Below are 225,577 nucleotides of genomic sequence, written 5' to 3'. Positions count from 1 at the left end.
CTCCCCCGCTACTCCGGGACGGCCTCGGAAAATCAGGCGCTGGGGGAGGAAGCAAGACCACCTGGAGCGGCTCGTTTCCTGCCATCCCGGACAGGCCGGCCCCTAAAGCCTCCAACTAAAATATGGCAATACTGCAGTTCTTTGACTGCAGTTCAGTTAATAAAGACATCATCATCATCATTAAAGGTTTAATTTTTTTTTAAAGATTTTATTGGGGAAGGGGAACAGGACTTTATTGGGGAACAGTGTGTATGTACTTCCAGGTTTTTCCAAGTTAAGTTGTTGTCCTTTCAGTCTTAGTTGTGGAGGGCGCAGCTCAGCTCCAGGTCCAGTTGCCCGTTGCTAGTTGCAGGGGGCACAGCCCACCATCCCTTGCTGGAGTCGAGGAGTAGAACTGGCAACCTTGCATCCAACCAACTGAGCCATCCGGGAGCTCATGGCAGCTCAGCTCAAGGTGCCATGTTCAATCTTAGTTGCAGGGCGGAAAGCCCACCATCACATGCGGACTCAAGGAATCGAACTGGCAACCTTGTGGTTGAGACCCCACTGGCCCATGTGGGAATCGAACCGGCAGCCTTTGGAGTGAGGCACAGGGAGCTCTAACTGCCAGAGCCACCAGGCCAGCCCTAAAGGTTTAATTTTTCATTAAACTTTAAAATACAGAGCAAGGAAAAAAAACAGCCCTTTTCTTTTAATACAGCAGTAGAGTTCGTTGAATAGACCACCGTCTGTTTAATGAAAGAACAATATAAAGAACAAAGAAACAGAAACAGACTCCTAGAGAACAGACCAACGGTTGCCAGGTGGGAGGGGGGTTTGGAGGGCTGGGTGAAAAAGGTGAAGGGAGGAAGAAGCAGAATTGGTAGCTACAAAACAGTCATGGGGATGTAAAGTACAGCATAGGCAATATAGTCAATAATGTTGTAATAATTATGTATGGTGCCAGGTGGCTACTAGATGTATCAGGGGATCACTTCATAAGTTATATAAATATCTAATCACTATGCTGGTGTACACCTGAAAGTAATGTAAAATAATATTGAATGTCAACTGTAATTGAAAAATAAATAAATTAATTAATTAGTTAAAAAATAAATAAAATTGGACAACTGGAAATAAAAGAATCCATACACAGTACAGAATAAATGTCAGGCTTGTAGACACCCAATAAATGCTGATTAAATAACATTTCTCTAGTTCTTGTCTGGTCTTCTTTACCAGTTCATAACACTTTCGTTTTGGAGGTGTGTTATTATTTTTTTCATATTGGCCTTTTTCATCTTTGACAAGGAATAAAGGAAAGGTGTCTGGGACCCTGGTGGCTAAGGTGGGATAGTGGTGGCCAAGAACTGAAAAGGGAAGGGGAAACTCAGTCTTTTTGTCTGCATTTTTCCACATAGTTTTGCTCATACAGTGTGTAAATTTTCACCCTTTCTAACTCAAGAGTATGACACATGATTGTTCCTGTTATTACAATGACTTCATTAACTTTCTTTTTTACCATCTTAACCATTTTTAAGTGTACAGTTCAGTAATGTGAAGTATATTCACAATGTTGTGAAAGAGCTCTCCAGAACTTCATATATATATAAAACTTACGTAAAATAGACAGTTTTAAAAATATATGTATAATTTATACATAATAGAAAATTATATGTACATATAATCCCATTTAAGTCTCAAACAAACTCTATGAAATAGGCATTATTATCACCATTTTACAGATCAGAAAGTTGAAACACAGAGACTTGAAGTGACTTGCTCAGGGTCACATAACACGTGGTTGAGCTAGGATTTGCACCCATCTGGCTTGGGAATCTGCTCTTAACCCTACCTGCTGCACTGAATCCCCTAACCTTGGTCATGTAGATTATTTCCATTTTTTTGTTGAAAATGCCACAGCAATCTACATCTTTGTGTGTAACTGTTCCTCCCTCCAAAATTTAGTATTCCTGAGTGAAAAGGCATGAACAGGGTGCCAAGTTGCTTTATAAAAAGGGAATCCATGTCATTTTCATAGAACTCAAGAATGTTAGTGCTTATTTGGCAGGAAACGGCTCAAGGTCACCCACTAGAAGATGATGGCAGAGAAAGGCTTAAGACCTGGGTCTTCCGATTCTAGTGTCTATTTCCCTCCACTGCTTCCCTTACATTTAAAGATAGAATACAACCAATATCTTCCTTTGCTAAACCGACTTCAGTTGACATTAGATTCTTTTCTGAGACTTCCTTGTTGAGGAAGTCACTGTGTGGGTTAACTTGGTGGGGCTCAGCCAAAGCCCTAAGAAGTAAACGGAATAAGGTGCTTAATGAGGCCAGTGCTCAAGTTAAGCTCCTGCTCTTGGGGAAGCTCTCCACTTGGATAAGGTAGGGCTGCAGCCAAGGACACGGGGAGAATGCCACGCAAAATATGCGGCTTCTTGTTTTTCCTCCTCTTTGGCTATGAAGGTATGTGCTGGCCAACCATTGGCATTCATTAGATATTTAGTAATACAATTGAATTAATAATATGGCTGATTAATAGAAATGCAACCTGAATAATTAAAATATTATTAATGAGCAAGACATGTTAATTCATTAATATGAGCTATTAATGAGCAACAGCTGTCTTTGTGTGGATGTGCTCCTCTCTGTCTCACCACTGGCTTTCTGATTTTGTGAGGAGACTTCTGAGGTTCTAACGATGCTTAAAATGCATCAGAGAGAAGGAACGTTTTCATAAATTGTATAAAATAACTATAAATTGCAACAATTAGTGAGAAAATATGGTGTGTTCTTGAAAATTTTTAGGAGTTAGAGTGATCGTAGAATCTAATCTTCCAAACTAGGACACTATTGAGGGTAGAAGAGAATGCTAATAATAATTCTGCTGGGACAACAGGTGTAAACCAAGACGGTCCCAGGCAAATTGGGACATGAGGTCACCCTAGTTCAAATATGGATTAACATGACATGTTGAATACCATTGGACTCTAATAGAAAGAATAATCCAACTGAGAGTCAGAAATCTCCAAAGATTCAATACACTCAATGATTTTTTAAATTGCTAAATATGGCCCAGCAGGAGTAATGTGCTTAAATAAGGAGAAATTAAAGGCAGATCTCTAAAATGTCATCCAATTCAACTTTTAAATTCTCAATCTTTGGAATAATACTCTTTCATGCCTCTCTCATCTCTCAAGGACCCGTCACCTCAGAATTTGTTTTTAGGTTTATTCTGGATGTTAGAAATTGGTTGAATGTCTTCTTTGTGGCCACTGGGTATTTACATGTGTTACAAGAAAGAAATAAGGAGAGCAAGGAGCAGGAGGCCTCGCCACTCTGCAAATGACCTGGTAGACAGACATGACAAAATTCTCACAAGTAGAGTCAGAATTCCTGGTTTAAATCATTCTCCTCTCTACCCTCTCATATTTTATTGGTAGAGCACTCACTTTCATGATTCTCCAGTCTCCTGACTTTTGTTAGTCATATTTCTCAGCATTTAGAAAGACTTGTAAAGAAATAATCCTAAGGTCATTTTGCAAACTCAAATACATTTCTAAGTAGAGATCATTTAGACTAATTGCCTGTTTTTCCCCCCTTGCAATTAAGAGTCAGCAACTTATCCAGTAACTCTTAATACTTTAAGATGCTTTTGGGGTTTCGTTGTTTTCCCCTTACTCCTTGCCCTTTCCTCAGCAAGAAAATCTAAACAGCCTTTCAAGGCTTAGATCCCAATACCCCTGGTTCTCAGATATCCACAGGGCCCACTCTCAGATTTCTGTTTGTGATTGGCATTGAGATTCATTCATCCATTCAGTCATTTGCCTGTTCAGTCAAGAACCCACCCCTGAGTACCTGCTATGGGCCAAACACTGTGTAAGAATTTGACATGCTGGGCGGTTCCTTGTTGCTTTCTCAGTGTTGAGTCTAACAACCCTGCCCTGTGACCCCCAAATGCGAAGAAGTCCTATAAATGTTTACCAGCCTATTTTTAAATTAGACCTGCTCATTCGGGGAATATCTGCAACAAAAGGCACGCTGTCAGGGCGCACAGAGCATAGCACTCTTTCCTGTTCTATTGCTTACCAATCCTTGTGTATGGCTGGGGAGCTCCAGAAATTTCCACACAGAGAATCCCATCTGTCCAGGTGAAGCGGAATGTGGTCCAGCGGGTAGGCTTGAGAAGCTGAAATTCTCTTACTTTACCCAGGCCCTCCACCCTCATATGGTGTGGAAGGAAAGCAGCCAGCCAAAAATGGCCAGTGTTCTACCTGAGCTAAAGGGATGCTCCAGGACACAGAGAAAAAATATCGGATACGATTGTTGCACTGAATCAGCTTACAATCGAGATAGAGAAATACTGCACAATGCACGTGGGAAAGATGTATTCTATTGCACAACTGGGAACCTGAAGAACAAAGGTTCTTTGTCTAATTTACTCGGCTATTTTTATTCCACCGTGGCAGTGGCTCCTTATTACAGTGAAATAAGGTAAATGGATTGACTGCACTTATGTATTGGATGAAGGTTCATTTGGGAATGCACAAATCACCAGAGTAAAGCACTGCTTATGTCTTCTAACTGAAGCCGGCTTCTATTTATCTTATATTGTACATTTTGGATTCAATGCCAATGATGATTTTAAAAACATCCATCATATTAAATCATGGTTATTATATATATTTTTAAAAATCACCAAGCTTCATCTTACAGGTGAGTGTGTCCTCTTTTCAGGTGTGTCAACCATCAGGGATAACAGATTTTTTTCAAAGCAGCTTTCTTGAAATGTAATTTACATACCATTAAATTCACCCATTTAAAGTGTTCAATTCAATGGTTTTTAGTATATTAACAGATTTGTGGAGCACACAATCTAATTTTAGGATATTTCCATCATCCCCCAAAGAATCCCACAGACATTAAGCACTCACTCCATATTGTCCCCGAATCCCAGTCCCTGACAACCACTGAGCTCCTTTCTGTCTCTATCAATTTGCCTAGTCGAGACATTTCACTTAAATGGAATCATGTAACATATGGTCTTTCATCTGTCATGTAGCATATGTTTTTGGGGTTCATCTGTGTTGAAGCAGGTACAGATAACAGATTTATCCATGAATATGCCTGTCGCTTAAAATAGTAACACTTTCACACCAGAAGCAATTTCCTTCTTTCGTCTTCAAGGAGAGGGACATTATTACAGCCTGCTGTTTTTCTCTTGTGTCTTATTCTTGTTTCTCAAGTAGATTGGAAGCTGGTTACAGACACTTTTTAATCATTCATAATTTTATGCTTTTCTCCTCGGCCTCCTCTGTTTTAATGGGAAGGAAAGCTCTGTGTTTAGTGACATCCAATCAAAGAGACTAAAATAGTCTTCCCTGTGTGCATCTAATGCGCGCTTTTCCTCTTGGGCTTGCAAGGTACATTTCGAGAAATAGGCATGCCTGGATTTCCTTGCTGTGGTAATAAGGGTTTCCCCATGGAGTGGCCCTTTGCGCAAAAGGGCAGAATGAGCCCATATTGCATGACTCTAAGATTGGTGAGTGGCAGACACCTCAGACACTCCAGTTAACCTGTGGAGAAATGGAGAAAACAATCCCAATAGGGAGAAAAATCCACAACCACATAATCTAAACCTTTTACTCTTTTTCCTTTAAAGGCTGACCTGTTTTCTTTTGCTCATTCCAACAGTGTTATTTTCTGGTATTATGAAATGTAGTCAAACATACTTTTGCTTTTCTTCGCCAGCTTTTTGGGTGATTAAATCATTTTGCTGCTCCCTTGCTGACAGCTTTTCCTGTAAAATGCTTGTTATTCCTCCTCTCCCTGCTCATTTCCATAAGGATCGGATGCCTCAGAACCCCAGGCTGCCTGCAGACAAACGCTTTCTGGGAGGAGAGCCTGGGAGGTGAAAAATGCCAGAAATCTGCCCAGTGTCTGAATGAGCACAGGAATTGGCTCTGAAACCAGACCTCCTCTTAGGTTTCTTTCTCTCCACAGATAGACGGTGGCGGTGGCGGGACCTCCCGCCCTTTCCTTTGTGCCTTCTGCTTTGTTTCTGCAGAATGCAGAGCCCCTCCAGGGTCCAGCCCTGGACCCAGGTAATGCAAAAAGCAATTAGATGGGTCCTTAGCCTCATTTGAACTCTGGGTTTGCTCAGTTGCTGCTGCTACATCGACCCTCTTCAGTAACAGATACTGCCTCTGGGCCAAATTGATTGGTTATTAAGGACATGTTGTCAATGACCGACTTACCTCATCCTTGGTCCTCCCAAAAGAGGGTCTTAACACAGTTGATGTTTGCCCTACTTACAGGGCCTTTCAGCATTTCGGCTGTCCCCAGATTTTCTTGAAGATGGATCTAGAACTGAGTGCCTTCTGGATTAACAATTCCCAAATCAAGTAGATGCCAATTGTTCATCTACTTCACAGTAGATGGGGAACAGCTGCGGGGCTGAGGCTATGGGTTCATGTACACATTAACTGTGAGGAGCCTAGCTGGACTTTCTCGAGTTCCAGAAGTTTCCAGCCAGCTGCCCATTCAACCTCAACTTTTGGGTGTTCCATTGGCCTCTCAAACCAAACATCTCTACCTCATTGCCCACAAATCCCTGCTCCTCCTGGAACCTTCTGCTCCCCCAGTAAATGGTAGCTCTATTCTCCCAGTCACTCAGGCCTCAGGCCTCTCGTTCTTTCACACCCACATCATATGTCAGCAAATCCTGTTGGTACCACCTTCCAAAGACGGTCAGAATCCAGCCACTTCTCTATTTATTTATTTATTTATTTATTTATTTATTTATTTATTTATTGGGGTGACAATTGTTAGTAAAATTACATAGATTTCAGGTGTACAATTCTGTATTACATCATCTATAAATCCCACTGTGCAGCCACTTCTCATTACCTCCACTGCCACCATCCTGGGCCAGCCACCATCATCTCTCCCCTGGATGACATGCCAAGCAGTCACCCACCTGAGGGTTTTTACACTTCATTCATTCGTTCTTTCATTATGCTCCCACTCCCCCACATTAGACTATAAGTTCTATGAGGGCAGGTGTTTTTCCCTGTTTTGTTCACTTATATCCTCAGCACCTAAAGCTGGGCTTGGAATATAGTAGATGCTCAATGAATATTAAAGAATGAATGAATGTTTTGGGACCAGTCATTATCAGCTATCTTTTCTATCAATTTTTATAATTGTACAGGTGCTTCGATAAAACTGTAGACAAGAAAGAGGTGGGACACAAAGGACAGAGCAGGTGGTAAGTTCTACAAGAAGGACAGAAAAAGTCTTCTTCATCGGGAAGGGGAGAAGCAGGCAGAAAAGTTGGTTGCAGAAGCACTTGAGGCCAAGAAATCATACCGACAAAGGCAGGAGGCAAGAAACAGCCTGGCACACTTGATGAATTGCAAGTAGTACAGTGCAAATGATAAATTTAGAGAGGTAGGCAGGAGATAGGTCACAGTGACGCCATGAAAGGCACATTGTTATTATGCCTATTTTAGGGATGAGGAAATGGAAGGATGCAGTCATACAACTAAGAATATCAGAGGTGGAACTCAAACCCTGGCAGTGGAGACCCACCAAAGATTTTGGCAGGAAAGTGATACAATCAGGTTTGCATTCCATTCCCTTGGCAGCCTGAAGGATGGGTGAGGCAAGGTCTCTCTTTAGCAGGGAAAGAATCTAGTGGCGAGAGGGTGGGGCCTAACACAGGAAGTGACAGTGGGGGCGGAAGGAAAAGAAGGCCCTTGGTAAACACTGGATGTGGGCGGTTAGGAAAAAGAGGCAACTAGGAGTCCCAGGTTTCTGAATGGGGTGGTAGGTGGACAGTGGAGCCATTCAGTAGGATAAGAAATAGAGAAAGGAGAAGAACAATCTGAGGAACGATGTAATGAGTTCGGTTTTTTTAAAAGATTGTTTTTTGAAGTATAGCATACATACATTTACTTAAGTATAATATACAGAGCAGTACAGGTAAGTGTACAGCTCAGTGAATTTTCACCACTAAACACACCCCAGTAAGCAGCATTCAGATCAAGCCACAGGACATTACCAGCCCCCCAGGCACCCTCCCTTGGCTTCCTCCCTGCCACTCCCCACCCCAAGTGTAACCAGGACACTGATGTCTAGCAGCATAGATTACTTGGGCCTGTTTTTGTGAATTTAAAATGGATTCATATGGTATGTCCACTTTAGCATTGCAGTGTAGTCTTCCACTGTGTGAATCTACCACCGGTATCCATTCTACTCCTGTACATAAAAGACAAACCTAAAAAAGATTTCCTGAACAATGTCCTCACCCTAAATAACCGAAATGTGTCATAGTGGGGGGCGGCTTGAGAATCAACTCCTGAATAGCACATTCAGCAGACACTAGGGATGATGATGATGGTGATGATGAGGCTGGTGACAAGTCAGTAAGTAAAGGGAGACACTCTCACTGCTAATGTTAAGTGGAAAAGGAATGCTGTAAACATTGCTTACATAGTAGGTGAGCGAATGTGTTTTTAAAAACATGCATAGAAAAAAGATGGGAAAGATTTACACTTAGATATTAACAGTGAGTGTTGCCTTTGGTGGTAAAAAAATATATAGGTGCTCCCCCCCACCCACACACACTTTGCCACATTAATGTATTTTCCAAAATTCTAGAATGAACACAAATAATATTAATCATTCTTGTCTTTCTGTGTAATTTTACTGCCCCTAGTTTCTCGGCATCTGTGAATGTCTCTCCTGACACATAGTTACTTAGTTTGACTTCTTCCAGGAGGGGCTTTGTTATTTTTTATGTGACTTTTCATTTCACTTGTCTATGTATTAACTCATTATGTTGAATTTCTCTTTTTTTAACTTCATTTTTCCTCTCTTATCCTCTCGCTTAGCCACGCTGGGATTATCATCTACTGAGGTATGTTCCAGTAAGAAGGCTGGCATTTACAGGGATACTGTGTTTGAAGATTTTCTTAGCCAAAAATAATGTATAGGATTATCACTTTTTAAAAAGAAATGTATTTTTAAAGGATTTTTTTTTTTTTCTGGTGGTGGCAATAGCACATTTTATCTGGGTAAGTTCCAAGACTGGTGTTTTCATGAGAGAGTGCAAGTAAACCAGGTTTTAATTCAGATGGTGTAACCGGGAATCCAGTACCTTTTAAAACTGGATCCTGAGAGGGACCTCCAGGGGACGTGAGGAGCCCAAGCTTGGATGGGGGCTCCCCAAGCCCCTGAAGGCAACTATAATGGGGTGAACATTGCCCTCTACATGGGTGTGTCTGTGAGATTATTAGCTGGTCACCCACAGTGGCAGATATTTGTGTATCTAGACTCAAACATGAGGAGTGATTGTGTGCATTAGAGTTGGATTAATAATTCAATTATGCTGTTGTAGTGTGAAAGCAGCTATAGACAATAGTAACGAATAAGCAAGGTTTTTGAATACAAGATTTTCCAGTAGTGCTGACCACAGTTACCTTTGACTGTGATTTTCTGACACTCCTGCCTCTCTGGCTTCCCACAGGATGAGGGCGAGGACGCCTGGTATCACAAAGCGTGCAAGTGCGATTGCCAGGGAGGCGCCAATGCCCTGTGGTCTGCGGGTGCCACCTCCTTAGACTGTATACCAGGTGAGTGTCCCCTCTCCTTGGGGCCAGATCCTTGGAGTGTCCTAGGGAACACCCTGTTTCTCCTCTTTCTTTCAACCCAGCTGTTAAACCCCTGGAATGCCACACTCTGGGTTTTCTCCCATCAGCCTCTGAGTTTCAAATCTCACATAGCCACTGCTCCAATAAACTGCTCTGATGTCATCATTCAGAATAGCTTCCTAGATCTCTCCTTGACCTGCGTGAGATGGTAAGAAGAGACCTAACTTTCAATGAAAGAGATGCATGGACAATTAATTGAAAATATTTAAAGTAACGGTAGGCGGAAAAGGGTTTTGAGAAGAGTGTAGGCTTTCGAGCCCAAAAGACCAGAGTTGGAATCCTGGCTGCGTCACTTCTTAACTCTGGGACTCCCACTTTGGCCTTTTTCTTTCAAATGGAGGTAATACTGTGCCTGGATATCCATCACTCACCAAATGACCATATGCTTCCCCACATTCCAGCCCCCTTGCAGTCAGGAGATATCATATGAGCAGTTGTGAGCAGTGTCTCTTCTGAAATGAGGCATTTAAGGGCTGGTACTCAACTCTCCAGCTCTCCCTTTCCCTGCTTCAGAAAGTGGCTTGTCCCTCAGCCTGGGTGCTGGGAAGAGAAGCAGAACCCACAATGGGCAAGTCACCTGAGTGAAAAATGAGCCTTTGTTGTGTTAAGCCTCTGAAATTTCCAGGACGGTTTGTTCTGCAGCATAACATGGCTTTTCCTGACATGTGAATGCCTACCTTCCTCTAAGGCAGGGGCCCGCAAACTGTCCATAAAGGACCGGACAGGAAGTATTTGTGGCTTTGTGGGCCATATGCAGTTTCAACTCCTCAATTATGTCATTGTTGCTGGAAAGCAGCCATAGAAAATATGTAAATGTATATGTGTGTCTGTGTGCCAATAAAACTTTATTTACAAAAACAGGCAGAGAACCATATTTGACCTAAGGGCCACAGTTTGCCCATCCCTGCTCTAAGGAGTTATCATGAGGAATAAATTACATGAGGCATTAAAGCATCTTGTGTTGTACCTGACAAAGTGTAGTTCCTGCACTTCCTGCTTCCTAAGAGCTTACACTGAGACTTTCAGAGGCTGGGGTGGCCCCACAAATATTTGCAACGCTCAGCCCTTTCTGTGGCTCCTCTTTTGCATGAAACCATCCTTGCCACCTCTCTCAAGGATTATGATGGTGCCATGCAACTGTCACCCACTTTACCTAATTGCCTAATAATAGCTCCAGGAGAGACAGGTCCATGAGTATGTGTGTGAGCTTCTCTTCACTATTTCATTAAATTTGCATTAAAATAGCAAATTGTGGGGGAGGAGGAAGGGGAGTCTACAAGGGCTTTTACAGCCTCCTATTTCCTACAGGGGTAGGAAGTCAGTTCTGAACTAAGCTTTCTGGAAAGGAACAGTGGGGTCCCGGTAGTGAGGAAAGCAATAAGCACTGTTTAGTTCCATGTGCTTCTCCCACGGGACGTCCGACTGTGCACCATGCCTGCTGTGAGCTCCTGCAGCCATTATGTGTTTGTGCGATCTGCCCAGTCAATATTGAAGCACCCTCCTTAATAATCCATTTAGAATCCCACCCCCTTTTATCATGTGCTTATTCTGTGCCAGGCACGAATGGGGAGACAAACCTGAAGGCATTGTCTCTACCCTGAAGGAGTTTGCCATTTAGTGAAAACAAATGTTCTCTTCACTAGAGACAGGAGGCCTACTGGAATTCCATTCCAAGGAAGTTCTTTTTAAGAAGAAATTGAAAAGAGATTATTTATGCAGATTTGATTCATTGATCCAATCAACTGTGAAGCTGAGGAGGGCTGTGTGTTTGAAGAATGTGCTCTCTCCCCTACGCAGCTGCCATGAACTACAAGTTCCGAAATCAGAAATTCTTTAGCTCCTCTCCCCCACTGTTTTTGGTTGTTTTGTTTTGTTAATAACACAGATATTTCCAGGAAGAAAAACAAAAAAACAAAAACATACAACCTTAGTGTTATATGGTTGATTTGTTGGTGTTAATTGGTTTTTCCATAAAAGGCAAAATTCAGGGAATCAGAACTAGCCACAACCTTCCAGAAGTAACTTGCCCATCAGTGCCTCAGCTCCTCATTGGAACCTAGAGAACTGTCCTTGGTCTCTCTGGACCCTGAGATTCAACGCTTCCAGCAGGGTCTGATTTAGGAGGGAAGAAGGTCATTCAGAGCTGCCTAGAGGAGCTCCCAGGTACACACTGGCTCTTACCGCCCAGGGGCCCCACCCACAGAGCAGAAGGTGACTGCCTAGGTGCATTATGGCCTCCTAATCTTCTGCTTAATGCTATTAAAAATACTCAAAGGTCTGTCTTTTCCACAGTTGAGCCAAGATGACCTCGGCACCCTGAGAGGTGGGAATAGGATAAGGGAGGGATCAAAGTATAAGAAATCCAATAACTCAGTGCTTTACTTTTAGTCTAGATTTTACATTTCTATATTATATTCAAAAATATACTCCGTTCTTCTATAAACATTCTTCTATATTCTACTACATCATCATAGATATTGAAGTCTAACACGTGTGCATAATAATATTCACGTCTCTCTTGACAAGAATGTCCCTGAACTCTCTTTGTGTTCCTTTAGGTTAACATTCCTTAAAAGCATGTCTGGCCTTCATGCTTACAAATTGAGAAATTACTTACTGAATAAGAAAGGCTAGTATGTTAAGTATCTAGAGTCTGGATTAGCAGTACATTATGAATACACCTTCACCATCTAATTATCAAATCATTGCTCGGAGGAGCCACGTGTGCCACAGAGGATGCACGTTTTTCCTTAAGAGTAAAATGAGTATAGACATAGGCCAGTGGGAGTTCTCTCGGCCAGTGAACTCTTACTTCCTCCCTGAGCGCTCTGCTTCCTGTCTTGCCATTTTCTCTGCTTATCCCCAGGGGCCACCCAACAGGGGGTGATGATGTTGGTTTATCCCTTCGTTGATCCATCTGATCAATATTTATGGAGTGCCTAGCATGCGCAGGCCCTCTGCTGGGCTCAGAGGATACAGTGGTGAGCAAGACAGACCAAGGGTACTGACAATTAAATAATCACAGGAGGAGGCATTAGTGACAGGTATAGGGTACATGGGAAGACAGCACCTGGAATCCTTTACTCAGCTCAGGGAGGGCAGAGATCTGAAGGATGAGTAGAGGTGTCCAGGTGAAGGGCGAAATGAGGGGACAGGAGTGTCACAGGCAGAGGGAACAGCCTCAAGGGAAGGCCTCCAGGCCTGCATGAGGACCTGAAGGGAGCTCAGCCAGGACCATAGAAGGAGGAGAGGGGGAAAGGAGGAGTCAGGAAAAATAATAAAGTAACTGCAGTGCCATTCACTCCATAGAACACAAAGCACAAGAAATGTTACATTTTCCATTTTTCCAAGTTCAAGTAACTCCAGTTTGAGGCACCCTTTAGCATGGCCTTTGAGGAGTCTATAGACAGGATTGTTGAAGGTCCTTCCTCTCCCCTTTGGACAACAGGAACCCCCACAGGCTTGCAAGGGCTGTCTGGGGCAGGGCCTAGGCTCAGGCTGGGTGGCAGTTTCCCTGCGTGGCCCACAGCCCTACGTGAAGGTTGACATCTTCTCCCTTTGAAACAAGCTCATCCTGGGGCCTCCCCAAGTTTCCTGAGGGTTTCCACAGCTCAGGGCTCCCAGGCCCCATCCCTGGTCCAGCCCCTTAGGGGAACCATTTCCCTGTTCAGCTCAGTTCCCTACCATAGGCTCCACCCCCAAAGAGTCAAAGCCCAGAGCCTTTGGCCACCTCCTCCTCTGGGACAATCAGCTGATTCTTGTTGAGGCCTAGAACTTCCAAATCCTTAAGCCTGGGAGGTTCTGTGCTGTCAACAGGCTATTCTCTCAAGTCACACACATGTGCACACAGCATATTCCATCCTGGAGCAAGAAGAGCCCAAACCTGTGGAAACATGAAGCTGGCTTCCTTCTCAGGGAGATGATGGGGGCAGGACAGAGTGGGGGGCAGGGGTTTTAGATTTCTTCCCTCCTGACTCCTCACCAAAAAAACAAACATGCAAAACTCAAGAAGACATCAATATATTCTCATGACTTCACCCTTTTCCACCAATATGAGCTGCTGCTTTCTAGCCAGGCCCTATAGAGTTTATTTCATGTCATCCCACTGCAACTTTATGGAGGTAGGTTCTACTGTTGTGCTCATTTCACAGATGAGAAAACTGAGACCCAGAGACATTAAGCAGCTTGTGCCTAAACTCAGAGGGAGAGTGGGATCCAATCCCAGGTCGCACTGGCTCTAAGCAGATGTTCTTCACTTTGACTTCCCATTACAATCACCTGCAGCTTTACCGCATGCCCACATCCTGCCCCAGACCAATGACATCAGAATCTCTTGGGGTGTGGCATGAACGCCCGCAATTCTGCAATTCCCTGGATGATGCCTAGGCTGAGAACCATCGGAGAGTCTCTGCTTTGTGCCCTGGGCCAAATCACCAGGTTTCTGGTTAGCAGCTGGGTAGCCGGAGGTGCCAATGCCTTCAGACAGGAGCACTGGACGGGGGCAGGCTTGGGACTTGGACACTGATGGGTGTCCATATGGGTGTGAAGCACCTTTGGTTCACCCAGATGGCACTGTTCACCTGGAAAATACCCAAAGGGCTGTGGGAGGCTTGGGGCCTGAGAGTCAGGCGTTGGCTCCCAGAGCTGAAACCAGGGGGATAGTGAGACCATCACCTCCTCAGAAGAGTAAAGAGTATGGGTAGGATCCTTGTCTGGACAAGCCCTCACAGGCCTCCAAGGCCATTGCCACTGGCCAGGTCTCTGCAGATCAACAGCCCACTCTTAACTATTAGATGGGCTAATTGGGAAGAAATGGCAAACGAGATGTGAGGCGGAAACATAGAAAGATCAGAATGCCAATAAGGCAACGGGGAGAGGTGGCGATGGCTTTTCCCTCCATCTTGCCCCCTCCCTCCCAGCTGATGGTCCCAGAGCAAGAAAAGGGAGGTTCCAGATGGAGAGGCCTCAGAGACATCCACAGTCAGAATTTAAGCAATGACTGGGGCTCAGCTGAAACCTACCTTTCTGACACTGGGGCCTTGTCCCGCCTTCTGGTGTTACAAGCTTGTTTTCCAGGTTGGAGTGGGGTTGAGGAGGTGGAGGAGCCTCCAAGGCCATGGGCACTAGGTCCCCCTGAATCTGCCAGCCAACAAAACGCCTTTCCTGGCAGGCCAAAGTTTTCAAAGTGCACTTTGAAAGTGTGCTTGTTAAAAATGCAGCCGCTCTGGGGGTGGAATCCCGGAAACTGAGTTCTTAACAAGGCCTCCTGATCCTTCCACCACAGAAGGCATCAGCACACAGCCCATAAAGGGTTCCTGTTCTCTTTCCCAGGAGCTGATATTATATTATATTATTTTATTTTATTTTATTTTGTTTTATTTTATTTTATTTTAAATTATGATATTATTTTAATAGGTCCCCCGAAGCCTCCAGTACTTGATAAACAAATGCTATCCCCTCACCCCGAGCCCCATTGACTTGCAGGTACTGGTGGGAGTTGGACCTATTTTTTTGGTGCATTGGGCAGAAAAGCAGTCTGTCTTCAGCCTCTGGGGACAAGGCATACTGTGTTTCCCCGAAAATAAGACCTAGCCGGTCCATCAGCTCTAATACGTCTTTTGGAGCAAAAAGTAATATAAGACCCGGTCTCATTAATATAATATAAGAACGGGTCTTATAAAACCGAGTTTTATATTAATTTTTGCTCCAAAAGACGCATTAGAGCTGCTGGTCAGGCTAGGTCTTATTTTCGGAGAAACACGGTTGCTGTCCCTGCAGGCATTCTGGAGCCTCAGGATGGCGGTCAAGCTTTTGCATGCTTCATTCAGTTTCATTGACTTCCGAAAATCATTCTCTCAGAAGACCTCAACATTCATTTTACTGTTGAAGGTAATGATGCCCTAGTAAATATGTTTCAGCTCTTCAATCTGAACTCAAATTTACACATGGAAAAAATCATTTGATTTACCTTACTTGAAGTTTATCATTTACAATCAGAAAACTAGGAGAATGTATTTGCATAAGTTTATCATTGTTTTCTATAGAAATTCAGTGAGAAACTGGGTTTGGTTATAAATAAGAGGCCCCCTAAATAGTGGCCTTATTGAATTAGCTTTGTTTTGACTCACATGGTAAAAAGACTAGGGGTAGGGTGTTGCTTATGGATATCAGGGCTGAAATCTCGGCAGTTCTCTTGGCCTGACTTACCCCCTGGTGCAAGATAGCTACTGTTGCACCAGCCTCAGGTCTTCCCTCTAGGCAACAGGAAGAAAGAAGCAAAACCTGATCAGAAATACCCAGCAGACATCCTCTTATATCTCATTGATCAAAAATTGTGTTATGTTGTCATTTCTTTCTTTCTTTTTTTTTTTTTTTTTAACTTTGTGAGGACAGAGTCCCAGAGAGCAGTTTCCAGGCTCTCAGCCTCACTTGGAAAGGTGCTGGCTCGGTTATTAGGTGGCCATCAGCTATAATCAGAGGGCCATCAGCTGTGGCTGGGAGGCCATCACCTGTTAACAGTTAGCCATTAGCCACCAATATAACTGCCGTGGCTACACTAGGGGGTTGGTTGGTTGGCAGAGAAGTGGACAGCAGATTGTGGCTCATGTGGCTCCTGCTTCCTGTGTCTCCAACCCAGCCGCCAGCGAGAATATAGTGCTTTGATTCCCCTATCTGTGGCTCCGTGGGTGTTCCTTTTTGGACTGACCATATACTGTGTTCTTGTGCAGGACCAGAGACCCCCACATGACAAACTTTTATTTATTTTAAGTGTGTTTTTCCAGGACCCATCAGCTCCAAGTCAAGTAGTTGCTTCAATCTAGTTGTGGAGGGCGCAGCTCACAGTGGCCCATGTGGGGATCGAACCGGCAACCTTCTTGTTAAGAGCACGGAGCTCCAACCGAGCTAACTGGCCGCCCCTATGTGGTCACTTCTAAATGCAAGAGAGGCTGGGAAAGATTTGTTTTAGCTGGTCACATTGCTGCCCCCAACAAAATTAGGTTTCTCTAGTCAAAAAGAAGGGGAGAATGGATACTGGGTTAGCAATTGGCAGTCTCTGACCAGGTAAGACAACACTAAATGTGAGAAGAAATACATGAAAAGCAGCAGACAATTAACAGATAAGAATCAGCTTTGGCTATTCTTATTTGGGAAAAGCAGTTTCTTTCAACTGTTCCTTATTCAACAGTCACGCAGGCACATTTCACCCTTTTTTATTTTTCATTAGACTAGTGAGAAAACTGCAATTTACAAGTGGGAAGTCAGTCTCAATATATAATTGCCCTTCTTGCCTTTCACCATGGTTTTGGTCTTTTAATTGCCATCATATGCTGCCTGAAGACAAATTAGGGACCCTGATGTCATCACACAGGATGGCTAAACCTGTGTTAATGAGGAAAATAAAGAGTATGGTATTTAAGTATGATATTTCACTGTGAACTTCTTGGTTTTAGGTCTCTAAGTTCGTGGAGAAGGTGAAGTATTCTCAAAACTACCCCCCCACACACACACACCAGAGTGAGGTTGCCATAGAACCACTTCCCTCTGTTTTTATGAAAGTTGTGAGTCTCCATGGCAATCCCTTTACTTCATCTTTAAACATCATTTCAGTCATATTGTGTTTGTTGAGCATTGTGATGGGATACGGATGTTTTAATGAGCATTGTTTTTCCTTTCCCAGAATGCCCCTATCATAAGCCTCTGGGTTTCGAGTCAGGGGAGGTTACACCAGACCAGGTCACCTGCTCCAACCCGGAGCAGTATGTAGGCTGGTATTCCTCATGGACCGCCAACAAGGCCCGGCTCAACAGTCAAGGCTTTGGGTAAGCAGGCCGGCGGCACAGGCAACTTTTGTTTTTGTTTTTTATCATGTGATTTGAAAAAGTAGGTCTCTGTAATAAATGAGTGACACAGAATGCACTTAGTTACCCAACAAGTATTGATCGAATACCTTCCATGAAGTCCTGGCTTTCTAGAAGCACACAGTTTAGACGGGGAGACGGACTCTAAGCACATAATCACACAACTGATCATTTAGTAATGTGATGAGTGCTGTGGAGGAGATGGAGAAGGAAAAAAAGACCTGGTCTATTTGAAGTACCAGGGAAGGGCTTTCTAAGAAAAAGGTATTTAACTTGAGACAGTTGGCCAGGTGAGGGGGGCACAGGGTACAGCAGGTGCAAGGGCCCAGAGTTGGGAGACCCCTCAAAGGCCTGGATAGGGACTGTAAAGCAGGCCAGCAAGGTTAGAGCACAGGTGAGATAGGGCTGGAGAGGCAGCCAGAAGTCAGATCATGCAGGGTATTTTAAGTCATGTTAAGGATTGTGGTCCTTATTTTAGGGATAATAGGAGGACCCTGAATGTGCATTAGTTAGAATACAGGTTTGTGCTGTTGTAACAAAGAGCCCCCAAGTACAGAGACTTAACATAGAGGTGTATTTCTTGCTCATCCAAAAGTTGAATTAGGCAGTCTAGGGTTGTTATGGCAGCTGGACGGTATCAGAGGTCCAGACCCTTTCTACCTTGTTGTTCTGTCATCCTTAACATGAAGCTTCCATCTTGGAGCCCAAGATGGCTGCTCTAGCTTCCACTGTCACATCCACATTCTTGTCAGTAGGGAGGACAGAAGAGCAGAGTGAACACACTTTTCCTTTGTTTCCTTGAACAAACATAATCCTATTGGCCACTTCTGCCCATATGCCATTGACCAGAATTTCATCTGATGACCTCACTTAGCTGCAAAGGAGACTGGGAAATGTGATGTTAGCTGGTGGCCATTTGCCCAGACAAAACTCAGGGGTTCTTTTACTAAAGGAAGATGGGAAGAGGCTATTGGGAGACAATTAGCAGACTCTGCCAGAAAAAGATTTGAAGTTGGGGAGTATCACAATCAGATTAGTGTTAAAAGAAAAATCTTCTGGCTCCTGTGAGGAGAACTGTTTAGTGGGGGGACAAGAGTAATCCAGGGAGACTAGGTAAGCTGTAGTGATAGTCCAGGCAAGAACAGAGGGCTAGAGTGGTGGCAGTGAAATGGAGAGAAATAAATGACTTTGAGAAACATTTGAGCCGGAACCAATAGATGGATTGGCCATTTGAGGTGACAGAGGAAGGAACCACGGATGACTTTCAGTTCGCTGGCAGGACAGGGGTTGATTCCAGTACTGGAAGGAGGGGTTGGGGTGGGGATAACCGGGAGTTTAGACATATTTCATTTGAGACGCTGTAAGTCATCCGGGAGAAGCTGGCTAGCCAGCAATTGATTCTCAGGATTTAGAATTTAGAAAAGGTCTGGGATGGAAGTAAAAAGTCAGAGCCACCCAAGGGAGCAAGTCTGGAATTAGAAGAGAAGGCACCTAAGGGCTGAGTCCTGAGAAGCTGCCATGTTTCCCCGAAAATAAGACCGGGTCTTATATTAATTTTTGCTCCAAAAGATGCATTAGCACTTATATTCAGGGGATGTCAACCTGAAAAATTATGCTAGGGCTTATTTTCTGGTTAGGTCTTATTTTTGGGGAAACATGGTAATTAATACGCAATAAAAAATGGGGAGGGAAGCTATAGGTTTTCACAATTTATGAAGGCTATAGCTAAACAAACAAACCAGTTCCTTCAATTGGCCTGCTGTCAAAAGCCCTGCCAGAGCGGCTCGGCAGTGTTCTGCACATGGCAGACACTCCCTGAAAGCCATGGGTGACAGCACCTGAGGAAATGCAGATACGTATGAAGAGAGTGAAATTAAAAGATTCACGGAGAAAGAAAGTTTAGGAGAGACTAAGGAAAAGGGAAGGGGGCTGACAGATGCAATACCGTGCATTGAAGAAAGACATGCGCAACCACGCCCCAAAGGTGATTTCAGCTACATTTGAAGGCATTTCTTTGAAAAATTAGTTGAATCTGGCACTTTTTCCTCTGGCGGTGGAGGTGCAGGGAGAGAATGACACAAGTATCACAGAGGCTGGGCACTTCTTGGAGACAAGCCTGTGAGTGCTTAGCACCTTGCAGGTCAGACTGCCCGAGCTTTGCAGGGGCTCTTCAGGTGCTGGCATCCCCTCAAAAGCCTGTGTCTCCAGGCTCCTTGGAGGGGCTCATGGCAAATGGCTCCTAGTAATTTGCTGTGTCTTCGGCAGGTGTGCCTGGCTCTCCAAGTTCCAGGACAGCAGCCAGTGGTTACAGATAGATCTGAAGGAGGTCAAGGTGATTTCAGGGATCCTCACCCAGGGTCGTTGTGACATTGATGAGTGGATGACCAAGTACAGTGTGCAGTACAGGAGCGACGAGAGCCTGAACTGGATTTACTATAAGGACCAGACCGGAAACAACCGGGTAAGTCAGGTGTACTCCAAACCACCTTCAGCTCACAGTCTCTGGGACTCTCCTCCTGCTACTGTCCTTGTGTTTCTGTCACTGCCCTCTCTCAGAGCATTGACCCCAAGGCCTGGGGAGTCAGGACCTGCTCTATGACCACGAGGCAGGTGTCTTTCTATATCCCGGGTGCCTACGTAGCAGTTTGTTTGCAAATGAGTGCCATTCTTGTGTGCGAAAGAAATCTGTCTGAATTCTCATATCAGCATACAGTTGCTTGAATAATCAAAGCCAGCCATTTGGACGATTCCAAACTCACTGGACCACTGAACACTTTGCTGCATGGATCTGACTTGATCTATTACTGAGGAGGGTGGGTCCCGGTTCATTGATGTAGATAAGACCCCTCCTTACTGTGATTGAGACTGATGGCTGGGAAGCTTTGGACAACCCAGTCAATTAGCCAGTAAACTACGGAAATTGTTAGCACAACTCTAGCAGTGCAGACAGAGGCCCATAAACTTTTGAGCAACCTTATATGTCACTAATCTCTCAGCACCAAGATGCGTCTCATTTCCCATAGACTAAACACAGTGGGCTCTTGAATATATATACACATACACACACATACATGTAATGTATATTTATGATGAATACAAAATTTGCTAGCTATCTGGAAATGTGAACTGTCCTTTCGCCTGAGAGTGAGGACTTCCCCCAGCTATTTTGGACATTTAATCAGGTTACGTAGACACATGCAGCTGAAAGTCAGAATTTGTATTCTCTGATGACAATATGTACAGTAAGACTGTTCATGGGTTGAGATTTTAAGGAATTTGAACACAATAGGAAAAACCATCTTGACACTTGGACATTTTATTACATTTTTGTTCTTATTCATTGGCTTTCCAAAAAGATAGGAGCATTCTTTTTTAAGCCCTGTCTGTGCTTCTGGAGGCCTTGAAAGTTCTTTGCAGAGAAGCCTTCCACCCGGCACTTGTGCCATCTGGAGGAGACTGTTCTATTCTCCCTCTTCACCTGGCTCCTGGCTTGAATAGGTTCGAGGACAAACAGCTTAGAAAAGGGGCTGTGGGGTGTTGTTAGTGGGAAGAAAGGTAAGATCATAGCAGACGAGGTCCTTCTTATTTTGTGGGTGGATGAAGCTAATGTGGCAGTCAGATTTTTTCCGAAGATAATACCAGCAGGGAATGAAATGTCCCAGTGTCACCAGGCAGAGCATTATGACTCTGGAAAGAGTGCAAAGAATGACACCCATGGCATCTTTTTATGTTTCAGCCACCGCATTATGCCACGCGATAGCCCCCAAACCACAAATAAACTGTTTTTCTCTCTGGGCACTGCCCTCTTCCTTCCAGAATCTTCCTTCTTATTTGTATCTTTTTCTTTTAAAAAACATTTCCAAGTCTAGAAAGTACTTGCTATTTGTGTCGGTGTAGAGACACACAATTAAGCTTTGGCTCACAACTTCAGAACCAGCTCACGTTTTTACTTGAGCCCCACTTTAGTTCCTTTGGAACGTGGGAGCATTCCTCTTGTGTGATGTGGTCCTTTTCAAAATTCTTGTCAAAATGCAAAGGATTAAAACACAGAATTGGTGATAAGAATCAAGAGGCATGTTTGATCAGAGACATCCAATAGAACTTTTTACCAGGATGGAAATATTACTATCTGCAGTGTCCAATATGGCAGCCACTGATCACATTAGCTGTTGAGCACTCGCGTGGCGTGTGGCTAGTAGGACTGAGGAAGTGAACTGCTATCTAATTTGAATTCATTTCAATTTAAATAGCCACATGTGCCTACTGACTACCATACTGGATGTTACAGTTCAAGATGTCCCCATATAGAGACTCAGAAACGCCCAGAGCGTGTAGGTGCTAACAACTACTCAAAGTCAGATTTCAGGGGCATCTAATTCTTTGCACTTCAACCACTTTCTGAGATTTTTCCAGTTACAAGTTGGAGCCACCTCCAGAAAGGAATCATTCTTCCTTTTGCCTCTGATATGATGATGACAGGTGACAGGATTTCACCCCTCTCTTTAGGTCTTCTACGGAAACTCAGACCGAACCTCCACAGTCCAGAATCTTCTGCGGCCCCCCATCATTTCCCGCTTCATCCGGCTGATCCCGCTGGGCTGGCACGTCCGAATTGCCATCCGGATGGAGCTGCTGGAGTGCGTCAGCAAGTGTGCCTGATGTCTGCCTCAGCTTGGCACCTGCCAGGGGGTAGAGGGCACACAGTGGACTGTGGAGAGCCCTGACATGCCACCGTGATGAACGGGGCTGGATTTTACAAGCTCTTTTCAATGCAGAGCTGAGGAGAGAATATTTCTTTTTCTTTTTTCTAAGATATAGTTTCCAATTTCAATGAAAAAAATAACAGTGAACACATTCCCCACTCAGGGCCAAAGAAAATAGGAACACAGAAAATGTCCCTAAAAACAATTTTTATCCAAAAGCCTAAGTAGCAGGTGTAATTTGTTTTTGTTTTTTTTTTTGTCTCAGTGACACTGTGAAAGGTGCAGTCCCGGGGGAACACAAAGCAGCCCCGAGAAATTGAAAATTCTTTTGCATTGCTACATTCAAAACAGGAACATAGAGTTTCAAAAAGCCTTGCTTTGAATGCAAAGGGGAGCAAGCTTGCAGTTTCTCCTAGCTAAGTTTTCATTAAATCATGGTCGTTTAGGATTTGAGAGCACCGGGTACACAGAGTGAAAGGTTTGGGGTGACTGGCTGGCGATGAGTATGGTGGATGGGAAGTCCAGTTTCCTGAGTGACTTACATGACCAAACCCCCCAGGTAGGAGGGGCTCCCCTGCTCTGAACTTTCACCCCCATGCACACAGGGATTGGGGGGTTCCAGAGCTCTCATGACATACAACTCTATTCTGCAGCCCATTCAGGCAAATTATCCTAGTCTGTGGTCACTATTTAGGCGAATACATAAGACAGGCTGCACATGTAAGTAGCAAAGTTTCCCTTATTTAGGAACCCCAAATGACCAGAACACATCAGAATTTCTTTATCTAGGACTACCATTTTCCAACAAGCTTAACACTTTGAAAACAGTTGGCCCAAGAGCTATCACTAGCTACACGGAGGAGACCCATTAGCTGAGCCCATGCTTTGTACAAAGTGGTCAGGACCCACGTCCTAAGAAGGGCGATGTGGCTATGCCCCTGGTGAGTCCAATCTTCCAACCTGTCCCCTGGCCTTGCAACACACAAACCCGCCTGCTTCTCATGCTGAAACCTCTGTGGGAAGGAGGGATGAGGCTGGAGTGAGACTGGCCTTCTCCTGGAGAAGCTCAGTAAGCAAAGAGCTCAAGGAGCGACCGTCTAAGTCTCCTTCGTCCTTTATAGGTCAGCCTGAGTTTTTCGGCCCTTCCCTGGGAGAGGCTGATGCAGGAGAGGATTTGAAAGTCGGAGCTGAGGGGAGTGGAATCAGAGGATGGGGGTATCCAACAACACTGGGGAATCAATCCAAGACTGTCCTGGTCTTGACGCAGTGCAGCCTTTGCTGGCACCTCTGAGTGACTGTTTTCAAATGCCAAGCCGAGTGAATGGACTCACCTTCTCGGAGAGGGCAGCCCCCTAAAAGCCCCAAATCTCTTCCTTGGTGTTCTTGGGCTTAGACCAGCTTCATATTTAACCCAGCCTCTTTCAAATCCCCACCCTGTATACCTGAACCTGTAAAAACGCTTTTCCCTGCTCCATCTTCTCTCAAATACAATTCAGGGTTGGCAGTGGGGGTGTGGGGTGGGGTAGAAATCCTTCTCAAGTCTTAGAACACATGGACAAATGCATTTTGAACAGAATGCCTGATTGGATACCCTTGTTGGGAAAGTTGAATGAACTTGCATTGTCAGAGAGAAAAGCCTAAGAGTTCAGGTCCTCTAAAATTCAGACTCCAGACACAGAAGGAAAGTTAAAGGAAAAAAAGAATGAACTGGCCTAAGGCAGAAATAAAGGTTATCCAAATAATTGCTCATGTTGGAAATGTTTTTATTTCATAACTTTGAGGTAAAGTTTATATATCATACAAATTCCACCCATTTAAAGGGTACAATTCAATGACTTATGGTACATTGAGTTGAGCAACAACAACTATCACAATTTTAGAAAAATTTCATCACCCCAAAAGAAACCCCACACCCATTAGCCATCACCCCCAAACCCACTCGCCCACCTCAGCCCTAGGCAACCACTGATCTATTTGTCTCTGTAGCGTATTCTGGAAATTTCATATAAATGGAATCATACAATATGTGGTCTTTTCTGTCTGGCTTCTTTCGCTTAGCATAGTGTTTTCAAGGTTCGTTCATGTTGTAACGTGTCAGAACGTCATTCCTTTTTATGGCAGAAGATCATTCCATTGTACGGATAGACCACATTGTATTTATCCATTCATCCACTGATGGACATTTGGATTGTTTCCGCAGTTTTGGCTATTATGAATAATGCTGCTATAAATGATTGTGTACAAGTGTTTTCATTTATCTTGGTATACCTAGGAGTGGAATTGCTAGGTTGTATGGTAACTGTTAACCTTTTGAGGAACTGCCGGATGATTTTCCAAAGTAAGTGCACCATTTTACGTTCCCACCAGCAACACATGAGGGTTCTATTTTCTCTACACTTGTTATTAGCTGTCTTTTTGATTATAGCCATCCTGGGGCATATGAAGTAGTATTTCATTGTGGTTTTGATTTGCATTTCCCCATGACTAACGATGCCAAGCATATTTATGTGTTTATTGGCCATTTGTACACTTAGTTGGAGAAATATCTATACTGATCCTTTGCCCATTTAAAAATCAGGCTGTCTTTTTATTATTGAGTTGTAAGAGTCCTTTAATATATTTTCGATATAATTCCCTTACCAGACATATGATTTGCAAATATTTTCTCCTATTCTGTAAATTGCCTTTTTTACTTTTTTTTTTTTTAAATCTCACAAACTTTATTTTCGGCAAACTAGAAGATACATATCTCTAGATTTCAAAAAATATATAAAGGCTAACAACAACAACAACAAAAATAGTTGGGGTTAGGCAGAAGCCAAGTAGTAGGAAGTGAAAACCATGAAGTATGGATGCCCAGTGGGGTAGATTTCAGAAAAGCCAGCAAGAAAGACAGCTCCTGAAAGTTAAGTCTTTTTACTTTCTTGATAGAGTCCTTTGAAGCACAGTTTAAAATTTGGATGAAGTCCAATTTATTTTTCTCTTTTGTTGCTTGTACTTTTGGTGTCATATGTGAGAAACCATTGTCAAATCCAGATCATAAAGACTTTCTCCGATGTTTTCATCCAAGAGTCTGATGTAATAGTTTTACCTCTTACATTTAGATCTTTGGTCCATTTTGAGTTAATTTTTGCATATGGTATGAGGTAGGGGTTCAACTTCATTCTTTGCATGTGACTATCCAGCCGTCCCAGCATCATTTGTCAAAATAACCTATTTTTTTCCCCATTGAATGGCCTTGGCATCCTTATTGAAAAAAAACCACAATTGACCATAAAGGTGAGGGTTTATTTCTGGACTCTCAATTCTATTCCATTGATCTGTATGTCTATCTTTATGCCAGTATCACACTGTTTTCATTACTGTAGCTTTGAAATTGGAACATGTGAGTCCTCCAATTTTGTTCTTCAAGATTGTTTTGGCTATTCTGAGTCCCTTGAATTTTCATATGAATTTTAGGAACAACTTGTCAATTTTTGCAAAGAAGTCAACTGAAATTTCACATTGGAAATTGCTGAATATTTCAGAATTTAATAAAAAATGAATACTGAGATCCGTAAAACATTTATCTGCAGGTAATTTGTTTACAACACCATATTAATTTTTTACTTTAATTCATGACAGTGTATAAAAAATAAAACTTTTATTGAGGGACATCTGAAGCCTAACGAAATTTTGCTATTAAACACATGAGTTTTATGTTTGCAGTATTATTTCTTTTGTGGGGGAAATTTTCAATTAAAAATATGTAGTATAGCAAAAAACTCATTCTTACCTTATTAACATGTTTACTTTTGTTTTCAGAAATGCTAGAGTGTGGTCTACACTTGTAGGAGGTTGTTTTTTTAATTGTGCAAAAATATATATAACATATTGCAGGAGATTTTTAAACAACCGAATTAAATGCTATGAACAAAAAAAGTAGCATTAGGCGTTGCCAAGATAAAGTCTGAGCTGATCTGGGTATTCAGTGTGGGAGGAGGTTACTTGGACGAAGCAAAGGTATTTTAAAATCAAGGTACTGCTATGAATCCACTCGCAGAACCCAGAAGATCGCACCCCTAAAGTGAGCCTTTGAAAAGATGCTGACAGAAGCCCATCTTTTTGTCCACCCGGAGTGTGGTTGCTGAGGCCTGCTGACAAATGCACAGCTGCAAGCAATGCTGCTTTCCCTGGGATCCCAAGAGTAGCTCCAAGCACTAAGTAACTCCAAGCTCTGGTGGTTCACCCTAGACAACTTTATAGGGCTGATGTGAAGATCAAATAGGATAAATGTATCTAAACTGCTTAATGAGCTCGCTATAACTGGCAGTCAAGATTCAGTGACATTCCTTTTCAACTTCATAGGGCTGCCAACTGGGGCACAAATAATGGCAATAATGTTGTAAGAGCTAGTATTTATTGAGAATCTCTCAAGTGCATTGCAGGTTATCATTTCATTAAATCCTCACAACAACCCTAGGAGGTAGGTCCTATTATTATTTCTATTTAAAGACAAGGTAACTGAGGCATAGGAAAGTTAAGTAACTTGTCTAAAGCCACACAAGACGTAGGTGATGGAGCTAGGATTCCACTAAGGCAATCTGACGTTAGATACTGTGCTTTTATAGCCATTTCACCAGTCTCTGGACCTCTAGTGACTTGTTTTAATGAAATGTTCTATTCTCAAATTGAATCAATTACCACCTGCTGGGAGATGGGAGGCAAGATGGTCCATGAATCACCCATGTCATGAACCCCATGTCGGCTTCTATACTTGGAGACACAGCGACTGCACTGCTTTAAGTGTTTAAGGATATGGGCTTTACATACTCGGCTTCAAATTCTAGTTTCAAATCCTAGCTGGCTGACCTTGGGCAAGTTCATGTAAAGTCCATAGACCTCAGTTTCCTCAGCTACAAAATGGGGATACAACCTGCTTCATTGTGTTGTTGTGAAAAGTACTGTAATAATCAAAGTAGAACACTTGGCATTTTGCCTGGCCATAGTAAGTGCTATGAATATAAACAAATTACAAGCCACAGATACTGTGATTCAGTCTTGATAAAAAGTATAATTGAAACCACAGGTTTCCATGACTTAAAGGAGAAACTTGGAGCAAAGAAGTTGGTGACACAGTACTTTATTTTTTAAGGAGGGCGCAGCTCACAGTGGCCCATGTGGGGATCGAACCGGCAACCTTGGTGTTATTAGCACCGCGCTCTAATCAACTGAGCTCACCGGTCACCCCCAATGACACAGTACTTCAGTACTTTTAAGAATGCAAAGCACTAGGTTTTAGCTCCTATCCTTTGTTTAGAAAGATAGAGAATATTTAGATATATTATCACAAAATTTAGGTTCTTTCCCCCGATTGAGCATTTACTCAGTTGGTCTTCTTAGCCTTAAAGACAAAGGTGAAGGCCTAGAACAGGTCAGGAAATCTGGCGCTCAGCCCGTGTTCTTTTTTTTTTTTTTTTGGTAAATAAAGTTTTCCAGGAACACAGACACCCCCTTCATTTACATATGGCCTACACACTACAGTGGCAGAGTTGAGTAGTTAGAGACCCTACGCCCACAGAGCCTCAAATGTTTACTATCTGGTCCTTTACAGAAAAAGTTTGCCAACCTCCTGCTGTAAAACACGAAGAAATCCTTACTAAGCTGTCCATCTTTGCTTTCCCCAGGACACTGAGCGGGAGGCTAGCATTTCAGCCCACCCTCCCCAAGCCACCAAGTGAGTGTCTAGCAACGTGCAAAGGAGACAACACTCAAGTGTAAAAGAAACCAGTTTTCAAAATGCCAGAAGGGGAAAAAAGCTTTATAAATACAAAAAAATTATCAACCTCATTAAATAACAGGATTTGCCCCACTTTACATTAATTTCGGTCCCTCAAACTGATTCTAACTTCAAAGGTCCATTATCCCTCATTTGCATTCAAATGAGTTCTTTACAAAGAAGGAACTAACGGAGGAGCTGCGTGCTGTTCCAACAGAGAGGGATAACAGTGCTCAGGATTGGGACGGCCTGGCAATCACTTCAGTCAGTGCAAAATCTGCATTTTATTAAAGACATTTGGGAAGATCCATTCAAAAATACATTGTGCTCAGTAAAAATTAACCATTTCATGCTGATAATTAAGGTTACCACGGAATAGATATTTGTATAATATTTACAGCAACAATAGAAATTTTACAGAAGTTTAGAATGGAATACATGCCAGAAAAAACTTGATAAGATGTACTAACACATGATACAAAGAGTTATAGAAACACTTTACAAATGGTTCATAATTAGCTTGTGAGGAATTTAAATACTCAATACTTTAAATTCAGTTTGGATTCAAAAATTAAAAAGGTTAACACCACAACACACCCTTGCCACAGTAAAAAGTATGGAATTACACTTTATATTAGGGATTATAAAGTCTGTGCAATTAAGAATTTCCACCGATTCTTCATCTACCACAAATTTGGATGTTACATCATTCTGGCTTATCCCTAGTTTTGTTTTCATGCATGAGCAGGGATCTCGCAGAGTCACCCTGCCCTGTGTCTTCCCAAATACCCCCTTCCAACTTCCTAGAGATTGAAGAAGCTCGGAATAGTCTTCTAAGTATATACAGAATAACTACCTGAATTCAAAATGGCACAAAGCAATTCTTGGAGATAGGAATTAGGGGCCACTATTTTGTTTGGTTTGTTTCTGTTAATCAATCCAAGTTTACAGTGAGAATTGACTTCCTACAATCACAGCATTACCCCTCCAGCCTGACTCCATCAGTGACCAAGGAGGAAACAAGGAGAGGGAAATAGACTGAGAGGACTATATATAACCAATCGGCTATCTCGAGTGAAAACAGATTTTGTACAAGCTTTGCTTTCCACTTCGGAAAATCTAAGCCATTGTCGAGAACTTGAAAAGTCTCCAGGAGGAAAAGTGGTTCTTTCCCCCCTCCTTGAAATTCTGAATGCTTTGTAACTGGAGCTTTTGACAACTCTGGCGATAAACACTTTAATCCCCCAACAGGGACAAAAGTCAAGGCATCTACCTTTTCTATTCCTGGGTTTCATCTGATTAACCCTGAAGCAGAACACTAGGACAAGCTTGTCTGCGCCTGAAATGAATCAGATCAGGCTTTGGGGAAAGTACGATCCCAAACCAAAGGACATCCTGAGGAATTCTTAGCAGTCTGTCAAAACGGAGGGGACGGAGGAACAGATAAGGCCTCTTTCTCCCTGATACTCTGCGCTGGAAGAGTAGCGAACAAGGCAACTTCTAATCTGCATACAACATGGAGACTGATTTTTTAAGATTCCAAAGGAGGATCAAAATACGACCCAAGGATCAAATGGGGTTCAGAGAGCTCAACCTTGTGGGTAAATGAAGGGCCTTAGAAGTGAAACCAGTTTCACTGATGCAGCTCTCTGGCCCTCGAAATCCAACGTGCAACTATTACAAATTTTTTCTGGCAAAACAAAAAGACAAACCTCCCTCAAATTTGGGAGTAAACAGTTAATGAATGAAAGTACAAGGCAGGTTGTGATCATATTTAATAGCCTATAGGAAATACACAGAAAGGTGGGTCGGAGCCTGGAGTGGAAAAAGGTGGAGTCATGGCCAGGCCTAAGGCTGATGAATTAACAAAGCACTATGGGAAATGAATATTCACGTAGTTACTGACTTGGCACAAAAGTCGATGATCTTTTATATTTTATAGTACACTCAATTAAAAAAGAAGAAATAGAATAGGGCAGCAGGCCCAGAGTTTCCTAGCCACCTTACTTTCACCACATTGTGTGTATACAGACAGACGAGGGACTCGTCCTGTCAGGGCTTCATTTTCTTGCATTTACTCATGGTTTCTAAGACAGAATTTTTTACCCAGCTGAATCAGACGTCAAGATATTCTATATCTCAGCTGGTCAAGACGCAAAAGGATGAGATCAGAGCCACTTACAAGCTTCTGTTTTGTAAGTTGGCCCTTTAAGTCTCTGAGAGAAACTTCTTGTGAGAATCTGGGGATTAGCAACAGGACACTTAGAACATTTGTACTGTCTTTTCTGTCGCCCCCTTTGAAGAAACCATTTGTTTTTAACCGTAAGGAAGTTTCTTTCAGCCTACACACTTGATTAGTGATGAACTGAAGGAGGTAAGGAACTATTTCAGTATTTCTGACTTGGTTCAGGGTATCATACCACATTCCCAGTTCACAAAAGTATGAGTCTGTGGATCTTAGCGCTCCCAAGGAGTTCGATATCCCACTATAGTGCAGGAAGTAACGAACTTCTAGATATAAAAGCAGTGCTCTCCAGGAAAAATGTTCTGCCCAGGAGAGAATGTGCAGTTTTCTGAGTCCCAGCTAAGCTCTAAGAATAAGTCGTAATGAGTGATTGCCCTTGCTGAAAGCTGGGTCACCGCCGGGACCTAGGTGAACAGAAATAAATAGTGCCTTCTACGCACTTGGAAAGTAAGCCTCTGGCCTTGAAAAAAAGTGGTACACTTATGAGTTATTCTCAATACATAACTAGAAGAAAAGAAATGGCTTTTTTCCTTATTTACTCTAAAAGCTAGTTTAAGAAGTGAGGATACTATGACGTTAACTAAGGAGTGCTGGGAAGGGAACATGGGACAGCATTTCCTAGCGAAGTCCACTAATTTTCAGATTAGGAACATGCTACACTGGCTAACTCTATAACCACAACATACTTTATAACACATGACATGACTAGAAACTAACCAGCACAGCTCTGAGCTTAGAATGAAAGTACAACTGCATATGGTGAGTCTTAAAGCAGGTTTTAAAACAGACTTAACCAAAGGGTACAGCACAAATACTCCTATAAGAGTCACATCACAACCACCAAGACAGAGGTTTTTGCATCTAATCAGTCTGTCATATGCCAATATTTGTAGAGCTAGTAAATGACTTAAAAAACAGACATTTTCTTTTGGGAGACACAGCTAAAAGCCATGGATGCCTTTGAGCAGTTGGTAAAAATCATGCCAATCTGCCAGGCTGCTGCTTGCTTCTAAATATAAGTCTCATGACTCTAAGAAAGAGTTTTCTAAGGATGCTGACCTAGAATTTAAGTTCGCAAACACCTATAAAGTAACTCTGGTCTCCCAAAGGATGCACCTTTCAGCAGGCCCAAGACAATGGAAACGAACAATAGGATTCCAGGGATTCGAGAACAATGGTAGAAGATTCCTTAAGAGAATGGGATGCTGAAGAATTCATACCTGCAGTTTCGTAGCGTGGAGAGACAAGGACAGAGCCGAGCTCTGCAGACTGGTGGGCTTGGAATCCGGTAGAGCGGGGTTCCCAACGTCAGCAGTGCTGACACGTGGGGCTAGATCATTTTTTGTTGGTGGGGTGTCCTGTGCATGTAGGATGTGTAGCAATGTCCCTGGCCTCTACCTACTACATGCTAGTAGCACAACACCACACCCCGTTGTGACAACCAAACATGTCTCCTGACAGAGCCAAATGTCGCTAGGAGGCAAAATCAGCCCCGGTTGAGAACCACTGCTGTAGTGACAGTTCACTCGAGCCCCTTAGCATTGAGCACTTTTGGTCTGGGGCTCTGGAGAGAGGCTAAACCTCAGATCAAGACCAAACAAGGTTCAGTGAAAGTTCACTTAGAACTTCGGAGAAGAACAAGGATGGTGATGAACCAAAAGCATAAAAACAGTGAAGCAGAGTTTCTTTTCGAAAGATCAGTGATACGTCCATAAAACAAAGTAATTCGTTAAGCCTTCATTCAACCTTTGTATCCTTTAGGAAGTTAGGGCAGATAATAGAACACGGATATCATAAAAATTTCCCTTCCTAAAGAAAATGCAAGCGTTTGTGACTTTAAATCAAGCCCTTATCATGGATGACAATCTTTGTGAGGTCGATAATTCATCAACCAGAGGAAAACACCAGTTAAAAGCTAAGAGAGGGCCCATTAAATTTGAGAGGAAATTTCACTATTCCCATGTGCAAGCGGAAGAGAATTATACATGCTAGAAATGTGGATTGTAGTTCACTTACAGCTCACTAAGGTCAATGAGAAGTCAGAATGGACAAAAGCTGAGAAGAGGATAAAAGAGCTATCTCAAAAACACTAGTGGAAAACACTGTAGATATTTTCTGGCTCAAATCTGGGAATGTACGAAAAGTATGTATTGACTCTTCATTAGTTAGGTTTACTTTGCTCTAGGTAGAAGGCAATTACTCTAGCCCTTCTTTGAAGAACCATCAGGAATAGAAATGTTCTGCAAACATCTGAGATCCCAGTGTTAGCAAGGATGAAAACATGGGAAACCAGCCCCTAGGTGACGACGAGCCTCAAATGCCACAGCATGGCAATGTGACTGCGCAGTTCCTAAGCGCACAGCACAGTGAGAAGTCTTTCCAGAGGAAAAAATGCAGTTTCTGGTTTGCAAGGGGGAATACAAGGTACAGATCGAGTATGAAAAAGAAGAGTTACACACTCTTTTAGAGTCATTAGTATCCAGGCAAAAACTGCTGAGGGTCCACGTCACTTATATAACTGAGCAGCTGCCTGGGAAAAGCCAGAATTCAGAGCTACTAGAACAGTACTGAACTGGTGAAAGAAACAAGATATAAAAAGAACCGAAGAGCATGCAAACTACTGGTTTGAATCAAATTGTTTCAAGGATAGTACCCAGTTGAATTTCATTTTAGTGCCTATTACACTTATTAAAATTAAATAAAAAGCACCTTAAAATGACCTCTATATATAATCCATACACATCATTATAGTAGTTATATAAAAATGCAATATGCACACAATAAGCTTCAAAGAAACTAAGACTTTATAATCTTCATAATCATCAGAGCTATGATTCTCAAAATCGTGGGGGAGGGGGACAGTAACTCAGCACATTTCAGTTACAGCTGACTTGATTCAGGGGCTGACACTCTCGGAATCCTGGGAACAAGTAATAAATACTGAGGCATTACCTCTTTGATGGGTGGGAGGGGGGACCTCTAAAAACATTATTGCTAACAGACTACTTCCAAAAATCTAATACTCTTGATGGATAATGGTGTTGAGTGATCTTCTGTCAAGGATGGCCAGAGACACGGGGCTATAACCTCTGTTGGCCAAAGGCCTTGATGACACTTGGGAGTTGAAGGAGATCAAAAGAGGGAAAGATAAATCCTGTTCTGACTGCGTGCGCGCGCATGATAACCTTGTTATACACGGACAGTCCCAGGAAGAAAAAACTGAGTAGAGCAATTTTCTCTACATCTAAAATTGCTTCAGGAGCCTTTTAAATATACTGAAAAGAGCAATAAGAAAAAAAAAAAAAAGCATTTAGAAATAGAAATGCCACACATGTATCTCACCCCCCATCCCAACAGTCTCTGGTACAGTGCACAGGATTCAGGAGTATAGAGCTGGTCTGCCAGCTCTGCAGACAGGTGCCTCCTACAACCTCACGACTAGGAATGTCCACTGGCAAATCTTTGGTCGATGCTCTGCACTAATGCTAAGTAGAAGAGCACATTCTCTCTGCAAAGACCCATGAGTAACCCTGGATCTGTTCTCCCTCAGGTGCAAGGAAATGTCCCTGGACATGAAGAGGAGCCACCTGTGTGAGGACGGAGACGAGGCCTGCTGGAGTTCTCACTGGCCCAGCCCACTTTCTGCCCCTGCGGGTTCAGAAGGAGATGCTGCATCTCGTCTGCTACCAAGGAGCATGTCTACAGGCTACTGTTGGAGCCTAAAAGTTGAGCAAGGTTCCTACTGTTACAGTCACATATGGCCACAATTCAACTCCCTTGATTAGAAGTATAAGACTCACTTCATATTACAAATGTATAAAAATATGGCAGAGAGTGTCATAATGATACTTTCTTTAAATGATTATATTTATAAAACTGACAGATATTTACCATATATGTATATTTATATACAGAATAAAATACTCCTGATGCAATATATAAATGTTACTGTTTAGTTTTTATAGAAACTACTGTAGCTGTCCCACTGCTTCACAATGTTCCAAACAGCTCAAAATAACTTTACATTTAACATAAAAGGTATGATTATAACAGTACAATATTAATCAATTATAAATAAATGGTACAAATCCTATCAAATATGGAAATTTAGAAAACAATTTAAGACATACAGTTAGTTCATCTTCATCTGCTAACCCTTCAAAGAGATACTGTTGGATTACAATAAACCCCACATTTAGTCTAGGCAGAAAAAAAATCTGTGGTAAGGGCATCGGTCAACATGGATTTTTCTATCCCTTGCAGTGCCAGAACACGCCCTGGCTTTCCCAAGTTCAACAGGGATTGCCCTAAAGCTGGAGTGTAAGGGGGAGAAACTGGCAAGAATGTCTTCTTCCTCAGTGGCACACTCTGTCCATTTTCATACGAGAGCCGTGGAGACTGGCGATCCCTAAGGAACTCCTGTAGCTCTAAGATCCCTGACTAGCATTGTGACCGTGAGGAGCCAGAGGGCTCCACACATACAATATTGCACACACCTTCATAAAGCTGAAAATACTGGCTTACCACCCCAGCCCAGCCTATTTCGCACCCCACCCCCCAACACCCTCCCCTCCCAACTGGCTTGCCCCCCCCACCCCAAGCACACATTACAAGGCTGTCTCTTTTAAATCATTCAGATTTGGCATTCGAGACCGATTTGTTCTGTTATACAGGTGCCCATTTGGCCCACTCTTGGCACCCAGCTGTTCAGAGTAGGAAGGCCCCTCTGTGGCACTCCGGGTCACAGAGGACACGTGCCAACCAGAGTCCATCTGACCTGGCAGCTGGAGAGCTGGCCTGCCCTTTGGTGTGGGCTCCTGCCGGATGTTACTGCTCCCACCAGAGGCCTGGCTCAGGGGGTGAATCCGAATTTCTGAGAAGGAATTTTTGGCTTGTTGAGTTGTTAAGGGCTGGAAGCGGGGGTCTGAGGAAGCTGGGTGATTGGCAGCTGAAGAGAGATGCAACAGCTTGCGCAGTGATTTTAACGGTTGGCTCTGAAAGACAAGATGAGAGTGTATGTAGGATTTCAGTTAGTGCAGACCTGAGAGCTGAGAGGACCTAGAGCGCAGGTCTGAGATGATGCATGTAGCCAGCGAGGGTGGGCCCCATGGGGGAGGAGGGCCTAGTCCAGTCTTACCTGTTCTTTTTCTTTTTCAGACAAGACTGAGGTCATTTTTCTTTAATGGAAAAGCCTAGAAATATCTAGATAAGAAATCTAGAGCTGGTGTGGTGGTTGACTGAATGCTTAGGCACCTTCTATCTGGCTGTATCCCATCTTTACAGGGTGTGTGAGTGTGTGTGTGTGGGGAGGATGGGGGGTGAGGCGCACAAATCTCATGCTTCAACCAGCAGGAAGAAGCAAAAGAAGGGCTATGACTCTTGCTTTTGAGAGGACTTCCCAACAGTGCCACAGAAAGCTGCCACTTGTATTTCAGTGGCCAGTACTCAACCACATGACCATTATCTAGAGGCAAGAGAAGCTGAAAAAATGTGGTTTCAATTAGGTAGCAACACACTCAGCTAAAATTTACACGAGGTGTGATCACAAAATATGGTGAATGCTTCCACCGAGTGCCATCCAACGGAAAGGCAGGGATCTTCAACATGGGAAGCGGCGTGTTGAAGCTTAGTAACAGTGTGTGACAAGTTTCAGCTTGTTTGGTGCAGTCAGTCGGGTGTGAGCTATGGTTGAGAGAAGGTGCGTTTTAAAGTGTGCCATAAATCATGGATCAAGAACAATGTATTAATATGAAGTGGGCAAACAGTTTCATCCTCCATCATGACAACGCTCTGTGTCACACATCGCTTCTGGTATATGGAAATTTCTGTCAAATAAAAACATTACAGTGTGTCCTCATCCACCTTATTCACTGGATCTGGCACTGTGTGACTTCTGGCTCTTCCCCAAAGTCAAAATGATTCAAGACATTGAGGCAGCCACAACAGAGCAACTAAAGACACTCAAGAAAGAGGACTTCCAGAACTGCTTCAGAAAGTGGCAAAAAGAATAAGTGTGTTCAAAGCAAGAGGGCGTATTTTGAGGAGGATTAATGGCAGTGTGTCTTTTACTGCAATAATTTTTTTTAAATTTAAACATTCACCATATTGTTTGATCACAACTCGTATATCGCTTTCTGTTCTTATCTCCCTGGTTTTCCCTTGACATTACAAACCCCAAATGTTCCCTTTCTGCCCTTTTACTTTTTGGGGTTTTGTTTTTTATTTTTTGGAGAGGAGGGTAAGGTTTGCGCATTGAAAATGGAAAGCATGGAGAAATAAGCAAAACCCCTGCAGACTCTAAAACACAATTCACTCACAGGAGGCCTTTGATTCCTAACATGGGTTCACAGCTGCCCTGCCTGTCTGCTGCGTGGCTGGAGCCTGAGCCCCACAGAGTGGGTGCCGCACTGTGGAGGGGGACTATACTTCAATGCAGAAGTGAGGGTCCTGGAAGCCAGCTGCCCGAGGGCTCCTTGCTCCACGAGTGGCTCATTCCCCTCTCCTCTACTTATGTGTGATTAGAGCCACCATCAGAAGAGGCATGCGAAAGCACTCTGAAATTCAAGGCCCTCCCCGGGCTGCAGTCCCAGCCCTGGGGCACCTCTGGCTGTCAATCTTCAAGGACCATGCTTTTAAGGGCTCAGCAAAGTTTTAATAAAATGTTGATGATCTCAAGGACCACTACAAGATTTGAAGAAACAGAGCATTGAAATCCAAGAGAAACTGCTTGAGAACTGAATCAGGTAGCAATCGCTCCTGGAAAGCATCCTTCTTGGTCATTCCAAAGTCTGTCCAAGAAAGCTTTGTGGTCCCCATAGGAGGTGGCAGAGTACACTGCACACCGTAAGTGCTCAAAAAGGGTGTTTTCTTTCAACATAAAATTGGTATGACAACGCAATAAGATTTCTGGTGATTTTAATAGCCCTGACCACATGTAACTATTGAGCAATTACAATTAATCCTTGAACAACACAGGTTTGAACTGTATGGGTCCACCTTTGAACGTGAATCTTTTTCAATAAATACCTGTACAATTTTTGATTTGTGCTTGGGAGGCTCGTGGATGCAGGGGGCTAACCATATGCATTGATCTGCACCATTTTTATACAGTGGACTTGAGCATCCACGGACTTTGGTATCTGTTGGGGTCCTAGGACCAATTGCTTGTAGATACTGAGGGACAGCTTAAGTTCTGGGGGAGTCAAAAGTTAAAAGCAGACTTCTGACTCTGTGTGTGTCGGGGTTGGTGCCTCTACCCGTCCCCACCCCCCCACCTTTGTTCAAGGGTCAACTGTATAATAATATGGGTTCAGCTGGAGATATAAAGTTACCTGAAAAGAGGGGGCGGGGGTAGAACATCAGGCCGTCATTCAGAGCCTTGTGCTCTTAGTTCAGATATTCTCTATATACCCCCCACGCCCCCACAGCCTATATTGTGTTAGAAGCATAAAACATAAATGGTTGGGCAAATACAATAGAAATTTTGGGAACTCCTATCGGCAGCTCTAAGTAACAGCTTACAATTAAATAGAGTAAACAGCAAACCTATAAAAATAGACCCCCTTACTCCAAGTCACATTAATCTGTGCTCATTTATAAGCACAACCAACCCTACAGCCTCAAAAGCTCATGAGGACTGTCAGAAATTATCATACAGAGGAATAATGGAGTTACACTTTTTTGAATTATAAAATATTGAATATGATAAAAAAAAAGTTAGATTAAGTTACTATGCTCATTACAGGATACTGAAAGGATACAATATTAAAAATGTTCCAATCAAAATAGTTGTTTAAAGGAGATAAACCTCAATTACCTGAAAAATTTATGGATTTGGTTTCTGCTTATTCCCCCAGAGAACGACAGAGAAACGCGATTATACATACTAACATGCAGTCCTAATACAACTGTTTGCCAGTTTTCCATCAAAAATAGTATGGATTTCAGAAGTTTAAGTATTCTTTCATGAAAGTTTATCATACCTGTTTTTCAAGGCCCAATTCATATGCTACCAACTTTAATGAAACCTTAATCTTCCCACTACTTCCTTTCACCTTCTCCTACGTTTTATGGCAGGCTTCACTTTTTACCATGAATTACAGTTCTTTATGGATTTTCTGTCTCTCCTAGGCTGCAGAATATTTGTGGGCTGGGCCATGTCTTCTTCATCCCTTATTTCCACCCCACACCCCACCCCTGCTAGGTGAAGACTAATGGAATCCCACTTTTGTCCCCAGTAAGACAAGGGTCACTGAAGCAAGATCTGGACTCCCAGAATGCATCTGACTATTAGTGAGGGGATATTCTGGGGAGTCTCTCGGCCTTGCCCTCCCTTCAGGAGATGATCACTGCAGTCTAAGACTCTAGGAGTGATGCATGTGCCACTCACTTGGGTCTGCAGATCGGAGATCTTCTCAGGACGCCACTCCTTTGGTCTGCTGCTTGGGGTGCTAGCAGAGTGGATGGCTTTCTGCAGTGTCAGAAGATCGGGGCCTTCAGAATTGGGCACCTAGAGCAGAATACACACAGGGATTCAATCAGCACACCAACAAATCTAACTAAGATATGTAAGCCCACCCAAGAGGAGAACCAAAGCAAATCAAACCAAACCAAAACTCAACTAGAAAACAAAACCCAAAACAAACAAACAAAAAACCAAGGGAAAAAACCCAATAAAAAAGAAATCCAAACTCTCCCAATGTTCACAATGCAAGTGATGCTAGTTGGAGTCTGCTGCCCTCTTAATAATTTTCCCTGTATTAGGAAAAATTGGCAGATGTCATGCAGCTCTGTTAAATAAAACCTCAATCCTTAAAGCATTCCCATGCTGTTAGTTTTAGTCGCTGTAAGAGAGAGCAGTTAAATTGGGCTGTACCAGGAATTGCTGTCGTATCCTCATTCCACATTGCAGTTAGGTTATGAACCAGTTCAATAAAACAAAAATGCGTTCCTGCTGGGAAAATGATCCAAACACTGTGTTTGGGGGTACCCCAAGAAGTCCAGCAGGTTTTCAAGGATAGCAAAGTGGAAAACTATGGTTTGAATCATATTCCCAAGACACTGCCCAATAAATAATCTGGGTCTAGCACTATGCACGATGAAAATGCTGGAAATTTGTGCCACAAACTCCAGACAAATACAATTGGTCCATTCACCAATTTGGGTGAACACAGGAGAGTAACGTCAAATGCCAAGCAAAAGCCCTGGCTTTAAACCAAGTGACCAGCAAAAGCTAGAGCTAGGCAAGAAAAAAAAGCAAATCACCAACTAACAGAAGCTGCTTTTCATGGAGCCTGCTAGCTCACTCAATTTGGTCAATTCAACTTGGTTTCAAAGGAACAAACTGCCAACCAAGTGGTAACAAACTTTGTGAGCCGAAAAGACGTTTGTGAATTGTAAATGCTAATCGAATTCTTTACAGGAAATGAGGGATTTTATAAATGTTGTCTGCCAATAATTGGCTCATCAGACAACCCAAACTAGCCTTTCACTAGTTTGTTTGCTTAATAGTCTTTAATGCTTCAACCTCCTCGACTGATTCAGAAAATTCAGGATGGCAAAGAATTTATATCTCAGTGAATTTATGGAACTGGCTCAGGTACTTAACTAGCACAAAGAGAATATGACCCCAAGAAAATAAAAAGACATGCTGTTGTCATCAGTAAAACAAGTTTACTGGAGCAGTTTTCAGGGCTACCATACGTAAAAATGGGTACCATGGGTGGAGTGACTACAGGAAGCTTTTTCAAAGAAGAACTATGCTTTAAATGATTCTTTGAATTAAAAAGAGGAAAGAGGGATTTCTTGATGCTTGGATTCTCCCCGTTGGTGGAATCTGTCTGCAATATAAGATACAAATAAACTAATTGCAAAAAAGAAAAAGGAAAAAGAAAATAAAGGTGTTTTTATGGAACTTTCTAGCCCTAGGAAGCCCTCAAATTATTAAATATTAACAGTCACTGAAAGATCTCTGTGCTGTGTGTGCATCTAGAGGGGGTTCTGTGTCATTTCTCACCTGGACATGAAGAAGCCAACAATGTAATTGAAGACATACAAAAAGTTCTATGTATATAAAGAACATGTGGTCATGATAAACACCTAGAATAGGAATGCCTAGAGACCGACACACATCATTCACATTAAACTTACAAAACATTTAGGAGTTACTATGAGAAATAGAATTATTATGCAGAATTGTGTTTAAAGAGCTCCTGATGAGCTTCAGTCTCTTCCTAATTGCAAGAAATAGGACATCAGCAACGAAAGAATCTACTATGCAATCTGCCTATTAGGAAAAAAAGAACTGCAAATCCTTTGGAACATGGTCAATGCTTGAACCAGAACACAATCACTTGGAAGAGGAATACGACTGTTGTAGGATTCTACTGTCCAGGAAGAAGCCTGGTTCTACTCTATCAGAAATCTTCACCCCATGGAAAATATCTGGTGCAATTCAGAATACGGGGTTTCAAAGTGAAGAAACAGAAAGTCCAGTCTTTAAATTGAAGCATGGTTACCAGTTGAGGTAGATATTAACGTACAATTACCAAGTTGGCAGAGTCATCATCTGCTCTGAGGGCTTATGTAACTCTAGATATGGAACTGCAGCCAGATTTCCCAAGGCGGCTTCCAGATTTGCTTGAGTCAAAGCAGACACCTTTGCGACACAGAATTATTTTCTGGCCCTACTTTTCCCTGTTGTGGATATCTCAATTGTTAGAATGCACATGAAGGTATTCAGATCATCTTATATGGGTGTGTATACGAAGACATGTGAGCACAACAGCCCAGTTTCCTGTTCCCATGACGGGGTTCCAGGAGAAAAGTTTAACTAACACCACTAAGGAGGCCACAAGAGAGTCCCCAGGAACAAGTGGGGGCTCTCCACAGAGGTGGGCGACTGAGCCTGGGCCTGCTATTCAGGAGAACCCACCTCTAGATCTCCTAACTAGAATGGATGACTTCGGGCAGGTCACAACTTGCCTGGGCAGTTCCTATATCAGTGAAATAAAAGGGTTAAACTAGATTCAGAACCCATCGAGGCTTTTAAATGTCCTGCTTCTCTGTGTGCACTGGGCATCAGATTTCCCTTTTTTTTGAATCTTAATGCAAAGGCTACAAAAGCTTTAAATCTTTCAAAGCTCGGTTACCTAGTTTCCTTTTGCTGAGTTCTACAAAGTGAAGAAGGCTAACTTTAATTCTGTTTCAGTGCTCACTGGAAAGGGCAGAGTTAACGAAATGCCAGGCTTAGGAGCCAGAGGTCCGGCAGGATATACGTACTGAGTGCTCTTTGGAAATCTTACTCTAGATACCCAAGTCCTTTAAAAAAATTTGTTTTTCTTTTAACTAGAAAATCCAGAGGTACAAAAACCTTTGGTTTGGAAGGCTTAAGGCATGTGGCCTATACAGAGATATTTTGCAGCTACTTTACCTATCAAAAATAAAATGTATGAAAACCTTAAAACAGTAAGTTCAAGTGGAGAGGACGTTAGAGAATAATAATTTTCCTATTTACCCTGATCTATACTATTTAAACATCTAAAATTTGAACCAATCCTGAATAACAGAGTCGGTCAACATGTATATATTCGACTCAGGCCATGGTGAGCCGGTAGCTTTAAGTTTAATGTTGGTCTAAGACAGACAGACATGAAAAGCCAAATCTATACACAGAACGCCTTCAATCCCTCGGTTCCTGCTACTTTCTTCCACTTAAGCACCCCACAATGGTTACAGACCTGAGGTTAAGAACAAAAACCTCAAAATAAAAATAGTGGTTAAGAGGAGGTAGTCTAAGTTCAATGTTCATGATGAATAAATGTCCTATAAACAATGATAAAAGTTTTATCAGCACATTAAATAATTTAAACTTTTCTACTTTAAATTAGGTCTGTTTTGTTCATTCAGTCTAAATAACAAATGTAGTAATATTTGATTGGGTGGCATTTTGATCTGAAATTCTGCTTTAAGTGAGTTTCAGTTAGGCAGGTTTTAAAAAATAAACATTTCAGGAATATCACGCAGCCATAAAATGAAGATAATAAAATTTGTGTAGTAACATACATGTTATGTGTATGTGTCTGTGACTGATAAACTATTAAAAGCCAGAATACAAAACTGTACTAGAATGATTACTCTTGTTTAAAACAAAATTAAAAATCACTTTCTCCCCACAAACATATGCACAGGCTAAAAAGCTAGGAGGGTATATACCTAAATCCTAATACTAGCTGTGATATAGTAAGATTAGAAATCATAATTTTTTACTCAATTTTTCTGTAATAAGCTCATATTTATTTTACGATGAAGTATATAGACTTAATAAACAAGCAAGTGAAAGAATAATCTTGAAAGGTAATCTAGAACGGTCTTTATTACTACATCTAGAACATCTGGAGATAAAAAGCCTTACTTTGGGCATTATAATCTTTGCTACTATCATCTATCTCATCTTTACTTACCATTGGGTCATAATCCTAGAATCCTTTTTCCTTTTTAAATAAATGAGAATCAATCACGTATGAAGTAAAACTAGAAACAAAATAATCTAAAATGGCTGATTCAACATTGTCTAGTTTGGAAGGTGTCATAAAGCAAAGGGGGAAGCAGGCCTCACACGTTTGAAGAAGTGCCTGCTGGCCTGGAGGCCTGGCTTCTCCATGTTTTCTCATGTCACTAACCAGCAGAATCCTTGCTTGGGTGGTTCAGTGACGTGATGTGTATGGTTCCATGCAGCCAGCCCTGGATTCAAGTGGAGGGCTCCCAGGAGCTGAGACTCGTTGCATTTCACATTTCAATCACAGGGTAAACATGTCTTCCTACTAAAACAAGCCCTGAAATGTCAAATACTATCTCCTCTTTGTGACTCTAACCCAGAAGTGTACTTGTCAACGTGGGAACTGGATAACCAGCCAGGGGAGAATAATGAATGACAATTAGTTATGGCTTTCAAGATTTAAACATAAACCAAAACCATTTCCTAGGTTTTCGCATATCTTTAACTCCCAGAGAGAAATGCTGCAGCTTCATAGTTTTTGCATGAATACAAATCCACATGGATAAGACGTTAATTGAGAGAGGCTTATTGTGTTCTCTCTCATCCAAATTCAATTCCTTCTATTCTTGGAGATTCTGTTGAATCTAGAAAAGGCTTTGTGAGAGGAGGATAGTTGTATAGAATTTGAGAAAGAAACATACAGTGTATGTCAAATTTCAATAAGAAAATAATTCACTTTGATTGCCACGTACAAAATGTAAACTACCCACAGACTAATGCCAACTTGTATGCCATTGTATACAGAAGTTGGCCGTCTACTTACTGTTTGAGATTTCTTCTTTTTCTTTTTCATTGACTTGAAAAAACCTTGTTTTTCCTTTTCCTTGAGTTGTTCGGAATGACTAATGTTTTCAGGACTTTTCCTAAACAGAAAAACATTTTTATTATATTGCTCTTTCAATCATTCTCCTGCCATTATGTGACAAATATAATGAAGACTAAAAATGCATGACACCAGGTTCGAATAACCATGAAGAATCAAACTCTCAGGTAAAGAGCCTCTAAAAAACACAGGAGGAACTGAATCTAATCAACCATGGTTAATGATTAGCTTTTGGGACAGACTCACTCAAACTAGGAATTTGAACATTATTACAAATGATCTGTAACTGTGGCAGGACCATTTTCATGCTGTTGAAAAACCTCAGAATTACAGAATTTGAAAAGCATATGGTCTAAAGGATGCCTTTCCAGGAACCCTCCAAGGGAATGAGCAGAAACACTTTCATTGTCTTCATTTTTCTATTCACCTTCTTAAAACAAGCTCAACAAGTTCAGTATTAGTGGCTTGCCAAGGTATTGAACACACACACACACACACAAAAAATCAATGCTGCTACAGAAACATTATAAATATAAGTAAAAATTGCCTGAAACTGGAAAATTCCTTTATAAAAAATCTTACATCTATTTATTAAAACTAAATAAAAAATAGATAAGGTAAGAAAAAAATGTGGACAGGATGAATGCTGAATACAAAGCACTCTTTTAGAAAAAAGTCTCTAACTGAAAATACTGACGTTAAGCTTCATACCACTGACACCACCAGGCATTTTAATACAAATAGGAGATATGAAAGGACATCAAACAAGACACCCTAGCCCGAATAAGTTGGCTACTTGTTTGTTAACAGCAGCCCTATATTACTTCATTTAATTCACAATCTTTAAAAAGCAACTCAACTGGTACTATTCGTCAAAAAGGCACATTCCATGGGCTCTATTGAAAACCTGAGTATCTATATGACCGTGGAAAACCATTTTCTCAAATGATTGGATTCCTTCTCCTAGCTACTCCCTAAAATCAAGAGCAGAAACATTAAAGGTGATAGAATTTCTTCACATTTATGGTTTTAGAACACTTCATAGTGATGAAATTTCTAGAACATCTAAGAAAATATGAGCAAAGCAGCATCCTGTACTTGATTAAATTTGTGTGAAGACAGAAAACATCTCCACAAACTATTACAGATATGCATGATAGAAAATACCAGGAAGCTATTAAAAATAAATCACATCTTCAAGGAATTTTCACTAATATGAATATTCAAACTATAATTAAGTGAAAAACGCCAGCATTCAAAACTTTCTACATAATACAAGCTTAACTGTGTTTTAAAAAGTGAAGTGAATATACATGTACACATACAGACATTTTAAAAAGGCAGGAAGAAATACAATAAAATCTTAATAGCTATCATCTCTGGGTAGTAGGATTATTGGTGATTTATTGTTTCTTCTTTTTAATTTCAACAACAAACATGTACCAAAGATATCATAAAAAGGTTTTATAATCCACAGAAAATTTATTTGAAAAACCAAGGATTCAAGATCAAAGACAACAAAGGAAGAGACTGAGAGAGAGCAAGAGCCAGTGAGGGAGAGAATAGGAAGTAAAAACCATGACTGTTTGAAGGAGCAATGACCTTTTCCTCTAAAGTATTTCGCCTAAAAGTTAATGGGAATCACAAGGAAGTAAAAACAGGTACTATAGATCCCAGTGTTCCTTAAACTCATTAGGACCTGAAATTTTAAATATTATTGAGAGTCCCAAATTCTGAAGCGTAAGTTTTATAATACAACATAACCAATGAAATAACTAGTGTTGGAACTCTGAATGATGCATTTACAATTTGAAAGCTAGAAAACTTCAGACATGATGGAATGGGTAAGATGGAATAGTGAAAAGTTACAGATACTTTAAGCGCAGTGTTGCAGTGCTGGGGAAGACATACCCCTGTGACAGACAGACTGGGCCTAGACCCTGGGAATTCAGTCCAAGTTTCTTACAACAAATACTTCTGAGATTAAGGAGACGAAACCCTCTTACAAGAGGCCTAAAGACAAATGGCCCGAAACTCAATTCCAGGCTGCAGCATTCATTCCTGTGAGGGTTCTAAGAAACACAGCAGAACAGTAGAGTTCACTGGAATCACAAAAGCAGGACCTTAGGTTTGAAAGGAACCTCAGAGGGCATCTAGTCCAACCAGCACTACTATTTTTAATGTTCTGGAACTTCCAGAAGTTAAAGAATTATTTGCTTATGATATGGCTTACATAATGGGGTCTGCAGAGCAGAGTAGTCAGATTAACAGGTAGAAGATTTTACCAATCAGAATGAAAGTCTACCAAAATCTCACAGGCCCGTTAAGGGCCAGTAGTAAAAGTGCTTTCTGCCAACCTAGGAAATCTCTAAGGGGGGCACATTTATCATGACTGCAACCTTAGGCCAGGAATGGGTGTTACTGCAAGAATGCGAATGCTGGTGACAGAAGAAGTGAAGGCTTGAGACACTGGTGCTCGGAGGAGCAGGATGTGGGATGGGAAGAAGGGTCTATCCAGTAAGATATAAGTGAGAGGATGGGGGTGTGTGTGTGGGGTAATGAAAGAGAAGGAACAGGACAAAAGCCCAGTGACTGCGGCTTCTTATGACCCCAAACAGAGGAAAGATGAATCAAAGACCCTCTGCAGGGTCTTTTCAGAGGCACTGGATAAACCCAGAACCCTGGGAAAGGGGGGATGATGAGGAAAACATCTTCAAACTGAAGCTGAGTGCAAGTGCTGGGGCCAAGATCCAGGCAGGGAAAGATCCCAGAGGCCAAACTGAAAAAGAAAATAAATTACCCTTGAACTAGAGGATGAAAGCTAGGAGTGAAGCGTGAGTGTGCATGCGTCACAAGACATAGAAGGAAGCCAGAGATAAAGAGAAAGCGCAAGTGGGAGTGAGCGCGAGAGAAAACCGAGGGAGAAACTACACTGAAACATACACATACAGAGAATTAACAGGAAATGTGAAGGGAGAAAAGCCTGGGGGAGAGAATCAGAGACAGAGATGGACAGAAGCTGGCTGGAACGCGGGCACCTGAAAAGCTGTGTGTTGTACGAAAGAATGAACAAAGAGACTTGAACACTTACAACCAGTAACACAGAACTGGTAACACACCAAATGGGTAAGCGTGTGTCCCACAGTTTACCTCAAATGTGAATTCTGGACCCTGGTATGAATTCTACCTGGTATGGTCAACACTTATGTGCTGAGCTGAGCTAACTGCATAGGCAACAACAGATGGGTCCCAGAGCAGCGGCACAAGAGAAGGGCAAGTGTGTGACCACAAAACTCTCCAGGACAGGAGCTTTACAAAGGCCCACCCAGCACCTTATTGGGGCTGATAAAACGGCAGGGGGTGGGGAGTGATGGCAGTGCAAGGCTAACAGTCTCCTTCCTGCACAGTGATGGGACGCAAACATTGTCTCATACAACACCTATTTCTCTAAGTGGTCAAGAGCAAAGAGAGGATTTACAAGACTCACTTAAAAAAGGGAAGGAATTAAAACTGACTAAATCAAAGTCAACCACCACTGAGAGTACTTTGTGCCAGGCCCTGGGTCAGGTGTTGGAACTACAGAGAAAAATAAAAAGAGAAGAGTGACTTCAAGCTGCTCAGACTCGTCAGGAGACCCCCAGGTTTGACAGAGGGTCAGACATCCGGGGCCTCAGTCTAATCGCTCTGGCAGCAGTGTGAAGCTGAGCTGAAGAGGAGAGGGGCATTAATTACTCTGCGACACTTTCCCTGCCACCTCCCCTCCCCTGGCAGTGTGACTAGGGTGGTCAGTTAATGTCTGAGAAGAGAAAGTCAGTGAATAATTTTGTGACTTATGGTGGCAAGCAATAATGGATACCAATATATTCATAACTTTGCAAGAAGAAAAAGCCTGGGATTGTGCAAGTGAGTGACAGCAAGTCTTCACTTAACTTCTTCACTTAACTACTGGGATTTCTAATTAATTTGGTTTAATGTTTAAGCATCAATTTTTAACCCAATTTTGACAGCAGTCTTTCTAAATGTATTTATACACTTTGTCTTCTTAAGCAAAGTAAGAGCAGCCTGTTTTATAAATATATACTCTACATGGATATCTAGTCTATCTATGAAACCGTAAGGGCTAGAAATGATTTTTCTCACTGGGGACTGAGGAAAAGGCAAAAATACCCTTCTTCTCTCCACAACTATTGTTCCAGATCTTTCTCCCTCTGCACACTGTATTGTTACCTGGGACGATTTCTTGCCTGACAACCCCAGTGCCAACAGCTAAAACTGTGCATAAAAGAATAAATAGGCTCACAGGGAGGGTGGAGGTGTTTTCCCATTAGTAAAGATGATGAACCTGACTGCATTTTTCTTGTTCTGAGATATTCTGTCTTATCTCCCAGTTCTTAAATGGATTCTAGATAGATGAGATGACCAGAATAACCATTCTGGATATTATACTACGATATCTATTTATTGCTTTAGAATATGACATAGTAGCTTGATTATTTTCATTATAAGAAACATATATAGTGCACAAATATTCTCTTCCCAAAAGAAACATAAAGTACCACTACCAAGGAGAAACAGACTGCCCTTAGGTAAGTGACCATTTAGAAACAGCAATTCACTATGTTACGGCAGCAAGGCTCGTTCATGTTTTTGTAACAGTTATCAAACTGTGTTTCTCTCGAATATACACAATATGGTGAACCAGTGAGAGATCCTGTTCAGGAAAAACAATCAGGACAAGTCAGGCTTAATGAATGACTTAGACTAAGTTAGATGTGATGCATGAAGGAGAAGTATCATAGCAGCATTATTAGCGGGGGCAGTGGGAACAAAAGAATATAGCAATTCATCACTGGTAATTCTGGTACTCTCTCAAGCCTCATAACAGCAGTATTAGAGTACGGATGACTCGATGGAGACTTGTCTAAAGTTCAAAATCCCAACTGTGCCTCTAATTCTTTTTAGAACAACTGCTTTCAGGTTTTTATACATATCTAGGTCTAAACAAGCTCTACGCAAACTGATTATAAAAAAGACAGAAATGGTATGTTGTTAATACCACCTATCCTGTATTTCGATTGTCTTGATCTGACCCACCTAATTTTCACAGGACTCTTTCAGTCTGTAATTGATACTCTTTGAAACCATCACTACTTCATTATGCAATGACCAAGAGGAAAAATAATTCTTTCTGTACTTCCATATTCTCATACTTTAGACACTATTCTCATGGCTTGTTAGAACCACACTTGAAAACTGTCAACGCTGGTAACTCAAGTAAGTTATACCTGTGCTCCTAGGTTAATGTGTTCGAGTAGAAGAGCTTGTCTAGTCACTTGGAGAAAGAACACACCAAAGTTTATCAGGAAAGTGAGGTATGACCTGACAAGTCATACTGAAGTAAAGGATATTAATGGTAAAAACTGCTCACATGATCAAGACACAAGGTGCCAGACACTGTCTAGGTGCTTTTGCTGTTTTACCCCATTTAATGATATTAACCCTATGAGGGAGGTGCTCGTCCTAGCCGTCTCGCAGATGAGGTTCAAGTCACATGGCCAGAAGGTGACATTACTCAAGATACTCTATTTCCAGAGTCTAACCTCTCAGCCACTAATGCTGAAACTCTCATTTTATAAATAAGGCAATGGAAGTAAAGTGTGCTTATACAAGCAAAAATATTTATAGCTTTAAAAAATAGTTTTTATTACTGTTTTTAAAATAATTAAGTTATTGTCACCATTGGGCATGGGAACACTGAAACCTCGATATAACCCTGCCAATAAGGTCCAAATTGTGAAACCACATAGAGTCAGGAGAACTGACCTAAGATCCTCCTGTGACTTCTGGCAACAAACACCAGACATAGGCTCTCTGACAAACTGGTCCTATTCTGAATGTGGTGTGTTTCAGTGATGCACCATTTTATTCTCTTCGTGGAGAACTTGGTAGTTCTATGAAGTAGACAAACGCCCCTCACTAGATCCTGGGCAGTCTTTCTGGGCAGCTGAGAATATAAAATCCGCATTACTATTTTTAAAAAGTCCTTACTCCCCAGACAGGTCTGCTAATGAGACTTGATATACGTTACAATTCTCTCCATCAATTTTTATTACATATGACACAAGAAGATACAAGGACAAGCAAAGCTGGTGCATCATTTTAACCTCTGGCTACCATTACGCTTTTGTGGGAGCATAAAGGGTTGTTTCCCTATTTCTATCTTTTCACTCTGAAAAAAGTCAGGTGGCACCGAGGTGAAAGGCACGCGCTGTGGAGTCAGAACCCATGTAGGTCTAGATCCTGGCTCCCTCCTCCCTGTTACTGGCTGCCCAGCACCAAGCAAGCTCCTTACCTTTTCCAAGCTGTAGTTTCCTCATCTGTAGAATTGGGAGCCACCCCACTGTGAGAACTGAGTGAGACAGGGCACAGAAAGTGCTAAGCAAAGTGTCTTCTACGTCATTCAATAGCAACAGAAGAGGAAACAGTGGTAGACATCAGTCATGTCAGAAGAATGCAATGGAAGACTTACGAGGTATTTACTGACCCAGGAGATTTTTTTTCCCCTTTTACACAATATTTAATATTAATGTTGAACTTGACAGAAACCATTACAAATAATGAAAAATCACATTTTCCGCAACAATCTCTCTTGAGAAAGAAAGGCCTAGCAGGAGAAAGAATGCTAAAAAGTTTATCCAGAATTTCTTTGAAATTTCAAATCTCCCAGCAGGAAAAAGAGTGGAAACCAAGGCACTCACCATGGATCGAACGCTGTTTGTCTTTTTGAGTGGTTAGTTCCAGAACTGCTTTCTGATGGTAGGGAAGAAACTCTGGTTGACACATTATTCTCATGGAAAGAATTATCTGGACGTGGAGATGGCACTGAATAAAGAAATACTAAGTCACTGATGTACTCTTTTGGTCCACTGCGTTTTCTCTCACACAAATAAAACACACAAACAGATGAAATCAAAATCCTCATCCGCTCCTCAGATAACTTTTGTGTTTTCTGACAGTGGAGGTATCCCAGGGGACACTCCCCCGACCCACACTGCTTATAAGAGTAACGTGCGAAGGTCAGTTCACACCAGGCAATATGTATCACATCAAAAGGCAATATAAACTGACCTGTCAGTTGATAAACTGAAAAACATTGTAGGATATTTAAAAACATGAATATGAGAGCCCTCCCCTTTACTGTTTTGACATTCTTTGAGGTTGAGGCTTTCTTATATCATAGACCCAACTATGCAAAATCTATTCTTAGTCTGAAGTGATGCTTAACAATATGTGTGCTGGAATATACAAAGTGCCGTTTAAGCCTTCACATTTGGGAGGTAGCATCAATTTCATATTTTTAAAACTAGTTCCAAAGAAATTTGGTTACTTGCACAAACATACTGTTTTTTCTCTGAGTTCTCAATCCAGGAATGAACAGAAAGATAAACCACACTGTATGTGAGCAAATACTTTTCTGCTTTTTTTTTTTTTTTTTTTTTTTGAGGAGGGAGTTACTACCTTTTTATGTCAATTTCTAAGCTTGGTCATAAGTTAAAATATATTGCAAATTTCATCACAAAAGGAATATACAAGCTGTATATCAAGAAGAATGACACCATTTCACTTGCCTCTTGACCAGTGGGACTGAAAATGGGAAGTATTCTGAAAACATCTGTCATTTTGGTGATACCACTATATCTTCATCCAGTTAGATTTAGTAGCATCACTGAAATGGCAGCTGTCGCCAGATGTTTTGCCTAGTTAAATATTTTCCTTCTATTTTTAGACTTTCTAAAATAAAAATGTTCTGCCTGCCAGACCCTGAAATGGATTATGAAGAAGATGAATGAGGGGCTTCGCTGACATTAAGTAATTTAATTCATTTGCAACCAAAATAAAACTGTTTCCAGAGGTGAAAGACTAATTAATTTAAAATTCTGTTAACATTTTATATTAAAGTATATTCTCCAGACATCGATAGAAATAACACATGTATGGTCCGTCTTGGAAGTAAAACTTACAGTGACAGAAGAAAAGGCTTTAGCTCATGTATACTACAGTATTTTGTTTTAATTAACTTTAATCTTAATTAAAATTTTAGTCTCCTAAGATTCTAAAGTAACCATGGCATGAGACAAAAATAATAAATGCATTAAAAGGCATATTCAATGTCTTAGGCTGTTTTCAAAGGTGGGGCTGGGAGGGAACAAAGCAGCCTAGTTACTCAATATACATTTAGCCTTGAATAACACTTGTATGTATTTATTTAGCTCAGGTTCCTCGTTAAAATGATCAAGCAGCTGTCCATATCCCCTTCCCCAATTCCTGCCCCTTTTCTGCTGTCTTCCCAAATCAACAGCAGTGAGAAGCCAGGCAATATGGGTGTGGGTGGCTGTAGAAGGTTGAGGTCACCCTTGAAACCATTGAGAAGCAGAGCCTCCCAGACCTAAGACCTTGCCCTGCCCTAGTGGGCTTGCTGTCTGTCTCCCCACTAGGGTCCCACTCTATTACTACATAGCTCCTCGAAGGGGATGCCTTTCTCTGTCAATATCTCCTAAATCCATACAGTCCCCAAAGCATCTGTTTTTCTTGTCTGTTAAACATCGAAGTACATTTTAAAGGCTTGTAAGTACACTTGAAGATTTTCTTTCACTCAATCAACAAATATTTGTGAAACTACCAGCCAGTATGCTAGTGAATGAGGGTGAAAGAGAAAAGATAAAGGGCCTCACAATCTTGTGAGGGAAATGCAGACAAAGAATCGGTACCATGTGTGGTCTGTGTCGTGTTAGAGGCCTAGACAAGAACCACGGGTGGAACAGAGGAAACTTCACTTCATCTGGGTGGGCAGGGAAGACATCACACTGCAGAGGACCTCCAAGTAGAATCTTTAAAGGGACAGAAACAAACTATCCAGGCAGCAGGAGTGTTTCAGGCCAGCAGAGAGCATGGCCTGTGTTGAGTCCCACAGGCTGGGCACCAGAGAGGAGGGGGAGCAGCTGGAAAAGATGCAGGGCCAGCACATGGAAAGTCTGGAATGCCATCCTAGGGAATTCAGATTTTGTCCTGACACCAATGGGAAGCCACCAGGGGATCTCAGCAGGGGAGAGATAGAGGACTGGGGGAGGGGTGGGGGAGGACAATGGGTTGCCTTGCTCAATTTATTTTCCTGTAGCATTGATTACCTTTTACTGCTCTAATAATTATTGCATTTAGTGTTGCTCTCTCCCCATGAGAATGTGAGCTCTGTGAGGGTGAAGACCTTTAGGTGTCATGTTCTAAATTAGAACAGGGCCAGGCACATAGGTGATATCGGTAAGTATTTTATTACTTATCCGAATGAATGAATGGGGTGGTCAGAACACAGCTTTAGAAGGATCATTCCAGGGACCGTTTTGATGGTGACCTTGGAGGTAGGAAGATCAGATGAGAGGCTAATCAAAGAACCCAAGTCAGAAGCCTCGAGGACCTGAAGTAAGACAGAGGGACCCAAAGCGGGGAGAAGTGTTCGAAGGTGACAGTGCAGGTGAGAATGACACTGACCTGAAGCCAGGGCAGTGAAATGTAGTGTGTGTGGGGTGGGCTGGAAGTGCAGTGAGGGGGAGAGGAGAGAGGCGTTGGCGCGAGGGGCCAGGCTTACCTCGGTAGAAGCTGCCAACTCTCCTTGGAACAGGATCATTGTACAGATGTCTATTTTCTTTGGGGGCGGTGCCATCATCGGAGTGAGGGTCATGATACGCTCCACCCTGAGACAGGAAACAGGTTTATATAAACAGCCTGTGAACCTAGGACAGGGCATCATTGAGCTCTAATTTAATCAAGGATCTTTTAAAGAGAACGCTCAGAATTATAGCATGAGGAAAACTATTTACTTTATAAGCCAGTCCAAATTATTTGTGGGAGATTGGGTATGACTACATTTTAAAAAAATAGGCTATCATGATATCGAATGATCAATCTTTACAGACAGGCTTTATCATAAAATGGTAGCAACTCTGGAGAATTCAGACCTCAGACTTCTGCCGTGCGTGGAATGAAGAAGTGCCTTCTCTGGAGGGTTCTTTGACAGAAGATCGTGCCACAGTCATCTCTGGAGGAAGCTGTTCCCCGGGCTGGAAGTCAAATTTAGAAGGATTTATAAAATTGCCCTTATAAATGATGAAAGTCACCTAAATTGCCACGGGCTTTATTTGGTATAACCAGTACCTTAACTGACTTAAAAAAAAAAAAAAGTTAGCTGGCTAAAACACAGATTGTCCCATAAGAGTGAATCATCTGATGAATGTAAAATAAGTCAAACAAATGTCACACAGATGGAAAGTGAAATTCTCATTAAAGTTAAGGCAAGTAGGGAATGAATTACTCTGAAAATAGTTCAATTAATTATTAAAAACAGAGAAAATTATCTTCCTAATATCTAGACAGTCATGATTCTGAGCAGCACTCTAATTAGAGATTCTATTAGTTACCCCAAAATTTCTCTAGCAGATTTTAGGCTGAGTTTTCCAAAACGAACTGTACAGAATCAAAATTCTTTTTCATGAAGGACTTATATGGCAGATTCAGATGAAAACTAAAGTCCTTTAAATGTATCAAGGAATCGAATCAATACTCTTAGTTAATTTCTGTCTTAAAATTCCCTAATTACTGTAGTTTGTGTACTTAAGGTCTCCTCTGAATCTTCTCCAGGATAACAGTACTTATATTTCATGCATTTTCATTATCACGATAGCACTCAGCTCCGGAGACACTACCGATTTCTTTCAAGGAAGTGAGTCACAAGCTAAGAGTAGCCTTGGTCCATAATGGTGTTCAGTGAGGAAAAAAGTAGCATTTTCTACACTTGGAAAAAAAGATTAAGGAACAAAATTACCAAGCCATTAAGAGGAGTTAGCTGCATTGCACTATCTGTACATTAGGCACAGAACGAGTATTATGTTGAGCCTTATGTGATGTATCAAAACTATTTTATTTAGAATTTAAAATATGAGTCTCTCTTTCTCCCACTCACTCCCTAAATGTACTATGAAAGGATTCTAGGCAGGAAATTAGCCAATGAAGCCTTTCTTCTTCTTTCTACTTTGTGACAAAATCTCATGAATTTTATCACCTGTATTGTTTACAAAGGCCTCTAAAAAGTACTTTAGAGAACAAATGATTTACATCTAATCTAAACTCTTAAGTGCTTAGTGTGAGTCTAGTCCCCTTGCTCTTGAACGTGGCCACAATACTTTGCAAGAGAGTGATTTCCATCATTTATTCACAGCTTTAGTTACTTGTCAAGCTGTCTGCCGTCTTTGTGCCTTGAAACTTGTCCTTTCTGGCAGCTTAGCACTGTACCTCCTGAACTGGGCTTAAAATTCAGTATAACAGTTGGATCTATGCTTAGCCCACAGCAACTGTTTATAATTAGCTGATTTCCACCATGTTCACAAAGCCTTTTTTCTGGAACTTTCAAAGAGCAGTCCACTTGTCGTTTTTCCAAGTTAAAGCCTTTCGTTTTTCTTCTTCTCTGTTTACACTGTGCTTAGTGCTAGCATTCTTTACCTGGGTTTGACCTCCATGTAACGTCTCCGGGCAGCTGCCAGGCTATGGAGAACTTTCTAGGCCCTAGAGGTTCTCTCCTCTCCAGGGGGACTCTTCCGACCACCACTCTGACTCCAACCACGGCATCTCCTGCCTGCCTCTCACCTGGGCACCAGATGATCTTTCCAAGCTTGTGCAAAACACCTCTGCCTAGGGGCCCAGGGTCACTTCATCCTCAACATGTCAGCATGATACAGTGCAAAGAGCGCTGGCCAAGGACCAGGACATTGCCTCATGATCCCCGCTCCGCCCTGAACTACTTGGGGAAACTTGGGCAACCCAGCCAACTTGCTCATCTGTGAAATGAAGAGGTTGAATTCAGTGACTTCAAAAGTCCTCTCTTCTACTCTGAAAAGAAGCTCCTACAAAAGCAACCTTGAAGGCTTCCTTTTTCCCATATTCAGTCCTTCAATTCACAAGTCCCATTGTTTCCACTTCTGAGGAAGTCTTTAAGACCCACTCTTTCTCTGTTTTCCCACTGGTACTGCGTCCAGAACACACTTTCCTCTTCTCATGCTTGGATTATTGCAAAATCCACCCCAAATCTTGCATGTTCATTCCAGCAATGTGGAATAAGCTGCAATCCTCACAGCACACCATGCTATTTATTACCCCCCTCCTCCTTGCAACGCTCTTTCCTGCTCTCCCTTTGAGCCTCTTTCCTGATGTCAACTCCATTTTCTTCCTAGTTAAGTCCCAGAAGGCTCTGCTCAGATAGATGCCAGCTCCCTTGGGGGCCTCCTGCCACCCTGCCTGGACTGTGCCGCTTCTCTCTGTGCCCACGGCATACATACCTCTAGCACAGCGTGGGCATGCAGGCTCACAGTATTTTAACAACCTATCCGTTGGCAAGGGTGCGACCTCACCCCGGCCTACACACTCCAAGAGGACAGGGACCACATCGTTTTCAGCATTCTCATTAGAGCCTATCATGGAGCCTAGCTCTTCCCAGAGCCTAGCTCAGTCAGTGCCTGAACACATCTTCATTCTCTAGCCATTCAAATCCTCTCCACATCCTCGCTCGGAGCAAGACCTTTCATTGCCCCTAAAGCCATTTCTGACTGCTCCCGCTCACAATGCTTTCTCCCTGTTCTCAACTCCTATTTATAGCCAGTGCCATAATAATGTGCTTCTTAATTATTTCATTGTTATCATGTATAATTTAATCTTCCCTGAGAGAAGTTTCTCAAGGGCAAGAACCCTACCTCAGACTCTTCTGAGCGCCCGAGAATACCCAGCATAGAGAAGGTGTTCAATGTCTAAAGAACAGCCTCCACCATCGCAGCAGCAGCAGCAACAACTAAACTTTGACACTTACTGTGACGGGCACTGGGCACAGTGCTTTATACACCGTCTTTAATTCTTACAGCAAACACAGAGAGATGGGATCCCTTTCCCAAATTCACCAGTTTGAAGCACCTGGCTTCCCAGCTGAGCTTATCACTGCCAGTGCCCTCTCCCCAGCACTCGTCTTGCTAAGCTTCCCATTACACAATCCATCCATATCTCCTGGGGTTCTGACACACGCCCATGAACCCGTTTCCATAGCCTCTGAAAGGGGACTACTTTCCCTACTCAATCTATTTGCTTCTTCTGACATTGATTTTCTCTGCCTTCACTTCTTTGTTGCAGGTAAATGTTTCATATGACTAAATATAATTTTAAAAAACACATTCTGTCATAAGAATGCTGCTTCTTTTAAACAAGTTAGTGTCAGCTCTAGAGTCTGAAGATCAATAAGATGGAGGAAGTATGATGCTAAAAAACATTGCCTTGAGATTTAAAAACAATCCAAAAGACTAAAAACTAACATTTATCCCGGCCTGAAGTTAAATTTAGTGATAGCTCTAGATACATTTACAAGTTTTCAGTTCATTTAAGATATTGAGTAATGTCTTAGCAAAGGGATTGGTTTAAGCAAATGTGGTTTGGAGAAATTAGAGGGAAATCCCCATAAAATTCACACTGATTTTTGAGAAAATTAAAAACTAACCCATAGAGCCAATGAATTCTATAATAAATCAAAATAGGAGTCTCTCAATCAAATATGCCAGAAAGGAACATTTAAGAAATGAAACAGATTTCTAAAAAGGAGCTTTCTGAGTTCTTAACAACCGGCTTAAATCATTTTTGTTTTTAACAGATTAGTCCTTCAAGTACTGCTTCCCTAACTGCATCCTATCAAGAATGGCTAACCTACTGCAGTAGGGAAAATTGCAGACTGACCCCTGCACCACCTTCCCACGGTGAGCCAACAGGTCCAGGCAAGGCCCTCAGCTGTACCTGAGGTGATAAGAGCTGCAGGCTGTTGGCTCTGGCCGCCATCCCTTGCCCTATGCTCAAGCTTCCGTCCAATCCTTTGGCTCTCACTTTGTCCCGGGTCACATACATGGAATGCCTGTGTGGACGCTGCTGGGAGGAGAAGGGGCTGGTGTAGCCCAGCCCATAAGAAAAGGATTCATGAGGTGTAGACAGGGAATGGGAATGGCTGTCCATATGCTCAGGCAGCTTCAACTCCTCCATAGTTTTTGAGTGCCTGGCTGTGGTTCGGCGTGAGTCGAGAGTGCCCTCACTTCGGTTATTTCTCCCCAAGGGGCTGAGCAAAGTTCTCGTGTCGCTGTGCCTGGTGGGGGTTGGGCTGGTGGGAGAGTTCAAGTCCAAGCAGCTGGATGGGAAGTACCTACTGGTATTGGACTCTGCAATTTGGGCCCTGGCTTCGGAAAGGTTGCTTACGGACTTGGAGTCACTCAACGCCCCGTGGCTTTTGGCCTTGGTCCGGTAGGAGGGACTCCTAGAGGACTGGGGAATGGTGTCAATGTAGCTGTGCCGACTCTGCTTTTCGCTGGGCTGCAGGGTCCCGGCTTTGCTCTGCGAGCTCTCCATAAATGAGTGGCGGTTCTGCTGTGATCTGCTGCTCGATTTGAGGTACTTTGTGCCCGGGCCTTCTGAAGGCTTTGGGTCAATACTGAAATCAAACTCTGTCTTTGACTTGGCTTCTTTTGGGCTGAGAATGTGTGGTAAGTTGTTGTTGGTAAGATCTTTGCTGGTAGAGCCAGGTTGGCTGCTTGCTTGGTAGGTTTTGGTGTGCATGGGGCTAAGAGTAGCCCCAGCAAGGTTTCCATTCAGGAAGCTTTCGTTGGCAGGAAGACCTTCCTCAGCCCGGGGCAGACCCACACTCAGGTTCTGGATGTCCTTGCTGTTAGATCTGTGGTGAGACTGCAAAGCGGTACTTTTGCTGGCTTGGTTTCTATGTTAAAATAATAGAAAAAAAGTATCTTAGTTTTCCTCAATAGTAAACACACAAAAAGTATCATAGAAAAGAAAACAAATACCTACAACATTTCAAAAATGAAAACATGTAAGTCTCTCAAGCTCATGTCAACAAGTAACAACCATCAGAAGGAAGTGCCTCGGATCAAGTCTCTGCCACAAGGCGCTGGTCCTGATGAAATATGTTGGCATCCTCGAAAGCGCAGCTAACTGGCTGCCAATACAGTTCCTAACTGATAATCTGGGAAAACATGCTTTTGCTCACATGTGTGTTTGTTATAGAACGCCTGATCAGAAGACAGTTGAGTTATAGACAAACTCTTTATGATTCTTATGTCTGCATAAATGTCAGAAGGCAACATTTAGACTTGAAGGCCATGGTGTTCCTTGAACTTCATTTTTATTTGTCGAACTCACAGCCTGCCTCAGCAATCCATACTCACTGCATATACACACAGACACCAGCAGTATCTCTTCCGCCTTCAGCCTGTATCATCAAAGAATGAGAATTCTAGCAATGCACTCAATAAAAGAAAATGACACTCGAAAAAGAAATGTAGACTGCCTGGTGGGGTTTGTTGGAAAACATGAGGATCAATGTTTATGTTTTAGAGAAGTGGCAAGACTTGGGCTACTTCAGATACCTCCTTGTATATTCAATAGGAATGTGTCTCTAACTGGATCACAGGGATCTAAAGAGTTCATTTGTCTCTAAAGGACACAATTTTATTCTCTTCTTCACTTCACACGTCATTATTCCAAACTGACCGAGGTCTCTAGGATTTAAAGCTTCATTTCCTTCTTGGTTTAAAATACAAAATATAAACCCAGAGGAAAACCTTGTCCTTTATTTGAAAGCTGAAACTGTCATCAGAGCAAGGTTATTTTGTTCTATTGTAATTATTTAAAGGATCAAATTATAGTTTGAGATAGGTGAGAATGTTTTTAAATGAAAAATAATTCCCTTTTTACTATGCATTTAGAAAATTTTCTTCCAAATATTGTTATTGCTAAATATGGTTTGACTTGGGAATTTTGTTCCCATCACATGCTAATGGAGAGAAAAGTCACTTTTTCCCTGTAGAATGGTAATCTGTGAACCTACGCCTTCCCATTTCTCCTGAGAATCCACTTGCTCAGGCATCAAAGGTAAGGGACCTTTCCCTCTGCTCCTACCTTTCAGTGTTAAAAAGGATCTGATACCAAGCAAGCCTGTACCAGTATGGAAGGCCTCACCTCCTAAATGTACTCGCTAATCTCTTGCCTTTGGGTCACAAGAATTGCAGCATTAAATAAGTCACTTAAATACAAGCTAACTAAATGGCAGATCCCAGACCCAGAAAGAAATTACAAAGAAAGGAAAAGTTTCACTTTCTGTTAAATGATGTTAACAGAGTCTATCCCTGGGTTAATCTGGGACAGTCCCCAAATCCTAAAGGCAGATTTTACACCATTAGTCTGTCAACTTATGTCTTGGCAACTAAAATATCTTAGCAACTTTCAAAACCCTACACAATGATAGACAATAGTCTCACCCATAAATACATATGATTGTGTTAGTCTCCACTTGCCCAACCCCCAGTCCATTCTCCACTCCTCTCTGCCCCATCCTGGGCCTCAGTAGCCCAACTCTGCAGACTACATCACCCAGGCTCCCTTGCAGCCTAAGTCTCAGGTGGGCTTAGCAGTGCAAGGGGCTGGGGGCTGCCCTCCCTCCTCCTTCCCAGCATGGGCACCCTGACTCAGATCATAGCTGTGTCCCTCCAGATTACAGATCCCTCACGGGGGCTCCTCCTGCCTGGCTCCCCTGGGCTCTCATAACCTGATTTCCTCCCCTTTCTCTGCCAGGCCTAAAAAGAGTAATAGCAGAGATAACACATGCGGATATTGTGAAACGTCCGAAGCTCCAAAGAAGGCCAGAAAAGGAGAGAGAAAAGTGAAGACGGCTGCTAGTTTTTGAAAACTCTTGGAAAACACTGCTCTCAATGCGGAGCATGGACTTACACATTAGGAAGAACACAGTCATAATGATGTAAGATACAATTTCTAACAGGAAAAGCGAGACGAGCAAGTTAAGGTAGAAATATTTGTCAAAGAGTCAGGTTTCCCATAAATGTACTGAGTCTAAACCGCTATCACAAAAGTTACTGTCTTGATATTAACCTGAAGGCATTAAGCTTTGCACATAATTCCTATGTTGAAAGGGCATCAAATTATCTTCAAATTGGAGCCCTGCCAAAGCACAACAATAAAAAACTGCTTCGAAAATTCCATAGATCTCCTTGATACACAACTGTAAGGAATCTGTGTTAAACTGACAACCTCTTAAGAGGATTTAATATATAAACTCTTCTTAAATGGTTGGCTGGAAGGAAAGAAAAGGAAAGACAGGTAAACAGATAGCTAATCTCCTCAGTTAAAATAACTTTTCAAAGCAAACATTAAAGATACAAAGCCACACTTTTATGGAGAAGTCTGGCGAAGCAGGACTGGTGAGAGGGCAGTGAAGGGTAGGCTGAAGCACCATGCCGCCATGTTTAAGATGAACTTCAGATGAGTCTGAAGGAAACTTAGGCAGGGGCTAGGTAATGCAAGAGTCCACTGCCTCTCCTACAGAGACATGAGCTGGGACGACGACAGAAGACAGGGTGTGTATGTCTCAGGGACAAGGCAGGGGAGAGTGTGATTGGCAGCCAACTCTACAATGGTGCTGGGAAGTCCAAGGAAGCTATGGTCTGTGTAGAATTAGTGTTCCCAGCAAGAAAGGCTTCCATGGAGGAATGGGGACCATAGACAAGTGTGGAGAAAAGGACATTTCCAGATACACATAAACTAGGATCATTCCTAGAGAAACCATTTAGGACTTTTTCTTTAATATATTCAACATAGTGTCAAGACCTAAAAATGAATTTTTCCAGAGATTTTTATTTACTTATAATTTCTGTTCTCATCTGCTTCAAAATGGGATTTGGGAGGACTCCTCAAAGACCCATATAAACCACATTTGCATCACCACACACATCCTCCTTGATAGATTAAAGAGGGTTCCCAAGGAGAGTCCTGGATCCCCACTGGGGACCTTTCAAGTGAGTCACTAGAGGACGAAGACACAGACCCCATTTCACGGCAGTCTTTGTATTTTACTAATCATCACTATAACACAAATCAATAGCCAGTCTACTGAACTTTATATCATTGGGATCCTTTTTCTTTGTAAATGTAAACTAGAGGAGTCAAGTGACAGTTACAGGAGAAGGGAGACCAAAGCACTGGAACTGGGGGTGATCCCAGATAAGACAGGCAAAATGCAAAGGAGCAACCAAAAGGTGAACACTGTGCCTCGACTTAGTGGACTAAGATGTCACGCAAACAGACAACAAAGTGAACACAAACTCAGTTAAAAAGAATTTGAAATTGCTCCTAGGCCTCCTTTAAAAACTGCAGGTAGTTTATAAGGTGTGAGGGCAACAATACCAGAACTAATCACTTTAAAGAGAGTAAACAGCTGTAAAAAAACAATCGCACAGTTAAGCAGAGAAAACATCGGATAAATGGTTATTGCCAATTTATGAATGCACTCACAGATCTAAAAAGTACCAGGTCTTGAACTTTCAAAATTCCACTAGATTAAGAATAACTGTTCTACATCGAGAGAAAATTGGGGGATAATCGGAGAAAATTTATATCCAAAAAGCTTCATGTTAAGAATTACTGTTTTCTATTTCTCTTCTCACAGTAGATGAGACAAACTATTTCCTATTTCCCATAGTCTAAGCAACACCAGGTGATAAGACCACTTTCTTAGGAGAGGAAGATAAGACAGGGAGCCCATGACAAGCACACTGCCCTCCAGTAAATGCAGCCAACAGAATCAGGGAATGGCAGTTCTGGGGACAGAACCTGATTGCATGGTCCAATCCCTTGTGGGTCCCTCCCCCTCCCCAGGAAACAGAGGTTTGTTTTGTTGTTTGTTTGTTTGTTTTTTAAAGATTATGCTGGAAAATTATATTTTAAAAAGCACCAATTTGAATCACCAATTTGTCTTCCATACTGACTTTACTATTTCCATATTCTTATTCTTATGAAAACATAACTTCTCAACTCAATAATTAAAAGACAAGAGCAACGAAAACACAAGATCCTTCTGTAGAGCCAGACCTACTTGGTTCAGTTGCAAAGATTATCTTCAGTGCCTCCCCACCCACCTGTGTTTGGTATCCTCTTCTCCCTCCAGAAATCCTCTTGCCCTCACACACCCTTCTTCATCACCCCTGGGTCCCATTTACACAGAATCTTCTAGCTCATGAGGCTAGAACCCGCCTCAGTTGCTAACCCATGCTACCTTTCCCAGTGAATGCATAGGTTTCCGTGATATACTTGTTAAAGATAAGAAAGTTTTAAAGACCCACACAACTCTTAAAATGTGGTTCTGAATCATGTAATAAGCATAAGGAAGATATTTTTGAATAAAGAGGGCTTTCCTTCTTTTCTCTAATTGCATCATTTAAGCAGCCACCTCCTCCACCTACTTGTAAGACCAGCACTGCATCTGTATTTCCTTAAAAGGGAATATTTACCTATTAGACAAAGTACTGCTTTCCACGTGATAAGGTTTCCTTTTTGCTGACCTTGAAGGGGAGCGATCCAAAAGTCTCTGGGTTTGAAATGTTGGGTGATTCAAACACTGTTCTGTCAAGTATCTGTCAGCTGGGTCCAACTTCAGTAAATTCTTAGGAAATAATGTTAGGATTGGAAAGAACATTACAAAATCAATTTTAAACTGTAATTTAAAAATCTTATTTTTTATTATAAAAGAAATGCACAGTCATTGCAGAATATCTAGCAAACACAATTTAGCCTAAAAAAAAACTTTTTCTAAGGACTATCTAAATCACCCATAATCTTGCCACTGTTGTCCTCTGGGGATATGCCCTCCCAGCCTCTTTAGAATACCATATTTTCTTTGAAGTTTTGTATCCTGCACTTTTCACTTACTAATCAAAAACACTTTTACAACATAATTTCAACATTTTAAATATTTTTTTGAATAAGTATATATTCACATGAAAAAATACACATTATTTACCTTTCTCCTGTCCCCCTCTCCAGAGGCAGCCCATGTTATCAGTTTCTTGTGTATCCTTCCATAAAAATATTCTGTGCATATCTCTATCTGCTTTTATTTTACCCAAATATTAATAGCAGCATACACAATGGTCTGCACTTAGTTTTATTTCCACCGGACATTAGATCTTAAGAGATCATTTCACATCGGTAAAGAGCTTCAACTCTATGGATATACCTCAGGTTGTTTTCAGCAATTCTCTAATGATAAACATTTTGGTTATTTCCCTTCTTTTATTATTATGAACAATGTTGCAACAAATAATCTTACAACATGTTTTCAAATGACTATATAGAAGTTTGTGGTATGGATATACCATGATTTATTCAACCAATCTCCTACTGTTGGCCATTTAGATGGCTGCCACCTTTCGCTATTATAATTAATGCTGTGATGAACAAATGATATGTTTGCATACATCCATGATTCCTTTCGTAGGATAATGGAACTAGTAGGTATGCAAACGTTTAACTTTTGAAGGATTATTTTCTAAGTGTTGCCAAATTACCCCCTAGGAAGTTTGCCTCAAATGATAGTCCTCTCAGCAACTGAGAGTTTACCAATTTCCTGGCTCCCTCATCAACAATAGGTGTTATCATTCTTTTTAGTACTTGTAAATTAGACATTTAAAAAATGGTGCCTCACAGCTGTCTTAATTCACATCTTTGATTACTAGTGAGGTTGAACACTTTTATGTTTATTGGTTACTGATATTCCTCCTTTTCTTATTTTTCTATTTGTGTATCTAATTTATTTGTAAGTGTTTATTCATTAAGGTACTAACCCTTTTATACACATATTAGATTTTTAACAACTAAAATGTTTTCTTCTAATAATATTTATCTTATTAATAATTGGACAAGATTTTAAAAGGTGACTCATTATTAAAACTGATTGGTTTTTATTGATAAATTAAACAAATATATAAAGAAACAAAACCTACATAACCTAACACAACTCAATAGAGCACACTGAACTTTGCTATTTGAGTGACTGACATTTTCCTTCACATAAAGGAAAAAGGGTAAAATTCTAGCATTCCTAAATCCGTCTCACTTTCATTGGTTTTGCCAACATTTAATCTCTTTGTGATCCACTGTCGAACATTGAAAGTAAACCTAGATTTGCTCCCAATAAACCAGAATTCAATTTTAGACAATTACCTTCAACCTACCATCACAGAACATTTGAACTCTGACCCTATCATGTACTTAAACATTCACTTTGGGTCAGAAGACTCCGAAACTGCTTACATGCAAATGGATTTACATTCATATCCACTCAGACACAAATCTAAAATTATCTCAATTCTTTCTTCTTCCTTATTAAAAAACAAAAACTATGGAAGTATATAAAATGATTTTGGTCTCACTGGCAGTTAAAACACTTGACATCAAAATGGTTTCAACTGCATGATGCTATTTAAAACAAAGGAAAGTCAGCCTGAGTATTTTAAATTAGAAGTGCATGTGACCTTTCAGAAGCCAAATATCTACCAGCATTAAAGTGTTAAGATTATCAACAGAAATTACTGCACATACAAAGAACTATTTTTATATTTATGAATACAGCTGTTAATTTTCAAATTATTTGGAAGGATGAGGTCATTATGAGGAAAGTATAAAACTTACTGAATAGTTTCAAAAATCAGTATTTTAGAGGGAAAAAAACCACATTAATTTTTTTAAAAACTAAAATAGAACCCATATAATTACTGTAGCTATTCTTGAAGTTATTAGGGGCTTGGATTAACTCTGGAGACCTATCCCCACTAAAATGGATGAGACACATAAACACATGCAGAACGAGATGGCCGTTTTAGGTACTTATATAGTCACAAAATTATCAAATCTGTTTTAGGGAAATGGCATAGAGAATACATTTCTTCATGAAAGGATAAATGGTATCATTTTTCAAATTTATTTTCAAAAATAACTAAGACAAAAGGAATAATTCTATTTATATTAACATTCAATACTAACAAAACAATAACAAGCTTTGGTGATAGAAGTCAAAATTGTGGTTTCCAGGAGTGGGAAGGGGTGGAGGGTAGAGTCTGGGAGGGGGTCATGAGGAGGCTTTTGGGGTGCTAATAATTTTCTATATCCCAATTTGGCTGGGGTTACACAGATATGCTTGCATAATAAAAATTAACTGAGATGTACACATAATATGTATATTTTTATGAATATATATTTCAATAAAAATGGTTCTTTAACGTTAAAAAAATTTGAGGGTAAATATATTCAATTAACAGGAATTAGCCTGTTTAACTTTTAAACTGGTATAAATGCAGAAAGATTCAGGTTATCTTTATATTTTTATCTGTGCTAGATTTTACCAGGTGCCTCGCTGATGCTTGGTAATTACATCTGGCAATGATTTAACAAAAAAGTTCAAATATTTTTAACTCAAAAAGACAAAAGGCAGAAAATATGAAATTGCATTTAATTCAGTTTTGCTACTTTATTTACATTTTAAAACTTATTAAATAATTAATAAATAAATATTGATTGCATGAAAGAACATATTGACAAAACCCAACTGATTTTAAGAGATAATTTATGCCCAATTAACCTGAAAGAGCCTTGAGGGTTCTTTTTCTAATAGCAGCTTGAAATCTGTGTTTAGAACACTAGTGCTGTAGAGTTCTATTTTTTTTTTAAGTATTCAGTATTTAATTAAATTTGGAAAATGTTGGGTGAGACAGAAATGCTTCTTTGCTGTGGGATTCCTGAAACCCTTTATACGTTAATGAATACTGTGAATAAAATATAATGAATAAAATCCATGAAAGGTTTTCTGCTGCGCAGCCTTTCCCAAGAGCTACACCCCTCTCCCCCACCTCTGCCCCCACACCGATTTACAGTGTTTCTTGGAATACAGATTAACATGGTTTAAAGCACAGCAAAGTTCTGAGAGCACTGCTTAGCAATTCCAACTGTGCTAAGTATGCCTCAAAGGCTCTGTACAGTGTAACCTCCTCGGATTCTGATGGTTGGGCATAAAATGAAACCGACCCATTAACAAGTGGTTTTTGAACATCTATTATCAAAAAATCAGCACTTGCTTATGTACTGGCTGGCTGCAATGAAAGCTGGAGACTATGGGGGAGAAAACAAGTTCTCACTCAAGGGACTGACTCACTGGCTACTGGGAAAGAAAAGCATGAATAAAAAACTGTGAGAACGTTTTCAGTCCAGAGCAGGAAGACCCCTGGCCAGGGGCACTAGGGCAGGAGGACCACTCAGGAACAGTAGCAGCAATACGTCAAGTACCTGTGTCAAAAAAAGAGCCAGAAAGAGCCGATGCGATGCGGCTGGGAGAGAAGAGGCCAAGTAAGAAAAAGAGCAGAATTAGGTTCACTGGTAAAAAAAACCTATGGGAGGCCCTAAATCTCATGGAAAAAATGTTAGAATCGCTTTTGTTTCAACATTCATTTAAAGATTTGTTTTAAAACCTTATGCCTGAGCAGCTCTTGAGTGCTGAATACATTTAATTATTGCTTATTATTTATATCTGGATTATTATTCTGTCCATTTTAGGAATGTAATTTAGGTGTCTCATGGTCCTGTCTAGATGGAATGTTACAATACCAGATCCTGCTGCAATTTTAAATACATTACATACTTTTTAACATGACATAGTCCCCCATTTTCATCTATTATACATCTATTAATATCTATTATACATCTATTAACGAAAGACATATTATACAGATAACATCCACTTGTCCTACCTTCATTAAGTCAAGTAAAATGCTGTTTAAAATTCCAAGGTATCTTCTCTCCAGTGACTGAGGGTGGTTAACAGCTGGAAACTGTAAGAACACGACAGGAGTGTGAGCATGGAGAAGGGGATGGGTGTGCACAAGCTGCGAGTGCTGGAGAAGGAGCCGGTGAACAGAACTTATTGCCCTGGTGCAGTCAGATCCAATTTCTTTCTATGTATGTTACTTTGGCTGTCTATGGATTTGAGGTATGGATTAATAGAATTGAGTGGGTATTTAATAATAGGAAAACTTGCCGATGAAAGATGATACTTAAATCTAGTCGGACAATACTGAAGCATGTAAAACAATCCAAAATATAAAAATTTGAAACTGTATTTATACAGTTTATACAGACAATTCTTTTTTTTTTCGTAAGGAGGGCGCAGCTCACAGTGGCCCACTGGGATCAAACCGGCAACCTTGGTATTATTAGCACCGCGCTCTAAACCAACTGAGCTAACCGGCCACCCATTATTACAGACAAGTCTTAAGTCCTTTTCACAACATCCCATTTACTCCTGAAAATAAGAGAAGTAAAAAAAGAGAAAAAGGCACAGAGGCCAGTACCTGAAAGGCCACAGAAATAGAAAGAGTGCATTCAGACATATGTTCTGTTATTGCTTTGAACACACTCTTTTAATGACCTGTTTTCAATTCCTTCCTTTATGTACATTGGAACAGAATGCAAACAGGCTCCTAAGTTAACAAACGCATTTTTAAATAAAATGAAGGGAAAAGGTCAAGTTTATTTAGATGCTCTGCCCTTCCCTCTGCCAACTCACATTTCACAATATCTAAGTGGATGGTGAAGTATTACAGCGCAATGCCATGAACAAACCCCCTCCCAATGGAGGAGCTACTTGGCTTTTAATATCTATTTCCTTTATACCAACAGAAGAGCATTGCAAAATCCTGAAATCCTTAAACATGTTAAGTAAGTGGATGGGAGGGCTGGTTCTGTGGGAAAATTCTAACAAGGCATTTAGGGAGTGATTATGACCTCATCCCCACACTGCCAGGTACAGCAGGAGGGACAGAATATGGGTGAGACCTAAACTTTGCACCCAAGCACAGCAGTTGGGTTGGGAAAGCAATCAGCGCAGCCGTAAATTCTACTCAAAGCTTAGAGAAAGGAGACCAAGGTGCTTTGCGGCTGTAGAAGAAAGAACCCATAGACAGTATTCGAACTAGGTTTAAAAGATGAGAAAAATGCGAGGACAGAGAAAAGTAGGACAGCCCCTTCTAGACAGAGGACGCAGAAGGAATACCATGAGCTTAACACAGATACACAGGCAAACCTCAAAGTGCTTTCGGAGGGAAGTGATGCTACACGAGACATTTTAGCAATTATTCTTCTTATTTTTGAGATGAGGAAGATGACAATCAGAAAGTTCAAATAACTGGTTTGAGGCAAGTCACATAACTAAAAAGCAGAACTAGTATATGCCCCCAAGTCTGTGGTCCAAACCCACTCTTTCCAAACCTAGGCACCTTTCCTAAGGGAGGAAGAGAGGTTCCTTTGGGTGTTGTTAGAGCATTAAATATCAGCCCAGAGAGAGAGATCTTGTCATGCTGTGATAAAAGATTCTGCACTGGTACATTTTAATGACAATTTTGCTTATGAGGTCTACCACGTTACCAGATACTCCTTCCTTTTTTCCTTCAGAAGTAATACTTCCTTGATAAGAAAATTAATGCTGAAAGTCAAAAAGTATTAGAAATATTGTGATAAAAAAATGATCAAACTCCTAACTTAAAAAAAGTAATTTGTGCTTTTGAACGAAAGCTACCATTCTAATATGAGATAATTCAACAAATAACCAAAACTCTAGCATAGAAGTTCAAAGCGTATCCCAATCAGTAAGTCCCTCCCTCCCTCAGGCAATGGCACACAATGAGACTGCCTCTATACCGAGCACTTACTGTAGGTGAGGCACTGGTCTGGGCATCTTAGATATACATTAAATCTTCACAACAAACCCATCAGGTGGAACTTCTGTTATCATCATTTTACACATAGAGACACAAGAAACTTGCCTAAGGCCGTTCAAGTAGTAAATATGGAGCCAGGTTGTGAACGCCAGCAGTCTAACTCCAGAGTCTAAGCCCTAAACTATGGGCCAGCAATTGTTACTTTTTCAAAATAATGCACACAATTAGAGCATTTTCCAATCTCTACATAACAATCAAAATGCAAATAACACTGGACTGCTTACTGGTGAGCCCATGTTTCACTGGAGAGTCCACGCCCTGTGTGCTTAGCTGTCTGTCACAGGAATTCTCAAGCAAAACGTTCAAGGAGGGCTTGCCCTCAACAAATGTTGTTAAACCTCCAAAAAGATTAATTTAGTTAAAACACCACAAACACCTTCAGACGAAAATGTGAAAATATTAAGATCTATAAAAATCAAAGTGTCACAGAAGCAGCAATTTCTCTGCAGGGCTATTTATAAGCAGTGTCGTCATGTGCTCTCTAGCATTTACAGATAATATTGTTCAGTGAGGTCTGTAAACAAATAGAACCACAGACAAATGAGGAAAAGACAGCCTTCTTGTGGCTTATCTGATCCAAACGCTACTCATTCTTCAATATCCATTTCAAATCCTCCATAAATGGTTCTCGAGTGAATCTAGCCAAATATGATTTCTAACTTTCCAGAATGTTTCACACTCTCATGGTCCCAATCATATTGAGATGTATTAGAAAACAGTACAATGTAGTAAAGAATGTGGTACTTTATTATATACCACGCTTTATTATAAATGGTAGTTTTCTAATCATTTCATGCACATTTTTACTCTTCAGCTAGTTTGTAAGGTATTAAGGCCAGGTACCGTGACAGATCTGTTTACACTCAGTTCAGAGAATCCAGCATAGAGCCTCTAACCAAAGAACAAGGTAGCCAGCAGGCCAAGCTTGACATACCAGCAGTTAGTGTAAAATCCTGAGGTCAACTATTCAATCGCTTAATACCATTCCACCTAGTGGGCACTATTGTAGGTAGCTGCCAATATCATGGTGAACGTGACCGCTCATATCCTCCAGGAATTCATCAGTACAGAAAGGAAATATATTTTGCAAACAGCTACTTAAAAGAGACTGCAGTGAGTGCTGCAAGAGAAAGGACCAAAGTGTTACAGGAAAACAGAAAGGGGAGTCATCAATCCCCTTGGAGGAGGCTAGAAGGGTTTCAAGGACGGAGGACGAAGAGCTTTCCAGGAAGTGGGATGCGGCTTGGGAGCATTACAGAAATGAAAATACAGTACTGTAGAAGCAACGTGCCAAGGAAATGGTGAGAAGGTCAATGTAGCTGCAGAGTAGGGGGGGAAGGGGTGAGGAAAGGGTAAGAGATGAAGCTGGGGGGCTAGGAGCAGGGGGTTCTTACTGCCACCCTAAGGAGTTTAAACTTAACCAGCAATCCTGGGGCTTTTAAACACAAAGGATTTAGAATAAAATGTGCAGTTGGAGGGAAGCGCATTCTGAAGGCAATGTGAAAGACTAAAGTGACGAGAGAAAATCGGAGAGATCAGTTCGGGAGTTGTCAATAGTTCAGGTAACAGGTGCTAAGAGAGAAAGAAGCATTAGAGATGGAGAGGGAAATATAGTTGAGCTCAAGTGAGGACGACACCGATTCAAGCGCTCAATACTCATTGAGTCCCTAATAGATATGCTTGCTTGGCTCTGTGCTAGACGCTGGAAATACAGGGACAAAACAGATGATTTCTGCCTTATATTCTAGTAGTTGAAAACTAGACAGTTAGTAATGAACAAGTAAACAAATAAACAAAATAAGTACATACTATAAGCGCTATGATGGAAAAAAACGGTGCTATGAAAGACAGTGGGAAGGAGGTGGGGCTGGTATGTTGGGGGGGTTCAGAGAGAGGGTGCCTTGGAGCTGAGATTTACAAAATGAGAAGGGGTTACACAAGGGAAATGCCTCATTGGGAGGAGTCGCAAGTCCCATATCCATGAAGTTGGAAAAACCTTGGAATGTTTATGAAAACCAAAGAAAAAGAAAGGCAAATGTGGTGAGAGTTTGGAGAGGGAGGGGAATGGAGAGAGGTATGAGCTGAGGTCATGGAGCTAGAAGGGCATGGATCATGCCGTCTCATAGGCTATGGGAAGGAGTTTGGATGCATTCTCAGTGAAACAGGAATTCATGAATTATGACCAACTTTACTTCTGAACAGATTTTTCTTTCTGCTAGACTGAGAATGAGTCCCATCTATTATCATATTTTCAGCATCTAGTATGACAAATGCTTAATAACCGTTGAACTATTTGCATGCTAATTAATGGTCATACTTTGGCTAATTTTTGGCTTACAAAAGCAAAAATAAAAGAACACAAGAGAAACTTGCTGGAGGTAACTCAGATTTGGAAGAGAGAGAGAAAGAAATTGTATGTACTTCTGTTCATTCATTTCGTCCACATTCAGGAGCAGGTACTGTGTGAGGAGGGGTGCTCTTCAAAGTGAAACGAACTGAGGTCCAGAATGTCAAAGAAAGAAACAAAGAGCTTTGCAAACGTTAAGAAAACATGGTTTGAGAACAAGAAAAAGAAAGAAAGTGGTGGTGAGTTTATTTTATAGTTGCCACAATGGCCCACCAATTGGCATGTTGGCTCAAGCAGGGTAGTTGAAAACTTAAAAAAAAAAAAAAAAAAAGCTTTTGGAGTAGATGGAAGAGTGAAGCAGCCTATAACTGGCCACTCCAATAAGATGCCTATGCAAGCTGGTTGTCGCTCATTTGGGGTAAGTTTATATTTTTAAGACCCTTTTTAGTATATTCTCTGAAGACAAGTTTTGTACCAAGTTAGCAAGTCTAGAAAAGGCTGCCCAAGACAATAGACTAGTTTGAAAAGAAGATTTGATGTTTCACTGTCAACAGAGGAACAAGAAATAGCTGCTAGAACAGCACCTTGAAATCAGCAGAATGCAAGTATTCATAAGTCTTCCTCAAATTACTACAAATATGTTTCCTCAAATAAGCAACAGCCATTTATACATTTTTATATTTTTTGGGAATGCCGAATATTTTGGATAAAAAAACATTCTGAGATAACCAAAGTTTAGAATATAATAATGCATACACTAGAAAAGACTGGACAATTGGAACTTACAAATTAGGAAAAACATTCGCAGCTCCTACATTCAAATTCAGACCACGTTTTAAAATTCACAAATACTATATAAGATTCAAAAATAAAATATTATAATGGGGATTATAAACATTGTAATGGGAAAGGGAATAGCTTAGCATTCCATTGTGTAATGAATAATGATTTAAATGCTGCTGTATTGATTCCATTTTGGGTTTTAGCAAAGCCTCTTACCCGGAGCCCATGGAAGCGAGGATTACTGTAGAAGAGCTTCATCTGTTCAGATGGAAGTGGTCCTAGCACCTTCTGAATAGTAAAAAGTTGGTCAATTTCGCTTTCTCCAGGAAATAAAGGCTGTCCGTCACTGAGCTCCCCAAGAATACAGCCTACTGACCACATATCTACAGACTTCCCATAGGGAGCTCTGAAAAGCAAAGGGAGAGATTATCTTGGCAACCGAAGAAATACACTTTAATAATTTCCAAAATATTTTGAACAGATTCATGATTTAAAGCACATTTGTGTATTCAAGGAATTAAAAAGTGCCATGTGGTAAAAAAGCGAGGCTAAAAAAAGGAATTATGGATATCCAAGTAAAAATTCAGAACACAAGTGAATAAATCTATGCTAAAAAACACCCCATCCATTTAATAACAATTTAGGTAGAATACACTAAGTTGAAATCTATTCACATCTGGGTATATTTTGAACATGAATGGCTAATAAACCTTAATACAGTGCACACATCTGATAACAGCTCACTTAGGGAATGAAATGTTCCCAAGAAATTTATTTTCTAGGTAATTATCTTTTTGCTCTCTAAATGTCAGAAAGCTATTATCTTATCCATTTTTTAAGTTCAGTCTATTAAAATGTACTACTGACTTATTTTTCTTCTTAAAAAACAAACACTGAACATTATTTAATCTCTGATGGCATAGTCACAATTTCTAATATGAGGTGTGATCAAACAATACAGTGAATGTTTAAATAAAAAAATTTATTACAGTAAAAGACACATTGCCATTAATTCCCCTCCAAATACTCCCCCTTGCTTTGAACACACTTATCCCATTGTTCTTGCCACTTTCTGAAGCAGTTCTGGAAGTCCGCTTTTATGTCTTTAGTTGCACTGTTGTGGCTGCCCTGATGTCCTGAATCGATGCAAAACATTTACCTTTCATGGTCATTTTGACTTTGGGGACGAGCCAGAAGTCGCCATGCCAGATCCAGTGAATAAGGTGAATGAGGACATACCATGTTTTTATTTGATAGAAATTACCATATACCAGAAGCGATGTGACACGGAGCCTTTCTGTTGTGATCAGAAAAAATGGTGAATGCTGCTGTCGTGTGTCATCCAATGGGAAAGCAGGGAGGGATCTTCAATACGGGAAGCAGCACATCAAATCTTAGCAACAGGGTACGACATGTTTCAACTTGTTCAGTGCAGTCAGTTGGTTGAGAAGGTGTGTTGTAAAGTGTGCCGTAAATCATCCTCCATCATGACAATACTCCGTGTCACACATCGTTTCTGGTATACAGCAATTTCTGTCAAATAAAAACATTTCAGTGTGTCCTCATCCACCTTATTCACCAGTTATGGCACTGTGCGACTTCTGGCCCTTTCCCAAAGTCAAAATGATTCAGGATATCGAGGCAGCCATGACAGCGCAACTAAAGACACTCACAAAAGAGGACTTCCAGAACTGCTTCAGAAAGTGGCAAGAACGATGGGATAAGTGTGTTTGAAGTGAGGGCGAGTATTTTGAGGGGGATTAATGGCAATGTATCTTTTATTGTAATAAATTTTTTTTATTTAAACATTCACTGTATTGTTTGATCACACCTTGTAGCTAAAACTGTGTTAAGCACTACTGTATTTACTTGACTCTATTTTTACCCTATATATGGGGCTTTATGATAGCTATTCCCCTCAAAACTTTTTTTCTGTTTACTCAGGGGTTTAGTTCTCTTCTAGGATCTGAGTTTACCAGAGGGCTTTAGGATGTTACTGTTATTAATAAATGGAGGCTATACACAAAAATCTAGGTATCGCCAAAGCAGCATTATATGTATACCCCAAAATCTAACCTTAAGTCAAATTATATATGGAGATTAAGTAAGAAACCATGTTTTCTTTAGTTTCAAATATAAATAACCCAAGCTTTAAGAAGGGAAAGCCAACATAAAATATCTGAACAAAAAAATGGGATAAAATTCTAGAATACTATAATGATATACTAGTAAAACAAAACTTTTAACAAATACTCTAAATTAAAGCACTGTTAATACTATACAGAATATGTTTCTAGGACAATAAATCACTGAACACTAAGTTAGTATTTTATTTATCTCACTTCCTTCCCACAAAAACCTAAGAACCATATTAGGAAACTTCGTGTAGATTTTCTATTGGGGAGGGAAAGATACTGATCTTTCTTTAATACCTATACAAGAGAAAAAACTTGTGCTAGATGGAGAAACCTATGAAAAATCTCCACATACCCACTACATGCTATTTTTCTTTTGTCAACTGATTTGAATAATTTACACAGCTGGAATTATTTTGAATGTCAAAGTCTCGAGAATGCACAAGAATGTAAATTCTTAATGTTAACCAAATATCAACTGATTATCAATGGGAGTTTTACACAAATAATACGGTTCTTCAACTAGCACTTGCAATTATTAATTAGCAATATTCTGTTTGGATCATCAAATTAGTTGGAGTCCCAATATACTTTGGTAGCTCCCATACATAACCACAATTTTCTGATAGGTATTAGTAGGTGGCAAATACTCTCTGAACTTTTGCAGTAAGGCTGATTTTAGACTTAACTCGTTGGGGCCATCTTATAGATAAAACCATATTATAACGAGTCCTGCTACCATACATGAATCCTCAGATGGGGTTCTATGAATGATCTAACTTATACTCATTTCTTCTTTGGCAAAAACTGTCCAGTAAATTCAAATTACAATGCCTCCCATAAGAAAATGTACCATGCATCCCAGTGAGTCCAGACAGAGGTACACAGAAGAAGAAACTAGATGAAAACAAACTCTGTGGACATCCACATTCTTAATGTGGGAGATTATTAACAAAGACGGCAGCAATAATTCCCCCCATTTTTGTATATCTGTCACTTTGTAATGTGACTCTGCCACTCCTCCCATCAAGAGATGGAGTTTATTTCTCTATCCTTTAAATCAGGGCTTGGCCAAGCAATGTGCTTTGGCCAATGAGGCAAAAGCCATGCAAACAGAGGTTTGAAAACCACGTATTTTGGGGCTCGCCCTAATGCTGTAGGAAGCTCTTCTGTTATCACACACAAAGAAACTTGGACTAGCCTACTGGAGGATGAGTCCCCATGGAACAGAGATGGTCTGTCCAAGCTGAGGCCCCATAAACCAACCAGCTTCCAGATGACCCGCAGACTGACTGTAGCTACATGAGCGACTACAGTTGAGACCAGCAGAAGAACCATCCAGCTGAACTCAAATCACTGACTCCCCCAAATCACTTGCACCCAGAATCACGAGCAAATAAAATGTTGTTTGTTTTATGCCATTAAGTTTTTGGGTGGTTTGTTACACTGGAATAGGTAACTGGCATTTAACTGAAGTTCTTATCTTCCATAGAATGATCCCAGAGCTAATGATACAGGATGAGCAGATATGTACGTGTCATTCTATTTGAGGAAGGTAACTCACCCAAGTAAGAGTTCTGGGGACCGATACCACCTGGTAGCCACATACTCTGTATAATTAGCATTATTGCCTTCTGATAGATTCCGAGCAAAACCTGAAAGATAGCAAAGCCCAAAGGTATAACTTTGAAAAAGAAATAATAATTTCATGTTGTCAAAATACGTGGGTGCTAGCAATATTTTAAAGGAACCTCAAAAGAACAGAATGACTGGTATTGATGGGCTGTTTATTAATAGCTTCCTTGTTATTTTAAAAGGTCAGTCTATTGTTCATGTCAATAAAATATGTATTCACTAAAAAACCAGTCTCCCCCTATGCTAAAGAAATCCATGTTTTCAAAATCATCACATGCTTTTATAAGCATTCAGAGCATATTTTAAAATCAGTTCTTTCAATAAATGCATATCTTAGAAACAAAACGAAATCTCACAAGAGCCAGAAGTCAAAGCTAAACTAACGTATTGCAGATAGTCAATATATTCTGCTATGTAGGACTGTAGTTGAGCAGTTCCACCCTTATATAAACAACTAAAGATTGGCAATGATAGAAACAAAGCAGGCCAAAATTATTTTCATCCCCTAATGTAACTGAGAAGCATATTAGAGGTGTCTTAATGACCTTATACACTCTTAGTATTCTCCCCCAAAACCCCTTCGAAAGGTTTTAAGGTCACAGAATAAACCAGCAGGTAAATTAATTACCCATCTAACTCACCGAAAGCAATATGGCTTCACTGTGAATAAAGAACCAGAACGTGAAACTTAGGTGTAAAAATTAAGATGTATGTCAGTTTTGAAAAGTGGAAAATAGTGTTTCTTAAAATGGAACAGTAAAATACAAAAACAACCACAGCAAAAACCAAAACCCTAACTTCAGTAAATCAATACTTCTTTGTAAGACATATTTTGAAGAAATATTCATATTTTTGAATGGGGTTCTTCCAGCTAAACAAGGGTAATACATGCCCCGGGAGTGAAAGCAATTAGGAAGTCCTCATTGGGGATGCCCAGGGCACAAAATGCAACTTGTGGTACCATGCGAAACTTCCTGACCATTTACAATGCTCTTTTCTTTAAATGATGCTAGACCAGGGATACTCTTTTTCTAATTAGTAACTATTCTACAGGCGTCTTTTATATATAACTTTACAAATTTCGGTAACTTTGGAGCTTACGCAGATCACTGACTCATAGTTCATGGATACGTGCTAAACAAAGAAGGGTCTGAGAGGTGCACAGTCTCAGTACTTGGTGGTAATCACAATTATGGATAGGAAGTTGAAAATAGATATTACTCCCCAAAATCATAGTGCTAAGGAAACTCTAAAAATGCCAAGATCAAAATCTTTGAAATACAGTGTTATTTTTGAAAATTCTCCGAAGCGCTTCTTAAGATGTTTAGGACATAGGACACTTCTTTGCAATACTCCTCATCATAAAGTATGAAGAAAATTAAGTCCTGTAAAACATTTTTCCTCAAGCAAGCAGGTTCATTATATTCAAGTTCTTTAGAAACACTGAGAGAAAATAACTCCACATGCTTTCAGTTGCTACATTGGACAGAATCGGTCATTCTAAAGTGAATTCTTGGAATGCTTCCATTTCTTACTTGTGCCTTCCATCTACTAAGCACTAAGCAAACTTCTGTTTATGAAAGGAAATGTATTCTCATTTACATGTGGAGGTTTATATCATATTTATGATTATATTTGAATATCTGAAAAAAATCACATTTTAAAAAAGTCATTTTTCAGCATATGGATTAGACAAAAGTATAATTTTTAAAAAAATGACTCATGACTTAAACACCCTATAGTTTTAAAACTTTTCTGAATTATTTTAATTCAAATGTTTAATAGTGCTTAATATAGTTTTATATGTGGGAAATAATGCACAATTTTCTACTAAAAAAAGTACAACTCAAAAACTTTATACATTCAACCAGGAGCTGAAATATTATACATCGATTACTAATCTCATTTATTGAACATTTATTTAAAGAGAATAAATGGAATTGTTCTAAAAACGTCTTTTGACCTTACAGATACATAACTTTTGCATATAAGCGTGTATTTACATAGACAAATTTTTAGTATTTATGATTATGTCTAAAACAATTTCTATAAACCTTTCAAAATATTTAAAATATTTTTTATCCTATTCAAACCAGAAGGCCACAGTGGTATTTCCTATAAAATTCTTTTTCTGAGCTCATTGTTGGGCTTATGAATACATGCCCGTGCATTTATTTGCTTTGAATTCTCATTAAATAAATACTGCATGATGAATTTTTAAAGAGCAGACAATGTAGAAAACAGAAAAAGTAATAGACTATGTAGAGCAAAGAGAGTAGTACTCTTCCAGCAACCAATTTTCCAATACATGACCCAATAGAATGTTCCTGTGCTACTTTAAGTCAAAACATAAAGAATACTTTTAATATGCCTGTAAAAGCTACCTATCTATATATGATCTTAACTCTGTGTAGTAGACCCCGCTTGGGGATATGTTCCAAGAACCACACCGCCCCCACCCCCCCACGTGGATGCCTGAAATCACAGACAGCACCAAACCCTTTATGTGCGATGGTTTTTCCTATACATACACATCTTTTCACTTAAAAGAAGAACTTGACAGCTTCTCTTTCGCGTTGGGGCATTAAGTAAAAATAAGGGTTCCTTGAACACTAGTGCTGGGGTACCGCCAGAGATGATCTGATAACTGAGACAGATACTAAGTGATTCTCACCCCGGTGCAACAGAGCAGAAGGCATGAGATTTCATCACACTATTCAGAACGACACACAGTTTAAAACTTATGAATTATTTCTGGAATTTTCTATTTAATATTTTCAGACTTCGGTAGACCATAGGTAACTGAAACCATGCAAAGAGAAACTGTGGATAAGGGAGGATTATTGTACTTAGAAAGGGCTCAATTTCTTTTTAACTTACCAAAGTCACACAGTTTCAAAACATCACTGTGGCTGATTAAGAGATTTTCTGGCTTTATATCTGGAGTATCAAGATTAAAAAACAATTATTAAAAAATGTCCCATATGCTGCTGATTGACACCATTAGACTACTATAATAGCACCTAACTAGAAATATCCAGAGTGATTTGAATAGAAACCTGTGGCAGCGAAAAACAGAGTAATATATTTTATGCTGGTACATAAAGTTTCGATTAATTTCTTTTTGAGCAACATGTAGACCACAATTTCAAAAATATATTTTTTTCCTTTAAATCTTAAAGGCATTAATTGCATCTCTGAGAGGAATTTAAGAATGATTGAATCTAGGCCACCACATTTCAAGGAACCATTTTTAGTTTACAAAATACTAATAATACAAATTTTTGGAGATAGAATATAAAATGCTTACACCCACAAGATACCTTAAAAACACACATGAGAGTGAGTAGCTAACATTATATCTACTGGAGGAAAAATACATGTAAGATACATTTACTGTTATCATTTTCTGTGTTATTTCTGTATCTACATTTGTATCTCTTTAACTTTTCTGTGTGGTTCACAATTATAATTGTCTAATGCTGAAGCTATACTGAATGAGTCAAGATAAGATTCTCATTTTTTCCGTGGATCTTTTGAAGATGTGGTGGGAGTTGAGGAGTAGAAGTACACAAAATAGTTTAATTCTCCCTTGGGAGGCATCTCACAATTCTGTTTTTAGAGCACCCATCATCTGTGTCACATGGTAGAGGTGAACATGGAGAAAGGGAAGAGGTAGGAGTGAAATCTGTAGATTTCAGAATCATGGTTTCTGTGGCTAATTCACAAACACTGATTCACTATCCACTTAACCAAATCACAGTATCACTATGGAAATGCAGCTAAATGACTTCCTTATTAATATCCTCAACCCGTAGTATAGATTGTTATTTTACTATACACACTAGATGTCCAGCGGACTTGGTGATGTACCCATGCCATCCTGGATAAGGTAACTGCTATGAAAGTCAAATGCTAGAAAAACATAAACTCTTTCTAGAGTTCCTAAAATATTTCTAGTCTTTTTCTAGAAATATTAGGAGTTAGCATTCTTCACAATACCTTTAAGCTATTCTTAAAGTAAGACTCTTTTTAAGGTGATCTCCCTGTGTGTTTGTGTAGGTAAATTAAAATGTAATATTCATTTATTTGACAATTCAAAGACAAAAAGTGGATATAGCAACATTTTCTGATAAACATCTTTTAGCTTCATTATTCTATCAATTTGTGTCTCATTAGTGTAAAACTCTGGAATGCAAGGGAGATTATCAGAAGAAGATAAATGGTGTAGAGCTAAAGATGGTGCTGAGAAAGTCATTTCCCTTTTATTGCCATAAACTATCCAACTCATGGCAAGAAAGGTCAAAATAAAAGAGTTTATGGAAGTATAATCATGGCCTTTATGCCACGTCAATCATGCCTGCAACCTGCAACAATGGACACTTTTCAGTAGCAGGTAGGTTAAATCAGAAGGTGAAGGTATGGGCTGGAGATCTTGGTCTCCAAGGGAATAAGCAATGACTGTCAATGGGGACTCAGTCACTTGGGACCATATCCAAAACCAGATTCTGGGTTTGTTGCACATTACCCGGTCTACCTGTAGGACCAGAAGGCAATGGAGAGGGCCCCCAACCCCCATCCAAGTAAGCGTCAAAGTTTGCATCTGTTGAGTTCTTTATATCACTAGATGTTTCTGCAGTTAAGGGTAGATATGGTTATATAAACACAGAGGTTGTACAATAATATCCAAATAAATTTGCTGTCCATCCTTTTGGTGATACAAAAGGAGACTAGGAAGGCCAACAGTGTTTCATATCCTGTATTTTCAAAATGTATTTAATTTAAATGGAATGTCAGGACCTGTGGAACTATTCTTATGACAGTAACGTGAAATATTTTATTAACTTTATTTGATGCTTTAATATTTTCCATTTCAAAAATTCCATACTTACCTCTATGAACAATATCATTCTTATGGCACCAATGAATAGCTTTGATTAGCTGATAGATATAACTTTTTACTTTTTCAGGTGGAACTCCATTTGGCATTTCTTCCAGCAATTCAAGCATATTCTAAAAATTAAACAGGGAGCAATTAATCTCCAAAATAAGGTAGGCCCACACATCATGTGTTAACAATTTATAAAAGCATCTTGGATGATAATTCATCTAATACACAGCTTGCATTTTTTAAATTGTTTTGTTTTCCATCTATAACCTTTTTCATGCTGAAGCAGGATATTGTATTAAATCAAGGTTCCCCTTTAAAAGAAATTCCATTTTGACTACTCCCCAGTGCTGTCCCCAATAATAACCCTGTGTGCTTCTTATTCTCCCTAAAACCTTTCAGGCATCATTTTAGCATTTTTCAAAGGAAAAGCAATCCAAAGTAAAGACACTGTAATGTATAAAGGAGGGGGAAACAGTCATAGTAACACAGTGCATTGTGCACCTTTAATATAACTTTGCAATAAAATCAAACCTTGAAAATATTCCTGGGAGACCTAGAAAATATTCTTTAAAAAAAAGAAAAGCTCCCAAAGATTAGCAGTAATCAATACAATCAGTACAAAAATTAAAACAGGCTAGAAAATACTGTTGAAATAAAAATTCACAAGACTCCAAACAAATCAATATTCAAAAATCTTAGTCTGGATTTTTGTCTGGAGTCAGAGAGCATTCTACAATTCATGCAACTTTTTTATTACGTAGAAACGCCACTTAACCAGTCTCACTGAATTTCCAGGTTAACCAAACATTCTCCATTCCCTCTGTAAAGCACAAGACTAAGTTTATTAGCACAATTAGAGTTTATTGTTTGTAGATGACCACGAAGGACAGCAGTTCTCAAAGTGTGATCTGTGGCTCTCTGGAGGCGGTTCTCCGACACTGCAGAGGGCCCATGAAGTCATAACACTCAGCCTTTTTCACTGTGTTGGCATTTACATTGATGGCACAAAGCAACAATGGGTAAATCGGTGGCACCTTAGCATGAATCAAGGCACTGGATTTTTCAATGCCACAACTTTGCAGTTAAAACAAAAACAAACCAGTTTAGGTAAGTATGTCTTTGATGAAGTAGTAAAATTACTTTTATTAAACATTAATTGTTGAGTACATGTCATTTTAGGAATTTACATGTTAAAATGAGGAATACACATAAAGCACTTGTTTCTGCCGCACACCAAAGCATGGCGGTTGTCTTGAGGAAAAGCACTTGGGCATTTGAGTTGCAAACTAACCTAGCCACTTTTCTTGTGGAACACCAGTGTTCACTTAAAAGAATAACTGACACACAAATGTATTTATGCTAATACATACAGGTTTATTATTGCTATTGTTAAATGACTTAATAAATATTTTTACATTGCTCAGTTTTGACTTCCAATAGGAAAAATATTAACAGATAAAACCCATATTAATAAAAAGCTCTTAGGGTTCCCAATAATGTTAAGAAGTGTAAAGAAGTCCTGAGACCAAAAAGTCAGAAGATCGCTACTCTCATACAACTTCACAATTTTGTTCCCACAAGTCAAGTTGTATACATATAAGTAGTCAGTTTTTTGTGCACAGCACTCCCATACATATTTATAATATCGTATAAACCAATGAAATAATGTTTTAAAGAAAGAGAGTGGCTGTTAATAAGAAAGTTAAGTTGAATACTTTGGAAAGACTTAATAAACAAAAGTCACCAAACATACTGCTGTCTAATCAAATATGAGTGCAGCAACCATAAAAACACTGGCAAGGACAGGTGGTGGCAACAATCAGGATTCTGCACTGAGAGTGCTTTGCAATGCTTTTAAGCTTTTGCTTCACTTTAAAAAAGCTGACACAGGATATCATAGTTGATGCATTATGAGTATGATGTATGCAAGAAAGACTCATCAGAACGCTACTCAAAAGGCCTTGACTCTACCTCCGAAGAATGGTAAACATGTATCGCTATGTTTTAAGTTAATATAAAATGTTGAAAGTATGTATGCACCATTTTTTAATGATTATCCACTTGAACTGCCTTTTTCAATTAACAAGTGCATAGGAGGTCCCAAATGCCCAAGGGAAATAAGAGGGCTTTGTAACAGAGAAAGTAAATTGTGTGTCATTTCGTATTCAACTCTAAATCCCCCGGTGGCAGAGAGGACTATCTCCATATCCATTCTTCTCTTCTCCACAGTAATACAATTTGTAAATGGATGCATAGATGGCCAGAATGAAGAGTACATTTCCCCTCTGCCTTGCAGCAAGTGTGGCCATGCAACTAAGCCTTGGCCAATGGGATATGGTAGCTGGAGCTCTATCTTGAGCTTGAGGACAAGGGCCACATTTCAGGGGTGATGGAGCAAAAGGCAGAAGCAACCTGGGTCTCCTACAGCTGTGGAGCAGTTACTACCAGCTCTGTACTGCCTTCCTGAATATTTGTTCGTGAGAAAGAAACTTCTATTTTGTTTAAGCTCCTGTGATCCTGCGTCTCTGTTACAAGCCCTATCCTTTAAGAACTTCTTTCTCCTTCCCTTTTTGAGACGCATCGTCAATCATTAGGCATTGCCACTGATGGGAGGGTGTGATGGTCACCTTCCACTGAAAACCCACAGGGCCAGGGCAAGAATCCCAGGCCCGGAGGTCAGAAGACTGGAGGGCTGGTACCGTGTTTCCCTGAAAATAAGACCAGTCTTATATTAATTTTTGCTCCAAAAGACACGTTAGGGTGTATTTTCAGGGGATGTCTTACTTTTTCATGCACAGCAATCTACATTTATTCAAATACAGTCATGTCATCTTCTTCTGGAACATCGTCATAATGTACTGGCTGACGATCCTAACTGGGGCTCATTTTCAAGGTAGGTCTTATTTTCGGGGAAACCCGGTAGCAGCTCTGCCACATACCAGCAGAGAGATCTCAGACATGACAGACTGTCTGATCCACACAGGTGATTTCTCCATTTGCTCCTACTAAATTGTTACCAATTGTGAACAATCACCATGAGCAGATCAGAAAGAAAAAGGATAAACTGAAATAGATCTGTCAGAATTTTATTATTTGGCAGTGAAAGCTACAAATGTCATGATCATTTTTGACAACTGAAAATAATACAGAGAGCATCTGATTTTACAGCAATCCTTTTATAACTTTTTTTAAAAATAGCAAATTTCAGTTTCACTTTGGTGGGGAAGATCTCTTAGGGAAATACGTAAATTGACACAGAAAAAGAAACCTTCAAACAGATTTTGGAAACACACAAACAGTGTTTAAAACAACAAAGAGCCATGTAATATTTTTCAACTTTTGCTTGTAATGAAATTACTGTATATATTTTTTAAATAGAAAAAGAATCTGTAAAGGCTGAATTAATTCAAAAGCCACATTACTGGTCAGTAGTCTTGGCAACACTGCTTTCCATCTCATGATCATGATGGTGGTGGTGATACTGTCATTTATGACATAGAAAGCACCTGGGAATTGACCTAAAGCAAACACAAACCTCTCCAGTCTAAATCTTCTTTAGATAGTAACAAAGGAAAGCAGCAGGAGCCACCTCTTTACTGGTGAAGGAAACCTCTAAGAGGTCCGTCTGGCTCCAGTTTATTTTACTCTTGTTAAGGCACTGGTTTAAGTTCTTGACAATAATCCACTGATGAAGGTCAGCTGCGAGCCAAGAAATCATAGGTGCACAATATTGATTACTGCAGCGTACATTTATCTTCAGGTCACATCATTAAAACTGTCATTAATAGTTAACAATTTTTAAAAAAATACACTAAAGCAAGTACACAGAGAATTAGAACACTTTGTGCCTTTCTTCTTTTCTGCTGTGCTTCCAGTTTCTTACTTGTGGTCTTACTCCCTCCGGCCTCACCTTTCGCCTCCCGGCACACCTTCCCTCAGATAAAGCCAAAGCACTGGCGATTCACAAAAGGCTCCTTCGTGAGCCCACTCACTCTCCACCCGAGGTCTGATTCGGACGCCATCCTATGCTTGTGAGTACCTTACACATACCTCTACCACCTGGCCCCACCACTTCCAACGTATTTGTCCCTCCCTCAGAGGTCTTGCTTAGGTTTAATTAAAATAGACCAAATCTAAACATTACTTGTTGAACACACACTGTAAGATTTCAGAAGCCCAATCAATACACTGTTTAAACTTAAGAGTATGTCTGTACAGTTAAATTGTACAAAATCTTTCAATATATAGCAGGACTTCTCCAATGATTATGGGTAATACTTTCATTTTTAAAGGCCTCAGAGTATGAGTACCTTGACAAGTCACACTAGATAATAAATAATACTTCCTTGATTAGTGTCAAAACAGCCCTAAATAAGAGAATCAGGCAAATCTTCACAACATCAATTAGTGACTTACTTTTTCAACATACTCAAACACCAAGTACAATTTCCCCCTCCGACGAAAGGCTTCTTTTAGCTCCACAATGTTTTCCTGTTTCAGAGTACGAAGCATTTTAAGCTCTCGTAAAGTCGTTTCTTTGACTTCTTCATTTTCTAGAATATAAACAATGGCGAATAGAATAAAATTAAAGCTTTCAAACTACTGTTCAAAAAATTCTAAGAATACTGAAAATACTAATTTCACTTTGCACTTTGAGTACTTCTGCATAAGCAGTCCAAGGCTGGCATAACTAAACATCACTTTTTCTTGTTGAAAGGATCAAAAATAAGAAACTTAAAGAAAGGCTTACTTGACCAGCACAAACCTAATTTTCTGCTTGAATTTTCTTATATTCCTTATTGCAAAGTATATGTGTAAAACAGACTTCCAGATACGACATGTGAATCCATTGTCATGTTAACTCTAACACTACATTCTGAGGAAGGAGTTTAAAAAGGTAAAAAGGAGTGAACCAATATCAGTGTGCAGAGGAGGTTCTATGCAGTGCCTACAGCAGTTGATTTTTTAAGTTTGGCCTGAAACTTTGGCTTAAAAGAGCATTTGATTCCTCGGGCTGCACGTCAGTCACCTCTGAGAGCAGAGGTCATGTGCCAGGTACCCACAATGCAGCTCACAGTCAAGTTGCAGGGAATTCTAGAAGTGTCTGATCTTCTCTCTGAACAGCAGCTGCTACAGGTTCCTGACGTCGTCCTGTGGCATGTCCATCTGTCCATCCCAGATGGTGTAGCTGTACTGGGGCGGAGAACTTATGCTGAACCAACATACCCTTCCATATCATCAACGTCACTCATGAGAACCCCCACAGATATGGAGGAAGGACAGAAATCACATTAACGCGAATGGACTAATTAACAGGGGGAGCACAGATGGTAACACTTCATTTTAAATGAGGCTTTATGATTTAGGCGGGAAATTCTAACTACCATGTTTACATATGTATAAATAAGGATACAGGTTCATAATCCCTCATCAATTCCAAGAATCCAAAAATAAGTCTAAAAACTGAACACTTTTTCTAAGTTTATGGTAAATCTCTTCAAAGGCAAAACCTGAACCTGAGCCCACTTACAGGCTTCCTGCATCCCACTTAGTATGAATATTCATATGCTGTGCTTTAGAAACAGTACCTGATTACAGGGTGCGCAAGTAAAGCGCCCCATTTCCATTCTAAAGTCCAAAAGTTATGGATTCTGAAACACATCTGGCCTCATGGCTTCGGGCAAGGGTCAGAATCCTAGCTTGAAAGCCTAAGCTGTGCGACCCTCAGGTTCAGGCATGTCTGGGAGGAGGAAAATGGAGTTTGGGGCTAGGGGTAAGAAATATTAAGGTGCCTTCTATACTTCCTAAGCAAGATACGCAGGAGGAAAAGGCCTGAATGGGACCAAAGGAGGCGGGGAGATTCTCAGTGCAGTGCCAGGAGTACTTCTCAAATGATTTTCTATCCCAACTGCCAAATTGAGTTTAAAGAAAGGAGACTAACAAGAGCAGAGGCTTTGAAGCAGTGAGCATCCTTTGGTACACAAGTGAAATCTTCTCCTTACTTCAGTAAAGGGAACTGCTGGACAAGGCTGGAGCTCAGCTTAGGAAAAAGCAGAGAGAGAGAGACTGCCTATCAGAAGGAAGGCAAGACCCAGCGATAACAGCTAAGGCCAACAGTGGCTTAGGCCGTGAACCAGCCCAGCCTGCATCAGGGGAAAAGAGCATGACACAAGTAGGGGCCACCTGAAAGTAGGGGGAACATGTGTGATGTCATCAGGGGACTTCCCAAAGTGGCTTAGAGGATTGGGGAAGGGGGGACAGAGGGCCAGCTGTTCTGCAAGTTGCGGCTGCGCCAGAGAAGGGATGTTTTGTAACTGTTAGAACTGCTGAAGCCGAGGGAACACTCCAAACTTGAGTCTTAGGAAGACTGACCTGCTTCTCTGCTATCCCATCTGAGTTACCCTCAAGGTCGGGGTATTTAAACTAAACCCCACCTATCTCTAAGACATAGAATGTCACACGCATCTCAATAAGAAGCAAGTGATCTTCTAACCAGGAAGCAATTCAGCAAGTGATAAATGTATTGCTTTCTCATGACCTGGTCCCTGCCTGCTTTTCCATCCCTATCTCATGCCCCTTGCTTCTTCCCTCATGTCAGTCTTTCAGTTCCCAAAATAGCCCCAAATTTTATTTTTCAACCTTAGGGCCTCTGAACTTGTTCCCTCTGCCCAGAAGTCTCATTCTACTACAGGGCTGGCTCCTTCGGGTTTCAGTTTAAATGTCACTCTTCACAAGCTTGAACCAAAGCAGGCGTCCATCCCCATTATTCCTTGTTATCACAGTACTCCCAACGTTTCTTTCACAGGCCTTCTCACCATCTTATGTATTTGTTTGCTTACTGGTTGACCATCTGTGTGGCCAACACTGCTAAACCAGCAGTTCTAGGAGGACAGGTCTAAGTTCTTCTGTTCAACCATATACACCCAACCACTTAGGACCCGGCACAAAGAGGGGCTCAGCAAACATTTCCCACAGGAATGCTTTCACTGGTGCCATGAGGAAATCTTTGCTCTCTTTCTCATAAGACGTGGGCAGCAGTAATGTGAAGCCTAGATTTTGTACGCTTTTAACTGACTAACTGAGATGCGACTTTGGGCAAGCCACTTAACTTTTCATTCATAAAATAAATAATGGGCACCCCCTCACACACATACTCTAAAAAATCCTATGGCCTTTTCCAAATCTAATAATGAATGATTTCTCTTCGTTAAAATCTCATTGATTGTGAGCCTAAACTTCACTGAATTTTGGTACTTTGTTACCTATACATCATTCAAATCTATACTGACTCTACTTAAGAATGGTTATAGAGAGAAGAGAAAGGAATCTTCAAACAAGAAGCTCAGAAAATCACTTAGCATGTAGTCTCCAAACCATCTCCTTTGAGCACTCTTCTTTTTTTAGGGAATGAAGGCTTCTCTAACTTATATCAATCAATTGGCATTAAAAGTTGAGGTAAGCACTTTGACACTAAGATTGCAATAAGTGGGAACAAGTAGGTAATGGAGTTATTAATTCCCTAACTGTAAGCAAAATGCACACGCTTCACTCCTGGGGATAGCCTATCATTTTTGTTCATCTGAGTACTTTTAAGATTCCTGACCTACCCTGCACTTTATGAAAATTGGGGCACTAAATGATCAGATGATGGGAAAAAGAAATGCACATTCTGTTTACACATGCTTCTCTCAGAGGTTCAGAAAGCAGCAGCATACTTCAGTGATGCAGGTTTTTAAAGGTGGCAGCAAAGCCTCTGGAAGCGGGCACAGAAGTCCCTGCCTTCTAGCTGACAGAATCCCGTGGACTCCATGTGGAGGCCAGGCTCCTCCAGGTTACAAACAAAAAACCCGAGTCTAGAAAGAATAGCTTTCTCAGGGTGTGTGAAGGGAATGTCACACTGAGCAGCACACAGGGAGGCAGGGGACATGGTGCCTCGCAGAGTGAGTCGGAATGTCCAGGTTCAGGTCTACACTCTGCTACTGCTCAGCTGAGCGGCAAAGCAGCATGCCAGGGACGGAAGCAAAACTCCCGGAAGACCCTGGGGTCTGCATCCTAGTCCCCCGGAACCACTGACTAGCTGTGCAGTCTTGGGTTCCTCAGCTATAAATTGGGGTTGGGGTCCTACTACCGTGTTTCCCCGAAAATAACACCAGGTCTTATATTAATTTTTGCTCCAAAAGACGCATTAGGGCTTATGTTCAGGGGATGTCATCCTGAAGAATCATGCTAGGGCTTCCTTTCCGGTTTGGTGTTATTTTCGGGGAAATACGGTAGATGATGCTGAAGGTCCTTCCAGCTCTAGGAGCTGGTACTTCCGTGCAATTCCTGCTGATGTGCATGCGGATGGACGTGTCATCAGTTACCACCGAGGGTGTTGAGCTTAGAAAAGGCAGTAACTCTGGCAAAGTTATATAAATTCTACTGACTGGTGACTAAATAACAGGGGGAAAAAGAACATTAAGTAAAAAACAAACAAAAAAACCTATGTCTCCCCCTCCATTTTAAAAATTAAATCTATTGAGGTGACATTGGTTGATAAAATTATATAGGTTTCAAGTGTACAATTCTGTATTACATCATCTATATATCACATAGTGTGTTCACCACCCAGAGTCAGTTTTCCTTCCATCACCATATATTTGATGCCCTTTACCCTCATCTCCCACCCCCCTCCCACCTTACCCTCTGGTAACCACTAAATTATTGTCTGTGTCTATGAGTTTTTGTTTGTCTTGTTCGTTTGTTGCTTCCAGTTTTTTATCCCACATGAGGGAAATCATATGAAAATAAACTTATTTCTAAGCTTGCCAGCAAGGCAAGTTAACATACGTAAAAATCAAGAACGGAAGAGTCACTAAAGTAAAAGAAAATAATTTTTAAAAAGGGAGATCACAGGAGCCAAAGACATGTAAAGGTAAGTGATGAAAAGAGGAAAATCTAAAGATGAGCTGAAACTCTATTGTAACTCTATTTTTAAAGAACTGTGGGCTTGAAAAAGAAATCCAGAAATAGCTGTAACCTATTTTATAAAATCACAACCCTAACATTCTTGTATAGAGCCAAAGAGGCCCCCCAAAATGGAACTTTAAACAGGTACGCTAGAGGGGAATAAAAGTCAACCCATCCTTGCATAAAACCAAAAGGGTGCTACGTTTGAGTCTGGTTGCCCTGACTGAAGAAGGAATATCAACAGGAGGGCAATTAACACGGCCGGGAGGGTTTGAACAGTGCTGCTGCCATGTATACCGTGAGAGACAGAACCCTTAAATCTTCAGAGATGAAAACCGGGTAAAGCACAATGGAAATTTATTAATCATGAAAGGTGCAATATGTTCACCAAATCCTAGAAGAATCCCTGAAGTTCGAAAGAGATCTATTTTGGACATTAGAAGCAAGTGGGGTGAAATCATGACTAGTCAGAAGGCTCAAGTTTACTTAATTGAATTCTCTGTCTAACCAAGTGTTGGAACATTTGTTTCAAGGCCTCTCTTACAGAGAAATCAAGTTCTGAAATTTAAGGACCAACGATTATGAACTTTTGTTTTGTACCATTATACAAAATAAGAGACCAGAGTTCCCTTGATCCACAGATCAGGATAGAGCTTTCTAGTGTTGGGGTGAAAATAAGGATGAAATAAACTGGAGGAAAGAATGGATGATCTTAAACATTTTCCCATGATTCAGAAGAATAAATATGTCCATTCCAAGAGAAAAATATTTATCTCCAGAAAACATAAGCAGCAGGAAATGAATGCAAGCCATTTTATTTGAAGTAAAAGCAGAGACACAACCTCAACTCCATCTTAGCGGAAGAGTGCTACACAGCTCTCTGACAGTCTCCTTCTTATACACTGAGGCCCCATCACCTGGACATTCAGAGAAAGACTGAAAAGTCCAAAGAAGCAAAAGGTGTTGTCCCATCAGAAGATCCAAACGTATGTGGAAAATTCTAGACCTCAGGATCTCCTCAAGTAAAGGCTGACCAGACAATGTTTTTAATTTTTGCTGGTCCAAAGCTATCTAGTCTAACTCAGTGCTCTTGGATTATTTAATAAATTGAGGGTGGCAGACATTTGTATGTGTGTATGAGAGAATGACGATCTGAGAGTGAAAAAAGATTATCATCTGAACATTAAATCTCATTGTACAAGACTAGGGTTTTAGGAAGGGTAGAAGAATTAGGCTAAATTTATCATTATACGGAGTCTGAAAAGTACCTTTTAACTAAATAATCTCTAGTGTCTTCTTGGTCTGTGGTCATTGTTGTCTTTTCAGAAAATTCAAATACTGAGCAGAACTAATTCTATGGAGACTTCTGGTTAGTTAGGTGTTTATTAGCTAATGTTTCTCTGTGGGAACTTACACTAAGAGACAAATTTATAATACTATCATTCAGGTATCATTATGAATTCATTATGTGAGTCTCCACATTTACAATGATGTATAAAGAAGCAAAAGTCATCAAAATAAGAAAATATTAACTAATGAAGCGATTTCAGATAAAAATGCCATCACTCAAACGTTCCTCCCTTTTAGCAGGAGTTTTTATCCCTACCAGTGTGTCAAAGTCTTTCAGGGAAAAATCACAGGCAAAGACACTGTTAAATGATCTGATAGAATTATATTAGAATAAAACACCGACAAGGAAGAAGACAGAAAGACGAGAATATACAAAAATGAAGAGAAAACTGACAAAGCCTTTTGTGTATTTTTTAATGATCCACTTTTTATTGTAAAAGCCGTTCACTGACCTAGCCTACAATTTTACTGGAAAAATTGCTCCTCCTCCCAAAAGACAACACTTGATTCTTTCTTTCAAGAAACAGCACATAGTTGCTATTATAACCTAAATTGTGTTACCTATAAGATAACCTGTTTTTTTCTTTTGTAATTTTATTTCCATTTTCTCAACTTAAAGTCTCAATCTAACCTTTTATTTACCATGAAATTTTGGTTCCCATTTTAAGTAATGCTCTATGGTCCTGGAATAATAAGGACCTCTTAAACTAACTAGTGGTCTACCTTAAAATATAGTTTCAAAAATGTTTTATACAAGTTTGTGGATACATATATATTTAATAAGAAACTAGGACACAATCATAATCTTTCAAAGCTAACAGAAAGTAATATATATATGCTCATAAAATACTCCTTGATATCATCAGCGTGAGAATACTTGATTAGCTTGAATGTGGGTCAGACCAAGTTCAGATCCTACTATAGTTTAAAAATGTTCTTACAAGATTATTTCATTATCTTCACAAGTATTTTTAAACATTGGATTTAGAAAAGTAACTATCATAAAAGCAAAAGAATATTTTCAGAGTAACTAATAAAAGATTAATAAGAGCCATATGACAATAAGGATATTATAAAACTATGTTTTGTTATAATTGGTCTGACTGAAATATAAGATGATAAACTTTCAGAATGAAGTGGTTTACATAGGGGTTGAATGAGCAGCCTCACCTGTACTAGACTATCTACATACACTTCATACTCCAAAAGGGATGTTTACCACACATGTCCCCTTACTTTCCATTAAGCAAGATACTATTCTGGCAGGAGGAAAAGGGTCAAGACAGAAAAGAGAGTATGAGATCTTCCAGGGAGAACTAGAAACAGTGGGAAATTGTTTAAAATAGGAATGAACTAAAAAGTTATGAATAATTGGATATCTCTTCAGATTCTACCACAGAAATAATTAGGAAGTGTCCCTCTAGAAGTGTGTATAGGTGGAACTACAAAGGTGTCCATTTGCAAGGTGGGTGGGCGATAAGGCTGCACGCCTGAGGTATGGTAACTGATAATGGTCCAGGAGAGACAAGGGCAGAGTTGGATTCATGTTTTGTCAGCTCAGTGAAATAAGGGCTGATCAAATGTTTCCTATAATGTCTACACTATTCATACATTCCTGGGATACCACAGCTAGAAACAATCTCTCACGCCTCAAAATTACACAAATTCATTCAGGCATTGATTGCTTTCTACTCTGTTTTACTGCTATTTATTTACAGGTTTTAATTCTACTAGCAGGTCATAAGCTTCTTGAAAGTATCTGCACCTGATTTACCTTCATGGCTCGTACAGCACCTCATTCAGTATTCAATGAATTTCAACAGATACACTATTGATTGCCACTCTGAAGGTGTAACACAGGTACAAATATGTCATTTAATTGAAGATAAGAATTAGTATGCAGGATAGACTGTAAAGAATATGGTACTTAGATTTTTTAAAAAGCAATGGCATCCATGTCCTACATTGCACTGCTTTGCAAAAATTTAATGACAATTATTTTTGGTGGTAACTGATGCTTGACAATGTGCTTTACAAGATGAATGCATAGTCAGAAGTCTTTACACGCATGTGAAGGTTATGCTTTGATCTACTGTCGCAATCACTCTTTTTAGTAGATCACCATTGGTCTCTTGGCTACCTGTGGTTAGCCCAAGGCCACTGCTCAAAGAACTCATTTCCAGTGGTTTCACAGTGGGTGGGCCTGGGCCTATTGCTTCCTGTTAGACTACAGGTTCATCATTTGAAGTAGTTTCTTTCTCTCTCTCTCTCTTTCTTTTCTTAGAACAAGTCAAAGTCATTTTTTATTTCCTTCTCTTTAAGGCTGCCGAGACAATGGCTGCTAAAGTTCCTGGCTGATGTGCGTGTGCTCCAAATAACCAGCACATCAGTCGGGTTGCATCAAATACTACTGACTCCATGTCCCAGGACTGGATGTTAGTGAGCCCTTGTGGGTATTTAACGTTTGCTAAGTCTCTAAGGGAAAGGTAATGAAACTGTTCACAAATACAGAGGCTGGTGTCTTAGTCAGGGCGTGCTGATGAAGGTACTATGGCTGCTACTGTCATACTCCTCTTAATTAGATATGAAGGTGGATGGATGCTACACTGGCGCCTCTTTCCCTGGGAGCACTATTTTCCACATGGCAGGTTGTGATTCATTAGTGGAGAAATCAAGGTATTTGATGCCACAATAGGCATTTATATGAATTTATATGAGCAGGAAAGAACAGAAAATGGAGAACCTCACATTAGTAAAATAATTGTGTGACACTTTTGCTTCAGTTATATATAGGACATTACATATATAGATACTGGGTTAGGATGTAAAACGTGTTTCTACTGTGGGTCTCTGTCAAAAAAAAGGGGAAAATGCCTCAACCTTCTTTTTTTCTTTTTTAAATTTTATTGGGGACTATTGGGGAACAGTGTGTTTCTCCAGGGCCCATCAGCTCCTAGTCGTTGTCCTTCAATCTAGTTGTGGAGGGCATAGCTCAGCTTCAAGTCCGGTCGCTGTTTTCAATCTTAGTTGCAGGGGTCACAGCCCACCATCCCATGCGGGAGTTGAACTGGCAACCTTGCTGTTGAGAGCCCGCGCTCTAACCAACTGAGCCATGCTGCTGCCCCTCTGGGAGCTCAGCAGCAGTTCGTTGTCTTCAATCTAGTTGTGGAGGGCGCAGCTCACCGGCCCATGTGGGAATCGAACCAGCAACCCTGTTGTTCAGAGCTCACGCTCTAACCAACTGAGCCACCCGGCCACCCCATACCTCGACCTTCTTAAAGGCCATGTGTGTCTTCATGGTCAGTTTTTCTACTTGGCCATCTTTAGATGGCCGACAGTCCAGATTTAAAACCTTATGAACTACAGAAAGGCTTTATTTGGGGGGGGGGGGGTACATTAACCTAGTTTTGTACAGCACTTTTAAAAAAATGCTTTATTTTAAACTTTCTTGCCCAGCATAGGGTAATTTTCATACTCCATTTGAAATGGTCTGGACATGTGACCAAGGCCCCCAAGTACACTATTTCTCCTTGAAAAGCTTTTATCCTCTCAAAGACTTATTCTAAATATAAAATCACTCCCTGGATATTGTCTGCATACCACTTATCCCTGTATTTCTAACTGACCAGGAACCAGAGTTCACAGTACTGAATAGCGAAGCCTTTCACACAGCCCTCGCTACTTGTGTGAACCCACACAAGTACTTCAAATTAGTTTTCTCGTTTTAATAATATTTAGAAACAGTATAAATAGCAAGCCTTCTATTCAGCATATGAAGCAAGATTTCCAATGCTGACTGTACCTTAAAATACAAGATGAATTTTCTAATGAGATTTTAAACGATTCACAAAGAAGAAACTAATAGCTTCAAAACAAAGCATAACAAATAAGCTATATTCACTTTCTGAAATTGAGACTTTATAATCTCAGGAATAGTCTAATCAGCTAGATACTATCTCTTCCACATTCTATTCACAAAAACTAAATATACGTATATACAGAAAAAATATACATATACCTTCACTGTCCTTGAATTTCTTGATTGCCACAATTTCATGTGTTTCCTGCAAAGGAAAAAAGGCAGAGGGAAAGTCATTCTCCCATGTTTTTCAAACTGGGAATCTCAATTGTTTGGGGGTATATTCTGGGGCTGAATAGGAAGAACCCAAAGAGTAAAAAACAGATCCACCTCCTCCCCAGTCCCTCATTTCTTGGTTCCAAAATTCTCTTTCTTACCATCCTGTGACATTGTCAGGGAAGGAAAAGGAGAAGGGAGAGCAGGTGAAGGGCAAAGAGCAGAGATGGAGATAGAACTGGATGGACCAAAACATTGTCAACAGCTTGAGGCCACACAAAAGCACAAGGATGAATGACAACAGAGCATCAATGTACCACAATGCCTCTTCCAAGACTCCTCCTTTCACTTACCTTTTCCTAACAAACCTCTCTAGTTGTTCACCAGCTCTTCCCCATGGAGAGCCGCTTCAAACCCAAAGCAGGATAAACATTTGCCACCAAATACCCATCACCACCGCCTCCCGCTCTTATTTAGCTCTCCTGGACTAACAAGTAGTTTGTGAGCAGAACCCTACTTTAAACTGAAATACCTCAAATTTTTTTTTGGTTGGAAGAGAAGAAAATAAAGGCTGGAAAGGAAATGGAAATGCTAAGAACTAAGCACCACTAGGTGAAATAACTCATGTCTAATTCTGGTCTATAAAAGGAATAAAAATACTTTTGGTAATATATTCTTCAAAGCCAAAATGTCATATAGAAAGGTCTTCTGAATGACTCAGGCCTGCTCTGTTTTACTCTGAGTACACTTTCAAATCTATAGGATCAAGTCTTTTAATAAAACATTGTCCCTGAATCAAAACAGACTTTAAAAATGGACACAACACCGGGCAATAACCAACAGGGTACAAATCATTAACATTAAAAATACGTGCTTTCCTCCCAAGTTCCTTACAAAAGCAAGGGGAATCATGAAAGTAGGGGAAAAAAGAAAAAAGGGGCCATTTTAATCATTATGCTGAACGATAAATCCTGAGTCATAATGATGTCTGTAAATCAAACCCTTTCTGTTTCCCATTTGCCGGTTGAAAAAAGAAAATATTATACCGTCTTTCACATTTGTGTTATAGGGGGAAAATGATCTGAAAGTTCTATAGGCTACTGAGGAGACTCTTAAAGGTATATTACATTTTTAATTTTTAATGGAGGAACAGAATTGTAAAGTACAGACAGCTTTTGGGATACAACGTATTTGTATATTTAAGGGACCTCCTGACTTAAAGAAACTCAGCCTTCCAGGTTCTTTCTGATATTTTAACTGTTTCATTATTGAGAAGGAATAACTGCAAAGTCACAGTGATGCGGGGGATGATCAGCTAGGACATTAGTACACCTACCGTGTTTCCCCGAAAATAAGGCCTAGCCGGACAATCGGCTCTACTGCGTCTTTTGGAGCAAAAATTAATGTAAGACCTGGTTATATTACATTATTATATTACATTACATTATTTAAGATCCGATCTTATTTTATAATTTATAATATAAGACTGGGTCAAATATTAATTTTGCTCCAAAAGATGCATTAGAGCTGATTGTCCAGCTAGGTCTTATTTTCAGGGAAACACGGTAGTACCAGGTAACTCTTCCAGGCATGCTACTCTCTCAATACACTGATACTGTTTTCTGACCCTGCTCCTTTTCAAATGGCTCTATCTAGCAACCTACCTATGGCATAAGGCAAACAAACCCTATGAGGAAACTCTGCTCACAGCACAAAGAAAGGGGCAGCATGATATGTTGAGAGTAAGACTGCTCACATCTCAGCTGAGAGTTGTTCCAGGCAGTATTTCATTCTATATTGCACTCTAAACTCAGAGTCTCTCATATATTTTTCAAATTGCATCCTAAGTGTTAAAACTTTGTCTGATTTTATAAAAGGTCCTGCTTGGTTCAAAACTGTCCACCGATCTGACTACAAATTTTAATTTACAATTAGTACGTATACAGCATCTTGAAGAAAGAAATTCATTAGTTTATTTTCCCTCCTAGCATCTCATAAACAGAATTTACTGTATAAAACAGTTGCCTGAAAGGGGGTGAAATAAAATGAAATGTTTATTATCTTATTTATCCTTTCACCAATACCATGGAAATCCTTTCTCCCCCCAACACACACACATGCACACATACTCATTCACTCAGTATGATTTACATATTTACCTAAAGACTGAAGCTAAATAGATGGAAGTTTTCTACATAAAATCAATTCCATGTTTGGTGGAAAACACATGTAATTAAGGGCAGAAGATACTGGAAAGAATTTAACATTTCACTTTTATTCAAACTGCTTATGAAAATACTCAAACTCTTCATAGAAAGAATATAAAGGGTATAAAAAGAATATGAGTATAAAAGGAATATAAAGAAGAAATCAAAAACTATTTATATAACCCTTGTTAACATTTTGGTATATTTTCTTCCAGGAAATTGTTTTCAAATTGGAATTGTAATATGATATATTGTGTTACATATTGCTTTTATTTCACTTGATATTGTGTAAGGAACATTTTGACCTGTTACTAAATAATTTTTAAAACCACCATTTAATGGATGGTTATTTAACCAGTCTATCAATCAACATACTTCAATACCTGCATCTTTATTTCTGTAAAGTAAATTCTGTAAGTGATATAACTGGTCAAAGGGTATAAACAGTAAAGGCTCCTAACACTATCAAACCGATATCCCAAAATACATTATTTCACAGTTCCCTTCAGCAGTATATGAGAACCCACTCTACAACTATAGTCAACACTAAATACAATTATTTAAAAAACACACCTTTAGATGTCAATGAGATCAGAAGTTTTCTATCAATTGGTAAGTGAAATAAGCTCTACTAAGGTTAATAATTTTCTTACTGATTCATAAATGTGAACTTGTTGACAAATTTTGTTACAATTATTTTCCCCAGATTGTTGTGGTCATTCAATTATTTAGGGTGGCTTTGTTATTATTGTTGTCGAATATGACTTATTATTATGTAGTCAAATTTATTGATGCATGCCTTTGTTATTATGTCCACTACTTTTGTGCTCAAAGTCTTTACTTAGCCACCTTGATATTTTAATGATTTAACTTTTTTTTACTGAGGAATATTGGAGAACAGTGTGTTTTTCCAGGACCCATCAGCTCCAAGTCAAGTCATTGTCCTTCAATCTAGTTGTGGAGGGCGCAGCTCAGCTCCAAGGCTAATCGCCGTTTTTCTATCTAGTTGCAGGGGGCGCAGCCCACCATCCTATGCGGGAATTGAACCAGCAACCTTGTTGAAAGCTCACACTCCAACCAACTGAGCCATCCAGCCACCCCTCCAGCAGCACAGTGGTGGCTCTTTGTCTTCAATCTAGTCGTGGAGGGCGCAGCTCACTGACCCATGTGGGAACCGAACTGGCAACCCTGTTGTTCAGAGCTCGGACTCTAATCAATCGAGCCATGCGGCCACCCCTGATTTAACTCAAGTCTTGATTCATGTTTAGTTTTATTCAAATATGTGATAGGGTAAGGGAATCTCAATTTAATTTCTAAATATTGAACCAATTTTCCCAATACCCTGTTTTTCAGTTCTTTATTGTATCTTAGCATCCTTACATATATACTCTAGATTTTTTTTCAGAGGTTTCTAGTCTAGTCTATACTATTGATTCTTATGCCAGAACCAGTTTAAATCATTGTGATCTTAAATTGTTTTAAATTAATCTGAGGTTATAGACCTTGATTCTTGTTATATCATTTTGTTAAATAAATTTATTATTGAGAATATGTTTTGGCTGTTATAATTAACTTGTAATTATATACTTATGAGCATATTTGGTCCATATTTCTTTACATATTTAACTGGCTTCACTATTTACCACCAGTCCTTTCCTACTGTGGTTTACACATATTTGAATTCTTGATTTGCGTTCAAGTTTTGCTCAGCCAGTGTGCATCTTTGAATGGCTTTCCGAGGAAGGACCCTATTTTCCAAAGTCCTCACACGTGAATGGCAGCTTGGCAGGCACAGAATTCTCGGGAAGGCAACCTTATGTTCTCCACCATCTTCAGGGTTACTGTAAGGTTGTGTGTACTGGAAAGTGCCATTCCCATCATAGACATCGCAGGTATGTATGTTTAGTAAAGCAACTTTCCAGCACATAGGCGTGTCTTGTTATATAACAAAATCCACATACTGGGATACTTTTTCAAGAAGAAAATGAAGAACTCCAAAGAAGGACTGCCATTTTCTAATCCACATAAGACTCCAGATGGGCTAGCAAAGCTCTGATGGTCTTCTGAGATTTCATGCTGTAGAAAAGAAGTCTGAGACCAATTCAGTTTTTATTCCAATATAGATAACTTCTTTTTTTCCTGCCTAGACGATGTTAGGACTTTTCCTTTTCCTTGGAGTAAAAATTTGTAATTATCAGACTATATCTAGAAGTGTGTGTGTGTTTTGAACTAGTATGAACTGGAAATCAATGAACTTAGAAAAGTTTTCTTCTAGAAACCTTTAAAGTTTCTACAACTATTTTTCTAAGCTTTTCTACTAGAAACCTTATAACTTTTAGGTGATCTTTCATAACTGCTTTACATGTTTTGTTCACTACTGCATTGTGAATGCCTAGAAAAGCAGGCACATAGTAGGAGTTCAATCCATATTTAATGAATGAATATTTCATGAGTGAATTCATCAAAGCTGCTGTATTAATTTCGTTCTTTTACTTCCTCCATTTTAGGTTTATCTTCTTTCCTTATCTTAGCCGACTTCTGCAATTTTTGCCTTGTTTCCGCTTGTTCTATCTATAGAGGTCATATCCTCCTGGCTTTCTTTAATTTCATCTGTTTGTTACACAAAAATAATTTTTAAAGCTATGTGTTGCTTCTAAATCTTCACAGCAGTGTTTTCTTTATCTTCCCATGTTTTTTACATAAGATTGTCCCTGCCCTGTCCCCATCCTTTTAACTCATCCTTACTAGCACAGGAAAAGATCCACCAGCCCTGGCGTCTGGCAGCAGAAAGGATGGTTGGGTTTTTCAGCCACCTGAATTTCAAAGGCAGATTGATGTCCCTGAGCCCCATTTCAAAATCTGGATTCCTAGTAAACGTTCTCCTCATTGGGTTGGCTGGTCTGAGGCTGGACCACTTTGGCAGGGTTCTCTGAATAAGCTGTTTGCTGAGCCCACACTTCTGGTGCACCCTGCTCCCACTACTCTACGCTCACCACACCTTGCCATGGCGGTCTGTGAATCCTGGGATGCAGCATACCACTTTTCAATCCTTCTTTACTTCTTGCCATACTGTATTTGGGCATTTAGTCTCTGAAAAGATCTGGCAATACAGGTGCTGATGTGGGCCAGAGGGGGATGGAGAACTCCAGCGCCAGCAGGGTCAAGATGAGTTCCCAAAGGGCGGTGCCTGCCTACTTCCAGCCCCTGTGGGCCTGGGCCCAAGTCTTTTCCTACCTTTGGCTACTCGGTCCTATGTTAGTTCAGAAAGTAGAACAACGAGCATGATGTTCAAGGCTGTATTTTTCAACCCATCTCTCCCTGGACTTTGCCAAAGATCTTGGATGATTAGTTTCTTAATTTACAGAACTTTTATAAGTTTTTGTTTTTAAATGATCTTCATGGGTATTTAATGGTGCAGTAGGAGGTGATACACCAAGTTTTATTACTTGTACTACCACCCCTACCTTGAGGTGCTACACACAATATAGGCATAGAAAAAGAAGGAAAATACATGAAAAATAACTCTGAAGAACTGTTTTAAATTCAATTTATTTACAAAAGCATGCCATTGCCCCCACAACATCTACACCAGAATGTCACCAGCTGTAGTTATCATGATAGGCTTAATTTGCTAGTAGTTTCAGTGTCTTATTTTGCTTAAACAATGAGCTAGTTAAAAGGTGACATTTTAAACAACAAGCTAAGGATGTGGTAAAATATATAAGTAACCATTAATGATAATTCTATACCTCACCCTTAATTTTGCCTTACAATTGGAATTATACTATTTAGGAATGCAAAAAGAGCTTCCTGAATTGTACTGTGCTCTCCATGAGTGAACAAACTATGTCAAAGCAGTTAGCATTTCTCAGAATAAATTTCCCCAGCTGAAAAAAAATTAGAAAGAGAATAAATAATACAGTTTATGAGTAGTAACAAACAGAAAAATATCTGGAGGGCCTGTAATAGTTCTTCCAGTACTCTCAAGATCTCTACCCCATAAAAATCATGCCTCAACCACTGAACAACCATACTGGACACAGAGACTTGTAACCAAAACTCACTCCTGCCGCTGACTGTCAAAAGCTCCCGAGTCTTTGGTTTCTTCCCAGAATCAATAGTCCCTTCTTAAGATGTTGGCAAAGCAACTAGTTGGTATTAACAGTAATAAAATTTACTAAGTTATTTTAAGATGCAGTTACATAACTTGATTTAATTATGCTCTGGAACATTGAATTCTCTAAACTGATCATACACTGTATAAGGAAGTAGCAGGAGTCATTGTTTCAAATGTTTTGCTGTATAATTTTAAATATCCAACAGGCATTATAAAACAGGACAGAAAAAAGACAACTATTGATTTTATTTCATTCTACTATTCATGGATTAAACCATTCCAAAGGTTATACTCTACAATTCATTCCCTAATTACTCTGAGGAGACCCTTCCTTGGGAGAAATTCTTTCTTTCTTCATCCAAACAGCAGGGAATACAACTTGACAACTAAAGTATTTTAAAATATTTCAATCCACATTTTGTATGCAAATATCCCAAATGTCTAAGTGCTTTCACACAATGCCCATAATTTGCCCCCAAATCATACAGCTAAGAAGTTAAGTAATATGGTTACATACGTAAGTTTTATTGTTGGAAAGGATATATTCTGAAACACACCCCACTGGAGAAGCATCATTATTTCTCTTTGTTTTTCTCAAAAGTACATGTTAGCACCAACAACAATGTTCAAATAGTTTTCTAATAATGTCTGTTTAATATTTATGCACCCAAATGTATGTGCAAATATTTCAATGTTTCCATCTATACCTTTATTCTGACTTTTTTCACAGAAACCTAGAATAATTTAGACAAATTATTTAAGTTGTTTTTACATAATGAGCAAAATTACAAGATGGGAGTAAATTCAAGCACAGGATACATTCCATGGCAGGTGGATACAATGGAGCTAATGTGTTTGCCATGTACCTGAGAAATACAAAATATTGCCCAGGATGTGCAATAATAAAAACTAGATTGTTTTCCAAGAAACCCCTTAGAGATCTTTACTTGACTTGTATTGTTTATCACTTGTAAACTACCATAGTTTGCCAATACTAAAAGTTAGAGTCACTACTAAATTTAAGTACTTCAGACAAAATCAGTGTGGGGACAGAGCCCCAGAAAGCAGTTTCCAGGCTCTCGGCCTCACGTGGAAAGGTGCTGGCTCAGGTAGTAAATGGCCATCAACTGTGATTGGATGGACATCAGCTGTGGCTAGTTGGCCGTCAGCTGTAACCAGTGAGCCATCGGCCACTAATATAAAAGCTGTGGCTATGCTAGCAGAAAAATGGGGGCTAGCAAGGAGATTGTGGCTGAGCTAGCAAGAGCGGATTGCAGAGAGGCGGATACTGCCAGGAGAATATAGTGATATGACTCCCCTACCTATGGCTCGGTGGGTGTTCCCTTTTGGCCTCACCATATCCTGCGTTCTTATGTGGGGAGTGGGAGCAGAGACCCCGCAGGCCTCCCCGCATGACAATCACGAAGGAAACAACCTCTGGCAAAGGAGAACATTTCAGTCAGTCAGCTAAGAACTGGGCATTGGGCCCCGCTTCGTGTGAGGTTTTATGAGACATCCTAGGTTTGCCGTGAGAAAATGAAGTGTCTCATATACACAGGTGCTTACACCTTGGTGTGTAAAAATGCATGACAGTAAGTTGAAATATATGACCAAAGTTAAAAAGTACAACAAATGTTATACGATATGCCACCAGAGTTCAAAAAGATTGATCATGAAAATATACAGGAAAAAAGGTACACCTCTTTCAGATTTAAGTTGACAATATGTTGGTTTATTTGCGTCTGCTCTCTTATTTTGAAATGTAAAATGTCATAAATATATCTACCTTCCTGTCATAAATATATCCCCAGTCCTCCTCTCCCCAGAGGTAACTTCCCTGAAGATCGTATGTTCCATCCCCACGCACCTTTTTATTACTACAAACGACTACCCATAAGCAACTGTACTACTGTACATTGAAAACAAAGCAGGACATTGTGTATCTGGTATTAAACATAAATCTAGTTCAGTGGTACTCAGCTGGGGATGACTGTGCTCACCCATCCCCCACCCCTGGGGACATCTGGCAATGTCTGCAGACACTTGTAGTTGTCGCATGGGGTGGTGTGGGGAGGGGAGGCTACTGGCACCCAGCGAGTAAAGGCCAGGGAAGCTGCTGAACATCCTACAGTGCACAGGACGGTCCCCGTGGCAAAAAATGACCCGGCCCCAACAGTCAAAGTGCTGACGTTGAGAAACCTGGCTCTAGTTTATTCATTTTAACTGTTTTGTGGTATTCCACTGTAAACACTCTCCCCCTTGAAAGAGAGACTGACCACTTGTTGAGGAGATCAGGTAAAGTTTTTGAAAAGACTACTATATTGTGAACAGAAATTTTAGTTGAAAATGACATGATTACAGATTAATTCTTCAAAAATTATTAAAGCTATTAATCACAGCACTAAAATGTCTACACTCATCTCATTATCTTAAAAACAATTACTTTTACAATAACTTTTGTTTAAAATATTATATAGTGAAATATACCAAAAGATACATTAAAAACATATTACGTCTTTGTCAAAAAAAGTAAATCTGGCAAAAAATACTTTAGCAGAGTCAAACAAAGACTACACCAATAGCTAGCAAAACTGCTGTAAAGGTTCACATTATCGGGATATTGTCACAGGAAATATTAGTTTCGACTCTAAACTGTTGTTCATAATTTATATGCTAAGAGCACTTGAAGAAAACTGGAAAACTGACATTTTAAAAAGCATTACAAGGAAAACTCATAATGAATTTACTTCATGCTCAGCCTCTAAAAAGAGGAAAATCTTATGAAAATATTAATACATTATCAAGAACATGAGAGAGCATGAAGCCAAAAAAGGAAGACGTGGGAAGTGGGATCTTACAAAGACAGACTCATGTGGAAAACAACTGCCTTCAAGCAAAATCAGTAATAAAATTCCTACGCAACAAACTCTATTTTCTCATTTATTTCCATTAGAGCATCAAATCCCTTCTACCCACTGCTCTGGGCTAAATCTGCCCACCACCACAAATCTTTACTGAGATGTAAAATATTAGTGAAAGAGTACAAAATATTTAGATAGAATGCCTAACCATTCCCTCATCTTCCCCCTCTGAACCTGTCCCCATATCTCATGAACGTCTGCACCCCCAAGCCTATCCAATCCATCACCAAGTGCTGTTGATTTTTGCCTCCTAAATCATTTTCAAATTGGTCCACTGTTCTTTTCTACCCAAGCACTGCCATCCCAGTTCAAGCCCCTGACCTTCTCACCTGGAGTACTGCTGCCTGACCTCCTAGCCCCTCTAATATGCCCACCACTCAGAAACCAGGTTGTTTGTTTGGAAAAAGAAATCGGATTTCACTGCCCCACCTTTCCCTTAAAACTCTCCCCAAACTCCACTGCCCTGAAGAGTCCATCAAAGTCCCTTTACGTGTCCAGCAAGGACTGTCCAGGGACCACTGGGATGCTGTCCAGCGTCCGCTCCCTGGGGCTCCCTTGCTTGCTGAGCCCCAGCCATCCTCACCATGACCTTTCCTGCCACAGGGCCTGTTCTCTTTGCTCTTGAAAGCTTTGCCCTCCCTTGTCCCACTCAACCCTACATTACTCCGGAGGATTTGGCTCAATCTTAACCTCTCAGGGAGCCTTTCCATCGCCCCATAACTAGGTCTGAAGCCCCATATGTTCTCTTAGCAAATAGCTTTTATTAAAATGACACCTTCAACAACAACAAAAAGACAGCTTCACATATTTGTATGACCACTTGATAAAGGTCTGATTCTACCACTGGACTGCAAGCATGTAGGGAAGAAATAAATGTATGACCGGCCCAAAAGTGTGCTGAGAGAGAGGAAGATTACGGTACTGCACCACCCATTCAAAACACAGTCTCCTGGCCCGGGGCATCCTTCTTTTTGGACATCATTTACTAATTCCACGACAGCCTAACAGAGAAACATGTTTTCCTATCAAGATTTTAAAGAGGAAAAAAGACACTCCTTGGTATAAGAAGAATTAAAAAAAAAAAAACCCACAGAAAACGAATATACACATTTAATTTTTTTAAGGACAGTGTATCACTAGAAAACACATTAAGATAGATCTGTTTCCTCCTTTCTTTAGACTGAAGTTTCAACAAATGAAGATAATGAAAGAAACATAAAATCCTTCAAAACTTCATCTGGTCCTCTCCTGAAGTCCTTTAATAGTAGGCAGGAATTTGAATCAGCTTTGAAATTCAGAAGGAATTCTTCTGTCTCAATTAAACACCTCTTTTGTCACTTGGCTCCTCTGGCTGGCCTACAACAAGGCATTCTCCTTCACCTTGACTGTTCTCCTTCACCGTCACCTCTATTCCATTCTGTGACAAAACTAGTAAGATTTCCTCTAGTCTGGCAAAATGTAATATGAAAACAGAGATGTCACATAACTACTAATATCTAACATTTGTGCAGTGTGACATTCTCAGTGATGGAAATACTTACAGACCTGAAAACTGGCTAATACTTGATGCTTACTTACCATGCTGTATAAGTGACAGTCGCCAAATCCTGAGAGCAAACATGCTACAAACATGCAGTTATTTTGTATTAGCGGTGGCGCTTTGGAGAAATGAAGGTAAAGGGGTAAAGCCTGGGCTGATGTGGAACAGAAAGAAGGGAAGAGTCTCTGGAGGGGAGATATGAGAACATGGGTTTGGTGGGAAGACAAAATCAAAGGGAGACACCCTCTTGAAAACGTTAGCCTTCTTAAGGAGGCCACTGGAATTCCCACAGACTTTACTTGAACTGTTTTTATTTGAACATTAAGAGTAAACTTATCCAGTAAGGTTGTGACACTTGGAGATGGCTAGATGGCTGACTTTGAGTGCCACAAATTTAAGAATAAAAAACATAAAAGTCGGGTGGCCAGTTAGCTCAGTTAGAGTGTGGTGCTAATGAAACTAAGGTTGCCAGTTCGATCCCCACATGGGGCACGATGAGCTGCGCCCTCCTTAAAAAAACAAACAAACAAAAAACAACAACAACCCCCCTCCAAAAAACAAACCCATAAAAGTCTAGGACCCTTTAATTGATAATGCAAACACACCCATACACCCAGAGAGCCTTTGTAAGCGCTTCTAATATGGCCCAGTATAACTGTTAGTGGATTGATATCAACCTGAAGGGACACTGGCTGATAATGTCAAAGCATGTACCCATGAGGAACTGAAGAAACCAGTTCACACAGAACTGTACACTTAAAATGGTACATCTTACTGTATATAAGGCATATTCTCGTATGTAAATTATACCTCAATAAAGACGATTTAAAAGCCATCATTTAAAAATAATTCACCTCATAGTTACAGACTAATATAAATTTACTACCCTATGTTAATATTATAGATTGGGTAATTAATAAAATGTTCAAAAAATGAAATGTAGTTATTAAGATGAAAAATGAGGCATCCAAAGAACAATTTTTACTAACCCCTCTGGCAGAACAAATAGCAACTCTTTTCAACAGAGAGACAGGTGAACTTTCAGAAAGTATTTATAGATCATACAAAATTTAAGATACACTTGATTTTTACATAACCCACACTTTCAGACACTATACACAGACGCTGTCAAACCACCCAACTCAGACAGTGGTATGTCAGCAAACGAAGAGTTATTTCAAAGAGTACATGGTAATGATGCCTGCCAGAGAGCATTTCAGTTTAGTAATATTAACCATTATTTCTGTACTGTAGTTATTGTGCAATTGTGTTATAATTTTATTCCATTTTGCCCTTATTTTATAACAATGAGTAGATAATGAGAAAATGAAAATTCCATTTCTAGTGATCAAGTAATTGAGGCAAAATAGCATTAATTAGGCATGCCAAATGCAGGCAATCTACAACCTCAATCAAGCAATCACTGCACTTAAAATGTGTTCCATGTGAACAAAGAGAAAAAAATTTAAATTTAAACATTGGAAATATATCCTCAAAAACTAAATCTAAGATGTGCAAAAGAAAATGTAGCTTTTAAATTTTCCATATCTGACTTAACCTTGCTTTTCAAACTCTGAACTTGACTTTCACTTGCATTCTATGAGTAGCTCAGTCCTTTCTGGTTTATAGTCTCTTTCAGGTAAGTCTCAGTTTTTCCGCTCAGATTTTCTCCCTGCTTTTACCAAGATGGCAGGCATGTGTGTGGGTGGGGGGCGGGGAGGTTTACTATAACTTCACTGCAGTAAGAGCTCTCAGATAAACACACACAGGCCCTTGTCTTGTCCTCTGGGGCGTTCTGGTCTCCAAGACAAGGTTCCTTATAGGCCTGGGCCCAGGAAAGGGGCGTGATGCTGCTGATGGATCCCATGGGGGCTGTGGACTCAGGTATGCAATCTTGGCTTAAAGCCCAGGGGTCTGGCCTGGTTGCTTGGGCCCTTCTCGGCTTTAAATGGAGCTGAAGACAAGACTCCACAATCGCATGTACACCCACCACCTGGTCACGAACTATAGTGTTAGTATCAGCCTGCCCCTCAACACAGCACCCACCGACAGGTTCAGCAGGGTGCCTGGTAACTTTGGGATCCCTTAGAAGCCACTCAGAAGCTGAAGCAGGCCCAGGAATCCTCTTTCCCCCTAACCACATCATGCCACATTTTACTCTGCTGTCACTGCTTCCATTGTAACGAAGCCCCCTTGTAAGGCAGTTTCTTTCCTGAGTTCCAAAAGGGGAACGGGGCACAAGCTGCCTTTGCTTTTGGCTCTACCTCAACCTACTCTTCCCCCAAACCCAGAACTTCAGTTCCCTGAGGTGGTGGGAGGGGTGAGGGAAGGGAGTGTTAAGACTTGGCCTGCCCTAACTCTTCTGCCCACATTCCTTTCATTTCTCCTTTAAGTCTCAAAGGAATTTCCCCTACAAAGAGGAGAAATTCTTACCTGGACTCATGACAGAAGAAAAGGTCAAGTGAGAAAAACCAACTTATTGACCAAAGATGTATCACCAGGTATTCCAGAAATATTACCCCTATTAAATATAGAGAGATTCAGGTATAATGATAGAGGTACAAACAAAGAAAGGTTTAAAATTAAAATGAACTGATGATCAACATAAAAATACATGGTCCAAATGAAGACAGAAATCTACTGTTCTACTGAACTAGTGAGAGAGAGACAGCTTGCTACAGATCGCTTTATTAAGGGAAGGACTGACTGTGGCTAACTTTCTTGTGGCCAATTTCTCCAGTAAATTATGTAGAGCTTTCCTATGGAAGTCAGCATGCTTATGCTTTGCAGACATTGGTAGGTAAAGCGATGCACAAAAAGCTAGTAAGAGCAGGCCTACTACCGTATAAGCAAGTTGCTCACTGCTTCTTGTGAGTCCTAACGAAAACCAGACCCATGAGTACTTATACATTCTGCTAAAATTAGAGACAATAAGCTAAAATGATTATACAATCACCGCTTAAGAATGTCTGATTCTATTTTGCTTGTATCCATCAATAAGCTGATGAATTATTCATGAATTTATATAAAATATAAAATCTATAATTCTGGATTTTTGGCAAATACTTTGCCCTAATTTTATATTTTCCTACAAAATACAAAAATGAGAGCATGGAAATCTGGTAAAGAAAGCCAACACACCAAGGGTTAGTTTTTTTTTCCAATTCATGAGAAATATGCAAGGGTTTTAGTACAGAAACATTGTTAAGGAAACCCCAAAGTTCAAAAGCAACCGAAATCATGTTCTATATAATATCTTTAGGTTACTAAGGCATAAGGTCCTTAGTGCAGGATTACTACAATACTACCAAGATGTGAAAGATGGATAGGTCATAGCAAGAGAAACTTAGAAGCTCTCTATTCAAATAACAGAACTGGATCACGGAGGGACCCTGTGATCACGCTTTCTGACAAGGTATGTTCACACATAAGCAGACAAGAAAACAGAACGGTACAACCAAAATCTGAAAATAATTCCAAGTCACTGCATTTTGCCATAACCATATCCACGTAGAAAACTGAATACAGTCAACATAGGTAGCAATAATTTTTCTTTTCTTAAAAAACTTACTTCCAAAGTATTGAGTTAATTTAGTGAAAACTCATTACATCTCATATTATGCATTGTGGGGAAAGCTAGCAAACACCAGATTCACTTTCTCTTATCATACAAAGAGATGAATACCACACATAAATCAGCTGCCTGTAATATTTTTGAAAGAGCTAAGTCTGGTTTATCTTGATATCCAAGTACCCAGCACCTTATCTTCCATGATAGGTATGTATAAAATGTCCGCTGAAGTCATGGTTACACAAGCATGGAAGAGGAACTCTCTACCACCATCACATAAGGAATTTGAATGACCTAATATATGCCACTGTGACCGCTAAGGCAAAAAAGAGGAGAAGAAGAAAGACAAAAAGCCCCAAAAGTGGCCAGGCCTTTGAAACAACGATGGAATATAAGTCTCAAGTGGTTCAATGTTTCAAGAGAATTATTAGCCAAGGAACACTATAAACCTAACAAAATTCTTGTATGTCTGGTTACTTGATGTCAAGAAAATCCTCTTCTAATAATATTCTCCAAGGGCCTCACTGAGGTCATCAGTTTTACACACAATAGATATTTAAAACATACTCTGCCAATCACCACATTGAGTAAAAGAAAGATGTATTACATATCCTGTAGCCTGGCGGCTTTCCAAGGCTTCCAGGATAAAGTTTTGATTCCATGCTTCATCTCCTAACTTTTAAGAAAAAATAACCTTGTTCCTGTCACACCTAATTGTTTGCAGTGTCTTAACTGAATCTTCACACACACTTGCATTTATCTGTTCACACTCTGCCTCCAGCATTCATCTTTCATTCATTCACTTACTCAACATTCATTCATTCATTTACTCAATCAACAAAACATTTTCCAAGTGACAGGCACTGTGCTGAAGACCAGGGATACACAGGAAACAAGACAAAGGGAGTCTCTGTTCTTCTGGCAGTTATATTCTGGAGGAAGAGACATACACTAAGTCAACAAATAACAGACAAGAAGAAAAGAAGATAATGGTAACCGCTATAAAGAAAGCAATTCAATAGAGTACTTATTTGGGTGAGGGAGTACCCATGGAGGTGATATTTTAACTGTTAGTAAATGACAAGAAGCCAACCCTGTTACTTCTACTTCATTCTTTTGTCTCCTTCAAAACCTCCCTTTGGGAAGCACTGTAGGATCCCCCAGCTTGTTTTGTGTGCTCCTCCTTTGTGGTCCCTTGAATCCTATCCACACCTCCAGCAGAGCTCTCACACATATGAGCGCTTGAATCTGTGATTTGCCCTTCGGCCTCACTTCCCACCTCAGACCATATTAAGATCTGTGAGTGTAGGCGCTTCATGTAACTCTGTGCTCCTAAGACGTAGCACAGAGGCTCTCCAAAGAGTGGGCTGGATGACTTAGGCACTTCAGCTGCTCTAAGTACCTCTTAAGGATCTTACAAGGACCAAGAAGAAATGAGGCAACAGACACACAGGGCATAGAAATGAGATATGTAAATTTTATTGTGACTAAAAACGTCATAGACAATGAAGACAAATATTGTCTTGTTCAAAGGACAAACTGCCTGAGTTTTGAAATGAATGACCTGGGTTTTGACAGTTTCATTTTCTGACAGCCTGTGAACTCCTCAAGGGCAGAGACCACATACCATCACTAGCTGTCTAGAGCCTTTCCCTTGCAGAATATGGGCTCTACAATCATCAATCGTGCCCTTCTTGCTTTTTACCCTAAACATCCAGGACTCAACTACAGCAAGTGCTTTAACAAATGTCTGCTTAATGAATTTTAAGTTTTAAAGCTCACTCCTGTGGTTTCCCCTTAAGGTAGAACTAACAAAGTCTATATCAACAAAGAATACATTTAAATGGCATGGATGATAAACCAATATGAATTTGAAAAAAGATACTTGCTTCAGATAAATCACAGTGGGTAAGTGCCTGTGGAAACTTAAGAACCAATGGTATAAAAATGCAAATTAATGGATGACTTTAGGAGAAATTATACATTATTCTCTAAGAAAACATGGCAAAGATTTTATATTCAACACTGTGTTTATAAGGAATAAAACAAACTGTTAGATTATACTACCAAACACATAGAATATGTATGTAAATGAAACTTGATTCCACATATTAAATGAATGGAAAAACTTGAACATTTTCACTGAAAAAGCAAGGTAAGGTGTAGTGAATCTTTTCTGAACAGAGGAACTTGGCTATATCATAACGGCTTTACAATAAGTCCCTGAACTAGGATTTAAATCCAATGGCATGGATAATAAATAGATAATGACTTGTGAATCACGTGCTTCTAGTTATTCTTCTACCTGTATTTGAACAAAGGCACCTAAAGCAATGGAAAATATCACAAATGTGTAAAGAAATGTCATAAATATATACAATAAAAAAATGATCTCGTTAAATTTTTCTCCTGAACCCTAAACTGAACAAAAAGTCAGAAATTTCTTTAAAAAATCATTATTTCCTACTTTCAGAAACAAATAAAAAAATCTGATTAAAGGACTATATTCCAGGCAGTATAAAATATAAGTACTAGTTATTTTTCATACTCCTGTTGCTAGATCTACGTAATTTCAAGAGAAAACAAAAAGTATTTCTAATCAGAAACATGCTGTAATTACATTTAAATATGTGATACCTTTTTGAAGCCCAGAAGCACTTCTTTCAGACACAATCTTGATTTCAAACAAATAATAAAACAAAGTGAAACTCAAAGGTTGTCACACATTCAGAAGAAGGGTAAGAAATTCAGATCTAGAGCCAAACTGCCTGAATTTGAATACTGGCTCCACCACCTACTAGCTAAGTGACCTTACTTAGGCGCGGTACTTAACTTTCTCGAGGCTACAATTTCCCTTTGTGAAAACTGTCTTGTAATCACTTATTTCTGAGGTTACTATTAGGATTAAATCAGAGGATACAAGTAAAATGCTCAGAACAGCACTTGAGCTAAATGCTATTGCCCTTATTACTACCACCAGGGAGAAAGTTCAACGTGCTCTACTTTTGGGCATTCCTGAATCACCAAGCAAGTTTCCAGAGGAATTCAGAGAGTGTGGTGTTTTGTCCCTGAGGGGCCTCTCTGTCCCTGGTGTCCACAGAGGTGGGATGAGGAAACGGAACTACCATTTTTATCTGCCTCCGCCCAGCATTGTCAGAGGAGGCCGGATAAAACAAATGATTAAATAAGATCCGAAGTCTAATGACAGAATATCCAAAATGTCAAGGTTTCCATAGAAAATCATGTATCATACTAAGAACCAGGAAAACCTCAACATAATGAGAAAAGACTATCAAGAGAGGCTAACCCACAGATGTAAGAATTATCTGACAAGGATTTCAAAGCAGCCATCATACAAAGAGGAAGTCTCAAAGGAAATTTTAATTTCATAGAACTTAATGAGAATACATTATGTATCAAATATATGGGATGCAGCTAAAGCAGCACTGAGAGACATTTGTAGCACTAAATGCACACTTTAGAAAAGAGGAAAGGTCTCAAATCAATTACCTAAATTCTTACCTCAATACTAGAAAAAGAAAATAAACTCAAATAAAAAAGAAAGGGAATGATAAACATAAAAGCAGAAATCAATGAAATTTCAAACAGGAAAACAATTGAGAAAATCAATGAAGCAAAAGCTGGTTCTTGCAAAAAGATGAATAAAATTGGTAAACCCCTAGAAAGACTGATAAAGAGAGAAGATAAAAATCATTAATATCAGGAAAGAAATGGGAGAATCCTACGATCCTACAGCCATTAAAAGAATAAGGGAATGGTACGAACTCTACATTCCTAAATTTGACAACTTAGAAGAAATGGGCCAATTCCTTAAAAACCACAAACTACCCAAACTTAACCAAGATGAAATAAACAAATAGTTGTGTAATTATTAAGTAAATTGAATTTGCAATTCAAAAGTTTCCAATGAAAGAAATCATCATGTTCAGATAGGTTCACTGGAGAATTCTACCAAACACTTAACATCAAAGAATTAACATCAACTTTATACACTCTCTCCCAGAAATTGGAAGAAAAGGAAATACGTCTCAACTCATTTTACGAGGCTACAAATACACTGATCTCAAAACCTGACAAAGCAAGCACAAAAAAAAGGAAACTATAGACTGATATATCTCATGAACTCAGGCACAAAAATTTTCAACAAAATATTAGGGAATCAAATCTAGCAATGTATAAAAAAAACTATATCCCATGACTAAGTTGGATTTATTCCAGATATGCAAGGCTGATTCAACACCTGAAAACTGTATCAACACGGTAAAGAAGGAAAACCATATGATCATATCAATTGATGCAGTAAAGGAATTTGACAAAATTCATCACTAGAGAATGAATTCATCACTAGAGAATGAATTCATCACCCATTTGTGATTAAAAAAAAACTCTAGCAAACTAGGACTAGAAGACAATTTCCTCAACTTGCATGTGGACCTATAATTATCTAAAGATAAAAATTTAAAGAAAATAAAACAAACAATATGTGAAAATGAATGTGAAACAGGAAGTGAGGGTAGCAGTGTCTAATCTGATTCAAAGTTTCAGAAATTTCGCAGTGCCTGAAAGAAACACACCTCCCATTGGTATAACTGTGATTATTCCTCACAAAAGGGCTTGTGAGAAGAAAATCTGAAATCTCACTAATGAGATAGAATATTCCAAATGAGACTGTTTCAATCTCAGAGCAGGATGCTGTGCGTTGGCAGGTTTAAGGTTTAAGCTGTCCTCATCTTTTCCTTCCCCCAGTACCCTGTGGAGTGGGGGGAAGCTTCTGATGAAGAGCAGATCCGTTAGAAAAAGAAGCTACATTTTTTTGCACATCTAGTAGTGGGTATATATGTGATCCTGCTACATGCAATTAAAGATGCTAATACTAAAACCTTCTGTAACGTAGTCACCACAATTCCATTTCTACGAATCTGATTCTAGTGCGTTTTGCTTAGATTAAGACATACCAATGAAGAGTTCAAAAGACTAGGACAGATCAGTGTAGCCAGAAGCTCTCAGAGGAGACAGACACGCGGGTTGCTCTCTTAAAACTTCACAGAATAAAGAACACTCTCTAGAACATATGATGGACTAGGGTCTACATTGCATGCAATAAAGCTGAGTATGACAGTAGCTTTATGTAAAATGTTAAATTAGTATTTCTCATTGTACAAAACTGCTTATGTAGCTCTCGTGCAATAACAAAGTATTAAGCTGAGGATTTTCACCAATCATCTATGAAGAGCTTTAAAAAAGGCATTTGAAGAAATGGTTAGATTTCTCTAGTATATATTTCAAACAAATTACACGGGTAATACTCAAACCTCTTTTAACCTATCTTGCATTCCAAAGAAAATATTATTACAAATATCAAAAAATGTTGGGTCATCCCAAAAGACAGATTGCCAAACTCATAAAGGAATACAAGTTCTGCAATACTGTTTATGAAGTAGGGTTTATTAAATAGGATAAAGCCAAGAACTATCAGTTACTGTAGAATTCATGTTAAGAGCATTTACTAGTCCAGCTCTAAGCATTTAAGTTTCTCACATTAATGAATGCTGTTTACTAAATTCTATCATTCCTGCAGCAACAACTACATTTCAGAAAAGGAAATCATTTGTGACATGTTTTTTACAAAACAGAAAAAAATCACAATGAACAGAACCAGTATCTATAATAGGAAACATAGGGCAGGGAGTTTAGATAAAAAAAAGAAAAAAAAGTGCTTTATTTTCACAGTAGGAATTATGTAATGTAAACATCATTTGGGCCCACACCACACAATCCATGAGAAAGGGCAGATTTAAACACTGTGTTTATTATTTTAAAATCTATGTTCATGAGTTTATACTACATCTGTTTGTACCAATACATGGCAAACATTTATCACTTTCACATACACTGAACCTTTCTAAGGGAGTATGGGAGAGAAAAAGGTCTTACTTATGTATCTATCACCTAGTGCAACTTTTATTTAGAATGTAAGTTCTTTGAGTCAACCACTTTAAAGACTAACATGTACCTCTGTTAATCTCTCTCCATCCTCCTATCCTAGACACCCCAAAAGAACCCTGGTAGTTTAATGTCTTTGTGTTGGCTAAGCCTCGCAACTACGCTGGTTGGGTACCACCTCCATTGGAACAAAAGCACACTTTCTACTGCACCTTCCTTTTCTTTAACAGTCGAGCACAATAGCCCTGTTTTCAAGCATGTGTCTAGGTGTCTAGGTCATTACACTGCTGCTGGCATGACTGCTGGTTCTGCGGAATGGCTGCTGGTCTACAATGGCTAATGCCTAGTAACTAGGATTTTTTAGAATTCTGCTTATCGGGAGGGAAATCAAAAGACTGTGCATCTGAGTTCGAGCGGGTGCTTCCTGCCTGCTCCACTCGATCTTGCTGAGTGTTGTAATTAGCACTGTTTTGCTCACTTCCTTGTTTGTTGTAATTCTACCAGGAAGAACTGTTTCTGTCCCCAGGAACCAGTTTGTCCCTGGGAGGGGACGTGGCAGAGAGAGGAAGAGTTGGTGAGGAGCCACTGGAGGGGCTTGGCCGACCAGATGCACGGTGGTAAGGCTCACTCTCTGGGTCCTTCTCGTGATCCTTAACGCCCTTGAATAAGACCGAGAATCACTCGATGATGTTCAAGGCAAGAGACAGCAAGGACACCACCAGTATGAAAAAGATAAAGATGCTTTTCTCTGTGGGGCGAGAGAGGAAGCCGTCCCCCTGATGCGGGCAGGGGTCTTGTTTGCAAGTATAAACCACATTCATGCTGAACCCCAAAATGTACCACTGGCTCAGCAGGAAGGCTACCTCACAGACTTGAAGATACTACTGGTATAGATTCGGAGCAGGCTCCCTCTCATTTTCACCTTGCCACGTTCTTCAACGCCATCCTTGAACTTCTTGATTTCCATTTTCTGCAAGTGCATCTCCACGCTGACACCTTCAGTTTGGGCAAATTGGAGTTCCTCCTCTTTCTTGTTCCATTTCTCTTTCTTTTGCATCACACAGAATGTGGTCGCCAGGTACAAAAGTGTGCAGACAGACACAAGTATGATCTGCGGGACCCAGACGCGCCCGAGAGAGATCAGGACGGACTTATCATAGCACATGTTTTCACAACCAGGCTGTCGAGTGTTACAACGAAAGGCAAAACGCTCATCACCCCAGGTGGACTCGACCACTGTCCTCAATAGCAGGATTCGGAAAATGCAAAGACCTGAAAGCCACACCTTCCCTCCAGTGATGGAGTAGTTGGAACCCTTTCAAGGACTTGGCCTACGACATTCCAGTCACTCCTGATGCCTGTTTGCTGTTCTTTCACTGAAAAGAGGTGCAGCGGGCACCCCAGTGACTGTATTCCTTGGAGGATGACGTAAAATGAAAAAGTTCAAGCACTCAAAACTGTCTAAAGTTAGTAAGTCTGCTATTCTTTACTATCCTTTTTCACTCTTCCCACTAAGGAAAGACAGCTGCTGATACCTGATAAGAGCTTATGTGGATTCATTGTCATACATGGTGACTAAATACTTTTAAATAAGATGTACATATATTGATAATGGGACAAGTTACATAAATGGGAGAATAAAATAGACACATCTGAAAGTCCCTTCAGAGTATTGCCCCAGAATAAAGAAATCTCCAAAGATAAAGACTCAAACACTGAATTAAAAATTCACATACATATATTGATTGATTCATCTTCACATGTATTAAAGTCATCATCTCCCAAATAATGATATTAATTCAAATATTATTCGTTCAGTCCCTACTAAGTACCAGGTACTGTACTGGGAACTCATTCCTACTGGTGAGTAAAATAGAATTCCTGTAGAACTCACCATCAATTGGGGGAAACAGATACTTCAAAGTGCAGTATTTTATTAAATCTAAGACACAGCTGGCAATGGTACGATAAGCCATTATTTTATTAACCATTCAAAAAGCAATCAAAGCATCCAGTGTAAGATAGTGCCCAATTTCAGAAGTGTGTGTGTGTGTGTGTGTGTGCGCGTGCGGGGGGAATGTACATCTTAGAATTAATGAAAAAGGCTAAGTGAAAATACAATTGCAAATTTAAATAAGTCCCAAGAAGGAAACAAATAGGCACAGACAGAGATTTATAGAAAGAAACCGGATCGGACTGTATAGAGTCAGCCAGGCAAAGAGTGGAAAACTGCATGTGAAGGAAGCACTATGGGCACCATTTTGAAGAGGGAAGAAATCACTGTACTCAAGGAGCTCGAAGGCAGGCGGCATGGTTACCAGGCAGTTAGGCAGAGGTGTAGAGAACTGGTGCCGGGTAGGGATTACCTCAGGTGTCTGCCTGGCAGCAGCAGAGAAGCCCAGAGGCAGCAAGTCAGACTATACTGTGAGGCTGGGGTGAGATGGAGGCCCTGGGCGAAATTACTAATGGCAGTTTGGGAGCTCTCGGGGACAGTGGGAGGGTTGGGAGAGGACACGGGATGCGCCTGAGGGATGTACAGAGCAGTACAGGAATGAGGGTTCTGTGCTCATGTAGTCAGTGAGTTTTGGTGGTGACAAAAAGTAAATGAGAATGTCCAGAAGCATGGGACTGGTCCTGAGAGTCTCTGGAGAGGGAACAGGTGATCAGTACTAACGAATGCTGTGGCGAATGACGGGGCATTCTGCACGGGGACTGCCATCCTACTTAGCAGGAAGTAGCAAGCTCAGGACAAATAAACAGGAGCTGCTGCTCCGTCTTTATCTGGGAATTGGAAGTTACGTCCCTGCTAATAGGGGCCTCAAATTAAATATGTATTTACTGAATGTGGACCACTATCTTCAGTTAAATGGCTAGCACATGGAAGCTCTTCTGTTAAGACTAAAATACTGATACACTTTATTCATTGGTGCATTTCTTCTAGGATATTGTTATAATATATCTAGAGGGTTTTTTGTTGCCGTTGTTTTTTAATTTCAGGAGGAGCAACACTGATACCACGCACCAATCTGTTGAGGGTGGATAGAACCTGGCACAACATATAACTGTGCCACTACTGAGACCTGCTCTTCTTTCTCTATTTCCCCCTGACAACCCTATTTCTTTATAAGAAATGTCTCTAAGCAAACGCCTAGGGAAAGGCTTCTTCTGCCTCGAATTCAGATTATGCTAGACAAACAGATCTTACCGTAAACGAACCACAGCTAGTTGATCATTACATGTCAAAAAAAATTTTTTTGCAACAAACTCTTTCCAATACACCAACTCACCATTTTAAAAACAATTCTTAGTTTTGCAACAACATGGATGGACCTTGAGAATATTATGCTAAGTGAAATAAGTCAGACTGAGAAAGACAAATACCACATGATGTCATTTATATTGCAGAATCTGAAGAACAGAATAAGTGAGCAAACAAACAAAAAATTTTATTTAGTATATTACAATAACATTCATAATATTTAATATTTTAATTCTCCCTCTTCAAAAAAATCTTTAATTCCAAAAGAGAGATATTCATTTTAAACAATTAGGAAAACTAAAAGAGAAAACTATTTCTTAAAATAAACATAATATGAATTTGCCAACTCATAAGCAATCTTCAATGTCATACAGCTAATTTGTTTCTCGGTTTAGTGGCTGTTCCTCACAGTTGATTCAGTGAGAAAAATAAAACTTAAAATGAAACAAAAACGTGCAAGGTTAATGCAATTTACAATGTCTTGATCTCCCGAGGTTGGCTACAACTGTCCTCAAAGGATAAGACCTGAAGTCTCCCCAAACGCAATTTTTTAGCAAGTAATCAAATTACAAGGCTTTAAATTGCACAGTGTTTCTCATTGCTTGAGTAACACAGTTGAGCCAAACTGTCCTCTATCACACAGATTCTGAAAGTAATACTATTAAGCTAAAGTCACCAAGATCTATATTTTATAATTACTACATTCTTCAAGGTTAATTGTAAATAAACCACTGACAGCATAAGACTTAGGCATTTATTCTTATTCGTTTTTCAAATTTGAACAGTGCTTAGTCTGCAGAGATTTCAAAGCACCTTAGAAAACTGAGTTACTTCTTCAGGAATAAGTGGGATAAAATCATAAGTGAAGGTTAAACAATCCCAAAAACTTCTTTAGCATGGTTTATAGACAGTAACAAACAAAACAAAAAATACTGCTGGGGGAGGAGGAGAAAATCAATAATTCTAGTTAATTTAGGATAAAGTTATTTGCAATTTTATAGAACTACACGAATTCTTAAGTTTTTCATATGTTTTGTTCTGACAAAGTTCTTACTAAGCACTTTGAAAATATACAGATCTGAGATGCAAAGGGATGAAAATAACAGAATGAGTCATCTCAGTTAGGCAAACGGTTCATAGGAAACTTAAAAGCCTCTTGCTGAACATTATTTTTAAACTGGACAAGATATTTCCAATTTAAAAGGATGAATGTAAGATTTCAGGTTTCCACTCCAACACATGAAGTGTCTGGATATCATCACTTTTGTCCTTATAACAAGAAAAAACCTGAACAAGCTGAAAGTCAACAACTTTTCCTAGGCTTATCAGAGAATTGAGGACATAGGGCAAACTGAACTCCTGAAATCTGGATAGGCAGATACAGAGATTCACATCCAAGATCTGGAACAGGAGGTGCTGGAGTAATAAATACACTAGTAACAAAACTTAAATGGTAAACGTGACAAAGGTTTGTAAGTAAGAACTCCTGGTGGCCCAATCTTAGGAGGGCCTCCACAATCTTGCGGGTTTACTTCCAGGAACCTCACCAGGTTCCGACTATGAAGATCCAAAAGTGATCTCCTTCCCTTTTGGGGAAAAAAAGAAAAAAGTAACAATTTTGAAATATGCCCAGGGTGATGATCTAATAAAAATCTCCTCCCTTTGGGTAAGGGGAAAATAACCATTTTGAAATATGCCCAGGGGAAAAGTAACAGTTTTGAAATAAGCCCAGAATGTTCTCTATAACAAAGGAAAACAATCTGAGGTAAAATTTACCAGACCCTTATATGTTGTCCTGGGAGAGGGGAAATTAGCCAACTATAGCCCCTTCTAGCCTTCCTGTTTCATCTAAAAGGAAGAGGATGTGGAGGGAAAGGCTAAGAAATAAAGAATACTTCCCCTCTCCCACATTCTTCCACCATGTCACCAGGATTCCAGTACAGTAACAGTGGATTACAAGCGGAAGAGTTGCAAGAAACAGATTCTATTTAAAAAGGAGTTCTTAGGGAAAACCAAAGATAACAGAGGAGAAAAATAAAAAAAAATAAAGACACTAGAGGAAACTGAAGCTTCTGGGAGCTACACCTACAATAAACATTAAACACAGCCCAGCGCCTCGCCAAATTAACATAAAATCTTACACTAAAGGACTATGTACTTCAGTTCCTATCTGGCTTTTAACAAAAAACATTTCAAAACGTGCTAAAAGGCAAGAAAAACAATCTGAAAAGACAAAGCAAGCATCAGAACCAGACTCACATATGGCACAGATTTGGGGATTATTGGGGATAATTTCAGATAGGAAATTTAAAATAACTAGGATTATTATGTTAAAAGCTCTAATGGAAAAAGCAGACAACATGCAAGAACAGATGGGTAATGTAAGCATGTACAACTCTAAGGAAGAATGAAAAGAAAATGCTAAAAACACTGTAAGAAAAAAATGAATAATGCTTTAATGGACCCATCACTAGACTCGACATGGCCAAGGAAAGAATCAGTGAACTTAAAGATATGTCAACAGAAATTTCCCAAACTAAAATACGAAGTGAAAAAAGTTTTAAAAAGCAGAACAGAATATCCAAGAACTATGGGACAATTACAAAAGGTGTAACTGGAATACCAGAAGGAGACGAATGAAACAAAGGAGAATAAAGATTTGAAGGAACGACGACTGAGAATCTTACAAAATTAATGACAGACACCAAACCACACATCCAGAGAGCCTCAAGCACACCAAGCAAGATAAATACCAAAAAATACACCTAAACATATCATATTCAAACTACAGAAAACCAAACACAAAAAGAAAATCATGAAAGAAGCCAGAAAGAAAAACACCTTACCTATAGAAAACAAGGATAAGTATATTTGACTTCTTGTCAGAAGCCATGAAATAAAATATTTAGTGTTGAAAGAAAAGAAATAAACTAGAAGGTATTCAGTGAAATTATCCTTCAAAAGTGAGTAAGAAATAAAGACTTTCTCAGATAAACAGAAACTGAGGGAATCTGTCACCAGTAGACCTGACTAGTAAAAAACTGTTTTAAAAAGTTCTTCAGAGAGAAGGAAAATGATATACATCAAAAAGTTAGATCTACTCAAAGAAAAAAAAGTACTGGAGAAGGAATAAATAAAGGTAAAATAAAATCTATTTTTATTATTCTTAATAGATAACGGTTCAAAATAGTAACAGTAACAATGTATTCGCTGATTATAGCACATGGATAAGTGAAATGAATGACATCAATGTCATGAGGGATAGAAGGAAGGAACTGGGACAATTCTGGTATAAGGTACCTATACAACCGTGAAACAGAATAGTTATCTGATAGTAGATTTAGATGAGTTGTAAATGTATACTGTAAACTCTAGAGCAACAACTCAAAACCTTTTTACAAAGAAGTATAATAGATATGCTAAGACAAAAGAGAAAACAGAATCACATAAAAATGGTCAATTAAAATCAGAGAAGGCAGAAAAAGAGGGAACTATTTTTAAAAACAAGAAATATACCAAATAGAAAAGTTACAAACAGGGCTCATATTAATACAAATGTATTAATAATCACTTTAAATGTAGATGGTTTAAATATACCAACTAAAAGGGAATATCAGAGTGGATTAAAAAAAAACACTTTAAGTAGAAAATACAGATAAGTTAAAAGCAAAGGGATAAAGAAAGATATACCAGGTGAAACACTAATCAAAAGAAAGCTGGAGTAGCTATATCAATTTAAGACATAGCAGATTTCAGAATAAGGAAAATCATCAGGGATAAAGAGGGGCATTACAAAATGATACATTATCCAAAACCAAAAAAAAACAAACCCTTAATATGTATCCACCAAATAAGAGAGCAAAGAACGATAGGACTACAAAGAGAAATAGACAAATCCCCTATCATAGAGACTTCAATAACCGTTTTCCGTTACTGACAGATCCAGCAAGCAAAAATTGAGTAAGGATATAGGTGAATTGAACAGCACCATCAATCTACTGGATCTGCTTGACATTTGCATAATAGTTCATCCAACAACAGCAGAATGAATACATATTCTCCTCAAGCTCACATGGAACATTCATCAAGACAGACCACATTCTGGTCCATAAAAACAGAACAAATTTTAAAGAATAAAAATCATACAAAGTATACTCTCACACCACAATGGAATTAAACTAGACATTAATAACAAAAAGATAGCTAGAAAATCTCAAAATGTATAGAGATTAAACAACACACTTCTAAATAACACATAGGTCAAAGACAAAATCAAGAGGAATTTAAAAATATTTTCAACTAAATGAAAATATAGATCAAAATTTGTGTGATGTAGCAAAAGCAGTACTTGGAGAAAAGATTACAGTACTGTATGCATATATTAGAAAACAGGCCCAAAATCAATAACCTAAGCTTCTTCTACCTTAGAAAATACACAAAGAAGGACAACTTAAGCCTAAAGCAAAGAGAAGGAAACAATAAAAATTATAGCATTAATCAATGAGATTGAAAACAGAAACTCAACAGTGAAAATCAATGAAAACAAAAGGTGCTTCTTTGAAAGATCGATAAAACTGATAAACCTCTAGCCAAGCTAACTAAGACAAAAAGACCCAAATTATTATCATCAGAAATGAAAGAGTCATCACTATCAATCACGTGGACATTAAAAGGATAATAGAGGAATACTATGAACAAATCTATGCCAACAAACTTGATAACTTAGAAAAACGGACCAATTCCTTGAAAGACACAAACTACCAAAATTTACACAAGGAATAATAAATAATCTGAATAGGCCTATATCTATGGAAGAAACTCAATCAATAATTAATAACCTTTAAACAAATTGAGTCCCATACCCAGATGGTTTCACTGGTGAATGCTAGAAATTATACCAATTCTCTATAATCTCTTCCAGACAACAGAAGCAGAGGAACACTTCCTAACTCACTCTCTGAGGCCAGTATTACCCTAATACTAAAGCCAGATAAAGACATTAAAAGAAAGGCAAACCATAAATATCTTTCATAAACATAGATGTAGAAATCCTCAATAATTATTAGCAAATCAAATCCAGCAGTGTATAAATAGAATTATATACCATGACCAAGTGTGATTTATCCCAGCTGTAAAAGACTGGTTCAACATTCTAAAATCAATTCATGTAATCTACCACCATGAACAGACTAAAGAAGAAATATCACATGATCTATCAATTGATGCAGAAAGGCATGACAAAATCCACCCATCTGTGATAAAAACTCAGCAACTTTAGGAATACAGAGAATTTACTCAACTTGATAAATAACATATACGAAAAACCTACAGTAATAGCATACTTAATGGTAAGAAACTGCATGCTTTCCCACTAAGCTCAAGAACAAGAGAAGGATGTCCCCTCTCACCACTTGTATTCAATACTGTACTGGAAAATAAGACAAGAAAAGGAAATAAAAGAATACAGATTGGGAAAGAAGAAATAAAACTATTTTGTTTGCAGGTGACATGATTGTCTATGAAGAAAATCCTCACACACACACACACACACAAATCTATAAAATAAAGACTCCTGGAACTAAAAGCAATTCTAGCAAGGATTTAAAATTAAAACCAGAATTCCATTCACATTATGACCAAAAGAAAAAAAAAAGGACTTAAGTATAAATCTAACACTGTATTTGCAAGATCTGTATGCAAAAACTACGTAACTCTTGAAAGAAATCAAAGATCTAAATAAATAGAGATTCTGTTTTCATGGATTGGAAGACTCAATATTGTTAAGATGACAAGTCTTTTCAACTTGATCTCCAGATTCAATGTGTTCCCAATTCCAGTAAGCTATTTTATGGATATCAACAAACTGATTTCAAAGATAATATAGAAAGGCACTTTTCTTTATTACAGATATGAGTTTGTTCCTAAGCAGGCTTTAATGGAGAACCTATTGAAAAAAATGAAAAAGAAGGTTTCACACTATCATTTCAACTATTATCATTTCTCAAGTTTACCTCTCCCAAACTATATTTTAAGCTTCCTGACAAAAACGTGATCTTGTATTTATTAATTTATACATGCTAGACTACATTCCTCAAAAAAAAATAGGAATTAGGGCCGGCCCAGTGGCTCAGGCAGTTAGAGCTCCATGCTCCTAACTCCAAAGACTGCCGGTTCGATTCCCACATGGGCCAGTGGGCTCTCAACCACAAGGTTGCCAGTTCAATTTCTCGAGTCCTGTAAGGGATGGTGGGCTCCGCCCCGTGCAACTAAGATTGAACATGGCACCTTGAGCTGAGCTGCGACCTGGATGGCTCAGTTGGTTGGAGCACGGGCTCTCAACCACAAGGTTGCCAGTTGGATTCCTCGACTCCCGCAAGGGATGGTGGGTTGCGCCTCCTGCAACTAGCAATGGCAACTGGACCTGGAGCTGAGCTGCGCCCTCCACAACTAAGACTGAAAGGACAACGTGAAGCTGAACAGCACCCTCCACAACTAAGATTGAAAGGACAACAACTTGACTTGGAAAAAGTCCTGGAAGTACACACTGTTCCCCAATAAAGTCCTGTTCCCCTTCCCTAATTAAAAAAAACACAAAAAGGAATTACATCTTAGTGATTTTTGCCAGTGCTTAGCAGAGTGCCTGACATTTTGTAGGCAATAGATTTTTCTTAAACAGATATTTGGTTCAATTATACTTTATAATGCCATGCCTAGAACACAGTGCTTTAAATAGAAGAGGTAGACAAATTTTTTTACGTAATTTGATTTTTTAAATTAAAATGCTTTAACTTATGAAACAAACCTTTAAGAAACTGTAAAGCTCAAAAGCATTGTATAGCTGCTAATAGTACTTCAGGGTTGGATTACTTTTTTATAGAAATAGACCACCACGCACTACTTTCTAGTCATTGATTTCAACAATTCATAGGGTTATGCTTAACTGCTTAAAAGTGTCCACTATACCACCAAACCAGTAGCACAAGAAATGTTAAAGGGATTTCTTTAAGAAAAAGAAGGAAAAAAAATTAAAAATATGAACGAGAAAATATCGCAAAGAAAAAAATTCTCACTGACAAAGGCAAACACATAATAAAAGCAGTGGATCAACCAACACTAAAGCTAGTACAAAGTTAAAAGGCAAAAATAGCAAGATCATATGTAATTACAAGAGTAAATTAAGGGATACACACAAATGCACACACAAGTCAAAAATAATGACAAAAGCATATATGTGGAGGGGGTGAGTAAAAATGGTAGTGATTTTAGACTGTATTTGAACTTAAGTGACCATCAACTTAAAATAGACTGCTATAAATATAACTTGGTATATATGAAGTATATGGAACCACAAACCAAAAATGTACAAGAAATATACAAGAAATAAAGGAATTCAAACACAACACTACAGAAAGTCATCAACATACAAGAGAGCAAGAGAATAAGAAAGGAACAGAGAAGAACTACAAAAACATTCAGAAAACAATAAAATGGCAGTAACTACATACGTATCAAATTACTTTAAATATAAATGGATTAAATGCTCCAATCAAAAGACGAATGGATAAAGAAGAGGTGGTACTTATATACAATGAAATATTACTCGGCCATAAAAAAAGAATGAAATCTCATCATTTGTGACAACATGGATGGACCTAGAGGGTATTGCGCTCTTATGATTTCACTTATATGTGGAATCTAAAATGCAAAATAAACAAACAAGCATGACCAAAGCAAACTGATACATACAGACAACAAGCTGATGTTGCCAGATGGGAGGGGGTTGGGGCGGGGCTAAGTGAAAAAGGTGAAGGGATTAAAGAAGTACAAATCGGCAGTTACAAAACAGTCACAGGGATGTAAAGAACAGCTTAGGGAATATAGTCAATAATATTGTAATAACTATATATGGTGTCAGGTAGGTACTAGACTTATTGGGGGGATCACTTCATAAGTTAAATAAATGTCTAACCAATATGCTGTATACCTGAAACTAATATAATATTGAATGTCAAGTGTAATTGAAATTTTTTTAAAAAATTTTTAAGTGTCCACTATATGGGCATTTGTTGATGATCAGTTCCTTTTCTTATATTACAACTGAATATATATTTCAGGCGTGTATAGAAAAATGATTCACACTCATTTTTGCTCCTGAAGTTTTGGAAAAAAGTCACATTAAAGAGCTAGTATAAATCTCTTAAGCACAGACATTATCAGAGACTAATGAAATTACCCATCTTAAGAAGGTGAAGAATGTTCTCTTCTTTGAACTAATTAGGTTTTTATGATTAGTAGAAAAAGGGACTTTAAAGTCCATCTACCGTGTTTCGCCGAAAATAAGACCTAGTCGGACAATCAGCTCTAATGTGTCTTTTGGAGCAAAAATTAATATAAGATCCAGTTTATATTATATTAATTATATTATACCATATATCACATCACATCATATTATATTTAGTGCATTATACCTGGTCTTATAGTGAAATAAGACCGGGTCTTATATTAATTTTTGCTCCAAAAGATGCATCAGAGCAGATTGTCCGGCTAGGTCTTATTTTTGGGGAAACACAGTAGTATCCCAGCCAACTCATTCTCCAGATTGGGAAATGGGCAGCAGGGGTGCGGGTGGGGAGGAATGTGATCATTTAGGAACTGAGAACTGAGTCACTGTAAGGATGAATGAGGTCAAGTCTTCTGTGTAGACAACACATGCAGAGCTAGTACTGGCTAATTCTAATATGATCATTCCCTTATCCCATTACTAAGAAACAACAACAACAACAAAGAAAAGTACAGATTTAGGATGATGAGGTTAAATCAACCAGGATGTCTGCAAAAACCCAAATTCTTCTAGTTCCCTAAGATGTCAGACTCACCTGGAAATTGACACATGAGCCATTATTTCTCTTATTGATAACAAGATACTCTTGATAACAAAACATAGGTCATTTTTCCTATATCAACAGACTAGCAGAATTGGAAATACAAAATATTATAATACAAAATACGACTTTGGTGAGACTTTTGTAGTGTTTCAGAGACTGTTCTATAATTAATTGGATCAGCAACAAAAACTGGGTCAAGAGAGGAAACCACACAGAAGTAATGGTTCTATATGAGTGCCTCTGTAAGACGAGACAGATATTTCCCTACTATCTTTGCTCCTGATCTGAAGTCCAGCTTAACATTGGCATCTCATTAATCTCTAAAACCTACAGTAAATGAATGCCATTTAGGAGGGAGTAATTACTTTAAAAAATAATGATGAAATAATCAACACTAAAATATTTCTGGCTTCTGACAATCTTTATGAAAAATCCCAAGCCTCTCTTTAATTTTCTTCAAATGCTAGAAATTTGCACACAAACAAGAAGCCATATTTTATATTTATTTAAATAAGGATGAAAGTAATGACAAAGTGAACAATTACTCCCATATATTTGGTTTCTCATTGTCAACTCATGTCTAAGCTTTGTTTTAAAAACTCAATTCACATGTAAAGCCTAAAACTAAAAATTAAAGAAAAACATTTGTTTATTTGATGTGGGGGAAAAAACCTGAAAAAGAAAAGGTTTATTATGTGTTAGTAGCAAATAACTGTGTGGTTTGAGATGGCAGACTACAAATAATCTGCTAAATTGGTGATGGTTCATTGACTTTTCCTCAATTATCTTCTTAAGATAGTTTGATTTTTAAAAAGTAACCAAATCATTCAGTTTTTTGGTAGAAAACCAAAATTAATCTGAAGGAAAAAGGAATCACTAATTCAAAATGTGTAATGCTTGCTAAAAACGCAGCCTTATAGCAAGAGACAAATTGTGAATATTAAGTAAGAGCCAAACAGCCAAAGAATGCCTTTTAATGGGGAATTATGGGTATTCCTGACTAGGGAATATTTCATCAGATCTACTCTTCCTATTACTCTCAGTCTCAATGTCTCAAATCTCAAAAGAGAAAAATGGCCAATCCAGATTTTCTCCATCTACTCTCTCCTTAAACCTCTCGCAATTTGGCATTCAATGTACCATTTCACATAAAGAGGTCATTAATAAATGGCACCATTAAATGAAATGGATTTGCTCACACCTCAATCCTTATCATGATGGATTCTTTTTATGGATTTTTACACTGTTGGTAAATAGCATTTTTAAAAACCTATCTTCCTTGCTGTCAAGATGCCGGCCTCCCTCTCCTTTTAGTCTGACCACTTTAAACATGCCCTTCACTCTGCTCTCAACTTCCTCTTGGAAGGTTCCTATCATGTCACAGTTCCAGCTCATGCTCCAGTCAGCTATTTCCAGAGTCAGACCAAAGCCTGGTTCCACCTCTTTATCAGCTGCACAATCTTGGCCCTGTTACATAAGCTCTCTCTGACTCAGTTTCCTCATCTGAAAAAATGGAAGTAAGAGTAAAGTTGTTGTGGGGATAAAATGTAAAGCATCTAGTAAAATGCCTTGCATATGGCAGATGCTCAATATGTGGCATTTATTAATATTGGGTTTGGTATTCAGCTGTCATTTTATTCTTTATTATGAAAGCCAAACTTATCATTTCTCCCTGCAAACCTACACACCTTTTAGAAGTTTTTCAGTCAGATCAATGATCCTAACACTTTTCCCATTTGCCACAAATCCTTGGGATTATCTTTAATCCCTCCACAGGGACCTGCTAATCTGCAACAGCTCTCTACAGTGTTGTTCCATTTTGGCTGTGTAATCTAAGTCAACTTTATTATGTATTGAATATTTAGAGGCTGTACCCCAACAATGGGTTGCTCACAGCTTTTTAAAACTAGCTATCTCAAGAGCATATGTCACCTACAACTTCAAAACAAACAGAAACTTCTCCTAAATCAACCCCAGCCACAGGAGCTACGTGAACCAGCATTTCCTTGTGAACCAGCATTTCCTTGCCCGAGGCTCAGCTGGGATCACCCTCTGACCTCGCTCTGTTTGGCTGCACAATCTTTCTTGCCTCAAGTTCTAATCTCATCTGCCTATTTCAACTCCATTCCATTCTCCCTACTTTGTAGTGAAGATCACGTCTCTGGGCTTCTGCAAAGAAAAAGTGTGCTGTAAAACATGCCTCCCCTCTCATAGGCACTTCAAAGCTGACATGCCAATAAAAAAAAGTCAGCAATGTATATCTGCAGAATCAAGGTCCAGGCCAGAACTTCTTCCAATGTGAGCAGTCATAAAGCACCATAAATAGCTGAACAGTCACTGCTAAGAGTTTTCACATACGTGCCAATGTGTATATATAATAAACAGAAGCTGTCAAAAAGAGAGTACTGTTACATTCTTCTTTTTTAATTGGACAGCATTTATTTTAGTAAACTAAGAGCTATGGTCTTTGGCCTGGAATAGACCAACACTATTGTGTTCACAAAAGACAAGATGGATCTTTTTATAAACGTGACCTCTAAATTTTTTGCCAGCAGTACACAGATTAAAAGAGTAACTTTCTTTCTTACTTGCTCAAATATACAATATGCTAGGAATTATTTAATTATATATCACCCACAACCAACCCTCTCAAAAAGAGATCAAATTTATGCATAAGTGATCGCACAGACCTATGCATAAGTAATCATACATTTTTATAAGCATTTTATTAAAATTTTAAAAGGTATGCAAAATACATGGGCATCATTATTTTACATATAATGGGTACAATAGAAAATATTATATCCAATTTTAACATAAGATTTCATAGTAATCCATTTGTTTTGTTTGATCCTGAAGGGTAAATCTTACCAAAAGCATCAAATTCTCTATTTAGGGGTAACGGAGTAAAGATTTGAAGGTCTGATTCCGGCTAAAAAAAGGATATACTATAAGAAGTCTAGTGACTAAACAGCTGCAGATTCTAAAAAAGAGTTTTTATTACTCTGAGTTAGGCACTAATGTATACTTTAAATTTTCCATCCAGCAATATCTTCTTAGATGCACGAAAGGAAAAACCAACAATACTTAAGAGAGCTGGTCTTTGAGTCCCTCATTTAGTAAAAGGCAGTTAAAAAAAAAAAAAAAAAAAAGATGGTTTTTTAGATGCAATCTCATTTCCAGCAACCTCACGGGTGAATTTTTTCAAGTATCTATTCTTCTATCTCTTCAGACAAACCATAAGCCATACGAGTACAAAAAAACTGTGCTTCACTCATCCTTGTAACTCAAAATGCCTTATATATAGCCACTAGGAATCAAAGTTCACACTTAGAGTTGGTTTCTTAAGAGCAGAGATGCCTGTTCTCATTCACTTTCACTCTGGGCCCACCTTGCTGACACTAATTGTTCATTATCAGTGTGCAGTGCGAACAAGGTACTACAGGTAACAAGCATAATTTAACAAAAGAGCAAACCAGATATATGGAAAGATAAAAACAATATATTCAACTAATAACTTTTTTTTTTTTTTTTTTTTTTTTTTTTTTACGTAAAAGGCAGGAGAGCTTAGATAAGGTCAAAAAAGTATAGGGGAAAAGGTCTCAGGACGAAGTGTGACAAAGACAGAGAAAACACTGTTGGAAGATTTGCGTTATATACTAGAAAGCCTTGGGTTTTAAAACTCAAGGATTAAAATTAAGAACTAAAGCTTCCATTTGCTATGCTGTATAAACAGAGCCATAGTACAAAATGAGGTATTATGTTCATGAGAGAGTCAAATTTCACTTGGAAACTAACAATCTATTTCCTCTAAGTAGTATCCACCCAGGAATTTTATTTTTTTAAGCATCAGAAATTTATTGTAACTCAAGGCAACTCATTAAAAGCATCGCATTTCATCAGGGAACTTTCCATTTGCTTAATTTCAAACTGTGGTAATATTTCTTAATAAGGTATTCAAGATGCTAAATTTATTTTTATTATATTCATTATTTTAAATTCTTAATCACCCTGAATCAAAAACCAATAGTATTCAAACCATTTTTTGAGGATTTACTGGCAGAGATCTTCAGATAACTCTTACCAACACAAAATAATATGAATACCCAATTTTAAAAATAATAGAAAATTCATTGAATTAAAGAAGAGCCTTGTGATCTAAAATCCAATAATATATCAACTTCCATGAAGCCTTAAATCCAAAATGTAAGTAATATCTTGTACAATAGGAAAGAAAAAGCAAACAAAAATTATATCATGTTTATATATGTTACAATAGATTCTAGTTTAAATTAAATGGCTTGGGCTAAAGTGCTAAGCTTATTTCAGACATAAATTACTTATATTGTTATAAAATACCACAAAAAAGCTTCAAATCTTGGTCTTAACAAATTATACACAAAATAGCATGAGGCGAAATTATTAGTACTCAGACTAGGTATGCCATAATAGAAAAATATTTATCTTAGTATTTGAAATGGTTATTGCTTTAACAGTTGCCATCCTTGTTTTAAAATTGAGGTATAACCGACATGCAACATTATATTTGTTTCAGATGTACAACATAATGATTCGATATTACAACACTTGCCATCTAAAAGTTAGTCTCTGAGTAAAACATGCTCACCACTGAGCAATAGCTATGGAAACGTGAAATAACTTACCTGAATAAATGATGATTATTGTCGTAGTCAAATAATCTACCATGTTTCCCCAAAAATAAGACCTAGCCAGACAATCAGCTCTAATGCGTCTTTTGGAGGAAGAATTAATATAAGACCCGGTCTTATTTTACTATAATACAAAGAGCTGATTGTCCATCTACATCTTATTTTCGGGGAAATACAGTATTTAAGATTCATTTCAAGGCTACTCAAGGGTGATCAACTATAGCCAATAACCATACATTATTATCCCAGGCCCTATTTCATAACCAAACACCTATCCACCCTACCCTTCAAAATCTGGATTCAGATCCATCAAGCAATCTAAGTTACTGGGTCTACATGAAAAATACGGACTGAATAATCCTGAAAAAATCCTTCATTGCTCATAACTACTTGAACATAAATTAAATCTGTCACTACCTTGATTTCTTCTCTACCATGTTTCCCCGAAAATAAGACCTAGCCGGGTAATCAGCTGTCATGTGTCTTTTGACACATAATACAGGGTCTTATATTAATTTTTGCTCCAAAAGACCCATGACAGCTGATTGCCCGGCTAGGTCTTATTTTCGGGGAAACATGGTACCACCTTTTCTCCTCCCATTTGGCAGCTTTTCACCTATATATGTAAGTCTGCTGAAAAAAACAGCACCTGATTGCAAAGAACTAATGACTACCTTGGGACAAAGCTTGTCCAAAAGTAGTCTCCTTTCTCTGGGTTCACATATTAAATCCACTCATTAAGCATCATCACCACAGCCAGACAGTTTCAATTACATGCCCACACACTACATTAGTTTCAAAACAGTTAAACATACAGAGTGATTTTCTTCTTTTTAAAAACCATGTACTTGCCTTGTGTCTGCATTTAAGTACAACTCCATAGGCTCCTATAATAAAAAGAAGTAAACAGTCAGGAGCAGGTATATAATCTACAGCTCTTGTAGAAATCAAAGTTGTATTATATTTACGTTGGTTATCACTATGTTATAATGATTCCTAAAATGACAATATCCTGTAGTGATAATGTAGTGAGCCACATAAAAAGAGAGCATGGCTATTTATTATATATATATTTTTATAAACCAAGAGCACAAGTAACCCATTTCCTCAACATGTATTTTTCAATGTTTTGCTTTTTAAAGAAAACTTCACTTGAGACATTTTTAAATTTAGGCATAAAATTTTCTGGAGACAAAATTTGGACATAAGACCTTTAAGAGTAAATGAAAATTAACTCAAAAGATTCTAGGGAACTTAAAATTTAAGAGCTAATGATTTCCCAATTCCAAGCTCAGCACAGAGCCTACCAAATATGTCCTCTGTCCTAGGAGACATTTAAATCCTCTTTGAGATACTGGAATGTCTTTCCTGACTGACAAAATAGTACAGGCATGAGTATTCCAATTAATAACTAGTAGGGGTTGCTACATTTTTGCCACAAGTAAAGATTTGGCTTCTAAGGGCACAGGCCACAAGCAGTCCAAGGATCTCTGGCCATTTCTAGATAAGCACTCCCACTTTCCATGGTATATTTTGATGAGATGCATCACTACCTTTTGGTACTTATCCTATTATTAATATCTAGCCAATAAACTACCTCCTGAGAGGCAGAACACAGAGTTAACAGCAAGGTACACAGGAAACTGAGGTTAAAGTTATATTGTGAAAAATCTAATTAGGAGAATCAAAAGGTAATGCGTGAGGTTTGTAGACATGTCAAGAACACTTACGTTAACAGACAGGCAAAGCCTGCACGCATCTATGAGAAGGGGACTTCAGGCACATGAAATTGGGAAATGTGTCTCCAACAGAATCTAGAGAACCAGAACAAGTCTCCCCCACTTTGGTGGAGATGGATGAATCTTATTATCATAGTTAGGGTGGGACCAGACATTACAGCCATCCAATTTAGCTCCACAATCACCAGGCAATCGCATCTAATCCTCATGTACCTACTCATGCCAGTTTTTCTATGGGTAAAAATGCACTATCTAGGCCACAAGAACGTAGGGTTTGCTTGACAGTTTTTAATTTCCTTAATATATATGTATTTCTTTGCCAAAAAGTATCTGAGGTAGTTTACAAAGAAAAAAAAACACCTAACAATGATGGTTCTGACTACAACTTAAACTGACATATTCTGATTTATGTAACAGTCTGGTAGTTTTAGTCAATCTGAGCCAATCCCTGAGAAGATGATCACTTATGGCTATACTAAGAAAAATAAGGTTTTGATCCAGAAAAACTTAGGCACAGAATCTGGAACATTCCAACCCTGTTATACCCTATGAGCTGACCTCCTCCAGTCAGCAGCTTTATTGCGTAATTCTTCAATTATAACACTTTTGGAAAAAAACTAAAAAGGCAGCTATTATAAAACAGTAGATGAGACACTGAGAGTAAATTTTACTTATATAACTAATATCAATGAAGAAAAGGAAAAGGAGTTGACTGGTGAAGAAGGACTTATTCTTTTTATATGGTTTTGACTTCAGACCTTGAAGCAAACATCCAATGATTAGACTATATTTTAATTGTTTGTATTTATTTGAAAAAGATTCAACAACGTAATATCAAAATCTAAAATAGCTTTGCTGTTCACATTGGTAAATTTTTAAAACTTCTTTTGAAATTCAAAATTTATTTGAAAATTCTGAAATACAAAATTTTTGTAACAGTTGCTTTAAAGATAGAAATGCTAAGAAACCATAATTATAATCACTTACCCCATTAACAGAACCATTTATAAAAATCTCCATAAAGTTACCTTTAAGAGCAAAAATTACTAAGAGAAAAAATCAGGAAGACTGATGAAAAATGAATTAGCATATTTCATCAAATCAACGATGTCATTGATTATAGACATGATTTTATGTACTACTAGGAAAGAAAAAGCGCTGTCAATTAAACCATGACATGCTACTGATTATCACACACATCTTGATTTCAGAGATGTTAAAATATGACCACATTGTGTGCCTCAGAATTTATAAAATATAGTTTTCATTCTCAAAGACAAATAGAAGTTATTTATTCATTTATTTACCAAGTGAAACTTATACAAATAAGTCTCGTTATTCAAAATAAGCCAAGCTGATATAAAAATAAAATGTTACCAAAAATTGTAGATTAAAACACCATAATTCCCAATGAAAAGAATGAAATGAAGGCAGCCTTAAGAAACCTCTGATTTATTAAACTTTTTTTTTTTTTTTTTTAAGTTTGAGATGTTTATCTTTGAGGAACAGTGTTCAGGTAGTGAAATGCACTCTTTTATTAGTGTATAGTTCTGTGAATTTGGACAGTTTCTTAGAAAGTTAAACATACAGTTTCCATATGACCCAACAATCTCACTTCTATTTAGGTAATTATTCTAGAGAAGTGGAAGTTTAAGTTCGTATAAAAAAAACTGTATGCAAACGTTTATAGTGGCTTCCAAAATTATGATTTATTAAATTTTAGGAGGTTTAAAAACGTTATTAACTTTCAATTGGAGAAAAAGACACAGTAATTTATGAGCAATTTTATTTTTAATATTTTACTTTTAGGCATATATCTGAATTGATATGATTAAATTAATAGGACTTGAATTACTAACTCTTTTGTATATAACTATACATTTCTCAAAAACTCAAAGATGCTAAACTTACCTTCACCTACAACCCCAAGGATCTCAAATTTATTCATCACATTACCAATGTTAGGAATCTTCATGAAGACAAACTCCTCTTTTGATGCAAGCCACAGAACATGGCATCAAAAAAGAACTTCTGAGAATGGTGTTCACAGGTTGGCAGGAATTTTCACATATTTGTTCTCATGTGAAGTATTAAATGACTACCTGAAAGAACAAACACAATTAAAAGCCATAAGTTTTGTGTCTCAGTATTCTAACGACCTATCCTATCTTTTTGTACTGTGCTTTCAAAACGATGTTAACGTTAACATTGCATATACTGAAAAAAAAAAAAAAGAAATAATAATAGGTGGGAAGAACGCAAAATGGACAAACAAATGTACCTAAACTGTATTTGAAATAAATAACATAAACACACTGAAGGGGATCAGGGGGGAAAGAATTAACCCTAGGTAACTTTTGAAAACAATTATTTTAACTACATACTCTCCTTGAGCTAAAGACAAAATAAATATAAATACATACATACTCTACTTAGATATTTGTTTTTATATAGAGATATGAAACTTCTTGATGTGTATTCTAGGACTGAGCAAATAAGTAAATATATTGTAGATAATGACAGTTTGGTCACTTATTCTCATAAAAGGAAGTTACAAATATGTAAAGGGGGAAGGCTTGGAATTAGAGTTAACCATATAAGCTCAGTTCTTCATACAGAGAGATGTAGAAATTGATATAAATGTGTGTGTAAATATACATACACACATATATTCCTTAGCTGTGTGCTGAGGAGGCCTAGAAGCAATGCCACTCCAATAGCCACAAGCACAGCTACTGCACCAATAAAAGGAACCAGGGTTCCTTGGAGAAATGGCTGAGTCCCCAGCTAGGGCAGGGCAAAGCACAAATTGAAACTAGGAGATATTTTTGTGGTGCCAGAAAGTAAGTAAATGCTCAAAGAACGATGGGGACATGTCTAAAGGACACAGGAGTCAGCTTGAAGAGACTCCCACTGGTCAAATGAGTAACATCGGAGCAACAAAACAAATAGGAATAGTAGCACATTACAATCCATAGAATAAAACAAAAACACACTAGTCCTGACTGACATAAATAAATGGTGGAAAGGGAAAAACTCTTTCTTAATATTGTAATTCCAAATAATAAATGTAGTGAAGAAATTAGAAAATTACCATTTGGCAACCACCCTGGTAATAGTTATTTCAGGCAAGTAACATCAATACGTGATAAAACTAGTGGTTGAAAGTTTGATGGAAAACAGGATATTACCTAGTCTCAAGGTAGCTCCCTATAACATATCTATCAATTACAAAAGGAAAAATAGTAATTTCATAGAGAAGAATCCTTCCTGCCAGACACTCCGTTAATTAAGTGATCAAAGTTAACACCATCAATAATAGGACAAGTCAACATCATGTGCCTCCTGATAGGATGCATCACAACATACTTCTGTGACATTCCTTCCAAAAAAGTAAAACCTAAATCTAACCATAGGCAGCAGCAGACAAGCCCACAATGAGGGACATTCTACTCTATAACTAGTCTGTATTCTTTAAAAATGTCTAGGTCATGAAAGACAAGGAATGACCACTGAGTAACTGTTCCAGAAAGGAGATTAAGAGAGTCGTAACTAAATATAATGCACGATCCTGGATTAGATTCTGGACAAGAAAAACATTTTTTTCTACAAAAGATAACTGATAAAATTTAAATGTTTATAAATTAGATAATATTGTATTAATGACAATTTTATCTTGATAACAGTATAGTGGTTATATAAAACAATGCTCCTGTTTTAAGAAATGGCGAAATGGGTGAAAGTGCTCAAAAGGTACAAAGTTCTAGTTAAAAAATAAGTGAGTCATGGGATGTATAATATATAGCATGGTGACTATAGCTAGTGATAACATATGGTATATTTGGAAGTTGCTGAGAGTAAATCTTGAAAGTTTTCATCACAAGCAAACAATTGTAACTATGTGTGGTGATGGATGTTAACTAGACTTATTGTGGTCATCATTTTATAATATCTAGAAATATCGAACCATCATGTAGTACTCCTGAAACTAATCTAATGTTATATGTCAATTCTATTTTGATCAAATATATAAGGCACAGCCCAGAATCTCTAGAATGAGACAGTCTAACAAAAAGTTTAACAACAAAAAAAGAAATGACACCAAAGTTTTTAGAGATCAAGTTTGCAACTTAAACTGTTCAGAAAAAAATATGTTGTTTGTAAGGAGAAAAAGATAAAGTCAATATGGTAAAATGTTAACATTTGGGAAACCTGGGTCAAGAGGCTATGAAACAGGAAATTCTTTCTACCATTTTTCAAACTTTCCTCCAAATCTGAAATTATTTCAAAATAAGTTCTTTTGTTTGAAAAAAACCCAAAATCCTATCCTATCTTTAAGAATATCTGTATCAACACAAAATATTGGTTTAACAAAATAAAAACCAATAAAGAAAGTTTCTTTGCTGCCTATGAAATTTGAAACAAAAAAATGAGTACCCCATGTGGTATGGATAAATATTAACATGAAGAAGTGTGTTTTTTTGTATGCTGATGGTAGGAATGTAAACTGATACAAGATTTCTAAAGAGCAATATGTCCATAATTAAATGCTTGCAAAATGTTCATATTCTGATAAAAGTATCTGACAAAAACCCACATCCTTATTAAACATGAATTATTAAACACAGTCCCGTTAAATATTAAGAATATGACAAGAAATCCTACTCTTAATGCTTATTAACATAACTATTAGACATCCTGGTGGGTTCTAGCCAGCTCAGTAAAACAAGAAAAAATAAATTAATAGTATAGGATTGGAAAGAGGGAAACAAAATAGAATTTATAGATATTGTCTACAAAGAAAATTCAGAGGAATTTACAAATTATTAGGATTGTAAGTGCTAGCAAAGTAGCTGAATATAAGTTTAATATACAAATATCAACTGCATTTGTAAACATTAACAAGAAACAAAATATAATTTTTTTAAAAAATCACATTGATAATAAGTCACTTAGGATTTAACATAACAAAAGATACTCAAGACCTCTATTCAAATTATATACCTTTATTCAAAGGCATTAATGATGACCTAAATAAATGGAGACATCATCCCAATTTTAAGGCTAGGAAGATTCATTCAATACTATAAGGAAGTCAATTCTCTCCATTATTACCGTATACAGTCAATGGTATGCCAAGCAAAATCATAACAGGGTTTTCTGAGGAATTAAGGTAAGCTGATTCTAAAATACATGTGGAAGAGCAGAGTTCCAAGTACAGCCCACACCCTTCTGAATAAGAAAAGTAAGAAGGTGAGGGTAGGATCTGGCAGGAGGCCCTACCAAATATCCTGTGTTAGAATTGAGTTACAGGAATCAAGAAGAGAAGGTACTCTTGGCACCGAGACAGACAAATCAGCCAGTGGAAGTGATGTAGAGGCCAGAAGTACATCACACTTAAATAGCCCTCTAGTTGCACACTCACCTACCTCCTCCTTCAGTCTGTTCTCCTCCACACAGGAGTCTTTAGGATAAGTCAGATCTTGCCGCTGCTCGGCACAAAACTCTCAGCGGCCTCCCTTATCTTTAAGAATGAAGGCAAAGTCCACATGAGCCCCAAGGCCTGCTCCTCCCCTCCTCTGCTATCATCTGGGAACAGTTTTCGCCCTTGGCTTGTTTCACTCCCACCACACTGACCTCCTTTCAGTTCAGTATGTACCAGGAAAATCAGTTGTCTGTCCCTAATGCTAAACATTTCTTCGTCACTCTAACATTTACTTTAGGTCTGATTCTTATTATTTGATTTTTTCATTCAACATTTACAAAATATGTTTTCGGAAAAAAAGAAGTCAAGCGAAAGCAGACACTATACTTATTTTAGAAAACTTTAAAGGAATCACAAATTTTCAAAGGAGGACCGCGACATTTAGAGAAAATGTTACAATTTCAGAAGAGATTAATATTTATTCTATTCGTTTATTAACCAAGTAATTGCTGACTGCCTCACATGTTTCAGGAAATAGGTTAAAAAAGACAACACACAGGATAGCGGTGAACAAGATAAGCAAGATCCTTGCCTTCATGGAGCTTTACATTTTGCTGAGGGAGGAAAAAAATACAAGATTATTATACTTAATACAAGAGTGATACATGCTATGAAGGGTGGGGAAAGAACGATTACTGAGACAGAGAGGTCTCTCTAAAACCATGACGTCTGAGGTGAACTCTCAATAACAAGAAGGAGCCACCCACATGAAGATGGACGGCAGTCACATTCCAGGTCAAAGACGCTCTGAGTTTTCTGAGGACGAATCATTCCTTCGTCTTCTATGGCTGATATGAAGAATTCCCAGGAAATATTTAAATATTCCTCTCTCTACCAATAATGCTATGGCTCATTTCAAAGGAAACTAGAGATAAAAATTTACTCATTCCCACTATGAAGGCTCAGCACCCCAAAAGTTCTGTACGTGAGTATATACAGAAGGTGCCAAAAAAAGTACACACATTTTAAGAAAGGAAAAAACTATTAAAATTGTAATACTCAATATATGCTGATAACAAAAGGTGAATACAAGTCATGTGTATACATTTTTTTGGCACCCCGGTATAAAGAACATTTGGTCCCACCTATTCTCTGTGGAAATCAAAATTGAGTAATGCAAACTGGGAATCAGAATTTAAATGTGTGAGTAAATACATAATGTAGGTGTCAAAAACAGTCTTTTAACTACCGGTATTCATACTGAGAAAAAAAAAGTATGCCAAATTGGATTTAACTATGAATGCAAAGGACGAAACTTAGTAGACCCGACAAGCTCAGGGAGCTACTTGGCAGGCTTGACAAGCTCAGTGACCAAAGTCACGTCCCCACATCCCAGGCCTACAGCTTCCTTAGCAAAGGTCAATCTTTACCTTCAATGAGCCCTGTCCATTGTTCTTATGCACTTAGGACAACACACCTTTGAAATTCAGAGTAATTTTCTTTTCCAGATTCCTCAAAGCACAACCGCAGGCACCAGAGCACAGACCACCAGAGTACAAGACCACAGGACCCCTCATTGCTGTCTTGTTGCCCACATACCATCTCTATTTGCTGTAAATGTTAAATGTTAACTATCCTGTACCCACCAATGTAAAAGGAGTGTGTGTTTCTCCATTTTGCTTTTTATCCCATCTTAGAGCTTTTCCCACTTTGCTTTCTCCCACCTCCTTAATCTACAACAATGGATTTCACGTGACCTTCCTTACATTTTCTCCTTTGATTCTAAATGTACAAAATGAGCAGCAAAAGCTTCCTTTTTTTCTGGAGCATTTTCTCAAACCGTTGAGATCTTGCTTCCGAGCATGTCCTCAAATTTTTGGCTCATATAAATTTTTCTACAGGTTAGGATGTTCTTACATTGACAACTACAATTTTATGTGAATAACACTGATTAATTTTTTAAGGCATAAAAACTCAGACATTTTAGCTTGAAGTAACTAAATAACTTGGATGAACTGTCCATTTGAGGACAAATACAAATGCTGGAGGGAATACTTTTTTAAAACAGCCTAAAAACCCCCAAAGACTTAACAAGATTGTGAAGAATTACCTGGTTGAAATCAAAGCAAAATAAGAGAACCCAGAGAAGCAATCCAAACCACCCAAAATGGTTTTAACCCATTTTGGCACTTGAAAATCCAGGGGGAAAAAACTAGAGAAAAACAGGTTTGCTCTTGAAACCCTTACAAATCCATGGGCAAAAAAGTCAAAGGCAAGAGTGTTTTAAAAGGAGGAAGTTTGCGGGGCGGCCGGATGGCTCAGTTGGTTAGAGCGCAAGCTCTCAACAAGGCTGCCACATGGGATGGTGGGCTGTGCCCCCTGCAACTGAAGATTGAAAACAGCGACTGGACTTGGAGCTGAGCTGCGCCCTCCACAACTAGATTGAAGGACACCGACTTGGGGCCCTGGAGAAACACACTGTTCCCCAATATTCCCCAATAAAATTTTTTTAAAAAAAGGTGAATTTCTTGAGGGCAGAAACTATGCCTCATTTACCTTACATGCACATACAGCTATATCATACTAAGTTTTACAAAAATCAATCAATAATACCTGCTTCCTAAAAGAGGTACCTAATGAAAAGGACGTCACGGTATGTAACACTGTAGTACACGGGATGTGCTCAAGTCCCAAATCACAGAAGTTACAAGAGACAGTAGTCCCCCCTGATCTGTGGCTTTGCTTTCCATGGCTTCATTTACCCGTGATCAACTACAGTTCAAAAATATGAAATGGAAAATGCCAGAAATAAACTCCTAAGTTTCCAATTCTACGCCGTTCTGAGTAGCATGATGAAATCTCATGCTGTCCGGCTCCATCCCACTCAGGCGGGGCGTGACTCATCCCTCTTTCCAGCATCTCCACACTGTATACGACCCGCCCGTTAATCACTTAGTAGCCATCACAGTTAGCAGATCACCTGTCGAAGTATCGAAGTATCGTGGTATCGCACTGCTTGTGCTCAAATAAGCCTTATTTTACTTAATAATGGCCCCAAAGTGCAAGAGTAGTGATGCTGGTAATTCAGAGAAGCCATTGAGTATATGTATGTATAGGAAAAAACATAGTATATATAGGGTTCAGTAGTATCCACACTTTCAGGCATTCACTGGGGGTCTTGGACTGTATCCCCTACAGATAAGGGGGGACAACTGTAATACAGCCATCTGCTCTTACCCAGCCACTGCCCTCCTCCACACCTGACCTACTCATTTTCTATACCCATCTTTCTTTTTTATGGTATAAATAAATATAGTGAGGTAAATTTTAAATGTGTTTACTTTTGACTATACAAATAAGTTTATATTTAAGTTAGGCCAGTGACTGGGTTCTGAGCTTAGACCCCCCTTAAATCTCAGCAGTTATCCACTGCAGAAGATCAGGTTCAGTATGTTTAAGGCCTTGGAAGAGTCCCAAAGGAGCTCCAATATTTTGAGGACTTTTCTCTGAAAGAAAATATCTAGACAATCATAGTACTCAACTTACGAAGCACAGCATTACAACTGATAAGCACATTACTAAAATAACACACTAATCTACGATAGCTTCCAGAGTCAAAATTTTTACAGATTACAGAAGAAACAAAGCAAGTCTCTGCAGGAAGGTAACATCAACCTACGCGTCACAATACTGCTACAGACAATTTCTCCTTCACACTGTGCAGTGCGTAATAGTCGGATACACCAGGTAATAAGGTGCCATGAACAAGAACCAACAAATGCAACTCAACTGAAAATGACCTGAAAAGACTTATAATATCAGGAATAGCCTACAGAACTATAAGGTTGAATTAATAAACACCCAAGAGTTGAACAATTTGACAGAACTTGAAGGTCCACGAGGTGAAAGACCAAATTTGTAAAAGTAAATTAGAATCCTAGAACTGAAAGAATAACAGCAAAGGAAGTTGGTGGACAGTTTAAAGAGAAAAATATCAGGATATAGAAGATTTTCAACATATTTTTAAAACTTGACCAAATGAACATATAAACTGTAGCAAAGAACTGCAGAATATGTTTCTTTTTTCCCAAGCACAGACAGAACATTTGCAAAAACTGATAATGTGCTAGGCCATAACGCAATTCAAAACAAATTACAAGGTCTGAAGTCCAAGGATGTCCTCTCTCCACAATGCAAGTATGCACAAAATCAATCACAAAAGAAATAACTAGGAAATATTCATGTTTGGAAATTAATACAGTCTTATAATAATCCATATGTCAAAGAAGAAATCATAAAAGGCATTTAAAAACACAAACTTATGGAAAGAAGCTAAAGCAATTCTTGGGGGGAACTGAGAGCCTTATACATGCATATCAAAAAACACTTAAAAAAACAAAAATTAATCAACTAAGCATCAATCTCAAGAGGTTAAAAAAAACAGCAAAATAAATGCACAAAAAAAAATATAAAGAAAGAAATAATTAAGAGCAGAAATTCATAAATTAGAAAATACATGAAGGGGTTCAGAAGAGGCCTCCCCAAAATATGCTACTTTGGCATGTGGATTATTTTGAGCTAAAGGCAATTGAGACCGTGCAGGCTCATAAGAAACTTTTACCTCTCCCTTAAAGAATTTAAATTTGGGGCCTTCCCCATAATAAGAGTTATCACCAGAAATAACTTTTTATGACCTATCTACTGGGCAAGGCAACCTTTTAATTACTGAACATTTGTTATTCTTATGATCCTGCAAATGACCCTCCTCCCCTCTGAAGCCCCAAGGCATCTTACCTCATTCCTTGGCTCAGGATGTACCTCATTTTACCTTTCTGTCTCTGAACCTCTCATGGATGTGTGGTTCCCATACATACGTATATAATTAAATTTGGTTATGTTCTCTTGTTAATCTGTCTCATGTCAATTTATTAGACCAGTCGAAAGAGCCTAGAAAGGGAGAGGGAAAAAGAGAGGGAGAGGGCCACCCCCCCACCCCCCCAACAATAAAGAGATCAAAAGAGCTGGATTTTAGAAATCAAATTGGGAACTAATCAAGGGACAAAGAGAACTCAGCCCAGCCAACGGATTGATTTCAAGCTTATGTGCTATCCTGAGCGGAGAACCTAGCCACGCACGCCTTGACCTACTGAAAGAACTGTGAGCTAATAATATACGGTGCTGTCTTAAGCCGCTAAGCTTGTGGTAATTCATTACAAAACAGAAAACTAATACACAGCATCTTTTCATTTATATACAGTTTTAAAATAGGTAAAGCTGAACTACATTGTTTAGGTATGCATATATAAGTAGTAAATCTATACAAATAAGTGACCAGGGAAGTGTTTCTTATAAAAATCAGGATATTAATTACTTCCAGGGAGGATTTGAGATTGAGAAGAGATATTATTATATAGGAAGGCTTTCTGGGACATTGATAATGCTCTTTCTTGACTTGAGTGATAAACAGACATTAATTGGAGTATGTTTTATGTATTTCTATGTTGTTATATTCCACAATAAAACAAGTTTTTAAGAACTCAAAGAGTAATTCTGATGATACCGCATATAAATAGTTTCTTGGTCATTTATATGGAGGTAAAAGAAATTTTTATCAAAGATAAACATTGACCAAAAAAGTTTAATTGAACTCTCTTTCTCTGAGGCTCAGACTCCACAAAATGTACTGTGTCTCATGCTGGGTATCAACAATAAAACCCAAAACTTCCAGTGCTGGATAACCGGGATGCTGACCACACCCATGCCAGATAAGGAGCTGGTGAGAAAACTGGCTGAGTTTGGCCTCAATGAGAGATCAATGCCTGACATCCAAATGTCTGAAGACTTTGAAAAAGAGGGAGTAGAGCAGGTGATTTCAGTTATTTCAGAGGAAAGAACTAAGATCAGTGGTATAAGTAAAATTTGATTGCCTTTAGCTCAAAATAATCCAGATTTCAGCTCAGTAGTGATTGGACAACAATGAACCATTAATGGTTACTCATTCATTCTATAAATATGTCAGATTTGTACAGTGGACCAGCCCACTTATAGATGCTTTGGGATACAGCAGTGAACACCACAGACATGCTCCCTGCTCTCATGGAGGCTCCTAAGGGGAGACAGGCAATAAACAAACCAACATGATCATTCCAGTGAAGGGGAGCAGATTTGCTATCCCAAAATATGTCTCTTTGGTTTAAGGATTATTTTGAGCTAAAGGCAATCAAATTCCAGCAGATCCAGAAAAGGCTCTTTACCTTCCCCCTCAACTGCCTAAATTTATGTTGGAAGTGGGGCCTGTACCAGGAAGAGAGCTATTACCAGAGAAGCCTTTTTATCTGCATAACAAAGCAACTTTTGTTTTCCAAACACCTCCGCTGGCCTTCCTATGAAAGGCCTTCCTCCCCTTTGTCTCTCCAGACCCCTGACCCCTTTCCTTAGCTCAGGATGTAATGTAAGCTTCAGTTACCTGGCTGCTCTTTGAATCTTAGTATATTCTTATGGGGCCCCATACCTACAAAATTAAATTTGTTTTTCTCCTGTAAATCTGTTTTATGTCAATTTAATTATTAGACTAGCCAGAGAACCTGGAAGGAAAGAAGGGAAAAATTTTCCACCCCTACAACAGTGACAAGGATTACAAAGGAAAAAAAGTCTTATGATAGAAAGTTATGGCCGTTGAGAAGGAGGGGTCCTGTAGATAGGGTGGTCTGAAAAAGGCCTGTCTGGGGAGGTAAGATTTGAGTGAAATCTGTTTAATGTAAAGAAGCAAGCCTTGGCAACAGGGATTTGAGAAGAGTATCTGAGGCAGTACAAAGAGTCTTACAGACCTTGATCAATTCAAGCACAGAAAAGACTTGTAATCTGAAGCATCGCCAACAACAAGGGGACCAAAAGGGGTAGGAAGAGCCCGCTGGAAGCAGTTTGGCCAAGGTAGTAAAGAGTCGTATACTAAGCTAGATGTGCTCTAAGTTCCCTTCCAACGTGAAGATCTAAGAATCTCTCAAAATCGTTTGAGTTTGTGATTACTAACCATTAACTTCATAAACAAATAGAATGCATTTTAAAGCAGATTTGTCTTGCACTAAGAAATACACCTAGAATTAAGAAATCGTGTATGCATTGGCAAGTAAGCAGGTACCTACAAGAACTGACAGAAATGCAAGGCTTATAATTTATTTCCTACATTATTAGTATTGAATTTAAGAGCTGCCTGGGCCTTGAATGTTTCCTTTGTTGCTGAAATTATACTCTTCATCTCAACAGATCTTTTCTTCTTCCCAAGAGAGTACAAAATCAGTCGAATCGTGAATTTTGTTTTCATTTCTGGCATTGTTTTTATACATACAAATGCGAGAAACATTTTGTCACTGAAAATTGCACAGGAATGGAATTGGTACACGACAAAACTTCTGTTATAATAAGAGGGATCAAGTGGTTTGAAAGCATCCTAAAACTTGTGATCCATGTATGGAAGGAAACCATTTCTATGGATAGCACAGCTTTGTGAAAAAATAATTACTCTCTTGTAGAGAATTCTCCTTGTTAAATCTAAGTGAGGAGATAATGCACCCCTACCTAGTTTTCTTCCTAGATGGGACCACCTGACCCATTATTAATAAGATCTTCACTATGCTTTATTCCTCCAATAGTGGAGAATAATTTGATTTATAAGTCCATTCTCTATAATCCAGTTTCCATTATTAAATCAAACTGATATTTGACTATCATAAGTAACACACATGCACAACACATAAAAATTTCAAACTACCGTGTTTCCTTGAAAGTAAGACCAGGTCTTTTATTAAGGTTTGCTCCAAAAGACGCATTAGGGCTTATGTTCAGGGGATCCTGAAAAATCATGCTAGGGCTTATTTTCTTCTGGTTAGGTCTTATTTTCGGGGAAACTCAGTACCAAACATGTAGCTTGCCTTCCCATCCCTTACCTTTAGAATCCTTCCACAAGGAAGGAAATCCAATACGAACTCAATGTATCTCCTACCCAGCTATTTGATATTTCCCCCAGCACTGCCAACACTATTCAACCCCCACTCCTCCCTGAGAATCTGAAGGCCTCAGGGTTTAGATTGGAAAGAAGAATTATGGGGGCTAAAAAAAATAATAATGATTTTCTTCCCACCTTCTAAGTTCTTCTAGCTGGGCTAATAATCAAATTAACAAAAACAGAGTAACAGGAGAAAATTACCAAAGTTTATAATATGCACGCACATTCGGGGTGCCATAATGAGATCCCAGGACAGACTGGGCAGTTAAGGTTTATATGTCATCTTGAGCTAAGGAGAAGGGTAGGGGGTGTTGTTTGGGGGACTTCCGGGGCAGGAAGGCAATTCCCATGGAGATGGAAAAGCAAATGTTTGGTACATAGATGTTTGCTGAGCCACCTTGAACGATGGGACACAGGGAGGACGTAACAAATGAGCCTTGCTAGGCTCCTCTCTGTCTGTCACGCACTAGTTTATATTAAACTGTAGTTAGTTATCTGTGAAGATATCTCCCTTCCTGGAGCAGGTCCTCTAAATAAATTCTTTTAGGCAGTTAGGGGGAAGGTCAAAGGTTTTTCCTTAGCCTTTTGTTCCTTAGTAAACAGTTTAAAATCAATATCCCAAAATGCATATTTTTGGGTGACAAACTCTGCTTCCCTTCAGTGCTAAATTGGGATCAGAGAAATTCAGGATTCATACTAATACTGTGCTATTTAAGATACACTATTGGTTTAAAAGGCACCTGCATGAAAATGTAAGTATCAACTTTTCCATGGTTTCTATAGGACAACTTGTTCTGATCTCCAAATTCTAAATAACTGAATTTAAACTTTAACAGAAGTTGGAGCTCACCTAAGATTTTGCGGGGTTGGTATGCGTCAGAAAATGTGGTCTAAAGTGTTATCCTCTACTCCAAATAATCTTCAGATGAAAAAGAACAGAAGGAACCGAAGTCCAAGACTATTAAATACCCACAGGCATTAAACGAATTTAAGGTTATTAGCTTAGATAGATTTTATCCGTATAATGCATTAAGACCTTGGAGATGAGGTTGCTGAACCTTAGTGGTCTTGGGCAAGTCATAGGGAAAAGAAGATGAGAACAAAGACTGGCCAAGAGCAAATGTCTTTTCTTTGGAAAGGGTAAAAACAGTACATTCCATACACCTTCTAACTTATAATGAAGCAATTATCCAATATATGTCTTGAGAGCTAACTATGTGCAGTGCGGGCGCTGTGATAGACACTGGGAACATACCAGTAAAGGAAACAGACAAGACCCCTTATCTCATGGAGTTTATCAAAGAATCACACACTAAGTATAAAATTGTACTAGTAAGTACTATGAAAAAGAGATATGAGGTGCTAGGAGGGCTTGTAACAAGAGGTTTTCCACCTTATTAGGGAGGGTTTGCTCTTCCAAAGAAAGCTGAGATCTGTAGGACAATTAGACATAAACTTATGGAGGAGGAGGGATACTGCGGGAGAGGATGATTTATGCGAAAGTCTAAAGTCAGGAGAGAACATGGCAGATGTCAAACAAGCAAAGGTGGTGGGGGTGGGGTGGTTAATAACCAAGTACAAGGTGAAGCTGGAGAAATAATAGGTTGAGATATTTTAAGTAGTTTTATCTTTATCATATGACATAAGGAGCCAATGGAGGAGCCAGAGGGTAGTATGACAATCAGATGATTTGTATTTTGAAAAGATCATATAAGCTATTACAATATAGTGAATAATATTGTAATAACTATGTTTGATGCCAGGTGGGTACTAGACTCAGGGGGAATCATCACTTCCTAAATTATATAAATGTCTAACCACTATGCTGTACACCTGAAACTAATATAATATTGAATGTCAACTGTAATTGAAAAATGAAAAAAAAGAAAGAAAAGATCATGTAAGCTACAGAGTAGAGAATGGCTTTGGTGCCTGGAAGGAGAGATGTCAGTTGGAAGGTACAACAGCTTGGAAGCCACCCAACGAAAGGACAAGGGTAGGATGGACTAAATTGGTAGATATGAGAATTGATACATTCAGGATACATTTGGAAGGAAAGCCCATACAACTGGGGATGCATTAGAGATGGGAAGTAAGGAAAAGAGAAATCAAGGAAAACTTCTTGCTTTGGGGCTTGGGCTATGAGTAGATGAAGGTTGCGGCTTCTTGATGTGAGGAAGGATGTGAGACGAACAGGGTAAGGGAAGGGAGGAAACCCAGGATTCCATGTGAGCCATGTTGTTGGAGTTTAGATAGCCACAAAAATGCAAAACGCAAAAACCAAAGGGAAAAGAGAAATAAACCAAGGAAAAGAATCTAATCTGCAACTTATGTCACAAAGAGTTAAAATCCTAACACATAAAAGGTTCCTACTGCTCAATAAGAAGGGCAGAAACCCAATTTTTAAAATGGGCAAAGTGATATAAACAAATAATTCACAGAAAAGGAAACACAAATGGCTCAAACATATAAATAGTTGCTCAACTTTATTACATATAACAAAAACCAAAGATTAAAACTACGCTGATACAATTTTTCGGATTAGCAAAGACCAAGATTAACATACCATGCTGATGAGAGCGGGATGGAATTAAGCTTGCCCATACACTGCTGATGGCAATGTATATTGATTTTTGGAAGCCAGTTTGTTAACATCTTTCAAAACTAAAAACATATTGTAATGACACACCAATTACATTTCTAGAAATTTACACACACACACACACACACACACACACACACACGGTGAGCATACATTATTCACTGCAGCAGTGTTTGGAAAAACAATAGAAACAACCTAAATATACATCAATAAGGGCCTGATTAAATGATACAGCACTTCTCAAATTTAAGTTTTCTCACTATTTTCCAATAAATCAAAATTATACTTAAAATTGCATTCTAATTAAATACTACTCATATCTGTCTTGTACACTGTGGTTCTACATAAAATTATATTTGAAAAAAGAGGTTTATTGCTATTTCTTGGAAGTTTGAAAATCCACTAATTAAAAACTATAAAAGAACATGGTAGAGTTTATTGGTCCTGAAGACATTAAGAGATTTCAAACATTGGCAATAATTTGGAAAACTGGCAAAGGCTGCTTCCAGGCTAAAACAGTGTTAATGCTGTCACAAACTGACCTTCCTATCGTGTATCCAGATTTACACCAGAGAGATTCTGAAACTTGGGTTTCTCTCACCAAGCCAAAGTATCAGATTTATGGTTGACCTTGACAACTTTCATTTTCAGTTAAAAATAAGGCTCTTCTGTTGGATGATCTCTAAGGTATCTTCTAGCTTCCAAGTCCCACAATTTCATTTCTGAACACTTGAAACATCTCAAACCGAAACAAGTGTCAAAATCTTCAATAAATGTCAATTCATAGGGGACCAGTATAAAATATATTAATACATACCCTATCCTCCCTCTTTTCATTAGGTTCCAAATCATTTACCAAGGAAATTGAGTAAAATCATCTTAGAACAAGGTAAGGAATGGAGTGATTACCTTTTAGCCTATTTCAGAAAAACTGTAAAATCAGAATAAGAGGAATACTGCTGGCCAAACATCTGGTGATTAAGCTATTCCTGGGTAGATCACTTATGTTAAAGGAAAAAACAAATAGTAATAATGACTAGACAGCAACAACTTTGCAAGGCATGAAGAGGAGTCTGGGATATTTTCCAAATGGGTTGGGAAGAAGTTATTTTTATTTACAGAGATATTTGTGTCCTATTTAAAATATAGAAAGAACTGAAGAAAATCAAGCTTAAGATCTTGCACTTCCCCAGCCGTTTGTCCTGATAAGTTTACAAGGGTAAGTAACATTACTTTGATCAAACTAATAGCAGTCAAAAGTACAAGCAATTTCATCAAGGCCATTAATTGATGAAAGCATTTAATTATGTTCAAAAGAGATTTGAACACATGACTAATAATAAAAGTGTAACATGTTAAAATAAAAGATAGGTTCTTTCCCTCAAGGAAATTACAGTTTAAAAAAAGAAGGAGTGGCCGGTTAGCTCAGTTGGTTAGAGGGTGGTGCTAATAACACCAAGGTCGCCAGTTCAATCCCAGCATGGGCCACTGTGAGCTGCGCCCTCCTTTACAAAAAAAATAAAGAAAAAACAAACAAACAAGATATGGTTAAGAGGACTTTCGAGTTACAGCTCTGTCACATACTAACTCAATGTTGAGTTGAGCAGTCTCTTGAAGCTTTGGTTTTCCATTTGTAAATTGGGGTTAAGTGTCCCTGACACCAAATGCATGGCCTCTTTTCCAACACCAACTGACACCAACCAGGTTTCCTACAGTCTATTCTGACACTGACTACCCAGAGTTAACATCAGATTTCACCGGTTTAAGGGCTCAGTCCCACAAGACTTCCCTCACTTTAGAGGCCAGTCACAAGTCCTACGTCCCCAGGCCACCTGCACTTCTGTCTGACTTAGATAAAAAATTAGAAGTTCCCATCCTCAGGTTTGATTAATTCCCTAGAATGACTCACAGTACTCAGGGAAATGCTTTACTTACCACTATCAGTTTATTATAAAGGATACAACACAGGAAGAGCCAAATGGAAGAGATACCCAGGGTCAGGTATGGGGGGCTGAGAGGTGTAGAGCTTCCATGCTCTCTTAGGGTGCACCACCCTCCCAGCACCTCCATGTATGTGTTCACCAACCCAGAAGCTCCCCAAACCCTGCTGAGTAGGGGTTTTTCTGGAGATTTCATTACGTAGGCATAATTGGTTAAATCATTCTTCAGTGGTGAAAGCCCTTCAACTCCAGCCCCCGCTCCCCTCCCCAGAGGTAGGGATGGGAGGAGGGCACAGACAGTTCTAACCTAACCAAGGCTTGTTCCTTCCAGTGACCAGGCCCTATCTTGAAGTTCAGTAGACACCTTTGGCAGGAGTCATCTCATTAGTATACAAAAGACATTCTTATCACTCAGGAGATTCAGGCCGCTTTCTGGAGACAAGAACTGAGTATCAGACAGACAAAAGGGTAAACACCTTCTAGTCATTCTAGGAAAAGCTTGTGCTAAAACACGCAAAACAAAAAACAAAAACAACCCTCCACCCAGAAAAAACCAACAACAAGGAGTGTTTGTAGAACTCTAGTCACTCAGCTTCTCCGCAATCCAGGGCCCAGGTTCCGGAACAGCAAGAAACGAGGCAGGGACTAAATCATAAAAGGCCTTGGATGCCGCGCCACAGCTATGTTTTCCCCTGTATCTGAAGAAGGGGTTCAACCGCTTCACGAGAAGTTTGAAGGCGACTGCCATAGCCCACAGTAAATCAAGAGAAGCTTTTTAGGCGAGTACTTATCAGTATTATGTTTCAGAAAAATCACCATGGAGGCAGAAAGCGGGTTAGGGCTGAGATGTTAATCAGAAAGCTACTGATTGACCGAGGCCGGGCACAAAATGATGAAAATCTCAAAACAGCAACAGTGAGAACACAGAAAGGCGGGTAGATTTGAGATATTTAGGAGAAGTACTCAAGACACAGTAAATTAAAAATAGTTGACAAATGAGAAATGGAGAAGTCTAGATAATTACAAAATGTCTGCCTTGACTACTGGGGGTATCAGGACACGGCTCGCTGAAACTGGGGATACAGGGGAGGAGCTCCGCCCGGGCCTGACTGAAGGGCCCCTTAGCCTCTCCCAAGGACACCCTCTCCCCTTCACAACAGACGTGGAGGGGACACTAGGCAGCTTCCTGGTGACCTCGGATGCCTGCTTCTCAGCATGGCATCATTACTTTCCTTGAAATCACTCCCAGTTTACTTCATCATAGACACAGGATTCAATACTTGAAAGAAACCCACACACATTCCAAATTTAAATACTGCCTATTATCTGCTATTTTCAATGAATCAAACATAGGCCTGTCTATGCTAACAGAGACTAACATATCCTAAAAATTTTAAAATCAAACGTAATTTTCTTCTAGCTTCAACACTTTAATATGTTCTCCTTAGAAGATAAAAAAAATCATTACTTCAACAATCTATGTCCAATTAAGATGATGAACCATCAGGCCCAGTGCACTGCTTGTTGGCACAAACCCTTACTTTTCCTGGACTCCTCTTTCTATTCTTCTGAGAATACTGATACATCTGGGTGGTCACTAATTACGTGACCACGATCAAGTTATTTAACCTCTTTCAGCCTATTTTCTCATTCACTAAGAGAAACTGACACTACCTATTTATAAGCCATTGGTGAGGATTCAAGGTTATATGAATAAAGCCTTTCATGCATAGTAGCCACATAATATAAAACTATTCGTAATTAAATAACACTAATTTAATACAATAGATGATGGAAATGAAGGCTCAAACCTCCAGAAGGTGGGACTTAACTCAGTTATGAGCCTGCACTTAAAGAGAATCCCCAAATGAGACAAGTAATTTATGTCAAGACCCAAAAGGATTTATGAAATGTCATTAGCATTTTTAAGAGTACTAATATTTTTATTAAAGTAAATAAAACATTTTAAAAGAAAGTAATATTTTAGTCTTGCCAATCTAATGACAAAGTATTTGGAAAGCAGTGTTATTTTATTTAAACAATATCATTGGAAATCTGTCTACTCAGCCTCAATAATTTAGAACTATGATAAATTCAGAAGCACTTCTGAAATTTCATTGTACTATCAACATTACAGTAGGCCCCACTTAGCTGCGGGGGATATGTTCTAAGATCCCCAGTGGATGCCTGAAACCACGGATAGTACCAAAATCTATATATACGTTTTTCCTATACATACATACCTATGATAAAGTTTAATTTATAAATTAGGCACAGTAAAAGAGTAACAATAACCAAAAATAAAATAGAACATTTATAACAATATACTTTAATAAAAGTTATGTGAATGTGGTATCTCTCTCTCAAAATCTTATACTGTACTCACCTTTTCAATGAAAGGAAGCACTTTGTGGCTTTTCTTTGGCATATATATATATATATATATATATATATATGAATCGTCAACATCACTCCTCTTGTGCCTTGGGGCCATTATTAAATAAAATAAAGGTGACTTAAACACAAGCACTGTGATACAGCAACAGCCGATCTGTTAACTGAGATGGCTACTAAGTGACCAGCGGGCAAAGGGGATGACTGACCCCCCAGGTGGGACAGCGTGAGATTTCATCCCACTACTCAGAACGGTGTACAGTTTAAAACTTATAAATTGTTTATTTCTGGAATTTTCCGTTGAATATTTTTGGCTCGTGGCTAACTGAAACTGTGGAAAGCGAAACTGTGAGTAAGGGGGAACTACTGTACTGATAATTTAGAGTCATATAAGTAAAAATACCTCCAACTAACTGTATAAAGTAAAACATCTGTTGTACCAAGACAAAAAAAATTAATAAATCAAAGAGCATCTGTAAGCAGAATTGCTAAGGTATATTCATAAAGCACTTCAATTACCTTTCATTTGGAGGAAAAGCAAATGCACTTCAATTACCTTTAGCACTAAAAGTTTACATGAAAGAAACCAGAGAAACAAAACACACCCAAAAGGTATAGTTAGAGGACTACAAATGCAAGTATTCTGGCTGAGTTAAAGAAAACAAAACGAGGCTTCACTCTTAAAAGATAAAATACAGAAAGAAGAGGTGACTTACAAAGTCTAAATTCTAAAGAAATGGGCTACCAATTAATTATTATCAAAAGATAAAACATGATGGGAGCAATAAGGAATATTATTTAGAATTGGTGAAATACATTTTCTTAACACTGTTTCCATAAGTAATGCTTTATTCCAACAAAATTAAACCAAAAAAGGAAAAGCACTTCTGGTAAAGTGGTGTGAAGAGCTCCACATGGACCTTCTTCCCAGGCAAAACAATCTTAACTGGTAACAATTATTTTTAAAAAACAACTATTTACAGTCTCTCAAAATTATCTTAAGGGCATATGATAAATAGAGAAACATTTATTCAAGAAAATCTACTGACTCTTGATAAGAACAACAGATCTGTGGCATTTGAGCCATGACCCACTCCCTTACTCCACCCTACCCTCAGTTCTACTCCAGGAGGGTGGAGCCAAGATGACAGGGCACCATCTCCCCCAGGCCCCCAATCTACGGTGAAAGTTTCTCCCTGGGAGGAGCAGATTGCCAGCATTTCTCATCCCTAGCCCACAACTCCATGTGGTAGACACTCTACTGCAAGGAAACACCACTGAGATAACCGGCGCTCCCTGCCTCCACCCAACACTCACTTATAGGGCAAAGTAGGCTAAAAATACTAGAAACGGAACCGTATGGAAATTCTGGAGTAGAAAATTACAACAACCAAAATGAAAAATTCCTTAGCATACACCTAGCACCCAGATTCTGGTTTCTAATATCATTCTCCATAAAAAAGAACCAGGGCTCTTTGGAAAAATGGCGGATTCTAAGAAATGTACAAGATGAGCATTGCATACTGCTGAAAAGGAAGTGTTCAAAAAGACAAAAACAAAAGGATATGGTATGTTAAAGTGGCACAGGAGGCAACTGAAAGACTCTCAATGGCCAAAGCAGGAACAATTTGAGCAACAAAATAAAGTAGCATTGGATTTGGATTATAACCCAGAGCATAAAATAAATATTCCATAAATCCATAATAATATATATGATTGAATAAATAAATGGAGAAGACTGGAAAATCTCCCATGCAGAAGAATTTAAAATAATTTGTCGATACTCTACCCTCAAGGAGGTGGGCTGTGCGTAGTGACTTTCTTCCAAAGAGGACAGTGTGGAAAGGGGGTAAAGGAACAGCTTTATAGTGAAGAAACCTGACAAACACCACCTCAGCCAGATGATCAAGATGAACATCAACAGTGATAAATTATACTGATAGTATGTACCTATGATGTGATGAACATGGTACTTCGCCTCTGTAGTCTTCCTCCCCATAACACATAACATCAGTCTAATCGCAAGAAAAACATCAGAGAAATCCCAACTGACGGACATGCTATAGAATACCTAACCAGTACTACTCAAAACTTTTAAGGTTATCAAAAACACAAAGTCTGAGAATCTGTAACAGCCCACAGGAGCCTAAGGAGACGTGGCAACTAAATGTAATGTGGTATCCTAGATTGAATCCTGGAACAGAAAAAAGACATCAGGTAAAAACTGTGGCAATCTAAATAAAGCATGGACTTCAATAATAATATCAGTAATCAACAATCAGTATTGATATTAGTTTGCTAATTAGTAATGAATGTACCATGTATGCTGCTAATAACAGAGGAAACTGAGTGTTGGGGTATATGGGAACTTACTCTAGTATTTGTAACTTTTCTGTGAACTGAAAAGTACTCTAAATTACGAAGTTTACTTTTAAAAACTCATTAGAGGGCTTTCCAGTGAATTTCAGTTGGCAGAAGAATCAGAGAATGTGAAGACAGACTGATAGAGATTATGCAATCTGAAGAACAGAGAGAAAAAAGAATGAAGAAAACAAACAAGCCTCATAGAAATGTGGGACCTGATTAAGCACATTGTGATGGTTAAATTTGTATGTCAACTTGACTGGCCCACAAGATATCTGGTTAAACATTATTCTGGATGTGTCTCTGAAAGTGTTTCTGGATGAGATTAATATTTAAATCTGTAGACTGAGTAAAGCAGATTGCCCTCTGCAATGTGGTTAATCCTCATCCCATCTATTGTGGACCTGAGCAGAACAAAAGGCTGAGCAAGAAAGAATTTGCACCCTCTGTCTGATGGTCTGATCTTCAAGCTGAGATATGTCTTCTGCTTTGGACTGGAACTTACACAATTTGCTCTCCTTGTTCTCAGGCCTTCAGACTGCAGATTTTGGGACCTCTCAGCCTTCATAATCCCATGTTTCTATTCCTTATAATAAAATCTCAATCTGTGTGTGTGTGTGTGTGTGTGTGTGTGTGTGTGTGTCCCCTATTGGTTCTGTTTCTCTGGAGAACCCAGACTAATACACACATCAACATACACATAATGGGAATACCAAAAGTAGAAAAGAGAGAAAGAAACAGAAAAAATATTAAAGAAATAATGTCTGAATACTCCCCAAATTTGGTGAAAAACATTAACCTATATATCTAAACAGCTCAAATTTGTTAATTCCAAGTAGAATGAATTCAAAGAGATCTACACCCAGACACATCATAGTCAAAATTTTGAAAGACAAAGAGAAAATCTCGAAAGTAGCAAGAGAAAAACAACTTGTTATATACCAAGGATCCTCAGTAAGATTAATAGCTGACTTCTGATTAGAAATAATGAAGGTTTGACTGCAGCACGATGACACATTCAAAGTGTTGAAAGAAAAAACTGTCAACCAGGAATCACATATCCAGCAAGAGTATGTTTAAAAAATAAAGGCAAAATACACATATCCAGATAAATAAAAACTTGAGAGAATCCATTGCTAAAAGACCCACCTAACAAGAAATATTAAAGGAAGTTTTTCATGCTGAAAACAAGTGACACTGGACAGTAATGTGAATCCACATGTAAAAAAAAATAAAGAGCACAAAGCAGGTGGGTGAGAGCAAAGCTGTACTGGGGTAGGCAACTTGCATCCAGAGGAGGTAACGAAAAGAACCATAAATGATAAATAACAAGGTTAATATAACAAACTACAAATACACACTTGTTCCCCTTTATTCTCTCAGCTTCTTTAAAAGTTAAAATTATATTAAAAATAACATGTTGTTAGATTTTAACATATAGAGATATAATATACATAACACCATAAAAGGGGTAAGGAGAGATAGAGTTATATAGGGGAAATGTTTCTACATCTCATCAGAATTAAGTTAGCATAAGTCTGAAGCAGATTCTCATAAGTATGTATATAGTAAGCACTAAAGCAATCATAAAAAAAACCCTCAAAAAGTAGTGAAAAAAATCATGAAAGGAATTAAAATGCTACATGAATTAATATGAAACAAAGCAGCAAAGGAAAAACAGAGAAACAAAAGACATGAAACATATAAAACAAAAGCAAAATAATGAAATCCGACCACATCAATAACAATACTAAATGTGAATGAATTAAAACAATCCAGTCAAACAGTAGAGATTGTCAGACTGGATAAATAAACAAGATCCAACTATATGCTGTATACAGGAGACACACTTTAGATTCAAAGATACAAATAGGCTGAAAGTACAAAGAATACATAAAGATACAATATGAGAGCTGAATGACTATATTAAAATCAGACTAAATAGATATTAAGACAAAAACTATTAGGTAAAAACTAAGGAAATCTGAAAAGTATGGACTTCAATAATAATCAATACCAATAACCAGAAATCAGTCATCAATAAACAATGGCTAATGATAAAGAGGGACATTTTTATGTGATAAAAGGGTCAATATATCAGGAAGATATAGAAATTATAAACATATATGCACCTAACAACCCAAAACACATGAAAATTGAACCAAAGAAATAAGAAAATCTAGATGAGTACATGCAAGAGATAAATAATAAGAGATCAACTGCAGAGACTCAAGAGACCTATCCTTTGCTCGTGTATCAAATTTTAACTCCGATTTCAACCTCTGTCTGATGAATATAAGTTTTCTAGTTTAGTTATACAAGTTACTAAGGAATAATACTTTTATGAATATAGCAGGAACAAAATCTAAAAATCTGTTACATGAATAAGCATAACTCTATATATTTTTTAAATTTAGGTATTAGAAAATATGAATGACCATAAACATTAAAGTGGTTATTTTCATTCTCCTTTCCAAGAAAAGCAACAGATCAAGTTTGGAACATTAAAGTACCACCATCAGTTCTAATTTGCATTAACACTAAATATTACAAGGCTCAAAAGTATTACAAATGATACACATAATATCTGACAGGAAAAAAGTAGGGATGCTATTTTTCCAACTATCATTTTCTTAAAATGTTATTTAAAATTACAAGGTTTAAAATATACGAAAACTCAACACATCATGGAAAAATTGTTTCAATATATAAGATCTTTGCTATTCAACTTCTTTATTCTTTAGACAAGTTTGGTTAACCGTTCTCAAAAATTCATACACTATCTTAGTTAGGTTCATTCCAATACTAAAATCTGGACTAGTCAATACCTAAGCTTTGAATTGCCTATCTGGCTGAATTGCCTTTCCACTAAGTAGGGTCCCTAGGGCAGGAATTTCATTTTCACAGTTCTGTATTTCTTCTGTGCAGCAAAACACACTTCCACCTTTACTTTCTTCTGCTACTAACTCTGTGACCTTGGGCAAGTCACTTCAACAATTAATATGCTGTAAAGGGGCCTTGACTGTAATATTATAGTGTGTACACTTTAATTCTTAGGCATTAGAAGTTATTGAAGGTTTCTAAATTCAGTGACACTACTAAACTTGTAAATCAGAAAGCACTGTTGCAGGGGATTGGGGAGGGGGTTTGAAAAGGTAGAAACTTGGAGACTAGCAAAACAATTAGGATGCTATTGCAAAAGACGTGGTGAGAGATAAAATGGACCTTAATTAAGGTAGTGGCAGCAAAGATGAAAATAGGATAGTCAGGAAAACAATGAACACAGATCATACACACCCTTACAATTTTTCTGTTACCCAACTTGACCATGAAGTGAATAATCACGGCCAAAATGCTTATAAAAATGGACAAAATCTAGACTGATACCATCAAGGGAACAAAAAAATGATCATTTTAATCTGTAGAGATTTTATTTCATGAGAATCAAAGTTCCCTTGAGGGCCTACTTTTCATATATCATCCCTTTCCCCCATCCCTGTCTTTAAAGATACCATAATCCTTAAACTTAAATAAAATTAGATGTCAGAGACTAAATGAGGCAAGAAGTCTAAATTTTGTTTCAAACAAAGCATCTTTATGGTCAATCAGAAATAAAAGCATTACTTTCACACATCTCACTTATAACTTGGATTTTTCTGAAGCACGAAGAAAGATACCAAAATGAAATGGGAGGGAGGAGGGAGAGGAAGAAAAAGAACAAACAAAACTCACAGAACTTTTGCCTGAAGGCATTCTCTTTTGTATAGTATTTTATTCTACTTTCTTTTTTGAGGCCACAACATCAGATAATATCAGGCAGCTTCACAGTGACTAAGCAAGGGGTTCTGGCTGCCTGAAGAGCTATTGTTTCAAAAGTACATAATTGACAATAATTACTTGCCTCACATATTCTAGTAAAGAGTCTTCAATTGTGTGTACAATGTGGCACACAAAGGAAGTGCTCTGTTAGTTTTCTTTTTCCTTTTTTCATTAAAGCATAGAAGACTTTGCCATATTAATTCAGTTTTGATCATTTACAGAACATTTTCTAATAATCTATAAAATGAATATTATCTATACCTCTTAATATAAACATTCCTAATCCCAGCCAATATGTGACAGGTACAAAGCCCAAGGAACATTCCAAAATTCAGAAAACAAACTGAGAATGGAAGGATACTTCACTGCCAACTTGATCCAAATTGTTCTAGATTAAGGTACCAAACAGAAACTGTATCAGATTATATAATGAGATAAATAATACAAAAGGAAACAAACTCCTTACCTTTCAATTTGTGTCATCACCTTTCCCATCTTGTCAAATAGCAAATTACATTTTACAGATGACATGGTATGTGTTATGTTTCATGGCTTTACAGGATATTCTTGTACATTCTGGTGAGCAATGTTAGCATTATATTTTGGGGTTATGACCCAGCCTTTACTAAGAGTCCTGCAATATTTCAGATCTTTTACATTTTCAACTGTTATAAAAATTAACGAACGAGCCACTTGAACAGTAGGGGAAAGTATTAACACATTTCAAAAAAACCTTGACTAAGTTTTTGTCTATACAAGATGCCAAGCATCTCCATCCCCCTCCCCCAGTTATACTCCTTTCTTTCAAAATTAAAATAAAATAGATTCCACTCATGGTGCCAGAAGCCAATCATACATACCATGCAACACTGCCCTTTGGCCGTAGCTTACTGGAGAAAAACCCCTGGCCAAAGCTGGACTTATCATGTTCTCCTTTCTGGGAGATAGGAATTCAAACTAAGAGACCAAGACAGTAATTAGCTACAGAGAGCTGATTAGAAGGTCTTATAAACTCAGGGGCTATTTTGAAGCAGACATAACACACTACATGCAAGTGAATGAGTGAGAAATTTGAAAGTCACTTGGATAGAAGCAATTCTGAGACAAGAGGCAAGAAAAGCCTGATTATTTCCTGCAATTTAGTCCAGGAGATATCCCAGGTTCTTAAAATAAAAACATTTACTTATGGTTTGTTAAATCAAGTTTCTATTCCTTAAAACACTGCCTAACTATAATATGAAGTATACCACATTAATACATTAATATATGTATTAGGTAATCAATTTGGTTCCTGTAACAGACAGACATAAAATAATAGTGGATTAAATAAAAGAGAAGTTTATTTCTTTCTCATAAAAGTCTGGATAAGTATCTCTCTCATCACTTTGCCTGCATTCCAGCCACAGAGAAGAGGGAAAAGTGGGGTAACAGGGAGGGCAAAACTCCTTTGCTTTTAGGGCACAACACAGAAGATGTACCCTTCATTTTCATTCATATCCAGCTGGCCAAGATTTAATCCTGTACCCATACCTGGCCGCAAAGGAGACTGGGAAATACAGTCTTTACCTGGGTGGCAAGTGCCTACTGAAAAAATTTTAAAAATTAAAAATCAATTACTAAAGTGAACAGATACTGAAAGCCGCCTTAGAATATGTTAAATATTCTAAGACTACATCTAAGAGGTACATCTAACTCTCCAGAGTATTTCAGTCATTATTAGTGAATCTTGAAAGAAATTAGCAGATCCTCCTACCCAAAGAAAAAAAATTAAATGAGAAAGAGACAAATGAACTCCCCATATGGACTGCAGGAAGGAGATAAATGAAAACTATTTTCAGCACTTTCTAGCCTTTATCATGCCTTATTCCCCAACCCTGTCAGGTCATCTATTATAAGTGCCTTTTGCTGGTCCATCTCCAGTGCTCCATTATATTACTGTTGAAATTCCACAACCAAGATGGCACAGACTCCCCCATGGAGATGAATGACCTGGCAGAGATTGTCTGTTTTAAGCGGCAATCACTGTCCTAAGACTGTTCAGCATCTGTTGACTCCCTTGATGACAGCAACTCATAGACTCCTCTAGCTCAGAGGCCCATGGATGCCATTACCAGAGGACAAGCTGCGACAAGACCCTGATCCCTCAGCTGCAACCCACCAAGTAACTAGTCAAATTGGAATTTTCTTCTGTGAAACACCACCTGACATTTGCCCACACTGATACTCATATGCCACTTCTCTCCCTATGCAGTTTCGAGAGTTCTATCAGCAGTTTATCTCTACCCGTGCCACAGGGCATTACCTGGGAAGCCAATGCCCGCTGAAAGTAGACAGCTCCCTGGGCTACCTCTGGCAGGAGGCTTCTAAGAAGGATGCTTAAGAAAAATTAGGGGCCGGCCCAGTGGCTCAGGAGGTTGGAGCTCCGTGCTCCTAACGCCAAAGGCTGCCAGTTCGATTCCCACATGGGCCAGTGGGCTCTCAACCACAAGGTTGCCGGTTCGACTCCTCGACTCCCGCAAGGGATGGTGGGCTGCGCCCCCTGCAACGAACAATGGCAACTGGACCTGGAGCTGAGCTGCGCCCTCCACAACTAAGATTGAAAGGACACCTTGACTTGGAAAAAGTCCTGGAAGTACACACTGTTTCCCAATAAAGTCCTATTCCCCTTCCCCAATAAAATCTTTAAAAAACAGAAAAAAAGAAAAAGAAAAATTAGTACATCAGGGATGCCTTGTGACTTCAGAAGTGACTCCACTACTTTGAAGAATACTTTAAACTACTGAAAAACTTTCATATTTAAGTCCTTGGGTTACACATTAAGAGTTCTCACCATCAAAATTAAATTTTAAACATTTAAAATAAAGATTTAATAAGATTTGTTTATGTGGCCTTAAGGAACATTTATTTTTTGTTTCATTGTTTGTTTTTTAACTTTTATTTATTTAAAAAGTGTGTTTTTCCAGGACCCATCAGCTTCAAGTCAAGTAGTTGTTTCAATCTAGTTGTGGAGGGCACAGCTCACAGTGGCCCATGTGGGGATCGAACCAGCAACCTTGTTAAGAGCACCGCGCTCCAATCAACTGAGCAACCAGCCGCCTCCTTAAGGAACATTTATGATGTCTCAAAACATACTATTATCTTTCACTGGGCCTCATGGCTGTTGAGGCACCCAGAACTTTGGGTGTAAATTCAAGGATAATTCAGAAATGAGAATGGGATGCAGTTTTAATTTTCCATTTAGGAAGAATTTATGCTTCCAATAATGCTGACTGGGTAATGTTCTACTGCAAACAAGTAGAAACCTGGACAAAAATATGACAACTGGTAGTGAAGGAAAAAAAAAGATATTCATAGACTGTACATATAGAAAATCCAAAATAAACTATCAGAAGAGTTTATCAAAGCTGAGGAAAATAAAAGCTAATATCCAAAAATAATTTGTACTTCTATGTACCAGCTAATAAAGTTAGAAAATAAACTTTCAATAGCATTTACAGTAACATCAAAACTATCAAATTCCTAAAAATAAATAGAAAAGTTGGAAAACCTCTACATAAGAAGCTATGGAAAACAGTATTTTAAAAAATTAAAGGAGACCTAATAAGACAAGGGGTATCTCATGTTCTTGAGATTTAACATTGTAAAGATGTGTGGGGACAGAGTCCCAGAGAGCAGTTTCCAGGCTCTCGACCTCACGTGGAAAGGTGCTGGCTCGGGTAGTAGATGGCCGTCAGCTATAACCAGTGAGCCACTGGCCACTAATATAACTGCCGTGGCTACGCTAGCAGCGAATGGGGGCTGGCAAGAAGATGGTGGCTGAGCTAGCAAGCGCGGACTGCAGTTAGCACGGCGGAGTGCGGCTAGCAAGTGAGGTTGGTTGGCAGAGAAGTGGACGGCAGGTTGAGGATCGTGTGGCTTCTGCATCCTGTCTCCAACCCAGCCGCCAGTGAGACTATAGTGGTGTAACTCCCCTACCTATGGCTCCGTGGGTGTTCCTTTTTGGTCTCACCATGTCCTGCGTTCTTATGTGGAGAGCAGGACCAGACACCCCGCATGACACCCTGCACGACACTTCCCTATCTGTGGCTCCGTTGTTGTTCCTTTCTGGCCTCACCATGTCCTGCGTTCTTATGCGGGGAGCAGGACCAGAGACCCTGCATGACAGATGTCAATTCTATTCAAATTGATCTAGAGATCCAATACAATCCCAATCTATCCTAACAAGTGTTTTATGGAAATGTACAGGCTCATTCGAACATGTATACAGACATGCAAACAACCAAGGAAAACAAGACACCCTTGAAGAAAAAGTCTTTCTCTCTAGATATCAGGACTTATTATAAAGCAGTCAATAAGACAGTACATTAGACAAACAGATGAAAGAACAGAAGCACAAAATGGATCATACATGAAATGGATGCTTGTACAACAGTTACGGTAGCACTGCATACAAGCAGTTCTAACTGGAAAGTTCTCTTTGCAGTAAATGGTGCTAAGTCATTTGAATATGCATAAGGAAACAAAATTTAACTTTACCTCTAACTCATACCACACAAACATTAATTTCAGTGGGATTATATAGCTCAATGCAACAGTAAGAACAATAAAGCTCCTAAAAGAAAATGTAGAAGAAAATCTCTTTGTGGAAACAAGCACTAACCATAAAGGGCAGATAAACTGGACTATATTGAAATTAAAAATGTCTCAATCAAAAAGACAGTGACCAGGTAAGCCACAGAGTAGATAGTACATACACACACACACACACACACACATTTTATTAAATGGTCAATGCATGGTGATCATGAAAAGCAGACCAACTGTTAGTAATTTTATTGATTTTAAATTCTCTATTGAAAATAGTTATTGTCTGAACTTGGGGCAGACCACAGCCAGCCAGATACATAGCTCCCAGCCCTTGATATATCACTAAGTTTGGAGGGTTTGAAATATTTTTTGTCCTCACCTGGGTCAAGTTAAATTGTTAGTTCTGTGTCAATTCAATAAGCTGTTCACTGACGTCTTGCATACCTTATTGTTTATCATGCTTCTTCACTATAAAATCGTTTTAGTCAATAAGTATGTACACCTTTTGACTTACAAAATAATAAAAATGAAATAAAGGTTGAGTATCTTTAATATGTTAGTGTGATATGTAAGAAATATATATTTGGTCTTTGTTTCAGTTTCTGACAGAGCTCCTAAAAGCTTTGGAATTTCCTGACAAGAGCCACAAAGGTGTCTCTTATGTTAATAAGGTCTGACTTTTGGAAAATCCCCAGGTATCCTAAGAATGGGGGCTGGTTGCCAATGGAACCAACTATGTGATTAAAGGAGTTGGAACTTTCAGTCTTCTACACCCCATCTCTGAGGAGGGAAAAGGGGTTTGTGATTCAGTTAAATCACCAATAGCCAATGATTTAATCAATCATGGCTGTGTAATGAAATCTCCACAAAAAATCAAAAGGACAGGATTCAGAGAGCTTCCAGGTGGTAAATACGAGGAGATTCAGGGAGAATGGCTTGCCTGGAGAGGACATGGAAGCTCCACCACCCTTCCCCATACCACTGTAAAAATTATTTAACCCAAGAGAAAGCATCTGCCCACCAAAGACATGTACATAGTACTTTTATTTGCATTAGCCGACAACAAGACAAAAATCTAAATATCCATTAATAAGAGAATGGATAAATTGTTTTACTATACAATAAAATGGAAACAAGAAAAAGATTCAGGAAACTTTTGCTTCCATCACTACAAACCACACTCACTGAATGTGAAATCAATGGGAGTGGACAGTTCACAAAAATATGTCCATCATGTCCAATTACATCTTCCCTGAGAAATTACATGTAGCACTGCAAATACCAAATTTGGAAACTTCAAAAATTTCATTGTGGTGCCTTCCACTAAACCACAGCCTTCTAATTTAATGGGCTACCTGCTGAATCCCACTTGATAAAAGATAAGAACCTAGGTAAAAGTTCTTAAATTTTCAGTGTGATGAAGTTTGTTTTTAAAACCCTCTTTGGTTCCTCAAAAACTTAAAAATAGAACTACTATATGATCCAACAATCCCACTTCTGGGTTTATATCCGAAGGAAGCAAGATTGAGGAGAGATATCTGCACTCCCATGGCTCACTGCAGCATTATTCACAATTGCCAAGACAGAGAAACAACCAAAGTGTCTGTTGATGGATGAATGAATAAAGAAAATGGGGGGAAGGGGTAATATAAAGATGGATACTATTCAGTTTTTTTTTTTTTTTTAGATTTTATTGGGGGAAGGGGAACAGGACTTTATTGGGGAACAGTGTGTACTTCCAGGACTTTTTTTCCAAGTCAAGTTGTTGTCCATTCAATCTTAGTTGTGGAGGGCGCAGCTCAGCTCCAGGTCCAGTTGCCGTCGCTAGTTGCAGGGGGTGCAGCCCACCATCCCTTGCGGGAGTCGAACCGGCAACCTTGTGGTTGAGAGGACGCACTCCAACCAACTGAGCCATCCAGGAGCTCAGTGGCAGCTCAGCTCAAGGTGCCGTGTTCAATCTTAGTTGCAGGGGGCGCTGCCCACCATCCCTTGCGGGACTCGAGGAATTGAACTGGCAACCTTGTGGTTGAGAGACCACTGGCCCATGTGGGAATCGAACCGGCAGCCTTCAGAGTTAGGAGCACGGAGCTCTAACTGCCTGAGCCACCGGGCCGCCCCCTATTCAGCTATTTTTTTTAAAAAGGAAATTCTGCCATTTGTGACAACATGGATGGACCCAGAGGGCATTATGCTAAGCGACATAAACCAGAGGAAGACAAATATTATATGGTATCACTTACACGTGGAATCTAAAATTTATAAAAAGTGAAACTCAGAGAAACAGAGTAGGATGCTGGTTGCCAGGGGATGGGAGATGAGGGGTGGGGAAATGTTGGTCAAAGGGTACAAACTTTCAGTTATAAGATGAGTAAGTTCTGAGGATCCAATGTGCAGCATGATGTCTATAGTTAATACTACTACTATGTTGTACACTTGAAATTTGCTGAGAGTAAATCTTAAGTGCTCTCACCAAAAAAAAAAAAAAAAAGTAACCATGTGAGGTGATGGGGTAACTGTGACGTGATAGATGTGTTAATTAACTTGATCATGATAATTGTTTTACAATGTCCATGTGTATCAAAGAATCATAGTGTGCACTTTAAATATATATAGTTTTACTTGTCAATTAAGCTGTAAAGAAAAAAGAATGACTCTTCTTAAGAAACCCTGTTTAAAAAAGGATATGATATATACTGAATAAAACCAGCTAAGCTACATCCCTGTTTTGAAAATGCAGAGCCATCCCCGCTTTTACCCAAACTCTTTAAAACTCCAGTTTTTTCTGGGTACCTACTACTTACTGTCCCAGGCTCTGAGGGCAAAACCAGAGAGAGACATAAAGTTCCCTGACCTTGAAGAAAGAAGTACAGGTAATACTAATGCCAAAAAGCAACTAATTCTTTACCAACTCTCCAGGTGTAACTGTGGAAGCACATTCTACACTGTTAGGCCAGGAGCAGAAACTTTAACTTAAAAGCTATCTTGTCTTGCTTTGTACTTTGTACCTGCTGGCTGGTGTTTATCTCCTAGGGGCTTCCAATCAGAGGGCCTGGGGTGTCCAGACCGCGGCCTGGGGCCAGGATGTGGAACTGGATGGCTTGGTCAGGCCCTGACACCCTTTGTTGTGAGAAACAATGCAATGAAAAAGCCCCTGAAGCATTGAAGGGGGAACATCCCCTTCTATAAACCCCTCCTGTAAAACTCCATATCCTTTTTTGCTTGGGGAGGTAATGGTCTTTTCTAGCCTGACCTCCGGCAGCTCAAACACACCAAATGATGGGGATAAGGGGGAAGGTGAGGGGATTAGAAAGCACAATGGGTAACCACAAGATTGCCACGAGGACACGAAAGTCAATTTGGGGAAATGTAATCAATAATGTTGTAAAGCTTTTGTAGGGTATCCAATGGACACTTGTCTCATTAGGGAGACCACCTCAGGGATGATATAGATACCTGATCACTGCACTGTACACCTGAAGCTGAAGCTGAACAATAATGAATGTCACCTACAACTTTATGTTACAAGAAGCGGAGTACAGCATTAGGAATAGAGACAGTGGAAATGTAATGGCTGTGTGCAATGTCAGAGGGGTAGTAGATGGGGGGAGGGGGTTATCACTGTATGAGGGATATAAATGATAAATATCTATTACATTGTTTTGTGCACCTGAAATTTTTTTAAAATGTTAAAATTAATTAAATAATTAATTAAATAGAAAAAAATAAAAAATTCTAATAGACCAATTTCGGTCTCCCGCCAACTCATTCCTCCAGTGTCTGACATACACCAGTGCTGTCCAACAGAACATTCTGCAATAACGGAAATATTCTATATCTGCATGATCCAATACAGTAGCCACTAGTCAAATGATTGGGTACTCGAATTGTGGCTAGTGCAACTAAGGAACTGAATCTTTTAATTTCATTTAATTTTAATTAATTTAACCTTAATCAGTGAAATGTCTGATTAAGTAGCCACATGTGGCTAGAAGGTACCATATTCGACAGTACAACTCTATACATATACTTCTATCATAATACTTACCAGTGATATATACTACAGTTGATCAGTATTAAGGTTCTACTAGTTGTAAGTATGAGGAACTTAATAGCTCTTGAAGGGGGAATAAAAGAGTACATTAAATATCCATGGCAGGGTTAACACTCATATGGATTTCAGAAATGCTAAAGCCTTGGGAGGAAAATGCACTTTAGAACCAAGGAGATCCAGTAGCTGTATCTTCTAGGCCTCTTCCCTTTGGAGGTGAGCAGCCTGTGGGAAAGAACTCTATAATACATCTGTGCCTACACCAGCACCCAGCACAGAGAAGGTGTTCAATAAACATTTGCTCAATAAAGTGCCAAAATAAGTGTCTCTCCCCCTCCCGTATTCTAAGAGCAAGGGGCTGCATTTGTAATGTTTGTATTCCCAGCACCTAAACAGTGCTTAGAATATAATGTGCACTCAGTATTTGGTGTTTTAACTGGCATGTAATGATGAGAGTGGAAAGAATAGCGTGGCTACAAGTAACACTTTGAAGCCAGAAGCAGCAGAACTTGCTGACCAGAATATGGAATTAAAGGGGTAACTCTAGGACCAGGAACAGACAAAGGAAAGTCTGAAAGAACTGAGTTTGGGGAAAGAAGCTAAACTTAAGAGAATGGTACCTGGTGCTTAAGCAAATCTACATACTAGATACTTAAGAACTACAAAGATGCAACTTATTCTCAAAGAAGTTAGAGAGTCTGACAGCCCACTAGATGGTCTGAAAGCTCAGGGTTAGGGTTAAAACAATAAAGCATTACACCAAGGGCAGAAAGAGGAGGAAGATGGCCCAAGGCAGATTGTTAAAGAAAACAAAGATACTGCAGGGGTAGCAGGCTAGACAAGGAGCAGCAAGACTGGGAGTGTGTGACACAAGAGAAGGGAAGAGAGTTCAAAGGAGATCCAGATTACTGAATGCCGTAAAGCAGTATGTGCTGAAAAGCCCTAACTGTTATTACCACTCACAACCCACTTCAGGTCCTATGTACTTTCAAAACTGCACAGATTCCTCCAGGCTCATTAATCTCTCCTTCCCATATACTATTAAAATACAGGTCCACAGACAAGAGTTTGTCTGTTTAATGTATTACTAAACTCAGTACTTTGTAGACATAACACGATCTTGGACATATGGAATATACTCAATTGAGTATAAGTATACTAAAGTATTTTCTGGACTGAATTTATAAATCATAATAGCTTATTTTCTTATGGCACCTTAATGAGAACTGCATCTCACCAAGATTGGGCTGTGTCATCAGTTTAAGTGGCCAGAACCAACTACGGATCAGAATTATGCACAAAAGCTCCTCAGAGGAAGAGCTCATAGGACAGGCGAACAGGTGAGTTAACTACATGTGAAAAGTGCAAAACCAGGTATTTTACATGCCCACAAGAGGTAGAAACGACCTATGTCTGGGAGAAGGGAGAAACTCTACTTGGGGAAAAGGCAATTCTATCTGAACAGTGCTTTTCTCCAGGTACTCCAAATAATTCAGTTATCTCTGTTATATTGCAAAAAGGCATGTTGTTCATGGAAAATGAACTTTTGAAAAATAGAAAATGAATCACAAGAGTCTTTGCTCTGTGCACTCGAGCCATATTGGCCCTCCAGCATGTCTCTTAACAGACCTAACAGTTATCAAGTCCCCATTACCTCTGTAAACAGACCAGCTGCTGCCAACAGTGCAAATGTTTTTGCCTAATAGGTAACTATTTAGTTCAACTCCATTATTTCTGCTCCCTTAAATTAACCTGCATGCTTAGCATCCAAGTGTTAGTAGCATTTCTTCAAAAAAAACTATTTGTCAATTCTTCTTGTAACAGCCATGGTTGTTTTCAACTAAACAGTATGTAAACCATTTAAAAGAAAGTCGCAGTTTCTGTGAAAATTATGTTGGATGCTTTGGCAAGATTCAATGAAGGTGATGATGAGTCATTTTAAAAATGTGGCTATCAAATTAGATACGGGTTAGATAATGTTAAAAGATAGAACACTGTAAAAATCTATAATTCTGTGCCGGATGGTTTCATAAGTCATCTCTATTATTGCTCCACTTTTAAGAAATCAAAACTAGACCTACTGGACAGATGGGATGGATGAGTAGTATGGATTATGGGTATGGTTCATACAGGAAAGATGACACTGAATTTCAGCCAACTGATCCATACTTGGAAAAAAAAGGCAACCAACTACAAAAAGCTAAATACAGAGCAAACTCTGAGATGTCTGTTAATCACTTATTCCATTAAAGTTTGTATATTTGCTAGTTCATTCATTAAAGTTTTCCCCTCAAATCTCCAGAGCCTAATTATAATTGCTAATTTTTTCCTACTTTACTAAAGATTAAATGAAAAACCTGGCTATTAGCAGCAGAGTCATCCTTAGACTGCAACAAATTGGGCCATTTACCCTAGCCCCAAAATGGGAAAGCCCCTTGCAGCTTTTCAGGAACCAGAAACGTAGCCTTGCAAAGGATCAGCACCAGGGCAAAAAATTTAACTGGCAAATACAATCAGTATCAGCACAAAAATCTTCTTCCTTTTTCATTATGACTAAAACAGTGTAGCATCTGTCTTCCAACTTCCAATGTCTTTTCTACCAACCATTGAATTTGAAAGCTATTTTAACCACTTTAGCAGCATAAAATATAAAGGGAGAGAGAAAAACACTAAGGAGTAGAGATGCAATTTAGGAATGGGCTTAACATACCGTTTAATAAAAGATGATTCATTCTTTCAATAACTATTTATTCAGCACCCCCTGAGGCTGGAGGGACAATGGTTAGCGTTCTTCTACATCCCAATATATCCCAGCCAGAAGGTGGCAGATCACCCCTTCAGGGTCCCCATCTATAAAGTGGAATAGCTATTCTTATAGAAACGCAATGGATTAAATGTGGGAACACTTAAAGGGTTCTGTGCTCAAATAAAATAACACAGTTTAAAGATGGAAAGGTTTCCAGAACAGGATGTTTAAAAAAAAATAAAAAGCCTAGAAAGGAAAAAATACATACAGTAAGCTAATGTTTATCCCTGGATAGGAAGCGGCCTTAAACATCTCTGCATCCCTCAGGGTTTTTGGCATACTGCCCTTCATTTAACAAGGTTTCGTTAAATACATGTGATAGAGTATGGAGTACTATAGTTATTTTAATACTCTGGCAAAGGAGAAAGAATCCACAAAAGGAACTAATATTTACTGCTGCCTATTATGTACCAAGTACCGTGTGGGACTCTTCAGCTATGTTATTTCATTTCATTTTCACAGCCTCCGTGTGAGGTATGTATCAATTATCACAAAATCATGAGTGGATTTTCATTTTCCAAGAATCATAATAAAAAACCCAAACTTAAAAAATAGGCAATGGATGTTATATTTGGTAGCATTTGTTTATTTCATGTTAAAAAGACACAAGTGAACCCTACAAAATAGTTTTAAAAAAATTTTATTGACATGAAAAGAAAATGTACAAAGGAAAATACAAATGGCCAATAAATAAATGTTGTAAATGTTCAAATCTTACAATTACTTTAACCCCAACAACAACAACAAAAAACCAATAATGATGACCAGATTGGCCAAAATAATAAACACTTTTAACTGGTAACCTTTCCTGTAGGTGGATCAGCGTGTTGCCTCTATACCTTCCCCAGGTGTGGCATGCTCCCCCTCGGAATTATGTAGCATCACCCCCAGTGATTCCCAAGGGAGATATAAGACTAGTTCCGAAGAAAATGATCAAAAATGTATACAAGGATTCACGTTAAAAGACATTATTTGCCATGATAGCTACAATAAAGAAAAAAGAGAAACCACATGAGGTACAGGGCACTGAAGTTCTGCTTTAAAATGGCTGACCAAACACACGTGTTTACCTTTCCTCCCACATTAAAACCCACCGAAATAAGCAAAAGAAATAAAAATAAGTCCAGAGCAGCCAGGGAAATGCAGGAGATGCTCCAGCAGATTAAGACTGAATGGATGGTAAAACCCAATAAAGCTGAAGAACCCACAACTTCATGTAGGCAAAAAAGCTGTATTTTTCCAGAGGAATCCTTGAAAGATAATAAAACTACAGGTAGTGGGAACTAATAAAAGAAATGGCTAATAATAAACCACATAACTGAAGAGCTGTAAAACACCCTCTTTTCAGCAGGTCTAATGCCAGCATTTACCCAGTCCCAGCTCTGAAATGACAGTTCAGCCAAGGAATACTACTTAATAACGCCGAGGCCAGAGAAGTGGAGAAAGGTGCCAATTAACTGTAGCTTCCATGAGAAAGAGGGAGTCCCACCACCCAGAGAACTAGTGCCCCACAAACTGCAGAAAAACACTGCATTCCAGACCAAGGGGATAACATAAGCAAAGACATCAAATATACAACAGAATTTTAAGGGGGACTCTTACATGCCGGAGCATCATGTTCGAGGCAGACAGGGAAACGATGTGAGGCTGGAGAGGTAGGCAGAGAACATCCCAGAGAGCCTGATGGGCCATATAAGGGAATTCAGACTTTCACCTAACGTTGTCCTCCTTCTGTCAGCTTGAGAGCACCAGCGTAGGCTTTCAAGCAGGTCAGTGATAACATCAAAAGCAGATTTGATATCATACCAACAATTGTACATAATACTGGGGGTGGCGGCAAAAAAATGTCTACAAGTGGACACTTTGGTTAACGTTGCTCAAGCAGTAGTTCGCCATCATCAGAAGTGTCTGCACACTGATGCCGTGTTTCCCTGAAAATAAGACATAGCCGGACCATCAGCTCTAATGCGTCTTTTGGAGCAAAAATTATATAATATATAATATAATACCGGGTCTTATGTAATATAAGACCCGGTATTACTATATATTATACTATATTATATAACACCCGGTATTATATTATATTATATTATATATTATACTATATTATATAAGACCCGGTCTTATATTGTTTGCTCCAAAAGATGCATTAGAGCTGATGGTCTGGCGAGGTCTTATTTTCGGGGAAACATGGTGGTAACCACTCTGAGCACCTCTTGTAATTGCAGGAGTCAAACGTGACTTGTATTCATCTTTTGTTATCGGTATATATTAGTTTTTTCCTTCTTAAAATGTGTATACATTTTTTTAGCACCCTCTGTATATCTGAGTTGGACAAGACCCAACTATTTACCTTAGGAGCCCGGGTGGCTGGTCAAAACATTAACAGAGACTTTTTTTTAATTGAAGAGGCGAGGAGAAGCAAGTTTGAGGAAAGGATGCTGTCCTGCACATTAGACGTGCTGCGTGTAAGGCACCTGTAAAATATTCAAGTGTAGCTTTCCAGCAGGTGTTATGAAAAATGAGTCTGAAGCTTGTAGGGAAAAGGTGGGGAAGAATTTAGAAATTTAGAAAAACATCTGCATATAAACAGAACTGAAACTGGGCGTAACTGAGACCATGACGGATGGTAACACTTGGCCAAGAAGTCAAACCCAGGTTAACAGCCGTAAGGAGTAAGCGGATAGATAAGAGCCCATAGAAGATGCAGAAAAATAATAAGACATAGACAACCAGGACGTCAAGGGAACGTACTGCTTCGAGGAGACAGTGATTAACTGTGTCAGATGCAACGGAAAAGTAAAATTAGGAGCGACGGAATCCACCGGATGCAGCACACAGGCGGTCATAGGCAATCTCAGCAACAACAGTTTAAGTAGTGACGGTGGGAAGCCAGAGAGCAAGAGCTGAAGTTTGACGAGAAACGGATAGGCTATGCACACACCACTCTCACAGAAGGGTAGATGAGAAGGGGAGAAGGTTGGGTAGCTAGAAGAGGAGTGGACAGTGGTTCAGGCAACGTTTTCTAGGATGAGAACCTTAGGAATAAGATAATGGGCAGAGAAAACCAAAGGAGTCACAAGCAAGACTAAGGATGGAACAAGGTTACTGAACCTCGGCCCTACCCACATTTGGGGCCAGTAATTCTTTGCTGCGGGGGCTATGCCAGGCATTGTAAGGTGACCAGCAGCATCCCTGGCCTCTACCCACCAGATGCCAGGAGCATGCACACACACCCCCACCCCACCCCCCACAACTGTGAGCACCAAATATGTCTGCAGACATTGCCAAATGTCCTCTTGGGAGCAAAATCACCCCCAGTTGAGAAACAGTGGGCTACACGGTGGGGAACCAGAGGGGGAATAACTAATGGAAAAAGACTGCCAAAGCAGAGGGCACTGCGTAAAGGACTGGCCTCAAACAGCAGCAGAAGCACCTCGTCCTCTGAGCCAGGAGGAAAGGACAGCTCTGGGGATAGAAGAACTGATGTTTGTACATGGAGCCAGCCAGCTCAGCCAGAAGGCCCTCAATGTTCTCAGTGGAGTGGAGGCAAGGCTGTGCGCTAAGTGATGAGCAGTGAAGGTTCAGAGGCAGGTTTGTGAACAGCGGCGAGGGTTTGTAACAATAACAGGGCCTGGTAGCAGGCAGGTGACACCACAGAAGAACTGAGATTGGAAACTACCAGACCTTCCTCTCACTGAGAATGTTAAAATGCACCTCCCCAAAGAAATCACCTTCCTCATACTGGTTAGTCCCAAAGAGTCTATACCGATTTCAACTGCATAATGGAAAGAACAGACCCCTGAGGACACGAACCTATTTGTTCAATAACATCATTCCTATCAGATAATATGAACTGCGTTCTACACTATTCACATCTACATGAACTTTTAGTAAGTAATCTATTCAAGTTAGAAGATGCCTGTGGTTGCAACTACTTCCTGGTTCTTAACTGGATGAACTACTTCCTGACCAACAGTCAGGAAAACCAGAATAGAACGGAGTGGCTACAAAGACAAGAAGTTTATTAAATGCGATTCTTCACAGGACAAAGACTTGCTCACTCCTGCCCTCCAAACCAAGGGCTACAAATTCAAATGATTATGGGGCCAGGAAACCAAAGACATTGCCTCAAGTCTGTGCATTGGAAAGAAGCTGGAAGTAAACCACCAGCATGAAGCCAAGAGATACAAAGGGCTGCCCTTGGGTAAGTAAGAAAAAAGAAAAGCTACACACAGCAGCCCAGGGCTGTGCATAGGAGTGACCAAGGCAAAAGGGAAAATCCAAGTCTTTGCTCTACTACAGATATGGAGCACAAGTTCATACCACCCTCTGGAAGTCAGAAATCCATGTGAGAACAGATAAAAAATTCTCCAGATGCAGTGAACCCAAGGCGTCCCATCAGTGGCAAATGCAAAGCCATCCAAAGGAGCATCCCACAAGCCAGGCACTGGCAAACAATTCCCAAATTGTCTAATGTTGCAAACCACACAAAGAAACAAGTGAAAGCTGGAGGGAGGGAAGGAAGGGAAGACAAATGGGAGATTTCATTCCTCAAGAACTACAGCTAAAATAACAATTGAAATGAGACAAACATAACTAAATTTTAAAGTGTTCACCGAAAATGCTCTTATGAAAATTAAAAAGCAATTTTGAAAAAACAAAAAACAAAAACAATGCAAAACGATAGCCAAATGTTTTTAGTAAGAATTCTCTCAATAAATGGATTAGACAATAATAGACTAGCCACAGCTAAAGAGAAATTAATGAATCGTAAGATGGCTATCAGGAAATCACCCAGAAGTAAAAATGGAAAATACTGAAGAAAATTTAAGCAATATTGAGAATACAATGAAAAACTCCAACACATTTCTAAATAATAGTTCCAGAAATGGAAAACGGAGGAGAAGCAATATTTCAAAAGATAATGACTAAGATATGTTTCCACAACTGAAGGTATCATGAGTCTTCAGACTGATGGGAGTAAACCAAATAAAATGAAGATAAATTAAAACAAATCCCACCCAAAAGATATCATAAAGAAACTATAGGAAAAACAAAAAACAAAACAAAAAAAACCCAAGGGAAAAAATCTTAAAGGTAGCCAAAGAGAAAAGATAATTACCTACGTATAAAGAAATCACACCTGAACTGACTAAAGACTTCTCATTAACAAAACTTGTCAAAACACAATAGCGAAAATAATTGTCACTGTAAAATTCTGTACCCAGCTCAACAATCATTCAAAAGTAAAGTAAAGTCACTTTCAGAAACGCCAAGACCAAGTTTACTACTAACAGGCCTTTAGTAAAAGAACTACTTAAGAACATTCCTTATAAAGAAAGAAACGGAACCCAAAAGGAAGAAATGGGGTAAATGAAGAATGGTGAGCAAAGAAATTTGAAAAACATGTTGATGAGTAAATAGTCACTATTTTTATAGGCTTAAGGTGGCTTAAACAAGGCAAAACTAAAGCATAAATAACTAACATGGACAGGGAATGAAGGTTAAAAGATAAACCATTCTAAAATCTGTCTTAGGAGGATACGAATAATAATTAAGTTTAGACTAAGTTAAATGCGCATGTTAAAATTTTAAGAGCAACCAAATTTCTTTCACCCTGTAATAAGAAGGCTAGAAGGAACACAGCTGTCCTTTTCCAATGAAAAAGAGCTGGATTAATTTCAAATTCACAGAACAACCAATCGGCTCAAAATCTTAGGAGAGACCGTGCTTATAAGGAGAGAGGATACAACCATGTGCTCACCTGGAATAGACAGCAACTGGACACTGATAAAAGGAGTTCAGCTAGAAAAATTGGCAAGCAGATAAAAAGCCCCCTGTGGCTTGCTGGACAGTGTGAAACCACTGGCGGGGTCACAACAATTGGGGAGACACCAACCTTCTGCAGGCTCTTCCTCCATCAATCCCACCAGGCACTCAGAGAGGAACGAAATGCCCATTGTGATGCAGACCTGGGGGAAGGGAACTGCAGCTGGGCCTCAGGAGTGAGAAATCCACCCGGATCCTTCTCTTCCCCTATCTCCACTAGAGAAGAAAAGCCTTCATCTGAGAAAGAAAGGCCAATAAGCGTTTGTTTTGAGCAGGAAAGCATTGGTGAAAACTCACTGCAGCTAGGGAAAGAGGTGGGTGCCCTCCTCCTCAGAGAGGGACAAGATTCTGCAGAGGCATAGCCAGGGGAGGGGCAAGACCTTGGTATACTGATACAGGCCTAAATCTGAGGTTTAATCAGAACAAAAGACCACACCCCACCATTACTCCCCACCTCCACACTAACCAACTTCCAGTAACAAGTCAACATTAGAATACTACCAGAAGAGGGTCAGAAGAACAAGAGCAAGTAAGAAGACACTCTCTAAGGCACATTTCAAAAGGAAGACTTGAAACTCAGAATAAAATAAATCAACTCCCACCCTAATCACAAAGTATCTCCATGAGAATTTGAAGCCTGAGATACACTGAGGGTAACCACAGCAACAACCAAACTCAAACCCAGACCAACTCTTAACTAGATTCATTCAAATCCCTGCACTAAAGGCCTAATAGAAGGAAAGATAGGCCCATTTACAGAAATAAAAATTATGTACATTAGTCTCTACTGTTCTACAAAATAGGTCAGGCTAAGAACAAAAATTACCACAAGGTGTAAGAAAAAAAACAACACTCAAAAGATAAAGACCATATCAGAACTAGACACAGAATCAGATGTTGGAAATATCTAGAGTGAAATTTTAAATTCTTGTACTACGAGTAACATGCTTAGGGCTATAGCCCAAAAGGGGAACAACATGCAAAATCAGATGGGTAATTCAGCAGAGATGGAAACTCCAAGAAAAAATAAAATTAAAGTACTGAAAATAAAAAAGTTAAGAGAAATGAGAGTGCCTTCAATGAATGGGCTCTTCACTAGACCCAACTCAGCCAAGGCAAGAATCAGTGAACTTGAATATAGGTCAATAGACATTACCCCAACCAAAACACTGAGAGAAGAAAACAAAATAGAACATTGAAGAGCTGTGGAACAAGATCAAAGGTTCTAATCTACTGGTAATTGGAATCACAGAAACAGGAAAGAGAACAGGACAAAAATATTTGAAGATATAATAGCTGAAAATAGTCCAAAAATAAGACATCTAACCACAAATCACATGATCAAAGAATAGGAAGGAAAATAAACACTATTGTGTGTGTGTACATATGTATGTACACACATGTGTGTACACCATGTATACCTATATCTAGCCACCCCTCAGCACCAATGCTACTCGAGGCTGAATTCCATAAGCTCTGCCATTGCCGCTCCTTAAAAAGCAAGCACCTCTGTCAACATGATCACCAGACCATCAATTCAACTACACATGATGGCCACCTCACAACGCTCACAAGTCTCACTCTGCATAAATAACTGGTCAAAGCTAAGTCACAAGCCTGTGATCCTAGCTGTAAAAGAGACTGAGGACGGTGAGTTTTCTGGGCAAGTTTTCTAGGAAACCAAAAATGTAGAGAGGGTATTTAAAAGTCTACTACATGTGCTTAAAAAACAAAAAAAACCCTCCATCTAACCAACCAGCTATTATTGTACAGTGGATTCTTTGGTGAGGACATTGCATCCTCAGACGACCTTTTATTTTACCTCAATGTGGTAACACATTTAAAAGCAACTTCCCAATCTGAGGGATGTACGGGGGGTGGGGTGGGGGGGTCTGAAGTCACATGATAAATAAGCAAACATCTTCACAGAATGTCTGTTTGGCTTAATGGCAAGTAATGTACAATGCAGATGTATACAAACGCACATATGCACACACACACACGAGTTTATTATGGAATAGAGCTCAGCATGTCATGAATTCATGCAATGAACTATGAAAAAACTCAAAGAAATGTCACTCTCGTAGGTGTTCATTTTGGCCTCTCCCTCATCTGCCATTCTGTGAACATTGGGAGAAAAGTTTCAGGAGCCTCACAGGGCGCCAACATTTTATCACATGAGCACACCTGTACACTAATGTGAATCTAATTGTAACACAGTTATGCCTGGTGACCAGCTATGGGAGGAGCATGTCTACAGGGCGAGCAGAGAGGAAGAGCCACTAGACAGGTACCTGACAGAACAGAGAAGCCACTGAACAAGGAAGAAGGCACTGACATGAGATGGGGAGGGGGCAGAAAAAGGGGGCCTTTCATAAGAAAAATATTACGCATGTCCTATGTGCCAGGCAATGCACGAGACGCTGAGGCAACAGTGAACACTCCATGCCTCCCCAGAACTTGCAGCAGAAAACCGATACGATCTGCTCAGCCATACTTCCAAAGGTCCACCCTTAAGCTCCTGGTCTTAGTATTTCCTTCCTACCCTCTTAGGGAAAAGTGAACATGGACAGAAAAAAGCCAAAAGGTGGCCATAAGAAAGAAAAATCAAGATCCTGGGATGTACTAGCTGAGGAACAAGCATCAAAGCAAGGCATGCAATACATAAATCCATGTTATTTCTTACTATTTTAGATCTGTGTCTTTGAATACACCATCTGCCAGAAAACGCCGTCCCTCCACCTGACATTCTGGGCCTTCTTTAAGACTCTTCACAAACACTCAGGAATCATTGCCTTTCGCAGTCCCCTTAAGTCTGCGTTAAGTGCACCTGTTCTGGCCTAGAGAACCAACACCCTGTAGTTCCATCGAAATGTGCATATCACCCTGTACTTTAGTCACTGCTCTCCGCCGCTTCTGTTGGATTACAAACTCCACAACGGCACACTGCAGCTTGGCTTTGGATCTCCATCACTTACCACGATGCTGACACCCTTTCAGTCGCCTAAAGAACACGTGACACCAAGACACCCAAACCATTAGCTGATCATAAAGTCAGCCAAAGAAAGACAAGTATGGCGTTCCTTTACCAATCCTGCGCAGCAGGACAGACTTCAAACTCTAAATCAAGGGTAGTCGCTCTGGATGCTCGAGACACCTCTAGCACAAAAACATCAGTTCATCAGTTTCAAATTCTAAAATCTGAAATGAGGCAACTCTTTTAAAACAAATGTCCTGGACTGGATAGCATGGGAAAAAAGTAATGACGCAAACCACTGCAGACCCTTCAAGTTACCAGCACCAGAAGAAGGAAAAAAGATTAAAGCAACAAGAATACAGAGCAGGTATAGAATGGTTCACAAAGGCCTCAGAACTCAAGGCCAAAGTGAGCTAAGTTAGAGGCTGCATCAAAATGTAGATTTCAAAGGAAATATTTGAAGGGAATGCTGTGGATATTCTTTGTATTAATAAATGTGGAGCGGAAAAGTGAGCAACAGCATTCCACACAGGCACAAACAAACAACTTGACACCCAGGAAGACCTGAATGACTGTTGGTTCAATCATCAAGGCCAGGAAAAATTCAGCCTGGCGAAAGATTTCCAAAATAGAACTGAGGATGTAGAGACATTTACTGTAAAAGCAGAAAAAAACAAATTAGGATAAAATAACACCTTTACAGTAGTTTTACATACATAAGCTCACTTGAACGTAAGCAGCTCGACAGACCAGTTTAACATAGATGAGAAGTCACAGAACATGAACTAGATTTGAAAATGGTACTCTTGCTAAAGATCAGTAATTCTAAACAATATTAATAAAATTCTCTAAAAACATTGTAGTACTCAAATGAGATTTCATAAACTAGAAAACAGCATAAATGCTGAAAAGATATTAAATTAGACCTAAGACACTGTATTTGAGGGGGAGAAGAAAGCAAATTTAATGTTGACATAATAAAACATTTTGTTAAAACATTAAATACCCTGAGGGGATTAAAGGTGTCCAGGGGACAAAACCCAGCAGTTCTAAGTTTAAATATGGAAGAGAGCTAAACCTGTTAGAAAAAAAATTTAACTCAGTTATAAATAGAAATGACATTCCTACATAAGGTTAACAAAACGGTGAAGGATAAAAGGAAAGGAGGAGCCTTAGAAAAGGTAATTTCTATAAAAACAATGAAAAGTACCACAGATCACAATCAATCAAGGAAGCAGTTACAAAAACTTTAATGAGATTAGAGAAGAATATTTTACCTTGCAGAGATTTGACCTTTTTGGTAAATTATCAAGGTTCCATTGAGCTAAAACTCTTGTTTTTTTGTGGCATTTCGTTTCATGTGACATCTCTGCTTAGAACCTTCCATAGCTTCCCAGGAGACTTAGGACAGTTAAAAAACCCAGCAGCCGGCCTTTATTCCGCCTTTCAAGACCTGGCCCCTGCCTACTTCTGCTTCATCACCTGCTTCTCTACTTTCCAGCCAGTTGGATTTCTTTTAGTTTTTAAAAGGTTGTTTTTCAAAAGCATCTACTTCTCCCCTTGCCTGAGGCATTTGCACCTTCTGTCAGGAAAATGTATTTCCCTAACTAAACCCGTCCTTCTCATCCTTTAGGTCTCACTTAAATGTCACCTCCTCAGTGTGGCCTTCTTACCTGCGCCCCCAGGACAGATACACCATCCCCACCCTGTAATGCACTCCGGAGCGCCCTGCACTTTCCCTCTGCCTCCATCTCAAGACTGTAAATGATGTGAGGGCAGGGCCTACTTCTCTTTTATGTAGCACTCTATCCAGCCTGGATTACAGTCTGGTACATAGTAGACAACTAGTATTTGCTAGATGAAGGACAGATCCTCAGAAGGCAGGGCAGGTTATTTGAGCAAGCAATAACTGATGAAGTATGAAACACCGATTTGCACAAAATTACCTTTTGTCTCCCTCAATTATTTTCAATTATTAACAATTAAAATAAAACTTTTCCTTTGCAACGCTAAATTTTAATGGTAATGTTACTAATTACTAGCAATTAAGGTTAATACGTCGCACAAGAGGCTGACAAACCAGAGTGGGTGGGGTGAATGGTTAAACTCGAGGATAGTCACACTGGAACCAGCTTTTGTAGTCTCTGAAGGATTCTATTCATCAGGAAGCTAGTTTCTACTCTTGGCAGTATCGGGGTAACTGGGCAAATCCAAGTCAGTAAGTTGTTCTTCAACTATTATCACCATTTTTTACCTGCCTCACATGAGTGTGTGCGTGCTTAATCTGATTATTATGATACAATCTTGCACTGCCAAGAACCTAATCTTTAAGGGTAATACAAACTGAGATCTGAAATTGCAATTTATCTAAAATAATTTAAGGCAGTCTTTAACAAAAATTATACTGTATTTATCCATATGTTTTGTTAACTTCCAGAAACCAAGTTGTTACTTTCAAATTCACTATTTCCCTTTAAGTCAAAAAAGGTACACTGGCAGAAAAAAGCACTTCATATCTTACTATTTGATATTAGTAGGACTTTCTCTTACAAAGAAAAGAAAGTAACAACAGAATCATACAGCCATAGATGTTAAATGTATTTCTTTTAAAAAAGGTTAACCTTTTTCAGACCAGTTATGATGAATTTACAGTAAACTATTAGCAGTGCTGTGTCTAATCTGTTTGTCATTAAAAATCCAGACAAAAAACGACCACACGGGGAATTACTGATTTCCGTGCTTGGCACTTGTAAGGATCACTTTCCATCCAGAAATGTTCATCTCAAAGCAATGAAAGGTTAGACAGTTTCCAAAACACGTTACTTCCAACCAAACCACTGCATTCCTGTATTATGCACACCCCCAAATTAACAGCTCTAAGCGATCTTATCAGCAGTGTCCATCTACACACAGAGTACACTGGGCAAAGGAGAGCACCTGTGAAGGGACAACATCAGCCTACCCTGTGCAACGTGTTCCCAAGTTGGCTTTACTCCCCCCACCCCCTCGAGGGTAACTGGAAAGAAAATGATGCAGGCAGGAAAAAGCCACCATACCTTGCAGGGTTCAGCTGTGTCTAAAGCCCACCAACAATCCAGTCTGACGCAATGAAGAAAGTAGACAATGTGTATGAATACCTGAATTTAATGAAGCCCGCTCTGCGGCGTGCACAGTGGGCATGAATGTCTCAAGAGGATTAGAGCTCAAACAATAAAATGCACAATGTTATTGGCTTAAAAATCAAGAAAACCAATTATTTTGCCCATGGTCTTAAATCTGAAAGGAATTTTTTCTTGCTCAGTAATTACTTTTACCTTGATTTCTTTTTTCCTGCATTTCCAACACATCATTAAGAACATTGTATTTTACTTGCTGGTTTAAAAAATACCACAACAAAATCAAATTAAAACCACAAAGAGAAGGTAATTTATGTCATTTGCAGTACTGTCCTTTGTATTCTGCTATGTATTATGTTTAGGCAAAAGCGTTTGAAAATACAAAAAGTACTAAGAAATTGTAACGTATCTAAGAGGATATTTTTAAGAAGTATCTTTTAAGATCAACATGATTTCATTTATCAGTGTCTGATGTTAAAGGGATCTAGGTGGAAGCAAGTAAATAAGGAAAAAAGATGCATGTTGGCAGGAAGGATCTTTTTGGGGTAATGGAAATGTTCTAAAATTGCATTGTAGTGGTGATTATACAATGCACAAATTTACCCCCAAAAATCACTGAATAGCACACTTAAAACAGGTGAGTTTTATGTATGTAAAGTACACCTCAATAAAGTTGTTAAAAATGCATACCGTGTTTCCCCAAAAATAAGACCTAGCCGGACAATCAGCTCTAATGCATCTTTTGGAGCAAAAATTAATGTTAAGAGCCGGTCTTATTTTACTACAATATAAGACCGGGTCGTATGTAAGACCGGGTCTTATATTAATTTTTGCTCCAAAAGACACATTACAGCTGATTGTCCAGCTAGGTCTTATTTTCGGGGAAACAGAGTATTTAAAACCCATACTTGGCAAAGAAATCCACAAGAACTATGTATAGGCCCTGTCTTTGTAGAATAACTGTTCTGCTTTGGCCAAGATGATTTCTGGCCCAGCTCTTAGGTCCTTCAATATTCATCACGCCTTTCTAACTCTAATAATTAGTGACAAAAGTGATTCTCATCAATTACAGAATAAGGTATTAAGTCCTTTTCCTCCCTAACATGGACCTGAGTATTCCTTTGGGCTAAGCAACTGTTTAGCTCTTAGTGATGGGTCTTATTTAAATACAAATACACACACACACACACACAATCAAGAGAGGCTTTAAGTAGCAGAAAATTCTACTTTCAAGTAGAAGAATTTTTGTCAGAGTCCAACTTCTATGTATTAAGAAGAAACTAACATATCTCTGGAGACTTTATCTCCAGATTTTATTTCACTTAGGTCATTACACTGACGGAAGAGATACCATCTGCAAGTTGTGATGGCTGCCATTTTACTTCAAGAGTGCATCAAACCACAAAATTGAATTCAAAGAATATCTTGATAGCCTTTATTAGTGTAGCCAATTTAATCAAAGTCAGTAAAAAGTATAATGGAACATGCCGAAACATGAAATACCAAATGGTTAATTAGAAACAGCTACTCATTTGGGGTGTAAATAATTAGATACAACCTTCAGTTATGAAGAAACAGAACTAATGACCCTATTAGAAAATTCTGTACTTCCAGTTGTCCTATCCAGCAGTGCCGATGGATCTGAGTCCAGCTTCCCATGTGACTAAAGGTTAGGTGGCCTTGCCAAAGTAGCCCGGGAACTCCAGGAGACATATGTTTATCTCTAGTACCACCCCAAGAGTGGAATCAGATTCCTAAAGAGAAGCAGAAAGCATGGTTTTGAAGAGTACAGGTTCAAGTCAGACCGGTTTGGATAGAAGTTTTGCCGCTGCTGATTAGTGGGTAATCTGGGCAAATTATTTTCTCTTTCTGAACCCATTTGGTCAAGTGAATACAGGAAATAAGAAAAACACCGACCTCATAGAGATGTTGTGAGAACACACTTACACATCTCTATTCATGCAAATAAATTATTTACCACAGTATCTGGTATTCAGTAAGGCTCAATAAATAGAATACTATAATTATTATAGAGAAGACTGCTCAAAAGAGAGACCAGACCCAATACTTGACCCTAATTAGAACTATCTCAAACACAAATGTTTCTAAGAACGTAAAGAGCATAATTCAGTACTGCCAATCAATTTCAAAGACCTGAATGGGCTAGGTCCTTTTAATGTAATAAATAATTTTCCATTAATCCCCAAATCTGAATTGTCTAAATGTTGTAAGGCTCTTCGGGTAAAAGGTCCTCACTCTTGGCTTTCATACCCAGCAACATAATTGCACCCAAGTTCTTACCTCAGTATTAAGAAGTGTACAAACTTGAATGAGAAATGAGGCCAGACCTTTGTGTAATCCAGTAATCCAGGCACTGTTCTACATGAAGGAAATATTCTAGAAACTCAAGAATTTGAATCCAAACACTAAAGTGATGCATCACCAACAAAAGATTTCTAATGTTGAGTTTAAGATTGAAAAATTGGGAAAGCCTCCCAAACAGAAAGTTTAAATGTCGTCTTTTAATTGCATTATTTTTGTAAGTTGAAATATGTGATCCAACTGACACCATCATCAGATGATAAAGAACCTTTGAGATTTTTTGAGATTCGTTCTCCTCTTCTAGCAAGAAATTCGATGTTGCCAAAAAATAAAACTTTAGAATTTAAAATGGTCAAATCCTGAGTAAACAGCCTTTTCTACTTAGAAAGCAACTTAATACTTCAAATTTTGCTGTTCTTGTATCAAAGTTAAGGGTTATCTAAAGGATTTCCCTCACATTATGGATCTACGCATGTGAATTCATTTGTTCTTAAATGCCTTATTTGACATCAATTTATTGTACGAAAAAGTCATATCCCCACACTAATTGCCAAAAATGAAGTGCCATATTAGCATACCTTCTAATATCTAGAAGAAATAAAGGGGATAACCACCAAAGTTATCAAAATGGAAGGGAAAAAAGGTAAACTTTTAACAGAGACACTAAAGAAGGCTTATCTGCTTACTTCCTTAAAATTTCCTACAGCCATATTCTCAGATATAGCTGAATTTTCTATCACAAAGTAAGTTGAAACATAAATCATAATGAAAGGTTAAATTCCTGCAACAGAAGCCACTGTCATTTCCAACAATGCAACTATTGTTGAAAGAGTCTCTCATAGATTCTTGGACAGTGGTGAAGCAAAGCTGGGGGTGGGGGGAAAGCATAGTTGAAGTACTTTCTCCACCTCTGTATTTCAGTTTGTAATGGAACAATACTGTACCTTCAAAGTAGAAATACCATCTAAAATCTGGTTCTCATTAAATGAGACTGCCTTAACCCCATGCAGCATATTGGGAACAGAATATATCTGATTCCCAAGCAGTCAACCTTCTATTACTCATCTATGCGAGATGGCCCTGCAATTTCCCTCAATGGGAGCCTTTTCTTTTAAAACCACACTCTGGTTTAAATAACTCCAAGAAAATTACAATGAAAATAATGGCAGATTTAGTCCAGGAAACTTGCATAAAAATAAAAAACCTGAGATAAAGGGGTAAAAAAATCCCTACCACAAGCCCCCAGGTCATGAATAAATTATAAATCTGAGCAGGAAAAAACAGGAATCCTCTCTGGAGAAAAAAATGCTTATTTCTAATTATTTTAAGAATATATCAAGTTTTGTGTTTAAAATAAGGCTTAGGAAACATATTAAATAAGCAAAATTAGAAGACTAAACTGTTATATATACATATATATCAAATTAATCGTTGCATTGTTATAAAGGCAAGACAATTCAAAGGAATTTGACACACTCTCCATTTGAAGACCCTTCAACTCCTCTAAAATGGTAGATTATTTTTTAACACTCTTGAAACGATTAACTTTATTTAGCATGCCTCTTTTGGAGTTCTATTATTTAGTACAACCAAACTGAATTTTTTAACCTAATTAGGTTTCGGTGTACTTGTGAAATGCTCAGCATACACTGTGCTGGCAGCTTCAGTTCTACAGCTTTTCTCTTCTGGATCCTTCCCCCTTTACCCCCCACCCCCCACCCCCCGAAAAAAAGATTTCCTTCCCAAATGTTCTCTTCTCTGCATTTGTCAACAGAAACACCCACTGGTGGTGTCAAACTGGTAATACTGCTGCAGGCTTCCTTACTCCCGTTCCAGTGTCAACGCCAAAAATGCTCAAACCTAAAATAGTCCTTGTAATAAAGAAATCAAAAGGATTGCTAAGGTACTCAACCATCATGTTCTCAAATAGACGTACACCTTTTAAAAATTTTATTATTAACAAACCCTATTTAACAACCTATATAAGATTATACTACTCCCTTCAACACTAAACAGACAATATAGCTTCTTCGCATTTCATGAATATTTAAAAACCCTTAAAGGAATTAAAAAACAAATTTACATCTAAATGTCATTCACATATAATTCCAAATAGCCTCAGTAAAGATGTCTTTTTTGTAACCCCACAGCAAAAAAGCTGGAAATGTTCCAGCAGATGGTACCTAAAACGGTAATCCTATTCTATACATACTTATGTCTCCTGTTTCAGTCAAATGTTCTCAAATTAATTTGTGTAATCTTTCACATTAACTACATAACAGTTATGTCCAAACAAACCTAATTCAGATGCACGGAAAAAAATTATTCTGTGTCTGTGATACTTTCTAAAATCAGCTTAAATTTCAGCCAATTAAAATAGATTGTGTTAAACAGAACACGATCTGCAACTATTTAAATATCACACCATCCCTCTCATCTAAGAAACTAAGGTCAGGTTTTTCTTATTCAAGCATCTGTGCTTTTAACACTCAAGTGAAGCGAAAAAACAAAACCCTCAAGGAAGCTCTGCCTTTACACAGAAATATGTTCGGGTTATTTTTTTCCCCAACGTGGGCACAAAACGAGTCAATGTGAGCAGAACCTGTTCGTTCTGGGAGATGATTCCAAACCCTATGATTTAATTTCTATGAGGGTGCAAAGGGTACGAAGGTCTGGGAAAAGGCCAGTTTTGCTTCTCCCCACTATGCCGGTCGTGAACTTCATAGCAACGCCTGAAACTTGTTCGGGGGAGGCTGGAAGAGCTGCGGGGCAGGCAGTGGGTCTCTCGCCCACCCTCGCACGCAGTCAAGGTCAGCAGGGCCCGGGCCGCAGCTCGCAGCCCCCGGCAGGTCCCCAGCTTGCTCGGAACTCGGGCAGAGGGTTCCGGTGCGCAGGCTCATCAGCGCCAGCAAGAAGGGGCTTCCCTCGCCGCAAGCCCCAGGGAGCTAGCTCCGCGGGGGCGGCGGGGACGCTGCAGACCCGCCGCTAAGGAGAGCCCCGCGGGACGGCCTCGACCCGCCGCCCCTCCGTACCCTCTTGTTTCCCCACACCCCAAAATACAGCCCCAGCCCCTCGGCGGGGAAGCCCTTCCAGCGGCGCAATGGGACGCTGAGAAGGGGACACTCCAAACAGGGGCGCCCTCGCCGCGTCGCCCCGTTCTGGGGGTACCCGCGCCGCCGCCGCCCCTTCTCACGTCTGCCCGGGGGACGGGGTGGGTCCCCTATCTAGGGAGAAGCTGGGTGGGCGCCGAGCCGATGTGAGGGTAAGAAGGCCTGGCGGGCGGGTGGCGGGGCGACTACTCACCCCACGAGTCCCCCACCTCCAGCCGGGGACCCCACAGCTCCAGAGCCCGCCGTCGCCGCTTTACCTTCCCCAGCGGCAGCAACAACTAATCGAAACCTCCGGGCCCGCCCTCTCGCATCAGCGAACGCGCAGCCTAATTTGCTAACTGCCCCGCCCCGGCCGTCCCATTCAGGCCAATGGGGAAGCTCTCCCGACCCCGCCAGGTCCCGCCTCAGCCCCGCCTACTTCTGGTAGGAGCCAATGCGGAGAGAGCGCTCGTGCTCGTGCTCGGGCTCGCGCGCCCCGTCCTCACCGCTCGTGCTCGGGTCCCCGAAGCCAAAGACGGCTGGTTCCTTGTATAAGCTCGCCTGCGCGCGCACGCGCGCGTCGCACCTCCTCGCGCGCCAGGTTTGGTTGCCCTGCCAGGCCCTAGCAACCTGGGCTGGGTTGCTGCGAGGGGCGGGGCCCGAGCCGCGAGCTGTCGGAGGGGAGAGGGCCGCAGTGGGGGGAAGATCGTGACTGAAAAAAGGGCGGCTGAGGGGATGGGGGGCCGTGGAGGCCCGGGAATCCGCCTGTCACTGCGGAAAAGAGGGGAAATCCTGCCTGCTGCGCAGATATCCTGGCCTCCCTCCGGAGGGACACGTGCGGGGGTGGGGGTGGGGGTCCGGGAAGAGCACATTTGGAGAGGGAACCAAGGCACTGCTTGGAAATAAAGGATGAAAAAAGGTTTATCCCTGTCGGTAAAAATTATATTGAAGTCCATTGCTGCTGCTGTCCAACTGTTGTAGCTACGTGTGCACACACACACGCACATATACACACATATACATACATTCACACGGACACTCATCCATCAGCCTCCGATCCCTTGTGTGAATTAGGCGCAAAGAACGAGAAGTCTGAAGATTCTTGACACAGCAGAAGGATGCATGCAAACGGCTGTTGCAGTAGCGGCAGCAGCAGCAACCCATAGCTCCGCTTCGGTGCAACGCTCTGCCACACAAGATTCCCCAGCTGGCATGAAAGCAATGAAGTCATCGCCCAACCAGTAGAAATGTAAAGATCTTAATACCCACCATGGATCAGGTTTCCAATGAGGATAAAGAGGTGATGAAATGGAAGGAGATACATTTCCAATGCCACTTTTTGAAAATTACGAATAATAATTTTTTAAACGACATTGTGGACAAATCTATGTAAAGCTGCATAATAATTTCTACTTAAAGAATAGGAAAAATAGTTTTTTTCCCTGGTTTTTCAGAAAAGCACGGGGTGGGGGGCGGTGTGTGGAAGCACAGAAAATAAGCAGTGTATGAGGTCATAGCAACCACCAAATTAGAAATATGCAGTACTGTACTGCAATGGGAAATAGATATCTTGGATAAAATTAACTTAATCTATTCCTGTTGTGAATCTGGTAACAATATGTAACGATATGCTGGGTTTGGCCACTCTAAGCCAAGCCAATGGGGTTTTCTTTTTCATAACATGGTGAATATTTGATGAGGAAATGAAGGTGCCTGCTTTCTCTTCAGCGTTTCAGGAAGCATATTAGAAATATTTACAGGTAAGAACAGTGAATTAGCAGTTAGAGAAAATGGAGTCAGAGGCAACAGCAGAGCTTTGCAAAGTCTCCTGCCTCCTCCAGATGCAAAGTAACTGCTGTGGCCTCAAGCTTCACCCACGTGGGGCCAGAATTCCTGGGGGAATCACTCCATTTTCATCCCTGTATGTTAAATGAAGAATGGTTTATCAGTATAGAATCAGAACAAGATAAGGAAAATCCAATAACCGAATAACGGTTGATATAGGTCCAATTTAGTTTTAAGTGGTAATATTGGATGCTTTATAATATGCCATCCCAGATACACCAATATGACCTTCCACTTAGGGACATTTGCTTTGATTTGGTTTTGAGTACTGGTAAAAGTTTTCTTGGAGCCACATCCAGGTCAGTTGATTGCAATTTTGATCAGAAGTATATCTTTCCTAGATGGTTAGTAAGAGTTAAGAAGTACCATGCTACCATTTAACTGAGCTCGTTTCTTATGTAGAAGAAACACTAATACTTAACACTGAATGAATGAATGAATGAATGCTTCTTATGTGCCAAGAACATTACATACATTTAGAGCTACCAGATAAAATACAGGAGGCCCATTAAATTTGAAATTCAGATAAACAACGAATCATTTTTTTAGTACAAGTTTGTATTTTTATCCTGGATACATGTAGGAGGAGGGTAGAAGACTAAATAAGCTTTCTAATTATTGTCAAAAAAAAAAAAAATTCCAAAATGCCCCTCTGTGTCCAGACCTCATAATGCAATCAGGATCCTGGAGAAAAGCTTAAGAACCAAATCAATGTGTAAATTTCCAGTGTTTGTAGAAAGAGGTGGAAAGAGGTGCACATACTTATACTAAAAAATTATTCGCTGTTTATCTGAAAATCAGATTTCACTGGGCGTCCTCTTTTTTTATATGCTCAATCTGGCAATCCTACCTACATTATCACTGAGCCTCAGGGTTTTCTGCAAGATTCTCTGTTAGGTCACCATTTTCCAGATGAAGAAACAGCTTCAGATCCTCCCCAGCATGTATTTGCTCCTTCCTCCTTCTAATAGAATCCTAACTGTGTTTAGCTATCCATACTTCTAGCGTGGTGGGTGCTGATTAGTCTTACTTAATCAATATGTGGTCCAATTAGACTAAAGGAAAGGACTTAACATCTGATGGTTTGAGGGAGACGTTTTCCCTGTCTGTCCTGTTAGATGAACAAGGAAGCAAGTACCCCAGTTGCCACTGGCAGCCATTTTGTGACTAGGAGGAAAACCAGCCTTATGTCAAAGCCTATACAATAAGTAAGGCAGAGTTGAAAAATAGAAAGAAAAAAAACAACGTGGGTTCTTGATGGCACCACTGAGTTGTTTAAACAAATTCTGACCTTTCCTTGCATTTAAAACAGTTTGCGTCAGTTTCTATTAGATGCCTCAGAAACCCGTTACAGATGTCAGAGCCCATGTCTGCTACTCATTATAGTCTCAATAATAAATAAACAAGTGGTCATCAAGAGGTAAGATATTTTTATCCTGGATATATGTGGGACAAGTCTAGAGGACTAAATAAGCCTTTTAATCATTGTCAAAAAGCATTTGTGAAATGCCCATCTGGGCCTAGACCTCAAAATGCAATCAAGATCTAGGAGAAAAGCTTAAGAGGCAAATTGTTGTGTAAATCTGTAGGGTTTGTAGGAAGAGGTGAACCTTAGTTATTCCTTGGCTCTGCTCAGAGCTTAAATCAGACTGTCAGATCTTACATGTTTTCATTTAAAGTTCACATCATTTGGGAAAATGTCATTTGAGAAATGTGAGTCCAGTACCTCATTTTATACTATTAAAACCTCTATCCCTATCCTCCAGGCACTAAGTTTAACCACAAACCATGTAGAACGAACAGAAATGTCAGCCTCAAAAGATCCAAAAGGGAAAAACACACCAGAATAGAATGCCATATGAAAGTGGCTGGCTGGCAAGGCATTATAGCTTAGTGGCTAAAACCATAAGCTTAGGAGCTAGGTCACCTGCATGCAAATGCCAGCTCTAGTTATGTCCTTGGGGAAATTGCTCAACTTCCCCTCTATAAAAATGGGGATGATGATGATAACCACGCTCACCTCATAGGTCTAGACAACTATTTGTGAAACGCTTAGCAGAGTACCTGGCCCATGGTGAGGACTTTACAAGGGTTGGCTGTGATTGAGCAGACTCAATTCCGTAGGCTATAAACTTGAAGCAGTTTATTTTTCTTCAATCACTACTTTGAACCATGAATTTGTCTTTCATGTCCCTTCACATCTTGGACAGTTTTAGGTCTTTTTCAACTATTAAAAATCCATTTAGTTTAAAACTCGAATGTTGTGTTTGATTTAAATCCTGTTCCCTCCCACCACCACCCTTCCCACCATCATCACCTGCCAAGCTTGTGACTCAAGGTACCTGAAGTGACCAAGGAGTGTGTCTGGCCCTTTCATTTCCACTTCAGTTCCTCGGAGGGAGTGGTCAGTTGCCCCACCAAACCTAATTCCCCTTGCCACAGGGTTTCATGGGAGGTAGAGAAGGAACAACCAGCTCTTCTCTTAACAACGCATGAACCTTGTCCCCCAACTCCCACCCACTTCTCCTTACCCCTCTCGCTGGCTGTAGTTGACTTCTGTGTAGAGGGCATGAGAATGACAGTTCCCTTCCCCAGAGTCACCAGCCACAGCCTCCAGCTGCTGGTGTCACTTCCCTGACAGAAGCCTTCTTAGGTGGGAGTGACAGGAAAAATCTCCCCCCAAATACCCATGTTACAACACACAGAAAACAAGCCAGAATCTCCCAAGATCGACTCAATTAAGTTAGAGCTTCAGGAACTCAAAGAACCACTCCAGCACCCTAAAAGAATGTTGCTATGTTTACACAAGTGGAGCAACAACAATATGTCCCCCAGCTAAGAATATTATTATGCCTATTTTACAGAATTCTAGCCATCTTAGGAAATGTTCTCCAACCACAGGCTGGCAGTAAAAATAGCAGAGAATAATATGGACTCCACATGTGAAGAGAAATTTAAATCTTGGAGGAAGAAGTCTGAAATTTGACTATTTTGAGGATCCTCTGTGATAACAGTTACATCTAGTAGCTTCCCCCAAACCTCACTTCCCTGCCCCATTTTCAATACACTAGGGTGGCTATAGACTCCCTGGTCTACCTTAGTCTAGTATGGTCAGATCATTTGAGATCGGCGGTATCCAGGCCGCCGGAGTGTGGCAATGTAACAGCTAATAGACGCTGTTACTGATATAGAAGGGCTTTATATTTCAAGAGAAGTATCTAATAATATAATGGAGATGTGCTGTCTTTGGCTTTGTAAGAAGTGAGCCAGCTAATTTTATAGATAACAGCAGGAAAATAACAGTAAGAATTGGGGCACACAATAGAGAGTGATTCTAGCATCTTTCCATCTGGCCTAAATAATTTAATAGTTCTATACACCCTTGACCTGATGATTTTAGGTATAACAGCAGTCCCCAACATCCAGTTCTCCTTCCTCCCCAACACCCTGCACAATAAATTATGGAAGAGACTTAAAGCCAGAGAGTGTGTCAGAAATACTTGTTGCTTCAGATATTTGTTTCTACCATTCATAATTCTACATAATTTTAAAATACCAATAAATTAATTTTTCATGTGTTAATTCTTAATCCAGAAGAAACCAGATTTCCCTAGGTAAATAGAAGTCTATTGATCTTTCTTTAGAAATAATATCAATCAACATTTATTGAGTGCTACTGTGCGCCAGGCATTGAGCCGAACATTTTACATGGATTATCTCATTTAATCCTCACAATATCCCTATGAAGTCATGTAGTGGTTTTAAGATATCCCCACAAATTTTTCCCCTCCTCCTCCTTTCAAAAGGTAGAGCTAAGTCCCCCTCCCCTTGATTGTGGGCTACACTTAGTAACTCACTTCTAACAAAAGAAATATGGCAGAAAGGATGGTCATAGGTGGTCATGGCCTGAGATTAGGTCATAAAAAGTATTGTAGCTTTCTCCTTGCTCTCTCAAATCATGGACAATGGGGAAAGCCAGCTACATGTTGTGAGGACACTCTCAAGACTCTTTGCGGAGAGACCAGGGGGTGAGGAACTCAAGCATCCTGACAACAGCAAGGAACTGCCCACAGCCGTGTGAGTGCGCCATCTTGGAAGCAGATTCTCTAGCCCCAGTCAAGCCTTCAGTTGACTGCAGCCTTGACTGACATCCTGACTGCAACCCCATGAGAGATTCTGAGCCAGAACCACCCAGCTAAGCCACTCCTGAATTCCTGACCCACAGAAACTATGAGATTACAAAAGTTGATTGTTTTGCTCCACTAAGTTTTGCTGTAATTTGTTATACAGCAATGGATATTTAATGCAAGTGGATCCTATCTCCATTTTACAGACAAGGTTGCAGTTACTTCCCCAAGCTTACCCAGGCAGTAGGCGATGGAAGCAGAATGCAGACCCAGGCAACTGACTCCAGAAGGCTAATCCTGAACCACTAAGCTATACTCTCTCAGCAGCAGAAACCGTTTATGTAATGGTGTGTTTTGCCAGGGACTTTCCTTACACTATCTCATTTACTCCCACAACAGCTCTGCAAGGAAGACTTTTTCCTGCTTTTCAAAGCTGTCAAAGTAAAGTTACTATCTTCTTATGGTAATCGATGCTAATGATGTGTATTAAGGTAAAGGAGTGAAGCAGCACTGTTGTCCATTTCATTTTCATCCTTTGCTTACTTGCTTAGCTCAAGTGTGAGGCAACTTGATGAGCACTTCACTAATATCCTTCCCTCAAAGCGTTCTGACTTTTAAATGACCCCAAATGATGTCCTTCCCTTGAATATATGCAGATAGACTGATATGTAATATATACTACATATTATCTTATCTCAAGATTTGAATTAGAAACAGAAAACTTAAAAACACACACAGCATTTAATTTGTAAAGGAAATAAAAGAGTTCATAGAGTCTAAGTACTAAAAAGTAATAAAATGGCTGTGCCTTTCATTTTCTAGGTTAATATTAGATGTGATTCAATACAATTCTACAGACTATTTATAAGGCACCTTGGAATTCTGGGTTAGTTATATAAAAACACACATAGTGGAAAACATATTGATCTTGCTTCTTCTCAAATCCATGAAACAATTATTTCCTGGGTATCTACCCAAAAAATCTGAGAACATTTATCCATAAAGACACGTGTGCTCCAATGTTCATTGCAGCTTTGTTTACGGTGGCCAAGACATGGAAACAACCAAAATGTCCTTCGATAGATGAATGGATGAAGAAGTTGTGGTATATATACACAATGGAATACTATTCGGCGGTAAGAAAAGATGATATAGGAACATTTGTGACAACATGGATGGATCTTGAGAGGGTAATGCTGAGCGAAATAAGTCAGACAGAAAAAGCAGAGAACCATGTGATTTCACTGATATGTGGTATATAAACCAAAAGCAACAAAAGAACAAGACAAAACAAATGAGAAACAGAAACTCATAGACACAGACAATGGTTTGGTGGTTGCCAGAGGGTAAGGGGGGTGGGGGGTGGGGGGTGGGAGATGAGGGTAAGGGGGATCAAATATATGGTGATGGAATGAGAACTGACTCTGGGTGGTGAACACACAATGGGATTTATAGATGATGTAATACAGAATTGTACACCTGAAATCTATGTAATTTTACTAACAATTGTCACCTCAATAAATGTAATTTAAAAAAAAGAAAAAAAAAGAAAAGATGAAATAGGACTATTTGTGACAACATGGATGGATCTTGAGAGTATGATGCTAAGTGAAATAAGTCAGACAGAAAAAGCAGAGAACCATATGATTTCACTGATATGTAGTATATAAATCAAAAACAACAAAAGAACAAGAAAACAAATAAGAAAAAAAACTCATAGACACAGAATATAGTTTAGTGGTTATCAGAGGGTAAGGGGGAGTGGGGAGGTAGATGAGGGTAAAGGGGATCAAATATATGGTGATGGAAGGAGAACTGACTCTGGGTGGTGAACACACAATAGGATTTATAGATGATGTAATACAGAATTGTACACCTGAAATCTATGTAACTTGACCAACAATTGTCACCCCAATAAATTTTAATTAAAAAAAAACCACAATTCTTGCTGTTTTGAAATGTTCTAATATACAATTAATCATTAGCATAACATTGTTCTTCCGTGTACACTGGTATTTGGTGTGTACATAACATAAAACAAAGCAGAGATTGGGTAAAGAGCAATAGTTACTATCATTGGAAAAGTGGGAAAATCTAAGAGGCCTCAATTATCCAGTTTTGTCATCTATATTTCTCAATGTACCATATTAATCACTTTGCATTGAAAATAAAGATTATGTCCTATTCATTTTTGTTTTCCCAATGCCTAGCACAGGACCTGACACCTAATAAGCATTTGCTGAAAGAATGAATGAATCAATGAACTGATCAGTGAGTCCCTATATTATTTTGTGCTGTGTTGATATACAATAGAGGAAAATTAAGGATTCAAACAATTACCTGAAGAATACACATTTAAAAAGAAAGAGGAACACAAAGTGGCTAGGTAAATCGAGGCTATACCATTAGGAGGAAGTGGGTAGGAATAAAAAGATATGAAAGCTGTGGAGAGAACCTGCTCTACCTGTACAATTGCCTTGAGGCTTGATTTCATTCTCTAAAAGAAATTCTTGATTAGCTTTTCAGATAAAAATCCAGTATGGCTTCCAACGTGCTTAAGCAAATGAAAAGGTACAATACTTATTTTAGCCATTAGTCAGCCTTTTTACTATCAGGGACACAACTATTCGGTTCAAAATGTATGAGTTTTTATTACCTTCTCAAGTGAGGACAAAGATATGGATCTGAAGCACATTAAATAATATGCATCACAGAGCACAATCCCTACAGTCTGTTTCTCCAGCAACTTCTCCGCTAAATTCTCATAGATTTCATTTTTAATATAATGACAAAAGATCAAGTCCACCTGATTTCCTATATTTGTCAAATATAATATTTATAAGACAGATTGAAATAAGAAGAAAAGTGTCCACATTTCTAAACAGTACTCGAAATATGCTACTTTGTGTACTGATTACTGCAAATTAGTTTGAATGCATAAAAAAAAACACAAGACAGATTGATGGATGAATAGAGGGGTGGATGAATGGATAGATATGTGATAAAGAAAATAGAGTAAAATGTTAATTGTAGAATCTGGGTGGCAGGTGTGTATAGATGTTTACTGTGCAATTCTTTTTTTTCTGTTTCTTTTTTTATTAGTTTCAGGTGTACAAAACAGCATGGTGATTAGACATTTATATACCTCATAAAGTGATAACCCCAATAAGTCTCTTATCCATCTGACACTGTACATAGTTATTAGAATATTATTGACTATATTCCCTATGCTGTACTTTACATCTCCGTGACTATTTTTAAAAATTATAGTTGACATTCAATATTATTTTATATTAGTTACTGTGCAATGTTTTAAACTTTTAGTATTTTGAAAAATTTGATTAAAATGTCATGGAAAATGCTACTTGATGGAAATATATATATATTGCTTTATAGCTTCAAATTCAAATTCAGGATTTCACACAGTCATGACCAAATCACTGCTAGCCAGCCTCAGTATTCCAACTTAAGTAGGACCAAGTACACACACACACACACACACACACACACACACACACACACGTCATTAACTTACTTTGCTATTGTAATCCCAAAATAGAGACCACTTATTATTCTGTACATGTCTGTAAGATTTTCCGCTGAATCTACCCATCACCTGTACCATAGAACCTTCTAAAAATTGACTTAAAGGTAGGTGCTCCAGGCCATTTTTTTTCTCACTTGATTTATTTCTTATATTTAGGGCTATGCCTACTTGTGTGTTATTCCCTTCTCCAAATCAGACAGAGGTAAGAATTATATAGAAGAATAAATGTAGCTGGACACACACCTATCTTAGATCCTCAGTGGATACCTTCAGTGTACTAGAAGGACAATCCTCCACACACAAATTATTTTGAAGAATGTTAGCTTCTTAGACACAACAGCTACCAATTTTAGAAGGGACAGTTGGAAAAAAATGATCATAAAGATAATTTAAAAAAATCTTTATACTTGGGAAATTGGGGGTGTGAAAAAGGATCATATTTTCCAAAGATGGCCACTACAATACCTCGCATCCCACATGTCCTTCTTATAATGTGACGTTGATACTCCTCCCATCCAGAGGGGTGTGTGTGGGGGGGTAATCTGTTCCCTCTCCTTGAATCTGGGCTGGGTTGTGACTGTAATGAAAGTCACATTGTGTGATTTTCAAAGCTAGGTTGTAAAAAGGCAATATAGCTTCTTCTTGGTTCTTTTGGGGTGCTCATTGTTCTTACCTAGTTACTCTGTTGTAAGGAAGCCCAATCTATCCTATAGAGATGTCATGATGGAGAGGAACCGAGAGCCATGTATGTGAGTGCGTCACTTTGGGAAATGTATCCTTTTTTTAACAGCCCTAAAAGAGCCACCCCTGCTGATGACTCCTGGAATAAAGACAACCAGTTCACACCAAGCCCTGCCCAAATTGAGATTCCTGATCAAAGTAAGTAATTGGAAGCCACTGCATTTGGGGGCAGTTTATTACGCAGCCATAGACAACTGATACAGTGCTTAAGACAAAAACTATGTGAATCTATACACACTGTCTTCCAAAATCAAGAGAACAACTGTCTTACTATACTAGTAGCGGACAGAGATTTTGCAACCAGTTGACATCAGTCAATAATCCAACCATTTCTCTTAAACCAATTTTCTTAGTCTCTCAAATACGAAAACTTTTTTTCATGAGAATTGCTAGCAAATGGCCAGGTTGGCTTGAGTTCATCCATCCAACAAAGATTAATGAGAGCCTACAATATAGAAAACACTGTACTTACTATCACAGTGGGGATACACAAGTGGAGCCGCCATTCACCATAAGCTGTATTTTCCTTATTATTTTTCCTCCAAACTGCTAATAAACATGGATATAATCAAAGCATAATCATGAAAAAAGGAGGAAGGAAGAGGCTGTTACTTTACTGATTCAAAAATAAGACTAACCAAATAAAAACAAAAGCTAAGTTTGTTTTCTCACTAATCACCTTCACTGGTATAAAAGGTGATTCGTGGACAGGAGAGTTCAAACGTGTCTTGTCTATTCACCAGCTTCCAAGCAGAAGAGTTTCTAACTAAACATACCAATTAAATAGTTGCAATATCTCAGTCTCCAAGGCATAGTGCTTGTTTAGGGGCCCCAGCCTTCCTTTCTGCCCCATTTCCCAGCCTCCACAGCATTCCAGATTTGGTACCCCCAGGGCTCTCCTACCCTTTCCCTTTCAAAAGTAGCTCTGAGAAAAACACCTGATAAATTCATTGAAACCAGCCTATAAGTGGCTGTTAATGTGTTATGTGTAATCTTTCCTGGCAGTTTGCATTTTAACCGTGAAGTAACCAAGCAATCAGTAACACAGAAGCAAAACCTCTCACTATAAAATTCTAAAATTCAGTGAGACTACCAGCATTGCTCACAATAGTCAAAAAGTAGAAACAATCTAAATGTCCATCAGCTGATGAACGTATAAACAAAATGCAGTATATCCATGGAATGGAATGTCATTTGTCAATAAAAAGGAATGAAGCACTGACCATACTACAACATGGATGAAACTTGAAGATGTGATGCCAAGTGAAAGAAGTCAGACACAAAAGGTGACATGTTGTGTGATTCCATTTATATGAAATGTCCAAAATAGGCAAATCCATAGAGACAGAAAGTAAACTGATGCTTGCCTAGGGCGGAGGTGAGGGCTGAGGAACTGGAGGAAAAAGAGGAGTGACTGCTAATGGGTATGGAATTTCTTTTGGAGGTGATGAAAATGGTTAAAAATTGATTGTGGTTATATTTGTACAACTCTGTCAATATACTAAAAATGATTGAATTATACACTTTAAATGGGTGAATTTTGTGGGTTGTGAATTATAGCTCAATAAATTTGTTATTTTAAAAATGGATCCACGAATATATGGTGATGGAAGGAGAACTGACTCTGGGTGATGAACACACAATGGGATTTATAGATGATGTAATACAGAATTGTACACCTGAAATCTATGTAATTTTACTAACAATTGTCACCCCAATAAATTTAATAAAATAAAATTTTTAAAAAAAATGGATCCAGAAGAATACACAGCAGGTTACACTATAAAAGTCCCCTGCCCAGGAATATTTGCTGCTCTTGTCGACCCCCTCCCTACTCAAATGTGGTCCTCGGAGCAGCATTGCTGGAATGTTGTGAGAGCTTGTTAGAAACGCAGAATCTCAGACCCAGATGCCCTGAGCCAGAATCCAATCCTTGGGCAATGTCTTCTTAGCTGACCTAAAGCATTTGAAAGTCTTCAGTTATCTTACAAAGCAAAGCAAGGAAACAATCATTGTTTCCTTCAAGAAAAGGAATTGCTGTGACAAAATGCATGGCAAAGAAATTTATTGGTGCCTGCTGCTTTCAAAAAGCAGATGGCATTATGGGGAAGGACAGTAGAGTGTGACTACTGATGAGTATGTTGTTTCTGTTGGGGGAGGTGAAAATGTTCTGGAATTAGACAGTGGTGATCAATGCACCACTTTGGGAATATACTAAAAACCACTGAATTGTGTGGTATAAAAGGGTGAATGTTATGGTATATGAATTACTATATATTTCAATAAAGCTAGTTTTAAAAGTCAGTGAGACAAACAAGAGAGGCATTTTGTTGAGCTGGTAACAGTACTTTGCAGTGCCTAGAAATTCCACTTAATTCATTTATACCAGGGGTTCTCAACCTCAGCACTATTGATGTTTTGGGCTGAATCATTCTTTGTTGTGAGCACAATCCTGTGCAAGGTAGGATGTTTAGCAGCATCCCTGGGCTCTACCCACTGGATGCCAGCAGCACCCTCCCCTAGTTGTGACAACCCAAAATGTCTCCAGACAGGGCAGCCGTTACCATTGTTCTCTGGGGCACAAAATAGTTCCTGCGTGAGTTCGACAGACTAGGACATTGTCTCTCTGCCCCTTTTTATAATAAGGAAGCTTTTCTTTAAAAAGAGTCTAATTCCCTGGCCTTGAGAAAATATCCTCTGGTTCTTTTCTCAGTAGAGACAACAAATAAATGGTCAAATTCTTAGAATAACATCTCAGATGCCTAAATCCTTTATTTACTGATGACCTTCAGCCTTTTGCCTGCTCTCTTTTGCAACTTTTCCTTATCTGCCCTATTTTTCAAGTCTTGAATTCTTTTTACAACTGTCCGTTTGACCTTTATCTATACCTTAGAGTTGCTTTTAAAATGAGAAGCCAAAAATGAAACTCAATGTTTGTCTCCATCAGGTTCACATCCACGCAGGAAAACAGAACCCACTCTAGATATACCAAGCAGAAAGAGCTCACTGGATAGAACTGCTTACAAAAGAGCTGGAAGGGCTGAAGAAGTGAAAGGGGGAAGATGAGGTTATCCAGAGATTCAGGAAGCCTTACCACTCCTTGGGCTGGAAAGCAAAAAGGCAAATGATTGCCCTGTGGGTTCCCCTGAACCCACAAGGGCTGTGCTGCTGGGTTGCTGGAGTTCTAAAGGCTGTGCTCCTTGTGAGAGGCAAAACACCTGTATCAGTATCAGTATTCCCACTGATGCTGCAGGAACCCCACAGTGACCCCAACAAAGGGGTTTTTTTATGACATGGAGAAACTGTGGTATGATGTTCAGTGAAAAAAAGCAAAACTTATGTGATGATAGTAACCGCCATTTTTTGAGTTATTACTACGTGCAGACATTTTACATACGTTATCTCTTTTAACGAGAGCATTTTCATGGAAACCCTAAGGGGTAGGTATCATTATCTCCACTTTACAGGTGGAGACTTTAAGAAAGGTTAAGTTTCCATTATCATATGAGTTCATGAAGGAAAGGCTTTATGTCTCTTTTTCACCTTCACATTCCCAGTGCTACATAAGTTATTTTTTGAATGAATGAATGAATTGAACGAATGAAAGTTTCACCACAAATAAGTGGCAGAGACAGAACTCAAACCAGGTTTTTCTGCCTTCAGAGTTCATGTTCTTAATCACAATACACTTCTGCCTCCCATAAGTATCAGGGGGAAACATATATCAAAGAAGATTAGGAAAAATATGCATAAATGTTAACAATGATTCTCTGATTACTTCTAGTGCATGGGCTTATCGTGATTTTTATCCCTGCTCTTATACCTTTATTGTACTATGCATATTTTTTTACAGTAAAAATAATTTGCTTTTATAATCAGGGTCAATAAATAATTTAATTCATCTTTTATCTTAAAAATAAGTATTGAAGAGAAGCAGGCTTTTCTTTTTCCTGATTGCCATGACACGTCTGTAGGAGGTTGCCATGGTAGAAAATGAAAGGTCTTGGTCTCAGCCCAGCATCTCTGCTCAGCCACAGGTGTGTGAACCTGCTGGCACATGAATTGCAGTCTGTTGCTCCACCTGCTGAATGAATCGGTGCAAATGGAAACAATTTGCAATTTCAGCAGGTGTGCTTTTTGCTTTTATACTATAAATTCCTAGTTATCATCCATTTCTATTTAGAGTATTGCAATAGACATCTTGGTGCACCACCCAGGTCCCTTCAGTTAAGGACTTGTAGCCCCAGCAGCTGGGAATGCTGTCGGTAGGCAGCCTCGAGCCATCAGCCACTAAGGAGGTACCTCAGCTGCAGAGAGCCACCTGGCCCAGGTGGCCTACATCCAATGACTGATGGATGGATGCAAGGTTATGAAGGCCTGATCGCCTTGGACCAACCCAGAACAAAACTCCAGAATGTCCCTGAGGCTGAGCTTAGGCTAATATGACAGATGGACTTTTTCCTCTGCCCAGTCCTGCTTCCCACCCCTCCCTTCCACAGGGGTTGACCCCAACCAAGGGCACTTCCTAATAAACATCCTATGTCCATCTGAGAGTCTGCTTCCTGAGGAACCCAACCTGTGACAAGTCTCAGTTCTTACATTTTCACGAAAAATTTATCTCATATTCAGTAGAGAAATTGGAACATTATAGGAGAAAATGAGGAATGCAAGGACATTTTATAATTTAGCAAGCTATCAGTACAGATAGCTAGCTTTTCCATTAACCTAAAAAGCTCCATTATCATTAGGCAGCTCTGGCAAAGATAATGTCTAAAGTATCATGACTCTCAGAGCAATCCGCAAATGGAAAAGACTTTCTAACCTGCACCTTCCCTAGAAAAGGTAATCTAGTGAGGATATTTTGGGGCTAGTGGCCCTTCTATGCCACTCAAATCTTTTTCCTCATGGGGACATGTACTGGTCACAGTGATGTCCCCGTTTCTCAACCGTTTGCCTACCCAGTGGTCCCAGGCTTTATCCAACTTGTCACCAGCAGGAATCCTTATAGCTCTTAAGATAACATGCAAGGACAGCCAAAGCCTGACCGTTCTTCTAAAGCAGACTAAATTTCTACAACAGGAAGTGCCTGCTTCAGGCACAGGAATATAACAAAGAAACATGGAGGCCATGTGCTTTCCCAGAATGGACCAGGGAAGAAAGTTATTGGAAGCATGGGTTGGTACTAGTAGGAAGGAAAGCAGGTGGCCATCGCTGGGCCTAGCTAAAGAAACAAGGGGTTGGTGACGCATCCCAGGCCTCACAAAAGTACCTTGTCACAACTCCCCACTGTACCCCAGGGGCCCAGGCCTGCTCCCAGCCCCATCTATCAGCCCATCTCTGACCACTTACCATATTGCCTGCCTGGGCACAGAAGCTTCTATTTGCACCTGGTGTTAGGGAAGTGACCTGCAGGTGGGGAGGGGAGAAGAGGGAAGTCCATAGGGAGATACATCCCTGGCATTTTAAGTCAGAATCTTCAACACATTTTCCACAGAAATGCTCTGTCATAAAATGGAGTTCAGGCTCTATAATACTATGCTTTTGGGACTTTGGTTAAATGTGCTTTTGCAGCCTGACCTGGGCCCTTAATCAATCTCTATAACACGGTTTCTGAGAGAAAATGCCATCAATTTAAAAATAAACTTTTGGAGCAAAATTTCTTTATGATAAAGCCTCTCAACTCCCCTTCTCCCTCCTCTCCTTTTCCCTCTCTTCCTACACACACACACACACACACACACACACACACACACACACATCAAGCGTTAATCAAAAGTGACAATTTTCTAAATATATGAGTGTCATGCAGGGTGTCATGCAAGGTCTCTGGTCTTGCTCCCCACATAAGAACGCAGGACATGGTGAGGCAAAAAAGGAACACCCATGGAGCCACAGATAGGGGAGTCATGCCACTATATTCTCACTGGCGGCTGGGTTGGAGACACAGGAAGCAGGAGCCACACGATCCGCAACCTGCCGTCCACTTCTCTCTGCCAACCAACCAACCTTTCTTGCTAGCTGCAATCCACTGTGCCAACTGTAATCCACGCTTGCTAGTTCAGCCACCATCTTCTTGCTAGCCCCCATTTGCTGCTAGTGTAGCCACGGCAGTTATATTAGTGGCCATTGGCTCACTGGTTAGAGCTGATGGCCAAGTAGCCACAGCTGATGGCCATCCAATCACAGCTGATGGCCATTTACTACCTGAGCCAGCACCTTTCCATGTGAGGCCGAGAGCCTGGAACCTGCACTCCTGGCTCTGTCCCCACAATGAGTTTCAGATAATATGCATTAAGTTCTTTCATTCATGAAGTGGCGGCAAATTTCTATAGACAGAGAGAACGTATAAGGAAGGAAATGAGGATGCAGGCCCAAGCCCTTCAGTATCGTACTCCATTGCGCATGCATCCCCTCAGCTTGCTGTGAGCTTTGCTGCTCACAGGCAGGGTGAGCCTGGACAAGCAACTTCCCCTCATTAAATCTTGGTTTCCTCATAATTGTACCTTCCTTAGGTTAGTTAGAGCTCAAAAAGCATCAGGTTTTATTACCATTATGTGATTCCAACTGAAATGACTGCAGCCAGGTCTATATTTACTCAGCAACCCAAAGGTTTCTTTGCCTCGATTTCAGACTTAAAACGGTTCCAAAAGGTTTCTTTCAAAATGTCAAATTAGGGAAAAGACTTAGTCATAGTTAAACAATTTGAGGGAGCAATGGTGCCAAATTGACACCATCTGGGAAATCCTCTGTCTATATTTAATGTTTCATCTACTCATTTTTTTTTTCCGCTTTGCATTTTGTCCTGTTTCAAGCATCCACTGATAGTGGTATCTATTACTCAGGTACCTGAGTCAAAAATTTGCAAATTACAGCCAAAACCCTGATCACACCCTATTTCCTGATTTGTGCACTTGGCTTCTTTTGTAACCCACATAAAAGTCAGCACCCCACATAATCCAGTCTACATACTGATTGACATTCAAAGCAGCACAGCACAGCCTCCACAAGTAACGGAACTTCACTGGGGTCCCTGACAGAGTGCCAAGGCAGGCCCAATTGACAACTCCCGCAATACTTATAACCCAGTTTTCCCCTTCCTCTCAGTTGCAATAGCTCTCCCATTATGTAAGGGCCATGAATTTTTCAATCCCTCATTCTCCACTTACAATTTTTCAAAAATCTCTCTACCACAGCTGACTCACATGATGTCTCCCTTTTTGACTGGTCCCCCTAATTCAATCTCTTCTTCCCCCTGCTAGCAGCTCTTGCTCTCCTTTCCAAAGTAATATTAAACCAGTCATGTGCCCTGCAATCCTCTAGCTCTTTCTCTTCATTACAAAGACAACCTTAGAGTGTTTCACAGAACGGGTATCATGGAAGGAATTGCATTACCCCAAAATTCATATGTTGGAGCCCTGATCCTTCCATGTAACTGTATTTGCAGATAGGGTGTTTAGAGAGGTATTTCAGGTTTTGTGAGGCCCTTAGGGTAGGTTCTATTCTGATGACTTGATAATAGGAAGAGGCACCAGGGAAGTTTACACCCAGAGGAAAGCCATGTGAGGACACAGGGAGAAGGAGAAGAAGGAGACTGTCTGCAAGTCAAGGCGAAAGACCTCCGGAGGTCTGAGACCTTGCTGACACCTTGATCTTGGAGTTTCCAGAACTATGAGAAAACAACTTTAAAAAAAAAAAATTATTGGGGAATATTGGGGAACAGTGTGTTTCTCCAGGGCCCATCAGCTCCAAGTCATTGTCCTTCAATCTAGTTGTGGAGGGCACAGCTCAGCTCCAAGTCCAGTCGCCGTTTTCAATCTTAGTTGCAGGGGGCGCAGCCCACCATTCCATGCGGGAATTGAACTGGCAGCCTTGTTGTTGAGAGCTCGTGCTCTAATCAACTGAGACATCCAGCCGTGGCTGCTCGTTGTGTTCAATCTAGTTGTGGAGGGCTCATCTCACCGGCCCATGTGGGAATCGAACCAGCAACCTTGTTGTTCCGAGCTCGCACTCTAAGCAACTGAGCCATGCGGCAGCCCGTATACTTCAGTTTTTAAGAAATTAAGTTTAAATTAAAATATATATGTATATAAACCAGACCTTTCCACTTACATGTTTAAAACCGATCAATGACTCCCTATCATTAAAAAAAAAATTTTTTTTTTCCAGAGCAGAAATTTTTACCCTGAGATCCATGGATTATTTCTTGGTGGGGTGGGAGAAGTCTATGGCTCCCCCAAATTACATACAAAATGTGGATTGGTGTGTGTACCCCTATGCCTTTCTTGGGAGATGGTCCATATTTTTCATCAGATTTTCGAAGTGGTCAAGCCTCCCAAGAGTTATAACCTGTTTGGGAGACTAAAAGCCTCGTGTCCAGCAGAGCCAACCACGCAGCAACCACCAGCTCCTTCTCGCACCCAAGCAGCGCTGCCCTGGGCTGAGTCCTCCCCAGATCACCTGTAACTTTTTTTGGGAATGGGATTCTCCTGTTTGGCTTTTTCCGCTGGTCATCACCACTTCTGCTTTCACCCCTGACTTGACTTTACTCAGCCAGTCCCACCCCCCACCCTCCTTCTTGAGGCGATTCTGTGGTGCCTGATGAGCCCCCACTTCTTTATGGCCCTATTCCCCTGCATTATAAACCTAATTATTTGCTCTCTCCCTACCTTCCTCTCCCAGCCTCAGCTGAAAACTATGTTTGCCTGATACCAAGTTCCTAGATCTCCAAATCTTCCCTTTATTAGACCTGTGGGAGGGTCATGGTGGGACAAAGGTCTGATCCCTGAGCCGCTATGCACTTGGGCACCCCCGTTGGGAGGTTAGCTGGATTGAGGTGGACAGTAAAGGGTGAAGCCTTAGGAGGCGGGGCAAAAAGGAGAGCAAGCAGATTTCGAAACTGGGACCTGCCCCAGGTCCCTGTTTGGAACATGTGGGTTATGAAGAGCCAGAGGGAAAAATCTAGTCAGTCACCGGAATAGAATGTTTCTATTCCAAAGAAATACAAAAATAATAATTTAATGAAAGAAAGGCAAACTCCTTCCCTGGGTGCTCATGATTTAAATCCTTCCCATTCTCTTCCCAGTTATCAGCCCTCTACGATTCCTTCCTTTTGCAGCTCTCAAATCTATATCAGTTCTTTCTTCCTTCCTTCAATGACACACAGGTCTTCCTAATCCTGGAAAAGCCTTTCACTGCCTCTGCTAGTTACCATCTCATTTCTCACTGTTCTTTACTGCTCTACGTCTTGAATACGTGGTCAATATTCCCTGTTTTTCTGCTGAAGCTATCATGGTGCAAACAGAATGAAAATATGGAGACAAAGCAGGAGTGACATGTGGAGCCAGGGGTTTTGCAAAATGTGATCAAACTCAATAACTACTAACTGCATTAGTTATTGTGTTAGGCCCGTGGGATACAAACTGAATCCAACATGGCAGGCTCAGTAATTGGCTCAAGGAGCCCAGATTTAAACCCAGGCGTGTGACTCCAGAATCTCCTTTGGAAGGTTTTATTTGATGGCCAGTGGAGGAGCAAGAAATGTATGGGGGGTTGCAGAGGAAGACAAACATAATTATTAGTATCATTTCAAGACAGACAAGAAGTGAGAGAACTAGTAACGTGACAGATTCCTGAGAGAATTAAAGGATGACCAAGATTCCAGGTCCTGGGCATCTGCAACTGGCCAGAGCTGAGAGAAAGCTAAAGACCATTAGAAACTCTTCTAGACTTGGTTCTGTCCAGCCTAAAGGATGCGAGGTGGGCAAGCAATTGCCAAAGCCCATGGAAACCTACTCTCCTCTTGTGCTGCTCAGCATGGCCTCAGAATGCACACTTCTCCACCGTTTGCTTCTCCCTTTGATGCAGGTCTACCTCTTTGTTTTCCCCGGTTCCATGTATCTTCCTACTCCTTGTTCTTCAAGAAAAGGCCTTTGGTGCACCATTTTTTCCTCTTAATCATTCATCTCGAAAAGCATGTACAATCCCATGGCTTCTAAGACAGCACCCAAATCTGAATCGGCAGATGTGACTTGTCTCCCAAACCCCAGTTTCAAATCTTCTGCTTAACCAACTGGCCACTTAGGTGTCACTTCAGGTTCAAAATTTATACAAGTGAACTTCTAATCTTCCCATAGCCGCCTGTCCTTCCCACCATCACTATTCTCCCAACCCTGGGAGCCCTCTTCAATTTCTCCTTAGTCTTCTGGATGCAACAGTTGCCAAGTTCTGTCAATGATTTCCCAGTTTCTTTTCATTTCTTCCCTAATTTCACTTCCTAGGGTCATGGTTCTAGTTCACGTCATTGCCGCTACATGTCATTCTACAATGATTTTGACCTCTGAACAGTTTCTCCTGTCTCTGGCTCTCTCTCCCTTTCAGTCCACGATGTGTGGAGTTGCCAAACCGATCTGCCTAAATCACAGCTTGGATCCTGTCACTGCTTAGCTAAGAAAAGCTATGACTGCCCACGCTCTACAAAGAAAAGCTATGACTGCCCAGTCTCCTCAAGGGACTTTGGAGGCCTTTTGCAGGCTGCTCTTTGCCTGGCAGGTGGAGGCACGAGCAGAATGATCCAGCTGAAGAGAAGCTTTGGGCTTAACCGAGTCCTGCTCCAATCAACTTGCACTCCTGGGCCAGAACCTCTAACCCACCCAACACTCTGCTGGCAATCCCGGATGCCCCACTCTGTGACCACTGTGCTTCGCAACACTCACTTTTCACCGTCTGAAAACCCCGCTATAGAGATCCCTGCCAGCATCAAGGCCCCATTCCATTCCTCTCTTCCGTGAAGCTTTCCTAGGACTTTCCCAGTGTTCCTTCCCTCTTCAGGATGTCTCTAAAGCAGTGTATTTCTAATATCATTCATTTGAGCGTCAATCTTTTACTGCCATTGCTAGATTTCTTGTACTGGCATGTCAAATTGTCAGTTTACTCTACATTTTTGCATGGTCAGCGCCAAGTAAGCACTACATATAAAATAAAAAGCTATATTTAACGACTATTTGCACAATAGTTAACATTGTTACATTTTTAAATATTTCAAACATACAGAAGAGTAGAGACACCAGTATACCAGACAACTAGGCTACCAACACCCAGATTTAACAGATGTTAATAATTAACCAAATTTGCTTTTTTTTTTTTTTTTTTTTGCTCAAGGTGCCGTGTTCAATCTTAGTTGCAGGGTGCTGCCCATCATCCCTTGCGGGACTTGAGGAATTGAACTGTCAACCTTGTGATTGAGAGCCCACTGGCCCATGTGGGAATCGAACCGGCAGCCTTTGGAGTTAGGGGCATGGAGCTATAACTGCCTGAGCCACAGGGCCGGCCCCTGCTTCAGAAATCTTAAAAAAGAAAATTAAAACATTACAGAGAACAATTAAAGCCCACCTTCCTCCCCCAACCCATATACATGCTCCTCCCCTTTCTCTCCAGAGGCCACTCCCCCTCGCATCATCATTCTCCTTCCCACTGTTTGTGCTTTAAACAATATATGTCTATTTCCATAAATAATAATACCTTTAATTGTTTGTGTACTTTAAAATTTTATACAAACATTATATTGTATCTATCTGTTCCAGTGTGACTTTTTTCCCCCCATAAGGTTATGTTTTTGAGATTTATTCGTGTTGATACCTTTACTTGTTGCGCCATTGTAACACTTGAATCAGTTAGTCCCTATAAGAAAGATGGTGGACCCAAAAGATTTAACTGGAGAGAGTCCACTGAAGGGACTTGGGGTTAAGGAAACCAACATAGGATAGCAAAGCCCCAGGGACTAGCAGCGTCAGGAGGCTTTTGTGTGGATTACCTTTGCTCCAAATGCATCCTTCACTGCCAGCTCTGTGACAATGGATGTGAACCCTTTAAATATCTTGCCTTGGCCAGCTGGCATGATGTCAGTGGAGGCGGGGGCGGCGGTGACATTGCAGGAGGGAGGGTTTTGATCCCTGCTTGGCAGGCTTCTGCAGCGCACACAGCTTCTCCAGTGCACAGTTCCTGCTGTACTCAACTTCAGCAGTGTAGGCAGCCAGCAGGTTCCCCTGGCATCCATTTCCAGTGGGTTTGCAGCCTCCAGTGAGATGCCTCCCTGTGAGCAGCTTTGCCTGGTGCCCTAGGGGGACGATTCCCAACAAGTGCCAGAGTACAGATTTCTAGTAAGTTCCACCAGTGCAGTACCATGGTGACTTCTTTGCTGCTTAGTGAACCATGGCAGTGCCCTCTTAGGAGGTTTGGGAAAGAATGATTCTGCTTTGGATGCTCGATGGCAGCCATAGGGGCAGTGGCTGCTCTCAGAACAGCTATCCTATATTCTCCAGAGTTCTCTTTACTTCTTACTAGCCAACCTCTCATTACTCCAGTCTCCTGTTATAGTTAATCATTCTTTATATTAAACTTTCTCTGTTCAAACAACTTTGTGACTCCTCTCTCCTGATTGGCTCCAAACTGATACACAGTCATCACTCCTAAGCCTGAAGGGCCCAGGGAGGGGAGGGACAGCTATGGAAACAAGTGAGACATGGAGTTATGGGAGCGTGGCTGCCTTCTTAGGAGACTGGATACAGAAATGGAAATTTATTCATACAGTGAAATAAAATGTAACAGTTAGTCTCCATTTCCCCTTCCACACACATTCTCAACCCTTCTCCATCCTGCTCTGTGCCTGGGAAACTGACAATGGGATGCTGGTAAGTGGTTGACACAAGCCACTAGGGGGGAAAAAATTACCCTGATTTATACTGTCTGCTGATTTCCATGGAGTAAATACTGCCCCCCCCCTGCCAATTTTAACTTATCGATGTGACATCACTGAACGTGGAGTTGGGAGGAAATACTCACAGTTGGCCCCAGCACACCCCGGGAGGCTGACCTCTAAAGACTGCACACTGTGCTTCCTTGCCCTCTTGCTTTCAGATGGGCTTTGCCAATGGAGACACAGCAGGAGAAGAGTGGTGAGATAACAGAGCCCTTCTCTTCCCTGCAACCTCCTAACAGCCTGCGGTTTGGGGGTGACTGTGTTTCTCTGCTCACAAGAGGCCTAGTTGGGTTGTTTCTGCTTTCTCTCTATTATATAACAAGGCTGTAATGAGCGTCACTGTCCGTACACCTTGACCTGTGTGTGAGAATTTCCCCAGTGGTTGGATTGCTAGATCAAATAAAGGAGGACCAGTTAAATTTGAATTTTAGAAAAACATCAAATACTTTTTTAGTATAAGTTTGTCCTAAATAATGCATGGGACATAGTTATACTAAAAAATTATTCCTTGTTTATCTGAAAATAAAACGTAACTGGGAGTCCTGTTTTGTTTTTGTTTTTGCTAAATCTGACAACTCTACCTGGGGAGACTCCTAGCAGTGGAATTTCTGTGTAGGTATTGTTCTTCCTAAAAGAATGTCTCCAATATGGTTTGGGTTCTATAAATTATATTTGATAAATTCGTTTCATGTTCTTCAGATGCCCCTCAATCTAGTTTTCAGTCACCTGTAACCCCATGTTGGGTCTTCCTTTAACCAGGCTTGACAATGTGTGAGGCCATGGCCACGTGATGACAAAGGAGACCTGGGATCTCAGGTGCAAGACTGACATATGAGGCCTGTTCCTAGAGGAGGCTGAGGTGTATGCTCCTCGCTCAAACTCTGGATATCTAGACTCCACCACCCCTTACCCCCCACCCCCAGTGGCAAATGCCTCTAAGAGGCCAGTGGGAATTCACATTTGGAGCCCTTGTCCCTTCCATTCCACAGCCCCCCCCCCCCCAGGTCCCAGTGCCTGGAGGCCTGATTCTGGGGTCCCACCCAGGCACGTTTCCCTGAGCCATCATCCTTAATCTTCTCTCTGACTCCCTGGCAAGTCTTGCCTTTGTGGAGGAGTTTCTTTGCTGCCAGGGAGTGACCTTTATTACAAAGCAAGGTGAAAAATGAATGCCCAGAAAGGCATTAATGATGGTGAAATGTATTGTCTCCTAGGAGCATTTGTATTTTAAGCAGTAATTCAAAGGGTTGGCGTTCTAACAATGGATCTTAAGAGAATTTCAGAGGACCTTTCTGACACTGAATACATAGTATAAATGCAACTCCTTTCTCCCCTTGCAGAGGAAAAGTCCTTGTCTTCTCTGACACCACTGTCTCCATATGTTTATTTTATTTTTCCTTATCCAGAAGAGTTCCTAATCTTCTGACCTTGGAGACGTAGATTTTATATAGGTCCAGCTCAAGCGGAAAACTGGTGTGTTGGATCCTGTCTATTTCCCCGGTTTCCTTCCAGCTTCAGGGTAAAATTGTCGGTTTAGAGTTGTCCCACAGTGCCATCTGCTGCCTGAAAATAGCAGGCACTGCAAGTTCTTTTAGCGAGTATTTTACAAAAGCAGTTTTTTTCTTAAAGGGAACGAAGCGTATTTGGGGTTGCTTTGCTTTGCTTTGTTTTCTTTTGCAACGCTGGTGAACATCTGCGCTTCTACATAACTGAAGACTTTTCAAACGCTTTAGGTCAGCTAAGACATTGCCCAGGGAGTGGATTCTGTCTCAGGGCGTCTGGGTCTGAGATTCTGCGTTTCTAACAAGCTCTCAAGGTGGTGCCAGCGCCGATGCTCCGAGCACCACATTTGAGTAGGTAGGAGATAGACACCTGGGTAGGGAACTTTTATAGACAACCCTCCCTAGGGATGTAGATTTTAAATAGGTCCGGATACAGCACAAGATTGCTGTTTGATTTTGTATTTCGCTGGCTTCCTCCTAGCTATGCGGAAAACAGTCGCTTATAGTTGTCTCACAGTGCCATCTGCTGTATAAATGTGGCAAGCGCCTGAAAGTTACTTCACTCTATGTTATCAGAGAAGTTCCTTCTCTGGAAGAGAACTAAGATTGTTTCCTTGGTGTGTTTTCTTTTATAACACTAATAAACCTCTGAAGTTGTATATAACTAAACCTTTTTAAAAGGCTTAAAGTTCTTTAGGAGCATTTAAATAAGGATTTTAGAATTTCTTTGAGCTCTTGAAAGATCTAAAGTTTTGATTTTTGTTCTGTCTCCATTTGATGGTGCCAGAAATGATGTTTTCATTCAATTAGACTGTTGGGGGAAGGAAAATAATTTTCCTTCTACCCTTCTAAAGGTTCTTGGCTGAGATGCCCTATAAAAATAGACAGATTAAGAGGAGAAAAGCAAACAGAAATGTAATAATATGTTTCCCTCCTGTATACACGGGAGAGACCCAGAAAAACTGAGTAACACCCTGAAATGGCCCAAGCCAGCACTAAAGACAAAAGAAGATGGAGCGGGGGGGGGGGGGGGGGGGGGGGGGAATCCAGTTAGGGGAGGTTATCAGGCAAAGCACAGTAAACAAGGGTAAGGCTATTAAGCAGATTTAAGTTGTTGCCTTCTGCATTGATAAGTTTCTAAAGATTTGGTCACTCTCTTCCTGGTACACAAATGGAGACACCCTCAAAAATGGAGCTTTCCCTTATAAATGTAAATGTGTCTTACAAGGAAAAGCTTCAGAGCTTTTCCTAAGTCTGCTGTTCCTTTAAAATAATCAGCTTAAAATAATCCTTATGCCAAGGAGGCATATTTTGGGGTGGTATATTCTGCTCCCTTTCAAGGCTTTCACCCCTCAATATTTTTGGAGCATCTATTGGGGGCAAAGCTCTGTGCCTGGGCCTTTGCATGGACTCATATGTAATGAGAGCTCCCCAGGGATGGGACAGAAACAGTACAAATTCCAGGTGGGGCATGAGGGAGCTGCTGGAGGGCAGAGCTGGGAGAGAGAAAGCTCAGAGGGGCTTCTTGGTGCCACATGGGGAAAGACGTCAGAGAGGAACCATCTCTCTCCCTCTGGGGTCTGAAAAGTAATCAGCTGTAGCAGGAACATTTGCAGGCCTCACAGCATCAGGGCACCAACCAGAAAGCTCCCCTCAGCACAGCATCAACTGTGGCCTTGAGCCAGACTTCTCCAATCTGCAAAGCCCCCACTGTTTTTTAAAAACAACTCTCTCAAATCTGAGGGTTGCTAGATGGGGGTGGGGGTGGGGATAAGGGGGAAGGTGAGGGGTTTAGAAAATAGTTGGTAACCACAAGATGGCCACAGGGTTTTGAAATTTAATTTGGGGAACGTAATCAATAATGTAAAGATTTTGTAGGCTATCTGATGGACACGTGTCCCATTTGGGAGACCACCTCAGGGATGATGTATGATGCCTGATCTCTGCACTGTACACCTGAAGCTGAACAATAATGAATGCCAATTATAATTTTATAGTAAAAATAGGAAATGTAATGGCTCTGCGATGTCAGAGGGATAGTGGATGGGGGAGGGGGGTTCACACAGTGTGAGGGATATAAATGATAAACGTCTAAGTATTGCTTTGTCTTGTGCACCTGAAACTAATAAAATTTTAAAAAAATAAAATAAAAAAATAAAAACACCTCTCTCTCCACTTGGTGTGACCAGTTGTCCCAAGGGCACAAATTTGCCCCAAACTCCTAGAGTTTATGATGAACCATGTTCCCACTTTTTAAAAACCCTCCTCCTTTACCTATTCCAAGAGAGCAAGGCCATGAGAAAAATTTGACTGATAAGTTCCCTCCTGGGGTTACTCCTCATGTAGCTAAGGCTCTGTCACTGCACCAAGTTTGATTCTCTATTCCTGTAGGATGAGAATCCTAGGAAGCTCTTCAAGCTGTGCTTGAGTCCAGGCCCTATCAGGTGCAAGAGTCAGAAACCTAAGTTAACTGGCTTAAGCAAAAAAGGAGAAATGCATTGACTTGTGTTACTGGGAAATCCAGGGCTGAACTTCAGGCATGGAGGGATTTAGGGGCCTGCAAGATGTTAGCAAGGCCTTCTCTATTTCCAACTCTTAGCTCTGATTCTTTCTTTCTTTGTCTTTATTCTCTCCCACTTTATAATAAGGGCTTCCTCCACGTGGTTGGGAACATGACCAGTGAAATCTTCAGGCTTATAGCATAACAGCTTAAGATCCAAGGAAAATGAGAATGGCTCTCATTCCCAGGAGCTATATATGGGATTCTCAGAAACACATTCTGATGGGCCTTGTTTGAGTCAAATGCCCATCCGCTAAACAAACCAGTGGCCAAAGGGATGGCGTAGTAGAGTCAAGTGCTGTGGTAGCCTGCCTCCAAGATGGCCCCCAATGATCTCCACCTCTTGGTATTAATGCCCTTGTATAATGTCTCCCTGCATTGTATCAGGTTGGTGATGTGGAGTAAAATACATGATACGTGGATCATTTTGAGCTGATGACAAATCAAGACCCAGCAAATTCAAGAAAAACTTTCCCCTCTCTCTTAACTACCTAAAAGAATTTAGATAGGGGCCTAGCCCAGAAAGAGAGCTATTACCAGAAATAACTTTTATTTGAATGACTTACCTACATGGAAGGACAAACATCTAATTACCAAACATCTGCTCTTATTGTCCTGTAAATTGCCCTCCTCCTCTTTGAAGCATTAGGTTCCTGTTTCATTCCTTAACTCAGAATGGCATATGAGCCTCAGTTTCCCAACTTGTCCTTGTCCTTGCCCATATATACAGAGGGTGCCAAAAAATTGTATACACATTAAAAAAAAACCTTTTATTTATTTAAGTGTGCTTTTCCAGGACCCATTACCTCCAAGTCAAGTAGTTGTTTCAATCTAGTTGTGGAGGGCGCAGCTCACAGTGGCTCATGTGGGGATCGAAACAGCAACCTTGTTGTTAGGAGCACCGAGCTCCAACCAACTGAGCTAACCGGCCGCCCCTGTATACACATTTTAAGAAAGGAAAAAACTGTTTTAAAATTGTAGTACTCAATATATATTGATAACAAAAGATGAATGCAAGTCACCTTTGACTTCTGCAATTACAATAGGTGCTCGAAGTGGTTACCATCAACGTAATTTTAATAGTTTTTCCTTTCTTAAAATGTGTATATATATTTTTTGGCACCCTCTGTATATATTTGGGGTCCCTGTATATACATAATTAGATTTGATTTTTCTCCTGTCAGTCTGTCTTATGTTAATTTGATTATTAAAGCAGCCAAAGAAACTAGAAGGATAGAAAGAAAATCTTTCCTCCCCTACACTGGTCTGTGTGACCAATAAAAATAGGCTGATGTGATGCCTGGTCATAAAGGCTCTGCAGCTTTTTCTTCATCTTTCTCTTAGTTCATTCCCTCAGGGGGAAGCCAGCTGCGTGTCCTGAGGAGAGGCTCATGTGATAAGGAACTAAGGCTTCTGGTCAACAACCATCAAGGGACTGAGGCCTGCTAACAGCCATGTGAGTGAACTTGGAAACTGATCCTCTAGCCTCAATCAAGCCTTCAGAAGACGGTAGTCCTTGCTGGCATCTGGACTGCCATCTCATGTGACACCTTGGAACGATGCTGCTATGAGCCAAGGAATGCTGGCAGCCACCAGAAAAAGGAAGAGAAAAGGGACCAGATTCTCCCCAGGGAGCATGGCCCTGTCAACACCTTGATATCGGCTCAGTGAAACTGATTGCAAACTTCTGACCTCCAGACCTATAACAGAATACATTTCTGTTGTTTTAACCCTCTAAGTTTGCAGTAATTGGTTACAACAGCCATAGAAAACACATACAGTATTATTATCTAAAAAGTCCCCTGCTGCTGTCTAGTCCATGGCAAGCAATATAAAAGAAGATGTGGAAATGCGAGTGGTTTAGAAATTAGAGTTCTTCACTGTTCCTGACCTTTCCTACAAAATATATAGAAATATCCTATATTATAGAAATGCGGCTATTCACTTTTACTTTGCAAGCTAAAGAGATAAGAGGAACTTGGCAGAAAATTTGACTTGAAAGTTGTAAAGAGGGGAAAAGAGATTTAAAAAAATGGTACTTATGCCTCTTTATTACCAATGGCATAAACTTCTGTGATGCCTAATCTCCTAAAAAACCTTTGAAGTGTATTAACACACTAGTTTGAGACCTCTTTTCTGACAATCCTCTTTAAACTGTTTCTTTACCAGCTTGTGATCAGCTTCCAATTTTGGTAGACTAAGAATATTGCTAGTAAAATGTGTCAATGGAACAAAGATTTATCTAAGCCTTCTATGCAAATCCTGTTTGCAGGCTTCTATTTCAGGAATGTAATTAAAACCGACTACAGCAGCTTGAATTCTCACTGGATATAATCTCTGTTGGCCAATCTCTTTTGTGGATTCCACTTCAAGTTTATATTAATTACAAGTTCCATCTAATTAAAATTACTTTGTGATCCTCTCCCTGCCCTTTATGCCTTGATATTCCTAAGATGGGCCTGGCAGTGATTGCTTCGTATGCATTGTGCTTATGTGTCCCTGAGTACTTGCAGGCAGTTCCACGGTGTGGAAAATTAGGGTTTGTGCCTTAAAATTCAGATTGTCTGGGCGACTATTTCCAGCCAGTGTTGCCCCATTGATGAGAGATCTGTAGCTCTAATATATTGGTTCTCACAAAGCCGCCTTCCAAACGATTGTATCCTGAGTGCTAGGGCATAATATGTTAGAACTGCAGGGCTCAGATGCCTGCGTGATATACAGATACAAACCCAGATGGCACAGCCATGGAGACAAGAGCTCCTACTGCTCACTGACTTGACTGTTGTGTGTGGATACCAAAAATAGAAGCAGATTCTACCTCTCCTTTCATGGCTTCCACTAATGACATAATGATGGAGCAAATATCAAAACTTCCAGAGCTTCAAAATCCTGATTTCACAGTAATTGCGTTCCTTTAAAATTGTCACAACCATGTGACACAGTGACAAAGGAGGCGGCTGTGAGAGGCACAAACTAGCAGAACAGTAGCAGGCAAAAGAGAGAGAACCGCAGCCTATATGCCCAATACGTAGACACCGTATGTGCTGGGTGGCTAGGCCAAAGCTGATGTGCGCGAGAGGATTTGAATGTGAGATTTTTTAAAACATCAAATTATACACCATGATTTCCAGTGTTTGGGGCGCCCTTATCTCATGGATGCTGAAGCTTTACCATGACTTTTCATCTGTGGCCAAATGCATTCATATTTATCTTCTGTGGCTGGCTCTGCTTTGGGTTTGTATTTGGTTTGTTTTAAACTGAAAATAAAATTACATTTAAAGATAACTGTTCAAGTCAGAGACTTGGTGGATAGTAGGGGAAATGGAGGTCCTCGAAGCCAACCAGATCCTTCTGCTATGCCACCCTGCTTGCTCAAGAGGTGGGACACAGATATATCCATGTAAACCATTACTCATTAGAAAATTCAGAGGCGATACAAGGACGCAGGTTGTCGGTTACAGTGATATAATATTTTCTCAAATGATCACTGTAGCTGCTACCACATCTAATTATTACAATTAAACTTCCTTAATGACTATACCAGTAACATTGACTGTGGTTGAGCTGAAGCATATCGTTATATTTTCTATAAAGAAAAGCCTGTTAAACAGGTTAATTGTGTAGACAAGACTATTGAGTGGAGAGGCTGCATTCAATCCTTTTACAGGCAACCATTTATATGTAACATGTAAACACTTGGTATGCTAAATATAAGCAGTAAATCAGTATGCTGATGGCAAAATTTTTATGTTCGCTAAAATTGGTTTCCTGGGCAATGCATTATTTGTCCAATTACAGATGCTATATATTCTTGAAAGCATAAAAACTTGATTTGCTTTAGATCAAAATATTCCTCCTGTTTTCTAGACTAATATGCTGTTCTAACTTCAATGTATGAGTAATAATTGTTTGACTATTTCTAAAGTAATAGAAGTCTAGCCTAACCAATTCATGTTTATGAGTTAGTAAACTAGGTCGCAAAAGCTTCAATGATGGAAATATACATTATCTTGTGACAATTAGGTTTCTGTGATAGATTTGAACAGTAGTTTTTTGTTTTTATGAGTATAAAGAAGTTTCAAAGTCATTGGCACTTTCCTGCAGCTGCTGCCACTGTAAGCTTCTACTTCGGCCATTTATTTCTCCCACACCAGTTTGGTTGGTATGGTCGATTGGCACTTGGCATGCATTTCAACCTCCTCATGTATATGCTGTACCACAGGGGTTAAAAAGCTAAAAACTATATTTTTCAGGTGCAGGTGAGGTGGAATCCATCTTCCTGCTGCTTCAGTGTCACTGTTGGCAAACACAATACTGAGGACATGGGGGTTTATGTGCCCAAGATCTGGGATCTAGTCATCCCGGTGGGTGTCAAGAAGCCATCGTAGTCATGGAAATAGATTTTAGCTGTGCATCCAATCATTACCGTAGTAGCCCCTGCTTTTTAGTTTCTCCTTCACTATGCTGTGTGGCCTTCCTCTCTGCCCACTTCAGCTACTCTGGGCTGCTCTAGAACAGCTGGAGAACCCAGGGCTCTATGCTTACCTTGGCTCCTGCACTCCCTGCAACTGAAAGCTGGTGGGGAACCCCTGGGAGATTTAATTCTTTTCTTGCAAACTGACAACAATCTACACATCATTTCTGGAGAAAAAAATATATCTTATTCACAATACAAAGTTGGATAGATAACATAGGAAAAATATAGAGGCCCTTGAACACTGTTGTACTTGCTCTGTAAGAAATGGGGAGCAATTAAATATTCTTACCATGATAACAATGGTGTTTTAGAAAGATAAGTCTAGCAAGAATTAAAGGAGAAGAGGGTGGAATCAGGTAAGCTATCTAGGATTCATTTATTCAACAGATACTTATCAAGTACTTCAGATACTTATCAGATGCTGAAGCAAGGCTTATCCTGCCCTCGAGAAGCTTACAGCAATTAAGTGAGAAATGACAATCTGGTACGGTAAATGCTAAATAGAAGACACTCTAAAAACACAATAAGGACAACTACAGAAAGCAACATTTAAGCTGACAACTGAAGGATGAGGTGAGGTGGTGGGAAGAGCCATCCAGGCAGAGTGAAGAGCATGTTCAAAGGCTCACAGATGAAGGAGGGAGCTTCTTTGAGGAACTGAAAGTTCAGTATGTCTAGAGCCTCTGAATTGGAGGGTGGGGAAGAGGAGAGGGATATGGAGAGAGAGGAGGTTGGAGAGAGAGAAGGAAGCCTTGAAGAGCCATCTCAGCCTGTTAAGGAGTTCAGGATATCTCTAAGGAGCAACAGGCAGCTGCTTGAGCTGTGACATAATTACATTTGCATTGTAAAAATTCATCCTGGCTGCCATACAGAAATGGATCACAGGGGGAGGAAACTGGGGGTTGAGAGACCAGCTGAGAAACCACTGCCATAAGCCAGGGGCGAGACAATGATGGCCAGATTAGGGCAGTGGCAGATGGCAACAGAAGGGACCCAAAACACCTTTCAAAGAGAGATCTTCAAGACACCCCTTTGTAGAATTTTTCTCAAAAAATAATTTTGGTTTTTCAAATTGTGTAAGTGAAATTGTGGGCTTTGATACATTTCTCACATGTCCATACTAGAGTGGCCTAACCACTGGGTACTTATTAACAGGCATACTTACTATTAATGGCAGTTGCTGAAATGAATGGCTTAGAGCCACAGAGAATATGACCACAGAGAAATTCCTATAGGTTATCTTGCAATCAACTCAATTCTGTGGTGCCAAATGTCTCTCCCTTGTTTCTCCAACTGAATTCTTAGTTTCTAAAAAGCAAGGCTTGTGGTGTAAGGTGACCCTGGAAAGAAAAGAAGGGGGTCACCTCATGGAGGACCTTAGGAGTGTTCAAAGTGGTGATTTGCTAATCCTATCACTCCTCTTGTGCTTATTAGCTGGAATTCTTCTGTAAAGAACTTATTTCCATTAACTAGGACTATTTGGCAATCCTAAAACAGGATTGTGTTTAATAAAGGCTAATTCTTTCCTCCTTCATTACCAGTTTTCAAAGAAAGGTATTGATGTCACAGCTACTTCCAATGGCAACCAGTGAGTCTGTTTGTTTTGGCATTCTCTTTTTATATTATGAATTTGAAGCTATGAATTTTTATATACTCAATGTGTACTAATCCATTCGGTCATTATTTTTTATGCCCAGATTGTCCTATTTCAGGCCAATGGGTGCAACTCAAGGTGATTCCTATTTCCTTTTCCACAACTCATTAATCTTTGATAGCTTTCCTTGCTACTTGGCAGGAAAAGGGTTGTCTCATGCATTTCATGCTCCAAGGAGCCCTGGTTCCTTTTAATGGAGATTGGCACTTAAAGACCACAGTGTGAGTGCTAGGAGTAGATTTGCTTTTGAATAGATCACTTAGACTACAGTGAGAACAGAATATAGGAGGACAGAGTTGATACAAGTGGGCCAGTTAGGAAGCTGTGGCAGTAGCCCCAGCCAGGTGGCTTGAATAAGGGAGATGGTAATGGAGGTGGGGTGAAGTGGATGGAATTAAGAGCTATCAGGGAGGTACAACTGACAGGGCTTGGTGCAGGATTGGAAATAGTGGATGACAGAGAAGGAGGTGCCAAGGTTGACTCATAACTTTCTGATAGATTGATTTCTGGGTGTAATGGAGGGTTTCAGCTCCTGCTCCATGCACAAGAACGTAGGACATGGTGAGGCCAAAAAGGAACAACAACAGAGCCATAGGTAGGGGAGTCATACCACTATAGTCTCACTGGATGCTGGGTTGGAGACACAGGAAGCAGGAGCCGCAATCTGCTGTCCACTTCTCTGTCAACCAACTAACCCTCTGGCGTTGCCACGGCAGTTATATTAGTGGCTAATGGCTAACCGATAGCAGCTAATGGCCACCCAGCCACAGCGGATGGCCATCTAATAACCCAGCCAGCACCTTTCAACATGAGGTCAAGAGCCTGGAAACTGCTCTTTGGGACTGTCCCCACACTCCATCCCTCCAGGGTCTCACCTCACAATCTACGCGACAAGCGTCTTCTGCAAGGGGCCCTGTGTCAGGAACCCAGCTCACAAGAAAAAGTTTCAGTCCAGTTCAAGTAATGTCCCAGGGGGTGTCCCTTGATGTCCACCTACTTTCTGGGCACAGCCAGGGTTTCTCAGGGTACCGCCAGTCTTTCTGGGCACAGCCAGGCTTCCTGGGCACAGCCAGGGTTTCTCAGGGTACCGTGCTGGAAAAATAGTGGCTCACAGCCAAGGTGCTTACATATTCTCGACAGGCAGCCAGTGGAGACATAGGAAGCAAACATCCGCCTGCACCCCAAAAAGGGGTCTTCCTGCACCTCAGTCTCACTGGTGGCTGAGCGAGACACAGGAAGCAAACATCCACCGGTTCCACTGCATGGTGGTACGTTCCCAAGCAAACAGTCAAGTGGTCCATCAAATCAGGGATGGAAGGCAATTCCCCATAGTCTACAGTCATTCGCCAGGGCTGTGCATTGGGCTCACAACGTGTGCCCTCTCTGCAGGGCGATGACTTCAAGTCCTCCCCAACCTGGGGGTGAGGGATGACCTTGATCCTCACCCGCATCCTCCACCAAGGACTCAGCAAGCATTTCCTCCTGGGACTACAAGTCCCGCATCTGGACCGCCCTAGCAAGCACTTCCCAGCGCACATGGCCACAATGACCTTCGCTTTCTCTGGCCTGTGCCGGTTGGAGAACCGTCCACGTGTTCCCACCCCTCCATGGGGGTCCAGCTCTCCGGTAGCTGCTCCTCCTGGTCTTCCTGAGACTGAGTGTTCATACGCACAAACTGCTCCACCGCCCTTCGGAGAGCTTTGGCCGGCACCCTACCCTGCTCACTGCGCCATGTGTCATGTGGGGTCTCTGGTCTCGCTCCCCACACCAGAACGCAGGATATGGTGAGGCCAAAAAGGAACAACAATGGAGCCATAGGTAGGGGAGTCATACCACTATATTCTCTTTGGCGGCTGGGTTGGAGACACAGGAAGCAGGAGCCGCATGATCTGCAATCTGCAGTCCACTTCTCTGCCAACCAACCCAACCCCCTAGCGTAGCCATAGCAGTTATATTAGTGGCTAATGGCTCACTGGTTACAGCTGACGGCCACCCAGCCACAGCAGATGGCCATCTGATTACAGCTGATGGCCGTCTAATAACCGAACCAGCACCTTTCCACATGAGGCCGAGAGACTGGAAACTGCTCTCTGGGACTCTGTCCCCACACTGGGAATCAATTGGTAGAATCGATTCCCAGAGTATTGGTAGAATCAATTCATTTTGTCAATTCCAATTTAAAAAATACAAATGGTAGATTGATTTTTTTTCACAGAGAAAAAAGAATGTTGGAAAGGACCGGATATGTGTGGGAAGATCACACATTCAGTTTGGGGCGTTTGAGTCACCAACAAAACAAAAAAAGAGAGAGAGAGAGAGATGTCAATTAGAGGGTGAATACAGACATTTGGCACTCACAGGAGAGGCCTGAAATATAAATAAAGGTTTGTGTGTAAGTCATGTATGCTTAAGCTCCTGTTTCTCTTTTTTCTTAATAAACTCTGGTTCTTTATATTTTATGGGTATTAATTCTTTGGCTGTAATATATGTTACAAATATTTTTCTACTAGTCTACTGCCTGTTTGTAAACTTGTGTTGTTTAAAATGGGACAGAAGGTTTTAATATTTACTTAGTCAAAATTATCAATATTTCCTTTGATAGTTTGTGAACTTTTTTCTTGCTCA

At 39.6% G+C, this 225,577-nt stretch overlaps 2 protein-coding genes and 1 pseudogene across 4 annotated transcripts; 1 reads left to right on the top strand and 2 right to left on the bottom strand.

Annotated features, from left to right (window-relative positions):
- The first annotated feature begins 2,396 nt into the window (after nt 1–2,396).
- On the top strand, nt 2,397–24,291 carry RS1 (retinoschisin 1). Its single transcript, XM_019755388.3, has 6 exons — nt 2,397–2,448; nt 8,880–8,905; nt 9,515–9,620; nt 17,377–17,518; nt 19,823–20,018; nt 22,064–24,291. Exons 1-6 carry the CDS (start codon nt 2,397–2,399, stop codon nt 22,214–22,216), a joined length of 675 nt encoding a protein of 224 aa, XP_019610947.3. The 3' UTR covers nt 22,217–24,291.
- Nucleotides 24,292–28,044: 3,753 nt separating this feature from the next.
- On the bottom strand, nt 28,045–190,069 carry CDKL5 (cyclin dependent kinase like 5). Of its 3 annotated transcripts, none has more exons than XM_019755452.3 (19): nt 189,963–190,069; nt 136,337–136,527; nt 133,539–133,573; nt 95,496–95,541; nt 85,595–85,731; nt 81,180–81,300; nt 79,168–79,227; nt 76,217–76,307; nt 72,734–72,923; nt 67,363–67,443; nt 63,076–63,227; nt 57,512–58,475; nt 53,653–53,754; nt 53,283–53,388; nt 50,401–50,524; nt 43,583–43,682; nt 39,980–40,102; nt 38,653–38,772; nt 28,045–35,257 (listed from the first exon to the last, which is right to left on the bottom strand). In XM_019755452.3, exons 2-19 carry the CDS (start codon nt 136,398–136,400, stop codon nt 34,871–34,873), a joined length of 3,003 nt encoding a protein of 1,000 aa, XP_019611011.1. In that variant the 5' UTR covers nt 136,401–136,527; nt 189,963–190,069; the 3' UTR covers nt 28,045–34,870. The 3 variants fall into 3 exon arrangements, with proteins under 3 accessions (XP_019611011.1, XP_074180276.1, XP_019611012.1); XM_074324175.2 differs by having other exon boundaries at nt 63,127–63,227; XM_019755453.3 differs by lacking the exon at nt 39,980–40,102.
- LOC109460209 (gap junction alpha-1 protein-like) lies at nt 116,223–118,184 on the bottom strand (annotated as a pseudogene).
- Nucleotides 190,070–225,577: the final 35,508 nt, after the last annotated feature.

Source organism: Rhinolophus sinicus, chromosome 18 (genome assembly GCF_057876585.1).
Source record: "Rhinolophus sinicus isolate RSI-liver-muscle chromosome 18, RSI-T2T, whole genome shotgun sequence".
In the NCBI taxonomy this organism is placed as follows: domain Eukaryota; kingdom Metazoa; phylum Chordata; class Mammalia; order Chiroptera; family Rhinolophidae; genus Rhinolophus; species Rhinolophus sinicus.
The sequence above is the reverse complement of the archived record's forward strand: the minus strand, read 5'-3'. Positions and strand labels throughout refer to the sequence as shown.

Coding starts and splice junctions, on each gene's coding strand:
- CDKL5 (XM_019755452.3), bottom strand. CDS start 136,400: ATGAAGATTCCTAACATTGGTAATGTGATGAATAAATTTGAGATCCTT. Junction 67,444..72,733: donor CTCGCTTCCATGGGCTCCGG/GTAAGAGGCTTT, acceptor GTGTTCTTACAG/TTTCCAGCTGTTAACCACCC. Junction 53,755..57,511: donor TGCAGCTCTTATCACCTCAG/GTACAGCTGAGG, acceptor TTTGACTTCCAG/CCCGGGGAACAGCTTCCTCC.
- RS1 (XM_019755388.3), top strand. CDS start 2,397: ATGCCACGCAAAATATGCGGCTTCTTGTTTTTCCTCCTCTTTGGCTAT. Junction 2,449..8,879: donor CCTCCTCTTTGGCTATGAAG/GTATGTGCTGGC, acceptor CCTCTCGCTTAG/CCACGCTGGGATTATCATCT. Junction 20,019..22,063: donor ACCAGACCGGAAACAACCGG/GTAAGTCAGGTG, acceptor CCCTCTCTTTAG/GTCTTCTACGGAAACTCAGA.